The following is a 288,358-nucleotide window of genomic DNA, read 5'->3' as shown; positions in this document are numbered from 1 at the left end:
GTGTGCCATCCTTAGCAAGCATAAGATAGAGATGTATTTTTCTGGGCATTCAAACTTAAGCTAGATGATCCACTGTACCTTTCAGTCAAAAGAGGCCCTGAACAGTGTTTGATACCACTATCTGCATTTCTCGTAGAGTTAATTCATGGGGAGGATTACGTCTATTTTGCCTCTAGATTGAAGGAAATCACACTACAATTCAGGGAAACACACACAGAATGCTGGAGGATCTCAGCAATTCAGGGAGTAGCTCTTCCCTGCCTATGACCTTCTCTGTAGCCGACACCAGGGAGAACATTGTGTATTGCCGTAATGAGATTTGCCTGCTTTCTTGAGCGTGGCCTCATTTACAACAGATCTGAGGTCCATTTACAAGTCTTCCTCTTTTCAGGTACTAGAAATAAAGTTTTGAATGTAATTCCTCTTTGCAATTTTTAGAACTTCAGCAGGGATGCCATCTGTTCTCAAGGCTTACTTGCTTTTCAGTTGAATTGTGACATTTTCTCTTCAGCTTCAGTGATGATGAGGTTAGACTGAAAAGTTAGCCGTGGATTGGAATCAATGGTGCTTGTGTTATGGGCAGTCACAGCTGAGGATTTCTTTGAAGTGTTCTTTCTATTGGCAGTTGATTGCATCTCTATCCTTAAGTTTCTCTCATTATTGATGCTTGGGAGAGTGAGTCCTTGAATGTTTGGGTCATAAGTGACCTTTACACAAGTGAAGAATCTGCATACATCTTCATAATAAGTTAGATGTTGAAGTTCTGGAGCTACTTTCACTGCTAAGTGTCTTTTAAGTCAGGGGTTGCTTGTTGAACCTAGGCTATGTTCCTGAAGCACTTTTCACTTGAGATATGATGGAGTTGGCAATGTGAAGAACACCACATATTTGCATTTTTATTAGATACTTTTAAATCAGTTTTGCAATCAGGGCATCTTCAGCAGAGACAGCATGTATTATTCCTAATTGCTCTTGAGAAAGTTATTGAGAAGGTTCTCCCACATAGTCAAAGAGAAGGAGTTTTAGGATTTAGACATAGCAATGACAAAGAGTGAGCAGCTATATATCTCAAAGTCAGTATGGTGTGTAACTTCCGTGAACCTGTACCCTTGTCCTTGCTGGTTGAGAGCAAGGGCTTGGGAGGTGTTGGCAGAGTAGCCTTGGCATGTAACTGCAGTAAATTTTGTAGACACTCCAGCCACTGTCTGTTAGTGACATTGTAAGTTAATGTTAGTGTCATTGAAAGAAATTGGGCTGTTTTTCGTGGATGTTGTCAAGCTTCATGCAAGTTGCTGGCACTGCACTCATCCAAGCAAGAGGAGATTACTTCATGTGGAAGTGAGCTTTCTTTGCAGGATTCCTCAGACTTTCAACATTGACTTTCTTTTCACAAGAAAAGATTGTGGAAGAGCTTGCAATGATTATAAAGGATTGCTTGAGCGATCCTTCCAAAATTTCACCGAGATGATAGTTTAATTTCACAAGTGCCAGTGCCTGGATCAAGTAAAACCTATGATATCTTGTGCTTGACTCTCTGACAGCACATTGTTGTTTATAACACACTATGCTCCAGGCATTTTAAAGATTAGCTTTATTTATCACATGTACATTGAAACAAACAGTGAACATAACATAAGAACATAAGAAATAGGAGCAGGAGGAGGCCATCTGCACCCTGCCCCATTCAGTGGCTCCATCATTCAATAAGATCATGGTTGATCTGGCCACGGGCACATCTCCACCTACCTGCCTTTTCCCCATGACCCTTACTTCCCTTACTATGCAAAAATCCAACCTTGTCCGAAATATATTTACTGAGGTAGCCTCCACTGCTTCATTGGGCAGAGAATTCCACAGATTCATCACCCTCTGGGAAAAGCAGTTCCTCCTCATCTCCAGCCTAAATCTACTCCCCCAAACCTTGAGGCTATGTCCCCTAGTTCTAGTCTCACCTATCAGTGGGAACAACTTCACTGCCTCTATCTTATCTATCCCTTTCATAATTTGATATGTCGTGTGTTGTTTGCGTCAATGACCAACGCAGATTGAGAGTGTGCTGAGGACAGCCTGCAAGTATCGCCAACCTGTACATCTTTGGAATATGGGAGGAAGCCAGAGCACTAGGAGGACACCCACACAATCATGGGAAGAAGGTACAAATCCTTTATTAATGGCAGAAATTGAACCCATTCACTGGTGCTGCAAAGCGTACTTTGCTTGTGCCACTTTGTCAGAATGAAGACTCTCTCTGTTGGAGTTGGCTTTCCCCACTCCCTTCTTGCAAGATGATTGTGTCTTTTCTAATCTTTGCATGGAAGTTGTTAAGGAGGATCAGTTTGTCTCTTTATAGACCATTGCCAATGTTTTCTTTCAGGATTGGAATAGAAGTTCTTTGGGGTGGGGTGCATTTGCTGATGACCATAAAATGCTGGTTCTCTGTTAATTGAACTGAAAGGTCATGAGATTTTCAATTATCCCATAAAGGGAGCGGCAGATGTACCAGACTAGCTCATTCTTGTAGGCAAAGCTCACCATAAGAAGAAGTTGTACCTCTTCCAGAAGATGTATCCATCCCGGCCACTTACTTGTCATGTTTCAAATGCTTTGATATTGACATCGATATCATGGCTAAGTTCCCAGCTAAGGCAGTGAAGCAACCCTCAACTTAGTCACTGTCTATGAAGGTTGTGGATTCATAAGACCATTACTGCACAGAAACAAGCCCTTCAACCCATCTGATCCATGCAAAACTGGCGTTCTGCCTAATCCCGTCGACCCATACCTGGACCTTTGCCCCCATATCCTTCCATTCCAAATACTTATCCATTGAACATTGAAATCTAACCCACTTCCACTGGCAGATTGTTTCACACGCACACCACTCTCTGAATGAAGAAGACTCGCACTCCTTAGGTCTTCCTTAAATATTTCAACTTTTGCCCTTAACATATGGCCTCTAGTTCTAGTCTCACTAAATTCAAAGGGAAAAGCTTGCTTGCATTTACCATATCTATATATCATAATTTTATATACCTCTATCAAATCTCCCCTCCTTCTCCTATGCTCCAGGGAATGAAGTCCTCACCGATTCAACCTTTCCCAATAACTCAGATCCTCAATTCTTGACAACATACTTGTAAATTCTCTCTGTACTCTTTCAGAGAGGAGGCCTGACTCCTGCACACGTAGCATGCAAGCCCACTGGCGTGTGAACCAGATCCAGATCCCCAGATGAATAGCCCTGCTGCCTTGTAGGCAGCCTTGGAAAAGACTAAGGCAATGAGAGTAAACCCAGACAGCAAATCCAGAGTGGAGCCCCTAAGGCAGCTGGACATCATTGAACGTCCTTCCGGAAGCCCTTGCAGCCAAGCTGGTACCAAACATATTGCTTCATTGGCTTTCCTTTTCCACTAGTGAGGCCAAGAGGGGCATCTTGACCGCTGGGCATCTCAGGACCTCCATACCTTCTGTCCAGGCTTGTGATGATGATGATCATCATCATCCATTGTCCTTCAAGACAGATGAATGCCAACCACTAACAACCACTCTTTCAATTGTGTTGGTACCTTTCCCGTAAGCAGGTGACCAGAATGGCACACAATACTTCAAATTCAGCCTTACAATACAACTTTAACTCCTGTACTCAATCTTTTGAATTATGAAGGGCAATGTGCCCAAAGCTCTCTTTACGACCCTATACCTTATACCTATATCTTTACTGTACCATGGTATTGTAGCGGTTAGCACAATGCTATTATCGCTTGGTAAGTTCCAGAGTTCGGAGTTCAATTCTGGTGCCTTCTGTAAGGAGCCTGTACGTCCAACCCGTGGAATGGATGGGTTTTCCCCAGGTGCTCCCGTTTTCTCCCACAGTCCAAAGACATATGGGATAGATTAATTGGTCATTGTAAATTTCCTATGATTAGTTCAGGGTTAGTTGGGTTTGCAGGTGGTTGTTGGGATGGTGCAGCTTGAAGGGCCAGAAGGACCTACTCTGCGATGTATTGCTAAATAAAAATGTGTAAATACCTGTGATGCCACTTTTAAGAAATTTTAAAGTTCTGGCATTCCATGTCCTGAACTTCATGGCACATCATCTAGAACGTGAACCTGGAAGATCTAGATCTTGATCCAGTGGCTTTACTTTTAGCTTTACTTTTTTAGTTAATTAATGTTTTAACAAATTAATATTTACTTTTAGCTTGGCTGTTTAAAATGTTACTATTCGTTCATTTCCACACTTCAATTACCTTGTATAAAAGAATACAATAATTACTATTTCCAGCTTTGTCATTTTGGATTCTGATGCTGATGCTGATGCTGCATTAAGTTTGAAGCACTGAAGAAATACTACATTGTGCAGCACTACTTGTGACTGAGATTTTAATTCAATGCCCTGCTTACTTGTTCATGTGAATATAAAAGTTGATGAAGTAGTCTTCACAGCAGAAGATAGAGTTCATCATTAATTCCTCAATTAACAGAATTAAAGCTGACACCAATGATTTTATTGTTTGTGAAACTTCTCGATGCTTTCCTGGCCTTTTTGATTGCCTGAAAAATTGACAAATTAGTTATGAATCTCTTTATTATGCCGTTAGAATAGTTCTGTTCTTGGAGGAGCAAGTAATTACCCACCTTCAATTCTATTTTTAAATGTCCAAGTTCAAAGTATTGCAGATTCAAAAATGAACACTTGAGGGCAGTAGTAGAACAAAGGAACAGTATACATACAAAATGCATTTATCATCCAGTACTGGCAAGTGTTGTGGCACCTCCACCTAAACTTTAGTTGCATTAGCTTCAATTGGAACTAAACTTCAGGTGCATAGCAAAAAGCAAGACACTTAACCAATTGGAGATGTGGCACTGCCAAAAATATGGACGTACTTCATTTACTCTCTTCCCTTTTAATATCACCAGCAAATGTTATGAAATTTGTTGTTATGTGGCAGCAGTGCATTGTAATACATAATAAAAACTGTAAGTTACATGAAACACATGGATATTTAAAAAGTTGAATAAGTAGTGCAAAAAGGGAAAAAGGATAGTGAGGTATGTTCAATGTTCATTCAGAAATCTGATAGCTGAGGGAAAGAAACTGTTCCTGAATCACTGAGTACATGCCTTTAGACTCCTGTACCTCCTCCCTGATGGTAGCAATGAGAAGAGGGCATGTCCTGGGTGATGAAGGTCCTTAATGATGAATGCTGCCTTTTTGAGGCATTTTTCCTTGAAGATGTCCTGGATGCTGGGGAGGTTAGTGTCCATGATGGAGAAGACAGAGTTTACAACTCTCTGCAGTTTGTTTTGATCCCGTGCAGTGCCCCCCCCACCCCATACCAGACCGTGCAGCCAGTTAAAATGCTTTCCACAGTACATCTGGAGAAACTTATGAGTGTCTTTGGTGATATACCAAATCTCCTCAAACTCCTAATGATATCGCCACTGCCATGCCTGCTTTGTGACTGCATCGGTAAGTTGCAGCCAGGATAGATCCTTCGGGATGTTAACACCCAGGTACTTGAAATTGCTCACCCCTTCAACTTCTGATCCCTTGATGAGAACTGGTGTCTGTTGCCTCATCTTACCCTTTCTGAAGTCCACAATCAATTCTTCGGTCTTACTGACATCGAGTGCAAGGTTTTGCTGTAACACCAACGTTCGAATGCAAGGTTGTAGCTACTAAACCAATGTTAAAATGTTGGCCAAATCCTACCAATCTATTGTATAAGACATTGGTGAGGCCAAATTTGGAGTATTGTGTGTAGTTATGGTCACCCACACACTGTAACAATATCAGAGCTTGAAAAATTGTAGAGTAAATTTGTAGAGTTATTGATTGAATCGATTAGGACTACAGACCAATAAAGAGGCCATTGATTGTATAGAATCCCATATCACTGCTGTAAAACAGCCTGAAACATTTTAATTATCTAAAGGATATTTGTTGTGATACCTGAAGCAGCCTGCACTTGAATGTTTGCTTGTTTGTTTGGCAGTGTCCATTTCTTTACGTACTCTATAAAACAACTTTTGCTGATAGAGGGATCAAAATTCTGGAATTTAATCACATTACCAGAATCAGAATCAGGTTTAATGTCATCGGAATATGTTGTGGAATTTGTTGTTATGTGGCAGCAGTACAGCACAATACATAATAAAAAAAATTATAAATTACAATACAAAATAAATAAATAAATATATTTATGTTCAAAGGTTAATTTTATTGTCAAAGTATGCATGTACAATGCAACTCTGATATTTGTCTTCTCCAGAGAGCCATGAAATACAGAAAAACCACGGGAGTCATTGAAAGGAAAGACATCAACCCCCACCACACACACACACACACACACACACACGTAAAAGAAACAACACTCACAAATCCCTCTTCCTTTGGACAAAAAAAATGTGCACACAGAAAGTGGCAGCTCAATGCAAAACCTGAAATCCCCCAACACCTCCCTCACACAAAAACCAACAGATCATCCTCCTGGAACATCAAAAACCCCAAACCCCACCCCATTCCTAGCAGAAAAGAACAATGCGAACAGCACCAAGACCCCAATCCCCTCTCTCACACACAAAAGCCAACAGATCAACCACACAGAAAAAGCCAATAAGAACATCAGATCCCAAATCCCCAACCCCTCCCTCGCACAAAAAACCAGCACATTGTCCACCCGGAACCGAAACCCGCCAATCGGAAACAAGAAAGAAAACGTAAAATACTGAAGAGAGCGTTATATAGTCCAATAATCACATAAGTTTCAGAATTTCAAAAACATCCTTCCCCCCCCCCCAGAACCAAGGAGAGTGACCACTCAAATTCAGTCCTTCCGAACGCCGCCAACCCAGCTGTCAACCACTGTCGACCTGTGACCTCTGTGGAGAGCGACCACTGACCTCGTCTACATTCAGTCTTTCTCCGTGCTTCAAAATGACCCCACGCCCTATTTCTGGTCATCTGCATGAGGCAGCCCATGCTTACAGTCCTCTTTGGGGACATCAAAGCGCTAGATCACTCGATTGAACACCAAACTGCATGTCACTGGCTCCAACAGTCTCTGAAACACAATGAAGACAAAAAGAACAAGCATAAGGCATAGAAAAAGTGAAATAATTGTAGAGATTGACTATCTGGAAGATGTCACCCAAGGAATTGGTGTTGGCTGGCGCCATCTTGACTGGATAGTATGCATGGGTTCATTGTCCCATTCAGAAATGTGATGGTGGAGGGGAGGAGCTGTTCCTAAAATGTTGAGAATGTATCTTCAGGCTCCTGTACCTTCTGCTTGATGGGAGCAATGAGAAGAGGGCACGTCCATGGTGAAGGGGGTCCTTAATGACGGATGCCACTTTTCTGAGGCATCACCTTTTGAACATGATAAATTCTACAGATGCTGGAAATCCAAAGCAACATATGCAAAATGTTGAAGGAGCTCAGCAGGTCAGACAGCATTTATGGAATAAACAGTCGATGTTTTGGGCAGGGACCCTTCTTCAGGATGGGAAAGGAAGCGGGGAGGGAAGGAGGATAACTAGATGGGATAGGTGAAGCCAGGTGGGTAGAAAAGGTAAAGAGGCGGAGAGGAAGGAATGTGATAGGAAAGGTGAGTAGCCGATAGGAGAAGGAGAAGTAGGAGGGGATCCAGGGTACGGTGACAGGCAGGTGAGAGGAGGTAAGAGGCTAGAGTGGGGAATAGAAGAAGAGGGGAGGGGGCAGGATATTTTTTTTACCAGAAGGAGAAATTGACATTCATGCCATCAAGTTGGAGGTTACCCAGACGGAATATAAGTTGTTGCCCCTCCACTCTGAGGGTGGCCTCATCTTGTCACAAGAGGAGGCCATGGACCAACATGTCAGAATGGGAATGGGTACTGGAGTTAAAATGTTTGGCCAACAGGAAGTTCCGGTTTTGGCAGATGGAGCAGAGGTGCTCGAGAAGGCAGTCGCCAAATTTACGGCTGGTCTCACCAGTGTAGTGGAGGAGGCCACGTTGGGAGACAATAAACGACCCCTGCCGATTCACAGGTGAAGTGTTGCCTCACCTGGAAGGACTGCTTGGAGCGCTGAATAGAGGCAAGGAAGGAGGCGAATGGGCAGGTGTAGTATTTTGGCCGCTAGAAGGGTTATATGCCGGAGAGGGACAAATGAGTCACAGAGGGAGTGTTCCCCTTGCCCCTGAGGAGAGAGGAGGTAGTTAAAGATATGTATGGTGATGGTGGAATTTGTGGAGAATGTTGTGTTGGATATGGGGGATCGTGGAGTAGTGGGTAAGAACAGGAGGAACTCTGTCACTGTTAAGGCAGGGGGAAGATCAGGTGAACGTGGGTATTCGGAACATGGATGAAATGCAGGTGAGGGCAGCATCAGTAGTAGAGGGGGGAAACTCCATTCTTTGAAGGAAGAAAACATTTCTGATGAGCTGGAAAGGAAAGCTACGTCCTGGGAACAGTTGCAGCAGAAACAAAGGAACCGAGAAAAGTGAACACCATTTTTACAGGAGACGGGTTGGGAAGAGGTATAGTCAAGGTAACCATGGAAATCAGTGGGTTTATAAAAAATGTCAGTCGACAGTTTGTCTCCAGAGACGGAGGCAGAGAGATCGAGAAAGTGGCGGGAGGTGTCAGAAATGGACCAAGTGAATTGAAGGGCAGAGTGGAAGTTGGAAGCAAAGTTGCTGAAGTTGACGAGCTCAGCATGGGTGCATGAAGCAGCACCAATGCAGTGGTCAATGTAGCGGAGGAAGATGTCATATCCTTTTGAAGATGTCCTGGATGCTGGAGAGGACAGTGCTAAAAGAGAGAAAATTAGTGAGGTAGTGTTCACGGGTTCATGTTCTGTTCAGAAATCTGATGGCAGAGGGGAAGAGACTGTTCCTAAAAAGCTGTGTGTGGGTCTTCAGGCTCTGGAACTTTCTCTCTGATGGTGGAAGTGAGAAGAGGTCATGTCCTAGATGGTGAGGGTCCAAGGCCGATTGGAGAGCCAACAAAATTCGATCCACTGTAGACCTATTGTGGCAGGGGGCAGATTGCAATGGGTCCAAGTCCTTGCTGAGGTAAGAGTTAATTCTAGACATGACCAACCTCTCAAAGCACTTCATCACAGTAGATGTGGTGCTACTGGGCAACAGTCTTTGAGACATCTCACACTGCTCTCCTTGGGCACTGATATGATAGATGCTATTTTGAAGCAGACATTAACATTCTGACATTGATATACACAATATGTGCAACTCTGTACTCCTTTTTCTGTACCAGAGATTGAGATCCATTCTGATGACTTCATACACAACATCGGCTCAACTTTGTGCACTCCAGCCAGTTAATGAGTGCCTCTCATTTAATCATCATGTTGGTATTCTGTTACCAATCTTCTCCTGACATCAGAACCAAGTGTTCCCTTTTCCTCCACCCTGGAATTCCCTCCCTAGCAGCTGGATGCTCTGATGTGAATTCATCATTGTGGAATACCAATATCTGAACATCCATGTTAAACTCATCAATTTCCAGAATTCTGCCTCTTCTATCAGCAAAAACTCAACTATGAAAGATTAGGTGAAAAAAAGAAGCTGACTTATCAAAACAAAGAGGAACTATCAAGGCTGTTTCAGACACAAGCAACACTTGACTAGACAAGTTTCAATTTAACAAGACACATTCCCTTCAAGTAAGCAAAGTGCCTCAAGATGCTTCACAAGTGAGATATTTGACACTGATCCACTTAAGGAGATAGTAAGAAGAAAATCAATAACTTCATGGACAAACTAGATTAAAGAAAAGAGGAACAGAAGAGCAGAGGAGTTCAGGGACAGGATTCCCGAGCTCTTGGTATGGCTCAGTCAAATGATTCAAGATTTAAAGTGTAAAGGAGAATGAAATAATTGTTACCCTTGATCAGATGCAACATAAAAAAACACAGTAAGACAAAAACCACAATATATATGAATATTGTAGTTTATATACATTGATTGTATGTCCATTAAATGACATTAGGCACAGGAGATGAGGCTGAGTACAGGGCTACGGTAGGAAACTTAGTCACATGGTGTAAGAAGAATTATCTGCCACTTAATGTGAAAAAGACTAAGGAGCTGGTGATGGACCTGAGGAGGGCTAAGGCACCGGTGACCCCTATTTCCATCCAGGGGTTCAGTGTGGACATGGTGGAGGATTACAAATACCTGGGGATACGAATTTACAATAAACTGGACTGGTCAAAGAACACAGAGGCTGTCTGCAAGAAGGGTCAGAGCCGTCTCTATTTCCTGAGGAGACTGAGGTCCTTTAACATCTGTCGAACGATGCTGAGGATGTTCTATGAGTCTGTGGTGGCCAGTGCTATCATGTTTGCTGTTGTGTGCTGGGGCAGCAGGCTGAGGGTAGCAGACACCAACAGAATCAACAAACTCATTCGTAAGGCCGGTGATGTTGTGGGGATGGAACTTGACTCTCTGACGGTGGCTTCTGAAAAAAGGATGCTGTCCAAGTTGCATGCCATCTTGGACAATGTCTCCCATCCACTACATAATGTACTGGTTGGGCACAGGAGTACATTCAGCCAGAGACTCATTCCACCGAGATGCAACACAGAGCGTCATAGGAAGTCATTCCTGCCTGTGGCCATCAAACGTTACAACTCCTCCCTTGGAGGGTCAGACACCCTGAGCCAATAGACTGGTCCTGGACTTATTTCCTGGCATAATTTACATATTACTATTTAATTATTTATGGTTTTATATTGCTATATTTATACTCTATTCTTGGTTGGAGCAAATGTAACGAAAATCAGTTTCCCTCGGGAGCAATAAAGTATGACTATGACTATGACTACTATGACTAGGAGTACCTGTACATAAGGTGACTCTGACAGGAAATGATAAAGTGGTCGTGTAGGGGGTGTGGAGGGTGCATTAGTGGGCAGAGGTGTTGATCAGCCTCACTGCTTGGGGCAAGTGACTGAACTGAAATATAGATACTGCATTCTGAGCATTTCAGAGCAATGGCAGATGGAATTGAATCCAGATGAGTATGAGGTGATGCACTTAGAGAGCTCTAACTTCGCTAACACTGGTAATAGGAGGGTCCCAGGGAGCGCTGATGAACAAGTTCAAGATTCCCTGAAGACTGCAGAAATGGTAGATTAACTATTGAAGAAGACATTCTGTGTGGGGCAATTACTTCCATTTGCTGCCCATTGTGGTTAAGATCAGAGAATTATGCTCATAAACTCCAAATGCTGGAAACTTGAGCAACACACACAAACGCTGGAGCAATTCAGCAAATCAGGCAGCATCTGTAAAGGGGAATACAATCAACATTTTAAGCTGAGATCCTTTATCGGAAGTGGAATGGATGGGGACAGAAGCCAGAATAAGAAGGTGGGGAAAGGGGTAGGAATGCAAGCTGGCAAGTGATACATGAGACCAGGGGAGGGGGGAAGGTGGCTGTTTGGGGGAAGAGGTGAAGTAAGAAGCTAGGATGGGATAGGTGGAAGAGGTAAAGGGCTGAAGAAGGAATCTAATAGAGGGCAGTGGACCATAGAAGAAGGGGAAGGAAGAGGGGAACATGAGGGAGGTCATAGACAGTTAAGGAGAAGAGAAAGGGTGAGAGGGTAATTGGAAAGGGGGATGGAAAAGGGGGGGGGGTGTTAATTACCAGAAGCTGGAGAAATTGATGTTCATGCCATCAGGTTAAAGACTACTCAGATGGTATATGAGGTTTTGTACCTCCACCCTGAGTTTGGCCTCATCATGGCAGTAGTGGAGGCCATGGACTGATATGTCAGAATGGGAATGGGAATTTGAATTGAAATGGCTGGCCACTGTGAGACCCTTCCTTTTGCAACAGACAGAAGTCCCAACATGTGTCAGGTCTCTCTGATGGATAAGGGATATTATGTTACAACTTTAAAAAACAGTATTTAGGCCACCACAGGAATGCTATGTGTAGTTTTGTCCCCATATTATAGGAGGGGTGTAATTGCATTGGAAAAGGTGCACAGGACTTTTACTGGAATACTGGAGGATTGGAGAGTGGCTCATGTTGTTCCATTGTTTAAAAAAGGATCGAAAAGTAATCCGGGAAATTATAGGCCGGTGAGTTTAACGTCAGTAGTAGGTAAGTTATTGGAGGGAGTACTAAGAGACAGAATCTACAAGCATTTGGATAGACAGGGGCTTATTAGGGAGAGTCAACATGGCTTTGTGCGTGGTAGGTCATGTTTGACCAATCTGTTGGAGTTTTTCGAGGAGGTTACCAGGAAAGTGGATGAAGGGAAGGCAGTGGATATTGTCTACGTGGACTTCAGTAAGGTCTTTGACAAGGTCCCACATGGGAGGTTAGTTAGGAAAATTCAGTCGCTAGGTATACATAGAGAGGTAGTAAATTGGATTAGACATTGGCTCGATGGAAGAAGCCAGAGAGTGGTGGTAGAGCATTGCTTCTCTGAGTGGAGGCCTGTGACTAGTGGTGTGCCACAGGGATTAGTGCTGGGTCCATTGTTATTTGTCATCTATATCAATGATCTGGATGATAATGTGGTAATTTGGATCAGCAAGTTTGCTGATGATACAAAGATTGGAGGTGTAGTAGACAGTGAGGAAGGTTTTCAGAGCCTGCAGAGGGACTTGGACCATCTGGAAAAATGGGCTGAAAAATGGCAGATGGAGTTTAATACTGACAAGTGTGAGGTATTGCACGTTGGAAGGACAAACCAACGTAGAACATACAGGGTTAATGGTAAGGCACTGAGGAGTGCAGTGGAACAGAGGGATCTGGGAATACAGATACAAAATTCCCTAAAAGTGTCGTCACAGGTAGATAGGGTCGTAAAGAGAGCTTTTGGTACATTGGCCTTTATTAATCGAAGTATTGAGTATAAGAGCTGGAATGTTATGATGAGGTTGTATAAGGCATTGGTGAGGCTGAATCTGGAGTATTGTGTTCAGTTTTGGTCACCAAATTACAGGAAGGATATAAATAAGGTTGAAAGAGTGCAGAGAAGGTTTACAAGGATGTTACCGGGACTCGAGAAACTCAGTTACAGAGAAAGGTTGAATAGGTTAAGACTTTATTCCCTGGAGCGTAGAAGAATGAGGGGAGATTTGATAGAGGTATATAAAATTATGATGGGTATAGATAGAGTGAATGCAAGCAGGCTTTTTCCACTGAGGCAAGGGGAGAAAAAAACCAGAGGACGTGGGTTAAGGGTGAGGGGGGAAAAGTTTAAAGGGAACATTAGTGGGGGCTTCTTCACACAGAGAGTGGTGGGAGTATGGAATGAGCTGCCAGACGAGGTGGTAAATGCGGGTTCTTTTTTAACATTTACGAATAAATTGGACAGATACATGGATGTGAGGTGTATGGAGGGATATGGTCCGTGTGCAGGTCAGTGGGACTAGGCAGAAAATGGTTCGGCACAGCCAAGAAGGGCCAAAGGGCCGGTTTCTGTGCTGTAGTTTCTATGGTTCTATGGTTCTATTGCCTGGGATGGAGTTTCAAGGAGAAATCGGGTCAACTGGGTTTGTTTTGTTTGGAGAAATGGAGATTGAACAGGAAGCTGGTAAAGGTACTGTATATAAATTTATGAGGGGCATAGGGAGGGTAGGTAGAAAGAAACTTTTCCCCACAGCAGATACCTCCATGACCAGGGAGCATAGGCTTAATGTAAAGGAGAGGAGGATTAGAGAAGATTTGAGGAAGAATTGTTATTCACACAGAGGGCAGTTAGCATTTGAGCCTGAGGGGAAGGTGGACACAGTGACTCTCCCAATATTTAAGAGGTATTCAGACAAGTATTTGCATTCTGTAGATACCATGTGCTCGTAAATGGGATTAGTGCAGATGGGTGCCTTGCAATTAGCATGGGCATGGCTGGCCGAAGGACCTGTTTCTGCATGGTATGATTTTATGAAGACTGTAATGTTGGAGAAAAAAAATCTGAGTGTTCAAAAAATCCAGAACTGTAAAAGCAAACAATCTAGGATACGGCAACTCATAAAATAAACCTGGGATATAGGACTGGAATATTTGTGGTTGAAAACATGAATTGATTTTTAAACCATGAAATTTTTAAATTAAGACACTGTTTAACCAGGAGCCGGTGAAAACAGGGTAGTAAGGGAAGAGTGCTTAGCACACATTAAGACTCAGGAAGCAGAGCGTTAGATGACCTTATTTAATGGAGAATAGAACAAGAGATCATGAGTGTATTAGAATTGTCAGATCTGGGTCTAACAAAAGGCATGAATGAAGGTTTTAGCAGGGAGTTAAATGAGGCAGGATGGAGAATCAGAATCAGGTTAAATATCACCGGCATATGTCATGAAATTTGTTGTTATGCGGCAACAGTACATTGCAATACATAATAATTAATATGAATTACAGTAAAAAAAGATATATACATACCACAGATAGAAGAGAGATGTATTAAAAAGTTAAATAAATAGTGCAAAAAAATAGCAAGGTAGCATTCGTGTGTTCAATGTCTATTCAGGAATCTGATGGCAGAGAAGAAGAAGCTGTTCCTGAATCGTTGAGTGTGTGTCTTGAGGCTCCTGTACCTGCCCCCTGATGGTAGCAATGAGAAGAGGGCATGTCCTAGGTGATGAGAGTCCTTAACGATGGATGCCACCTTACTGAGGCATTGCTCCCTGAAGATGTCTTGGATTTGGGGAGGCTGACGCCCATGATGGAGCTGACTGAGTTGCCAGCGTTATGGAGATGAAATCACCACTTTGGCCATTATAGATTACCATTGCATGATCAGGCTACTAGTTTGTGCCTTCCATATGAAGCAAGTTACAAAAGGTAAAGTGCAGAATGAGATTTGGGAGGGAACTAAAAGGGAAGGTTGCTGATTGGGACTCTAGAGTTTAAAGTCAGGGGTGCAGGAAGAAAAATTATTTCCGATTTCACCTCCAGCCATTTACCTTTCCCTTCCACTTGGCTTCACCTTCTAACCATCCTCCTTACCCTCTCCCCACCTTTTCATTCCCCATTCCTTTCCAGTCCTGAAGAAGGCTCTCGGCCTGAAACATTGACTGTTTATATCCATAGATGCTCCTTAACCTGCTGACTTCCTCCAGTGTTTGGAATGTGTTGTTAATGATTTCAGATTTTGTTTTGGCTATGACTGGCCAGAATAAATTTTCAATACATTTCTGACTTCTGATTATAACTTTATTATTCCCAGGTTGTTTCCATGATATGAAAAGGTCATTTTTATTTATTTATTTTCAGATACCTCACAGAGCAGGCCCTTTCGGTCCTTCGAGTCACACTGCCCAGTAACCTAGCCTAATCACAGGACAATTTATAACGATCAATTAACCTGTCAGTGGGTACGTCTTTGGACTGTAGGAGGAAACCTATGCCAACATGAGGAGAATATTAATACATAAAAGAGCAACTGGTAAACACTGTTCTTTTCACAAAATATAATTATTGTTCAAGTAAAAGATAATTTTCTAGAAGAAAACAACACACATCACACAATACACGTGTAATGTAAAAATCCACTAAAATCCTTATAAATAAGATTCATAGATCATATAAAATTAGGATGCAGTGAGGCTTTATATTTGATACAAAATATTGCTGTTTACACTAAGATCATGATTTTGTAGGATTACTAAATGATGTTGCTTTTGAAGTCTCTCCCTGACCCCCACTAATGTTTGCAAGTCTAACCAGATGTCACAGGCTAATAAAACATGTAATACTGGCTCTTGTTCTTCAAGTTGCAGATTACCACTATACACTTGCTTCATTAAAGCTGTGTTTCATTGCTTCCAGTCATTTTTAATAAGATTCAGAAATGAATAAAAGTTTGCTTTCCATAAATACTATTTACAGGTAATAGCATTCAAATATTAAAACATAATTTCGGTGGCCACTTTATTAGGTACTCCTATACATCTCATTACTGTAAGTATATAATCAATCATATGGCAGCAACTCAAAGCATAAAAGCACACAGACATGGTCAAGAAGTTTAGTTGTTCAGACCAAATATCAGAATGGGGAATAAATGTAATCTCAGTGACTTCGACCGTGGATTGATTGTTGGTGCGAGATGGGGTGGTTTGATTACGTCAGAAACTGCTGATCTCCTAGGATTTTCATGCATAAGATTCTCTCCAGTTTACAGAGAATAGTGTGAAAAACCAAAATACAGACGGAGAGCTGCAGTTCTGTAGGAGAAAATGCCTTGTTAATAAGAGGTCAGAGAAGGGCTAGACTGGTTCAAGCTGACAGGAAGGCAATAGTAACTCAAATAACCACCACTGCTGTGCAGAAAACCATCTCTGAATGCACAACATGTCGATCCTTAAAGTGGATGACCTACAGCATCAGAAGACCACAAAACATACACTCGGGCGACTGTATTAGAAAGAGGAAGGACTTATGAAGTGGCCACTGAGCGTATATTGCAGAGTTATTTCAGGACTTTATTTACTATAGAACTACTGCTGACACTCACTAACCTGAGCAGAAGGGAACTACAGTGCCTATAAAAGTATTCACCCCCCCCCCCTTGGAAGTTTTAATTTTTTTTATTATTTTACAACAGTGAATCATAGTGGATTTAATTTGGCTTTGTTTTCACTTTGATATGAAAGGCTCTTTTTCTGTTGATTAGTGCCAAAAAAAAAGCCAAATTAAATCCACTGTGATTAATGTTGTAAAACAATAAAACATGAAAACTTCCAAGGGGGTGAATACTTCATAGTCACTGTACCACTGACAGAAGTGCTTCTGAAGTTCCTTACATTCAAATTTCTACTTACCAGTATCACTCACTTTCTGATTCGTGCAAACAATGAACTAAATTTATGTTTCCATTCCAGAAACTATAAAAGTGGCAGGAAAGGACAAAGGGAAAGGCATCTTTACAAATGTGACACAAGTTCAGACACATACGTTGTGTAGAGAAAACAAATTACTGACCTCTGATTTGCTGTACATCCTTCCAACTTCCGCAAGTTGTATTTTTAACTGTATAACTTAATATTAATTGTGCATTTATCTTAAATTCTCAGTTAGTTTCACATGTTAAAAAATCCTTTGAATGTGATTCAATCATCAGGTAACAGAAAGTTACCCAACCATGCTTTAATATAATTCATCTTGTTACCATCAGTTAATAATCCCTTCGATGTTACAAAACATTTTCATACTGTGCTTCAAGGAAAGAACACTTTGTAGCATCAAGTCCAACAAATGTTTCCAATCTACGGATTATGTCAATGAAACATATCCTATAGGAGGCATGCCTTAATCATTTTGAGAGAACTAGAATACAAAAGAAAGGATATAATGCTGAGGTTTTATAAGGCGTTGAACAGACCGCTCTTGGAGCATTTTGAGCAGGTTTGGGCCCTTTTGTCATCGTCATCAGGTCGCATCTGGAATTTCCAGTTGGCGGACGATTTCCCTCCATGCCGCTCTGACATACAGTATTGGGAAATCATGTACTCGGCAGGTCACAGCAGTGGTTTGCCTTTCCCGACTGCCGGGTGAGCTTAAAGAGATCACCACCTCTTGCAGTGGATGACCAGGATGTCTAAGTGCCATGTTGTGCTCTTAGTGCTCCACCAATGCCTGCTGGCCTGCCTTCATGACCGTTGGACCGTTAATCGGTCTCCTCCACTCAATCCGCCAAGGCCAGACTTCACACGCTGGGACAGGCAATCCCCTACCTCACCAAGGGTCGAAGATCCGTTGGCTACCCTCACCCGGTTTGGCCCGTCTGCTGAGAGGGTTTACCAGGGTGTGGCTGCTGTGCTTGCTACAGCTACTTGGAGCCACAGGTGAGAGCTGAGCACCAGGTGGGGGTCAAAGGTGGGCAAGCTGCCCTGAAAAGGGCATGACAGCCCCCCCCCAACCAGAGGTGCTACCCCTCCCTAGAAACCCCATACACCCCTTGGGCCTTTTTTGGTAGAAGAAATAAACGGGTAGACTATTATTTAAATGGGGAGAGAATTCAAAGTTCTGAGATGCAATGGGACTTGGGAATCCTCGTGCAGGATCCCCTTAAGGTTAACCTCCAGGTTGAGTCGGTGGTGAAGAAGGCGAATGCAATGTTGGCATTCATTTCTGGAGGAATAGAGTATAGGAGCAGGGATGTGATGTTGAGGCTCTATAAGGCGCTGGCGAGACCTCACTTGGAGGACTGTGTGCAGTTCTGAGCTCCTTATTTAAGAAAGGATGTGCTGACGTTGGAGAGGGTACAGAGAAGATTCACTAGAATTATTCCTGGAATGAGAGGGTTAACATATGAGGACCGTTTGACCACTCTTGGACTGTACTCCTTGGAGTTTAGAAGAATGAAGGGGGACCTTATAGAGACATTTAGAATGTTGAAAGGCATGGACAGAGTGGATGTGGCAAAGTTGTTTCCCATGGTGGGGGAGTCCAGTACGAGAGAGCATGAATTAAGGATTGAAGGGCGCCCATTCAGAACAGAGATGCAAAGAAATTTTTTCAGCCAGAGGGTGGTGAATCTGTGGAATTTGTTGCCACGGGTGGCAGTGGAGACCAAGTCACTGGGTGTATTTAAGGCAGACATTGATAGGTATCTGAGTAGCCAGGGCATCAAAGGTTATGGTGAGAAGACAGGAGAGTGGGACTAAATGGGAGAATGGATCAGCTCATGATAGAATGGCGGAGCAGACTCGATGGGCCGAATAGCTGACCTCTGCTCCTTTGACTTATGGTCTTATGGTCTTTATCTAAGAAAAAATATGCTATGGAGAGGGTCCAAAGGAGAGTCACAAGAATGACCTCAGGAATGAAAGGGTTAACATATGAGGAGGTTTGCAGTCTCAGGCCCTGTACTCACTTGAATTTAGAAGAATAGGTTAACATATGAGGAGTGTTTGATGGCTCAAAGCCTGTATGCACTGGAGCTTAGAAGAATGAGAAAGGGTCTCATTGAAATCTATTGAATATTGAAAGGCCCAGATAAAGTGGATGTGGAAGGGATGTTTCCTATAGTGGGGGCATCTAGGACCAGAGGGCACAGCCTCACAATTGAGGAAAAGTTTCTTTAACCAGAGGGTGGTGAATCTGAGGAATCCATTGCCACAGAGAAACAAGTCGTTGGGTATATTTAAAGTGGTGGTCGATAGGTTCTTGATTAATCGGGGCATCTTGGTTATGAGGAGAAGGCAGGAGAACGGGTTTGAGAGGGATGATAATTCAGCCATGATGGAATGGCAGACCCAATGGGCCAAATCAGTAAAGAGCTTGTCTAGCTATTTAATAGCAACCCCAGCAGATTTCATGTTTAGACTGTCAAGTCTTTCAAATCCACACATTTCCTTTGTCTTCTTTAACAGCTAAGTAAAATCAGAGAACCATCATTTTCTCATCAAGGGAGGCATTAGATCACCTTGTCTGTAAGTGGAAAAATGGGAGGGATCAAATATGATAATTCTGTGACTCAGTGACACTCAATTTTGATAATTGCTTACATTTTATTCCTCTTAAAAGTTCTGAAAAATACTCAAAAGTCCCATCACTTCAAATCATTGTGAATGTATACGGCCAGTTGGGTTAATGAATTTTGAAAGAAAGTTAAGATGAGGCTGAACTGATGTTCCAAAAACGGTTGCCTCTGGGCAAATCTTGCCAAAGTCATGCTTAATCTTGCTAATAAGATCATGATCATATCCAGTTAGGACGTTTAGTGTCTTGTTTGTTAAACCAGATAAAACCAGCTGAAACAGGGGCACACCAATGTAAGCATCAGGCATGACAAGCTACAGCAATAATGAGATGGTTTATTGTGAATAATAAAACAAGTTGAAACATTTTCATTATTCCCAATAAATAATTTCGTCAATCACCTGTCCAGCTCTTGGCTCCATCCCTCCCCCTCCTGTCTTCTCCTATCATTTTGGATCTCCCCCTCCCCCTCCAACTTTCAAATCCCTTACTCACTCTTCCTTCAGTTAGTCCTGACGAGGGGTCTCGGCCTGAAACATCGACTGCACCTCTTCCTAGAGATGCCGCCTGGCCTGCTGCGTTCACCAGCAACTTTGATGTATATGTTATAATTATGTGTTTTTTTGTCAGTTTTAGTCTTGGTCTGTCTTGTATTTCTGATATCATACCAGAGGAACATTGTATTATTTTTTAATGCATGCATTTCTAAATGACAATAAACAAGGACTGAGTGTCCTCATAATTTAACCTAATTTAATCTTCAGCTTCTAAATTCATGTAGATTGTGGGATAAGGGAAAAGAGGGAAAGAGGGTTAGGTATGCAGATATCCACTTCATTGATTTCTTCAGCCCAACCAATGGCTATAAAGCATCCGAGTTGCCCTTTTCACAGATCCAGTAGCTCAAAGGTGTCCATGAACAAGTAGCTGGGGACAATAAAGCTGCAGATGAAACATCTCCCAACACCATCTGTAACTTCATATCTTACATGCCATGAGGTGGTTGGAATGTCACCAAAGACGCTAGCAAATTGCTACAGATGTACGATGGAGAGTATTCTAGCTGGTTGCATTGCCGTCTGGTATGGAGAGGCCACTGCACAGGACTGGAAAAAGCTGCAGAGGGTTGTAAGCTCATGCCAGCCACATCATGGGTGCGTACTATCGAGGGCATTTTCAAAAGGCAAAGCCATCCCTCCACTTCCTCATCCAGGTCATTGATAAAAATCATGAACAGAAGGGGTCCCAGAACAGATCCCTGAGGCACACCACTGGTCACTGACCTCCATGCAGAATATGACCCCTCAACAACTACTCTTTGCCTTCTGTGAGCCAGCTAATTCTGAATCCACAAAGCAAGGTCCCCTTGGATCCCATGCCTCCTTACTTTTTCAACAAGCCTTGCATGGGGTACCTTATCAAATGCCTTGCTGAAATCCATATACACTACATCTATTGCTCTACCTTCATCAATGTGTTTAGCCACATCCTCAAAAAATTCAATCAGGCTCATAAGGCACGACCTGCCTTTGACAAAGCCATGCTGGCTATTCCTAATCATATTATGCCTCTCCAAAAGTTCATAAATCCTGCCTCTCAGGATCTTCTCCATCAACTTAAAGACCACTGAAGTAAGACTCACTGGTCTATAATTTCCTGGGCTATCTCTACTCCCTTTCTTGAATAAGGGAACAACATCTGCAAACCACCAATCCTCTGGAACTTCTCCTGTCCTTGTTGATGATGCAAAGATCATCGCCAGAGGCTCAGCAATCTCCTTCTTGGCTTCCCACAGTAGCCTGGGGTACATCCCGTCCGGACCCAGTGACTTATCCAACTTGATGCTTTCCAAAGCCTCCAGCACATCCAAGTCCTTAATACCTATATGCTCAAGCTTTTCAATCTGCTGCAAGTTGTCCCTACAATCAGTCTCATGTGTGGCACCTTGTCAAAGGCCTTCTGAAAATCCAAATAACAACATCAACTAATTATTCTGTATCTATGCTTCCTGTTATTTCTTCAAATACTTCGAACAGATTTATCAGGCAAGATTTTCCCTTGAGGAAACCATGCTGACTATGGCTTATTTTATAATGTGCCTCTAAGTACCCCGAAACTATATCCTTAACAATTTACTCCAACATATTCCCAACCACCGAGATCAGACTAACTGGCCTATAATTTCCTTTCTTCTGCCTCTCTCCCTTCTTGAATAGTGGAGTGATACTTGCAATTTTCCAGTCTTCTGGAAGCATTCCTGAATTTAGTGATTCTCAGAATAAGAATCAGAATCAGAATCAGGTTTATTATCATTGGCATGTGACGTGAAATTTGCTAACTTAGCAGCAGCACTACAATACAATACATAATACAGAAGAGAAAATAAATAAAATAATAATAATGAATAAATAAATCTTATTCAGTATATTTTATACAGTATAAGTATATTGAATAGATTAAAAATCATGCAAAAAACAGAAATACTGTAAATTAGTAAAAAAGTGAGGTAGTGTCCAAGAGTTCAATGTTCATCTAGGAATCGGATGGCAGAGGGGAAGAAGCTGTTCCTGAATCACTGAGTGTGTGCCTTCAGGCTTCTGTACCTCCTATCTGATGGTAACAGTGAGAAAAGGGCATGCCCTGGGTGCTGGAGGTCTTTAATAATGGATACTGCCTTTCTGAGACACAGTTCCTGGAAGATGTCTGGGGTACTTTGTAGGCTGGTACCCAAGATGGAGCTGACTAAATTTACAACCCTCTGCAGCTTTTTTCAGTCCTGTGCAGTAGCTCCCCACCTGCTCCCCCCCCCCCAATTCTACACAGTGACGCAGCCTGTCAGAATGCTCTCCAGAGTACATCTATAGAAGTTTTTGAGTGTATTTGTTGACTGCCAAATCTCTTCAAACTCCTAATAAAGTATAGTCGCTGTCTTGCCTTCTTTATAACTGCATTGATATGTTGGGACCAGGTTAGGTCCTCAGAAATCTTGACACCCAGGAACTTGAAACTGCTCACTTTCTCCACTTTTGATCCCTCAATGAGGATTGGTATGTGTTCCTTCATCTTACCCTTCCTGAAGTCCACAATCAGCTCTTTCATCTTACTGACGTTGAGTGCCAGGTTATTGTTGCGACACCACTCCACTAGTTGGCATATCTCACTCCTGTGCGCCCTCTCGTCACCACCTGAGATTCTACCAACAATGGTTGTATCGTCAACAAATTTGTAGATGGTGTTTGAACTATGCCTAACCGCACAGTCATGGGTATAGAGAGTAGAGCAGTGGGCTAAGCACACACCCCTTAGGTGCGCCAGTGTTGATCGTCAGCGAGGAGGAGATGTTCTCACCAATCTGCACAGATTGTGGTCTTCCAGTTAGGAAGTCAAGGATCCAATTGCAGAGGGAGGTACAGAGGCTCAGGTTCTGTATCTTCTCAATCAGGATTGTGAGAATGATGGTGTTAAATGCTGAGCTATAGTCAATGAACAGCATCCTGACATAGGTGTTTCTGTTGTCCAGGTGGTCTAAAGCCACGTGGAGAGCCATTGAGATTGCATGTGCCATCGACCTATTGTGGCGATAGGCAAATTGCAATGGGTCCAGGTCCTTGCTGAGACAGGAGTTCAGTCTAGTCATGACTAACCTCTCAAAGCATTTTAATCACTCTAGATGTGAGTGCTACCAGGCGATAGTCATTAAGGCAGCTCACATTATTCTTCTTAGGCACTGGTATAATTGTTGCCTTTTTGAAGCAAGTGGGAACTTCTGCCCATAGCAGTGAGAGGTTGAAAATGACCTTGAATACTCCCACCAGTTGGTTGGCACAGGTTTTCAGAGCCTTACCAGGTACTCCATTGGGACCTTCCGCCTTACGAGGGTTCACTCTCTTTAAAGACAGCCTCACATTAGCCTCTGAGATGGAGATCACAGGGTCATCAGGTGCAACAGGGATCTTCACAGCTGTAGTTGTATTCTCCCTTTCAAAGCAGGCATAAAAGACGTTGAGTTCATCTGGTAGTGAAGCATTGCTGCCATTCATGCTATTGGGTTTCGCTTTGTAGGAAGTAATATCCTGCAAGCCCTGCCAGAGTTGTCGTACATCCGATGTCGCCTCCAACCTTATTTGAAATTGTCTCTTCACCCTTGAAATAGTCCTCCACAAATTATAACTGATTTTCATCTACAGGCCTGGGTCGCCAGACTTGAATGCCACAGATCTAGACTTCAGCAGACGACGTACCTCCTGGTTTATCCACGGCTTATGGTTTGGAATGTGCAGTAAATCTTTGTAGGCACACGCTCATCCACACAGGTCTTAATGAAGTCGGTAACAACTGCAGCATACTCATCCAGGTTCAATGATGAATCCCTGAATACAGTCCAGTCCACCGATTCAAAGCAGTCCTGTAGGTGCTCCTGAGCTTCCCTTGTCCATACCGTCTTGGTCCTCACTGCTGGTGCTGCGATCTTCAGTCTGCCTATACTCAGGGAGTAGAAGTACAGCCAGGCAATCAGACTTCCCGAAGTGAGGGGGTGGAATAGCCCTGTAGGCATTCTTGATGGTGGTGTAGCAATGGTCCAGTGTGTTGTTTCCTCTGGTATTGCAAGTGATCTGTTGATGGTAATTGCTTAGTGAATTCTTCAGACTGGCCTGGTTAAAATCTCCCAAAATGATGGTGAAGGTGTTTTGTGCCTGTTGATCAAATTGCTCAGATCATCTAAAGCCTGATAGACATTGGCCTGAGGTGGAATGTATACTGCTACCAAAATAACCCCAGAGAACTCCCATGGTAGGTAAAAAGGACGGCACTTAGCTGCTAGATATTCCAGATCTGGTGAGCAGAATTGGGACAGTACTGATATATTAGTACACCAAGAAGAGTTGATCATGAGGTATACTCCTCCACTTCTGCTTTTGAGAGACTTTATAGATCTATCCTAACTATGTATAGTAATCCCGTCAATCTGAATCGCTGCATCTGGTATGGAAGGGGTTAACCAGGATTCCATGAAACAAAGGACACACGTGGTCCTAGTGTCTCTCTGATTCAGCACCCTGGCACTTATATCAACGATTTTATTCACCAGAGACTGCACATCTGCCAACAAGATAGTCAGTACTGGGAGTTTAAAATCCCGTTTCCTTAAACGCACTTGTAACCCTGATCTACAGCCACGTTTCTTCAATGGGCGCTTAGCTATGGTAACTTCACACACTTCATGCTCCCTGACACCTGGAACTTCCACCATACTGCTAGTGTCTTCCACTGTGAAGACTGATGCAAAATACTTAGTCAGTGCATCTGCAATTTCTTTGTCCCCCATTACTACCTCTCCAGCAGTCCAATTTCCACTCTCGCCTCTCTTTTACACTTTATGTATCTGAAGAAACTTTTGGTACCCTTTCTAATACTATTGGCTAGCTTACTTTCATATTCCATCTTTACCTTCTTAATGACTTTTTTGTTGCTTTCTGTTGGTCTTTGAAAGCTTCCAATCCTCTAACTTCCCACTAATTTTTGCTCTATTATATGCCCTCTCTTTGGCTTTTAGCTGGCTTTGACTTCTCTTGATAGCTATGGTTGTGTCCATCTTGCCTTTAGAACACTTTTCTTCCTATTTGGGATGTATATATCCAGTGCCTTTCGAATTGCTTCCAGAACTTCCAGCTATTGCTGCTCTGCTGTCATCCCTGCCAGTGTTCTTTTCCAATCAATTCTGGCCAACTCCTCTCTCGTGCCTCTGTAATTCCCTTTACTACACTGTAATTCTGATACTTCTGACTTCAGCTTCTCCTTCTCAAATTTCAGGATGAATTTTATTATATTATGATCACTTACCCGCTAAAAGTTCTTTTTTCCTTAAGATCTCAAATCAATTCCAATTCATTGCACAGCCCTCAATCCAGAATAGCTGATCCCCTATTGGGTTTAACCATGGCTGCTCCCAAAAGCCATTTTGTAGCCACTCTAGAAATTCCCCCTCCTGGAATCCAGCACCAACTTGATTTTCCCAAGCTACCTGCATATTGAAATCCCCCTTGACTATTGTAATATTTTAGCATGCACTTTCCATCCCCCTTTCTAATTGTAGACCATATCCTTACTACTGTTTGGGGGGTCTGTATATAACTCCTATCAGGCTCTTTTTCCCCTTGCAGTTCGTTAGCTCTATCCACAATGATTCAACACCTTCTGACCCTATGTCACCTCTTTCTAATGATTTGATTTCATCTTTTACCAACAGCAATGCCACCACCTCTGCCTTCTTTTTGATACAATGTGTATCCTTGGACATTAAGCTCCAAGCTATAATCTTCTTTCAGCCATGATTCAGTGATGCCTGTGACATCACGCATGCCAACCTGTAACTGTGCTACCTTATTCCATATGCTGTGTGCATTCAAATTAGTCCTGCATTCACCGTTTTCGATTTTGTCCAGCTTTTTAGTTGCAACTCATCCTGTTGACTGCAATTTTGTTCCATCATCAGCCTCTCCTTGCTAGTAGTCTCACTACACATTGCTTCTGTTTGTAATCCAACTACTTAATCATCAGCACTATCACTCCAGTTCCCATCCCTCTGCCAGATTAATTTAAACTCATCCAAACAACTCTAACCAACCTGTCTGCAAAGATATTGGATTCCCCCAGGTTCAGGTGTAACCCATCCCTTTTGTACAGTTCATGCCTTCCCCAGTAGAGATCCCAATGATTCATAAATCTGAACCCCTGCCCCTTGCACCAGTTCCTCAGCCATGCATTCACCTGTGAAGTCATTCTATTCTTACCCTCAATGGTAGGTGCCACAGGCAGCAATCCGGAGGTTACTACCCTGGAGGTCCTGTTTCTCAGTTTTCTACCGAGCTCCCTATAATCTCTCTTCAGGGTTTCCCACCTTGACTATCTATGTCATCGGTGTCAATATGCGCCAAGACTCCTGGCTGCTCACCCTCATCCTTGAGAATGCCATGGACACGATCCGAGACATCCTTGGTCCTGGCACCAGGGAGGCAACATACCATCCAGATGTCTCTATTGCGGCCACAGAACCTTGTCTCTGTTCCTCTGACTAAGGAATTTCCTGTCAACACTGCAGTCCTCTTCACCTCTCTGATCTTCTGAGGCACAGCACCAGACTCAGGCCTGGTCACTGTGACTCCCCCGGTAGGTCATTTCCCCTCAATCTAAAGTTGTATATTTATTTTTGAGGGGAACAGCCACAGGTGTACTCTGCACTGGCTGTGTAATCCCCCTCCTTCGCCTGACAGTCACCCAGTTACACATCTCCTGCAACTTAGGGTAAATTCCTCCCTGTAGCTCCTGCCAATCACTTCCTCATTCTCCCGTATGAGTTGAAGTTCATCAAGCTGCCGCTCCAGTTCCGTAATGCGTTCTCTCAGAAACTGCAACTCAGTGCACCCGGTGCAGATGTGTTTATCTAGGAGTGTGGAGGTCTCCCAGACTTCCAACATCCCATACAGAGTGCAAAACACTGCCTCTGGAGCCATTCTCACTAATCTACTCTATCCTAACATACTGGTCACCAACCTTTTTAAGCCCAAGATCCCCTACCTCGACCTTAGTGAAAGGCAAGATCTAGCTACTAAATCGTTTAGAGAAAAAACAGCTCAGATTGTACTTCCAAATTGAGGCCTTTTATTTGGGCTAATTGTATTTGAATTACATAAAATACTTTCGTCGAACTTTCAAATTAATTAAAATAAGTAAACACTAACTAGCATATCAAACAGGCCATAGCTGTCTTTCTTTAAGAATATTACAATACTTCACACCTTTAATCCTAAGTTTCATTATTTAATTTTATTTCAACGTGAAAAATAAATGAATAAAAATTGTCTGTTGCACTCTGTGTGATGACTGGGGCTGAATACTTTCTGATAGTTCCCTGAAATTTGGCTCATAACTACAGACAGCCAGTTTGAGACAGTCTGTGAGGTGTCTGTCAGTAAGACAGCTCCTGTACTTAGATGTAATAATTTTTATCTGTGAAAATGAAATTTCACATTGATAAGTTGACCCGAAGTAGGCACTGATTTTTAGTGCTATAAAACCGCACATTTCTGGAGCCCCATCAGTAGTAATTGCCACCAGTTTATGAATGGGGATGTCATTAAACTCATTATAAATAACCTCACCTCTCATTCTCTCCTTTAATTGCAAAAGAGTGAGGAAGTCCTCCTTTGTTGTAAAATCCTGGAAAGCCAGTCTAACAAATACAACAAGCTGAGCTGTTTGCATTACATCCAAGGATTCATCGAACTGTAGTGAAAAATATTCACAGAGTGACAAGTCCTTTAACACTTATCGACCCACATCCTCAGACGCAATCGGCAATCGCTTCTGATCTGGGCCGACATTTACGTGCTGGGCGGCACCTAATTAATTAGCTTGTTTATTTCTGCTTTTTTTTAAAGGTGTGCTGGGTGCGTTCCAACTACAACTCTACCGCTGCATTCTTCACGGCCTGGTATCGGTCCGTGGCCCGGAGGTTGGGGACCACTGCTCTTATTTAATCTAATTGGTCACTTTGATGCATCACAAGCTACGCTGAAAACACAGTGCATGGCGGGGGAGCTACACACATGCGCATTGGGTAGAAAGAACGGAACTAAAACCCCACAGCTCAGAAACAATCTCTCTTTACAAACAGCTTTCAGTAGTGAAAGTATTGCTATATTACCATTATCCTAATTAGTATTACTTATTTTTATAATGCTCACATTACAACAGTATTTGTGTATTTATTTTTGATTTTTTTTGAGGATCTACTAGGAAAGTCTCAAAGATCGACCGGTCGATCGTGATCGATGGGTTGACGACCGCTATCCTAACAGATGAGGAATGAAGAAATAAGAGCACAGAAAGAGTAACTTACAAGACAAATACCTCACTCAAAACTGATCTCGCCTGAGCCTGATGAGCCAAAGCCACTCTAAACACTGGCACACTTCAAATAAATGACCACTCCAACAATGGCCACTCCACTTGCATTATTCTCATCGCCCTCCTGATTAAAAAATAGCTCTTTTTATGCAGCCCTGACATGGATTGTCCAACTCAAAGAAAACAGGCTCGAAGCTCCGCTTTTAAATCTTGAACACAGATCTGACCAAAAGGTAGCTCTTTTTACTCACTGCCTCTTGCTGATGGGTCACTCCTCAAATCAGAGAAACAGCCATGAAACCCTGCCCTCAAAATCTCAATCGCCACCCAGATTAAAAAGTAGCTCTTTTCATGCACCCCTGGAGTGCATTATTCTGATTCTGACAAGAAGAGTGGCCAAAGGCAGGCCCAGGAAGATAAATACAGTCTTCTTGAGTAAAGACCGAGATCTATATCCCATGGGTTCACAGCGAGTCGTCAGTGGTTTCTGGGATCAGAATTCTGTGCAGACAGGAGGTAGGAGGGACATTGACCCCCCCTAGGTACGTGAGTCAGGGAGAATGGAGTTCGAGGCCTAGTGATCAGGGCACTCCTCCAGGGTTCTCAGTCCTTGTGATCGTTGCATTTCTGAATGGATCAATACCGAAGATTGAAGCCCAAAGGCTGATCAGAAGTCTGCGGAAGCCTGGGTCCGTGAGTCGACTGGAGAAGTTGCAGCCCAATGTCTGCAAATCCATGAGCCTGCTGGAGGACTGTCCTGGAGTTGGAGGACTGTGTATGTGCGTGAGTGAGTGGCATGGAGGATCAGGTCTTGTTCGAATCCATCTTGCTGCTTTGTTGCTTGTGTTCGTTGTTGTTCTGCCCAGCCATGTGGCCATGCTAAGTTGGCGCCAGAGTGTGTGACGACCCTTGCAGGCTATCCCCGTCACATCGTTAGCTTGTGTTGGTTGTTAATGCAAACAACACATTTCACCGTATGTTTTGACGTGCATATGATAAACAAATCAGAATTCACATCTATTATTCTCTTAAAGAACACCACACAAACCTTTTTTTCATCTAAAATATAACAGTAATACTTTTCAATTTGAACATACGCTGCCTGGACTGCAGTGAATTTCCAGGACTTTTCTTCTTATGTCAGATTTATAGCATCAGCAAGTTTTTTGATTTTTACTTCTTGTAATCTGTTGGAAGGTGGATAGCTGGACAGCTGCGAAGCTTATTTTAGCCCATTAGCATAATGTCTGCTGCCCCATCTTCAGATGTACAGATGGAAGTGGAAAATGCAAGATCCATCTGTAGAATGGATTCCGTGTCGCAAGGGGTTGTTGCCAGGCTGGGTTTGATCTGAGGGTTGTTATGGTGAAGTTCCGATTCTTCAACCAGTGGACCACCGGGAGGGGCTTGGACCAAGTGGACCCAAGTGCAGAGGAGACCTGAGACGAGTGTAGAATTGAACAAAGAATCTTCACTTGTGGGTTGGTTTGTAGCGAACACAAGCTACGACTTGAGAATCACTATACACAAGACTGAGCAAAGACAGATAAACCAGAGGGAACTTAAATTGAGAAACAAAACTGATGACTAAAACAAGGCACAGGTGAAAATTATCAACTAACAGGCAGGGGAGGAGGACTGTCAAAGCCTGGACGTTTCTGGAGACACTGACGATCAGACTGAGGAATGACATACTAAGCTCCATATCAGGACAATATCTCTCTTCAGTCTTCTTCTTGGTGTTGAGTACACTTTTTTTCAATGCAAAGAGCTTTTCATTGTGAGTACCCATTAGCTATTGTCTATAAGTTGGCCCACTGAAGTGTTCATCTCTCCTCCAGACCAGAGCACACATACAACCTTGCTCCAATAGCTTTCTCCTTGGTCCCTGCCCACACTGCAAGCCACTTGTTCCTTGTGTCTTATCATGGTCGTATCACTGTCCTCATAATCGCACTCAAGAGCCTATGGCTACAGAGGTGAAAGGGAGTGACTTCATCATCACAGTCACACTTCACCTCCTGGCTAATCTGTGATGTTCATTATTTAACATGAGAAAGACACTGTGCTGGTTCAGCTAAGCTTGGAAATGGAAAAGAACGTGCATTTTTATACTGTCTACAGGTTTTAAATTCGAAGAATGTAGGTTGAGTGGGAAGATTAGATGTAAGAAGAATTGGAAATTAGATTAGATTAGATTATGAGGACATGCATTTAGTAATGCAAGCATTAAGAAATGATACAATATTCCTCCAGTGTGATATTACAGAAACACAGGACAGACCAAGGCTAAAAAACTGACAAAAACCACATAATTATAACATATAGTTACAACAGTGCAACAATACCATAACTTGACGAAGAACAGGCTGTGAGCACAGTAAAAAAGTTCAGTCTCTCGAAAGTCCCACATCTCACGTAGATGGAAGAAGGAAGAAAACTCTCCCTGCCATGCCCGACCACAGTCCGACTCTGATTCGTCCGAAAACTTCGAGCTCTGACCAGTCCTCCGACACCGAGTACCAAGCACCATCTCTGCCGAACGCTTCGACCTCAGCCTCAGTCGCCAGCTGCAGGCAAAGCCGGGGATTTTGGGGCCTTCCCTCAGGAGATTCTCGATCACACAGTAGCAGCAGCAGCGAACTGGGCATTTCAGAAATTTCTCCAGATGTTCCTCTGTGCTTCTCACATCTGTCTCCATCAAATCAGAATTGTGCACGGCATCCTACTTACAAATACGATATCATTTCAATGGAGGGCTGCGCGCACTGCGTCACTGCAATGGTTTATTATTGTCACATGTACTGAGATACAGATTAGATTAAATTAGTTTTATTTGTCACATGTACATTGAAACATCGAAACATACACTGAAGTGTGTCATTCACATTAACAACCAACACAGTCCGAGCATGTGTTGGGGACAGCCAGCCAGCGTCAGCATGCTTCTGGCGTCAATGTTGCATGCCCACGACTTACTTACCATAACCCACATAACCCCTGCCACTGTCTGTAAGGAGTTTGTAAGGTACATTGTCGCTGTGACCACGTGAGTTTCCTCCGGGTGCTCCGGTTTCCTCCCTCACTCCAAAGATACATGGGTTATGGTAAGTAAGTTGTGGGCATGCAACTCCATTCTCCCTGACTCACGTACCTAGGGGGGGGTCAATGTCCCTCCTACCTCCTGTCTGCATAGAATTCTGATCCCAGAAACCACTGACGACTCGCTGTGAACCCATGGGATATAGATCTCGGTCTTTACTCAAGAAGACTGTATTTATCTTCCTGGGCCTGCCTTTGGCCACTCTTCTTGTCAGAATCAGAATAATGCACTCCAGGGGTGCACGAAAAGAGCTACTTTTTAATCTGGGTGGCGATTGAGATTTTGAGGGCAGAGTTTCATGGCTGTTTCTCTGATTTGAGGAGTGACCCATCAGCAAGAGGCAGTGAGTAAAAAGAGCTACCTTTTGGTCAGATCTGTGTTCAAGATTTAAAAGCGGAGCTTCGAGCCTGTTTTCTTTGAGTTGGACAATCCATGTCAGGGCTGCATAAAAAGAGCTACTTTTTAATCAGGAGGGCGATGAGAATAATGCAAGTGGAGTGGCCATTGTTGGAGTAGTCATTTATTTGAAGTGTGCCAGTGTTTAGAGTGGCTTTGGTTCATCAGGCTCAGGCGAGATCAGTTTTGAGTGAGGTATTTGTCTTGTAAGTTACTCTTTCTGTGCTCTTATTTCTTCATTCCTCATCTGTTAGGATAGCGGTCGTCAACCCATCGATCGCGATCGACCGGTCGATCTTTGAGACTTTCCTAGTAGATCCTGAAAAAAATCAAAAATAAATACACAAATACTGTTGTAATGTGAGCATTATAAAAATAAGTAATACTAATTAGGATAATGGTAATATAGCAATACTTTCACTACTGAAAGCTGTTTGTAAAGAGAGATTGTTTCTGGGCTGTGGGGTTTTAGTTCCGTTCTTTCTACCCAATGCGCATGTGTGTAGCTCCCCCGCCATGCACCGTGTTTTCAGCGTAGCTTGTGATGCATCAAGGTGACCAATTAGATTAAATAAGAGCAGTGGTCCCCAACCTCCGGGCCACGGACCGATACCAGGCTGTGAAGAATGCAGCGGTAGAGTTGTAGTTGGAATGCACCCCGCACACCTTTAAGAAAAAAAGCAGAAATAAACAAGCTAATTAATTAGGTGCCGCCCAGCACGTAAATGTCGGCCCAGATCAGAAACGATTGCCGATTGCGTCTGAGGATGTGGGTCGATAAGTGTTAAAGGACTTGTCACTCTGTGAATATTTTTCACTACAGTTCGATGAATCCCTGGATGTAATGCAAACAGCTCAGCTTGTTGTATTTGTTAAAATGGCTTTCCAGGATTTTACAACAAAGGAGGACTTCCTCACTCTTTTGCAATTAAAGGAGAGAATGAGAGGTGAGGTTATTTATAATGAGTTTAAAAATATGTCAATGAAAATGACATCCCCATTCATAAACTGGTGGCCATTACTACTGATGGGGCCCCAGCAATGTGCGGTTTTATAGCACTAAAAGTCGGTGCCTACTTCGGGTCAACTTATCTATGTGAAATTGCATTTTCACAGATGAAAATTATTAAATCTAAGTACAGGAGCTGTCTTACTGACAGACACCTCACAGACTGTCTCAAACTGGCTGCCTGTAGTTATGAGCCAAATTTCAGGGAACTAGCAGAAAGTATTCAGCCCCAGTCATCACACTGAGTGCAACAGTCAATTTTTATTCATTTATTTTTCATGTTGAAATAAAATTAAATAATGAAACTTAGGATTAAAGGTGTGAAGTATTGTAATATTCTTAAAGAAAAACAGCTATGGCCTGTTTGATATGCTAGTTAGTGTCTACTTGTTTGAATTAATTTGAAAGTTCGACGAAAGTATTTTGGGTAATTCAAATACAATTAGCCCAAATAAAAGGTCTCAAATTGGAAGCACAATCTGAGCTGTTTTTCCTCTAGATGATTTAGTAGCTAGATCTTGCCTTTCACTAAGGTCAAGGTAGGGGATCTTGGGCTTAAAAAGGTAGGTGACCAGTATGTTAGGACAGAGTAGATTAGTGAGAATGGCTCCAGAGGCAGTGTTTTGCACTCTGTGTGGGATGTTGGAAGTCTGGGAGACCTCCACACTCCTAGATAAACACATCTGCACCGGGTGCACTGAGTTGCAGTTCCTGAGAGAACGCATTACGGAACTGGAGCGGCAGCTCAAAATGAACTTCAACTCATACGGGAGAATGAGGAGGCGATTGGCAGGAGCTACAGGGAGGTATTTACCCTAAGTTGCAGGAGATGTGTAACTGGGTGACTGTCAGGCAAAGGAGGGGGATTACACAGCCAGTGCAGAGTACACCTGTGGCTGTTCCCCTCAAAAATAAATATACAACTTTAGATTGAGGGGAAATGACCTACCGGGGGAGTCACAGTGACCAGGCCTGAGTCTGGTGCTGTGCCTCAGAAGATCAGAGAGGTGAAGAGGACTGCAGTGTTGACAGGAAATTCCTTAGTCAGAGGAACAGAGACAAGGTTCTGTGGCCGCAATAGAGACATCTGGATGGTATGTTGCCTCCCTGGTGCCAGGACCAAGGATGTCTCGGATCGTGTCCATGGCATTCTCAAGGATGAGGGTGAGCAGCCAGGAGTCTTGGCGCATATTGACACCGATGACATAGATAGTCAAGGTGAGGAACTCTGAAGAGAGATTATAGGGAGCTTGGTAGAAAACTGAGAAACAGGACCTCCAGGGTAGTAACCTCCGGATTGCTGCCTGTGGCACCTACCATTGAGGGTAAGAACAGAATGACTTCACAGGTGAATGCACGGCTGAGGAACTGGTGCAAGGGGCAGGGGTTCAGATTTATGAATCATTGGGATCTCTACTGGGGAAGGCATGAACTGTACAAAAGGGATGGGTTACACCTGAACCTGGGGGAATCCAATATCTTTGCAGACAGGTTGGTTAGAGTTGTTTGGATCAGTTTAAATTAACCTGGCAGGCGGATGGGAACTGCAGTGATAGTGCTAATGATTAAGTAGTTGGATTACAAACAGAAGCAATGTGTAGTGAGGCTACTAGCAAGGAGAGGCTGATGATGGAACAAAATTGCAGTCAACAGGATGAGTTGCAACTAAAAAGCTGGACAAAATCGAAAACGGTGAATGCAGGACTAATTTGAATGCGCACAGCATGTGGAATAAGGTAGCACAGTTACAGGTTGGCATGCATGATGTCACAGGCATCACTGAATCATGGCTGAAAGAAGATTATAGCTTGGAGCTTAATGTCCAAGGATACACATTGTATCAAAAAGAAGGCAAAGGTGGTGGCATTGCTGTTGGTAAAAGATGAAATCAAATCATTAGAAAGAGGTGACATAGGGTCAGAAGGTGTTGAATCATTGTGGATAGATCTAAGGAACTGCAAGGGTAAAAGGAGCCTGATGGGAGTTATATACAGACCCCCCAAACAGTAGTAAGGATACGGTCTACAATTAGAAAGGGGGATGGAAAGTGCATGCTAAAATATTACAATAGTCAAGGGGGATTTCAATATGCAGGTAGATTGGGAAAATCAGGTTGGTGCTGGATTCCAAGAGAGGGAATTTCTAGAGTGTCTACAAAATGGCTTTTGGGAGCAGCCATGGTTGAACCCTCTAGGGGATCAGCTATTCTGGATTGAGGGCTGTGCAATGAATTGGAATTGATTTGAGATCTTAAGGTAAACAAGACTTTTAGGGAGTAAGTGATCATAATATAATAAAATTCATCCTGAAATTTGAGAAGGAGGAGCTGAAGTCAGAAGTATCAGAATTACAGTGTAGTAAAGGGAATTACAGAGGCACGAGAGAGGAGTTGGCCAGAATTGATTGGAAAAGAACACTGGCGGGGATGACGGCAGAGCAGCAATAGCTGGAAGTTCTGGAAGCAATTCGAAAGGCACAGGATATATACATCCCAAGTAGGAAGAGAAGTATTCTAAAGGCAAGATGGACACAACCATAGCTAACAAGAGAAGTCAAAGCCAGCTAAAAGCCAAAGAGAGGGCATATAACAGAGCAAAAATTAGTGGGAAGTTAGAGGATTGGAAGCTTTCAAAGACCAACAGAAAGCAACAAAAAAGTCATTAAGAAGGTAAAGATGGAATATGAAAGTAAGCTAGCCAATAGTATTAGAAAGGGCACCAAAAGTTTCTTCAGATACATAAACGTAAAAGAGAGGCGAGAGTGGATATTGGACTGCTGGAGAGGTAGTAACGGGGGACAAGGAAATTGCGGATGAACTGACTAAGTATTTTGCATCAGTCTTCACAGTGGAAGACACTAGCAGTATGGTGGAAGTTCCAGGTGTCAGGGAGCATGAAGTGTGTGAAGTTACCATAACTAAGCACCCATTGAAGAAACGTGGCTGTAGATCGAGGTTACAAGTACGTTTAAGGAAACGGGATTTTAAACTCCCAGTACTGACTGTCTTGTTGGCAAATGTGCCGTCTCTGGTGAATAAAATCGTTGATTTCAGAGGCAGGGTGCTGAATCAGAGAGACACTAGGACCACGTGTGTCCTTTGTTTCATGGAATCCTGGTTAACTCCTTCCATACCAGATGCAGCAATTCAGATCAACGGGATTACTATACATCGTTAGGATAGATCTATAGAGTCTCTCAAAAGCAGAGGTGGAGGAGTATGCCTCATGATCAACTCTTTCTTGGTGCACTAATATATCAGTGCTGTCCCAATTCTGCTCACCAGACCTGGAATATCTAGCAGTTAAGTGCTGTCCTTTTTACCTACCATGGGAGTTCTCTGGGGTCATTTTGGTGGCAGTGTACATTCCACCTCAGGCCAATGTCAATCAGGCTTCAGATGATCTGAGCAATGGGATCAACAGGCACAAAACGCCTTCACCATCGTTTTGGGAGATTTTAACCAGGCCAGTCTGAAGAAATCACTAACCAATTACCATTAACAGATCACTTGCAATACCAGAGGAAACAACACACTGGACCATTGCTACACCACCATCAAGAATGCCTACCGTGCTATTCTACGCCCTCACTTCAGGAAGTCTGATCGCCTGGCTGTACTTCTACTCCCTGAGTATAGGCAGAGACTGAAGACTGCAGCACCAGCAGTGAGGACCAAGAAGGTATGGACAAGGGAAGCTCAGGAGTGCCTACAGGACTGCTTTGAATCGGTGGACTGGACTGTATTCAGGTATTCATCATTGAACCTGGATGAGTATGCTGCAGTTGTTACCGACTTCATTAAGACCTGTGTGGATGAGCGTGTGCCTACAAAGATTTACTGCACATTCCAAACCATAAGCCGTGGATGAACCAGGAAGTACATCATCTGCTGAAGTCTAGATCTGTGGCATTCAAGTCTGGTGACCCAGGCCTGTAGAAGAAAATCAGTTATAATTTGTGGAGGACTATTTCAAGGGTGAAGAGACAATTTCAATCAAGGTTGGAGGTGACATCGGATGTACGACAACTCTGGCAGGGCTTGCAGGATATTACTTCCTACAAAGCGAAACCCAATAGTGTGAATGGCAGCAATGCTTCACTACCAGATGAACTCAACGTCTTTTATGCCTGCTTTGAAAGGGAGAATACAACTACAGCTGTGAAGATCCCTGTTGCACCTGATGACCCTGTGATCTCCATCTCAGAGGCTAATGTGAGGCTGTCTTTAAAGAGAGTGAACCCTCGTAAGGCGGAAGGTCCCAATGGAGTACCTGGTAAGGCTCTGAAAACCTGTGCCAACCAACTGGCGGGAGTATTCAAGGACATTTTCAACCTCTCACTGCTATGGGCAGAAGTTCCCACTTGCTTCAAAAAGGCAACAATTATACCAGTGCCTAAGAAGAATAATGTGAGTTGCCTTAATGACTATCGCCTGGTAGCACTCACATCTAGAGCGATTAAAATGCTTTGAGGGGTTAGTCATGACTAGACTGAACTCCTGTCTCAGCAAGGACCTGGACCCATTGCAATTTGCCTATCACCACAATAGGTCAATGGCAGATGCAATCTCAATGGCTCTCCACGTGGCTTTAGACCACCTGGACAACACAAACACCTATGTCAGGATGCTATTCATTGACTATAGCTCAGCACTTAATACCATCATTCCCACAATCCTGATTGATAAGTTGCAGAATGTGTGCCTCTGTACCTCCCTCTGCAATTGGATCCTTGACTTCATAACTGGAAGACCACAATCTGTGCAGATTGGCGAGAATATCTTCTCCTCGCTGACGATCAACACTGGCGCACCTCAGGGGTGTATGCTTAGCCCACTGCTCTACTCTCTATACCCATGACTGTGTGGCTAGGCATAGCTCAAACACCATCTACAAATTTGCTGACGATACAACCATTGTTGGTAGAATCTCAGGTGGTGACGAGAAGGTGTACAGGAGTGAGATATGCCAACTAGTGGAGTGGTGCCGCAGCAACAACCTGGCACTCAACGTCAGTAAGACAAAAGAGCTGATTGTGGACTTCAGGAAGGGTAAGATGAAGGAACATATACCAATCCTCATAGAGGGATCAGAAGTGGAGAGAGTGAGCAGTTTCAAGTTCCTGCAGGTCAAGATTACTACCTTAATGGTGTCAAGTTAGGAAAAGGGGAAGTACAATGAGATATAGGTGTCCTTGTTCATCAGTCACTGAAAGTAAGCATGCAGGTTCAGCAGGCAGTGAAGAAAGCTAATGGCATGTTGGCCTTCATAACAAGGGGAGTTGAGTATCGGAGCAAAGAGGTCCTTCTGCAGTTGTACTGGGCCCTGGAGAGACCACACCTGGAACATAGTGTACAGTTTTGGTCTCCAAATTTGAGGAAGGACATTCTTGCTATTGAGGGAGTGCAGCGTTGGTTCACAAGGTTAATTCCCAGGATGGCAGGACTGTCATATGTTGAAAGATTGGAGCGACTGGGCTTGTATACACTGGAATTTAGAAGGATGAGAGGGGATCTGATTGAAACATATAAGATTATTAAGGGATTGGACACGCTAGAGGCAGGAAACATATTCCCGATGTTGGGGGAGTCCAGAACCAGAGGCCACAATTTAAGAATAAGGGGTAGACCATTTAGAACGGAGTTGAGGAAAAACTTTTTCACACAGAGGGTTGCAGTTCTGTGGAATGCTCTGCCTCAGAAGGCAGTGGAGGCCAATTCTTTGGATTCTTTCAAGAAAGAGATCGATAGAACTCTTAAAAATAGCGGCGTCAAGGTATATGGGGAGAAGGCCTTCAGCCATGATCACAATGAATGGCGGTTCTGGCTCGAAGGGCTGAATGGCCTACTCCTGCATCTATTGTCTGTTGTCTATTGTCTATTGAGAGGGAAATTGATCAGCCATGATGAAATGGCAGAGTAGACTCGATGGGGCAGATGGCCTAATTCTGCACCTATATCTTATGGTCATGTGGTCCTTTGTTCTATATAAGCTTGAGTGAGGGAAAACTGTTACATGTTCAGCAATAATGAAATTATTTATTGGGAATAATCAAAATGTTTCAACTTGTTTTATTATTCACAATAAACCATCTCATTATTGCTGTAGCTTGTCATGCCTGATGCTTACATTGGCGTGCCCCTGTTTCAGCTGGTTTTATCCAGTTTAACAAACAAGACACTAAACATCGTAACTGGATGTGATCATGATCTTATTAGCAAGATTAAGCATGACTTTGGCAAGATTTGCCCAGAGGCAACCATTTTTGGAACATCAGTTCAGCCTCATCTTAACTTTCTTTCAAAATTCATTAACCCAACTGGCCGTATACATTCACAATGATCTGAAGTGATGGGACTTTTGAGTATTTTTCAGAACTTTTAAGAGGAATAAAATGTAAGCAATTATCAAAATTGAGTGTCACTGAGCCACAGAATTATCATATTCGATCCCTCCCATTTTTCCACTTACAGACACGGTGATCTAATGCCTCCCTTGATGAGAAAATGATGGTTCTCCGATTTTACTTAGCTGTTAAGGAAGACAAAGGAAATGTGTGGATTTGAAAGACTTGACAGTCTAAACATGAAATCTGCTGGGGTTGCTATTAAATAGCTAGACAAGCTCTTTACTGATTTGGCCCATTGGGTCTGCCATTCCATCATGGCTGAATTATCATCCCTCTCAAACCCATTCTCCTGCCTTCTCCTCATAACCAAGATGCCCTGATTAATCAAGAATCTATCAACCACCACTTTAAATATACCCAACAACTTGTTTCTCTGTGGCAATGAATTCCTCAGATTCACCACCCCCTGGCTAAAGAAACCTTTCCTCAACTGTGAGGCTGTGCCCTTTGGTCCTAGATGCCCCCACTATAGGAAACATCCCTTCCACATCCACCTTATCTGGGCCTTTCAATATTCGATAGATTTCAATCAGATCCCTTCTCATTTTTCTAAGCTCCAGCTCATACAGGCTTTGAGCCATCAAACACTCCTCATATGTTAACCTATTCTTCTAAACTCAAGTGAGTACAGGGCCTGAGACCGCAAACCTCCTCATATGTTAACCCTTTCATTCCTGGGGTCATTCTTGTGAATCTCCTCTGGACCCTCTCCACAGCATATCTTTTCTTAGATAAAGACCATAAGACCATAAGTCAAAGGAGCAGAGGTCAGCCATTCAGCCCATCGAGTCTGCTCCGCTATTCTATCATGAACTGATCCTTTTTCCCAATTAGTCCCACTCCCCTGCCTTCTCACCATAACCTTTGATGTCCTGGCTACTCAGATACCTATCAATCTCTGCCTTAAATGCACCCAATGACTTGACTTCCACTGCCACCCATGGCAACAAATTCCACAGATTCACCACCCTCTGGCTAAAAAAATTTCTTTGCATCTCTGTTCTGAATGGGCGCCCTTCAATCCTTAAATCATGCCCTCTCGTACTAGACTCCCCCACCATGGAAACAACTTTGCCACATCCACTCTGTCCATGCCTTTCAACATTCAAAATGTCTCTATGAGGTCCCCCTTCATTCTTCTAAACTCCAAGGAGTACAGTCCAAGAGCTGTCAAACGTTCCTCATATGTTAATCCCCTCATTCCCGAAATCATTCTAGTGAATCTTCTCTGAACCCTCTCCAACGTCAGTACCTTCTTTCTTAAATAAGGAGCCCAAAACTGCCCACAGTACTCCAAGTGAAGTCTTACCAGTGCCTTATAGAGCCTCAATGTCACATCCCTGCTCCTATACTCTATTCCTCTAGAAATGAATGCCAACATTGCAATCGCCTTCTTCACCACCGACTCAACCTGGAGGTTAACCTTAAGGGGATCCTGCACGAGGACTCCCAAGTCCCATTGCATCTCAGAACTTTGAATTCTCTCCCCATTTAAATAATAGTCTGCCCATTTATTTCTTCTACCAAAAAAGGCCCAAGGGGTGTATGGGGTGTCTAGGGAGGGGTAGCACCTCTGGTGGGGGGGGGCCTGTCATGCCCTTTTCAGGGCAGCTTGCCCACCTTTGACCCCCATTTAGTGCTCAGCTCTCACCTGTGGCTTCAAGTAGCTGTAGCACGCACAGCAGCCACACCCTGGTAAACCCTCTCAGCAGACGGGCCAAACCGGGTGAGGGTAGCCAACGGGTCTTCGACCCTTGGTGAGGTAGGGGATTGCCTGTCCCAGCGTGTGAAGTCTGGCCTTGGTGGATTGAGTGGAGGAGACCGATTAACGGTCCAACGGTCATGAAGGCAGGCCAGCAGGCATTGGTGGAGCACTAAGAGCACAACATGGCACTTAGACATCCTGGTCATCCACTGCAAGAGGTGGTGATCTCTTTAAGCTCACCCGGCAGTCGGGAAAGGCAAACCACTGCTGTGACCTGCCGAGTACATGATTTCCCAATACTGTATGTCAGAGCAGCATGGAGGGAAATCGTCCGCCAACTGGAAATTCCAGATGCCACCTAATGACAACGACAGAAGGGCCCAAACCTGCTCAAAATGCTCCAAGAGCAGTCTGTTCAATGACTTATAAAACCTCAGCATTATATCCTTGCTTTTGTATTCTAGTTCTCTCAAAATGATTAAGGCATGCCTCCTATGGGATATGTTTCATTGACATAATCCGTATATTGGAAACATGCTACAAAATGTTCTTTCCTTGAATCACAGTATGAAAATGTTTTGTAACATCAAAGGGATAATTAACTGAAGGTAACAGGTTGAATTATATTAAAGCATGGTTGGGTAACTTTCTGTTACCTGATGATTGAATCACATTCAAGGATTTTTTAACATGTGAAACTAACTGAGAATTTAAGATAAATGCACAATTAATATTAAGTTATACAGTTAAAAATACAACATGTGGAAGTTGGAAGGATGTACAGCAAATCAGAGGTCAGTAATTTGTTTTCTCTACACAACGTATGTGTCTGAACTTGTGTCACATTTGTAAAGATGACTTTCCCTTTGTCCTTTCCTGCCACTTTTATAGTTTCTGGAATGGAAACATAAACTTAGTTCATTGTTTGCACGAATCAGAAAGTGAGTGATACTGGCAAGTAGAAATTTGAACGTAAGGAACTTCAGAAGCACTTCTGTCAGTGGTACAGTGACTATGAAGTATTCTCCCCCTTGGAAGTTTTCATGTTTTATTGTTTTACAACATTAATCACAGTGGATGTAATTTGGCTTTTTTTTTTGGCACTAATCAACAGAAAAAGAGCCTTTCATATCAAAGTGAAAACAAAGCCAAATTATGATTCACTGTTGTAAAATAATAAAAAAATTAAAACTTCCAAGGCGAGGGGGTGAATACTTCTTATAGGCACTGTAGTTCCCTTTTGCTCAGGTAAGTGAGTGTCAGCAATAGTCCCATAAGACATAGGAACATAAGTAGACCATTCAGCCCATCAAGTCTGCTCCACCAATCCAACATGACTGATTTATTATCTCTTTCAACCCCATTCTCCTGCCTTCTCCCCAAAACCTTTAACTACCTTACTTAATTAAGAACCTATCAACCCCTGCTTTAAATATACTCAATGACTTGGCCTCCACAGCCACCTGTGGTAATGAATTCCACAGATTCTCCACCCTCTGGCTAAAGAAATTCTTCCTCATCTCTAATCTAAAAGGACGTCTGCTCCTAGACTCACCCACTACAGAAGCATCCTCTCCACATCCATACTATCTAGGCCTTTCAATAGGTTTCAATGAGAACTCCCCCTATTCTTCTAAACCCCAGTGAGTACAAGCCCAGAGCCATCAAATGCTCCACGTATATAAACCCTTTCATTCTCGTGAATCTCCTCTGGACCCTCTCCAAAGCCAGCACATCCTTTCTTTGTTAAGGGGCCCAAAAACTGCTTACAGTACTCTTAAGCACATACAGCTTATACAGATCAAATCATTGCATAGTGCACTGAGGTAGAACAAGGTAAAAACAGTAACAGAATGTGGAATACATAGTAACTGCTGCAGAGGAAGTGCAGTGCAGGTAGGCAATAAGATGCAAAATCATAACAATATAGTTTTAGCATATCATGACACATCGTATCTCACTGCATTGGTTTATACTGACCAGCTATTGAGAAATAGGTACTCTAGTAATGATTAACTTTGGCTCCTCCAAAGCAATTTTGACATGAGGTTGTTCCTGCCTGATTGATTCCCAGGTGGTGATGTAGCCCTTTGAGAGGGTGCCATGTGCCAGCAAGAGTTGTAGAATCTTTCTGGTTGGTGTGGTTGTTACAGTTCAGTTGCTGACAATACATGCAATCTGTGAGGTCTGGGTGTGAGATTGGAGCCTTGCTGAGCACGTAGGTGTTAGCTGAAGCAAATGGAGTTGGTAAAAGATCCAATCAATAAGGATCGTTGGGTAAGCCTAATGGGTGTGGTGGATTTGGCAGTGTCTAATGCTAAAGGGTGTGCAATGTAAGCTTGCTTTGTCTGACTTTACATGCACTTACTCAAAAGGATACTCACTGCTAAAGTCCCTGCGTTAAATCTCCACATTATGCATTCTCACTGCCATTGTCTAGTTGGATCAAGTTCACCTAGGTCTGGTACATTCATGAACTCCTTCTACCTTATACTTCTCCCTCCGAGATCTCTGCTGCACACACCAAGAAAGCGACCAAATTTACCACTCATAATCTACAATTGAGATAATGCCGTAAATAAGCAAGTTCTGTGACTGAAGAAATGACTATGTTTTAAATACAGGAGCTCCATATTTGAAACAAAGTATATTTGTGCTGAATTGCTGGCAGTTCGCAGACTGGATGTGATTGGCGCCCACCAACTAATGTAGCACTGACCCAGAGCGATTTACAAATATTAGCTCAATTAAATCATCTTGGAAGGACTTCCAACAGCATTTCAGTCTGTAGAAAGTCTAAAAATAGAGGTAAGCACCTTCTCAAGGACACTCTCGAATGGATACAAGAGAACATTAAGCGCTCATAACTATGCAGGAGAGGCCAACGATGCTGAGCTACAGTAATCATTAAAACTCCTTAGAAACTTAAACCCCAAGGCATCCTTGGGGTGACCTTGGTTTTACAAAGAATTACAAGCTTATCTTCAATTACAAACATTTCTCAGTTTTACCCATGCAAAGATGAGTGCTTGTTTTCAAGAAATGTAATTGTGGTGAAAGCAGGAAGGACAGCAAACAGCCCACTTCATTACTCTGTTAATTGACAATCTAGGTCATCATAGTAAGAAAGTATTCCTACATTTTACAATATAATTATATTATGTTATATATTATTTCCTTATATGATACGTCTAAGAGCTAGGTATATGGAGCTTAGAAAGATAGAGAGCTATTCAGTAGGGAAATTCTAGCCAGTTTTTGGAGTAGGTTACGTGGTCAGCACAACATTATGGGCTGAAGGGCCTGTAATGTGCTGTGGATTTCTATGTTCTATGACACATATATAGGTGGTGGGGTGGATATATGTCTCTACCAAAGGAGGCATAAAATCCTCCTTCCCTTTGAAGACCTGCAGGTCACCCTTGGGCGAGGTGTAGCACTGCATGGAACTCCCTCCCCCACCCCCGATCAGGATCACGTGAAGCCATGGGAGCAGGTGCTGGATGGTCGGATGAGCAGCTGGTGCCTATCACAACTCCAGGTTATACGACCAAGTAGACAATCTCTGAGGAGTACTGATTTTAGGTGGGGTCACCCGCCTTGTAAAGACACTGCCCAGAAGGCGGCAATAGCAAACCACTTCTGTAGAAAAATTTGCCAAGAGCACTCATGGTCATGGATAAGACCATAATCACCCATGTCAATACCGTACAACACATAATGATGAAGGTGGTGCTACTTATAAGACCATAAGACATAGGAGCAGAATTAAGTCATTTGGCCTTTTGAGTCTGCTCCACCATTCCATCATGATTGATTTATTATCCCTCTCAACCTCATTCCCCTGTCTTCTCCCTGTAACCTTTGACACCCCTTGATTAATCAAAACCCTATCAAACTCTGCATGAAATATACTCAATGACTTCTCCTCCACATCTGTCTGTGGCAGTAAATTCCACAAATTCACCGCCCTCTGGCCAAAGAAATTTTTCCTTATCTTTGTTCTAAATGGACGTCCCTCATCTCTGATCCTAGACTCCCCCAATATAGGAAACACCCTCTCCACATCCACTTTATCCAAATCGGGGTTGTTGGGACCTGCTGGAGTGCAGGCTTAAAGGGCCAGAAGGGCCTTCTCTACGCTAAAATCTCAAAATGAAAATGAAACCTTTTTGTTTACGTTGCTTGTCATTTCCAATACTTTTTCCTCTTATAAGTGAAATACTCAAAATTCCCACTTAACATCCTCCTCATTGATATTCTCCATTTCGAGCTGTTGTTTGTGTCTTTTCCATATATTAAATTCTCAAATGGATTCTATTTGGCAATTTAGTTCCAGCATCATGACTGTGTTAATGGTCACTGGAAGATTTTCAACAGCCATCCTAATTGCGGAGTCTATGTCTCGCTTATAAACTGGACCAAATTTTCAATCAAGTGCGAGGGCTCTACAATAGTGGAAAATATTAATGGTGTAATGTAGGGTTGGGTTTTCTTGAGGTTTATTATCACTGACATATTTTATGTCATAAAATCTGTTCTTCTCCAGCTGTGGTACAAAGTTGAGAGTTCAAAGTACTTTCATTATCAAAGTATATATACACTCTACATCCTTGAGGTTTGTCTCCTTACAGGCAGCCACAAAACAAAGAACACCAAAAGAATCCACCAGAATCTGTCAAACACCCTATGTGCCAAGGGAAGAAATAACAAATTCTGTAAACCACAGAAGCAAGCAAATAGTATTCAGAACTGAAGCCCACAAAAGAGAGTCTGTCCACAGACATGAAGCCACAGACTCAGTTCAGCGCAGAATGAGCTGAACCCGCTTCCCCGGCGAGGGCTGGTCCCTCGCTTCTCGCCCCGACACTCCGACCTTTCCAACCTAGCCCAGTACTTGAACCGTCATCCAAATATTGGGTACTGTCACTTCGATAACACTTTGGGGCCTGGACTCTGCTGCCTCCATTTGGCCTGTACCCAACCTTTCCAATTCGGCCCAGCACTTAAATCATTAACCAAACATCAGGTTTTGTTGCTTCAATATGCCCTAGGGCCTGGACCCCACCACCTCCATTTGGCCTGTACCAGACCTGTCCAATTCGGCCTGGTGCTTAAATCGATTGAACTTCTGATCTTTCCTCACTTTGCTTCTGCAATCATAAAAATTATTATAAGTTACAATAAGAAATACAAAAACTAAAAAGTAATGCAAAAAGAGAGTAAAATATGAGGTAAAGTTCATGATTTTATGGTCCATTCAGAAATTTGATGGGGGACAGAAAGAAGCTGTCCCTGAAGGGTTCAGTGTGTGTCTATCAGGCTCCTGTACCTCCTCCTTGATGGCAGTAATGAGACAAGCTCATGTCTTGGATGTAGAGGTTCATTATAACCGATGCTGCCTTCTTGAGGCATTACCTTTTGAAGAGATCCTCAAATAGTGGGGAGGCGGGTAACCATGATGGAGATATCTAAGAACATACAACATAGAACTCTACACCATATTACAGGCCCTTCAGCCCACAATGCTGTGCCAACCATGTAACCTACTTTAGAAACTGCCTAGAATTACCCTACCACACAGTCCTCTATTTTTTAAGTCCTTAAAAGACCCTATGGTATCTGGCTCCACCACCATCACTGGCAGTGCATTCCATGCACCCACCACTCTCTGTGTGAAAAATTTACCCCTGACATCCCTCAGTACCTGCTTCCAAGCACTTAAAACTATGCCCCCTTGTGTCAGCCATTTCAGCCCTGGGAACAAGCCTCTGGCTATCCACATGATCAATGCCTCTATCAGGTCACCTCTCATCATCCACGGACAAAAGGCCAAGTTCACTCAACCATTTAATTATTGCAAAAAGCCACCCATTCGATCTAAACAAAATGATGATTTTAAGTGCATTGCCAGCCTTTAACACACAAATAGATTTTTGGCTCTTATAAACCATATAACAAGAATACTTCATTGACACTTAAAAAAACCTTAGTAATGGTCCTGACGGCGAAGACAACCTGATTAGCTATGTTCATGCTCTTAGATGGCCTGCAAGGGCGTATTTTAAAATATCCATGTACATACAATTAAACATTCTAAAAACAAGTGTAATTGGGCTTGCCACATGCCCTCTGGAACTTTTTCCAATCCTTAATCTTTTTGTTAAAATAGTTAAACGCTTCTTAAATTCTGTCATTCAGTAGCCTCCTCGCCAGTCCAAGGTAATGTTCACAGAAGATTCACAAAAGGCCATTCTGTTTCCTGACTCACCCCACCAAGCTTTCATTCCAGGCAAGTGCCACAATTACTGGAAGTCTTTCATATTCTTAGTTTATTCTTCTGACAGGTGCTGTAAACTGCTGTGCTAATGAATAATAGCTTTTTAAAGGTATGTTTGCATTCAGTTACGATTAGCCAGAACCTTTGATATTAAACTGGATGAAACCAGCAACAGTTAAATAACACCATGATTGTGAAACACACATCAGTTGTCAAGGCACTCCAATAAATTGGATGTAAATGAATAAACTATCCTGAAATTAAACAAGTCCAGACATCTTCAGTGGAAGCAAGCAAGCACTGTGAAGATGTTTTGCTTTTAGAACATAAGAAATAAGAGTCTGAGAAGGCCATCTGGCCCATCGAGCCTGCTCCGTCATTTAATAAGATCATGGCCGATCAGACCATGGACTCACCTCCACCTTCCTGCCTTTTCCCTGTAACCCTTAATCCTCCTACTACACAAGAATCTATCCAACCTTGTCTTAAACATATTCGCTGAGGTAGCCACCACTGCTTCACTGGGCAGAGAATTCCACAGATTCATCATTCTCTGGGAAAAGCAGTTCCTCCTCATATCCACCCTAAATCTACTTCCACGAATTTTGAGGCTATGTCCCCTAGTTCTCGTCTCACCTACCGGTAGAAACAACTTTCCTGCCTCTATCTTATCTACCCCTTTCATAATTTTATATATTTCTATAAGATCTCCTCTCATTCTTCTGCACTCTAGCGAGTACAGACCCAGGCGACTCAATCTCTCCTCATAGTCTAACCCCCTCATCTCTGGAATCAACCTGGTGGAACCTCCTCTGCACCGCCTCCAAAGCCAGTATATCCTTCTTCAAGTACAAGACCAGAACCGCGCGCAGTATTCCAGTGTGGCACCACCATTATCCTGTACAATTACAGCATAACTTCCCCGCTCTTAAATTCAATCCCTCTCACGATGAAGGCCAACATTCCGTTTGCCTTCTTGATAGCCTGCTGAACCTGCAAACGAACCTTTTGTGATTCATGCACAGGCACTCCCAAATCCCTCTGCACACAGCATGCTGCAATCTTTTACCATTTAAATAATAATCTACTCATTCATTTTTCCTTCCATAGTGGATGACCTCGCATTTACCAAAATTATACTCCATCTGCCAGACCCTTGCCCACTCAATTAACCTATCTATATCTCTCTGCAGATTCTTCTGCACAATCTGCTTTTCCACTCAACTTAGTATCATAAGCAAACGTAGATACATTACACTTGGTCCCCTCTTCCAGATTGTTAGTGAACAGGTGCAGGCCCAGCACCAACCCCTGCGGCACACCGCTCACCACTGATGCCAACCAGAGTAACACCCATGTAAACCAACTCTCTGCTTTTTATTAGTTAACCAATCTTCTATGATGCTAATACAGCACCCCCAACTCTATGCATCCTTATCAGTCTTTCATGCGGCACCTTATCAAATATAAATAATGTCCATCTGTTTCCTTCTATCTGCTGCACTCATTATATCCTCAAAGAACTCCAGTGAGTTTATCAAATAGGACCTGCCTTTGCTGAATCCATGCTGTCTGCCTGATGGATCCATTTCTTTCCAGATGCCTCACTATTTCTACTTTAATGATAGCTTCAAGCATTTTCCCAAATACAGATGTTAAACTAACTGACCTGTAGTTACCTGCCTTTTGCCTACATCCTTTTTGAACAGTGGTGTGACATTTGCCATCTTCCAATCTGCCAGGACCTGTCCAGAGTCCAGAGAATTTTAGTAAATCATCACCAAAGCCTCTACTATAACTTCTGCCATTCCTTTCAGTACCCTGGGATATATTCCATCCGGACCAGGGGACTTATCTATCTTCAGGCCCACAAGTTTTCTCAGCACTACCTCTTTAGTGATAGCTATTGTATTGAGGTCCCCACCTCCTATTGCATCCATAACACCTCTCTCTGGTATGTTAGATGTGTCCTCCACCGTAAAAACTGACACAAAATAGTCATTCAAAGCCTCAGCCATTTCCTTATTACCCAATATCAATTTCCCCTTCTCATCCTCTAAGGGACCCACGTTCATTTTAACCACCCTTTTCCATTACATTATTATAAAAACTTCTACTATCAATTTTTATATTTTGTACTTGTTTATTTTCATAATCTAGCTTCCCTTTCTTTATTACTCACTTAGTGGTTTTTTGTGGCTTTTTAAAGTTTTTCTAATCTTCCAGTTTCCCACTACTCTTGGCAACTTTGCATGCACAAGCTTTTAGTTTGATACCTTCTTTTATTTCCTTAGCTATCCAAGGCTGGCCGTCCCACCCTTACTGTCCTTGCTTTTAACTGGAATATACCTTTGTTGAGTACCATGAAAAATCTTGTTAAAAGTCTTCCACTGCTCGTCAACCGCCCCACCATATAGCCTGTGTTCCCAGTCTACACTAGCTAAATCCCCCCTCCTCCCACTGTAGTCTCCATTGCTTAGGCATAATACACTGGTTTTCAATCGAACTATTACATCCTCCATTTGTATGAGGAACAATCATACAAAGATCACTCTTTCCAAGAGGGTCCCTAACTACAAGATCACTAATTTTATCTGTCTCATTGCACAGGGCCAGATATAAGATTACAACTTCCCTTGTAGGTTCAGTAGCATGCTGTTCAAGAAAGCCATCACGGATGCATTCTATAAAGTCCTCCTCAAGACTGCTTTGACCATATAATTCCAATTTTTTGAAATAAATAAAACTGAACTGCATTAAACAATGTAAGATTAAATCAACTTGCCTGCAGTTAACTAATTGATACTTTCCATAGAACCATAGAACATTACAGCATAGAAACAGGCCTTTTGGCCCTCTTTGGCTGTACCGAACCATTCTTCTGCCTAGTCCCACTGACCTGCACCTGGACCATATCCCTCCATACACCTCTCACCTGTCCAAGTTTTTCTTAAATGTTAAAAGTGAGCCCACACTTACCTCTTCATTTGGCAGCTCATTCCACACTCCCACCACTCTCTGTGTGAAGAAACCCCCCCTAATGTTCCCTTTAAACTTTTCCCCCTTCACCCTTAACCAATGTCCTCTGGTTTTTTTCTCCCCTAGCCTCAGTGGAAAAAGCCTGCTTGCATTCACTCTATCTATACCAATCATAATTTTATATACCTCTATCAAATCTCCCTTCATTCTTCTACGCTCCAGGGAATAAAGTCCTAACCTATTCAACCTTTCTCTGTAACTCAGTTTCTCAAGTCCCGGCAACATCCCTGTAAACCTTCTCTGCACTCTTTCAACCTTATTAATATCCTTCCTGTAATTTGGTGACCAAAACTGTACACAGTACCCCAAATTCGGCCTTAACGATGCCTTATACAACCTCACCATAACATTCCAACTCAGTTCTTTGATTTATGTACCAAAAGCTCTCTTTATGACCCTATCTACCTATAACGCCACTTTTAGGGAATTTTGTATCTGTATTCCCAAATCCCTCTGTTCTACTGCATTCCTCAGTGCCCTACCATTTACCTTGTATGTTCTACCTTGGTTTGTCCTTCCAAAGTGCAATACCTCACACTTGTCTGTATTAAACTCCATCTGCCGTTTTTCAGCCCATTTTTCCAGCTGGTCCAAGTCCCTCTGCAAGCTTTGAAAACCTTGCTCACTGTCCACTTCACCTCCAATCTTTGTATCATCAGCAAATTTGCTGATCCACTTTACCACATTATCATCCAGATCATTGATATAGATGACAAATAACAATTGACCCAGCACTGATCCCTGTGGCACACCACTAGTCGCAGGCCTCCACTCAGAGAAGCAATCCTCCACTACCACTCTCGAGCCAATGTCTAATCCAATTTACTACCTCTCCATGTATACCTAGCAACTGAATCTTCCTAACTAACTTCCCATGCGGGACCTTGTCAAAGGCCTTACTGAAGTCCATGTGGGCAACATCCACTGCCTTCCCTTCATCCACTTTCCTATTAACCTCCGCGAAAAACTCTAATAGATTGGTTAAACATGACTTACCACGCACAAAGCCATGTTGACTCTCCCTAATAAGTCCCTGTCTATCCAAATACTTGTAGATCCTATCTCTCAGTACTCCTTCCAATAATTTACCTACTACCGACATCAAATTTACTGGCCTATAATTTCCCGGATTACTTTTAGAGCCTTTTTTAAATAACGGAACAACATGAGCTATCCTCCAATCCTCCAGCATCTCACCCGTAGATACCAATATTTTAAATATATCTGACAGGGCCCCTGCAATTTCAACACTAGTCTCCTTCAAGGTCCGAGGGAATACCTTGTCAGGTCCTGGGGATTTATCTACTCTGATTTGCCTCAAGATAGCAAGCACCTCCTCCTCCTCAATCTATATATGTTCCATGACCTCACCACTTCTTTGCCTTATTTCCATTGACTCCATGCCAATTTCCTTAGTAAATATAGACACAAAAAAAAACATTTAAGATCTCTCCCATTTCTTTTGGTTCCATACATAGCCGACAACTCTGATCTTCAAGAGGACCAATTTTATCCCTTACTATCCTTTTGCTCTTAATATACCTGTAGAAGCTCTTTGGATTATCCTTCACCTTGACTGCCAAGGCAACCTCATGTCTTCTTTTAGCCCTTCTGATTACTTTCTTAAGTGTTTTTTGCACTTTTTATACTCCTCAAGCATCTTATTTGCTCCCTGTTTCCTTTACATGTCATACATCTCTCTCTTCTTCTTTATCAGAGTTCCAATATCCCTTGAGAACCAAGGTTCCTTATTCTTATTCACTTTGACTTTAATCCTGACAGGAACATACAAACTCTGCACTCTCAAAATTTCTCCTTTGAAGGCCTCCCACTTACCAATCACATCCTTGCCAGAGAACAACCTGTCCCAATCCATACTTTTTAGATCCTTTCTCATTTCTTCAAATTTGGCCTTTTTCCAGTTTAGAACCTCAACCCGAGGACCAGATCTATCTTTATCCATGATCAAGTTGAAACTAATGGTGTTATGATCACTGGAACCAAAGTGTTCCCCTACACACACTTCCGTCACCTGTCCTAACTCGCTCCCTAATAGGAGATCTAATATTGCATCCTCTCTAGTTGGTACCTCTATATATTGATTTAGAAAACTTTCCTGAACACATTTTACAAACTCTAACCCATCTAGACCTTTAACAGTATGGGAATCCCAATCAATATGTGGAAAATTAAAATCCTCTACTATCACAACTTTATGTTCCCTGCAGTTGTCTGCTATCTCTCTGCAGATTTGTTCCTCCAATTCTCACTGACTATTGGGTGGTCTATAATACAACTCCACTAATGTGGTCATACCTTTCCTGTTTCTCAGCTCCACCCATATGGCCTCGGTAGACAAGCCCTCTGATCTGTCCTGCCTGAGCACTGCTGTAACATTTTCCCTGACTAGCAATGCCACACCCCACCCTTCATTCCTCTGCCTCTATCACATCTGAAACATCAGAACCCTGGAACATTAAACTGCCAGTCCTGCCCCTCCTATAGCCAAGTTTCACTAATGGCTATAATGTTGTAATTCCATGTGTCAATCTACGCCCTCAGCTCGTCTGCCTTCCCCACAATACTCCTTTTATTGAAATAGACACACCTCAGAAGATTATTACCACCACATATAACCCTTCCATTTGTGACTTTGCATGAACTTTTAACATCATTTATTTTCACCCCTGCTCCACTATCTGCTCTGGCACACTGGTTCCCATCCCCCTGCAAATCTAGTTTAAACCCTCCCCAAAAGCACTAACAAACCTCCCTGCAAGGACATTGGTCCCCTTGTAGTTCAGGTGTAACCCGTCTCTCTTGTACAGGTTCCACCTGCCCCAGAAGAGGTCCCAATGATCCTGAAATCTGAAACTCTGCCCCTACACCAGTTCCCCAGCCACGTGTTCATCCGCCAGAGCATCCTATTCCTACCCTCACTGGCGCGTGGCACAGGTAGCAATCCTGAGATTACCACCCTCGGGGTCCTGCTTTTTAACTTCCTACCAAGCTCTCTATACTCACTCTCCAGGACCTCCTCACTCTTTCTTCCTAAGTCATTGGTACCGAAGTAGGTTAATTGGTCGTTGTAAACTGTCTCTTGATTTGGCAATGATTAAGTCACCGGTTGCCGGGCAACGTGGCTCAAAGGGCCGGAAGGGCCTGTGCTGCACTGTATCTCAATAAATAAATAAAGGTACCAAAACATGAGGACAAGGACTGTTAGGATGGGAAGCAGCTTCTATCCCTAGGCCGTGACACTACTGAACTCCCTGCCACCATCCAGGTCTCATCACATATGAAGAACCTGTAGCATTATACTGTTTACTTTTTAACTTGAGTCATAAATGCACCTTATTACTTGTTAATTTATATGGGGTAATGTTACGCTATGTGTTGTGTGTGAGTTACATGTACTGTACACATTTATAAGGTGGAATGACAATAAACTTGAACTTGAAAAGACTATTACAGGTATAAACTGTAGCACGTTTGCACACTGGAAATTGTGACTGATAACGTGCTGGAGATAGTGGCTCATTAAAAGAAATCCAGTGCCTTCATCTGAAGTACTATTGAGAAATGCAGACTGCACTAGAGCATAGAGCACATCCATATCAATCTGCAGTGATCCGCCGTCCAGTGTCGTCCCTGGGATTAGTTCTCCTTCTGCCATTGATCTTTATATCATTATGATAATTAGCATGCCATACTGGAAATCATAGAACATACAGTGCTCATATTTGAAGGCCTTACTTAGCCCACTGAGCCTGTGCTGGGTCATTCATGAATGGTGGTGCTGTACGAAGTATTACAGAACAAAGGGGTCTTGTGTCCAAGGATCCTCTCCCTTCAGACAGAGGATACAAGAGCCTGAAAGTACATACAATCAGATTCAAAGACTGTTTCTACTCCACTGTTATAATAAGACTATTGAACAGTTCCTGAGTGCAATAAAGTGGAGTCTGTACCTCACAATCTACCTTGTTATGATCTTTCACCTTATTGTCTACTTGCTCTGCACTTTCTCTGTAGCTGTTACACTTTATTCTGAATTCTGTTATCGTTTTACCTTCTACTTGAGAGGATACTGTATCATAGACTGGTAAAGAAACATTGATGCACTTGAACAGAAGAGGCTACAAAAAGTAATGAATACAGCCTAGTCCATCACAGGTAAAGTCCTCCTCATTATTGAGCACATTGACACAGAGTGCTGTCACAGGAAAGTAGCATCCATCATTAAGGACCCCAACCATCCAAGCCATGCTCTCTTCTCACTGCTGCCGTCAGGAAGGAGGTACAGGAGCATTAGGTCCCACACCACCAGGTTCAGTTTTTGCCCGTCAAAGTCCGAAAGTGATCTGGAAAACTTACGAAGAAAAATAAGAACTGAAATGACAAACTTTAGAAAACACTATGTACACTCGACCTAGGACAGAAGGAGGAAGAGGAATAACAGACATAAAAATAATTATACGACTGTCAGATAAACGTTCTAAGAATATATTTTCATCACCGAAAATGGGATTCAGCGTTCCATGTGAACATATGCAATTCTGATAAGAAGTATACATCACTAAACTTAAGTGAAAGCACAACCCACAAAAAAGAAAAAAATCATCATTACAGAAGAAAAAGTTAACCAATGGAAGAGCATGACTCTCCATGGAAGACATCCCCACGATCTAAGCTGACTAGATTTCAACAAAGAAGCATCGAACCCTGGCTCAGAGTTGGAGACCTCTTCCCTAAAACAGAGGGGTTCCTTGTGACCATACAGGATCAGGTGGTTAACACAAAAATGATCAAAAATACAAAATAAAAAATCAACAAATTCAAGAATGATAATTGCAGAAAATGCCAAGAGAAACCAGCAACAATCCAACACATTACAGGATTCTGCAGCAGTTTAACTCAATCTGATCACTTACACAGGAACTATTAACTGGCAGACATCAGTCACCAGTCTTGCTTTCAAAAACAAACTCATAAAAGACACCATGCCTTACTATAAATACAAGCCTGATCTAGCTTTAGAGTCAGAGTCCTGCAAATTATATTACGACTGATCCATTAGTACAGATAGAACAATCCATAATAACTGACCTGATATATTATTATAGGATAAACAATCAAGAACAATTTACTTAATAGATACAGCCATTCCATACATACAGAAATCAGTAAGTGAAAAACACTAGTAATATGCTGAATTAAAAGAGGAAATTGAAAGACTATGGAACATGAACAGGGTATACATTAGTCCCAGTAGTAATAATCTATATCTGGTATCATCCCAAAGTCACTACACAATAGCATTAAACAATTAGGTCTACACAATAATATCTATGTAAATCTTCAGAAAGCCACAATACTAAACACCACTAGAATGGTCTGAAAGTTCCTAACAATTAAGAAAGGAGTGTGCTTGGCTATGTTCATACCTCATGTTTTAGTAGCATGAGCTGAGGAAAAAAAACAACAGTAATAAATAAACCATTGCTATCAAGAACATGAGATGAAGACTATTGAAAGTGATTCCATAGATTATGGGAACAGTTCATGATGCGGCAAGTGAAGTTATCCCTTTTGGTTCAAGAGCCTGAAGGTAATAACTGTTCCTGAACCTGGTGATGTGGATCCTGAGGCTCCTGTACCTTCCTTCTGATGGCAGCAGTGAGAAGAGAGCGTGGCCTGAATGATGAGAGTCCCTGATGATGGATGATGCTTTCCTGCGATAGCTTTCAACGTAGATGTGATTGATTGTAGGGAGGGCTTTAACTGTGAAGGGCTGGGTTGTGTCCACTACCTCTTGTAGGCTTTTCCATTCAAGGGTATTTGCTGTTTCTATTACCAGGCTGTGGTGTAACCTGTCAATATACTCTTCGCCACACATCTCTAGAAGTTTGTCAAAGTTTTAGATAACATGCCAAATCTTTGCAAACATCTAAGAAAGTAGAGATGCTGCCATGCTTTCTTTGTAATGGCATTTACATGCTGGACCCAGAAAAGAACCACTGAAATGGTAACACCAAAGAATTTTAAATTGCCAACCATCTCCATCTTCAATTTACTCCAAGATCAATCAAACCCTTCTCGCCCCATGGCCCTCCATTTTTCTTTCATCTATGTACCTATCTAAGAGTTTCTTAAATGTCCCTAATGTATCTCCCTCTACCACCACTCCTTCCATGTTCCTACCACTCTACGTGCAAAAAAAACCTACCTCCGACATCCCCCCATACTTTTCTCAAAACACCTAAAAGTTATACCTCATTGTATTAGCTATTTCTGCTCTGAGAAAAAGTCTCTGACTGTCCCCTTGATCTTATCATGTTGTACACTTCTCAACCTTCTTCGCTCCAGAGAGAAAAGCCCTAACTCACTCAACCTATCCTCATATGATAAACACAAGAAATTCTACAGATGCCGGAAATCCAAAGCAATGCACATAAAATGCTGGAAGAACTCAGCAGGTGAAAAAATATATATGGAAATTAATAAACAGTCAACCCTTTTGGGACTAGGCCCTTCTTCAGAACATACTTTGTAATCCAGTTATCATCCTAGTAAATCTCCTCTGCACCTTCTCCACATCCTTCCTATAATGAGGCAACCAGGACTGAACACAATATTCCAAATGACCCGTAACTTTCCTCCATTCACCTTCTTTGGTTGGTGATTTTCAGATGCTAATATTTTCTATTTCCGAAGGAGGTGTTCACTTTCTTGTAGAGGTTTCTACTGTGTCATGTTGATCAATTGCTCTGTTTTTTTGTGCTTTGTACCACTTTCCTATTCAAGGCCAGCTGATGCCTTGACTGAATGTTTCTCTCACTTCGTCAACCAGCTGTGCTGAAAGGCAAGCTTGTTGGGTAAGTTTTTTTGTGTAATAGAGCCCTATGCAAATTAAAAAATTAATTCTTAACAGAAGATTTAATTAATACAACTGTGTTTACTGCAACCACTGCAATCACTGCTCACACACTGGCAAAAAAATTCTGACATCTCAAAGCCCATATGCTTAAAATCACAGTGAGCAAACCAGTTCTGAATTGTCTGACTATTTATTTCTCACCAACTATCAGTGACAAAATTACTGCTTTTTGAACACAAATATACTGAACTGATGCTATTTAAAAACTGTTTGCTCTAAGCACGGTGCAGGATCTAATGGCCGCACAAGTGCGCACGACTGACATTGGTTTCAACTTGTATGGCAACATCTTCTTGCCCCATTTGAGTGACGTGCTGTCCCAAATAAATAAAGGGAATCCCAGCAATTTTCTCGATAGGTCTTGTTCTTGAAGAGTTGTCCCAAATAAGCGGCTGCTCCAGTTAATCAATGATCCCATTAACCAGAATGCACTGTATTTATATCTTCCTGTGGAATCCATAATTCTCCATTAAAAAGAGTCAATAAAAATCAGAGCAATGCAATAAATTCAGGTTTGTTAATGTTTGAGATAAAAGCTTACTAATTTTAGCTCTAGAAGGTCAGCCCAGGAGACTGAAAACTCAAATTCTGTAGATGCAAGACTAAAACCTTAATTGCCTGCTTTACAGTGAGATCTTGAATAAAACAACAAGCAGCTTTAGCAGTCATTAAGAGACTGAATTTCATATCCATTTTAATTGCAATGAGTCAAAAATTGAGTTTCATATTATATATTTTATTCCTTACTAAACTTTGTGATCACAAGAATTTTATCTGCTATATTCAAAGTACTCCCCTTCCTCAAGTATTCTACACCTTCAGATATCAGCTAAACCAAACTACCTCATTAGTCACACACTGAAGTCAGCCCTCTGGTCAGGAAATGTACTGAAAATGCAATTCTCTGCCATTAAGCAGGTTAACAGAAAACAATAACAGATTGCCGGGTTGCATGCAGGTGAGGCTGATGTGAAAGATCAGTTGCATGATGTTTCAGACCACAAAGTTTTATTCCGGTTTTTGTTATTATGAGGAAGTTGTTGACCCAGTCTACCTTTAGTGCTTCCAATGAACACTGACAGGTCAACAGCAGATTTGGAATATTAGACCTTTACATATCTCCCAATATTGTTTTTGAGATGAACACCTGGCTTGTGATTTTTTTTAAATATTGATAATGGCATATCCATTCTCTTCACTGACTGTCATTCACATAATGCCCAACATACAGTATTGTGCAAAAGTCTTAGGCATATATGTATGTATATATATTTAGAGCTAGGGTGCCTAAAACTTTTGCACAGTACTCCAGTAATTTTATATATTGCACTGTACTGCTGCTCCAAAAAAAACAAACTTCATGACATATGTGAGAGATGATGAACCTGATTCTGACATGGATTGCTATTGTCGACTGAAAGTGGGAAGGGGTCAGGGAGAGGGGAATCATAGTTGGGAAAGGGGAAGGGAGTGGGAAGCACTCAGAGAGACATTCTGTAACAATCAATAAACCAATTGTTTGGAATCAAATGACCTTGCCTGGTGTCTCAGGGCTGGGTGCGTTGCATCTGCACCACCACCCACAACTGGCACTCCTTTTCTGCCATCTGTCCCACATCCCTCCTGCGGTGATCCATCCTCACCATTCCCAACATCCTTTGCTCCTGCCAGATTTACAAACTTGCTCTCGGCTCCACGTTAACAAATGCAGTACTGTACAAAACTCTTCATCAACCTAGCTATTTATATGTGCCTAAAACTTTTGCACAGTACTGTATTTCTCTCTATCAATTTTCTCATTCTTAATTTGCTAATTATTCAAGTGTGTGTTATATTCCTTTCTAAGTTCTTAAAATGCCAGATATGGTATATAAAAAATATTAATTTTTTTTTAAGTTTAGGCAAGCAAAGAACCAAAATAAAAGAACCGGGAATTTTTGCTCAGGTAGATGATCTGCCCATCATGCTGAATACCTCAATTTCAATACCTCATGCAATCAAAATTTCCTCTCAAAATTTGTACCCAAGCGTTTTCCAACAAAGCATTCTGTGAATTCAAATCCTGAGGCCATTCCAGCTCACTGAGTACACCAAAAAATACAAATTTTTTGGATCTATATCAAAAAAAACACTGACATCAATAAATTTAGCTCATAAATTTTCCATTCTCCTTCCCCCTTCATGAATACTCTCAGTCTGGAGTTCGGTATCCCCGTGCCAACAGGTACAGCCTAATCTACCTCACATTATTCATTGATGCTCGACTCCCAAATGCATAATAATCTGTCTACAATATCATAAAGTCGATTTCTTGGCAGCCATCTGGAACCCTGAACATGTGCAGTGTCCACCAAACGGTGTTTATTGCACCTGACCTGAATGAAGATATGACTGAAATTAGTCATGGTCCATCAATCACATTGAGGAGGATTCATTAATTCATCTACACATTTCTGCTTTGACTGTCCACATCTGTGTTTCATTAGACGTGTTGGACAGTACCAACGGATTACTTTTAAAATGAAAGTAGCTTGCAGCAATTGAACTGTAAATTAATTTCCAGCATCTTGTCAAAAATCAGCCCTTTGTAAATGGAATGCTGAACATTTAGGCTTTTATCCTGTAGTATGTGGTTCAAATTCATTAGTTGAAATCCTAGTATTTATACTTTTTGCAGCCTTTTACTGTTTTGCTTCTTAAAATGTTTTATTTAAATTTCCTTTTTATCTGAACTTTTTATTTGAATTATGTGTGTCAATTATGGTCTATATTAACACTACAAAGCTTTTATATTTTTCAAACCTCAAGTTCAAAGTTCAAAGTAAATTTATTATTCAAGTGCATATAGTAGTATTTGATTTATTTATTGATTTATTGGCCTACTGCACGGAGTAGTTCCTTCCAGTCCTTTGAGCCATGCTGTCCAGCAATCCCCCAATTTAATCCTAGCCTAATCATGGAACAATTTACAATGACCAAATAACCTACCAACCAGTACATCTTTGGAACGTGAAAGGAAAACAGAGCGTCTGGAGGAAACCCATGCGGTCACGGGGAGAACGTACAAACTCCTTACAAGCAGTGGCAGTAATTGAACCTGTGTCACTGGTACCGCAAAGCGTTGTGCTAACCACTATGCTGCCATGCAGCCCCAGTAGTAGTAGTAGTTCAATCGCACGTAGCAAAGATGTTCTCTTAAGGGATTGTCTATTGTTAGGTCATTTGGAATGTCATTTATTTTTGGCTGTAGAGGCTGATCCAGGATCCATATATTCTGCCCTTCATGGAGAATGGCTGTGAATGACTCCATTTAATGTGGGGAAGCTGGTGCATGGACAACCACCACTCTGTCCTTGACAGATTAGGATCTGGGTCCAGTGGTATGAAATGCAAGATGACAGGGAGATTTCGCTACTGCAGCCTTCCTCCACCAGCATTGCCACAGTGATACGTCATCATCTTCTGCAAGCTCCAGCGTTTAGGTCTTGGTTGGATGGCTCTTTGTCTGGAAACTCACCGCTTGACCTTATCACCATGAGTGATCCTACCAGGAGCTAAACTTCAGGCAGCATTGCTCCCAGGATCCCAGAAACTCACAAACCTCTCCATCACAACAAGGTGATGATCCTTGGAGAAGAACATCTACAGTATGTTGCAATATACTACCTTGAGATTCATTTCCTTGCAGGCATTTGCAGGATAAAATAAAACACAATTTAATTTTTTAACCTTATTTCAACCTCTTTCTTTCTTCCAACCATTTCTTAAATAAGGGAATCAGGAAATAGGAATACAGGATGAAAATGTAGATATTCGATTAAAAAAATGCATTAACATATGACATACGAGAAATATATTTCCTCTACCACAAATTTATTTTTGGGTTAGCATATAATAGCCAGCTAACCTACCAGTCACCAACCTCCCTTCCATCACTATCCTCTTCCATCTTGCAGAACTGGTTTTTGTTGTTGTTTTTCAGGCATTAAGTCAAGTCCGACTCTTCGTGACCTCATGGACCATAGGGTCCAGAGGGTTTTCATGGCAAGATACGGAATTAGATTGCCAGGCCTTTCTTCTGCACAGATCGTGCTGCTGCCCAGGTTGGGACCCGGCTGGGTTTGAACTCAGGACCATCTGCCCTGAAGTCCAGTGCTGATGCCACTACACCACCACCCAGCCCAACTGGTTCTTACCCTCAACAGTTTCTTTTTGGGCTCTTTCCACTTACTCTAAACTAATGGTTTAGCCATGGGCACTCAAATGGACCCCAGCTACACCTGCCATTTCATCGGCTACATTGAACAGTCCATGGTCCAAGTCCACACTGGCAATGCTCCCTAACCTTTCCTCTGCTACATCGCCAGCTGCACTGCGGCTGCTTCCTGCACCCATGCTGAGCTCATCAATTTCGTTAACTTTCCCTCCAACTTTCACCCTGCCCTCAAACTTACTTAGTCCATCTCCAATACTTCTCTCCCCCTTCTCCATTTCTCTTTCCATCTTTGGAGGCAGACTATCCACTGACATCGTTTACAAACCTCCTGACTCTCACAGCTATCCGGACAATACCTCTTCCCATCCTGTCACTTGTAAAAATGCTTTTCCCTTCCCTCAGTTCTTCTGCCTCTGCTGCGTCTGTTCTCAGAATGAAGCTTTCTAGTGTAGAACACCTGAAATGGCCTCCCTCTTCAAAGAACCTGGCTTCCCTTCTACCACCATCGATGGCTACCCTCACCTATATCTCCTCCATTTCCTGCACATCCGCCCTCACCCAGTCCTCCCACCACCATAACAAAGATAGATTTCCCCACCTCCATCATGGGCACTAACTGCCCCAGCATCCAGGACATCTTCAAAGTGTGATGCCTTAAAAAGTTGGCATGCATCACTAAGCACCCCCATCATCCAGGGCATCCCACTTCTCATTGCTACAATCAGGGAGGAAGTACAGAAGCCTAAAGGCACACACTCAATGATTCAAGAACAGCTTCTTCCCCTCAACATTGAATGCATGAACACTACCTCACTACTTCCTTTTCTCTTTCTGCACTATCATTTAATTTAACATACATATATATATATATATATCCATGTTCATCCATTGTTGTCGTTGATAAAGACCTTGACAGCATTGATGGTGTCGAGACTAGCGCATGATTTGGATTTAAGTGAGGGCGAGTTGCGCAGCGTCAGCCTCACTCTCTCTTCCCAATTCCCATCTGGATCCAGTGGCAAGACAGAGTCGAGACGGCTAGAGATGGGACTAGGTGCAGTGGATGACCAGGACGTCTTCTGTGTCTTGTCCTGCTCTACACGTTCCACGATGCTTGCAGAGACCGCCTTCTTGACCGTTGGACCTTCGATTGGTCTCGTCTGCTCAATCCGCCGGAGTCTGTCTTCACATGCTGGGATAGACAACTCCCTATCTCACCGAGGGCTTGAGACCCGTCGGCTACCCTCTCCTGGTTTAGCCAGCTTGTCGAAGCCGTTGCCCGGGGTGTGGCCGCTGTCGCATGCAAACAGCTACGAGGAGCCACAGGTGAGAGCTGAGTGCCAGGTGGGGACCAAAGGTGGACTAACCACCTTGAAAAGGATGCGACATGTTCCCCTACCAGAGGTGCTACCCCTCCCTGACACCCCATACACCCCAGATATATATATATATATATATATGATAAAGTTCACCCCAAGCCAGTGATATTAAACCTGATTCTAATTCTGAATCTGATTCTCCTTACCTGCCTCCCTACAAGCCTCTGTATTCAGCACATTATTCTCCATAACTTCCACCATCTATAGCAGGATCCTACCATTAAGCACATCTTTCCCTTCTCACCTCATCAGGTGTCACTCTCTACGTGACCCCCTTGTCCACTTGACTCTCCCCACTGATCTCCCTTCTGGCACTTACCCCAGCAAGCAGGACACGTGCTACATCTGGCCCCACGCTCCCTCCCACATCACCATTCAGGGCCTTAAACGGTCCTTCCAGGTGAGGCAACACTTCGCCTGCTCCTGGTGTGGCCTCCTCTACATCAGCGAGACCCAATGTAGACTGATGGATGGCTTTGTCAAGCACCTTTGCTCGGTCCTTGCAAAAGGCAGAATTTCCTATGGCCACCCATTTCAATGAGACTTCCCATTCCCATTCTGACATTTCTGTCCATGGCCTCCTCCACTGCCATGGTGCCCAACGCAGGCTGGAGGAGGAACATGTCATATTCTGTCTGGATAGCTTCCAACCTGATGGCATGAGCATCAATTTCTCTAACTTCTGGTAATTTCTTCCCCCCCCCCTTTCTTTTTCCATTCCCTATTCTGGTTACCCTCATATCCTTTTCTTCTTACCTGTCCATCACCTCCTTCTGATTGCCCTTGTCAGTCCCTTTCTTCCATGGTCCACTTTCTCCTACTATTCAAGCTTCAAGCTTTTCCCTCTTCCATCTATCTCCTCCCAGATTCTTACTTCACCCCCCCTCCCCCCCACCTACCCATTTCCCCCTCACCTGGTCTCACCAATCACCTTTTAGCTTGTACTCCTTCCCTCCGCCCTCTTATCCTGACTTCTGCCCACTTCCTTTCCAATCCTGATGAAAGGTCTCAGCCAAACTGTTGACTGTTTATTCCCCTCCATGGATATTGCTCGACTTGTTGAGTTCCTCCAGCATTTTGTATATTAATCTATCAACCATTGGACTACTCAAGAAATCCAGAGTAGAATCCCAATTCCCTGGAGTTTGCCAACAAGCTCCTACTTTCTGCCTTAATCTTAGTACAGTTGTCTCGAATTTATGCCCCCTGATTTTTAAATTCAGGCTACAGTTCTGATTTTAAAAAATCATAATGAAAAGTATTGCAATTCTTCTTACTAACAAATACTTTTGTAGTCACTGCATTTTCCATAATTTTTCTATTTATTATCATGATTGAACCTTTTCATTCATATAATTTATTATGTTTGTTATCACTAGTCAAATATTTTATCCATATCCATCCTTCTTGACCCAAAAGAGGACTTAAAACTCCCAATTTGTCCTGATGAAGGGTCTCAGCCCGAAACGTTGACTGTTTATTCATTTCCATAGATGCTGCCTGACATGCTGAGTTCCTCCAGCATTTTGTGTGTGTTGCTTTGGACTTCCAGCATTTGCAGACTTTCTCGCGTTTAAAATTTGACTAGCGTTTGTAGAAATCCACCTACTTTTCTATGCTCTGATATTTATTTGCAAGACAAATCCTTACTCCTAACATAATATTGTAAAACTTGGTTGGAGTTGTAAATGCTATGTTCAATAACTTTGTTGCCCTGGAATGGAGTTCCCTTGGATAAAAATGTGGATCTGATATGCACCTACTCAGTAGCAACTTTATTAGGTACACTTCTACAACTGCTCATATCTAATCAGCCTATTATGTGGCAGCAACTCAATGTATAAAAGCATGCAGACATGATCAAGGGGTTAAGTTGTTTAGAAAAAACATTGGAATGGGGAAGAATGTGACCTAAGTGACTTTGACTGTGGAATAATTATTGGTGCCAGATGGGGTGATTTCAGTATCTCAAAAACTGCTGGCCGCCTGGCATTTTCACATACAACAGTCTCTAGAGTTTACAGAGAATAGAGCAAAAATCAAAAAAAATCCAATGAGCAGCATTTCTGAGGACAAAAATGCCTTGTTAAGGAGAAAAGTCAGGGGAGAATGGCCAGACTGCTTCAAGCTGACAGGAAGGCGACAGTAACTCAGACAGACAAACATTACAAGCAGAAGAGTATCTCTGATTGCACTACATGTCAAACCTCGAAGCGGATGGACTACAGCAGCAGAAGACCATGAACATACACTCAGTGGCCACGTTATTTGGCATAGGAGTACCTAATAAAGTGGGCACTGGGTGGATATTATGCTACTGCTTGAATTCCCTGGCCCATGTTCTATATTAACATGGTTCTGACTGAGATCATATCCTGATCTGTTCCTTCAATAAAGCAGACAGTATAAACACATTTTTCAAACTTTTATTGAAAGATGAACTGAAAGGTTACCATGATATGCTCAATAATGAAGCAACATAGCCAAAATGTAACAACTTAAAAAAAAACTTGCTTCCTTTTAGAATAAGTAAAATTTAAATGCAAATCACATATATAGGTAATAGGAAGCTTTACATGCAAATTATTCATCTACAAAAATAAAATGATTATATGAAGGAGTAACATTTCTGCAAAAATGGTTGCAGAACATTCAGTAGGTATTGCTGGACAATATGGTAAGCTTAGGGATGAGAGTGAATGACAAAGAGGAGGGGTAGATAAGTAGGTTTGCAGATGATACAAAGATTGGTAGCGTTGTGGATAGTGTAGAAGGTGGTCAAGGCTTACAATGTGACACTTACAGTATAGGATGCAGAGCTGGGCCAAGAAGTGGCAGATGGAGTTCAACCCAGAAAAGGGTGAACTGATTCACTTTGGGAGGTTGAACTTGATGGGAGAGCACAGCATAAATGTCAGAATTCTTAGCAGTGTGGAGGTACAGGGAGATCTTAGGGTCCACGTCCATTGATCACTCAAAGTTACCACACGTTGATTGGGTGGCTAAGGAGTTTTAAGAGCGGTGAGGTAATATTGCAGCTCTGTAAAACTATGATTAGTAATATTGCGTTCGGTTCTGGTCACCTCAATGTAGGAAGGATTTGGAAGCTCTAGAGAGGGTTCAGACAAGACTTACCAGGATGCTGCCTGGATTAGACAGCATGTCTTATAAGGAAAGGTTACGCAAACTAGGGCTTTTCCCTTTGGAGCAAAGAAGGATGAGAGGTGACTTGATAGAGGTTGATAAGATGATAAGAGGCATTGATGGAGTGGACATCCAGCACCATTTTCCCCAGGGTAGAAATAGCTATTATCAGAGGCATAATTTTAATTTGATTGGCGGGATATATAGGTGGAATATCAGAGGTAACACACCCAATTTGCTTTATTAACTCAGCAGGCCAGGCAGAATCTGCCCACACTACCTCACCTGCTAATAGTTCCATAACTTTGAGTTCCAACACCTGTTTCTTGGTGTAGATAAGGATACTGGATTTATTTATCATCAGTAAAGTGTTCATAGTCTGTCTGAGAACTTATCTTAAAGCTTGATCCAAAACGAATTTCAGCCAGTGCCTTTACTTGCTGAACTAGATGGTGTTTATGGTAGTTAGATGTTCGGCACAACATTGTGAGCCAAAGGGCCTGGACCGTGCGGTACTGCTCTATGTTCATAGGAAACAACTTCTGTCTCATTTGTGCTCTCATTTCTATTAACATTTTGCATGTTAATACACATAGTGAGCATGAAGCTTAGCATGTTCTCCCCCTTTGGTGCTTCAGCTACACCCTACAGAACAATGAATAGTTCATTTTACAAACATCAAATTATCTAACCTATTGAGTTTTTAGAAAGAATGCTTTCTGAACTGTTCTTAATGAAACTAAAACCAAAAAGTCACCTTAAATGAGCAAGCCCTACCATATTTACATTCTATTATTTAAAATATAATACAAAAAATACAACTTTTGTTTAAAGGCCCAGTGTTGTAAAGTAATATTTCTGTTGTACAAGCCCCGTTAGGCAAAGGGTATATTTAAACCATAGGTTGACAGGGACTTAATTAGTAAATCCATCAAAGATTATGGGGTGAAGACTTGAGAAGGGGGTTCAGAGGGAAAATAAATCAGCCATGATTGAATGGCAGAGCAACCTCGATGGAAAAAATAGCCTAATTCTGCTCCTGTGTCTTATGGTCTAACTGGGTGATTAGGAAAAGAAAGATGGGAAAAGGCCACAAGAGAAGACAATTTCTACTTGGGGAACTAAGTGTGAGGCACCAGTGCCTCAGTAAAAATCTGACGTTTGCCACCTGCTGCAATCACAAATTCGCCCTCAGAACTTGGGAGGGAGCACCTCACCAGCGACCTTCAAAACAATTGCAGTACTGAACTCCTGTGCATCTAGAATTTCCAGGTGGAACTAGACATATCTGCAAGAACTCACAGTTTGATCCACATCCTGATTCACAATCCCAGTTTTAAAGAGCTTTCCAATTTGCGCCTGAAAATAGCAAGCACATATCAGGAAGCTTTTATCAGGAATTGGACTAAGCCCGGATATGGAGCAACACACAAAAAGCTGGAGGAACTCAGAAGGTCAGGCAGATTCTCTGGAGGGAAATGGATAGTCAACATCTTGGGTTGAGACCCTTCATCAGAACTGAATGATATAGATGTACAACAAGGAAATCTCTTTGAGGAGGGTTTGAGGTTGATCAGGATCAGATATAAGGTGGCAAATTCAGTGGAAGGTAATGGCTGGAACAAAGATTACTATAGCTTGTGGCAGGAGCTAAAGATAAAGCAAATGTTCACCTCAAAGGACTTCTACCCTTGATGTAATTTACAGTCATTTCTGTTCAGATTTCAGATAACAGATTCAATCTTCTGTATTACTGAACATACTAAGACAATATCAGACAATGTTGCAGATTATAGGTCCTGATGTATGTTCCTACTGATAAATAAATTGATTATCACAATACTTCCAATGGATCTTATACTGTAGCACAGTGTACATGAGTCAAGTGTATTCAGTCATGGGACAATAATTTAAAATAGAGTTAATAGTTAATATTGCATCTTACTAAGCTCTATGGCCACTAGTTATAAACTAGCTTTAAAAAGAATGAACCTTCTACAACAGGGGTTCCCAACCTGGGGCCCACAGACCTCTCAGTTAATGGTAGAGGTCTATTGCATAAAAAAGGTTGTGAATCCCTGTTCTATAACTTTCTCATAGACACACACGATGATCTACGAACATGAATTTACATATGTCTCTAAACAACTGGGCACAGTCTGAAATGATCAAACATTCAAATTAATTGTTGAAATCGCCAAACCAATAACAAGCCTGAGAAACCTGCAAGCAAGCTCCAAATTCTTCCTAATCTGTTAAACTGTAAAATTCAGGCTTCTGCCTAGAGTGAAACTGGACTAATAAAATGTCCTCAGGAAAGAACAAGTCAGTGATTCGTTTCCTCACACATCAATTGATCAGCAGGTGACCGCTGTGGAAATATTGTCTTTACTTATCATTCTGCAATTTTTGTAACTAGTGTCCCTTCCTGAAGGACAGTTAAATGTGGTAAATAAAGACCTTCTGGGTCAGTTACAGACTAAGATGCTTTTGACAAATTCTAATTTCAATGAGTACATCACTTGGGTCGGAATTATTGCTCTACGCCAGTAAACACTTGCCAAGTCAGAACTTTTCTGCAAAGGACTGGCTTTTTTAAATAACACACATAAAAGTTGCTGGTGAACGCAGCAGGCCAGGCAGCATCTCTAGGAAGAGGTGCAGTCGACGTTTCAGGCCGAGACCCTTCGTCAGGACTAACTGAAGGAAGAGTGAGTAAGGGATTTGAAAGTAGAAGACAGGAGGGGGAGGGATGGAGCCAAGAGCTGGACAGGTGATAGGCAAAAGGGATACGAGAGGATCATGGGACAGGAGGTCCGGGAAGAAAGACAGGGAGGGGGGGGAACCCAGAGGATGGGCAAGGGGTATATTTAGAGGGGCAGAGGGAGAAAAAGGAGAGTGAGAGAAAGAATGTGTGTATAAAAGTAAGTAACAGATGGGGTACGAGGGGGAGGTGGGGCATTAGCGGAAGTTAGAGAAGTCGATGTTCATGCCATCAGGTTGGAGGCTACCCAGACGGAATATAAGGTGTTGTTCCTCCAACCTGAGCGTGGCTTCATCTTTACAGTAGAGGAGGCCGTGGATAGACATGTCAGAATGGGAATGGGATGTGGAATTAAAATGTGTGGCCACTGGAAGATCCTGCTTTCTCTGGCGGACAGAGCTCCCAGTGGCCACACATTTTAATTCCACATCCCATTCCCATTCTGACATGTCTATCCACGGCCTCCTCTACTGTAAAGATGAAGCCACGCTCAGGTTGGAGGAACAACACCTTATATTCCGTCTGGGTAGCCTCCAACCTGATGGCATGAACATCGACTTCTCTAACTTCCGCTAATGCCCCACCTCCCCCTCGTACCCCATCTGTTACTTACTTTTATACACACATTCTTTCTCTCACTCTCCTTTTTCTCCCTCTGTCCCTCTGAATATACCCCTTGCCCATCCTCTGGGTCCCCCCCCCTTGTCTTTCTTCCCGGACCTCCTGTCCCATGATCCTCTCGTATCCCTTTTGCCTATCACCTGTCCAGCTCTTGGCTCCATCCCTCCCCCTCCTGTCTTCTACTTTCAAATCCCTTACTCATTCTTCCTTCAGTTAGTCCTGACGAAGGGTCTCGGCCTGAAACGTCGACGGCACCTCTTCCTACTGATGCTGCCTGGCCTGCTGCGTTCACCAGCAACTTTTATGTGTGTTGATTGAATTTCCAGCATCTGCAGAATTCCTGTTGTTTGGCTTTTTTAAATACTTGTTTTTGTGTCATAATTAAACTATATGCTTATGTGAAAATGTCCATGGTTATTTCTGTTTATTTCATGGCAATAGAAATATATCAGGACTTCGTCAGGATAAATTGTAAAAAGCTTCAGCATTTCAAGAAGGTTGTTAAAATAATGTAATGCTCAAAGGATTTAAATATTGTGTTTTAGCAAGAGAAAAACAAGGATATTGATAATATTAAGTTGACACATGTGATCTATAATGCATCAGCAACTCTCTCTCAGTTTTATATTTGCTAGTTTTATATTTTCTTCTCCAATCGGTGAACTCTGGTCCTCAGGCTCAAGGTGAATCCCAATCATTAGCTGATAGACCAGAATCCCGAGAACAGAACCAAGGAGAGGGGCAAAAATAGGGATCCAAAACCAGTAGTTTCCAGCACTGAAAAAAAACAAAAAGGTAGAGAAACATTAAGACTGAGATTAGAAATCACATCAAATGTACCAAATCAAACAGAATCAAAACTAAATTCATATATATTACATACTGCATTCCTCTAATTACTGCAGAAATCTTATTGCAGTTCTACACACCCTCACCCTACAATTATCTCAATACAACTGGTTTATCTAATAGGAAGACAAATTGGAGTTGGAGGGGAGGAGAAGATGGCGGCGTGACGCAGCACACGCTGCCGCTCTGAAATAATATCGTATTTGTTAAATAGGGGCCATGCACAATCCTGATTTGATGGAGACAGACGTGAAGAAGCACGGAGGAACATCTGGAGAAACTTCTGAAATGCCTGCTTCGCTGCCGCTGCTACTGTGCGATCGAGAATCTCCAGAGGGGAAGGCCACAAATCCACGGCTTTGCCTATTGCCTGTTGCCGGGGCTGGGGTCGAAGCGCTCGGCAGAGATGGTGCTCGGTGCTCAGTGTCGGAGGGCTGGTCGGAGGCTCGAAGTTTTCGGACGGACTCAGAGTCGGACTGTGGTCGGGTGCTTCCAGGATGCTGCATTGGCAAGTTTGCAGCGCTGGAAGCTCATGGCAGGGAGATTTTCTCCCTTCAACCGTCTGCGTGAGATGATGGGACTTTCGAAAGACTTTGAGACTTTTTTTTACCGTGCCATGGTCTGTTCTTCATCAAATTACGGTATTGCTTTGCACTGTTGTAACTATATGTTATAATTATGTGGTTTTTGTCAGTTTTTTTTTAAGTCTTGGTTTGTCTTGTGTTTCTGTGATATCATTCTGGAGGAACAAATTGTATCATTTCTTAATGCATGCATTACTAAATGACAATAAAAGAGGACTGCGTGTCCTCATAATCCAAATTGCGAATGCTATTGTAGCATTTATTTTTCATCTATGGTTCAGCAAGGACTAGATGGGCTGAAGGACCTATTTCTGTGCTGTACTTTTTTTTATGATTCTATGACTCTACTCTTGTTTCCTGTTTTTTTTTGCTGTTCACCATGAGACACCCAATGAGTACCTCGTTTTCAGTAACGTAACAACCAGCTACTGGTCATCCTCCATGGTAGAAAGGTAGATGTTTTTCAAAGTTCAAAGCAAATTTATTATCAAAGTGCATATATGTTACCATATACTAACTTGAGATTCATTGTGTCTTGAACTGTCTGCAATATAGCACTCCTAGTACTTAAACATTAATACAGAGTCAACTAACTGCAAAAGGCTCAATAATCCATATCGTGATAAATAAATAAGCAAATAAACATGGAACACTTCTGCTTTCTGCGGCATCTCCAGGTGAATGCTAGATCTAAGCCATTTTGCTGACCAATCAACCAGCCTGATAAAGCATACTTAAATACAGTGGATTCTGGTAGTTGGGCCCCCGGTTAATCGGGACAGATGCTTATTTGGGACGACCCTTAAAGAACAAGAACACGTGGAGAAGATTCCCTTTGTTTATTTGGGACTCTTGGCCAATTAATTGGGGCAGTAGACTGTTGCTGAACAGTTTTTAACGAACATCACTTGTGTGACCACGATACCACACTTCGAGAAAACATGTCAGTTGCATCTGCTTGTGTTCAAAAAGCAGCGGGTTCTTTTGTCATTGGTAGTTGGCGAGAACTATGCAGTGAGACAACTTAGAATTGTTTTGCTCACGGCAGTTTCAATCAATCGAGCTTGGATGCCAAAAACAAGTTAGGATCTACAAAGAATTTGAAAGTTACAATCATCTTGAATGCCTCTGTGTAAATGAAGATTTGGAGGGTGCAATCATCAACAGCATTGTATGAAGGCCGTCCAGTATCTGCACTAGGTGTCTGCGCTGATTTTGTTCATTTGCAGTCAAAAGAATGTTATGCAGATGGATTCCTCCATCAGTAAGTATTAGAACCTATACACAGTTTTGTCGTGTTTATTCTGTATTTCCTTTAAACATTTTTAACTATTTCCATTAAACTGACTAAATAGGTCAGCTGCTTAACTGGGCCAAATATACCGGTCCTGATGTGTCCCAATTAACCAGGATCCACTGTAATTAGCTTTTTGTTTTTTGCAATCTGAACACCACTAATTTCATTTCTCGTCCATGCCTAATAGTCCTTGAGATCATATTATTAAACCCAACCACCATCATCAACTGTTATGCTCCTTCAGGAGAAGACACTCTCTTAAAGATAATGCTTTTGGTGAGGGAGTTCCAGGATTCATACTCAGTGACAATGAAGGAAAATATTATATCTCCAAGTCAAGTTGGTTTCCAACTGCATTTTGTGGTGTTTCTGTGCACCTGAAGCTCTCGGAGGTAGAGGTTATGGATTTGGGACGTGCAGTCAGAGTAATTGAGGCCAGTAACGCAGTGCATTTTATAGACAGTACATGCTGCAACTATTGTTGCAATCATCTAGACGCAATGTAGAACTCCCCAATTTTAAAGCAATTTGCTTTTTCTGTCTGTATTGGAACATTTCTGCTGTAAATTATCCATTTGCGCTATTAACTTAGAAAGAAACATAGAAAAACCTACAGCACAATACAGGCCCTCCAGCCCACGATACTGTGCCAAACATGTACTTATTTTAGAAATTACCTCAGGTTACCTAAAGCCCTCTATTTTTCTATGCTCCATGTACCTATCCAGGAGTCTCTTCAAAGACCCTATCGTATCCGCTTCCACCACAGTCGCCAGCAGCCCATTCCACGCACTCACCAATCTCGGCGTAAAAAACTTGGCCTTGACATCTCCTCTGTACCTACTTCCAAGCACTTTAAAACTGTGCCCTCTCGTGTTAGCCATTTCAGCCCTGGGAAAAAGCCTTTGACTATCGACATGATCAATGCCTCTCATCATCTTATACACCTCTATCAGGTCACCTCTCATCCTCCGTCACTCTAAGGAGAAAAGGACAAGTTCTCTCAACCTATTCTCATTGGGCGTTCTCCCCGATCCAGGTAACATTCTTGTAAATCTCCTCTGCACCCTTTCTATGGTTTCCACATCTTTCCTGTAGTGAGGTGACCAGAACTGAGCACAATACTCCAAGTGGGGTCTGACCAGGGTCCGATAAAGCTGTAACATTACCTCTCAGCTCCTAAACTCAATCCCACGGTTGATGAAGGCCAATACACCGTATGCCTTTATAACCACAGAGTTAACCTGCTCAGCAGCTTTGAGTGTCCTATGGACTCAGACCCCATGATCCATCTGATCCTCCAGACTGCCAAGGGTCTTACCATTAATACTATATTCTGCCATCATATTTGACCTACCAAAATGAACCACCTCACACTTATCTGGGTTGAACTCCATCTGCCACTTCTCAGCCCAGTTTTGCATCCTATCGATATCCCGCTGTAACCTCTGACAGCCTTCCACAGTATCCACGACACCCCAAACTCTGTGTCATCAGCAAACTTACTAACCCATCCCTCCACTTCCTCATCTAGGTCACTTATAAAAATCACGAAGAGAAGGGGTCCCAGAATAGATCCCTGAGGCACACCACTGGTCACAGAACTCCATGCAGAATATGACCCATCTACAACCACTCTTTGCCTTCTGTGGGCAAGCCAATTCTGGATCCACAAAGCAAGGTCCCCTTGGATCCCATGTCTCTTTACTTTCTCAATAAGCTTTGCATGGGGTAACTTATCAAATGCCTTGCTGAAATCCATATACACTACGTCTACTACTCTACCTTCATCAATGTGTTTAGTCACATCCTCAAAAAATTCAATCAGGCTCGTAAGGCATGATCTGCCTTTGACAAAGCCATGCTGACTATTCCTAATCATATTATGCCTCTCCAAATGTTCATAAATCCCGCCTCTCAGGATCTTTTCCATCAACTTACCAACCACTGAACTAAGACTCACTGGTCTATAATTTCCTGGGCTATCCCTACTCCCTTTCTTGAATAAGGGACAACATCTGCAACCCTCCAATCCTCCAGAATCTCCCCTGTTCCCATTGATGATGCAAAAGATCATTACCAGAGGCTCAGCAATCTGCTCCCTCACTTCCCACAGTAGCCTGGGGTACATCTCATCCAGTCCCAATGACTTATCCAACTTGATGCTTTCTAAAAGATCCAGCACATCCTTTTTGAACTCTCTCCATTATTTTTAATGGATCTGCTCCACGTATTCCATAGCCATGCGACGAACAATATGGACAAAGAAATGCAAACACCATATAACTGCCCCATTGACATTAGATGTCCTCACCCTATCACAGATGATGTCTTTGTCCTATCATGCTTCCCATCACTTTCTCTATTCTGACAAAGGATCTCCAACCGGAAACATCAACTCTCTCTTTCCACAGATGCTGCCTAACTTGATAAATTTTTCCTGCAGTTTCTATTTATACATAATATTTTCAGCATCTGCAGATTCTTTTTTTTTTGGATTTACTGCCTTCTGTCATGGTGATTTACTCAGGAAGCAGCTGAGATAAATCATCAATTCGGCACGTCTGGTTACAAATGACATTGCCTTATCTTTAAAACTCACACACTGGGCCTCATAAGGATTGAGCCTTCTCTTGTTAAACTGCTTAACTGTCCACCTCTATTCATGATTTGGTCTGTTTGTCATAGGATCACTTAGCTCTGACCATTGCTGCTGGTTTTGCTGATTCGCATGCCTTGCAGTTTAATTAAGTCAACCCCTCACTTTTAGGTGAGCTATGTGCGGTCCCCTGCATGCCCTTCTACATTCCTTGTAAAACTCGGGCTGATTGCCTGGCTTGGTGATGACGGTAGAGTGAGGGATATTCAGGAGGGCTGTGCAGGAGGAAAGCGTTAGATTGATCTTGGAGTAGGTTAAAAGGTCAGTACAACATCATGGGCCAAAGGGCCTGTGCTGTTCTTTGTTTATTTACTTATTTAGAGATACAATGCAAGACAGGCCCTTCTGGCCCAACGAGCTGCACCAACCAGCAACCCACTTATTTAATTCTAGCTTAATCACAGGACAATTTATGATGACCAATTAATCTTCTAACCAGTACGTCCTTTAGACTGTGGGAGGAAACCAGAGCAGCCGGAAGAAAACAATATGCTCACAGGGAAGATGTGCAAACTCCTTACAGATGGTGGTGAAGTTGAACTGTGAACTTTGATGCTCCAAGTTATAATGGCATCATGCTAACTGCTACACCACTGTGGCCGCCTGTTCTATATTTTAAGCTCCAGGTCATGAGGTTATATGTGAAAAGCATAAAACAGCCAAGGTCCAAAGACATTTAAGAATAATTGTTCTCTGTGTAGTTCAGAGCAACACGATGAACTATAACAATGCTCAGGATAAATGAGTTTACTATCTCAGTGTACATATTTATGTATGGCATTACCTGGCTGGATGTGCACAAACATATAAGGAGAGTTTGTTGGCCAGTACCTGCTGGAGTTTAGAAAAATGGGGGTAGATCTCATTGAAGACCATGGAATATTGAAATGCCCAGAGAGAGTGGACATGGAGACAATGTTTCCTATAGTGAGGGAGTCTATGGGCAGAGGGCACAGCCTCAGAATAGGAGGATATCCCTTTAGAACAGAGATGAGGAAGAATTACTTCAGTCGGAAGGTGGTGAATCTCTGCAACTCATTGACAGAAATGGCTGTGGAGGCCAACTCATTTGGGTATATTTAAAGCAAAGGTTGATTGGTAGTTTGATAATTAATTGTGGCATCAAAGTTTATGTGAAGAAGGCAGGAGAATGAGGTTGGGAAACAGAATAAATCAGCCACGATCAACAGATTTAATGAGCTAAGTAGCCTGATTCTGTTCCTATCCTATCATTTTAGATCTCCCCCTCCCCCTCCCACTTTCAAATCTCTTACTAGCTCTTCCTTCAGTTAGTCCTGACGAAGGGTCTCGGCCTGAAACGTCGACTGTACCTCTTCCTAGAGATGCTGCCTGGCCAGCTGCGTTCACCAGCAACTTTGATGTGTGTTGCCTGATTCTATTCCGATGTCTTATGGTCTAAAGATCAAACAAAGGCTTTTCATTGTATCTTGGATCATGTGACAATAATCATCCAACATTGATATCTTAATTAAGTGAGATAATAGGTACAAAGGTTGTGTTCCCTTCGAATGTCAGGGGTAATTTTGCCAAAATTGTTAAGATGCTGAGAAAAAGTTACAGGGCAGTAATTACAGGACACTTAGAAAATGGTGATATAATTAGGCAGAGTCAGCATAATTTTATCAAAAAGAAATCTGTGCGTTTTGAAAAGTGAAGGTTGATAGTTTTTTGATAAGTGAGGAGGTCAACAGTTTCGGGGAGAAGGGGTTCAGAGGAATAAGAAATCAGCCATGACAGAATGGTGGAACAGTCTGGATGGACCAAATAGCCTAACTCTGCTCCTATGATGATGGTGTTAAGAAGTCAGAAATCACATTGCCCTTTATTGCAAGCAGAAATGGAGGACATGTTCAAATGTTTTGACACATGTGCTTTGAAATTTGGTAAGACCACATCTGGAGACCTGAATACAGTACAGTGACAGCTTGCATTTCTCAGGAAGCTTATACTTACCTTGGACTTGGGGCTGTTTTACATTTGCTTTATGGAGAAGGATTAAATAAAACAGGACTATGCTCTGTGGAATTTATGTTGAATACTGAACTCTAAAGTGACTGTCAAAGTGGATACTGAGAGGGTGCATCCAATTGCTAAAGAGACTAGAATCAGGAGCACGAGGATAAGGATCAGCCATTTCGAACTGATGTCAGATGACCACCATCTTGGGAACTGCCTATGTCAGAAAGCTGTGAATAATAGAATTCTATTCAAGACAGAATCTGATAAATTTATGGGTCCAGGGCAATCAAGAGATATGGACATCATGCAGGAAAACAGAGTTCTGGTAGAAGGGCTGTGATTGTCTTATCAAATTATCAAACATGCTTAAAAAGCTCCCTGGCCTACCTAACTCCCCTCTCACCCCTTCTCTTCTCCTCACTGCCCATCACCTCCCTCTGGTTCCCTTCCTCCTTCCCTTTCTTCCATGGCCCACTGTCCTGTCCAATCAGATTCCTTCTTCTTCAGCCCTTTACCTCTTCCACCTACTACCTCCCTGCTTCTTACGTCATCCCCCCTGCCACACCTGGTGTCACCTATGACTTGCCAGCTTGTACTCCCTCCCTTCCTCCCAAAGTTATATTTTGGCTTCTTCTCCCTTCCTCTACTTTCCTGGTGAAGGGTTTCACTCTGAAACATCGGTTGTTTATCCCCTTCCATCAATACTGCCTGACCTGCTGAGTTTCTCCAGCATTTTATGTATGTTACTCCAATTTGCTATGTTTTTTACATATTAAGAAAACACATTTAGAATTAACATCATGGTGTTTAAAAAATAAGAAAAAGCTTACGTAAAGACATCAGCTCCCCAGCCGGCCATTGATGTAAACAAACGAGGTCCGAAGTCTCGTGCAGGGTTCACAGCATAGCCGGAGTTGAATCCCATCGACAAGCCAATTACCAGCACCGTGAATCCAACTGTAAATGCCTCCAGTCCCTTGGGCACTGGGTTGTTCCACTTATCCACTATAGTGAGGATGCAAACGATAAGAGCAGTGGTCCCAATCATCTGCATTTGGTAAAAAGGAAAGGGAATTTCATACTAATGAAGGTTAAAGAGAATCATCATGCTTACGTTCAACACAGAAAATTCTCATTATGAATATAAAATAGTCTAGAGTTTATAGCGGTTATGAAATCAAAGTAACCCCGGTGGGGAAAGCAGTTTTGGAAATTTTACACTTGGAAAGCTCAGTGGGAAATTCCTCAAGACAACACTTCACCTGTGAATTTGCTGGGGTCACCTATTGTGTCCAGTGCTTCTGATGTGGCCTCCTCTACATTGGTGAGACCCATCGTAAATTTGGGAAACCACTTCGTCGAGGTGGAGGAGCAACACATTATATTCCGTCTGGGTAGCCTCTAACCTGATGGCATGAATATCGATTTCTCAAACTTCCGGTCATGCACCTGTCCCCCCACCCTTCCTCTGTTCCCCACTCTGACCTTTTGCCCGTCTATTACTTCCCCCAGGGTCCCCTCCTCTTTCCCTTTCCCCTATGGTCCCCTCTCCTCTCCTATCAGATTCCTTCTTCTCCAGCTCTTGACCTTTCCCACCCGCCTGGCTTCACCTTTCCCCTTCTAGCTATCCTCCCCCTGCTCCCTCCACCTTTTATTCTGGCATCTTCTCCCTTCCGTTTCAGCCCTGAAGAAGGGCCCTGGCCCAAAATGTCAACAATCTATTCATTTCCATTGATGCAACCTGACCCGTTGAGCTCTTCCAGCATTTTGTGTGTGTTGCTTGGGAAATTCTGAAGATGCAACTAAGGATCCAATCAGCCTTTGGAAGCTGCACTGTTGCTGCCATCCAGTTGATGACCCTTGAATGCCAAACTGAACTATATCTTCCATGACATTTTCTAAAACATCTTAAGATTAATTCCACAAGAGCTGAGTTTTATATGGTATATTAATCAATAATTACTGCTTAGCAAACCACATTGCTCCAAAATGTGAATGTTAAGAATATAAGTAATTTCCTTACATTAGTATTTAAAAATACAAAGGAACTTAAAATATATTTTAGGATTAAGAAGTCTATAATATTTCTGCATCTAATTTAAACTGATGTCTTTCTTCTAAAAATTGTTTAAATTCCTGCACCACACTTAAAATGTTAATTAAAGTTTATGTCTTTCTTCTAAAGATTGCTTAAAGCTCTGTACCACATTTAAAATGTTAATTAAAGTTGCTCGCTGGGGGACAAAAGAGAGACTGCAGATGCTGGAAATCCGGAGCAACACGTACAAAAATGCTGGAGGAAATACCAGTGTCCTGATGAAAGGTCTCAGCCCGAAACGTTGACTGTTCATTTCCCTCCTGATGCGTTCCTCCAGCATTTTGCGTGAGTTGCACCAATTAAAATTGCTTTTCACACAGCTCTCTGCAAAACCAAGCTGGGAATATCCCCCACGCTGAGCACCAGAGACACCCCTTCAAACTGATACCAGGCAACTGCAAGTATCAGGAAAGAGTTCGCAACGAAGACTATTACATTAAGGTGAAAGGGATTCACTGTGGCTTCAATATTGATCAGAAAATTGTGGCCCAGTAAATCATCCTAATCTGGGGACTAGATCCCAGAATGTCATAAAATTGGTGTGTTTGATCTATGAATGAGATGCCACAATCAATTTCTCATGTTTAGGATCATCACTACTTTCGTTTGTGTGAGCATCTTAACTTACTAGATTTGGCAGGCTGCCTATATGTTCGGCACATATAGAGTCCAATGGCTTTTTTGTCTGCATTTAAATTTCTCGAATTTCTTTACAGTAGACAAAGCATGTATTTAGAATCATAGAGTCATACAGCTCAGAAACAGGCCCTTCAGCCCATCTGGGGCCAAAGCACAGGATCAAAGTCAGCTGCAAAGAGTTGTAAACTTCGTCAGCTCCAGCATGTGCACTAACCTCCGTATCCAGGATACCTTCAAGGAGCGATGCCTCAGAAAGGCAGCGTCCATCATTCAGGACCCCCACCACCCGGATCATACCTTGTCTCATCGCCCCATTGGGAAGGAGATACAGGAGCCTGAAGGCTTCTTTCCCTCTGCCATTCGTTTTCTGAATGGACATTGAACCCATGAACACTACCTCACTGCTTTTCTAAGTTCTATTTTTGCACTACTTATTTAATTTAACTATTTAATATACATACACTTACTGTAATTTACAGGTTTTTTATATTATCATGTATTGCATTGTACTGCTGCTGCAAAGTTAACAAAATTCACGACACATGCCAGTGATATTAAACCTGATTCTGATGCTGATTCAGACTCTGGTCCATGCCAGCTATGCCCTTCTCGTTGCTGCCATTAGGGAGGAGGTAGAAGGGCCTGAAGAGCTACATTCAATGATTTGGAAACGGCTTCTTCCCCTTCACCATCTGATTTCTGAACAGTTCATGAACTCATGAACACTACCTCATTATTTAGTTCATCTTTGTAATTTATAATAATTGTTATGTCTTTGCACTGTACGGCTGCTGTAAGACTACAAATTTCACATCATATAAGTCAGTGATAATAGATATTCTTCTGATTCTGACGGTCACCCAAACCAGCCCCATTTACCGGTATAGCAGCAATTCGAACAAACGAATACCACTGCCGGAGATCTCACACAGGTTGTTACCTGTATGACACACCCTCCAATCATTCCAATACTTATGTTCAAAAAAGACAAAGGAATGTATTTAATCCTTTATTAGCAACTAGCCAAACATACAATCTTGAAGCGATAAAACTTATGAAACTAAAACTAGCAATATTAAACATACTGAAGCAAAGTTAAAGCGGTCAGCAAAAGATATGCCCAGTTCTAAGCTGTCAAGAACAAATCACGAATGTACAGCTAAACCCTTCACTTCCACCACCCCCTCCCCACCTACATCACTAGTTACCATAATAAACATGCAACAGAGAACACAATGCAGATACAACACAGATGCATAGCTCCTACAGCTAGGTTTTGGCCATAACTTTCTAAAACGTTCCTATCCAAATACCTGTTTGATGAGACCAACCTTAGTACAAACTGCCAGGCTGATTTATTTCTTCTTACATGTGCAAGTGATAATCAAATTTAATTAGCAGATCTGGTTGTCATTGCGTATTAGTATAAAATAAGATCAATGCCAATCAAAAGATGATTAATTTTTCTGTACTCTGACATACTGTCAGAATCTCATTTCCCTGTTTTCTTTTTAACTGAGCCTACCATTTACCCTGACAGTCATGGAACATCGAAACCTGCAGCACATTTGGCCCACAATATTGTGCCATCTATGTAATCTACTCTAGAAACTGCCTAGAGTTTCCCTACTGCAAAGCCCTCTATTTTTCTAAGCCCCATGTACCTATCTAAGAGTCTCTGAAAAGACCCTATTGTATCTACCTCTACCACCATCACTGGCAGTGCATTCCATGCACCCACCACCTCTGTGTGAAAATCTTACCTCTGACATCCCCTCTGTACCTACTTCCAAGCACCTTGAAACTACGCCCCTCATGCTAGCCATTTCAGCCCTGGGAAAAAGCCTCTGGCTATCCACATGATCAAGGCCTCTCATCACCTTATACACCTCTAACAGGTCACCTCTCATCCTCTGTCGCTCCAAAGAGAAAAGTCCAAGTTAACTCACCTATTCTCATTGAGTCAGCAAAACACATTTCCTAGACTCTGTTCAAAGTCTGGAATCAAAAAATATTCTGAAACATTTTGATTACCTTGACAAACTAAAAGGTTTCTTGCTGTTTAATCTCCATGACAACATAATTTACATTTAAATTATTTCTATAACTATTTTTATAATAATATACATCTGTGACAACACATATTGTTTAAAAATGTTTCTGTGGACAAGCTAATTAAAACACTGAAACATGACAGTGTACAGTACACTCAGTGGCCACTTGATTAGATACTGTACACCCTTACACTTGCATGCCAATGCAAATATCTAATCAGCCAATCATGTGCCGGCTACTCAATGCGTAAAGCACACAGACATGGTCAAGAGGTTCAGTTGTTGTTCAGACCCCAAATACCAGAATGGGGAAGAAATTTGATTTAAGTGACTTTGACCATGAAATCATAGTTAGCTTCTATTAGCTATTACCTTGTTTCATGATGTCTCTGAGTGGTGTGAGGCATGGCTAGATCTGTTTCAAATAATTTTCAGTAGAAAATATGTGTGACAATATAGACACATTACATTGCCAGCATGCTGTTAACATGGTGAATTTTGATTTTAGACTTTTGTGATGGATGAGAAATATTGAGATATAAACAGGACAATTCATTATCTCCAATTATCACTTTTGCAGGTCTGGTTCGAGACTCCCACTGCAAAACTAAGAAATGCCATGCAATGTGATTCACATATCTGCATTGCATACCTCCTTGTTCATTCGAATAAGCCTACATTCATATACAAACATAAATTGTATGTAACTATTTTGCCAAATTTGTTTCAATGTTTTTCTTTTGTGGTTATTCTCAGGATTTGACCTGTACTAGCCATGCCCACATTCTCTTCCCATCTTCCATTTCTTTTGACTTATTCAAATTCTAATTCTGTGATTCGAGGATGATGCAATGCATTTTATCTGTGACACAAGAGATTCTGCAGATGCTGGAAATCCAGAGCAGCACACACAAAATTCTGGAGAAACTGACCACCTATAGAGAGGAATAAAGAGTCAACGTTTTGGGCTGAGGCCCTTCATCAGGATTTATCACGAGTCCTCAGACCTCATCTCAAAACATTGAACCTCATTCTCTCCATGGATGCTGCCTGACCTGTTGAGTTCCTCCAGCAGTTTTATCTGTGAATTATCTGATGATACCATACACCCACATGAGCTGTTAACAGAAATTAGCCGAGGGAAATATTAGAAAGATTTCTTTACAATTAGCCCATTTATTTACAATTTCACTCAGCCCTTAGATAAGAGGTTACATGATACAGCATGTAAAATGAAATGTAATACTTTTTTTTTGCTTGCTCACCTGGTCAAAAAAGCCATTGGTTGGACTTAAGTGTTCAGATGGGTATGTAGCAAAAATTCCAGCTGTGGCATTAGGACCATAAACTAATAGTTTGTCTTGACCACTAAAGTCCCACAAAGCATCTAGAATGACATCCAGTTGAGTAGAAATTATTTCATGAATCCAATTTCCAGTCTTGTCAGAGATTAAACAACACAATAGACTTAATAATTCAACAAAATTCAATTACAGCTGAAACTATGAAAATGACCATCAATGGAAATAAATGCAGAAAATACACAGAATACCAGTATTTACCTCCTTGTATTTTTACTTACAGATGGAGCATAGAATAGGCCTTCCTGGCCCAATGAACCACTGCGACCAGCAGCCCACCTGTTCATCCCTAGCCTCTCGTCCCTCTGCCTCCCTATTCCCCATAACCCTTCATTCCCCTGCCTGGGCAGAGAAATCCACATATTCACTACTCTCCGGAAAAAATAGTTTCTCCTCATCTCCATCCTAAATCTATTCCCACCAACCTTGAGGTTCTGTCCCTTAGTTCAGGGGTTTCCAACATTTTTTATGCCATTGGCCAATAAGTACATCTGTGGACATGAGGATGGGAACCCCCTACCTTAGTTCCTGTCTCAATTACCAGTAGAAGCAATTTTGCTGCCTCCATTTTATCTAACCCATTCATAATTTTATATATTTCTGTCAGATCCCCTCTCTACAGGAGGACTGGAGGGGAGGACTATATTTCAATAGGAGTTTGAGGAGAATTGGTATGTCACCAAGGACACTCGCGAAGTTCTCGAAGTACTATGGAGAGCATTCTAACTGGTTGCATCATCATCTGGTATTAAGGTGCCACTGCAGAGGATTGGAAAAACCTGCAAAAAGTTGTAAACTCCGTCAGCACCATGGGTACTAACCTCCCCAACATCCAGGACACCTTCAAAATGTGATGCCTAAAAAAGGCTGCATCCATCATTAAGGACCATATCACCCAGGACATGCCCTCTTCTCATTGCTACCATCAAGGTGGAGGTACGGGAGCCTGAAGACACACACTCAACGTTTCAGGAACAGCTTCTTCCCATGTGTCATCAAATTTCTGAATGGACAATGAGCGCATGAACACTACCTTAGTATTTTTCCTCTCTTTTTGCACTTTTTATTTAATTTTCTTCTGTTATAACCACTTCTTATTGCAATTTATAGTTTTTATGATAATGTACTGCTGCTGCAAAACAACAAATTTCATGACATATGCCAGTGATATTAAACCTGATTCCGATTCTGACATGAGGCCTCGCTAGCTACAAGAGAGAGATGGACAGGATGTGCAGGCTTCTGCAAGATGCCTCTGCCTGCCTGCAAGTGCAAAACACCCTTCCTTCTTTGGTCTACCTCCTTTACAAGGCGCAGAGCGAGAGACAGAGACTGTGTGGCGCGCCACTCCTCACACAGACATTTTCACAGTATTTTTCCCTTTACTTTATGAGGTCGAGTTGCGATCGTGACACTCAACCCGGCACGGATGGAAAGCATTCTCGGGAGCAGACCCGACTGGTTTTGAACCTGGGAACCTCTGCTCCTGGGTCCAGCACCAATGTCGTTGTGCCACCAGCCGGCCCTACTTTTCATGTTCTTATGAAGTAGGTAGAAAAAAAACTTTCTCAATGCTTCATAAAAATTATTTCCATTCAGTGCTTGAGTCATAGACCTGCCACTATTTACCTCTGCTCCTCCAAGATCAAAACTGCAATCTAAAAGCAGTCTTTTACACAAGTATGTTCGGAAAACACCCGTTCAGCACTGTTTTTCATCCTTTCGACAAAATATTGTGTTCAGTCCTGGTCAGAGGGAATGTGGAAGCTTCAGAGGGGGTGCAAAGAAGATTCAACAGGATGATGCCTGAATTAGGGAGCATATCTTATGAAGATATTTTGAGCCAGCTTTCTTTAGAGCAAAGGAGGATGAGAGATGACTTGATAGAGGTGGATAAGTTGATAAGAGGCATAGATTGAGTAGATAGACAGAGACTTTTTCTCAGGGCCGAAATGGCAAATACCAGGTGGGCATAATTCTCAGGTGATTGGAGGAAAGTCCAGGGGGTGGGGTCAGAGGTATGTTTTTTTGGAGAGAAAGGTTACATTGATTTCAGAGTAGGTTAAAGGGTCAGCAAAAAGTTGTGGGCTGAAGGACCGCTGCCGTGCTGTACTATTCTACTGTATGTTCTGTGTTTGAACCCTTAATTGTTCTCAATGAATTGTAGACATCTAGGCAGATACCAAGTGAATATTGAGAGACAGAGGGATTGTTGGCTTTAGGTGTAGAATACTTATTTTTCTAGTACTTTAACTATCCTATGCTTGCTTATAATTCCTATATAATCACCTATATACATGTAACTGTTCAGTAAATTTTCTACTAATTGTATAACCGATTCTGAATTTTCTTTTTTTTTATTTTATTTTTATTTGGATAAGGCATTCACAAGTAATACGCAAACTTTCTTTTACATACATAACCTTTTCCATTCTTATGTGAGTAAATCTATATTAATTTGTACATTCACAAGTGCACATTGAGATAATATAGAAAATAATTAGGCACTCAAATAGATGTTTATGTGCAATTGTAATTCCACTCTATTAAACTAAATAACGATAATAGTTGTTATAAAAATATTAATAATAATGGTTGAATACTAATTTCCATGTATCTCTTCTGCTCCATTTCTTTCTGGTCCAAAATTTCCCCAGATCTTTTCTTTACTTGTGTTAATTCCACATTTTCCAAAAAAAAGAACAGTAAACATTCGAGCCAAGGGTGCTTACATTAACACTATCACTATGTTGGTGAGACAAACAGTATAAGCCATTAGGAGAGTCATCTAAAGTCTGCTCGCTCTGGGGTTATAAATTCAATCCATCTATTCCAAATTTGATAAAATTTTTCCTTTTGAATTCTCAGAGAGTAGGTCATCTTTTCCATTTTAAATATTTCCAAAATGATTTCATGCCAATCTTCTAATGTAGGTGATGTTGGATTTAACCACTTTCTGGTGATTGATATCTTACTTGCCACAAAAGGGCCTTCTGCAGCTTTATATCTTTCTTCCGTTCCAAACACAATACATGCCCCAAGTAGAGAGTCTCAAAGTTCAGAGGTATCTGAGTCTTAAATACCTTAACTAATGTTCTGTGAATACCTTCCCAATATAAACTTAATTTAGGGCAATCCCAAAAAATGATTTGCCTCCTTGGAGCCGCACCTTCTCCAACACGCCACATTTGTGTCTTTATATTTTTCCTGGTATGGGGTCTTGAAGTGTCTTATAATATTTTTCCAACTATGTTCTCTCCAGATCAAAGAGTTAGTCGAAGACCACTGGAGCTGCATATTTTCCCCCAAGCCTCCTCTGAAAGTACCAACCCCACTTCTTTCTCCCACTTCTCTTTAATATACAATGTGTTTTCATTTTTGGCATAAGAGAGGGCATTATATAATCGAGAAATTGATCTACTTGGTATTGAACTGTAAGCCGAATTCAGAATCTAGAAAAATTCTAATTCTACTGTTGATAAGTCTGTATATCTACAACTCTGGTTAACATGATGTCGTACTTGAAGGTACCTAAAAAAGTCATTGTGTTCTAGGCCATGTTTGTCCTGCAGGAATTGAAAACTTTGTAACACACTTTTATGTGTGAATGAGAAGTAGGTTGTAAGACCTTTCTTTATCCACAGTTCAAATCTTTTACCTCGTCTGCTGGGAAGAAAGTCGGTATCATAAGCACACCATCTGAAAAGTTTTAACATGTTATTGATTCCACATGAATTAACCACCTTCTGCCATACTTTTAATGTGAGATTTATCCAGCTGTTTTTAATCTTTTTCAATTGGGCCATCAATCCTTTGTCAGCTACTGAGGCCTGTAGAGGAAAACTGGGTGGAACTGAGGAATGGGAAAGGTGTGGTAACACTTATAGAGGTGTATTATAGACCACCTACTGGGGAGCGAGAATTGGAGGAGCAAATTTGTAAGGAGGTAGTAGATATTTGTAGTAAGCACAAGGTTGTGATTGTGGGAGATTTTAATTTTCCACACATAGACTGGGAAGCCCATACTGTAAAAGGGCTGGATGATTTGGAGTTTGTAAAATGTGTGCAGGATAGTTTTTTGCAGCAATACATAGAGGTACCAACTAGAGAAGGGGCAGTGTTGGATATCCTGTTAGGGAATGAGATAGGTCAGGTGACGGAGGTATGTGTTGGGGAGCACTTCGGGTCCAGTGATCACAATGCCATTAGTTTCAATATAATTATGGAGAAGGATAGGTCTGGACCCAGGGTTGAGATTTTTGATTGGAGAAAGGCTAACTTTGAGGAGATGCGAAAGGATTTAGAAGGAGTAGATTGGGACAATTTGTTTTATGGGAAGGATGTAATAGAGAAATGGAGGTCATTTAAAGGTGAAATTTTGAGGGTACAGAATCTTTGTGTTCCTGTTAGATTGAAAGGAAAGGTTAAAAGTTTGAGAGGGCCATGGTTTTCAAGGGATATTGGAAACTTGGTTCAGAAAAAGAGAGATATCTACAATAAATATAGGCAGCATGGAGTAAATGAGGTGATCAAGGAATATAAAGAATGTAGAAAGAATCTTAAGAAAGAAATTAGAAAAGCTAAAAGGAGATACGAGGTTGCTTTGGCAAGTAAGGTGAAAATAAATCCAAGGGGTTTCTATAGTTATATTAATAGCAAAAGGATAGTGAGGGATAAAATTGGTCCCTCAGAGAATCAGAGTGGACAGCTATGTGTGGAACCAAAAGAGATGGGGGAGATTTTGAACAATTTCTTTTCTTCAGTATTCACTAAGGAGAAGGATATTGAATTGTGTAAGGTAAGGGAAACAGTTAGGGAAGTTATGGAAACTATGATGATTAAAGAAGAGGAAGTACTGACACTTTTAAGGAATATAAAAGTGGATAAGTCTCCGGGTCCTGACAGGATATTCCCTAGGACCTTGAGGGAAGTTAGTGTAGAAATAGCAGGGGCTCTGACAGAAAGATTTCAAATGTCATTAGAAACGGGGATGGTGTTGGAAGGTTAGCGTATTGTTCATGTTGTTCCATTGTTTAAAAAAGGTTAACCAAACTTACAGGTTGGCCTGTAAGTTTGAAGTCAGTGGTGGGTAAATCAATGGAAAGTATTCTTAGAGATGGTATATATAATTATCTGGATAAACAGGGTCTGATTAGGAACAGTCAACATGGATTTGTGCGTGGAAGGTCATATTTGACAAATCTTATTGAATTTTTTGAAGAGGTTACTAGAAAGTTGATGAGGGTAAAGCGGTGGATGTTGTCTATATGGACTTCAGTAAGGCCTTTGACAAAGTTCCACACGGAAGGTTAGTTAGGAAGGTTCAATCATTAGGTATTAATATTGAAGTAGTAAAATGGATTCAACAGTGGCTGGATGGGAGACGCCAGAGAGTAGTGGTGGATAACTGTTTGTCAGATTGGAGGCCGGTGACTCGTGGTGTGCCTCAGGGATCTGTACTGGGTCCAATGTTGTTTGTCATATACATTAATGATCTGGATGATGGGATGGTAAATTGGATTAGTAAGTATGCAGATGATACTAAGATAGGTGGCATTGTGGATAATGAAGTAGGTTTTCAAAGCTTGCAGAGAGATTTAGGCCAGTTAGAAGAGGGGGCTGAAAGATGGCAGATGGAGTTTAATGCTGATAAGTGTGAGGTGCTACATTTTGGTAGGACTAATCAAAATAGGACATACATGGTAAATGGTAGGGCATTGAAGAATGCTGTAGAACAGAGGGATCTAGTAATAATGGTGCATAGTTCCCTGAAGGTGGAATCTCATGTGGATAGGGTGGTGAAGAAAGCTTTTGGTAAGCTGGCCTTTATAAATCAGAGCATTGAGTATAGGAGTTGAGATGAAATGTTAAAATTGTACAAGGCATTGGTAAGGCCAAATTTGGAGTATTGTGTACAGTTGTGGTCACCGAATTATAGGAAAGATGTCAACAAAATAGAGAGAGTACAGAGAAGATTTACTGGAATGTTACCTGGGTTTCAGCACCTAGGTTACAGAGAAAGGTTGAGCATGTTGGGTCTTTATCCTTTGGAGTGTAGAAGGTTGAGGGGGGACTGAATAGAGGTACTTAAAATTATGAGGGGGATAGATAGAGTTGACGTGGATAGGCTTTTTCCATTGAGAGTAGCAGAAATTCGAACAAGAGGACATGAATTGAGAGTTAGGGGGCAAAAGTTTAGGGGTAACATGAGGGGGAACTTCTTTACTCAGAGAGTGGTAGCTGTGTGGAACGAGCTTCCAGTAGAAGTGGTAGAGGCAGGCTCGATATTGTCATTTAAAGTGAAATTGGATAGCTATATGGACAGGAAAGGAATGGAGGGTTATGGGCTGAGTGCAGGTCGGTGGGACTAGGTGAGAGTAAGCATTCGGCACAGACTAGAAGGGCTGAGGTGGCCTGTTTCCGTACTGTAATTGTTATATGGTTAGCTGTCAATCAATCCAATTTCTATTTCCTTCCATCTAGCCTTATAGTCCCTGCTGCACCAATATAACAGAGGGGTTATCTGTGAAGCATAAAAATAATTTCTCAAACAAGGAAGTGCCATACCTCCTCCTTGATTCTGAATTTTCTAGAAGCTTCTTCGTTTTTCCACAGCAGGTGTCACACCACTTGAATGTGACTATTATAGAGGTCATCACTGGAATGTTATTATGAGTATGAGATGACCACAACTTTTTTACCTCTGTCATTTTCCTTTGTTCTTGTAACACTTTGTAAAGCACCCATAATCACCAAGTCTTATGTCTCATACTTGATTTCCAAAGAGTCACTGGATAAATATCACCAGATCCAGCAGGACCTTAGCCCAAAGAATTTAGGATGGGGAAAAAAGGCGTATTCAATATTTCCCTTCATTCACCAGGGCACAGACTTGCAATGTAGGGAGGTGTTAATACAACCTTACAAAACGTTGGTTAGGTTACAGCATTGTGTCATGTTACGGTTACCATCTTTCCCGAAGTTTTTTGCTTCTACTTATAATGCACATTTTTTTGCAAAAGAAGATATTAAATGAAATAAGCAACTCACCAAAATACAAACCAAAGATAATGCCTGACGCCAGGAAGCCACCAACTATTTGTGACAACGAGTAAAGAGGAAACTTTATCCAGGGTTCACGGGCAAGTAGGCACATGGCGAAGGTCACAGCGGGATTCAGGTGAGCTCCTAAATGGGCAGCAAAAGCACCACAGCAAATAAATGAATATTTTGTACTGCATGCCAAAACTGCACTGTGTTAAATTACCAATGAACCCAATAAAAAGATTAATCTCAGATTGTTTTGGTTTTCTATTTTTAGATTTTTCATATGTGGCTCCTCGTACAATATTTCACTCCACAGTAGCAGAGGCTGCGTATTTCCTCAGAGGCCCATGTAGCGTAGCAGAAAATCCAGAGAAGTTCTGGTGACAGAACAAGAAAATCCCCAAGGAAATCCCTGTCATTGAGATGTTAACGCAGGAAATCTTTCCGTAACGTGGGCAGACTGGGGAAGCTGGAGTGCTCCTCTTCTGAGCAGGGAAGATTAAGAGGTCACTAAGAATCCTGAAGATAATGAACAGCAAAATGGAGCAGCACACTGGTGTAGCAGCTACAGCACAAGCGAACAGCAATTCCGGTTCAATTTCCGCCGCTGTCTGCGAAGAGTTTGTACGTTCTCCCCATGACTGTGTGAGTTTCCTCCAGGTGCTCTGCTCTGTACATTCCAAAGACATACAGGTGAGGGTTAGTAAGTTGTGGCTATGCTATGTTGGTGCCCCCCAGCACGTACTTGGACTGTGTTGGTCATTGACACAAATGAATCCTTTCTCAGTGTTTTGCTGTTTTGATGCACATGTGACAAATAAAGTTAAATCTTTAATCTTAGGAAACTGCTTCCACTGGCAAAAAGACCAATGAGTCTGTAGAGTTAGGTGAGCTGGAAAATGATCTAGGTGTGAGGAGAGAAGAAGTGCTGCACTACCCTACAAGCTGCTGTAATCTGTTGGCCAAAAGTATAGCGGAAGGACTGTCAAGCATAACAAGGGTACGAATGGAGAGAGAGAATATTGCACACCTAAAGGAAGTGAACTGGCAATGGGACTAATAAGACAGCAACCTCAAAGAGAGGACACAGCCACTATGAGCCATGTGGCTTTTTTGCATATTTGAACCTGGCCTGAAAGCTGGCATGTACCACTAAAAGCATTGTGTGGCTCTTGTCAAAGACCTATTGCAACAAATTTTGTACTGTGGAACTTCAAGAGAAAAGTACATCATCTAGTCCAGGGCTGGAGGGTCATTGGTGGTGGAGCGCTTGAGGTCAGGACGTGGGTAGTAATGACAAGCACCCCAATGGAGATGGTAATTCACAGCATTAGGGCCCTGTGGGGGGGGAGTCTGGATGGGTGAGTGGATGCTGGAGACTGATTCATGACTTCAAGGAGGAGTGCAAGGCAAAGTTGGAAGCAAGGGGTAAAAGGGGCAGGGACTGAGGAGAGCAAGTAGGTCAAGGAGTTAAAGAATCAAAGCTTACCTACCCAGCTAGATATCAACATGTTTCAGGAGGCCCTCTCAAGACAGCACTACTGCAAGGGTATCAGCCTTCTAAAATATATTCCACAACCTGGGGACTCACTTTCATGAGAACATGGGTGCTCTACAACTCATGTTCTCAATATTTATTATTATTATTATTATAACTATTAGTTCAGGTTTTTTCTTTTTTGTGTTTGCACAATTTGTTGTCTTTTGCACATTGTTTGTTTGTCCATCTTTGTTTTGTGCAATTTTTCATTTATTCTATTGTGTTTCTTAATGTCCGCAAGAAAATGAATCTCAGGGGAGTATATGGTGGCGTATACAGTATGTACTTTGATGATAAATTTACTTTGAACTTTGAAATAAAAATGCACCTCAGAAGAAAGTGATCGAACTTAGCAAGCAACAACATCATCCCACACAAGACTGACATGGAAATTGCGTTGTAATGGTACATGTGACCTGATCAAAATTCTAGGTTGGGACAGATGTGGTTAACCCAAAAATAGCTGTAATCACATACCACTTGGAGAATTAGCAATATTCAGATGCTTAGACAGAAAAACAACAGTCCTGCAATGGAACTTATTTTCCAAAACAATTTGACAATTTTGTGCACTGAAAGATTAAGATTAAAGATTAGCTTTAGTTGTCACATGTACATCAAAACACACAGTAAAATGTGTCATTTGAATCAGTGACCAACAAAGTCTGAAGATTGTGCTGAGAGCCAGCCTGCAAGTGTCGCCATGCTTCTGGTGCGAACATAGCACGTCCACAATTTACCAACCCTATCATGTCCTTGGACTGCGGAAGGAAATCGAAGCACCTTGAGGAGACCCATGTAGTCACGGAGAGAACACACTGTACAAACTTCTTACAGACAGTGGCGGGTATTGAACCACCAAATGCTGATCGCTGGCTGGGGCTGTACAGCATTCCACCCCCCCCCCCCACCCCCCGCCATTTCAATTTCTTTTCTTTCTTCCCTTCCTTCCCTGTAACCTACTCAGTTTGGATGTCTGAGTGAGCAGTACCCTTCCTTCACACACTTGGACACTTGTTTGAACACTGCACAAAATATATTTGCTGATTAAAACAGTATACTTGTATCAAGAAATCAAATAGGGTTTGACAACACCTTGACGGAACAGTGCCCTAACACCACACACAAAGTTGCTGGTGAACGCAGCAGGCCAGGCAGCATATATAGGAAGAGGTACAGTCGACGTTTCAAACCGAGACCCTTCATCAGGACTAACTGAAAGAAGAGTTAGTAAGAGATTTGAAAGTGGGAGGGGGAGGGAGAGATCCAAAATGATAGGAGAAGACAGGAAGGGGAGGGATGGAGCCAAGAGCTGGACAGTTGATTGGCAAAAAGAGCTGGAGAAGGGAGACGATCATGGGACAGGAGGCCCAGGGAGAAAGAAAGGGGGAGGGGAGCGCCAGAGGAAGATGGAGTGCAGGCAAGGAGTGATTGTGAGAGGGACAGAGAGATAAAAAAGAGAGAGAGAGAAAAAAGGGGATAAAGAAAGAAAGAAAGAAAGATAAATATGGGATGGGGTAAGAAGAGGAGGAGGGGCATTAACGGAAGTTAGAGAAATCAATGTTCATGCCATCAGGTTGGGGGCTACCCAGACGGAATATAAGGTGTTGTTCCTCCAACCTGAGTGTGGCTTCATCTTTACAGTAGAGGAGGCCGTGGATAGACATATCAGAATGGCAATGGGACATGGAATTAAAATGTGTGGCCACTAGGAGATCCTGCTTTCTCTGGTGGACAGAGCGTAGGTGTTCAGCGAAACGGTCTCCCAGTCTGCATCGAGTCTCGCCAATATATAGAAGGCCACACCGGGAGCACCGGACTCAGTATATCACCCCAGCCGACTCACAGGTGAAGTGTCACCTCACCTGAAAGGACTGTCTGGGGCCCTGAATGGTGGTGAGGGAGGAAGTGTAAGGGCATGTATAGCACTTGTTCTGCTTACAAGGATGTCTACACCACACACCTGTTGTTAAATTCTAATTTCTTGTACCTTTCAAAAACTTTGCCCACAAATTTCTGAGTAATTAGTTGCAACTCCGTTTTTTTTAAATTTGTCTTATTCATTTTATTTAAAGATACCACAGGCCCTTCCTGCCCAATGAGCCACAATGCCCAGCAACCCAGCTATTTAACCCTAGCCAAATCACAGGACAGTGTATAATGAACAATTAACCTACTAACCAGTACGTCTTTGAAATTTGGGAGGAAACAGGAGCACCATGAGGAAGCTCACAGGGTCAAAGAGAGAACATACAACCTCCTTGCAGGCAGTGTCGGAATTGAACTTTGAACTCTGATCCCAAACTGTAATAACATCACGCATCCGGCGCGACCTATGCTTCTTTTTGCGAGGCTGAGTTGCTAGCTCGATACCCAACCCAGCATAGACGGTAAGCGTGCAAGGAGCCAGCAGGATTCAAATTTGGGACCACTTGCCTCAAAGTCCAGTTCGGAAGCCATCATACCACCGGCTGGCTAAATGCTACCATGGCACTCTATAATATAGTTTATATTATAGTTTACAATTATCCACTTATTACTATTTATCCAGTTTGCAACTATCTTATGGATATTTCAAAGTTCAAATTAAATTTATTTTCAAAGTACATAGAGTATACCACTGTATACTACCTTGAGGTTAATTTTCTTGCAGGCATTTACAGGAAAATAAGGAAATACAACAGGATACTGAATATTGACTCTGAAGAAAGTTGCACACATACTGACACGGGTCAGCACTCAATCATCACACAAAGGAAAAAGACAGAAAGGCATTCAAGTAGCTTTTCCTCCCATCATGTCTTTAGGGATACTATAAATTTAACAACTGAAATAATTCCTACACAGCTACTAAATTGTTATGATTTCATACCTGGGGTTACAAATTTCTCTTATAATTTGTTCAAAAATTTGACTCAACATTTGCTTCCTCATATCCAATCCTTTTTTTCATTCTCAGAGGAAGTGCTTTTCAGGCCATAAGATATAGGAGCAGAATTAGGCCATTTGGCCCATCGAGTTGCTTCTCCATTCAATCAGGGCTGATCTATTATCCCTCTCAACCTCATTCTCCTGACTTCTCCTTGTGACTTTTGATGCCCTGACTAACCAAGAACCTACTAAATTCTGCTTTAAATACACAACAGTCTCCACAGCCATGCATGGCAATGAATTCCACAAATTCACCAACCTCAGGTTTAACAAAATTCCTTCTCATTTCTGTTCTGAACTGGATGTCTCTCTATTCTGAGGCTATCCTCTCTGGTCCTAGATGCCCCAATTATAAGAAACATCCTCTCCAAATGCATTCTGTTTAGGCCTTTCATATTCAATAGGTTTTAGTGAGATCTCCCCTCATTCTTCTAAATTCCAGTGAGTGCAGGCCCAGAACTATCAAATTCTCCTCATACTTAAACCCTTTCATTTCTGGAAACATTCTTGTGAACCTCCTCTGGACCCTCTCCAATACCAGCACATCTTTTCTCAGATAAGGGGCCCAAAACAGCTCACAGTACCAAGTGCAGTCTGACCAATGCCTTATAAAGCCTCAGCATTACATCCTTTTATCCACCTTCCTACTTTTTACTGTCTCTTCCTCCAACCATTCTAATTCATTGTGAAATGATGCAACCCACTGTGCCTGTGGCCACCCTGAGAGAGAGAAGGGCTGTGTGTGTGTGTGTGTGTGTGTGTGTGTGTGTGTGCGCATGTGTGTTTGTATGTGTGTATGTGGGGGGGGGGACAGAGAGACAGACAGACAGACAGAGACAGAAAGAAGGTGAGATTAAATATATGTAGACATACCTGACACTTGGCCAGCTATGAGCACACCCAGCATCACCGAAAAACCGAAGGCAAAATTAACCGTCAAAAACTGTCCGTGTGTACCCCTGCTGAGGGTAACTTGTGCTAAAGCTCCACAACCAAATAGCTGTCAGGAGAAGAAATGGAAAGTATAATGCATCGTCTATTTGTCATTAATATTTGTTGTTTCTCTTTACATTCTTCTGACTTGCTTTCATAATGAGGAACAGTCTGAGTTATGGGGCTCTTTTTATTACCAGGATGTGGCCAATGGAGTACAGTACACACGATGTAGTATATTGAGGAAGGTTCTACTCCATATTTATGCAAGAACATTCTTAATGTACATACATATGGAGGGTTTTGAAGTCAGCAGCAAAGACAGAGCCAAAACCCTTATTCAGCTTCAGTTCAAAGTTGCTGGTGAACGCAGCAGGCCAGGCAGCATCTGTAGGAAGAGGTGCAGTTGACGTTTCAGGCCAAGACCCTTCGTCACCAGCAACTTTGATGTGTGTTGCTTGAATTTCCAGCATCTGCAGAATTCCTGTTGTTCAGCTTCAGTTGTTCTCTGTCAGTTGAGATGTATATGTGCTTATTTGCCTGCAATAGGCCCGTATCCTTCTAAACCTTTCCAATCCATGTAAACACATACCACCAAGCTTAAGAACTTCTTTCACGCTGACACAAGACCATTGAACAGTTTACTCATACAATAAGATGTACTCTTGACCTCACAATCTACCTTGTTGTGCCATTTTCTACCTGCACTGCTCTTGCTCTATAACAGTATCACTTTATTCTGCATTCTCTTACTGTCTTACATTGAATCTGATTCTGGTTTGACCTCAGTGTACTGTTGTAATAAATTGGTGTGTAAGAATGGTACACAGGTTTTTCACAGTGACAATAATAAACCAATTTATCAGCTTATCAATAATTTACCAGGACATGGACTCTGTCAAGGAGGAGGCAGAGGAGTCTGAAGACACACTCTAACATTTTAAGAACAGCTTCTTCCCCTCCACAACCAGATTTCTGAATGGACAATAAACCTATCTACACTACCTCAGTAATTTTTTGCCCTCATTTTGCACTATTATCAAATTATTTTTAATATATATTTCCTATTGCAATTTATAATTTGCTTATTATGTATTGCACTGTACAAAACAACAAATTTCATTATGTATGTCGATGATATTAAACCTCATTCTGATTCTGATTCTGAAGCAGAGATTTCAATGCTTTAAATTTCACATTTAAAATGGATGAAGTTCATCTAGTGACATTCCGGTCACCTTGAGCACGTAAGATCCAATTTAAAAACTGAGGAACACCTCCTTCTCTTTACTCTGGGCATGTTGCAGTCTCCCAGGCTCAATCTTGATTTCTTGAGTTTTAGTTAAGTCACTCATTCTCTCCATCTGTATGAGTACAAACCATCTCTGCTTGTGACTGCTCTGGGTCAGTTTCTCTTGTCCTGTTTATATAGTCAGACTTGGGCCTCAGTATTGCCATTACATTACATAGACCAAGGGCATAATGTGCTGTAACTACTACTTTAACTTCCCCCATTAATCTATTTAATCTCCCGCTTACCCTATGAATGATTGGCTTAGAAAAATATCTGGAACGCAGTGGACAGAATTCTGTCATTTGTGTTATATTTATCCTACCAGGTGGTTTTAATGGGCTTAACTAGTTGTTCAGTCATAAACAATCCCTGAAGTTTTGCCCGTCTGCCCAGTGGATGTCAATATCTATGAAGTCGATCCTGTGCCCAGCAAATTGATGCAATTACAAAGTGCTGGCGTGTGGCCAAGTGGTTAAGGCGTCGGTCTAGTGATCTGAAGGTCGCTAGTTCGAGCCTCAGCTGAGGCAACGTGTTGTGTCCTTGAGCAAGGCACTTAACCACACGTTGCTCTGCGACGATACTGGTGCCAAGCTGTATGGGTCCTAGTGCCCTTCCCTTGGACAACATCGGTGTCGTGGAGAGGGGAGACTTGCAGCATGGGCAACTGCCGGTCTTCCATACAACCTTGCCCAGGCCTCAGTCAACATCGAAAATCGATGGACAGCCGAAGAAGAAGCAATTACAAAGAAGGCATGACAGCAGCTATGTTTCATTAGGAATTTGAGGAGATTTGGCATGTCACTAAAGACTCTAGCAAATTTCTACAGAAGTACCATGGAGAGCATTCTAACTGGTTGGATCACCATTTGGTATGGAGGGACCACCACAGAGGATCAGAAAAAGCTGCAGAAAGTTACAAACTCAGCCACTCCCCAGCATCGAAGACATCTTCAAACAGCGATGCTCCAGAAGTGCAACAACCATCAATAAGAACCCCATCACCTCTCTTTTCTCAATACTACCATCAAGGAGGAGGTACAGGAGCCTGAAGACATACACTGAACATTTTCAGAAAAGCTTCTACAGATTTTTGAATGGACATCAACACTACTGTTTCTCTCTCTGCTTTTGCACTACTTACTTGAGGATAAATATATCTTGTTATAATCTTTTTTTTTGTTAAGTATTACACTATACTACTGCCACAAAACACATTTCTTGACATTTAACTCTGATATTAAACTTGATTCTGATACTGATTCTATTAATACAATACACCGAGGAACGACAGTTACTTAATTCAAGATATTTTTCAGCACTGGAAATAACCTTTAAGTCCCTTTCCAAGAGGGAAAAAAAAGATGAGTTATTCAAGCAACTGGATTGCCACCTGGGGCAGTTCATAAAAATAACTGAAATAATTTATATATTTTATGTCCTAGGATAAACAAGTCAAATTTATATAATGTTTGTAATAGAGTGAAAACCATCTCTAAATACTTCACAGAGACGAAAGAATAAAACTGCTTGCTCAAAGAATGAGAGATAAGTTCAAATCCTGTGCTTAAGAGATTGGTTTTAAAGAGAATGAAGAGTGATTGATTGAGAGCAAGAATATTAAGTGTTAGACCTGTGCAAGAGCAAAGTCATGGAAGGAGCTGCACTGGAAGAAATGGGTAAAGAGATGAGAACACAGGCGATTCTGCACTTGTTGGAATTCCAGAGTAACACACACAAAATGTTGGAGTAACTTAACAGGTCAGACAGCATCCATGAAGAGGAATAGACAGACTGTATTTCAGAAAGAGAACCTTCATCGGGACTAGAAAGAAAGGAGGAAGAAGCTTTCTGACTCACCTTCCCCCTTGTCTTTTCAGTTCTGATGAAGGGTCTTGGCTTAAACCATCGACTATTTATTCCTCTCCATAGATGCTGCCAGACCTGCCGAGTTCCTTCAGCAACACTTTCAGTACGCTGAATGAACTTAGCAGGTTAGGCAGCATCAGTCAGAAACGATGAGTCGACGTTTCGGGCCGGAACCCTTTGTCAGGACTGAAGAATGAAAGATGGGGAAGGATTTGAAGAATGCTTGTCGCGTCAGTTGATAGACCAGTAATTTGAAAGACAAAGGGGTGGGGGAGGGGAGGCATTGACGTCATAGCCCTGAAAACAATGGGTAGTAGAAGAAGGAGGCGGAACCATGAGGGAGCTGGGGGAGGGGGTAGAGTGAAATAGGGATAGGGGAAGGGAGGGGGAGGGAATTACCGGAAGTTGGAGAATTCTAAGTTCATTTCAAGGGGCTGGAGACTACCTAGACGGTATATGAGGTGTTGCTCCTCCAACCTGAGTTCCTTTGGCATTTTGGGTGGGTTACTGAAGAGAACTGAGAGCTATGGCTTTGTAAAGGCTTGAGGTTGATCAAGGATGTGGCTTTACTTTGCCAGTCATCTAGACAATCCAGCCAACTCCTTCCAATGGTGTGCATTTGGCTATTTCCACAACAGCACCAGAGCGGACATTCCAGCATTAATGAGACTGTTTGAGACAGTGCTTTTGCTGAACCAGCATATTTCAAAGGCAGAAGTGCCTGAGCAGGGTCACTAAACAGGACAGAAAAAGAGGCCCGGCTTTCTGTGCTCTTCTGCTTTCACGTCAGATTCCTCCATGGATGCACAGTATTTTTCAGGATGCATAGGGTCCTGTGTGCTTAGACAGGCTCTGTGAAGTTCAAATCTCTTCAGAAGACTGCCAGCTGCCTTCCTAAGAAGTTTCCTCATGGAGAAAATAAGGAAAGCAAACAAGCAAAGTGCCTTGTCTCAATTGCAATGGTTTCAGCAAAGAGATCAAAACTAATGGCATGGGTTATTGTGAATGACACCACATTGCCAACTACAGAGGGAGCTTTGTCACAACACAGCTGTTTCATTGTGTGTGTGTTACCTCTGTTGTTTCAATTTTGCCTTCAGACTAGCCAGCATCTTATTTTGATTCCACTCTTCACCTAAAAGATCACTCGTACAGATAGAACCATCCCACCAGCACCACTAATACCAATCCCTCCCCAACCCTTAGTCTTCACTACGTACGGGCATCATTTACTATTCATGAATGGACATTACACTGGGTCATATCAGCTTGTGGTTTTCTGTGGGGTTTTATTGCTGGTCATCACACCCTGCTGGAAGTAGGAAATCTGGGAATGATACCTACAGAGTTTGAGAAGAAACTCCTCTCAGACCATGTGCAGGCATATGGGATTAGTTTGGATTAGTTTCATTGTAGCATAGACCAAGGTTCTACTCTGTGCTGTACTGTTGCATGTTCTAAATGAGCAGAGTGGCAGCCATTTTATGTGAATGCATGAACATGCATCCATTTGTCCTCTTTCATCAGTCACTGAGGCTATCCTGGCATTATTTTTATGTAAAGCCCTAAGGAAGTCCACTGTAAATTTCAAGGTTCTTGGCAGCAATAACTCTAACATTAATAGCGAATGAGAGGTTTATAAGATGATAAGAGGCATAGGTTGAGTGGAGAGCCTGCACCTTTTTCCCAGGGTGGAAATGGCTAATACAAGAGGACATACTTTTAAGGTGATTGGAGGAACGTGTAGGAGGGATGTCAGGGGTAGGTTTTTTATCCACAGAGAGTGGTGAGCGCATGGAATGCACCACCGGGGTAAGCTCAACATCATAAGGCCAGAAGGCACAGGAGCAGAATTAGGCCACTCGGTCCATCAAGTTTGCTCTGCCATTTCATCATGCCTGATTTATTATCATTCTGGGCATCACCGGGTCTGTACTGCACTGTGCTGTTCTCTGCTCATGATCTAATATTGCCCCGTTCAGTGGAACTGTTGCATTTCTTTGCTATTGTTCAGTGATGCTGTCAGTTCTGACTCGCTGTAAAATCTATTGCAACTTATCTGACACGGCTTCTGTCAACAGATCAGCCACTCAGCCACTGTGTGTCGGGGGTATCATGATTCAATAACCCAGCGCTATAGCGTATCTGCAGTTTGAAGACCAGTGAGCTTGGAACCACATTACCAAAACCCACTTCATTACCCTATAGATGTACCAATCAGCCAGGCAAAATTAACTTTCCCCATGTTGTAAAAAAAAACTACTATTATTATATTTTATTATAGCTATATAGTGCTGAATGTGCCCTTCTGGCCCTTTCAGCAATGTCACTCTGCGATCCCCCAATCTAATCAGACCCTAATCACGGGACAATTTACAATGACCAATCAACCGAGTGTCTTGTACAACTTTGGGCTGTGGAAGGTAAGCGGAACACCTGGAGGAGACCCACACAGTCTCGGGGAAAATGTACAAACTCCTTACAGGCAAAATTGAACTTGGGTCACCTGTACTGTAAAGCATTGTGCTAACCACTGCACTATCATGCCAACCTATTGATTCACATCCGGGGAGAACTGTACATTGGGAGATATTCAATGATACGGTACATGGAGACACATTGCCAACAATCCCTTTCCCCTCTCATTTGCTACCTAACCCGCTGAGTTCCTTCAGGAGACTCTTTATTGCTTTTGATGAATATATATGTGAGTCTTAATGAGGAGTCTGGGCCCAAAATGTTGATTGCTTACTCATTTCCATAGATGCTGCCCAACCTGCTGAGTTCCTCCAGCATTTTGTGTGTGTTGCACTGGACTCCCAGCATCTGCAGAATCTCCTGTGTTTTTGATGAATATATGGTGGTTTGTTCGAATAAACTCTTCCAGAAACTAGGATAAGTAATCTAATAATAAATAGAATAAGAATCCAAACCACATGAATCCTGAGATTTCCACCATTTATTCAAATATCCCAAAATTTAGACAAAGTATTCATACATGTACCAATATTTGTAAAATTAGCTGTAGCCAAAACAATGTTATTTGTACTGCTAGAGAATATTAGTTTATATTGTACATTTGCTAATTTTTTCATTATTTACACCTTATTTATCTGCAAAAATAATGCATAGTTTTAAAATCTGAAGGCGCCTGGTACTTATTAATAATCCTTTGACATATTTTAACAAAATATGTTTCAGATCTGATTGATTAAGATGGAATATAATCACAGGAAAACACTAATTCTAGTTATCAATTAAGTTTACAATCTAATGAAGAATTTCTAAAAAAATTCAATGAAGCAATACATCTATTTGATTTCTTTCAAAAACAGCTGAAATGAAAAGTCGCAGAAGAATCAACAGTCAGAAAAATGCAACTGAAAGTCTATCTTCCCTTCACCAGCTCATTTGCATTCTCCCGTTGAGTTCCATACAATACCTAAAGTACCAAAATGCCAGAATTTGCTTTTTTAGTATGTTAAACTCTTCTGTTTTAGCTAAAAGTTTAACACAAATTATTCCTCTCTCCAAATGTTCAGATTACCAGAGATATGAATACCAGAGTATGAATACTAGAGATCAAACTTTCAGACACTTTGTTTTAAGAAGTAATTCTAATCCTAAATAAGTAAAATGAAAGAGCACAAAATGCTTATAAAACTTTCAAAAAACACTCATTTTGCAATATTTCACTGATCACAAAGAAATGTTTGTTTTTCAAGTTAGAAGTGTCAAGGGAATTTGTAGGAACAATTTCCAGCAACTTTTTTTATATAAATTTCAATTTCTTTTTGCAACGCTTTTTAATTTCCACATTCTAATTTTTACTTGGTGACAAACAACATCAAATACTACCTTGCAAAAGAGTTACCACAATAATTAAAGTGCTTGACACTGGTACTAAATGAGAACAGAAAGGAAAAAAACTTACCACAAGAATTAACGTCCCTAAACATTCTGCAAGACATTGTCTTCCCAACAGATTCTGTATTTTGAATGTATTTTCAAGTTTTTTAATCACTGCCTTCTGTTTTCCCATTTTGAATGGAAGATTTAAGGTTTCAGTGGACTGATCTTGGTGCAAACCCTGAAGCAGTGCAATTGGAAACTACCGGATCTCAGCTCTGGCTTTTAAGTACTTTGGAGTCCTGTGGACACCCTCAGGCAGAACCAGATAAACACAGTCTTAAAGCAAGGGAGTTTGGAATTTATAGAACAAAACCAAATTCAATAGCGTATCACTGGATTCCTTCACTGAGCATTGAGTTCATAATATACAGTATGCATGCAATCATATCTTAACAGACCAATGTGGCATATGCTAATCTTCAGAGTAATTTTTGTCTATTGACTGAAACTGCAGTTTCAATGGAACAAGCTGTTATTCAAATATCCAGATGTACCTCATGGCTGCACCATAAATTCTGATTATACGTGGGCTAATTTACAAGCTATCACTTACACCAAAACCCATAAAAAATAAGTATTGCTTAAGAAAATTATCTTGGAAGAAATTAGATTTTTTAAAGATTTGCTTTATTTGTCACATGTACATCGAAACTGACTCTGAAATGCGTCATTTCTGTCAACGACCAAAACAGGCCGAGGATGTGCTGGAGACAGCCCACAAGGCTGCCATGCTTCCAGCACCAGCATAGTTTGCCCACAGAATCATGGCCTGTTCGTTCCACTCCCATCAGGCAATTGGTGAGAAGCACTACACCAGGACCACCAGACTCAAAAACAGCTACTTTCCAAAAGCAATAAAGCTGATTAACACTTCCACAGACTTACTCAACCCTCCATACCCCGAACCACCACGACTTTATCATTTCCTGTCAGTCATCTTATGTACAGTACAGACATGCCTGTATCTATAATTGATCTATGCATATAAGCTATTTATATTTACTGTGATTTTTTTTCATTATTTATCTTAGTGTGTTTTTTACACTCTTCATCAGATCCAAATTAACATTTTTTTGTTCTCCTTTACACTTGTGTACTAGAAATGACACCAAACAATCTTGAATCTTGAATCTCATGAAGAAATACATCATTATTGTAATTACATTCACTCAAAGCCACTAGAATGACAGGCCTACGTGGATTTATTCCAGCAAAGCCTTAGTTTTACAACTCCCATCCTGGTGCTCAAATTCCTCCATGGCCTCACCCCTACTCTTATACCCTCCTGTTCAATAACATCTGTACTCCACTTGCAAGCGCGAGGAAATCTGCAGATGCTGGAAGTTCAAGCAACACACATCAAAGTTGCTGGTGAACGCAGCAGGCCAGGCAGCATCTCTAGGAAGAGGTACAGTCGATGTTTCGGGCCGAGACCCTTCGTCAGGACTAACTGAAAGAAGAGCTAGTAAGAGATTTGAAAGGGGGAGGGGGAGGGAAAGATCCAAAATGATAGGAGAAGACAGGAGGGGGAGGGATGGAGCCAAGAGCTGGATAGTTGATTGGCAAAAGGGATATAAGAGGATCATGGGACAGGAGGCCTAGGGAGAAAGAAAAGTGGGAGGGGGGAAAAAGCCCAGAATTGCGCTGCTTCCTGCACGCATGCTGAGCTCGTTGACTTCATTAACTTTGCCTCCAACTTTCACCATGCCCTCAAGTTTACCTGATCCATTTCTGACACCTCCCTCCCCTTTCTAGATCTTTCTGTCTCTATCTCTGGAGACAGCTTATCTACTGATGTCTACTATAAGCCTACTGACTCTCACAGCTATCTGGACTATTCCTCTTCTCACCCTGTCTCTTGCAAAAACGCCATCCCCTCGCAATTCCTCCGTCTCTGCCACATCTGCTCTCAGGATGAGGCTTTTCATTCCAGGACGAGGGAGATGTCCTCCTTTTTTAAAGAAAGGGGCTTCCCTTCCTCCACCATCAACTCTGCTCTCAAACGCATCTCCCCCATTTCACGCACATCTGCTCTCACTCCATCCTCCCGCCACCCCACTAGGAATAGGGTTCCCCTTGTCCTCACCTAACACCCCACCAGCCTCCGGGTCCAACATATAATTCTCCGTAACTTCCGCCACCTCCAACGGGATCTCACCACTAAGCACATCTTTCCCTCCCCCACCCCCGGCTTTCTGCAGGGATCACTCCCTACACGACTCCCTTGTCCATTCGTCCCCCCCATCCCTCCCCACCGATCTCCTTCCTGGCACTTATCCTTGTAAGCAGAACAAGTGCTACACATGCCCTTACACTTCCTCCCTTACCACCATTCAGGGCCCCAGACAGTCCTTCCAGGTGAGGCGACACTTCACCTGTGAGTCGGCTGGGGTGATATACTGCGTCCAGTACTCCCGATGTGGCCTTCTATATATTGGTGAGACCTGACACAGACTGGGAGATCATTTTGCTGAACACCTACGCTCTGTCCGCCAGAGAAAGCAGGATCTCCCAGTGGCCACACATTTTAATTCCACATCCCATTCCCATTCTGACATGTCTATCCACGGCCTCCTCTACTGTAAAGATGAAGCCACACTCAGGTTGGAGGAACAACACCTTATATTCCGTCTGGGTAGCCTCCAACCTGATGGCATGAACATTGATTTCTCTAACTTCCGTTAATGCCCCTCCTCCTCTTCTTACCCCATCCCTTATTTATCTTTCTTTCTTTCTTTCTTTCTTTATCCCCTTTTTTCTCTCTCTGTCTCTCTCACAATCACTCCTTGCCTGCTCTCCATCTTCCTCTGGTGCTCCCCTCCCCCTTTCTTTCTCCCTGGGCCTCCCATCCCATGATCCTCTCCATTCTCCATCAGGGAAGCTCACAAAACCCACAAAGGGATGTCTCCTGACTTTTCTCACCTTTTGCTTTCGACAAAAGGCGGTTTCTGATGAAGATTAGACAGGACATTCCTTTCTTAATTAAAGCATAAAAGTTGGTAACACATGTAAAAGTTGCTGGTGAACGCAGCAGGCCAGGCAGCACCTCTAGGAAGAGGTACAGTCCACGTTTCGGGCCGAGACCCTTCGTCAGGACTAACTGAAAGAAGAGATAGTAAGAGATTTGAAAGTGGGAAGGGGGAGGGGGTGATCCGAAATGATAGAAGAAGACAGGAGAGGGAAGGATGGAGCCAAGAGCTGGACAGTTGATTGGCAAAAGGGATATGAGAGGATCATGGGACAGGAGGCCCAGGGAGAAAGAAAAGGGGGAGGGGGGAAAAAAGCCCAGAGGATGGGCAAGGGGTATAGTGAGAGGGACAGAGGGAGAAAAAGGAGAGAGAGAAAAAGAATGCGTGTATATAAATAAATAATGGATGGGGTACAAGAGGAAGGTGGGGCATTAGCAGAAGTTTACACTCAGCCACACTCAGGTTGGAGGAACAACTCCAACTTATATTCCGTCTGGGTAGCCTCCAACCTGATGGCATGAACATTGACTTCTCTAACTTCCGCTAATGCCCCACCTCCCCCTCGTACCCCATCCGTTATTTATTTATTTATATACACACATTCTTTTTCTCTCTCTCCTTTTTCTCCCTCTGTCCCTCTCACTATACCCCTTGCCCATCCTCTGGGTTTTTCCCCCCTCCCCCTTTTCTTTCTCCCTGGGCCTCCTGTCCCATGATCCTCTCATATCCCTTTTGCCAATTAACTGTCCAGCTCTTGGCCCCATCCTTCCCTCTCCTGTCTTCTCCTATCATTTCAGATCTCTCCCTCCCCCTCTCTCTTTCAAATCTCTTACTAGCTCTCCTTTCAGTTAGTCCTGTCGAAGGGTCTTGGCCCGAAACGTCGACTGTACCTCTTCCTAGAGATGCTGCCTGGCCTGCTGCGTTCACCAGCAACTTTGATGTGTGTTGCTTGTACTCCACTTGTGCCGGTCTTTGCCATCCCCAGTTTGAATCACTCCACCAAGGCAGCTACACCGTTATTCCCTCTTAAAAGCCATCTAACCTCAACATTGAATGTAGTGCAGCACAGTACAGGCCCTTTGGCCCACAATATTGTGCCAGCCCTTTAACCTACTCCAAGGTCAATCTTAACCTTCCCTCTCACATAGCCCTCCATTTTGTCTTCCATCCATTTACCCATTTAAGAGTCTCTTAAATGTCCGTCATGTGTATGCCTCTACCACCACCCCTGGCAGACCGCTACTCACACCTACCAATCTATGTTACAAAAAATTACTTCTGACATCGACCCCCCACACTCTCCTCCAAACACAAAATTACGCCCCATTTTATTAGCCATTTCCACTCTGGAGAATAGTCTCTGGCTATCTATGTCTCTTACCATGTGCACCTCTATCAAGTCACTTTTCATCCTCCTTCGCTCCAAAGAGAAAAGCCCAAGCTAACTAACCTATCCTTATATTTTCGGCATCCGTTAGTCTTGCGAGACCATGGATCTGCGCCTGGAAAGTCTTCACTCTCCAGGGTGCAGGCCTGGGCAAGGTTGTATGGAAGACCAGCAGTTGCCCATGCTGCAAGTCTCCCCTCTCCACGACACCAATGTTGTCCAAGGGAAGGGCATTAGGACCCATACAGCTTGGCACCAGTGTCGTCACAGAGCGATGTGTGATTAAGTGCCTTGCTCAAGGACACAACACGTTGCCTCAGCTGGGGCTTGAACTCATGACCTTCAGGTCGCTAGTCCAATGCCTTAACCACTTAGCCACGGGCCCACATAACCTATCCTTATAGGATGTCCTCTAATGCAGCCAGCATTCCAGTAAATCTCCTCTGCATCCTTTCTAAAGCTTCCACATCCTTCCTATAATGAGGTAACTGGAACAGAGTGCAATACTCCAAATAAAACCTCACCTTTTGACCAAGATTTTGGTCTTTAGTCTCTTTATGAGGCTACAGGTTGAAACTTCAATTTAATGTTCACACTAATCATTTTGCATTGTATGTAGTTCATTGTAGTGTTATATAAGTGCAAGTTAACATTGTAATGCTTGATCTTTGAAGGTAAATGGTCATACATTGTTTGGCGAGGTTTAGGTACATGTGCATTGACCATAAGGCCATAAGACCATAATTCATAGGAGCAGAATTAGGCTTTCAGCTCATCAAGTCTCCATCATGGCTGGTTTATTATCACTTTCAACCTTATTCTCCTGCCTTTTCCTCATAACCTTTAGCGCCCAACTTATCAGGAACCTATCAACCTCTGCTCTAAATGTCTCCAATGACTTGGCCTCCACAGCCATCTGCACCAATGAACTCCACAGATCCACCACCCTCCAGATAAAGAAATTCCTCCTCATCTCTTTCTCAACAGACATCACTCTATTCTGTCATTGCACCCCCTGGTCCTAGGCTCACCCAAAATAGGAAACATCCTCTCCATATCTATTCTATTTGGGCCTTTCAATATTCAATAAGATTCAATGAGATTCCCCCCTCATTCTTTTAAAATCCAGTGAGTATAGGCCCAGAGCTGTCAAACGCTTCTCATACTTTAACCCTTTCACTCCTGGAATCATTCTTGTGAAACCCCTCTGTACCCTCTCCAATGCGACTACATCTTTTAGATAACAATATTCCAAGTGCAGTCTGACCAATGCCTTATAAAGCCTCAGCATTACATTCTTGCTATTATATTTGAGTTTTCTTGAAATGAATGCTAATATCGCATTTGCCTTCCTTACCACCAACTCAACTTATAAGTTAACCTTTAGAGAATCCTGTACCTCTGATTTTTGAATTTTCCCCCTGTTCAGAAAACTGCCTACACTTTTATTCCTTCTACCAAAGCACATGACCGTACACTTCCCTACTCTGCATTACGTCTGCCAGTTCTTTGCTCATTCTCCCAATCTGTCCAAGTCCTTCTGGTGACTCCCTGCTTCCTCAACACCTCCTGCCCCTCCACCTATCTTCGTATCATCCGCAAACTTGGCCACAAATTCATCAATTCCATCATCCAAATCATTGACATATAACACAAAAAGAAGTGGTCCCAACACCGACCCCTGCAGAACACCATTAGTCACCAAAAACCAACTAGAAAAGGCCTCTTTTATTCCAACTCTTCGTCTCCTGAGTGTCAGCCAATATTTTCTCCATGCTAGTATCTTTCCTGTAATACCATAGACTCTTGTTAAGCAAATTCATGTGTGGCACCTTGTAAAAGACCTTCTGAAAATCCAAATAAACAATATTTACTGATTCTCCTTTGCCTATCTCACCTGTTATTTTCTCAAATTCAAACAAATTTGTCAGGCAAGATTTCACGTTAAGGAAATCATGCTGACTTTGACCTATTTTATTATATGCCTACAATTACCCCTCTGCCATGAGAGGTCGCTCATGTTGACGCAGCCCAAGGTTTCAAAAGAGTATTTATGCTTTCAGCTCTTTTCAGCAGGATGCAATCAATGTAAGAGGTCATTTGTTGGTGACACAGAACAAGGTTTGAAAAGAGCTCTGGTGCTTTTATCTCTTTTCCGTGGGCTGCAACCAGCGTGGGAGGTCGTTTGTTGGTGACGCAGCACAGGGTTTAAAAGTAGTTCCTGCACTTTCACTCTTTTCAAGGGTTGCAATCAGTGCAGGGCCAATAAAAATAAAGGGAGGTGTAAGTGGAGTGGCCATTGTTGAAGGCCAGTGTTAGCGTGGTCAAACTTTGGCTCAATAGGCTTCAGCAAGAACAGGCTTGGGCAAGTACAGGCTGAGGTTCTAAATAACTATGTAAGTAAGTTTCTAGAAAGTTTTTTATTCTGTTAATACATAGCTAATGCACTGAGAATAAGTCTGGAGATAGTGATATGTTGTTTGTGCAAAATGTGGAACTCTGGGAGGCCTCCATTTCCCTGATAGCTACATTACATGAAGTGTACCAAGTAACCGCTCCTTAGAGACCATGTTAAGAAACTAGAACTGCAGATGGATGATCTTCAGCTCAAATGGGAAAATGAGGAGCTCATAGATAGGAGCTACAGGGAGGTCTTCACTCCTATAGTCCCCTAAGCTGCAGGAGGCAGGTACCTGGGTGACTGTCAGGAGAAGGAAAGAGAATAGACAGCCAGTGCAGAGTATCCCTATAGCCATTCCCCTCAGTCATAAGTATACCACATTGGATACTGTTCGGAGTGACAACCTACCAGGACAAAGCCGCAGTGATCGGGTCTCTGTGCCTCAGGAGAGAAAGGGGAGAGAGGTGAGCAGTAGTGATTGGGGATTCCATCGTTCGAGGAGCAGAAAGTATATTATGTGGATGTGAAAGGAACTCCAGGACGCTATGTCGCCTCCCAGGTGTCAGGTTCAGAGATGTCTCAGATAGGGTCCACAGCATTCTGAGGAGGGAGGGTGAACAGCTGGAAATCATGATACATGTTGGGAAAGAGAGGAGGTCCTGAAGAGAGAATATTGGGAGTTGGGCTGAAAGCTGAAAAGCAGGATCTCCAGGTTAGTAATCTCTGGATTGCTGCCTGTGCTATATGCCAGTGAGGGTAAGAATGGGACGATTTGGCAGATGAATGTGTGACTTAATAATTGGTGCAGGGGGCAGAGGTTCAGGTATCTGGATCATTGGGATCTCTTTTGGGGAAGATTCTGTAATTCTGTATAACCTGTACAAAAAAAACAAGTTACACTTGACCCCAAGGGGAGGGAGGGCAATATTCTTGCAGGCAGGTTTGCTAGCGCTGTGGGAGACGGTTTAAACTAATTTAGCAAAGGGGATGGAAACTGGAGTGATAGGACTAAGGATGTGAGCAGTTGGTGTACAAATAGATGCAGTGTGTAGTGAGACAGTAAGGAAAGACAGCCAGATGACAGGGCAAAATTGCAGTCAGTGGGATGAGTTAATGTGTAACAGGGGTCAAAATCAAAAAGGGTGATGAATACAAGACTGAAGAGGTTATAGGGTATTTAAATGTACGCAGTCTACAGAATAAGGTAGATGCTCTTGTAGCACAGTTAGATATTGGCAGGTATAATGTTGTGGGCATCACTGAGTTATGGCTGAAAGAAGATCATAGCTGGGAGCTTAACATCCAAGGATATGCGAGGGGTGATTGATAAGTTCATGGCCTAAGGTAGAAGGAGTCAATTTTAGAAAACCTGGAACATTTATTTTTCAACATAGTCCCCTCCTATATTTACACACTTAGTCCAGCGGTCGTGGAGCATACGAATCTTGGACCTCCAGAAAGTGTCCACAGATGGGTGATTGATAAGTTCATGGCCTAAGGTAGAAGGAGATGAGTTACACAGCTCTCATCACATGCACATGCAGGTCAAGTCTTTGAGTGATTATGCAGAAAATTTAAAGGCATCTCCTTAGGCCACGAGCTTATCAATCACCCCTGATGAGCTATTAACTTCAAACTACAGAAGACAATCAAGCTACTTGGAAGCATGTGATAAAATAGGTCAAATTCAGCATGATTTTCTCAAGGGGAAATATTGCCTGACAAATATTTATAGTTGGAATTCTTTGAGGAAAAATGGACAAAGGAGAGTCAGGGATGTTGTTTATTTGGATTATCAGAAGTCCTTTGACAAGGTGCTGCACAAGTGGTTTACTAAAATGTTGCCTGGGTTTCATCTCCTAAGTTACAGAGAAAGGTTGAACAAGTTAGGTCTTTATTCTTTGGAGTGTAGAAGGTTGAGGGGGGGGGGACTTGATAGAGGTATTTAAAATTATGAGGGGGATAGATAGAGTTGACGTGAATAGGCTTTTTCCATTGAGAGTGGGGGAGATTCAAACAAGAGGACATAAGTTGAGAGTTAAAGGGCAAAAGTTTAGGGGTAACATGAGGGGGAACTTCTTTACTCAAAGAGTTGTGGCTGTGTGGAACGAGATTCCAGCAAAAGTGGTTGAGGCAGGTTCGATATTGTCGTTTAAAGTTAAATTGGATAGATATGTGGACAGGAAGGGAATGGAGGGTTATGGACCGAGTGCAGGTCGGTGGGACTAGGTGAGAGTAGGAGTTCGGCATGGACTAGAAGGGCCGACATGACCTGTTTCCGTGCTGTAATTGTTATATGGTTATATGGTTACAAGAGGTTGCTTAATAAGATAGTATTACAGGAAAGTTATGATCATGGATAGAAGATTGGCTGACTGGCAGGAGGCAGAGAGTGAGAATAAAGGGGGCTTTTTCTGGTTGCCTGCCAGTAACAAGTGGTGTGCCGCAGCGGTCAGTGATGAGACGGCTTCTCTTCGTGTTACATGTCAATGATTTGGAAGAACGAATTGATGGTTTTGTGGCCAAGTTTGCGGATGATATGAAGATAGGTGGAGGGGCAGGTAGTGTTGAGGGAGCAGGGTGTATGCAGAATGACTTAGACAGTTTGGGGACTGGGCAAATAAGCAACAGAAGAAATATAGTGTATGGAAATACATGGCCAAGTAGGTAATGTTAGCATTCATTTCGAGAGGACTAGAATGCAAAAGTAAGCATATAATGCTGAAGCTTTATAAAGTATTGCTCAGAACGCCCTTGGTGTATTGTGAGCAGTTTTGTCCCCTTATCTATGAAAACATGTGCTGGCATTGGAGAGGGTCCAGAGGAGGTTCTGGAGAATGATCCCAGGAATGAAGGGGTTAATGTATGAAGAGCATTTGATAGCGCTGGGCCTGTAGTCCCTGGAGTTTCAAGAATGAGGGTGGATCTCATTGAAAACTATCGGACATTGAAAGGCCTAGATAGAGTGGATTTGGAGAGGATGTTTCCAATAGCGGGGGGAGTCCAGGATCAGAAGGCACAGCCTCAGAATTGAGGGACGTCCATCTTTAGTAGTGAATCTGTGGTAGTGCATCTGTGGAAGCAGAGGTTTATAGGTTCTTAATTAATCAGGGTGTCAAGGTTACGGGGAGAGGGAAGGAGAATGGGGTTGAGAGGGATGATAAATCAGACATGATGGAATGGCAGAGCAGACTAATAGGCCTGTGTCTTATGGTTTTACGGTCTTATGATCTTCCCAGCCACTGAAGGTAGGCTTACTGACCTCTAATTTCCTTTCCTCCGCCTGCCTCCCCTGGCATTTGCAATTTTCCAGTCCTCCAGAACCATTCCAGAATCTAGTGATTCTTGAAAGATCATTACTAATGCCTCCACAATCTCTTCAGCCACCTCTTCCAGGCTCAATTTTTTTCAGGTTTTTAAGTTAGAATATTTTTTAAGTAACATATATGTTTACATCTGAATTTTTGCCAATCAGAAGAAGCTTTAACTTTAACTATAATTGAGAAGTGGGAAAGAGTCTATTTTTGGAAATAGAAATTATGCAGCACCTCACTATAATAGTAATTCAAAACTAAATGGCTTCACCCACGTTTTAATTACTCCGCTCTCCCTGTAGAAGCTGCTCTGTTTATCAATCTTTTGTAATGTTGTTACATGGTTCACCATCTGTGGTATTTCTGATATAGAAATCCTTAACACTGTCACAAAAAGCTAAGTACAGGCTGAAACCCTGCCTTCAGGCAGATGGGTGTGTTCAAGCTCGAGCATTGGAGGATATGGTACTGACAATGTGTCTCATTATCACAGGTGTTGTCTTTCAAAAATCCATTAAACACAGGCCAAGGCCTAACTAACAATTACTTCACAAGCTTACATAAAATTTGTCCCACTGAAACAAATGCATCTAACTTAATGGAAAATAAAATTCTGACAACTGCCATACAGAACAACAAAATTATAAAAATTTTGGGAATGAAACAGAAGTATCAGTTAGCTTGACGATCCTTTTCCAGTTGAAGGTGGCTTTTCAGAAACTTCCTTACACCTATTTTATCCAAACTTATCTGTATATCATTCTTGCTTTTCATTCTTTTCAAAAAAGCAAATCAAATATTCACCATTTTCACTGCTGTTTACAGCTTGACCAACATGCGAATAACTACATTTTTCATGAATTTAATAGTCATTTAATTTATTTCGAGATACAGCATTGTGTTGGTGCATGGCCTAGTGGTTAAGGCATTCGTCTAGTGATTTGAAGATCGCTAGTTCGAGCCTTGGCTGAGGCAGCGTGTGTGCCCTTGAGCAAAGCACTTAACCACACATTGCTCTGCGACGACACCGGTGCCAAGCTGTATGGGTCCTAATGCCCTTCCCTTGGACAACATCGGTGGCGTGGGCAACCTTGCCCAGGCCTGCGTCCTGGAAACCTTCCAAAGGCGCAAATCCATGGTCTCATGAGACTAACGGACGCCTACATATAAAAAAAACAGCATTGAACAGGCCCAACAAGCTGCATCACCCAGCAACCCATTTCCTTAACCCCAGCCTAATCACAAAACAACATATTTATTTTATCGAGAAATAGCGCGGAACAAGCCCTTCCGGGTCTTCGAGCCACGCTGCCAAATAATCCCCCGATTTAATCCTGCCTAATCACAGTACAATTTACAATGACCAACTAAACTACCAACTCTTTGGACTGTGAGAGGAAATCAGGGGACCTGGAAGAAACCCACGTGGTCATGGGGAGAACATATAAACTCCTTTCAGGCAGCAGTGCGAATTGTGCCCCTTTCTCTGGTATTGTAAAGCATTGTGCTAACAACTACACCACTAACCAATTAACCTACTAACCGGTACATCTTTGAGATGTAGGAGGAAACCAGAGAACCCGGAGGAAACCCACACATTCACATACAAACTCCTTACAGGTGCCATCAGAACTGAACTCTGAACTCCAAGGCCCCAAGCTGTAATAGTGTTGAATTGTTTTACAATATCCCAAAGCAAATTAAAAACTCTTGTTCTGTTCTACCTGAAAAATTTTGCAATTATACCTTTTCAGAAAGAGGACCTTTTGAAAATGAACTTGATTGGTAACTAAGAGTAAACTATTTTAAAGGCCATAAGGAACGAGTGCAAGAATGAGGCCACTCTCAGGCTGGAGGAGCAACACCTCTTATTCTACCTGACGGCATGAACATTGAATTCTCTGACTTCCAGTAATTTCTTCTTACAACCCCCCCCCCACCCGCACCCTTCTCAGTTTTTCCATTCTGTTGTAATGTGAGCATTATTAAAAGTAAGTTAATACTAATTAGGATAATGAGGGGGGGGTTCTATTTCCGTTCTTTTTACTTCCGGTGGGTTTTGCATACAGTGTGCCTGCCATGCCGTACAGGTTGTGAAAGCCTCTGTATATACATAACAGTTTTGAAGTCCAAGGTAAAGTTGTTTCTTTGGGCATGAAGTTGTCGAGTGTGCCTTTTTCAAAGTAGAAGTTACTACACATTCCCCATCCTAGCTTCCCTCAAGAACTAGATTGATGGTGTTGTCAAATGATCAAACAAGGTCTCGAAGCTCCCTGGCCACCTAACTCCCCTCTCACCTCAACTCCTCACCACAGCCCAACACCTCCCTCTGGCACCCTTCCTCCTTCCTTTTCTTCCATAGCCCACTATCTTCTCCTATCTTCTTCCATGGCTGAAAGAAGATTATAGCTGGGAGCTTAATGTCCAAGGATACATATTGTATCGAAAGGACAGGCAGGAAGGCAGAGGGAGTGCCATTGCTCTGTTGGTGAAAAATGAAATCAAATCATTAGAAAGAGGTGACATAGGGTCAGGTGTTGAATCATTAAGAACAGAGCTAAGGAACTGCAAGGGTAAAAAGACCCTGATGGGAATTATATACAGTAGTAAGGATGTGGTCTACAAGTTACAATGGGAGATAGAAAATGCTTGCCAAAAGGGCAATATTACAATAGTCATGGGGGATTTCAATATGCAGGTAGATTGGGAAAATCAGGTTGGTGCTGGGTTCCAGGAGGGAGAATTTCAAGCGTGCCTACAAGATTGCTTTTTTAGAGCAGCTTATGGCTGAGCCCACTGGAGATCAGCTTTTCTGGATTGGCTGTTGTGCAAGGAACCAGAATTGATTACAGACCTTAAGGTAAAAAAACCCTTCAGGGTATGCGATCATAAGATGATCGAATCCACCCTGAAATTGGAGAAAGAGAAGCTAAAGGCAGATGTAGCGGTATTATAGTGGGGTAAAGAGAATTACAGGGGCATGAAAAAGTTGGCCAGAATTGATTGGAAAAGAACACCAGCAAAGATGATGGCAGAGCAGCAATGGCTGGATTTTCTGGAAGCAATTCCGAGCCACAGGGTACATACACCTCAAAGAGGAGGAAGTATTCTAAAGGAAAGATGACACTACCATGGCCAGCATAAAAGCCAAAGAGAGGGCAAATAATAGAGCGAAGATTAGTGGGAAGTTAGAGGATTGGGAAGCTTTTAAAAGCCAACAGAAAGCAACTAAAAAGTCATTAAAAAGGTAAAGATGGAATATGAAATTAAGCTAGCCAATAATATTAAGGAGGAAAAAAGAGAGGTGAGAATGGATATCGGACCACTGGAAAACAATGCTGGAGAGGTAGTAATGGGGAATAAGGAAATGGCGGACGAACTGATTAAATATTTTGCGTCAGTCTTCACTGTGGAAGACACTAGCAGTATGGTGGAAGTTCCAGGGGTCAGGGGGCATGAAGAGTGAGAAGTTACCATTACTAAAAAGAAAAGGTTCTTGGAAAACTGGAAGGTCTGAAGGTAGAAAAGTCACCTGACCAGATGGTGTACAGCTCAGGGTTCTGAAAGAGGTGGCTAAAGAGATTGCAAAGACATTAGTAATGATCTCTCAAGAATCACTAGATGCTGTAATAATCCTGGAAGAGTGGAAAGTTGCAAAGTCACTCCACTCTTCAAGAAGGGAGAGAGGCAGAAGAACGGAAACTATAGGCCAGTCTGTCTAACCTCGGTGGTTGGGAAGATGTTGGAGTTGATTATCAAGGATGAGGTTTCAGGGTACTTGGAGGCACATGATAAAATAGACCGTAGTCAGCATGGTTGCCTCTAGGGAAAATCTTGCCTGACAAATCTTTGAAAAACAACAAGCAGGATAGACAAAGGAGAATCGGTTAATGTTGTGTACTTGGATTTTCAGGCCTTTGACAAGGTGCCACAAATGAGGTTGCTTAATAAGCTATGAGCCCATGGTATTACAGGAAAGATTCTAGCATGGATAAAGCAGTGGTTGATATGCAGGAGGAAAGAGTGGGAATGAAGGGAGGCTTTTCTGGTTGGCTGCTGGTGACAGGTGGTGTTCCACAGGGGTCTGTGTTGGACCAATTCTCTTTACCTTATATGTCAATGATTTGGATGATGGAATTGATGGCTTTGTTGCAAAGTTTGCAGACAATATGAAGATAGATGGAGGGGAAAGTAGTTTTGAGGAAGTAGAGAGACTACAGAAGGATAGACAAATTAGGAGAATGGGCAAAGAAATGGCAGATGGAATACCGTGTTGGGAAGTGTATGGTCATCCACTTAGGAAGAAGAAATAAAAAGGTTAACTATCCTCTAAATGGAGAGAAAATACAATAAACTGAGACACAAAGGCACTTGGGAGTCCTTGTGCAGGATTCCCTGAAGGTTAATTTACTGGTTGACTCTGTGGTAAGGAAGGCAAATTTGATATTCCATTAATGTCAAGAGGACGAGAATATAAAAGCAAGGATGCAATATTAAAACTTTATAAAGCACCAGTAAGGCATCACTTGTGGTATTGTGAGCAGTTTTGGGTCCCTTATCCTAGAAAGGATGTGCTGAAACTGGAGAGGGTTCAAAGGAGGTTCACGAAAATGATTCCAGGGTTGTCATATGAAAAGCATTTGATGGCTCTGGGCCTGTATTCACTAGAATTCATATGAATGAGGGGTGACCTCATTGAAACCTATTGAATGGGGAAAGGCCTTGACAGGGTGGATGTAGAGATGTTTCCTGTGGTGGGAGAGTCTAAGACCAGAGGACACAATCTCAGAACAGAGGGACGTCCTTTCAGAATGGAGATGAAGAGGAATTTCTTTAGCCAGAGGGAGGTGAATATGTGGAATTCTTTACCACAAGTAGCTGTGGAGGCTAAGTCTTTATGTATATTTAAGGCAGAGGTTGATAGATTCTTGATTGGTCAGGGCATGAAGGGATACCGGGAAAAGGCAGGAGACTGGGGCTGAAAGGAAAATTGGATCAGCCATGATGAAATGGCAGAGCAGACCTGATGGGCCAAGTGGCCTAATTCCGCTCCTGTATCTTACGGTCTTATAGCCTATCAAATTCCTTCTTCTTCAGTCCTTTACCTCTTCAATCTATCACCTCACAGCTTCTTAATTCATTCCCTCCCCTCCCCACCCAACCACCTCACTTGGCGTCACCTATCACCTGCCAGCTTGCACTCCTACCCACCCGCACCTTCTCCCTTCCTCTCCGCTCCTGATGAAGGGTCTCGGCCCAGAACAACAATTGCTTATTCCTCTCCATAGATGCTACCTGACCTGCTGACAGCCTCCAGCATCTTGTGCGTGTTCCTCTGGGAAAATGTGACCAAGAGGTTTGGTCCACAAAGAATTGATACAGACTTGATGGGAAAAATAGCCTCTTTCTATGCTGCTCAAATCTTTGGTTCTTTTACATGGTTCTAAAAGCTATCTCTGTACACACTACTAAAGCAGTAAACAAAGTGTTTAAGCTGTAACTTCTTAAAAATGAACAAAATACATGTTCTGTTGGCACCATCAAGTGGCCAGATGTCACAGGGAAATTTCACCAGCTTTTTGCAATCTAGCAATTTATCTTTTATTCATTAGTAACCCTTTTTCTCCTTGTACATATTGAGCTGTTCCTTATCATCTGTGTTACCTGGTGCACAGACTGACCTACTCCTTGTCTGGGACCTTTACACGAACCGTCTTCCACTCCGATGTCTTTTACTTCACTGATAAGATCCTTCGGATATTTCAGCCCTTCCTTTATGATCTGTATCTTAATCAGTGCTCTGCCCTTAGTTTACTTGTTTAGAGTATCATACTTTATTAACATTAACTCTGGTAGATTTGATTAATGTTCTGTCCTCGGTAATCTGCCAGCCTCTCTACAGCTCCCCCTACAAATGGATCCTTGACTTCCTCGTCAGGAGACCAGAGGCAGTATGAATCAGTGATAACATCTCCTTGTAACATCGCCTCCTTGCTGACAGACAACACAGATGCACCTCAAGGGTAGATTTTAGACCACTGCTCTGCTCATGACTGTGTAGTTAGGTGACACTATTTTTTGCGCAGTTTGTGTAATTTGTTCTTGTTGACATTTGCGTAATTTGTTTTTTATGTGCATGGGGGGGGCTTGATGTTCATCATCAAACGGCTTCCATGGTTTTCTGTGCTTCATGGCTGTCTGGAGAAGACAAATCTCAAAATTGTATACTGTATACATTGATAATAAATGTACTTTGAACTTTGAGCTCAAACATTATCTATAAATTTGCAGAAAACATCACCGTTGTTGGCAATGAGGAGCTTTAGGGGAGTGAAATGGATCGGTTGATTGAGTGGTGTCACTCAGCACACTCAACACCAGCAGGACAAAGGAATTAAATTTTGATTAAATTAATTACTATATCTTATTTCTCAATCTTATTCTGAGACCTTAGAGGTAACCATTACACAGAGAGTAGTGAGTAACTGGAATGATCTTCAGAGAACCTGGTCAAGGTGGGTACAATTGCAACATTTAAGAGACACTTGGGTAGGTGTATGGAGGGGAGTGGCTTGGGGGGCTATGGGCTGAATGTGGACAACTGGGACTGGCACGGAGGGTGTTATGGTCAGCATTGACCAGTTGGTGCAAAGGGCTTGTTGTGGTGCTGAATGACTCCATGACTACAGGAGGATACATCAGAAACTTTTGTCTGAGCTGGATCTGGAGGCCAGTTCACATTGGTGTTGATATTTAAGCTGTCCATAAGGGATCTGATGAGACAGAGCACTCTCACCATCAGTGAGGTAAGGTCCTGGTACTTGCTTATAAATTCTGCTGATGAGCCATTCTGCCAATGGACTTTGACCATCTGTTCAGGGACCCAACCAATAAAACCCACCATCTTTTATCCCACAAGGCTCTGAAAACATCCCGTGCAAACCCTGTTGACTTATGGTCAAATATGTTCTTTCCACGTCAACTTCTCAATGAAAGACCAAGAGAACAGAACACTCAGTGGCAACATGACCTGATCCATCCATCATAGCACGAGATAGATAGAACCTCACCATGTATATGCCTGGGGTGCAGAAACAACTTCATATTTATTTATTTATTGAGATACAGCACAATCAAGCCATGCCACCTAGCAACCCCTGATTTACCTCTAGACCATTTATCTCACTGACCAGCACGCAGAGAAAACCCACACGGTCACGGGGAGAAAGTACTAACTCTTTACAGGCAGCAGTGGGAATTGAACCCGGGATGCTGGTACTGTAAAGCGTTGTGCTAACCACTCTACTGTGCCACCCTCATGCATTATCGCATACAAAGACAGTTAATGGAAAAACATTGGCTACAGACCACAGCCCAAGCCCTAAAAATCTGTACATTTGTATTCTCTTTCTCCAGATCCAGTTCCAATCTCCAGATAATGTGGAATACAGCTCAGGCAATGGTCTGAGCTCACAACCATGGTAGAGGACACATCTGCATCACATGGAGCAACACCTCAAACCTGACAAGGTTCATGCCCTTTGTCAAGGGGTAGTTTCTCCTACAGTCTGAGTTCCTGTGTATGTTTACTCTACACTCCACCATGATTTTGCTACAACACCCCGGCTCCTGTGAACAGATTCTCAGCACCTTCAGATAACCAGACCTGATGGTGAAGAGAACAAAGGATCAGTTGGACCACACATCACCGCAGTTCTGCTGTGATTCAAAGTGGCCACAGAGGCCAGTGCAAACTGAACGCAGATGCCAATCGATCCATAAACAACAGTGAACTCAGCTGCATTCGTGACCAGCGATCATAAACAGTTTAATGCCATGTCTTTTCTGATTGATGAAGCTAAGGGCTCAATACTGTATGCAAACAAGATGCTGAGGCGAGGGCAGCCTGAACTAAAGTTAGACTGCATTGGGAAGCTCTCCAACCCGTTAATCAGGACTGGGCTACTGATGTGGATTCCCTTCCTCGGTCCCATTGTGAAGAGTAGATCCATCATGCATCTGTGTGATCTTCTGTCAAAAGTTGATTTACCCAAGGTTGCACCCGGCACCTCATCTCACAGAGAGATATTCAAATCATCAGAGTATGTAAGATTGTCAGACAGCTTCCTAACAAGCATAGCGCCAGTTCAGTCCAGGTGATTCAACAGTCCCAGAGTGGACTCCACAGGACTGGCTTTGTACTTTGAATATTTTTGGTTGCAGGATTCTGTCAGTGAGAAGAGTTGTCCATTTCTGATCTCACACCTCTCCTCTCTCTGCTTGTACAGGTGATGATGATGCCCTTTTACCAAGAACTGATACGGTGATGTACTTCCCAACGAAGACTTAAAGGGCAGCTGCTTAGTCATTGTTTCTACATGTTTTATTCATCTTGAACGAATGGCTAGACTTTGTCTCTTACCAAGGCTTAAATAATGATCCAGACACTCCTGCTTGCTGTCATCCAGAACTTCTGAGAAAGAGAACAGGAAGCTCTGGGAGGCCCCACTGTCTTCATCTTCAAATTACATCATTGGCTTCAAAGAGTTTGAAATGCTTAATGTATCAGGCGGTGAGGAGTTACTTATGGAAGAGTTTTCCTTAGGGCTACTGATCACTGACTCCCTCTGAAAAGCCTCTGGATGACAAGTCACAAGGTTTGAAGATCTTAGGACAATCTAATGCCTCATAACTCATAACCTTCCTCAGTTTTACAAATCACTGCTTGAGCTCATCTTTTCACTACTTATCTCTTGTTCTATCACTTCCTTCAGAAGAATTATTTATTGATTTAGAGATACAGGGCAGAAGAGGCCCTTCTGGCCCAATGATCCACACCACACAGCAACCCACCTATTTAATCCCAGCCTAATCACGGGACAATTTACAATGACCAATTAACCTACTAACTGGTATGTCTTTGGACTGTGGGAGGAAACCAGAGCACCAGAACATCTTTAGATCAGATTTTATTTCCAATACAGTAGGTAGCAGTTAGCACAATGCTTTACAGCAGCCAACTGTAAGATTGGGATTCAACTCCTGACACTGTCTGTAAGGAGTTTCTACGTTCTCTTACTGTGACCACATGGATTTCCTCTCGATGCTCTGGTTTCCTCCCAAATTACAAAGATGTACAGTTAGGGTTAGTGAGTTGTGGGCATGTTATGTTGGCACCAGAAGCATAGCGACACCTCCAGGCAACACAATCCTTACAAGTCTGACCTGATGAGAATGACACATTTCGCTGTATTTTTTGATGTTTCGATGTACCTGTGACAAATAATGCTAATCTTTATCTATCTCTGTGACAGAGAGCACTCAGTAAATGCACTCCTTACACATGTGCATTTACGTACACACAAACATTTCTTGTCATTCTGTTGTCGTTGTGCTGAGAGTGCGCACTTCAACGTCTTCCCCAGTATGTCCTCAAAGTGGGTCCTAAACCGAGCGGATGCGCTTGAGTTGGCTTTATGGTGTCTTTCCCGCCATACACAGCAGAATATTCCATTTCTTTAATAATGGGGTTATGTAAATGTGTATATGTTGTTGTATCCCTTATTTAAAGCAAATACTTCTGTTTATTTTGTAATATGACTACATTGTGGGGTGCAGCATATTCTAATTCAAGTGTAGTCTTGGCAAACTTTGTTGTTAATGAAAGATGGTATGTCCTAGTGCTCAATAAAAAGGAGCTCGTCGCCCTCTGGAAGGGACAGCGATAGGGGCTGCCATGGAGTTCACACTGGACAGGAATAGTACAAAGTTATTATTATGTTTACTGGTAGATATCTTTTTGTAAATATTGACAGTTTTCACTGTTTTCGCTAAGTTTTATAAGCTTGATTTTTGACGCATCTAATAAACACCCTTGCACTGAAGTGCTAAGCAACTCTGGCCACCTTTTCTTTGGTTATAACCCATGTATCTAACAATCCCTTTTTAAAAGTAACCCCATTATTTTCATACAATACAATGTGGTTAGGGACACGCACATGCTCTGCTGATGTATACCTCTATTGTTACTGTTCAGTAAACTAAGTTGCTGAAATGCGGACTTTATCTACCACCAACACTGCATTCTGCATCAGTTTAATCCATTCCAAATAAGATACTTTATATACTTTATACTTTATTGTCACCAAACAATTGATACTAGAGCATATAATCATCACAGCGATATTTGATTCTGTGCTTCGTGCTCCTTGGAGTACAAATCGATAGTAAATATTAAAAATTTAAATTATAAATCATAAATTGAAAACAGAAAAGGGAAAGTAAGGTAGTGCAAAAAAACTGAGAGGCAGGTCCGGATATTTGGAGGGTACGGCCCAGATCTGGGTCAGGATCTGTTCAGCAGTCTTATCACAGTTGGAAAGAAGCTGTTCCCAAATCTGGCCATACGAGTCTTCAAGCTCCTGAGCCTTCTCCCGGAGGGAAGAGGGACGAAAAGTGTGTTGGCTGGATGGGTCGTGTCCTTGATTATCCTGGCAGCGCTGCTCTGACAGCGTGCGGTAAAATGTTGTTTTGTACAGATGATGTACAAAACAGCATTATACATTCAGAAATACTGAAAATTTGGAGAGATTGATTGCCTGCCATGTTCTTCTGTCTTTCATCAAGTATTAGGAAGTTATAACAATGAGCACATCTGCACAGAGCACTGTCACAGGAAAGCAGCATCCATCATCAGGGACCCCCACCATCCAGGCCATGCTCTCTTCTCACTGCTGCCATCCGGAAAGAGATCCAGGAGCCTCGAGTTCCCACTCCACCGGGTTCAGGAACAGTTATTACCCCTCAACCATCAGGCTCTTGAACCAGAGGGAATAACTTCACTCAGCCAACACTGAACTGATTTCACAACCTATCTACTCACTTTCAAGGTCTCTACAACTCGTGTTCTTGATAGTTATTGCTTGTTTATTATTATTAATTATTATTATTATTTATTATTATTATTCTGTGTCTTTCTCTCTTTTGTATTTGCACAATTCTGAGTCATTGGTTGCCCATTTTTGTATGCAGTTTTTCATTGATTATATTGTGTTTCTTTGCATTTACTATGAAAATGAATCTCAAGATCAGATATATGTACTTTGACAAAAATGAAGTTTGAACTTATAACTTTTAAATTTTATTCTGTGGCTAATAAAATGATTGAAGGTATACATAACATGTGAAAACAAATGCAATATTCAAAGGGACCATTGTGATATTGCAGGAATAAACACCTGTAAAATTTGCTGAAGATTCTTAAAACAAATTCTTCAGAGGATATGTGCGGTGTCCATTCATCATCAGCTTCCGCCTGTTTTCTGGCTCAGGGGTTGTACATTTTGTTCTGCTTTGGTGGAGCAGCCACTTCTTGCATCAACCCGTAATCCAACAATGAACTGGTACATCAAAACACTCAAAGCGGCTCCAATGATCGGGCTGACAAGTGGAATCCAAAACCAATAGCTTCTAGCACTGAATGTCAAAGAGGAACAATGTATCAATAACACTAAATGAGCAAACACTGCCACAATACACTTCAGTATGTAAATGTTTTAGCACAGCTATAGAGGCAAGTGACAGGTCAGCAAGTTATGTCAACAGCACTCCTAATTTTCCGATTTTCAACACTGAGAGGAGCAAGGCCCCATCACCCCTACCTCCTCAGGAGGCTAAAGAAGTTCCTCATGTCCCATCAACCCGAACCTATTTTTAATCGATGCACCACAGGAAACATTTTGTCTGGATGCATAATGGCTTGGTATGGCAATTGCTCCGCACATGACCGCAAGAAACTGAAGAGGGTGGTGGACACAGCAGATCACAGGACTTGCCTTTCCTCTATGGACACTGTCTGTACTTCTTGCTCACTCAGTAAAGCAGCCAACATAATCAAAGACTCCATCCACCCCTGACATTTTCTCTCCTCTCCTCTCCTATCAGGTAGAAGATACAAAAGCCTGAAGGCACATACCACCAAGCTCAAGGACAGCTTCTATCCCACTATTATTAGACTCTTGAAAAGACCCCCTGTAAAATAAGATGGACTCTTGTCCTCATAATCTACTTCATTACAATCCTGTATTTGGTCATTTACCTCCACTGCACTTTTTCTGCAGCATTTCCATTGTATTCTGCATTGTTATTGTTTTATCTTACTCTAGTTCAATGCACTGAGTAATGATTTATCTGAACTGTATAAACAGCATGCTAACGTCGTGGGGACATGACCAGGCATAGGCAATAAGTAGAGAGTCATTAATGCTCTTAATTAAGTTCTACAGAACTATAAGACCATAAGATATCAGAGCAGAAGAGGCCATTCAGCCCATCGAGTCTGCTTCGCCATTCAATCATGGGCTGATCCAATTCTTCCAGTCATCCCCACTCCCCTGCCTTCACCACATACCCTTTGATGCCCTGGCTAATCAAGAACCTATCTATATCTGCCTTAAATACACTCAATGACTTGGCCTCCACAGCTGCTCGTGGCAACAAATTCCACAGATTTACCACTCTCTGACTGAAGTAATTTCTCCACATCTCAGTTATAAAAGAACATTATTCAAACCTGAAGTCATGCCCTCTTGCCCTAGAATCCCCTACCATGGGAAAAAAACTTCGCCATATCTAACCTGTTCAGGCTTCTACCATTCTGAATGTTTCTATGAGATCCCCCCGCATTCTCCTGAACTCCAGGGAATACAGCCCAAGAGCTGCCAGACGTTCCTCATATGGTAACCCTTTCATTCCTGGAATCATTCTCATGAATCTTCTCTGAACCCTCTCTAATGTCAGTATATCGTTTCTAAAATAAGGAGCCCAAAACTGCACACAATACTCTGTGTGGTCTCACAATTGCCTTATAGAGCCTCAACATCACATCCCTGCTCTTATATTCCTATACCTCTAGAAATGAATACCAACTTTCCATTCGCCTTCTTCACAACTCGGAGGTTTACCTTTAGCGTATCTTGCACAAATACTGTAGTAATTTTATGTATTGCACTGCACTGCCGCCACAAAAAAAAAACAAATTTCATGACATATGTGAGTGATAATAAACCTGACTCTAATATGGGTCTCCATGGTGTACTGACAGTGAGAGAGGGGATGGGAGAGTGGAGGGAGGGAAGCAGGAAGCACCAGAGAGACTTTCTGTAATGAGCAATAAACCAATTGTTTGGAATCAAATGACGCAGCCTAGTGTTTCAGGGCTGGGTGTTTCTGCACCCACACCACCCCTCCTCCTTGGCACTCCTTCTCTGCCACCTGTCCCACACCCCTCCCATGATGCTCCACCCTCATCATTCCCATCATCCTGTGCTCTAGCCAGATTTGCAAACTCGCTCTTCACTCCACATTGACAAATACAGTAATGTGCACAAGTCTTAGGCACCTTAGCTATAGACAGTTTACATGCCTAAGACTTTTGTACACTACTGTATGTTTACCCAATACAAGCAAAAGCAGATTAACTACTACCCTAAGTTTTGTGTCAGAATATGGATCACATAGTATATTTATTGGAATTTTGTCCACAACAATTTTCATGGGTGAGATAAAGCAGAATGGGATGGCTTCCAAATGGCAATCTGTTCCTTGTGAGATGTAGATTCACTTTTCAGGGCCCAAGGTGCTTATTACTAACCTCAGCTTGCTAATACAGCAGCATGACCTTCCCAACGGGTCAGAGTTGTTTGTGACAAAGTTAAACTTTTAACAAATATTTCTTGTTCAACTTCTTGTCATGAACAAGATCCGGTCTTCAGTCCTTAATGTAAATTGTAAGCAGTAATCTGTCTGAAGTCAAAAGGACACTTGAGCTGGCTGCTGAGAGCGATGTCAGAATCAGAATCAGGTTTATTATCACCGGCATGTGTCGTGAAATTTGTTAACTTAGCAGCGGCAGCAGTTCAATGAAATACATAATATAGAATAATAATAATAGTCATAGTCATAGTAGTCATACTTTATTGATCCCGGGGGAAATTGGTTTTTGTTACAGTTGCACCATAAATAATTAAATAGTAATATGTAAATTATGCCAGGAAATAAGCCCAGGACCAGCCTATTGGTAAGATAAGTAATAAGTAAGATTATCTTATAAGTAAGATAAGGATGTGGTTTGCAAAGTTAAGTAACCAGGTGATTTTTCTGTCTGCATTAGCCAAAAGGAAGACAATGGAGCTATGTTAACTGGCCTGCATTAAGCCAGGCAGTTACAGCCAAGTTATTTGCATCATTGCCCTCAAAGCTTTTAGACCATCTGTGTAAATTACTTTGTCCCAGCAAAGGTATCTGGAAAACATCACATGCAGATGATGTCAACTAATAGAAAACAGTATAAATCTTAGGAAGCATTTGGGATTGTTAGGAATGACAAGGGGAATGACAGAAATAAGAACTAGGATTTATTGCTCAGCCCTCAGTTTTTTGCAATGGGTGACTCATTCATCATCAACTCATTTGTACTTTGGAAATTTTTTATAAATCTCCTCTGAGTGTTAAATGCATGTAAAGAACTATTTGTCTAAATCTAAACATGTATCATTAAAAATAAAATAAACTGTGTTTAAACTACTTTGCTAGCTGGAAGTATTTCCTTTTTGTTAGGGATGGGGACCAACCACTCACACAGTGAGTACTGACAGCTAGACCTCGCCATAGAGACGAGATTGTCCTTGAAGAGTAGGTGGATACAGTATAATCTCCTTCTTATCAGGGTACCCGAAGAAGTACTTATATAGGACAGGGCTTAAAATTGTCTTTAGAGTTTGTGGGCTTTGCAAACAGGAAACCCAATGCAATCACACTTGCACACTTAATTTTAAGCAGATTCGCATGAAAATGTTTAAAGGTCCATTTATTATCAAAGTGTACAACTCTGAAATACTTCTTTGGATAGCCACAAAACCAAGAAAGAGGAGGAACAGCAGCACAATCATTAACCCCTCCCCCACCCCCACACACAAAAGAAGGAGAGAGATCAGGCAAAGAGGTCTATAGTACAAATCCATATCCAAACACAGGAAACCTGTGTAACATTCTCCAGGCACAGCAGCAGACTCTCCCTTCTTAGGTTGCAGAGCAATCCCCAGTGATCAAAAGGCAGACTGCGGGCGGTTACCTTCCACATTCGCCTCTATTTTTCAATTCCCTTCATTGCTTTAATCAGTAAATGACAGAAGCTTTAATCGGCGAAATGGAGTCAAACATCAGCTTGCGCCCCATCCCGCAGCCTGCCTGTGCTCACCATCTCTGTCTCCCGGAATCCTCTCGGAGACTGCAGACTGCTGGAACACCCGAACAATCTCTAACCTGCAAATCACAGGCTCCATCAATTCCAGAATCACATTCAAGATGAAAAACAAACGTAAAAGTCATAAAAGAAGTGAAACATATGGTTTCAAGATCCATCCAGAAGATGTTGACTAAAGGAGCGTTGTATGCAAGTGCCATCTTGACCGGAAGGTAAAAGTGTTCCAAATTAATCTCCCAGATTTTTCTAAATTTTGTGTCACAAGATAACCAACCTTGGAAAAAATTATTCAGGGTGTTAGAAGGTTAAGGAACTGCTTTATCTTGCCAATGATACTCTGCTCTGTGGCCAGACTGTAATGCTAAAAATTACCTATCTGGAAAGTCATGTAGCTCTTAGTGACAAGATATTCAGAAGACCAAGGTCAATACTGACCAGTGATAATATCGTCTCCTCACTGACAATCAACATGGGCATACCTCATGGTTGCATGCTTAGCACACTGCTCTCTCTATGTTCATGACTGTGTGGCTAAGCTCAGCTAAAACACCGTCTATAAATTTGCAGATGACATCACTGTTGTTGGGAAACTCTCAGATGGCGATGAGGAGGCGTACAGGACTGCGGTGGATCAGCTGGTTGAATCTCATCACAATAACAAACTTGCACTCAACATCACTAAGACCAAGGAATTCAGTGCAGGCTTCAGGAAGGGGAAGTTGAGAAAACATGCACCAATCCTCATTGAGGGGTCTGCAGTGGCTTCCTAAGGCCAATACATTGATGCAATCGCAAAGAAGGCCCACCATCAGCTCAACTTCATTAAGACCTTGAGGAGGTTTAGTATGTAAACAAAGATTCTTGCAAATTGCTACAGATGTATGGTCAAGAGCATTCTGACTGGTTTCATCACAGCCTGGTACGGAGTCTCCATTGCCCAGGATCACAAGAGGCTGCAGAAAGTTCTAGACCCAGCCAGCTTCATCACGGGCACAACCCTTCCCCCCACATATTCATCACGGGCACAACCCTTTCCCCCACATCTTCATCACGGGCACAACCCTTCCCCCCACATCTTCTCGGGCACAACCCTTCCCCCCACATCTTCAAAAGGCAGTGTCTCAAGAAGGCAGCATCGATCACTGAGGACCCTCAGTATGCAGTACATGGCCTTTTCTCATTACTAACATCAGAGAAGACATACAGGAACCTCAAGACTCACACACAATGATTTAAAGATAGCTTCTGACTCACTGATATCAGATCTCTGAACAGGCCAAGAATCTGCAACCAAACGTTTCCTTTTTTATTTGCACAAATTTATGTTTTTGCACTATTCTGCTGTTGACAAATTTCATTTCATATAACCCACTGATAATGAAGCTGAGCAACACACACAAAACGCTGGGGGGACTCAACAGGTCAGGCAGCATGTATGGAGGGAAATAAACAGTCAACGTTTTGGGCTAGGACCCTTCATCAGGACTGGACGTCAGACAGTGATAAAAAAAACCCGATTCTGATTCTGAGGGTGACCCAAGACCACACGCCACAGTAGCATAGAGGTTAGCGTGACGCCACTACAGCTTGGGGCATCAGAGCTCACTTCTGGTACCATCTGTAAGAAAATTGTATGTTCTCCTCGTGAACATGTGGGTTTCCTCAGGTGCTCCAGGTTCCTCCCACAGTCCCACATCCGCTGGATGGAAGTAAAAACTGACTGGTAAGTTTCTCAAAAGCTCGGTCATGGAACCATTGGAATCTCTGGCACTGAAAGTGGTCATTTGTCCCATAGGTCCATGCTGGCAATGATCAGGTCAAGTATCCTGCTCAACAAGTGAACAATAAAACACAGACATTCTGACAATGTTTCTGGCTTTTCATTAATATTTCACCAGTACCCCACGTTATGTACTGTAACTCCAGGATCTAATCAAAAGAAAAACAGAGGAGCTGGGAAGTGTTTTGTATACTTCATTTGTCTTTAGTGAGGTGTTCACATATGACGTGGTAGCAAAATGATGTATGCCATTCACATACTTCTTACTCAAAACCCAAAATGAATTGTGTAAACATCAAAGAATTATTCAAACAATATATTTACAACATTACACAAATATTATTGAAATATTAAATACACAACCCTCCTCCCTGCTTAGCTATAAACTCCAACTCAATGTATGTAGAATGCATCCCAACTCAAATATGCAACATATTGCTCTCTAGTCTGTAAAGTGAAGATGCTTTCAAAAACAATGAAAAGTTTCTAAATATCAAAAAAAATTACTATAAAGAGCAGTAAACAGTAAAAACAAAATCAAATCAATATTTGGTGTGACCATCCTTTGCCTTTAAAACTGCTTCACTTCTCTTAGATACACTATCATGCAGTTTTATAACAAAATCAACTGGTAGGTTGTTCCAAGCATCTTGGAAAACTTGCCACAGTTCTTCTGCAGACTTTGACTGTCTCACTTACTTCTGTCTCTCCTGGTAATCACAGATAATGTTGCTGATGTTGAGATTCGGGCTGGGTGAAGGACGTACCATCTGAAGCTATATAAAAAATCTAGGGTGCCCAAAACTTTTGCACAGGACTGTACGTATATTGACATGCACAGCATAGTAAACTTTAAATGGTCCCATTCTAGCTAAAAATTTAATCACTGTGGAGACTATCTTTGTCTTGTGGGATACCATCTTTCCTGACAAGGGGGGGTCACTCTGCTTGGCAGGTGAGACGTGTCTGTGAAACAATCTTTCACGGACACATCTGGGGCCTCTTCCGTGGTGAATGTAGGAGTTGATTCTGGGACTGACAAGTTTGGACACCATTCTTCTCACAATTGACTCTGCTCTTCACCGTGTCATCTCCAGATTACATTGAACCCAATCTCCACTGTGTAGAAGAGAGGTCCAGTTCTGTCCGCGGTCTTTCCAAGTACTTACCTTTGATCACATCTGTAGTCCCTCACCAGGACTGCTTGTCCAGGAGTGAAACATCAGGGCTCCTTGGTTGCAGAGCCTTCAATCTGCCTCAGCTGCTTGTTCTGCATGCTCCTTCAGAGTTTGGGTTTGAGGAGATTCAAGTGTGAACACAAAGACGAGCCAGGAACAGCAGAGCTCATGAGTTGTTGGTTGTGGAATGTGTTACAAGGAGGATATTGGCAAGCTTCTGGTTCAGCGTCAGTGCAGTGGGCTCTGCTGACATTGCTCGCAGTGCATCCTTTAGACTCTGAAGAAACATTTCTGCCCAGCCATTTGCAGTTGTGCAGTACAGTGTACTTTTCAAGGCAGTTAGTCCACCTTTGGTCCTCACCTGGCATTCAGCTCTCACCTGTGGCTCCCCGTAGCTGTTTGCATGCAACAGCTGCCACACCCCGGGCAACGGCTTCGACAAGCCGGCTAAACCAGGTGAGGGTAGCCGACGAGTCTCAAACCCTCGGTGAGATAGGGAGTTGTCTATCCCAGCATGTGAAGACAGACTCCAGTGGATTGAGCGGACGAGACCCATGGAAGGTCCAACGGTCAAGAAGGTGGTCTCTGCAAGCGTCGTGGAACGCGTAGAACATGACAAGACACAGAAGATGTCACGGTCATCCACTGCGCCTCGTCCCATCTCCAGCCGTCTCGACTCTGTCTTGCCACTGGATCCAGATGGGAATTGGGAAGAGAGAGTGAGGCTGACGCTGCGCAACTCTCCCTCACTTAAATCCAAATCAAGTGCTAGTCTCGACACCATCATTTGACTAATGGTGTCGAGGTCTTCATCGACGATGATGGACGAACACACACTGTGTAGTACAGTGTAGTATAGTGCAGTACTGTGCAGACGTAATATGTCTGTTTCCATTCATTTCCAGGAATAACTGAATGTTCCACAACAAACTGTAGTCCATTGTCACTGACAAAGTGTGCTGGAACACCAGTCCTTGAGGAGAGGCTTCTCAACACATCAACAGTGAGCAAGGCTGTAGTGGAGGCTGTTGGGAAACACTTCTGGCCAACTTGTAGCTGCATCCACCACTATGTACCAAGAAGTTTGTGTCTGGCAAAATCCACATGAATCTTCTGACAAGGGCAATGCAGAACATTCCCAGTGATGAAGAGTCACTGCTCTGGGCATCTTCTGGGCAAATTGGCATCCTGAGCAGAGCATAGCAAGCTGCTCAATCTGTTAATCTATCCAAAGCTTCAAACCAAAGCCAGCATTTTGACCATGCCTAGATGACCTGCTGCAACACTTTAGCTCTCAGTTTAGATGATTTTTATTCATCAATACAGTGCAGAGTTTGCCCTTCGAGTCACACTGCCCCAGCGTCCTCACAGCCCCGATTAACCCTAACCTAATGATAGAACAATTTACAATGCTCAATTAACCTACTTGGTATGTCTTTGGGTTGTGAAAGGAAACCGGCGCAACTGGGAAAAACTCCCTCATTCCATGGGTACAGAGACTCCTTACAGACGGCGTCAGAATTGAAATCTGAACTCCAAAACGCCCCAAGCTGTAATAGCATCACACTAACTGCTACAGCAAATCTCAATCCCCACTTATGACAACCTTCGTCAAGAGTAAGTTCATCACGGCACTGATAAGAATGGAGCAACTGGAATTTTTGCTGCACATTCCAGCCATTTTGGGCTGCTATGTAGACATTGGTCAGTGTGGGGTCTTTTCTGGTTTAACTTTGGATCAGCGCTGCTGTAACAGGGAGACTTTTGATTTGAATTAGGGATAATACATCAAAAGATGTCCTCTTTTGCAAATAGGTCAACAGCAGACGCAATCTCAATGGCTCTCCACACAGCTTTAGACCACCTGGACAACACAAATCCCTATGTCAGGATGCTGATTATCAACTATAGCTCAGCATTTAATACCATCATTCCCACAATCCTGATTGAGAAGTTGTAGAACCTGGGCCTCTGTACCTCCCTCAGCAATTGGATCTTCAACGTCCTAACCGGAAGACCACAATCTCAGGAGTGAGCTATGCCAATATTGGAGTGGTGTCACAGCAACAACCTGGCACTCAACATCAGTAAGACGAAAGAGCTGAGTGTGGCTTCAGGAAGGGTAAGATAAAGGAACACATACCAATCTTCATTGAGGGATCAGAAATGGAGACAGCAAGCAGTTTCAAATTCCTGGGTGTCAAGATCTCTGAGGATCTAACCTGGTCCCAACTTAGAAGGCAAGGCAGTGGCTATAGTTCATTAGGAGTTTGAAGAGATTTGGGATATCAACAAATACACTTAAAAGCTTCTATAGATCTATCGTGGAGAGCATTCTGACAGGCTGCATCACTGTCTGGTATGGAGGGGCTACTGCACAGGACCGTAAGAAGCTGCAGAGGGTTGTAAATTAGTCAGCTCCATCTAGGGTACTAGCCTACAAAATACCCTGGACATCTTCAAGGAGCGGTGTCTCAGAAAGGCAGTGTCCATTATTAAGGACCTCCAGCACCCAAGGCATGCCCTTTTCTCACTGTTACCATCAGGTAGGAGGTACAGAAGCCTGAAGGCACACACTCAGCGATTCAGGGACAGCTTCTTCCCCTCTGCCATCCAATTCTTAAATGGACATTGAACCCTTAGACACTACCTCACTTTGTTAATATACAGTATTTCTGTTTTTTGCATGTTTTTTAATCTATTCAATTATACATATACTGTGATTGATTTACTTATTTATTATTATTATTTCTTTTCTTCTATATTATGTATTGCATTGAACTGCTGCTGCTAAGTTAACAAATTTCACGTCACATGCCGGTGATAATAAACCTGATTCTGATTCTATTTCCTTTTCCAGTGGTAAGTGGGTCAATCCATGATTAGCTGTCCTCTTGAATTTGACCTTAATACACACAAAGTAGATCCTGGTTCTCTATACTCACAAAAACTGAATGCTTGCAACTTTCCCAAAGCTGTTAAACTCTCTTCCAGCTTAAAATCAAACCACATTTCGCAAGTAACTGCCCAATTAACATATCAGAAGCTTCCCCAGATGCGTTGCCTACAAAAGCTGCTGTAGTCGGACACAGCCTTTGTCACTTTCATGATTCCTCTGAGCAGCACGGTCCTTCCTTAGTCCAATATGCTTTCCAACCAGAGACACAGAAGCTGCTACTAACAACTGTTTGTCCTCTGTTGGGAAACAGTTCATGGTGTATAGACAGTTGTGGCATCATCCAGTACCTTTCTTAATCTGCTTTCAATTGACTCTGTTATGGGAATGTGGCATATAAGTGGTGGCTAGATTTCCAATCAGGTTATAGTTGTCTCAGCCAAGCATGCCTCCACAATACTGGGCCTCCTGTTTTTACCACATGCAAGCCCAATGTGGCTCGTTGGTTGTTGTATTTCACTGTCAAGAATCCTGTTCCCACAGGAGTTACATTTTCTCTAGTAAAAGTTCTTAGTTGAATATCTGCAGGCTTCAGTTCAGTATTTTTGCTGTTCAAACTCATTTTGTGGAGAGACTGGAACAGCCAAGACAGGGTCCAATTCCATTTTAATTAATTTGCCATTCACTTCTGGTGTAGGCCAATAGTTTTCACGTTGTAAATCTGAAAGCTATCAGTCCTATGTCACTCTCATTATGATCAGATTTTTCATCAGCAGCATGAAGATTAGGCATCTTTTTGAAACTGCAGTTTGACTTTTTATCTTCCTCGTGCTGTCCATTTGTTCTTGTCTGCACAACATGCTCTCTGTACTTCTCCTACCTTGTTGCATTTTCTGCAAGTTTCACTTTCAAACCTGCACTGGTCTAGCGTATATGAGCTCCTGACATAATGGTAACACAATTTGTTCTGCAAGGCAGGTTTCTGTTTAGGTGTTACAATATTTTTCATTCTCACTTTCTGTCACAACCACAGATTTGGCAGCGCAGTAGATACGGCAATTGCGCTTGTGAATTTGCACGCGTCAGTTAATTATTATTTAATGGTGATAGTATTTAACTCCACACTTGTTGGCGTAGTGCTTGTCGAGACTTGAACGTGACATAGCTACGCTTCGTTATCTGCATTCCAACTTGTCCGAGAAATTGGACTGTCAAGTCAACTGACTCTGAAAACTAGCAGTATTCGTTTAATGCTTAGGTGTTCTTTTCAGCCACAGTGTAGGCTTCACTTTCCATTTGAGTGTTTTAGTCAATGGCCCCGTTTGGCCTAGTGTTTATTGTTTTTCTTTTTCCCTTTAGCATTGTTCGCATAAAAGTCTGTGAAATATCGACCCACGTCTTCAGAGTCAGTTAACTCGGCAGTCAATTTCTCAGGCAAGGTGGAATGCAGATAACGAAGCGTATCTATGTCCTATCCAACTCTCAACAAGCACTACGACAAGAAGAATGGAGTTAAATACTATCACGATTAAATAATAATTAGCTGACACGTGCAAATTCACAAGTGCAATTGTCGTATCTTTGCATTGTCAAATCTGTGGTTGTGACACCTTCATCCCTGACTGCAACTTAATTGTGTCCCTGGCTGCAATTTCCATTGATACAGCAATTTCACCTGTTCTTTTAAATGTGAGCGTGCTTCTTTTAGGAGCTGCTTTTAAATGCTTCCTTGTGAGATTCCACAAACTAAAGAATCTCTCGGTGCATCATTAAGCCCATCACCGAACTGACAATACTCAGACAATTTCTTCAATTCAGCCATGTATGCTGAAATCATTCTGCTTATGAAACTTAAAGCATTCTGCAATCAACATAGGTTTTGGTTCTAAATGTTCCTGCACTGCATTCATGATATCAGCCAAGCTCATTTCAGCTGGTTTGTTTGGAGCCGCTAAATATTTAAGCAAACTATATGCTTTCCGAACTATTACACTCAGCAGCACTGGCATTCATTTTTCATTGGCTCTTTCATTTGCTTCAATATACTGCTCAATTCATTCAATTTACATCATCCAGTTATCTGTTGTGCAATTGAACATGTCTATCTTTCCAGTGTAGTAATATCTGCATCTTATTTATTATCACCCAGTATTCAACTTGATCATCTCTCTCCCCTTCCAAAGAAAAACACACTAAGTTTTGTTTTTTAACTTGAACATCACTCTCTCCCTTACCAAAGAAAAACATGCTGTGCTTCAACAGGTAGGTAGTTGTCTCGGGTTCATTTTAAAACTTTCTCATCGTCACTGTTACATTTTGTAACTCCAGGAACTAATCAAAAGAAAACACAGGAGCCAGGATAGGTTTCATCTTAATCATTTTTGTTTAGTGAGGCCCTCACATATGACATGGTGACATGTTGATATATGCCTTCCACATACTTCTTACATATATCCTATAATGAATTATGTAAACAAACAAAAAATGCACAAAATATATACAATATTACTGAAATATTGAATATGCTACACCCTATGATTTTTTTTGAGATACAGAATGGTAATGGGCCTTCCAGTCCAATGGGGCTGCACCACCCAGTTACCCCCATCTGCTCAGTTACAGTAACTTACTAACCCATACGACTTTGGAATATGGGAAGAAAGCAGAGCACCCAGAGAAACCTATATGGTCACAGGGAGAAATTACAAATTCCATACAGACAGTGAATGTTCTGCTAGCCCTGGAGATAAAACAGCTCCCTAAGCCTTATAGGTTAAGAAACCAACTTTCGAACTTCCTCCAGAACTGGAAGAGACACGATTTTCTTGAAGAGAATCAGAATCAGAGCCATGTTTAACATCGCTAATGTCACTGTTTTCTTGTGGCAGCAGTACATTGCAATCATCATCATCATTACGTGCTGTGTCGTATGACATGGGCGATCATGGTCCATGACCTTGATTGTTCTTGGCAAATCTTTCTACTGAAGTGATTTGCCGTTGCTTTCTTCTGGGCAGTGTCTTTACATGGCAGGTGACCCCAGCCACTATCAATACTTTTCAGAGATTGTCTGCCTGGCGTCAGTGGTCGCATAATTAGGACTTGTGTTCTGCACCAGCTGCTCGTATGAACTTCCACCACCTGCTCCCATGGCTTCGTGTGACCCTGATTGGTTGGAGGGTGACGTTGGGGGTGCGTGGGTGCTAAGCAGGTGCTACACCTTGTCCAAGGACGACCTGCAGGCTAGCGGAGGGAAGGAGTGTCTTGTACCTCCTTTGGTAGAGATGTATCTCCACCCCACCACAGAACATTGGAAAACATAATACAGTAATAATAAATATTATAAATTATAAATTACAATAAGAAATATACATACTTAAATAAGTAGTACAAAAAGAGTAAGAAAAATAGTGAGGTCGTGCACTCAGAACAGGTTTGAAAAGGTTTATTACTGTTTAATGGCTAAAATTGATTTTATTATGGCTGTTACTTGATCATGGATTTATTGAGTATGCTGGCAAAAAATGAATCTCAGAGTTGTATATGTACTTTGATAATAAGTTTACTTTGAACTTTGAAATTGGCCAAGAAAATAATAATTTTCATTAAGAAGGAATTAATAGTACATCTACAAAAAAGAAATGACAGCTGAACATACGTGAAAACTTCAGATCCCCAGCCAGCAATTGCTGTGAACAAGCGAGGTCCAATATCCCTGGCAGGATTTAGTGAGTACTGGGAATTTGAACCCATGGACCAGCCGATGATCAGAACCACCAAGCCGATGGTGAAGGCTTCCAAGCCTGTCCGCACTGGGGTGTGCAAAGGATCCACAATGGTAAGAATGCAAAATATGAGCGCTGCAGTTCCAGTTGCCTGTAAGAAAACAAAAGAAAAGTGTTAGAATTCATTGAAGGAGTGACTCAAAGATCGATCTTCAAGGTGGTCTACACTGCTGCCAACCCAAGTGACCAGGCAGTGAGACAGGATCACTAAATACCTTCAAGGCAGAGATCGACAGACACCAGCTCTTCAAGGATATGGAGAGAGAGTGGGAAAGAGGCCAAGATCTGTTGAATGTTAAAAAGTTTGAGGGGCTGCCCGGCATATTCTTGATCCTGTAATTCACTTTGCTAATTTGTTACGTTCTCCTGAATCGCAATGACCTCGCCGTCAAATATCCAAACCTGCATGAAGGGGTGAAGGGGTTATGGCCCAGACACGGCAGGGGGCAACTGGAGTGGCATGGTAGTGTAGTAGTTAGCACAGTGCTTTACAGTACCAGCAACCCGGGTTCATTTCCCACCACTGCCTGTAAGGAGTTTGTACGTTGGATTTCCTCCGGGTGCTCTGGCTTCCTCCCAGCATCCAAAGACATACCAGTTGGTAGGTTAATGGTCATTGTAAACTGTCCCGTGATTGGTCCAGGGTTAAACCAGGGGATTGCTGGGTGATGCGGCCAGAAGGGCCAGTTGGGCCTATTCCTCACTAAGTCACAATAAGTAGTTAGATAGGTAAATAAATAACAGCAAGCTGGCCCACCCTGGGGAACAGGGAACACTGCAACTGCTCCAGAACCCTACTTAGTATCTTAAAATCACTAAGAGAAAAAGGCAGGTGTTTTCTCTACCTCAATAACCCTCCAGAACTGGCAAGATTCCCAAAGGAAAAGGATGCTCAACAAACTTAATCTTTAATTGCTCATTACATCAGCAAATTTTGTTCAAAGTTATTAGTGAGCTGTTAAAACAATCAAATATGACCTGTCCCGTGAGTTGGGCAGATGGAAAATGTGTGTCGGAACTTGTAAACTCTCTTTCTTACCTGATCAAAAATGCCAGTGAGTGCACTCACGTGTTCAAGTGGAAACGTTGTAAATATCCCAGCAGTCGAGTTTGGTCCAATGACTGTCAGCTGTTGATTGCCATGGAGCCACAACTTCTCTGTAATTAGAGAACAGTTATTAGTTCATATTTGAGACTCACCCCCGTCTTTTTTGCTCCTGGACAGCAATTTGTGATGTTCTTAGGGTGAAAGTTAAATATTACTCTTCTGAATTCATCAAAAATTATCAAAAATGCAGAACAATAGCTCTAGACATTGAGAATAAGAGTAAAACACAAAATATTTCAACAGGGCCACACAGGGATTAAGGCAGCGTACTTGGGAAGCAAGTAAATTATAAATAACTGAACTCTAGCAATCTGAATTGTTACTCACACGAGGACGTAGGAGCAATGTATCTATTCTCTGTATGTCTGGATTGTATTTTATGTTGCGTGTTTTATATAGGTTACGGTAATTTGTCACGTGAGGCGGCCCGTTGTAGAAGCGAAGAATATATTTTCATATCCACTCTTTGTCTTTACTTCAATTTAGTCTGGTTAGAGCCAGGAAGTGAACTTCGGGAATGATATTTTTGTAGATCTTTTAAATACGTTTAAATAATCATAACGCTAATTGGAATGCTGAAGTATGTTAAGATCGCTAAGGCTTAGTACCGCTAACACTGTTACTTCGTTACAGCGCTAGTTTCGTTTCGTTTGATTTTTATCATTACAAGATTGTTCATCTTAACAAAAGATCAAACATACTTTCTTCGACTTAGGACTTAGTTATTGTGGATAGCACGTCATACAGTGTCAACCCCGTGCTTAGTCTCTGAGCAGTTTTGGTTTGCTTTCAAATAACCGCTGTACTGGACTTTTTTTGATATATTTGAGTCTTTGGTTTTTCACAATCTGAACTCCACACAAACAATTGGGTATGTGCAGCCTCTGTGCTCACACCTGTTCAGTTATACTTAACCGGGTAGCTCTGACGTCGCCAGTCTACAGCGAACAGAGCTCAGAAAATACCAAAGGAATCTGCAACTACAGTAACATCTCCCATTAAGAGCAACAGAATCAGGTTTATCATCACTGACTTATGTCATTAAATTTGTTATTTTCCGGAAGCAGCACTGTGCAAGATCAAAAATTACTAATTAGACAGTCGATAGGTAGATAGGGCAAAAGTGGAATAGCCAAGTCGTGTTCATGGGCTATTCAGAAACCTGATGCAGAACAGAAAATGATGGAGGAACTCGGCAGGTCGGGCAAGATCTATGGAAGAGAATAAAGAGTCAACGTTTCGGGCTAAGACCCTTCATCAGGATTGGAGAAGTGGGAAGAAGCCGGAATCAAAAGGCGAGAGGGGGTAGGAGGAGGGGGATTGAATTGAGAAGCTGGGGGGGTGATGAGTGGAAACGGTAAAAGACAATCGAAGGCAGAATCTGATAGGGGAGGAGAGTGGACCATGGGGGAAAGGGAAGGAGGAGGGACACCAGAGAGAAGCGAGGAGAAGAGAAGGGATAAAAGGGAAGCACAGATGGGACATGGAAAATGGGAGAGTGGGGAGAAAGAAGCAGAAATTAGAGAAACCTGTATTTGTGCCATCAGGTTGGAGACTACCCAGATGGAATACAAGGTGCTGCTCCTCTAAACTGAGAGTGGCTTCATCGTGGCAGCAGAAGAGGCCGTGGACCAACACTTTGGGATGGGAATGGGAAATAGTATTAAAATGGGTGGCCACCAGGAAATGCATCTTATGTAGGTAAGTGGAGTGAAGGTGCTCGATGAAACAGTCCCCAGTCTACATCGGGTCTCACCATTGTGGAGGAAACCACTCTCAGATCCCCCTACATTGTCTCATCACACACTCCCAGGGTCAGACAGAAAGTGAAGCTCCCTCTACACTGTCTCATCACACACTCCCAGGGTCAGACAGAAAGTGAAGCTCCCTCTACACTGTCTCATCACACACTCCCAGGGTCAGACAGAAAGTGAAGCTCCCTCTACACTGTCTCATCACACACTCCCAGGGTCAGACAGAAAGTGAAGCTCCCTCTACACTGTCTCATCACACACTCCCAGGGTCAGACAGAAAGTGAAGCTCCCTCTACACTGTCTCATCACACACTCCCAGGGTCAGACAGAAAGTGAAGCTCCCTCTACACTGTCTCATCACACACTCCCAGGGTCAGACAGAAAGTGAAGCTCCCTCTACACTGTCTCATCACACACTCCCAGGGTCAGACAGAAAGTGAAGCTCCCTCTACACTGTCTCATCACACACTCCCAGAGTCAGACAGAAAGTGAAGCTCCCTCTACACTGTCTCATCACACACTCCCAGGGTCAGACACAAAGTGAAGCTCCCTCTACACTATGCCTCTGGACTTCGATGAGAAGATTGGTCCAAGACATTGCATAAAGCTGTTGTTCATTCAATCTATACACTCCTGAAGGTTTCCTGTTATGAACACATGATTGAAAAACTGTCGACCAGAATGATCTTTTCTTAAGATTAAGGTTGCTTACCAGAATTAGAAACCTCAATCATTCACAAGTAAAGCTCCAAATTAAGAATATAAAACTGAAAAGCATTTTTAAATTGATAAAACCTTTCACCAACATTGGGTAAACTGTAGAGCAAGGGTTCCCAACTTTTTTATGTCGTGGGCCCCTACCATTAACCAAGGGATCTGTAAATCCCAGACTGGGAATCCCTGTAAAAGAAAATAATGAAAGAACTCGTGAATCAGTATTTTTTTCTGAAATGTTTCTATAAATAATCATGGGACCAGTGTAGATCTGAGAATCAGCACATCATGTGTGACCCGGAATTTACTGATTGAAAAGTGATCTATTTGGTCATTTATCAAAATGCCACACAAAAAAACTTACTGTGAACATTGAAACTTGAGGTATTAAAAGTAAATCATCACTGTGGACAGAGGCATGGCAGGGAATCAGAGTAAATGGGCAAGATGAGCAGGCTTTCTGCTGTAAGGATTTTCGGGGAGACATTTTGGTCTTCCACATTTTTACATGAGATGAATTGCTACAAACATAACCCACCATTAACAACTGGCAAACTGTGAGGAAATTACTTTGAACTTTGAATTAAAAGTGACCCCAAGATTGAGAAGATCGGCAGCAGAAGCAGCATAGCATGCATGAAAACAGACTGTTTTACAAAAACTATATCGACTGGAATTTCAGTATATTCTTGTATGACCAAACCCGAGAAATATATACCATGTACACCTAAAAATTGCCCCCACCTATCATCCCTTCTGTCTCCCAACCTACCCCTTTCCCTCCCCTCCAGCTGCCTGTGGTCCTCCCCCCCATTGTCACCTCCCTTCACCAATCACCTCCTGGCCACTGTCTCACTCCATTGTTCCCCACCCTCTTTGCGCTGGCTTCCATCTCTACACTCAGTTCTGATGCGAGGCCTCAACGCAACTTTGACACCTCCGCTCCTCCGCTCCGTCCCCCACAACAGACAGGATCACCAGGTTGCCACCCACTTCAACGCTGCTTCCCACTCCCATTCAGATGTGTCCATACATGGCATCCTCTACTGCCATGATGAGGCTAAACTCAGGTTGGAAGAGCAACACCTCATATACCGTCTAGTCTCCAGCCCCTTGGTATGAACATAGAATTCTCCAACTTCCGATAATTCCCTCCCCCTCCCTTCCTCTATCCCTATTTCACTCTACCCTCTCCCCCAGCTGCCTACCACCTCCCTCATGGTTCCGCCTCCTTCTACTACCCATTGTGTTTTCCCCTATTCCTTCTTCACCTTTCCTGCCTATCACCTCCCTGCTTCTGCTCCCCCACCCCTTTATCTGGTTTTTCAACTGGAACCTACCAGCCTTCTCCTTCCCACCCTCTCCCCATCTTCTTTATAGGGCCTCTGCCCCTTCCCTCTTCACTCCTGACGAAGGGTTCGGGCCCGAAACATCGACTCATCGTTTCCACGGATGCTGCCTGACCTGCTGAGTTCCTCCAGCGTGTTGTGAGCGTTGCTCCTTCCCCATCCTTCCTCCTCAGCACCCTCCCCCACAGATACCACTCGAAGCACTAAATTCCTTCAGCAGATTACACGTTTCTCCTAGAAATTCACTGGCTCTGGAGTAATCTTAGAGTCATAAGCTGGTATCTTAGCATCTGATAAAGAGAATGAATGCACTCACAATGGGCAATCAACAAGTTAAGCCTGGGGTAGCATGGTGGTGTGGTGGTTAGTGTTTACTTTACAGTGCTAGTGACCACCAACTGGGGTTCAATTCCCACCACTGCCTATAGGGTGTTTGTACTTTCTCTCTGTGACCGCGTGGGTCTCTTCCGGGTTCCCTGATTTCAGAGTTCAAAGTAAATTTAAATAAATTATAAAAGTACATATTTGTCACCATATACAACCCTAAGATTTATTTTCTTGTGGGCATTCACAGTAAGTAAAAATAAATGCAATAGAATCAATGAAAAAGTGAACACGACAGAGACAGGCAAACAACCAATATGCAAAAGACAACAAACTGTGCTAACACATAAAGAAAAGAAACAATAATAATAATAATAAATAAGGAATAACTATCAAGAACACAAGTAGTAGAAAGTGAGACCAGAAGTTGTGGAATCAGTTCAGTGTGGCGGTGAGTGTAGTTATCCCCTACCACATTCCAAAGTTGTACGGTTAGGGTTAATGGGTTGTAGACGTGCTATTTTGGTGATGGAAGTGTGGCAACACTTGACCTCTGCCCAGCACAATCCTCACTGATAGGATTTGATGCTTACAGTACCTTGCACTTCAATGTATGTTTTGATGTGCACGTGACAAATAAAGTAATCTTTCTTTCTTTCTAATCAGGCTCCTAGTTATTCTACCCTAGAATAGAGATGAATGGGGGAATGTGGGGCTATATTATCAAGAAGCTTACCAAGAATGGGATGTCAAGAGACAGAAGAGGAAGTATTGTTTTTCACACTGTCACCTGTGGAGGGTCTGAACTGTCCCTACAGGTTATATGTACTTGGAAATTCCAATATGGAGAGCAATTGATTATTACCATTTTAAGATATCAAGACATATAAGAATTAGGCAGGTAATCAAGTTGAAATACATATTGACTATGACTTAAGTCAATGGTGAGGAAAAAAGTGTAAATAACACACACAAATAATGCTGGAGGAATTCAGCAGGTCAGGAAACATCTATGGAAATGAATAAACAGTCGATGTTTTGGGCTGAGACCCTTCGTCAGGGCTGGAAAGGAAGGGGGAAGGAGCCAGAATGAGAAGATGGGAAGGGGAGAGGAGTACAAGCTGGAAGGTGATAGGTGAAGCCAGCGTGAATAAGAAACGCACATAAATATTATTTCACCATTGCATTTAAACTGTATATGCTCAATAGTAATTATTTAATCACAAAGTGCTGGATGAACTCATCAGATCAGGCAGCATCTGTGGAGAAGAATCAACAGTCAATGTGCTGGCCGAGACCCTTTATCACAACCCTTCATCAGGACAAGGGTCTTGGCCCAAAATGTCAATTGTTCATTCCTCTCCACAGATGCTGCCTGACGTGCTGAGTTCTTCCAGCATCTTGCGTGTGTTCCTTTGGATTACCAACATCTGCAGAATCTCATGTTGGTAATTATTTAAGGTTTGCTTCAGGAAACATTGTGAAACTGGATTGCCATAGAAACCTACTCACCAAATTTGGGGCTGGAAGGCAGTATGTGGCAGGATTACTTGGGACTCGAGAGAAGAGGAAAGCACTGTACTGGTTACCGTATCATAGCTGTGACTTTGGGAAGCACTTTTCCTATCTCAGAATCAGATCTAATATCATTGACATACAGAAAGTTGTGAAATTTATGGTTTTGTGACAGCAGTACAGTGCAATACAGAATAATTTTTATAACAATAAATTATAATAAGAATATATATAAACAATAGACAATAAGTGCAGGAGTAGGCCATTCAGCCCTTCGAGCCAGCACCACCATTCACTGTGACCATGGCTGAGCATCCACAATCAGTACCCCGTTCCTGCCTTCTCCCCATATCCCTTGACTCCACTATCTTTAAGAGCTCTATCTAACTCTTTCTTGAAAGAATCCAGAGAATTGGCCTCCACAGCCTTCTGAAGCAGAGCATTCCACAGATCCACAACTCTCTAGGTGAAAAAGTTTTTCCTCAACTCCGTTCTAAATGGCCTACCCTTTATTCTTAAACTGTGGCCTCTGGTTCTGGGCTCCCCTAACATCGGGAACATGCTTCCCGCCTCCGGCATGTCCAATACCTTAATAATCTTATATGTTTCAATCAGATCCCTTCTCATCCTTCTAAATTCCAGTGTATACAAGCCCAGTCGCTCCAAGCTTTCAACATATGACAGTCCCGCCATCCCAGGAATTAACCTCATGAACCTATGCTGCACTCCCTCAATAGCAAGAATGTCCTTCCTCAAACTTGGAGACCAAAACTGTACACAATACTCCAGGTGTGGTTTCACCAGGGCCCTGGACAACTGCAGAAGGACCTCTTTGCCCCTATACTCAACTCCCCTTGTTATGAAGGCCAACATGCCTGCACGCTTACTTTCAGTGACTGATGAACAAGGATACATAGATCTTGTTGTACTTCCTCTTTTCCTAACTTGACACCATTCAGATAGTAATCTACCTTCCTGTTCTTGCCACCAAAGTGGATAACCTCACATTTATCCACATTAAACTGCATCTGACCACTCACCCAACCTGTCCAAGTCACCCTGCATTCTCATAACATCCTCCTCACATTTCAGTATATACATGTACACATATACAGTATACTAAATAAAATATATAGTGCAAAAGAGAGGGCAATAAAAGAAAATAATAGTGAAATCATGTACATGCGTTCACTGTCCATTTGGAAATCTAATGGCAGAGGGGAAGAAGATGTGCTTGAAAGACTGGGGTTTACACTAGACATTAAGGAGCAATTTCACATTTTACTGTCATATTGGGTGGCAGGGTGGAGATGCGTTTCTATCAAAGGAGGTGTAAGGCACTCCTTCCCTCCACTAGCCTTCAAATCACCCTTGGGGAAGGTGTAGCACCTGCTTTGTCCCTCAATCAGGGTCACGTGAAGTCATGGGAGCAGGTGGTGGATGGTGCATATCACAAGTCCTGGTTATGCGACCGCTGACGCCAGGCAGACAATCTCTGAAGAGTATTGATAATGGCTGGGGTCACCCATTTTGTAACGACACTGCCCAGAAAGAGGCAATGGCAAACCACTTCTGTAGAAAAATTTGACAAGGACAATCCTGGTCAAAGACCATGATCACCCATGTCATACGATACAGCACATAATGATGATGATGACTGTCATACTAACTAATTTCATTTTGTATATAGGAAATACTCACCATAATACAAACCAAACATTATTCCTGATCCAAGAAAGGCACCTACTGTTTGTGCCAAAAAGAAAAAGGGGAATTTTAACCAAGGCTCACAAGCAAGCAAGCACAGAGCAAAGGTCACTGCTGGATTCAGGTGAGCTCCTGCACAAACAATAAAAGAGATGTGAATTGATATACAGGTAGGGAGTCAAATCGGATAATGATGAACATTATTTGCTGTGATGGATTTTATCACACCAGTTCCATTTAATTACATGGCAAAGTACTACTGTACCTGCTACATTATGTATGACTGAGCTAACATCCCACATCTGTGGCTCAAGCTAACAGCACACTTAGCACTCAAGTCAGAAGCTTAACGTTCTTCCAGAGACCCAGGCATAAAAATGTAGGCTGGTCCATCATCGTCAGAAGCACCATCATCAATATACTCTTAGCTGCAGAGCTGCAGGCAAATTGTTCCATTGCACTGTTTGAGAGACAGCTGACTGATTTTCAATATCCTGTCCGACATTAAATCCTTAACTAATACTAAATTGCTAAAGAAATTGCTAAATTCAGTTTGCAATGTGTGGAAATTTGCAAATAGTGAATTGGTGGCAGCACGTCCTGCCAACAAAAATGCTATACTTAAATGCTTTTCTTGATTGCCACATGCCCTAAGATGTCCGGACAGGGACTTAAAAGTGCTTTATAAATACAACTGCCTGACCTGCTGTATGTGTTATTGTGGATTTCCAGCAACTGTAGAATCTCTTGTGTTTATACAAACATGCAGTATGTCCTTTATCTTGTCTTTGAATTCAACCAATGAAGCCTGAACTATTTGTTGACTATGACTTAATTTAGTGGTGAGAAAGAAGAGCTGTAAATAACAAATAATCTTTTCAATATTTCACCACAGGCATTTAAACTGTGTATGACAAATGGTAATTATTTAACATTTGTTTTAGGAAGCTTTGTGAAATTAGGTTGCCAAGGAAATTACTTTGAGGCTGGAAGTTCAAATTCAGGTTGGGGTCGGAATGTCCGTTGCAACTGGATGTGCCGCCATCTTGGAATCTGGCAATATATGTAAGATTAATTAGAATGAGAAATTTGAAATAAATCAGTGTTATGAAATGGATGCCTTTGGTTTATAAGGACTTTCTTTTTAAAAAAACATTTTATGATATTTAGCACTCCATGAAACATTAACACAGGAAAAAAAAATTCTCTCACCTTCAACAATGAGCAAGGATAGCTAGATGCCGTACATATCATTACATACAGTACTGTGCAAAAGTCTTGGGCCCATATATGTAGGTAGAGTGCCTAAGACTTTTGCACAGTACTGCATTTGACAATGTGGAACAGAGTGCAAGTTTGTAAATTTGGTGGGAGCAAAGGATGTTAGGAATGGCGAGGGTGGAGTGCCAAGGGAGGGGTGTGGGACAGGAGGCAGCGGAGTGCCACGTCGGAGGTGGCACGGGTGCAGATAGACCCATCCTCAAGACACTAGGTAAGGTCATTTGATTCCAAACAAATGGTTTAATGATCATTACAGAATGTCTCTCTGTTCTCCCTTCCCTTTTTCCCAAACATGATTCCCCTCTCCTTGACCCCTTCTCACCCTCAGTCCACAACAGTGATCCATAACAGAATCAGGTTTATCATCTCTCACATACATCATGAAATTTAATTTTTTGCAGCAGCAGCAGTACAGTGCAATACATAAAATTACGACAGTACTGTGCAAAAGTCTTAAGCACCCTAACTACAGAGATCACCTACTCTCTGTTTACATTTTAGGAGGCATGTTTTTTGCTGTAGAGCAGGTGCCCAGTTGTCTCTGCATAGTAGACCCATAACAGAGAAAGAAGACATTTTTCTCTTTATGTTTGTTTGCTTAATAATTTACTTTTAACTTACTGGAAAGCCTTTCTCTTAGAACATGATACTAATCCAAGAGGTCAGAAAAGCCACTTCTATCAGCAAGTTGGCTGTGGCATGTCCTGCTAACAATAGGGCTACATGTAAAGGCTTATCATTGATCGTTACTTCAGTGAGATGACAGGAGTTTTGGCATAACTCAGCTGTTTTTCACAAGAGTGCTATGTTCAAAGTTCAAGGTAAATTTATTATCAAACTACATATGCTATATGTCACCATATACAATCCTGAGATTCATCTTATTGTCGGCATACTCAGTAAATCTATAGGATAATAACCATATCAGGTTCAATGAAAGACCGCCCTATTTGGATGTTCCACCAGAATGCAGAAGACAACAAACTGTATGAATACAAAAAAAGAAATAATAATAATAAATAAATAAGCAATAAATATCGAGAACCTGAGATGAAGAGTCCTTGAGAGTGAAATCATTGGCTGTGGGAACATTTCAATAATGGGGCAAGTGAAGTCGAGTGAAGGTATTCCCTTTGGTTCAAGTGTCTGAAGTTTGAGGGATGATGCACTATCAATTACTCCAAAAGACTGGAAGTAGAGTAAATACTGAAAGGAGGACATAAATAATCTTCCAGAAATAGTAGGGGACAGAGGGTCCAGTGAGATGGAGGGACTGAGCGAAATACATGTTAGTAGGGAAGTGGTGTTGGGTAAATTGAAGGGATTAAAGGCAGATAAATCCCCAGGGCCAGATGGTCTGCATTCCAGAGTGCTTAAGGAAGTAGCCCAAGAAATAGTGGATGCATTAGTGATAATTTTTCAAAACTCATTAGATTCTGGAATAGTTCCTGAGGATTGGGGGGTGGCTAATGTAACCCCACTTTTTAAAAAAGGAGGAAGAAAAAAACCGGGGAATTATAGACCGGTTAGCCTAACGTCGGTGGTGGGGAAACTGCTGGAGTCAGTTATCAAAGATGTGATAACAGCACATTTGGAAAGCGGTGAAATCATCGGACAAAGTCAGCATGGATTTGTGAAAGGAAAATCATGTCTGACGAATCTCATAGAATTTTTTGAGGATGTAGAGTGGATAGGGGAGAACCAGTGGATGTGGTATATTTGGATTTTCAAAAGGCTTTTGACAAGGTCCCACACAGGAGATTAGTGTGCAAACTTAAAGCACAGGGTATTGGGGGTAAGGTATTGATGTGGATAGAGAATTGGTTAGCAGACAGGAAGCAAAGAGTGGGAATAAACGGGACCTTTTCAGAATGGCAGGCAGTGACTAGTGGGGTACCGCAAGGCTCAGTGCTGGGACCCCAGTTGTTTACAATATATATTAATGATTTGGATGAGGGAATTAAATGCAGCATCTCCAAGTTTGCGGATGACACGAAGCTGGGCGGCAGTGTTAGCTGTGAGGAGGATGCTAAGAGGATGCAGGGTGACTTGGATAGGTTAGGTGAGTGGGCAAATTCATGGCAGATGCAATTTAATGTGGATGTGTGAAGTTATCCACTTTGGTGGCAAAAATAGGAAAACAGATTATTATCTGAATGGTGGCCGATTAGGAAAAGGGGAGGTGCAACGAGACCTGGGTGTCATTATACACCAGTCATTGAAAGTGGGCATGCAGGTACAGCAGGCGGTGAAAAAGGCGAATGGTATGCTGGCATTTATAGCAAGAGGATTCGAGTACAGGAGCAGGGAGGTACTACTGCAGTTGTACAAGGCCTTGGTGAGACCACACCTGGAGTATTGTGTGCAGTTTTGGTTCCCTAATCTGAGGAAAGACATCCTTGCCATAGAGGGAGTACAAAGAAGGTTCACCAGATTGATTCCTGGGATGGCAGGACTTTCATATGAAGAAAGACTGGATGAACTAGGCTTGTACTCGTTGGAATTTAGAAGATTGAGGGGGGATCTGATTGAAACGTATAAAATCCTAAAGGGATTGGACAGGTTAGATGCAGGAAGATTGTTCCCGATGTTGGGGAAGTCCAGAACGAGGGGTCACAGTTCGAGGATAAAGGCGAAGCCTTTTAGGACCGAGATTAGGAAAAACTTCTTCACACAGAGAGTGGTGAATCTGTGGAATTCTCTGCCACAGGAAACAGTTGAGGCCAGTTCATTGGCTATATTTAAGAGGGAGTTAGATATGGCCCTTGTGGCTACGGGGGTCAGGGGGTATGGAGGGAAGGCTGGTGCAGGGTTCTGAGTTGGATGATCAGCCATGATCATAATAAATGGCGGTGCAGGCTCGAAGGGCCGAATGGCCTACTCCTGCACCTATTTTCTATGTTTTCTATGTTTTATTAGCAGTAAAATGTGACCTCAACCGAGCTGAGTATCTGCCCTGGACTGAGGGGAGGAGCAGTGGCACAATCGCCTTTATTCAGGGGTCTGTGGGAGGAGCCACAGGAGCAGTCAGCAGAAGAGCGTGTCCAGGCAGGTAACCCAGTTACAACCTATATATATATATATATATATATATATATATGGTTTACCACAAGGGGTAACTGTTCCTCAACCTGGTGGTGTGAGTCCTGAGGCTCCTGTACAACCTCCTTGAGAAGAGTGCATGTCTAGGGTGGTGGGGGTCCCTGATGATGGATGCTGCTTTCCTGCGACAGCATTTCATGTAGATGTGCTCGATGGTGAGGAGGGCTTTACCCATGATGAAGCATCTTATGTGCACTTGAGAGGGTAGTTTAAGATGGTGCTTCTGGTGGCGGTGTGTCACCTACATTTTTGTGCCTAGGACTCTGCTGATTCATTAAGCTGTTGACTTGAGAGGTAAGTGGAGATATTGTGATAAAAAACATTAGTAAATAATAATGTGTGGGCTGAACTCCACCATGGACAGTCTCAAGCTCGGCTGTGAAAGGAGGAGGGTTGGGAATGGGGTGAGCAACCCCATCCCATAAAATCCCAGAAACACCAACAGAAGCTCAGGAGACCTCATCTCTTTACAGCTGGGGACAATTTGATACACGGGCCCAGGACAGAGGACTCTGGCGAGCTGCTGTCAGCAGCTTATGCCCCAGGAGGGGTGATGAACTTTACAACAACCTGAGCACTGCCCGCAGCACGTCCTTAGGTTGTGCTGCTTGTTAACACAAGTGATGGATTTCACTGTATGTTTTGATGCAGATGCAATAAATAAATGTATCTGAATCTGAATAATGGCACCTAGACTCTGTCCCGTGAGATGGAAACAAGTTGTTCCACCAACCTCCAATCACTCACTTAACTCTAATCCCCCTCTGCACCTAGAGTGTTGCGAGCAGTGGGTCAAAAGGCCTATGTACAGCATGGGCAAGCTGGGCCAAAGGGCCTGATTTTTTTTTACATGTTACATTATTGTATGACTAACTGACTGCATCGTCAACTTCTGAAGGGGCAGCCACATTTTAATAACCTCTAAATGGCATCATATGAAATGATTAGACTTTATTTTGTCTTTTGACTTAATCACACTCTCAGTGGAAATGAAGTTACTGCACCCGATCTCTCAGTCTTTCTTTCAGAGAAGGATTGCACTTTCTGCAGATTCTCTTCCCTATGGTTGCATTTTGACCAGGTGGAAAGGAAATACTTTTTGTGAAAGGTGCATATTTTGGAACATTGTGCATAAAAGTCTAAAAATCCTTTAATTCTTCATCTAAAAAAAAATCACATACCTGACACTTTACTGGTTACCAATATGCCTAGAGCTACTGCAAATCCGATGGCAAAAGTTACGGACAGAAATTCAGTGTGAGTGCCGCAGCTGAGTGTGAACTGCGCTATTGCTCCACAGCTAAGCATCTGCAAAGAAAAGGCACCAAGAATTAATGGATCAGCATTTACTCTGTTGTAGCTTCATGTGTAACTAAAGAGAAGCAGACGATCAATTTAGATTTTCAAAGACATCACTTGGGTAGGGGGAAACAGGGAAGGAAGTAGTTTGTCATTGTAATTTAATGACTCTGTCATGATATCGCAGTGTCAATCTTGCACTTTAGTTTTTGGCTATCTGTAACAGTCAAGCTCAAATCTCAGGTCAAGTCAAGTCAAGTCTACCGTCATTTAATTATGTATATGTAGACTGTCAAACAAGACAACGTTTCTCCGAACCAGGGTATAAAGTACAGTAGTACAAATAACACACAGTAACTTATGAAAGTAAGGATAAAATCTGTAGATGAATCACACATAAATAACACAAAGTGCATTCATTAAATATTGTAAGGTAGGGAACCGATTAACAGGTAGTTATAATGCACTAGGCAAGATTTGTCCTATAATTTAATATCCTCCTCTTAAATCTAAAAGTTAAGCTCAACAGATATGTCAACATTACATTTAAAAGCAAATAAAATGATGAGCTGTCTGTAATTGAGTGAGTAGTTATGACTCTAATGCCAGTCTGCTGAGACTCCTCAAACAGTGGATGTGCACCCATGTGCAGTCATATTGCAGACAGTTGTGGAAAAGGGTAGGGGAATTATCTGACACCATTGGATGTGATTACTTGTCAGGCAGCACATTTAAATTCCTCTAGGCCTTTTTGTGTCTTTTTTAATGCCTCATCATTTGGAAATTTAGAAATTCTATTCAAAAAAGAAATGGAATCTTTAAACATACATGAAAATTTAAGTTAATGCATTTGTTTCACTTAAATATATTTTTTAACTGTTGAAGGAATATATTAATTAAAAACAAGTAACTATAAAGACATAAATAACTAACAGTTTTAAGACAAACAAATATTAACATAAAATTACACTTTACATAGTGTATATGCAAGGAAATTACCAGGGTAATACAGAATATTTATGCTGATTTCTTATTTTAAATTTACTTTATGAATTAACCTGCAGTTATTATTTTGAATTAATCATTGTGCTGTAAATTTTTGAAACAGAAGACATCAAACTTCTCAGTAATAAATAACGACAAAAATCAGTGGGAAAATTCACCGTATGAATGAGCGTTCCCAAACATTCAGCCAGGCACTGTTTTACCAGAATACTTCGAACTCTCAGCAGAAGGGACATTTTTCTGAGGATCTCCTCTTGCTTCCCCATTTTTGATCAGTTTTCGGGAGAAGGAGTTGCTGATGCAAACCACTTTCAGTCCGGTGCAATGTCAGTCCTTTGAGCACTGAATGTCCCTTTAAATATGCTCAGAAAGTCATTAAAACTTCCATCAAATACGAGTTAAAGCAAGGGTACTCAGCATGCATCAGACTCAATATCAGTTACTGTATTAAAACCGGTGTCTTGTTAGAGCATATCTTACTTTAAGTAAAACTATGAATCTTTTCCGAACAAGAGAACTTATTCCCATCAAATGTATGAAATTCTTCGCAATTTTAGCTTATAATAAATGATCAAGTTTAAAACAGGGAAGCGGATCTCAAGCTCCTAATTTGGGTTCAGCTAATATTTCATTGAATTTAAATTCAATCAGCTAGATTATTGCCGTACAGCGTGACAGACCATTCAGCCCCTATATCTATGCTAACCAGGGAGCACCCACCTGTATTAATCCTACCTTGCCACACCTGTTCTAGAAACCTGGTGATGAAAAACATGGATAGATGGAACCACTGTATTGTGACAGTAGTTTCAGATTTAAGCTATAAAATTCCTACAATTCAAATGAAATAGTGCCTGAAGAGCAACAAAATGACTGTGACAATAACCACTTTTACAGGACAGATCCTCAAGGCATGTGGGCTGCTAAGCAGCTCAGAACCTTTTTTATTATTTAAATGGAATAAAAATATCATTCTAGACAGAATCTGTTAAATTTGCTATTGTAAAATCCAAGTTATTTTTGAAACAATGTACACCAAAAGAAGCTGCATTTGTATAGCACCTTCCTGACTGACCAAGGCACTTCGTTCTTCCTTGGGATCCTTTCCTGTTTACCATCCCCAGTTGTGGCCTAGGAGGCAGATAATAGTCAAATTTTTTTTAAAAGGCCTAGAGTGGATGTGGATGTTTTGCACAGCAGGGGGAGTCTAGGACCAGAGAGCACAGCCTCAGAATAGAGGGAGAGAGATGAGGAAGAATTTCTTTAGCCAGAGGGTGGAGAATCTGTGGAATTCATTGCCACTGACAACTGTGGAGGCCAAGTCATTGGGTATATTTAAAGCAGTAGTTGATAGGTTCTCGATTAGTAAGCGTGCCAAAGGTAATATGGAGAAGGCAGAAGGATGGGGTTGAGAGAGATCATAAACCATCCATGGTAGAGCAGACTTGATGGGAGAGATGACCTAATTCTTCTCCTTTGCCTTCCTTTCTAAATGAGAAAAATGAAGCCATTACATTTTACTGATAAGTAACAACTTAAATGACAAAGACCAAAGGGATCTGAAAATGCATGAATAATAACAGAACAGGTTAATAGGTTATTAAAGAACATAAAAACAAGAACCTTTTTCTTGAAATAAAAGAATAAGGGGTATACTAAACAGATGGAGAACCATATGATTCAGTTCATCATACTATGACAGCAATAAAGGGACAATGATTGTGGTGGGAAATAATTTACAAGAACACAGATTTACTGTTTGACGTAATTTGCCGTTTCTGGAAATTGGCTTTGAAATGGTGACTGATAATTGACAGTGGGCTGAATATTCATTTTGAAACAACAAATGGAATCTATCCAAGAATACCAATAGGAACAGAGGTAGGAAAGGAGTGTTGCCTGATTTGTTTTCCCCCACACGGTTCATTAAATACAGGAATAATATCACGAGATTTCAATACAGCAACTGTTGCTCCAAATTTTAAACAAGGTCAGAAGTGTGATCTTGGGAGTTATGGACCTATTAGCTAAACATTAAATTACTGAAAAATAAACAATAGTCTATTATAAAGGAAGCAGTTAAAGTGTTTTAGCAAAGATTTCTAAAAGGCATGACATGCCTCACAAATTTGTTGGAATCCATGAGGATCAAACTACTTGTCCTAGTCCAAAAGTGAAAATGTTGTGTATTGTGGGACTATGAAATGAATAAGAGAGTTCTCAAAGTGTCTGTACCTGGGGCAATATCTGTAGATATGGAAGCAAAGTTCACGTTTCGACAAAATTCAAAGAATATATATTATTCAAGTATGTATGCAGCACCCAACCCTGAAATTCGTCTTCCCCACAGACAGCCTCGAAATAAAGAACCATGGAACCAAGCTGTTCAAAGAGAAATATCAAACCCCACCCTCCCCCCCACGTGCAGAAAAGAATTGCATAAACAGCAGTAAAAAAAGAGTGAAAGCACAGAATACAAAACATGAAATCAAAAGCCTTATTTCAGTTCAGCTCAGTATTAATTATCTCAGCCACCCCGATTCAAAATCGCCCAGAAGTAGTATCAAAAAAGAGCGACCAGAACTAGAACACATCATAAACCTGAATTAGAGTTCAAATCTACAAACCTCGGTGATTAAACCTTGCTCCAATATCATTCTCCAACAGCATCGAGGGAGAGAGAGCGAAATCACTCAAACACAAGGACATTCCCTCGGGAGCAGTGAGCAAGAAGGAGAGAGAAATCACCACATGCAGACACCTTCTCCAGCAGTAGCCAGCGAGAGGTTAGTAGACAGTACTGAACACTCGCTTACCCTCTGTACCCACCTCAATGAACCCGTAACTAAACATGTTACGTTATGGTAAAATGGAACCGAGGTCCTGGCATTTAACTCTGTAATCAGTTAAGGTGCTACACAAAGTGTCCATTCACCTCCTCCCTCACCTCCATTCACAGTCCTTCTAGGAGAGGCAACACTTCACTTGTGAATCTGTTGAGGTCATCTACTGCATCCAATGCTCCCTATGCAGCTTCCTCTACGTCCACCCTGACGTAGACTGGGGGAGCACTTTGATGAGCACATTCGCTCCATCTACAAAATGGAGGATTTCTCAGTGGCCGACCATTTTAATCCCAATCCTCATTCCCATTCTGACATGTTGGTCCATGGTCTCCTCTACTGCCATGATGAGGTCACTCTTAGGTTGGAGGAGCAACACCTCACAGTCCATTTGAGTAGCCTCCAAACTGATAGCACTAACTTTGATTTCTCTAATTTCTCGTAATTTCCCCCTCCCCCTCCCTCTTCTTCCATTCCCCACCCGGACTCCCCTCTTACTTCTTCTCTTCACCTGCCTGATACTCTCCTCTTTCCACTTCTCTCTTGGTCCACTCTTCTATCAGATTCCTTCTCCTCCAGCCCTTTACTTTTCCCTTTATCACCTCCCAGCTTTCTACTTCTGACCCACTAGCCCACCCACTCGACTTCAACTATCACTTTCTTGCTTGTACTCCTTCCCCTCTCCCACCCCTCCCTTCTTATTCTGTCTTCTTCCCCCTTCCTCTCCAGTCTTGATGAAGGGTCTCAGCCCAAAATGTCGACAGGTCTCACTTCCATAGATGCTGCCTGGCCTGCAGAGTTCCTCCAGCATTTTGTGTGCATTACTCTGGATTTCCAGCCTCTGCAGAATCTTTTCTGTTGCTGATTTTCAACAGGGTTTTAAGAACGTGCCTCTAGAGTCTAGACTAAGGGAAGTCGTAGCTTTACTGAACACTTGTGTCCAGCAATGCCCCATATTGCAAGTGCAAACTGCTGTTGTTGAAAAGAATAGTTAATCGACATCAATAAAAAGAAAATACTGCAAATGCTAACCAACTCGATGGCCATTTTCACCATTTTCCAAGGGTTTTCCCCAGTCTTCCAGCATTTTGGTTAATATTTGCAATTTACTTGAAATGGAAGAAGATTCCTAACCTGTTGAGGTTGAAAGGTTCAAAGGTATGTTTACTGTCAAAGAAATGTATACAATATACATTCTGAAATTCTTTTTCTTTGCAAACATCCACAAAAATGGAGGAGTGCCCCAAAGAATGACAGTTAAATGTTAGAACCCCAAAGTTCCCCCTAACTGTGCCCATGCATAAACATCAGCAGAGCAACAATTCCCCCCCTCCCAGTCAGTGAGTTGATTCCAGGCCCGCCACGATGCTGAGTTTTTCCACTCACCTCTCCACCAATTTCTTTGGCAAGGATATCCCAGGCCCAACTGATCACCCTCCCGTTTCTCCCAACTCAGGCCCTCTTCTGGCCTTTTGCCCCTCTCGATCTTTTCACTTCCAACTGTCTTCACCCACTCCAACACTCCAACCTCACACTCCTCACGAATAAATCAAAATCAGAACCTTGGCATGTGTCGTGTAATTTGCAGTACAGAGCAAAATATCATAAAAAACATTACAAATTACAATAAGAGGTGAGGGCCTCAGTCGGTCTGAGTTGACCACGGACATTGCCTCCTGGCTGTGTAGATACACAAACCTGGGCAGTACGACATGGAGAGCAAGCTGTTGCCCATGTAGCAAGCTCACACATCTGATGAATCCAAAGGAAAGGCAGGGACTGATACAGTCTGGTACCAGAGGCGTCACAGGAGTGGCCAGTCAGCATTGAACTCAACTTAGGACTGCCTTAGGGACCCCAGCTCTGGATTCCACCTCCCCGCTGGGGTTTACTCCCGAAGACCTCCCCATCAGTGGATACAGCCGCAAGGCAGCAGAGGCTCCAGATCAGAGTTTTCCTTCTCCTAGATGAACTGCCAACCACAGCGAACAAGCCCCATTTGCCAAAAGCGACTTGTTTAAAGGCACCAGTAGCCCTCCTTTGCCCTTTCTCCTGTCAGTAGAAACAGTTCCACCAGGCTTAGCAGCTAAGCCACACATGAGGCCAGGAGCTGGACTTGGTCGTCAGAGGCTACTTGAGGCACACACCATCAGGAGCATTTAACAGGTAGTGCAAGTTTGTCCCCATTACCACCCTCAGCTATAACAATCTTAAGGAACCATTAGGGAACAATAAGAAGTATATATAAAAATTAAATATGTAGCACAAAAAGAGAGGGAAAAATAATGAGGTAGTATACATGGGTTCATTTTCTATTTAGAAATCTGATGGTGATGGAGAAGAAGCTGTTCCTAAAATGTTAAAGAGTGTGTTTTTGGGCTTCTTATGTCCTCTTTGCTGGTAGCAATGAGGAGAGGCCATGTCCTGGGTGATAGGGTCCTTAATGATGGATGCTGTCTTGATGAGGCATGATTGAGGTAATGGTTTCCATTCTTTTTTTTACCCACTCAGAATGCCTGTGTTCACATATGCATACCACAACTGAGCTGCTTGTTGAGCGTCAGATATCGCAGATGATCAGACAATTAAAGAACTAATAATGTCATCACATTTACTGCCCTGGGTTACTCAAGGGGGGGGGGGGGGAAGAAAAGCATCTGTGTTCATCAATGTTTGGTCAAAGGAAATTTTCAAATTGCTGACTTCTCTGGTTTATATTTCCATTAATGTCAGTGCAAGCAAGCCAAAATGACAATTACTATCAGACATTTTGTACCTACTCCTTTAGGTCTCTTGAGAAGGTCAGTTATAAGACCATAAGACATAGGAGCAGAATTAGGCCATTCAGTCCTTCAAGTCTTTTCTGCCATTCGATCGTGGGTAATTTATTTTCCCTCTCAACCCCATTCCCCTGCCTTCAGCCCATAACCTTTCACATTCTTACTAATCAAGAAGCTATCAGACTCCAATTTAGGGCCCCACAGAGCATGGCTGTCAGCACGGCACTGTTACAGCTCAGAGAATTCCGAAGTTGGGACCTCAATTCCAGCACTGCCCGTAAGGAATTTTTACGTGCTCCCTGTGACCGCATGGGTTTCCTCTGGGTGTTCTAGTTTCCTCCTATGGTCCAAAGGCATACGGGTTAATAGGTAAATTGTCCTGTGATTAGGCCAGTGAAAATAGGTGGGTTTGCGCTGGGCAGTGTGGCTTGTCGGCTCAGAAGGAAGGGCCTGTAGCACAAAGGAGGGAGGGAGTGATGAATTGATAAAGAATCTCAATGGCTCAGCCTCCACAGCCACCTGTGGTAATGAATTCCACAGATTCACCACCCTCTGGCTAAAGAAATTCCTCCTCATCCCTGTTCCAAATGGACATCCTGCTATTCTGATAGCATGTCCTCTGGTCTGAAACTGTCCAATTACTGGAAGCATCTTTCTTAAGTGGTTTGAAGTTCAATATTAAAGCCATGAAGCTGTAGACAGCTTCTGCAGTAACTGCACGATTCATTCTATTTGGGGTACAGCATATCTTAACAGTTGATTCTATTAACATTCTTCTTCAAAGCAAAGGACTTTCCACATAGTTTAACCTGCCCAAAGGACTGTTATCGGTGTATGAATAATGCCAGGAGGAACCATTTTAAAAGCAACCCACTGTACAAGCCGCAAAGAAACTCAATTCCTATTGGGATTTTTTCACACTGATATTCACCTCCCAGTCATGAATGCAACTGCATATTTCCTTTTTTTTTTAAAATAAAGTGTTGTTAACATTCAAAGTTAGAGGCATTCTAAGGTTAGGCTGTGCACTTTGGTTAATCATTGAACAAGTCAAAGCAAAACATTGCCAGGGAGTGAACTGCGGTGATGTTAATGACTTCAGAGCATTGGCTTAGCCTTCAACATGGTGCTCTAGCCTATGGCCACACACAGAAATTAGGCTAAATAAATTGACATTCAGTGCACTAGAACTTGCACGTTTTAATTGATGAGAGCCTAAAAATTTAGAAAAATAAACCCCTGCATATAAAATAGTTTAAGTTCATTGGAGTTCAGATTGACTTTCATCTCATACCACACAAATTATCAGCAAATACACCTTTAGCATCCCCAGGAATATCCAGGGGTTCCCAGCCTGGGGTCTATGGACCCCTCGGTTAATGGTAAGGCTCTATGACATAAAACAAGGTTGGGAACCCCTGGGATAATCAGAAGCAACTCTTATAATACATTATTTTAAACCGCGTACAGTGTACTGTGATCTGTAGGCACGCCAGCTCCACAAATTACAAATGATAAAAATAGCCATTTAATCTCTGCTTGCAATGTTGTTGGGTAAGAGCAGATACCTACAGGAAAGATGTAAATAAGATTGAAAGAGTACAGAGAAAATTTACAAGGATGTTGCCGGGTCTGGAGGACCTGAGTTATAAGGAAAGAATAGGTTAGGTCTTTATTCCTTGGAACATGGGAGATTAAGAGGAGATTAGATAAAGGTATACAGAATAATGAGGGGTATAGATAGGGGAAGTGCAAGCAGGCTTTTTCTACTGAGGTTGGGTGGGACTACAACCAGGAGGTCATGGGTTAAGGGTGAAAGGTGAAAAGTTTAAGGGAAACATCAGAGGAAACTTTTTCACTCAGAAAGCCATGAGAGGGAAGAATGAGCTGCCAGTTCAAATGGTGCATGCAAACTGAATTTTAATGTTTAAGAGAAATTTGGATAGGTACATGGATGGTAGGGGTATCGAGAGCTATGGTCCCAGTACAGCTTAATGGGAATAGCTAAATGTTCAACAGACTAGATGGGCTGAAGGGCTTGCTTCTGTGCTGTAGGTTTCTACGAATCTCATTGGGAAGAATTAACTCATCTTGGGATAGTGCAATTGAATCTTTAAATAAAGAGAGTTTTGGTTTAACACAACTGAAGGCACATCTTTGGAGGAAAAGTAAACAGGTTACAAGCTGCTAGGGGAACAAAGGATTTTTGGAATACAGATACACATTTTTCCAACAGCAGCAGGTTGAAAAGGTCAGTTTTTTTAAAAAACTAAGCATTATGCTTTATTTCTTCAGGAACTGAAAAAGTATGGAAACTTGGTTAGCGCACATTTTCAGGAATGTGAACCATTTTAGCCTCAAATATAATCTAAATGATAGGTACTGAAAATGAGAGGCTACGCCTGTCACATAAGCTGGAATGTTTTTCTTGGAAAAGTATTTTTACTGCTTACCAAGAAAGGTCATAAAGATTACGAAAGGGTCAATGCTAAAGAAATAGTTTCATTTTGTAGATGAGACCAGAATATAAACACAAATTAAAATTATCACAAGAAGTCTGATATGAAATTTAGAAGGAAATCTCTTATCTTTACAAGTTTGCATGTGAAACTTACCTACCGCAGAATTCGCCAAAGTTTTGGCACTGAAAGGCATAAGCAGATGGAGAGAGGAACTGAAGTATGAGAGTGTGTGATGGTATGATGTAGAGGAAGCTCACCCCATGTCTGACCTAGGCAGAGTGTATGATACGTTTTTGATCACATCTACCCTTTGAAAAACACAAAACACCACAATCTCGTGAGAATTGCATGTCTGATGTCCGACCACTGTCCCACAGATGGAAGAGAAGATGGTAGGCCTGACACCCAGCCCTATAGGACAAAAAGGATGGTATGTTTGGCTCTTGCTCCCAGAAGGGGAGAGATGGTAAATCTGTGAAATCCATTGCCATAGACGGATACGGAGGCAAAGACATTATAATTAAAGTGGGAGGTGACAGGTTCTTGATTATTCAGGGTGTCAAAGATTACAGGGAGATGGCAAAAGAGTAGGTTGAGAGGGATAGCGAATAAGCCATGTTGGAATGTTGGAGTACTCGATGGGCTTTATGGACTAATTCTGCTTCTATGTCTTATGGTATGTATTGACAAAATTTGATGAACAGTACGTAAGATTTGTGAATCAAAAAGTCACTATTTATCTATTGGTCCTTTTGCTGTACTTGACTTTAATATTTATCTTTCACTTTCATCCCATCGAACATCTCAATGGCTTATTAGGTACTTATTGTGCTTGTGCCTGAGCACTAGCAGTTCTATCAAGATGCACTGTGATCAGCTTTCTTTTCAATTCCTCCTGGCCTTAATCTGCCCCATCTCTGTAATCTCAAAACTCCACTCCTGCAACTTCCTGAAATATCCCTGCTCATTATATTCTGGGCTATTGATTATTCCCAAATGGCAGTTCTGCAGTCTGGTGATGAGGTGCCACATCTCACAGTTAATGGGATCTGCCAGCTCTTTGGACATCAGGATCTGCTCAAATTTGATATGCAGCATCTCGTACTAAAGCTTTAGTTCCCCAAAACTTACCTCCATGATCAAAGATTTTGTTACTTCTTCCAAAATCTCCTTAAGTGACTTCATGCCAAAATTTTGCTTGATAGTGCTCATGTGAACATCTTGGGATGTTTTCATACACTAAGAAGGAGCTGCAGAATCAGTCTTTGCAATCCTCATTCACTTTCTACCCAACTGCAGACCCTAACCAATCAGCCACATACCTTATTAGACTGTGATCAGGTTCTAACCACATAGTTCCTCCAACCCATCACCTACTTCCTTCTCTGCCACATCACCTGCATCCATCTCCAGCTCACCCCATTTCTCACTGAAGGCTATTCTTTGGTTATTTTTATTTATTTAGAGATACAGCGCAGAACAGGATCTTCCAGCCCAACAGGCCACACAACCAGCAATCCACCTATTTAATCCTCAGCCTAAACACATAACTTACAATGACCAATTAACCTTCTGACTGGTATGTCTTTGGACTGTGGGAGGAATCTGGGGCACCCAGAGGAACCAGTTTCTTGAAGAACATAGTACCGAGATTGCTGGAATTGAATGTTACATCTAGACTCGATTATTCCAGTGCTTATCTGACATGCCTCCCATCTATCAGCATACAGAAATGTGAACAGATAATGACAGCAGCCTATTCCACATCAAATCTCATTCGTAAGACCACAAGATGTAGGAGCAGAATTAGGCCACTCAGCTCATCGTATCTGCTCAATTATGGCTGACTTATTAACCCTCTAACCTTTGACGCCCTTACTAATCGAGAACCTATCAACCTCTGCTTTAAATATACCCAATGATTTGGCCTCCACAGCCGTCTGTGGCAATCAGTTATCATCCTTGCGTTCACTCCGAGAAACTGGTTCCCACTTTTAAAATACACTGCTGTTTAAAAATTCTCTCTTGCTCTCAACTCTGCATTCTCTTCCAATCCATCAATTCCACACTCTTCTGCTAATTTGCTTGCAGTTACCAATGACAGATCAAGCAGCCTCTTCTTTTTTTAAAAAAAAACAAAGAAACCTCCCAGTAAAATCAAAGATTTGGTCACCTATCCCAAAAGAAACTTTCTACTCATGCCCAGTAGTTCTCACCTAGGGATCAAAAGTGGAGAGAGTGAGCAGTTTCGAGTTTCTGGGTGTCATCGCTGAGTTCTATCCTGGGCCTAACATATAGTTCAAATTACAAAGAAAGCACTACAGCAGCTATATTTCATTAGGAGTTGAGGAGAATTGGCATGTCGCCAAAGGCACTCACAGATTTCTACAGGCGTACTGAGGAGAACATTCTACCTGACTGCATCGCCATCTTGTATAGAGTGGCCATTGCACAGGATCAGAAGAAGCTGCAGAAAGTTGTAAACTCAGTCATGGGCACTAGCCTCCCCAAAATCCAGGACACCTGTGAAAATCTCATTGCTACCATCAAGGTGGTGGAATAGAAGCCTGAAGGAACACACTCAACATTTCAGGAGCAGCTTCTTCCCCTCCGCCACCAGATTTATGGATGGACAAGGAACCCATGAACACTATCTCACTATTTTTTCCTTCTATTTCTGCACCACTCATTATATACAGTATATACACACACACTTACTATAATTTATAATTTTTATGATGTCCTGCTGCTGCAAAACATCAAATTTCACAACAAATGTCAGTGATATTAAACCTGATTTTGACCCTAGGATATTCTAAAGCATCTTGCAGCTAGGGACATATTCAGAAATGCTGTCATTGCTGTAAGGTTCAAAGTTTCAGTTTATTATCAAAGTACATATTCAGAATACAACTCTGAGATTTGCCTTCTCCAGATCGCCATAAAATACAGAAAACCAGCGATCGGAACTCATCGGCCCCTCCAAGGGCAGCGACTCCAACCCATCAGCCTCTCTGAGGGCAGTGACTCGAACCCACCGGCCCCAGGGCAGCCACTCGAACCCACCAGCCCCTCTGAGAGCAGCGGCTCCTCCAAGAACCACAACAGCCAACTAGCACAAATCAATAATGAAACTCTTCTGTAGCTCTCTATTTGTTACCATCTATTTATGTAACTTGGTGGATTTCCTATATATTGTTTATTATCATTAAAGAGCAGTCTCAAGTTTAAAAGATGAGGCGCCATGATAGCATAGTGATTACAGCTCCAGACATTGGAGTACAGAGTTCAATAGTGTTGTCTCTAAAAGGTTTGGACATCCTTCCTGTGAATGCATTGGTTTCCTCTCACAATCCAAAGACATATCAGTTAGTAGGTTATTGCAAATTGTCCTGTGATTAGGCTGGTGTTAAACAGGTGGGTTTCTTATAGCACCTACCCCAGAATTTTCAGTAACAAATATAAACCATATAACAATTACAACACGGAAACAGGCCATCTCGGCTCTTCTAGTCCGTGCCGAATTAAAAATCTATTTACAGAAATTAAAGATAAATTATTCTCAGATTTTGTGAAAAGTTCTCCAAGAAACACATGTCATCTCCAATTACCTTAAATGTCTTTTAAGAGACTCCTGGAGAGGTGCATGCAGCTTAGAAAAATAGAGGACTATGGGTAACCCGAGGTAATTTCTAAAGTACATGTTCCGCACAGCATTGTAGGTCAGAGGGCCTGTATTGTGCTGTAAGTTTTTCTACATTCTATGTCAGTGTTATTGATTGACTGGCTTTGCTGTCTGTTTAAACCCAACAACATGGGCAAAAGCTGCACAGGAAAGCAAGTGTTAAACTGTCACATATGGATATTTCAAGCAAAAAGAGTAAGCATCCATAGAGGTAACGTTCAATTTCAGATCACAGCTGAAATCAAAATTAGTACTTTGTAGAGTTAACATGGAAGAAATAACAGTAAATTTCTGACACATGAACACGATCAACAAGTGTAATGACACAAATTGCTTTCCGTAAAATAACTAGAAATTATGAGATGATCTGCTGTAGAGCCACCAGATGTATATATATATAAAACAACATTTATTTTTCCAAATGATACAAGTTATAATATTTTACCACATTTCATAATCTCCAAACTGAGTGCCTACAAAATGAGGGAATAGGTATCTACTGATAATAAAATTAAGTCCTTAGATCTTCCATTTCTCAGTGTGTGCTTCGATAGACTTCACCAATCCAGCTCCAAGTATTTCAAAGTCTTCCAAAATAGCCTCCACATTGGGGATCATTTGAAGTCCATTTTCTTTTGTTTCCAACGTTCTAGCATGAACATGGGAGGTCTGTAACAGAAAAATCAAATACTCATTGAGGAAAGGATAGTTAACAACCGTGCAGCAAAAGGATTAATATTCTATGGTAACATTACCAGAGTGTATTTCCATTGACAAATAAGGGAGCAGGATGGAATGGCCAAATGGAAATTGCAAAAAGAATAATTTAATACCCAAGGGACAAGTATGAGGGGCACAGGAGGGTGAGAACAGTTTTGCCTTTGGAAATCCAGAAAAAGAAGCTCTGAAAGTCTTTTTCAAAGCTACGCACTGGGACTCCAAATATTTCTGACACTCAGAAACATAAAATACTTCAAAATTAATTATTTGACAATTCAGTATTTGCAACAAAACATTTCAAAACTATTAAAATAAAGCAATCAAACAAACTCAGACAACTGACCAAAAAATCCAAAACTAAGCTGAACCCTTTGCAATAATTCTCCTTCACTAAAATTAACAGAGGGCAACTCAGTGTAACAGATTAAATGTGGCCCAGCTACTGATGTCAAAACCCGAATTTTTGCATGCAAAACCCAGCCAATTGAACATAAACGATTCTAATATCACTGTCCACATCAATTGTTAAATATCATTTAATTAAAAAAGGATCTAATGTTTTCGCGGTGTATATGACAAATAAACGCTTCTCAAGCTTCCAGTCGGGTACAATTACAGATTTTAGCTGATGCTTTGATGACAACCTCTGCCATTTTCATCAGGGATGTCTAATCCTGTGGTATTTATACCCCTGTCACCCATCCCTCCTGATTGGTTAGTTCTCATTCAATCAAGAACTGGAATTCGATTGTAAACTAGATGGGACAACAGTAACCTGATTGGATGAGGATGAACCAATCAGGAGGGACGGACAACATGAGTATAAATACCACTGGACTGGACATGCCCAGGCATCATCCCTGATGAATATGGCAAAGTTTGTCACTGAAATGTCTGTTAAAATCAAAACCTGTACCTGGATGGAAATCTGAGAGGAGTTTATTCATCATTCCATTATTCCAAAATAATTTCACGGTTAATACCTTAAAAGGTTGAGGAACAAAAGCCTGAGGATTCCAAAGTACAGCAATCATATTTCCTCCATATGTATCATAGAAAAATAATGCAAAATCCCCAAAAGCACTCTGTAATAGAACAAATTATTACAATTAATCAAAGTTTACAAATGTTCAAATAATCAATCTTTAGCAAGAAGTGCTAAAAGTATAAGATTACAGGACCAGAAATGAAATACCGTTTGTACAAGAACCAGACATTTTCTCAAAGCTGTAACTGCTATTTTTGTGCAGACGATTCTTTCTTTTTTTTTGGCGTATGCGTGCATGCGTGCGCAATGTTGGCGGGATGATGTCTTTTTCATGCCTTTACAAGGCACGGAGCGAGAGAGCGAGACTGTGTGGCGCACCACTCCCAACACAGACACCTCACAGCAATTTTCCCTTTATTTTACGAGGTCGAGTTGTGATCTTGACACTCAACCCGGCACAGATGGAAAGCGTACTTGGGAGCGGCCCCAACTGGGTTCGAACCCGGGAACCTCTGTTCCAGAGTCCGGCGCTGATGTCACTGCGCCAACAGCCGGTCTTGTGCACAAGATTCTGAGATGAGTGGGGTGGCACAGAAAGTAACGCATCACTTTGCAGTGCCAGCCAGTGATCACCGATCACAGTTGAGTTCCCACCACCGTCAGTAAGGAGTTTGTACTCCCGTGATCATGTGGGCTTCCTTCCAAATTCCAAAGATTGTAAACACGAGAGCAACACACACACACACAGAATACTGGAGGAACTATGGAAAAGAGGCGACATTTCCAGCCGAGACCCATCTTCGGAACTGGAAAGGAAGAGCAGAAGTCAGAGAAGTACATCCAACGATGTACAGTTAGTTAGTGAGTTGTGGGCATGTTGTGTTGGCAGAAGTGTGGCAACACTTGCGGGCTAACCAGCACAATCCTCGCTGATTTCATTTCATGCAATCATTAAATTTCACTGAATGCTTTAATGTACATGCGATAAATAAAGATGACCTGATTTTAATTTTATGAAGTCTCTATCTTATGCATCGCCATGTACAGCTGTGAGGGGACTAGGTCATTGGATATATTTAAAACAGAGGTTGATGCGTCCCTGATTAGTCAGGGCATTAAAATTTCAGGGAGAAGCCAGGGGAATGGGGTTGATAGGGATAATAAATCGACCACGATGGAATGGCTAAGCATACTCGATGGGCCGAATTGCCTAATTCTGCTCCTATGTCTAAAAGCTGATGGTTTTAATTATTGGTTAATGTGAATGGAACACAATGCACTATTAGTTTTCATCCATAAACCAACTTTTATTTCCTCTCACAGGATGTGGGCATTGCTGGGCTAGCTGCTATTTACTGCCCACATTTCATTGTACTTATGGAGGTGGCAGCAATCCAGCTTCTCATTAGTAGATGATGCTATGCCAACAGCGCTGCTAGCCAACGACACAGAAGCAAAGGAATGGCAAAATGCTTCAAAGACATGCTGGTACGTGTGGAAATGTACTTTACTTGTAGTAACAAAATGGTCTTTATGTCTGTAACAAAATGGAACCTGTACTGGACCAGAGTGCTTTGCGACCAGTGTTCGTACAACATTATGTGATGCAGCCCGAGTCCCTGACACACTCCAGACCCAGCAGATAAATTACTGGAAGAATGCCAAGTACACGGATTAAGGAGACATACAGAATGCCCTTGAAGTTACAGCTGTACTTTGGTATTACTGATAATGCTGTCTGTTTTTTCAAAGCTATCACCGCCTCTTGTGCAGTGATGGTCTTCCCATGTAGCAAGTAAAATAAACATATGAATGATTGATCCACTCTGAGTTAATTGATGCTTGTTATAAAGCGTAGTGAAAAGGTGCTCGACAAATGAAAGAGGGTTTACCATTAGTGGCAACCCTGCGTACCATTTCACTTAACCCTCTAGGTGGAAGAGGTCACATGCTTCAGAGGCACTGTTGAAAAAGAGTTGTTGAAGAAGATTGTAAGGGAGATAAATACTGCTTGGGGTGGGGTGGAGAAGGGAGCATTCAAGATGGTGGATGGGATGCCAATTAAGTAGAACTTCATGAAAATTATTGAAGGTACACTCATCTAGGGAGGGGCTGAGTCCTTCAGCACCCTCCCGAAGAATCCTGTAGGTGAAGAGCCTAACTTTTTTAGAGCAGGGGTCCACGGATCCCCTGATTAATGGTAAGGCTCCATGGCATAAACCAGATTTAGAGGATGAAGGGTTAGGAGTATGAGGGTGTGAGTATGGGGATTAGCGGCGCTCATGGGAAGAACACCCAACAGGTATTACAACCAAAGTGTTTGTGAATGGCTCAATAAGTTCCCGATCAATAGCAATATCCTAGGACATTGATAATTTAGGATATGGCAGTAATGTAGCTGAACAAGAGGAGAAACTGGACTCAAGACTGCGGCATGGAAATGTGAAATGCACGATCTTGAACAGAAATACTCTTGAAGAAGCCATGTACACTACTGCAGGTTATCGTGTACTTTATGAAACTCTTTTGCAGCCCTAGACGAGCCCAAGGTGTAAGCTCTGGTGTAAAAAGCAAACTACTTGAATTGGACATTTAACAAGTTCTGACAAAATAGAATGTACATTTCAAATTGAAAGCATTCTAACTATGCATGAGTTATACACCCTCTAGAGTTTACAGGGAACGGTTTGAAAAACAAAACAAGTATCTCAGAAACTGCTGATGTGCAATTTTAGACCATAAGATATAGGAGCAGACGTAGGCCATTCGGCCCATCGAGACTGCTCCGCCATTCAATCATGGGCTGATCCAATTCTTCCAGTCATCCCCACTCCCGTCTTCTCCCCACACCCTTTGATGCTCAGGCTAATCAAGAACCTATCTAATTCTGCCTTAAATACACCCAATGACTTGGCCTCTACAGTTGCTCGTGGCAACAAATTCCACAGATTTACCACCCTCTGCACCTCTGTTCCAAATGGACATCCTTTAATCCTGAAATCGTGCCCTCTTGTCCTAGACTCTCCTACCATGGGAAATAACTTTGCCATATCTAACCTGTTCAGACCTTTTAACATTCGGAATGTTTCTAGGAGATCACCCCTCATCCTCTTGAACTCCAGGGAATACAGCCCAAGAGCTGCCAGATGTTCCTCATACGGTAACCCTTTCATTCCTGGAATTCTTGTGAATCATCTCTCAACCCTCTCCAATGTCAGCATATCCTTTCTAAAGTACGGAGCCCAAAGCTGCACACAATACTCCAAGTGTGGTCTCATGAGTGCCTTATAGAGCCTCAACATCACACCCCTGCTCTAATATTCTATACCTTCAGAAATGAATGCCAACATTGCATTTGCCTTCTTCACCACTGACTCAATCTGGAGATTAACCTTTAGGGTATCTTGCACAAGGACTCCTAAGACCCTTTGCATCTCTGCATTTTGAATTCTCTTCCCATCTAAATAATAGTCTGCCCATTTATTTCTTCCACCAAAGTGCATGACCATACACTTTCCAAGATTGTATTTCATTTGCCACTTCTTTGCCCATTCCCCTAAACTATCTAAGTCTCCCTGCAGGCTCTCTGTTTCCTCAACACTACCCTCTCCTCCACCTATCTTTGTATCATCTGCAAATTTAGCCACAATTCCATTAATACTGTAGTCCAAATCACTGACATACATCGTAAAAACCAGTGGTCCCAACACCGACCCCTGTGGAACTCTACTGGTAACTGGCAGCCAGCCAGAATAGGATCCCTTTATTCCCATTCTCTGCCGATCAGCCAATGCTCCACCCATGCTAGTAACTTCTCTGTAATTCCATGGGTTCTTATCTTGCTAAGCAGCCTCCTGTGTGGCACCTTATCAAAGGCCTTCTCAAAATCCAAGTACACTACATCTACTGCATCTCCTTTGTCTACCCTGCTTGTAATTTCCTCAAAGAATTGCAGTAGGTTAGTCAGGCAGGATTTTCCTTTGGCCTTTCTTGTCATGTGCCTCCAAGTATTCCATAATCTCATCCCAAACAATTGATTCCAACAACTTCTCAACCATCGATGTCAGGCTGACAGGTCTATAGTTTCCTTTCTGCTGCCTCCCACCCTTCTGAAATAGCGGAGGAACATTTGTAATTTTCCAGTCATCTGGTACAATGCCAGAATCTATCGACTGTTGAAAGATCATTGTTAATGCCTCCACAATCACTCCAGCTACTTCCTTCAGAACCCGCAGGTGCATTCCATCAGGTCCAGGAGATTTATTCACCCTCAGACCATTAAACTTCCTGAGCACCTTCTCAATCATAATTTTCACTGCACATACTTCACTTCCCTGACACTCTTGAATGTCTGGTATGCTGCAGGTGTCTTCCACTGTGAAGACTGATGCAAAATACGCATTCAGTTCCTCTGCCATCTCTGCATCTCTCATTTCAATATCTCCAGTGTCATTTTCTATCGGTCCTATATCTACCCTCAACCTTCTTCTACCCTTTATATACTTAAAAAAGCTTTTAGTACATGCACAAGTCTCAACATTTCCAGAGAATGGTTCGAAAAACAAAACAAAACGTGCAGCGACTGGCAGTACTGTGGGAGAAAACGCCTTAATGAGAGAGATCCGAGGAGAATGGCCAGCCTGACAGGAAAGTGACACTAACTCAAATAACTACACATTACAACAGTGGTGTGCAGAAGAGCATCTCTGAACCCACAACACATCAAACTTTGAAGTGGATAGGCTACAGCAGCAGAAGACCACACAGGTTCCGCTCTCAATAAAATGGCCCCGAATGTAATTACTTCTACCTGTGAAGTACTCACCTTTAGTTCACGAAGGTAACACTGAACTGGATCATAACCCACCACTGGTAGCTTTAAGAATTTTACTGATGCATTACTTTGTAATGTCCCTCTGCAGTAAGTAACTTTTGGCTTATCAACTGCTTCTACATATCTTGGTATATGTTTGGGGTTCAGGTGAATGATGACATCATACATATCCAGAGGTGGCCGGAATACCATCTAAAGCAGGAAAACAGACAATTAACAAAGTGCATTCCCTTACATTCTATAAGATTAATTTCCTTTTGACATCAATAAAAGCTTTTAATCTATCAGCATATTTTTTTCTTTTGATGACTGACAAGCATGTTTCAGATTTGAAGGCAGATTGGTGGCCAAGAATGTGTTAGTATTTGTAGATTTCCACATAATCACTTGTAAACTACAGACAAAAACAGTCAGAAAGTGTCTCAATAGAAAATATAAAAATAAAGAGTAGCTTTATTTGTCACACATATATCAAAACATAAGGCGAAATGCAGCGTTCACATCAAATTAGAGGGGACCCACATGCGTTGCCACACTTCAGGTGCCAACAACATGTCCACAACTCACTAATCTTAAGCGTATGGCTTTGGAATGTGGGAGGAAACCAGAGCACCTGGAGGAAACCCATATAGTCATGGAGGAAGAACATACAAACTCCTTACAGACAGTGGCAGGAATTGAACCCCAATCAACAGCGTTACACTAATCACTATGCTACTGCGCTACTTGATCGTTACTATTTTATTATGACCAAGTTTGCAATAGAACTATTGTTCCTTTTGTACAAGCAACAAATGGGAGATCGTAGGGCTACTGCAGATAATTGTGTATACTTGCACTGGCACCTGCTTAATTGCTGATATCCAATGTGCATTTTGGCAAGATACCTGCAGAAAGTAAAGGGAATGCTATGAGACGTATTCTTAATGCGATGTGCCAGAGCTTAACAGCATTACAGCAAACTCTTGTACAGCATCAAACTCAATCGGTTAAACGTGGGATAACATGCAAATGCAAAGGTGGCAATGTAGCACAGCAGTTAGCATAACACTATTACAGTGTCCGTGATCAGGATTTAATTTCTGCTGCTGTCCACAAGGAGCTTGTACGTACTCCCCATGACCACATGGATTTCCTCTGGGTGCTCCAGTTTCTTCCAAAAACGCACATGGGGGTAGGTTAGTTGGCCACATGGGTATAACTGGATGGCACAGATTTGTTGGGCCGGGAAGGACATGTTATCGTGCTGTATCTATCTATGATAGATAAATAAATAAATAAGAACAATGCAAGGCAATAATGCAAAGTTCTCCAAAAACTCTCAAGCAATTTTGAGTCTTCATCAGTTCAATGGCATTAAAATTTAAGAACTCTATTGAAGCCTCATAATGAGCCAATCCTTTCCAAAATACTGTTTGGACTCGTAGGCTGGCATGATTCGACCCTTGGCAGAAGACAGGCTTTGACTCAAAACAAGCATAATTCATGGAAAACAGCAGCAAGCAGACGATTTGTTAGAGTGGATTACTCTAATTGAATTGGAGTGGTATACAAATTATTAGTTTCACAGATGTGAATTTAATGAGGCACTGAAGATTGCAGATGTTTAGCACATGCTTTATATAGTGCATGAAGGGACTTCTGAAATAAGCTATAAAATGCATTTAAATTAATAATTTTGATTTATTAAAGCAAATTAAAATACTGTCAATTGCATTGGCTTTGGAAAGCAAGTAATAAATTAAAGGCTTTGATTGTAAGGAATTTCTAAATTTTGCATAACCTGAGCCTTCACTTTCTGTATTGTCTCTAAAGTCCCTTTCTAAACATAATCGCTAGATCCTAATCTCACAAGGTTTTCATGTCCTGCCCTTTTTTTAAACCAAAGTCACTAAGCCTCTGTCTTACACGTCTTTAAACTCATAAGAAGGAGATAGTAAAAACAGCCATACAAATAAAAATGGAACATATCAGGTGTGAAGGATTTTTAAATCACATGCATTTCATCTCATCAGTAATGGTGCAAATATAGATGGTGGTAGGGATAATACTTTTTACAGGATCAAGGTCTTTGATAATAAATCTGTGAGTTAGGGAGAAAAAACATAATTTTTTGCATCATGGTCTGAAAACATAGGGTCTTTCATCTGTTTGACAATCTTGTCAAAAAAAGTGATGATTATAAATCAGAAAAAGTTGCATCCACCAAGTGGGGGCTACTAACAAGGAGCAGAGGAAGAATACTTACAGGGTGAGTTTCCTCTCCCCTCCCACCCCCCACACACATTTTATAGCATTCTCAACTCAATAAGGAAAAACTATTTCCACATTTTTGAGACAAAAATACTACAGAGTGAAAACAAATAATCCAGCTTTTAAAAGATTTCATTGTTTAGTAATTCAAGTAATTTGGAAGATTTATGCAACATTAGTTGCAAAGAATAAAATATAATGTAAGTTTATTATCAAAGTAGATGTACTGTACATAACCATTTACCACCCTGAGATTCATTGTCTTGCAGGCATACACAACAGAATAAAGAAATTATAATAAAATCAATGAAAATCTACACGCAAAGACGGACAACCAACCAGTGTACAAAAGAACACAATCTGTAGATAAACACAGAGATAGCTGGAGATAGAACTGAGAGCAAGTTGTCAAGTCCTTGCAGTTTATACAGCAAAAGAGTAGATCTAGACAATTACTTGCAATATCCAGACATTACCTTAAGATCAGGTTTATCAAAAGGATCCAGCAGCTGTCTTTGCAGTATTTCCAATGATTGACTTGCTAGCTCGATCAATCGTTGAAGAATCTGAAAGGTTCACATTAGACCATAAGACGTAGGAGTACAATTAGGTCATTTGGCCCAATGAGTCTACTCAACCATTTCATTATGGCTGATCCAATTTTCCTCTCAGCCCCAATCTCCTGCCTTCTGTTTGTATCCCTTCATGCCCTGACCAATCAAGAATCTCGTAATCTCTGCCTTAAATATAAATAAAGATTTGGCCTCCACAGCTGCCTGTGGGAAAGAATTCCAGATTCACCATTCTCTAGCTAAAGAAATTCCTCCTCATCTCCATTCTAAAAGGACACTCCTCTGTTCCGAGGCTGTGTCCTCTGGTCTTAGGCTCTCCCACCAGAGGAAACATCCTCTCCATATCCACTCTATCAAGGCCATTCACCATTCGATAGGTTTCAATGAGGTCATCCCTCACTCTTCTGAATTCCAGTGATCCAGTGAATACTGGCCCAGAGCCATCAAATGCTCTTCATTTGACAAACCATTCAATCCTGGAATCATTTCGTGAACATTTGAACCCTCTCCAGTTTCAGCACATCGTTAGTCATTGCCTTGCTTTGATTAAGTTCAAGTAGGGCGTAGTTCAACTTGCTAATGCCTTGGAGAATTTTTCAAATGCACAAGGCACATTTAAAACTAACTTCCCGAAAATGAGTGGTTTGATATTTTGTGACAGAACAATGTACACTCAATCAGGTTTGAATCACAACCTCAAAACCTTATTTTTAGCAATCCCACAAAACAATGGGTCCAAAAACAAAATTCTCAATTCAAGAGCAGGGAGCAGCACCACTTCATGAACAGCATGTATGCTAGAGAACATATTAATATTCTTAAATTCATTCTCAGGATGTGGGCGCACTTGTCTGTTGTCCATTTCTATCCAGCTGCTCAATTTTCAGTTTGGAACAAGCAAGTCTTTGGCCATTTCACCACAATGATGTTTTTCAGCATTTTCTGTTTTGATGGTGCTTTATGGATTCAGGTAAGAGGAAAACAGAGCAAGGACTACAACTTTCGTTCTGTTAAGGGCAACGGGTTTTCAGCAGGAATTTATTTATTTAGAGATACAACACAGAACAGGCCTTTCTGGCCCTTTGAGCCACGCTGCCCCAGCAACCCTGGTTTAACCCAAACCTAACCACGGGACAATTTCCAATGACCAATTTACCTATCCAGTACACCCTTGTATTGCGGAGGGAAGTCGGAGGACCTGGGGGAAACCCACGCTTTCCACAGGGAGCTTGCCGAGATGGAACCACAAACTCCAACATTCCAAGTTGTAATGTCATTGTGGTAACGGCTATGCTACCATCCAATAAACCACGGTTATGGAAATCAGTTTCATATCTCCATGTATATTTAAACAAAATCAATTCCTCTTCAGTCTTAAAATGCAACATCACTGCTGGGATTGGATGAGAGCAGTGAGTGGTAAATCACCAACCAAATACCTTTGTTTGTCAGGGGTAGGCCCTTTAAATTTTACTTATTGAGATACAGTGCAGAATAGGCCCTTTCAGCCCTTCAAGTCACGCCACCCAGCAATCCCCCGGATTTATTCTGAGCCTAATCACGAGACAATTTACAATAGCCAATTATAAAGACCTGTAGGAGGAAACTGGAGCACATGGAGAAACCCCACGTGCTCACAGGGAGAACACACAAACTCCTTACAGGCAGAGGAGGGGAATTGAACCCGGGGTCACCTGGACTGAAAAGCGTTATGCTAACCCTTATGCTACAGTGCCACACCCAGCTGTTGGCACCAGAGAGAATTCCTGCTTACCGGTGCTGAAGGACGTTTTTTGGTCCATAATGAAGATTTTCTGTCACTGGGTGTAGCGATAAACATAACAGGAAGCTGGTTCCGTGCTGCAGTAAAGTCATTCTTAATCTCAGCATATTCAGCATCTATGAAACATGCACAACAGACATTACATGTGTCATTTCTCATAGCATGATATGCTACAGACATACTGTGTGTTCCTCACAAAGGTATTCAAGTAGTAATTAAAAAAACAAAGAACATCCTGCTCTTTCTTGATACAGTTACGCAAAAGCCTCATCCAACAACATCACTGGTTGTCCCTTACTACTTTGACTACTTCTTTCCAACTCACTGGATCATGAATATTCTATGGATTGAAGAAATATCTTTGGAAAGGGTGCAGAAGAGGGATACCAGGATGTTACCAGGGTCAGAAGGCTTATAATCTTATAAACCTCTATCAAATCTCTCCTCAGCCTCCACCACTCCAGAGAAAACATCTCAAGTTTGTCCAACCTCTCATTTGGTTGAGGCAAACTTGGATGGTTGGGTGAGAAGTGGGTAGCGAGATAGTTGAAGATCAGAACCAGAAGCTGGTGGGATGGACATTTACTGACAATGGTAATAGGACACCAGTCATACAGACAAGTTGAGCATGAAGTGGAGACAAGCAAAGAAATTTGAGGAAGTACATTTCCTCGACTGGGGGATGTGAGGTTCAGGAAGCAGCCAAGACTGGGCGGCATGGTCGTGTGGCGGTGAGCGTAATGCCATTACAGCGCCAGCTGAAGTATCGAGTTTCAATTCCAGCCACTGCTAAGAAGTTTGTAGGTTCTCCTCCAGACCTGGTGGTGTTTTGGTTTCCTCCCACATCCCAAAGATATACCAGTTGGGGTCAGTAGGTTGTGGGCATGCTATATTGGAGCAGGCTGCCTTGAAACAAATGACGCATTTCACTGAATGTTTTGATGTTTTAATATACATATGACAGATAAAACTAATCTTAATCTTAAATGGATTTTTTTTCAGTTTTAAGGACATACCAATCCTCACACAATTTGCAGATGCAGAACAGATTTGTATACAAACTTTCAGAGTGAACACTATGACAGAAAAATACTTATGATGCACCAAACACAGAGCAGCATGGATGTCAAAACCTTTAAACAGATTGCTGTCAAAATGTAAACTAAATGAAGTCCTAATCATTAAGAATGAGGAATGATTCTACTGAAATGTATAGAACCCTGAAGAAAAATCACAGGATAGCTTTTACTAGGTTTCTGCATGTGGGAGTCTCAAACAATGGGGCATGGTTACAAGGTGTGACAGGAATACACATAGATTAAGATGTTAGCTGTCCTGTGGAATCAGCAGTTGATCTGCCACCTGTCTTCAGGAGAGAGAGAGAGATAAGGAAAACAATGGAGCAGCATTTGGAGATGTGTAATGAAGGGACAGGAGAGAGAGCTGTCTAGAGCGGCTGCCCCTTTTGAACTGCCCCTGAACTGTTTGAAGTGATGGACAGGCGACACCCCAGCAGGGGGATAAAAAGGGGCAGGTTCGCTAAGACACACACATGACACCCAAGGTAACGAGACCCTGGAAGCGGTGTGCCTCTCACAAGTTGGTGGGAAGCTTTTGGACGGCTGATCGCGGGACCAAGCCTTAGATGCTCAGGGTGGAAAGGCACGATCGGCGGGAACCTGGTGTGTGTCCACCCTTGCCTGGGTGCCAGGTTCAGCGCAGAGAAACGGTCGTATCTGGAAACGGAGGGGTCACGGTCGGTGACCTCAGATGACATCACAATGGACTCGCCCGAAGGCTGACTGCGAAGGTCTGTGTGTGGAAGCTGTTTTGAATATTCATTCGTTTTGCTCTCTCTCCTCCCCCCCACACTGTCCATCTCCCACAGCAGCGATTACTGCGAACTGAACTGAACTTTGCATCATTTTGAAACTGGTCATTTACCCCTAGACAACGATAGAGCTTGATTGATCCTGTTATCTTAATTCTGTGTACATGTGTGTTTATCATTGCTGAACTGTTGCATTCATTATCCTTTTAATTAGAGTACTGTGTTGCTTGTTTCTTTAATAAAACCTTCTTAGTTCTAGTAATCCAGACTCCAACTGAGTGATCCATTTCTGCTGGTTTGGCAACCCAGTTATGGGGTACGTAACAAAGGTAAGAGGGCAGTCGCTTAAAATGGAGAAGTGTAATAATTTCTTCTCGCAACAGGAAATGTTCTGATCTCCATGGACCAAATGGTTTCCTTGTAAATTGTAAAAAAACATAACCATCAATATTTTAAAACTTATTTCACTGATAACTTTTCAAAGTGAATGCCTACAGCAAAACATCACCTTGTATTATCAAGGCTTTTGAAAAGCACGATTTAGTCCAATATAATTTAAGAAGCAAAAACACAAGAGATTCCTAAAATGCTGGAAATCCGGAGTAACACACACAAAATACAGGAGGAACTCAGCTGGTCAGGCAGAATCTATGGAAATAAATAAACAGTTGACGTTTCAGGCTGAGACATCAGTCGCAGGAATTTAAGAAGTTACTGTTAGCAGAAGACAGGATCATCTTCATGCTTCTGCTGCATTATTAGATTTTGGCTTAACTTCCATTTTACCTAATCTAATCAGCGTTAACTGTAACAGAATCAGAATTGACTGTAAAACATCAGTGAAGAGACTCGTCTCAAAACATTTATGTATTTCCATAGATGCTGCCTGACCTGCTGAGTTCCTCCAGAATTTTGTATATGTTGCTCTGAATTTCCAGCATCTGCTGAATCTGTTGCGTTTAAAATTACCAGTGAGTACACGTTGAGGCCTTACCTTTTATCTCACCATTCAGATTCACAATCAGTGGGTTATTCTTCCAATCAAACGTTGATAACAAATTCAGAAAGCGAAGGAAACCAGTTTGTGGAGAGCTGTTAAGATAAAAAACATAGATCAAAGTTAGATAAGTAAACCACATTCTGATCAGATTATGAAGATTGCCGTAAACATCATGTAATAAAAACACAAAAGTAGAGCTGGCCTATATAGTTTATGAAGCCTGTCCATCCTTCCTTGCAGTAATCCTGCCTGATCCTAGATTCCCCTGGTCTTCAGGGATCTATTAATTTCTTTCCTGACTACACCTGAATAACCAGGTATTCAATGCCCTCTGACAGAGAGAATTCAAATTATTCAAAACTCTTGAGCAAATAAATCTTTTCATTACTGGCTTAAATATACAATCCTTATCCCAAGATTATGCCTTAAACCTGCACCTTCTCCAGACAAGGAACACAACCTCTTAGCATCTATCTCATCAAACTCTCCATGAATTTTGTACTTCAGTAGAGGTAACAGCTCATTTTAAAGTTCAGAATATAGCAAAGGGAATTTATCCCATTGGGCGAAGTCCCTAAATCTAAGAATCAAAATAATGATCTTTCATTAGCAAGTAGTCTTTAGAGAAGACGTGAACTGTACATAGTATACCTAATTGTTCCAAGTGTATAAATTGTGAAGAAATGGATGCATTTAAATTTGTATTCTTTTTTTCTCTTCATTCTTTTAAGACCATAAGACACAGGAGCAGAAGTAGGCCATTCAGCCCATCGAGTCATCTCCGCCATTCAATCATGGGCTGATCCAATTCTTCCAGTCATTCCCACTCCCCTGCCTTCTCCCCTGCAAATAGGGGGGTTTATTTCTTTTCTTCTTGACATACAGCACAAAATAGGCCCTTCTGGCCCTTTAAAGCCACTCCACTGAATAACCCGATTAAATCCTAGCCTAATCACAGGACAACTTACAATGACCAATTAACCTACCAACTGATACGTTTCTGGACTGTGGGAGGAAACCGGAGCACCCGGAGGAAACCCACGTGGTGACAGGAAGAATGTACAAGTTCCTCAAAGGCAGCTACAAGAAATAAACCCGAGTCACTGGAAGTGTAAAGCTTTATGCTAACCACTAAGTTACCATGCTGGGCTGGAAGAGTCTGTTCATAACTTTACCTAAATAAAATAAAAACAAAAATAAAATGCCAAATGTCTTTGATGGGCAAAAAGCTGTCCCGCAGACAGTCGAAAGTGCCGGTGAATTCACTCATTATACAAAGGTGGACCGTGGAGAAAAACTCCAGAAATACAATGCTTCCTGGTAGACACTAAGAATCAATAGAAGTGTGTTCTTACACAGGCGATGAATAAGGTGCAGGCTGGGTGAAGAGGTAGGCTGCTAGAAGGTCAATACACTCCTCGCCAATGTAATCACTGAGCAACTGAGCACTGATCCAGCGCTTTGCAAATCGACATGTTCCGCTGTACGCAGAATATTGCTGTTGAAGCCTGGAAAGAGATTCAAGTCAGAATTTTAATAGAGTAACAGAAACAGATTCTTCAGCCCAAGAAGTCCAAGATTCCCCATCTGAATTAGTCCCATTTGCCCATAGCCTGCTAAACCTTTCCAATCCATGCACATGTTCAACTGTCCTTTTAAGTTGTTACTGAACCTGCCTCAACCACTTCCTCTGGCAGCTCATCCATATAGATGATACAATTTGTGTAAAGAAAAGTTGCCCCTCAAGTCCTTATTAATTCTACCCCTTAGTCCCTGATTCCTTCACCATGGGGGGAGGGGGGGAGAATAAGTGTATTCAGCCTATCTATGCCCGTCATGATTATATACACCTCTATAAGATCATCTCTCAGCGTCCTGTGCTCCAAGGAACAAAGTCTAAGGCTGACCAATCTCTCCCTGTAACTCAGTGCCTTAAGTCTTGGCAACATCCTTATAAATCTTTTCTGCACACTTTCCAGTTAATAATATCTTTCCGACAGCAGGGCAACCAAAGTTGAACAGAATACTCCCAGATGCTGCCTCACCAGGGAAAACACACCATGACCTACCAACTTTCATAGTTAATGGCTTAACTTATGAAGACTGCTCTGTTAAAGAATAGCACCTACTTGAACAGTTAAGATCTTTAATATATGACATTATATTAAAATTAAATCTTTCAAGTCACCCTGCACAAGTAAACAGCAGGAGGAGGTCACCAGGCCCTTCAAGCCTGTCCTACCTTTATGATCTTGGCTGATCGATAATGGCCTCAACTACCTCTCCTGTGCCATTTCTCCATACCTCAATCTATCAAATGTTTATTCTCCTCCATTTTAGAGTGTCACACAGCAAAAAGCATAGAAATACATAGAAAGTAAAGGAAGTTACGATAAGAAAAAAGCATTGCCAAATAAACCCAAGGGTGGCTTACAAACACAAAGATCAAGTAAAGAATTAAAGAAACAGAAAGCCTTGTTAGTGACCAAAAGTTTATAGAACTTCATTTAATGAATATTTCACACCGTCTTCACAAATAGAGGATGTTGCAATTGAGCAAATCAGTGGGTAACAGAGGATGGGATAAACATCGGAAAAGTGGTACTATTAAGGGTGGATAAATTGGTATATAGTAAACGGTACAGATTAAATTAAATAAAACATGGGATGTAAATGTAGAGGCTCTGCCTATAAACATTCCCAGGTGACAAGACCTATACAAGAGGACTGACAGACTGCTAATATTATACAATTGATTAGAAAATCAGCATTATTACCATCAGGGGGATAATTACACTCACTTGCTACACCATTGTATGTTCTTACAACCAATAATCTCTCTTTAAGGACTTTTTATCTCATCTTTTTTTTCATTAGTTATTGCTATTTATTTTTATTTGAATTTGCACAGTTTGTTGTCTTCTGCAATCTGGCTGATGTCCACAGGAAGATAAATCTCATGGCTGGCTGTTTGTACTTGATAATAAAATTTACTTTGAGCTTTAAAAAGGACAAAGTGATAAACCAATTATAAGGCTGTAGATTTAAATCAGTGTAAATTATTGGAATCCATTCTCCATGACAGATTAATCAATGCCATCAAAACGGATTTATAGAGGGATGTTGACTAACTTTGCACAATATTTAATCTTTGAAAGGGGTAACAGAGAGAGTCGATAGGGATGCTGCTTTTAATGTAGTTAAAATTAATATGTGGGTTTTACCAAATCTTCTGACAAGGTCAGATCAGACAAAAAGGTAAAAGCCAGTCGTATCCAAGGAGGAGCAGAAGTTGCATCACAAATGGAAGCAAAAGCGAATTGTCAATTGAAGGCCAATGATGTCCAGAGGTCTCTACACTTGGTGCCTTACTTTTTGGAATGTACTTTAATAATTTGAATCCAAATGCAGGAGAAGTAATACAAAACTTCGCTGATGATATAAAAACTGGTCATGCAGTTGACAGCAAGGAGGAAAGCAAGTGATAATAAAGATTCTGCAGACACACACAAAATGCTGGAAGAGCTCAGCAAGTCAGGCAGCATCTGTGGAAGGGAATAAAGCCAGCTAAAGGGTCTGAGCCTGAAACGTCGACTGCGTATCCCCTTCCATTGATGTGGCCTGACCTGCTAAGTTCCTCCAGCATTTTTTGTGTGCCTGGGTGTGTGCGTTGGAAAGCTTGCAAGGATAGTGTGGTCAGCTAGGCAGAAATAATGGCATATTATAATATATAATATAGCAGGGTCTGAGTAAATGTTTTTGGAGAGGTTACACAATAGGTGGGGGGGATTTCGCATTGTGTGGAAGAACTGAGGACATCACAGAGCAATTTCACATTATCTTTAAAAAGAGATTAGTAGTGTGGGTAAAAAGAAATAAAGGTTACTTTCCTTTAGCTGGTCCATATACTGTAATTAAGTAACAACATGGGCACCACATACAATTCTGTCACATTCGAGAAAAGATGAGATTGCATTGGAGAAGGTGCCAAGGTGTACAAAGACTACATGTGTTACAAAATTCTTATCACAAATAAAAAAACTGCATAGAGAACAAATGTACTGGTCATAAAGTAAATCATAATAGTCATAGTAGTCATACTTTATTGATCCTGGGGGAAATTGGTTTTCGTTAATAATAAAACATAACATACAGGAGCAGGAGTAGATATAGGACTCTCAAGCCATCTCCTCCATTCAGTAAGATCACAGTTGAGCCAGTTTTGGCCATGCCACTTTCCCACTTGCTCCTTATGTTCCGTGGCTCTCTGAGCTACGGAATCTCAGAACGAAGCACCCAACTGTTACTGGTATGAACCTTGAATAATCACATCAGAAAATGCTCCAGGTCTGTAAAAGGTTTCAGCTGCTGAGGCTTTATAAGGTGTTGGTCAGACTGCACCAGGGGTATTGCGAGCAGTTTTGGGCCTGATATCTAAGAAAAGATGCGCTGGCATTGGAAGGGGTCCAGAGGCGGGACGCGAGAATGATCCCGGGGATGAAAAGTAAATGTATGAGGAGCGTGTGATGGCTCTGGGCCTGTGCAAACTGGTGTTTAGAAGAATGGGGTGGGGGAAATCTCTTTGAAACCTATTGAATATTGAAAGGCCTAGAAAGAGTGGACGTTAAGACGATGTTTCCAACTGTGGGAAAATCTAGGACAGTGGGCACAGCCTCAGAATATAAGGATGTTCTTTTACAACAGAGATAGGGAGAAATTTCTTTAGCCGGAGGATGACGAATCTGTGGAATTCATTGCCACAGACAGCTGTGGAGGCCAAGTAATTTGGTATATTTAAAGTAGAGGTTGATAGGTTCTTGATTAGTAAGCGTGTTAAGGCCAGAGAATAGATTTGAGAGGTTTAATAAATCAGTCATGATGGAATGGTGGACCAGACCCAATTAGCTGAATTACCTAATTCTGCTCTTATGTCTTACGGTCTTAAATTTATCTTGTTACTTCAAATGCAAATTAACTTCTAGATAAGTAGGATATGTTTACAACACCATAAGACATAGGAGCAGAATTGGGCCTTTTGGCCCCTTAACAGATTAGCAGCAGATCACCACACTTCACATTCTTCTAGAACATTGCTTACCCGTGCAATGTGCTTGTTAGACAAGGCAGATGAAGGGTTTCCCATTCCAGCTGGAAGGTCTCTTCAGTATCCCGATATTTTAGCATACCATCTGGTGTCTGGATTTCTTTCAGAATCAGAGGTTCTCTGTGATATGCAACTTGAACGCGGAAAACATAACCCTCCTAGGAAGAATCAGGAACAACTTTAAATATCTTATTGAAAAGAAATCAAGTTCTGGTTAGATCTTTAAGAAAAACTTACTGATATTTGACATATAGGAAACACATCACTCAACTTTTTGCCTTCCTAGGATTGTCTCATATCAACATAGTTAGACAAGGAGCTTCATTTATATTTTCCAGTAGAAGCAATTACAGATGTCAACAACTGCAAAATTATATTTATACGCTTAGTTAAATACAGCATTGAATGTTAAATACACTGTCAAAGAACCTTGATTAACACTGTATTTAACATTCAATGACCCTCTTAAGACAACAATTTGTACATGCAGGACTTTTTAGCCTCCTGATGGGCATTATCACATAAAAATGAAACCAAAACACTCAAGAATATAATATATTGAGGCAGATGGCTAAAATCTTAAAAACAGTAGTAGTTTTAAGGAGCATCTTAAAGGAAGAAAGAGATAGAGAGGCTGAAGAAAGAAATTCCAGATCTTAAGGCCTAAGCAGGTCAAGCCACCAATGACAGAATGATGATATTTGATGATGGGAATGTCTGGTGTGAGAATCTGAGGGAAAAACAAGGCCTTGGAGACATTTCAATACAAGAGAATACTCAGTGTACTGTCTTAATTGGAACCAAACAGCTCCCAAGGTGATATAAACAGGATTGGCTGCTAGTCAGAGAGGGAGCGATCCCTGCGGTCAGCAGAGAGAGGGGTTGAAGGAAAGATGTGCTTAGTGGTGAGATCCCGTTGGAGGTGGTGGAAGTTACGGAGAATTATATGTTGGACCCGGAGGCTGGTGGGGTGTTAGGTGAGGACAAGGGGAACCCTATTCCTAGTCGGGTGGCGGGAGGATGGAGTGAAAGCAGATGTGCGTGAAATGGGAGAGATGCATTTGAGAGCAGAGTTGATGGCTGCAGGGATTGCTCCCTATGCGACTCCCTTGTCCATTCGTCCCCACCAATCTCCCTCCTGGCACTTATCCTTGTAAATGGAACAAGTGCTACACATGCCCTTACACTTCCTCCCTTACCACCATTCAGGGCCCCAGACAGTCCTTCCAGGTGAGGCAACACTTCACCTGTGAGTCGGCTGGGGTGATATACTGCGTCCGGTGCTCCCGATGTGGCCTTCTATATATTGGCGAGACCAGACGCAGACTGGGAGATCATTTCGCTAAACACCTATGCTCTGTCCGCCAGAGAGAGTAGGATCTCCCAGTGGCCACATATTTTAATTCCACTTCCCATTCCCATTCTGATATGTCTATCCACGGCCTCCTCTACTGTAAAGATGAAGCCACACTCAGGTTGGAGAAACAACACCTTATATTCCGTCTGGGTAGCCTCCAACCTGATGGCACGAACATCGACTTTTCAAACTTCCGCTAATGCCCCACCTCCCTCTCGTACCCCATCCATTATTTATTTATATACACATTCTTTTTCTCTCTCTCCTTTTTCTCCCCCTGTACCTATGACTATACCCCTTGCCCATCCTCTAGTTTTCCCCCCCTCCCCCTTTTCTTTCTCCCTAGGCCTCCTGTCCCATGAGCCTCTCATATCCCTTTTGCCAATCAACTGTCCAGCTCTTGGCTCCATTCCTCCCCCTCCTGTCTTCTCCTATCATTTTGGATCTCCCCTTCCCCCTCCCACTTTCAAATCTCTTACTAGCTCTTCTTTCAGTTAGTCCTGACGAAAGGTCTCGGCCCGAAACGTCGGCTGTACCTCTTCCTAGAGATGCTGCCTGGCCTGCTGCGTTCACCAGCAACTTTTATGAAAGGTTGTAGTATGTTTGTTTTTAAAATTTATGAATTATATTCATTAATATAATTAATTACAGGGTATTTCACAATTATATTAACATAGATTTCAAAATTATATTAGCATAATTTTACAATATATTAACATTATATAAAAGAAAATTCCAACTGTGCAGCAACAAAGGCTATGTGCATAGGAGCATTTCAGTTACTGCTCGGCCAGGCAGCTGCACAGCTTAGAAAAAGCAATGCTGGGGTGTCTAGAACCAGGGTTGACAGTGGTACAAAAAAGATCAGTTAGTATACATTAATGAAGTGGTATAACAGTTCTATACATGATTAAAGTGGTATAATTATGTTTCCTTTGGTGGTATAAACATGTATATGGCTGAATGACAATAAATTTGAAATTGAAGGACAGTCATTCAGGACAGAAACGTGAATGATTTTCTTCAATCCAGAGGGCGGTGAATCTGTGATTTCTCTACCCAAGAGTCACTAAGTAAATTTAAATAAAAACATCAGAAGGATTGTTAAGGGTTCAGAGAAATCGAGGAAAGACAGGAAAGATAATTGTGTTAAAACAAACAATCAACCCAGATCTTATGGAATGATAAAACAGGCCTATTAGGTTGAATGGCTTACTCCTGCCTTTATTTGATTACACTGCAATTCAGTGCCATAAAAATTAGTTACCTGTACCTGCATAATGAGTTCTTTCTAAATTAAAACACTCAGATTGCTTCACGTCTTTCCTCAAATGACAGCCTGCAAAATACCCTACGCAATGAGCAGAAAAGGTGTTGGTCCAGTACGCTGGGATATAGAATTCCTAAATGAGGTGCAATTTAGGTTCTTTGCAAAAAGTCTATAGAATGCCCATTCTATGCCTTTCCATCACTAATTTCTCCAAGACATGAAAATGTTCAACATGCTGGAGAGATGACACCTTGTTCACTGACGCTAGTTAACAGAGAGGAGGATTCACTCTTCCAAAACACTTCACTATTAGCTCAAACTACCTGATTAAAGGATCAGCTGAAAAACTTATATTTTCCTTCCTCAGTTCAACAAGCATTTTCTGAACATAGAACATTATGGCACAGTACAGGCCCTTCAGCCCACAATGTTGTGCCAACCTTTTAACCAACTCCCCAAAATCAATCTAACCCTTCCTTCCCACGTAGCCCTACATTTTACCATGTGCTTATCTGATGGTCTCTTAAATGCCCCAAATTCTGAATGTGAATTAAAACTGAACCTTTAAAAACGCCTCAACAATTTTGTTTCCCGACCTTTTTGTCTTCATGCATTTGTTTTATGTAGCTGTATTGTGATACTAATGCTTGAAACAACTTCTGTTCATGTCATTAATGTCTCTAACTTTAACATGCCTTGTACACGTCCACGTGGGTAGCTGAGGGCTGGCAGGCCAACCCATGCTGCTGGTCCAGGAGCTCAGCCAGTCTGATGTGAAATGCCGCTTTGATGCGTTGAATAGCGTCTTTGTTTTGAGGCCACTTCCCACTTCCTTCCATGTGGCAGATCACTGAGAACAAAACAAATGTTACACGTTACACTAAACTCAAAGTCATCTCACCACTCAAGCAATACCTGACAACAGCCTCGCGCTCAATGTCAGTACGACCAAGGGATTGATTGTGGGCTTCAGGAGAGGGAAGTTGGAAGAACACAAACACCAGACCTCCTCAACGGATCAACAGCGGAAAGAGTGAATAATTTCAAGTTTCTGGGCGTCAAGATCTTTGAAGATCTATCTTGAGCGCAACAAGATGATGCAATTACAAAGACTACACCAGCGACTATACTTCACTTGAGCTTGAGGAGATCTGGTATGTCACAAAAACTATAGCAAATTTCTAGATATACCGTGGAGAGCTTTCTGACTGGTTGCATCATTGTCTTGAATGAAGGAGCCAATGTACAGGGTCAGAAAAAGCTACAGAGGATTTTAACTTAACCCGCTCCATCATGAGCATCAGCCTCCCCACCACTGAGAACATCTTCAAGAGAAGGTGGCATTCATCATTAAGGTCCCCCACCATCCAGGACATGCTCTCTTCTCATTGCTACAAATAAGGAGGAATTACAGGAGACTGAAGACACACACTCAATATTTTAGAGATGGTTTTTCCCCTTTGCCATTAGATTTCTGAATGGACCATGAACACTACTTCACTTTTTGCACAATATATATATTCTGTAACTTCTGTAAAGTAATTTTTATGCATTGCTGCTGCAAAACAACACATTTCATGACATCTGTCAGTGATAAGCAAAGTTCCCACTACTTTTTTTTTACAGCTGCTCGGACCAACCATTGCTCTGAGTAGGAAATTTTTACATGGCCTGAAAACTTTGCGGCATTTTATGTATACTTTTTGTAATATGATTACTATGAATATTTAGATTGAAAACTGAAAAAAAATCACATACTTTTGTTATTTATTAATTGAATGAATGAATAGAGTACAACGAAGAAAACTTTTCATGTTTCATAAACTTTTTCTAGCTGTGAACTATTCCAGCTGCGTGGCAACAAAGGTGATGTGCACAGGAACATTTCAGTTACTATGTAGCTGCACGCCCGTGCAGCTTAGAGGGATCAGTGGAGATAAAAAGAAAAAGTGGATTCTGATTCTGATTGTCAGAAAAGTTTGTTGGGTACACAGAAAGGAACCAAACATGGATTGTTCAGAAAACAGCAAAGCAACATACATTGTATTTCACAATTATTTCATAATAAGTTATTGACCCTCTAGCATGACCTCTACCTCTCGGGCCTTGGATGCTTCTGCTATGAATTTAATGTAGTGAGTGACACTGCACTTACTCCTGCTGCAATATGGCTTCAGTGGCCCAGGTTCAATTCGGACCTTGGGAGGTGCCCGTGTGGAGTTTGCACATTCTCCCAGTGACCATGAGCCTTTCCAACATGTGCTGCAGTTCCCCCCCTCCACATTCCAAAGATGAACTGGCTGGTTAATTGGCCATAGCAAACTAACACCGATGTGGGAGGGTGACGTGAGAAAGGGCATTGATGGGAACATGAGGGAGAGTAGGCTATGGGGAAGTAAGGAGATAGGTATGCTCTGAGTGCTGGAATAAACTGGGTGAGCCAATTGCCCTCTTTCTACGTGGCAAGATAAAAGTGAAGCAAGATGTCTGACGTCCATTTATCGGCAATTAGTTTAAATTTGACAAAACATAATGACTGGATCTCACATATTTACATACGAAACAAGCCTCATTATTATCAATTTTTCAAAACATAAAATAATCTAAATATTATTTTGAAACAAATACAGAGGAAAATTACAATTAGATATTTATTTAGAGATACAGCATGGAACAAACCCTAAGGAGCCATGCCACGCGGAAACCCACCTACTTAACACTACCCTAATCACAGGACAATTGACAATAACCGATTAACCTAAGAACTGATACATCTTCAGACCATGGGAGAAAACCACAGCACCTAGAGTAGGGGTTCCCAACCTTTTTATTGCCATAGACTGGTACCATTAAGCAAAAGGTCAATGGACACCAGGTTGGGAAGATTTAAGGATATTTAAGCCTTAAGTCTCAGGGATACTCAAAATTGTGTTTTCTTACAATTAGTAAATTGGTAAGCAGTAACAGCCAAGTACACTGTTAAAAAAGCATTGAGGTGTTATGCAAGGAGATGTACTGTTTTCAGAGAACTCTACACAAAATTAGGTTGCATATACCTAAATTACTTAACAATTTTTACTTTCCTAACTGCAGAAAAAAACTCCAACTAGCCCCATCTACGGAGAAGGGCAAATAAGTGAAGTTTCCAAGTTAAACTACACATACACAACATTCCAAACAGAGAGAAAGGAATTCTGCAGGTGCTGTTTACTTCCCTCTATAGATGCTGCCTGACCAGCTGAGTTCCTCCAGCATCTTGTGTGTGTGTTGCACAACATTCCAAAGGTGCTACTGGTTTCACAGCTCAATGGATGTGAATGCTAATGTTTGCCATCATGATTTCATTAAATATCATTATTACAAAATTAAGCCATTAATAACAATGGGTCAGTTTCACTAAGATGCAGAATACCTTAGGTTCTTACAAAGACATGCTACATAATATTTAGGTATCGATCTTTATTTTAACACTTGCTAATTTGTTTGCCTAAAAAGTAACCAATTTATAAAATCTTCGCTCTATAAACATTTTGGTATTAGTGAGTGTACCTCAATAAACCTTGGTGCAATATACTTTTAAAAAGCATTTGGAATTAAAGGTAGAACTTGGGATTAGGCAAAGTGAGCCATGTAGCTGAGTGATGTCAGTTAGAATTCTATCAAGGTGTTTGAACTAATATGCCGCTGACATCTGTCAGAGCTCTTACTGACTGTTACCGCTCCCAGCACTCCAGTAACATAAAATATCAGAACAGAACCTTCCTTCGTATCAAACACATGGAATTACAAGTCCAAGTATATAATATTACTGATGCTGGAATCTGAAATAAATCAGAAAATGCTGAAAATACTCGAACATTTGTGGGGAGAAAATGAAACTTAATGTTTCAGGTCAATAAATTTTCATCCAAATTTATCACTGCCTTAAAACATCCTTTCCTCACAGATACTATTTGACCTGCTGAGTATTTCTACGTTTGATTTTTATTGCATGGTACAACAAGACTGTTAAAAACCACATGAGTCACAGAGTCTTTACCTTTTAATGGCGGGACATATACAGGGCAAGGCTTATCTTCTAAAGGAAGCAAGCATTTACCATCCTTACTCTTCTTATGATAGGAGTAATCTGGTTTCACAGGTTCTGGTGGGAAAACCTGCAAGAGAAAGCAAAAACAATTGCCAAGGCACAAACATCTGATTAATTAACAAATTAGGGCACATAGATATTTAACTTTCACCATGCCTTCTATTTTATTTATGGATGAAAATAATGGTGTATATGTAATTTCCAAAAGTGGAACATGTCTGTTAGGAAGACTTTTCTTTACATTTGACGAGTTTACCACCAAACCCCACGATCTCCCATACAAAAACACAAGTGGAGAGGGTAGCACAGAAGTAGTCTTGTCAACTTTAAATCACTGAGAATACAAGAATAATTTGCATTCTTACAGCATCTAAATATTATTTTTAGATGCAATATTAAAAGCAGCAGCAAAAAACAAACATTAAACCACATAGCAATGCCATGCTTCTGTCAACGAGGAAATTCAGAGTTTAGGACAAAGACGGCCACTGGGGAAAGTCAGAAGTTAGGCCTTAACAAAATTGGAGATGTCTCAACAATGTAGGACTGGACAAAGTTCCAGTGAGAGGGAGGAGTGGGGCCAAGAATGGATCTGTAAACAAGAATGATAAATTTTATAAATAGGTTTTTAGCCAAACCGACAGCCAATTCGGTGCAACAAGCAATGAAGTGATCACTGAATGAGTTTGCTCAAATCAGAGCATGGTAGCAGAGCTTTGGATGCACCAGGTTATGGAGGTGAAGAACAGAAGACCAGCCAGAAAAGAGTTGGAAGAATTAAGTGCACAGGTAATGAAGATAATGATTACAGCAAATGAACTGTGGCAGTGTTACGAGTATGAAAATAAGCAATCATGGTCCAACGGTCAAGAAGGCGGTCTCTGCAAGCGTCGTGGAACATGTAGAGCAGGACAAGACACAGAAGACGTCCTGGTCATCCACTGCGCCTAGTCCCATCTCCAGCCATCTAGACTCTGTCTTGCCACTGGACCCAGATGGGAATTGGGAAGAGAGAGTGAGGCTGACGCTGCGCAACTCTCCCTCACTTAAATCCAAATCACGTGCTAGTCTTGACACCATCATTATGGTGTCGAGGTCCTCATCGACGTCAACGATGGACGAACAACCAAACAAGCAATCATGGCAATGGCACAAGGATGTTCACCTAAAGGTCAAACAGGACAGCAAGGTGTGAACAGTAAAGTACAGTTTTAGACAGCTGACAGGGAAAATAAGGACCAATACACAGAATTCTCATAGAAGGTTCACAATACAAACTAAAATAGTTAAAAAGAATAGCAATAGAACTAAAAGTGATCTGAAAGGAAAATTGTTTTAAAAAGCAGAATATTAGATTCAGCCTGGGAAAAGGACAGAGGCAGCTTCAGTTGTAGCGTTCAGAAGGAAACTAAAAGGATTTTTCGTGCTGTGGGTAACAGGGCAATTTGCATTCTCTAACATGGAACCAGTAGAGTATCAATGAGTCAAATGGCCTTATTGTGACAAGATTGTGTTTTAACAACTAAATATATTTGAAATCACAATATTCTTGATAACACTAGAAATGTGGCATGGTAAATATTAACTTACATCTGTGTATCGAAACACAGGATGCGTCCCTTGGACTGATGTGACAGTCAAGGGAAGTCCTTTGAGATTCCAAAGTTTTCGACTCAAATCATCATACGACTTCACAACACTGAGGGTCTTCTCCTCAAACCCTGCAGACTAAGGGAGGAAAAGATACACTTGTGGTAAATTCTACTGAGGGTACTGTAACTTGGTAAAAGATATGATTATTTTAAAAAGCAACACACACAAAATGCTGGAGTAACTCAGCAGGTCAGGCAGCATCTATGGAAATGAATAAACAGCCAACATTTCAGGCTGAGACCCTTCTTCAGGACTAGAAAGGAAGAGGGAGAATGCCAGAAAAAAAAGTGGGGGGAAGGGGAAATGAGGATAGTCAGAAGATGATAGGTAAAACCAGGTGGGTGGGAAAGGTCAAGGGCTGGAGAAAAAGGAATCTGGGAGAGTGGACCATGAGAGAAAGGGAAGGAGGAGTTTTATTGTTTTCTCAACACCAGCTTCACATTTATGTGGCATTCAAGTCGTACATTTCAAAAATAGACATCAGAATTTGTACAGAATCAGAGCTGGGCTATTACCACAGATATATGACTTGTACTAATCCTCTCATATGAAAGAATATTGGGTTTCATTTAAGACCCTGGATTATGACTACATCACATTTGCCCACTTTCCAGCTCCCAGTGGGATCTTTACTTTATGACAGAAGGGCTACGAGTTAAAAGATACTTCCTGGAGGTTCAAAAACCATAAGCTTCTTTTAAAAAGCTCCTTAGTTTTATTCCTTAAATCTCTTTTGTATCCCAGAATTAAAGAATTTACATAAATAAACAAGTTATTACATTAAGGTTTGGCATAGTTGGTTATTCTTGCAATGAAAAAAAAAGGAAAGTCTTAAAGAATTCCATGATTTGTTTACATTTAGTCCCAAAGTCTAATCACAAACATACCACAAACAATGTCCATAAAATTTTATCAGCATCTCCAGTAAGCTATTTGAAATTATTTTACGGTGGAACAGTATCACTGTATATCAGGGCTGCTTAACCAGCAAATTAGAACATTAGGGTCATAATCAGCATTGACTCAGCATCGCCACCTGGAGGAATTTTTAATTACTAGCAACTTTAATGATAGAAAATAAAGTTCGAAGTAAATTTATTATCAAAGTACATATATGTCACCATATACTACCCTGAAATTCACTTTCTTGCGGGAATTCATGATAAATAGAAGAAACAATAGGTGAAAAACCACTCACAACAAAGACAGATAAGCAACCAATGTGCAAAAGGCAATAAACTGCAAATACAAAAGAAAATAAAAATAATAAATAAATAAGCAATAAGTATCATGAGATGAAGAAAGGGACATAAAAGTTCTGGATTCAACAATCCAAGACTGGTCTTCTGATATCAGGTCACAGATGAGACGAACATACATTATTCTAGCCTCCAAACGACTGAACAAAATGGCAGAAGCGCTGGAAAATCTGCCAAAATATAATCCTGCACAGAGATTCCTCAGTCCCTTTGCACCTCTGATTCTTGGATTTGCTCCCTGTTTAGAAAATAGTCTATATCTTTATTCCTTCTACCAAGGTGCATGACCATACACTTCCCTGCACTATATTCCACTTGCCATTTCTTACCCATTCTCCCAATCCGTCTCTCTTGCAGACTCACTGCTTGCTCAAAACTACCTGCCCCTCCACTTACGTTTGTATCATCTGCAAACCTGGCCACAAAGCCATCAGTTTCCTCATCCAAATCATTGACATATAATGTGAAGAAAAAGTGATTCCAAAGCCAATCCCGTGGAACACAACTAGTCACTGGCAGCCAACCAGAATAGGCCCCCTCTTTAAGATTCATAGCACATTTATTAGCAAAGATTGTTTAAATTATGCATGTTGAAGCCACAAAGCAAGAGGCCCGAATAACTAGATTTTAAAAAGCTGCATAGAGAAAGAGAAGACAAAAAAACACACACATCATGCAAACAATTGAAGCAAGCAAACAGCATCCCGAATCAGACTGAGTGCCAGATCCGCTCCTGGAGCAGCCTGTGTAGGCACAAGCCAAGCCTCGGTCCCCAGTGCATCACACTAGCAGGCAGAAACACACAGCAGCCTGATCAGTTCACAACCTCAGTGCCGCGGAGAAAGGAACAAATATTTGCAGGAAAGCAAGCTAAATCAACTCGACCCCCGCCTTCGTACCCAACCCTCGGGCTTCCAGCCTATCTGGGCTGACACTTAAATTGTCCAACCACCGAGTAGTGCCACATTGTAGGACCGAAATCCAGACACCCCATTACGTTTGGACCGCCCGGCCCAAAGCCGTTCTCGGACTCACCAAATCAGCTTGGCGCCTGGAGTGATCCAGCCTTGCACCCTGACTAGGTGGATAGGCATCAAAACTCTTCTGCATCAGCTCCTCTCCAAGTCACTCACTCCGTCTCCCAGCGATACGAACTCCGTCTCAGTCTACGGCTCGAACATATTGTGTCTCACAATGCCCGAGCATGGCTCACCCCCGTGAACCAGCCTCCCCTCGCCTGCCTCCTCACTGTATGTGGTGATAGTTCACCACGATTTGCTTCACGATTTACCACAAAGCTGTCACATATCTTCGGTAGCACCAACCTTTGCCTCCTGCCAGTCAGTCAGCCAAGCTTCTATCCACACATTCCTGCAATACCATGGGCTCCTACCTTGTTAGGCTGCCTCATATGTGGCACTTTATCAAAGGTCTTCTGAAAATCCAAGTAAACAACATCCATTGACTCTCATTTGTCTATCCAGCTTGTTATTTCCTCAATGAGTTCCAACAGATCTGCTGGTAAGATTTCCCCTCAAGGAAACCATGCTGACTCTGGCCTATTTTATCATGTTTCCCCAAGTACCCTGAGACCTCATCCTTGACAGTTAACTCCCAACATCTTCCCAGCCACTGGGGTTAGACTAACTGGCCTTTAATTTCCTCTCTTCTGCCTATTTCCTTTTTTTGAAGAATGGAGTGACATTTGCAATTTTCCAGTCCTCCGGAACCATTCCAAAATCCAGTGATTCTTGAAAGATTTTTACCAATGCCTCCAGGGTCTCTTCAGCCACCTCTTACAGAACCCTGGGGTGTAGTCCATCTGGTCCGGATGACTTAGCTACCTTCAGACCTTTCAGCTTCTCATTATTAATAACGATGACACTCACTTCAGCTCTCTGATGCTCTCCCATTTCTGGTATTCTGCTAGTGTCTCCCACAACGAAGACTGACGCAAAGTTCCTCTGCCATTTTTTTGTTTCCCATTACTATCTCTCCAGCATCATTTTCCAGTGGTCTAATATCCACTCTCGTCTATCTCTTATTCTTCGTATACCTGAAAAACTTTTGGTATCTACTTCAACATTATTGGCTAGCTTACCTTCATATTTCAGCAGGGTGAACCCACGGAAAGCACCCAGCTGAGTACTAAAGAGCTGTACTGATCAACTGGATGAAAGGTTCACTGATACCTTTAAATGCTCGCTTCAGCAGTCTGAGATATCCACTTGCTTCAAGGAGGCTTCAGTTATACTGGTGCCTACGAAGAACATAGTTACCTACCTCAATGACTATTGTCCAGTAGCACTTACATCCACTGTGATGAAGTGCTTTGAGAGGTTGGTGATGAAACACATCAACTGCCTGAGAAGCAATTTGGATCTGCTCCAATTTGCCTACCGTCACAACAGGTACTATTTCATTGGCTCTTCACTCAACCCTGGAACATCTGGACAGCAAAGGTGCATACATCAGGATGTTCTTTACTGACCATAGCTACAAGACCTTGGCCTCACTACCTCCTTGTTACGTTGGATCCTCACTTTCCTCACTTGCAGACTCCAGCCAGTTCAGTTTGGCAAAAACATCTCCTCCACAATCTCCATCAGCACATGTGCACCACAAGGCTGTGTGCTAAGACCCTTGCCCTACTCGCCTGATACTTAGGATGGTGAGGCTAGCACAACTCCAATGCCATTGTTAAGCTTGTAGACGACACTACTGTCATTGGCCGTATCAAAGGTGGTGACGAATCAGCATATAGGAGGGAGACTGAAAATCTGGTTGAGTGGTGCCACAACAACAACCTCTCAATAACAGCAAGACCAAGGAGCTGATTACTGACTTCAGGAGCAGGAAGTCCATAAGCCAGTTCTGATCAGGAGATAAGAGATGAAGTGGGTCAGCAAATTTAAATTCCTTGGTATTATAATTTCAGAAGATCTATCCTGGGTCCAGCACGCAGTGCCTTTACAAAAAAAGCACAGCAGTACCTCTAAGGATTCAGCATGACATCAAAAACTTTGACAAACTTCTATGGTTGTGTGGTGGAGAGTATACATTCTCGATGTTTATTGCTTATTTATTTATTATTAGTATTTCCTTTTGTATTTGCACAGTTTATTGTCTTTGGCACATTGGTTGTTTGTCCTGTTGGGTGAAGTCTCTCATTGATCTATTGTGTTTCATGCATTTACTGTGTATGCCCACAAGAAAACAAATCTCAGGGTTGTATATGGTGACACATGTGTACTTTGATAATAAATTTACTTTGAACATGGAACTTTTGAACTTTGATATTTAACCTTTTTCTCTCCTTTAGTTGCCTTCTGTTTAAAAGCTTCCCAAACCCCCAATTTCCCACTAATTTTTTTATACATTATTTGCCCCCTCTTTTCCTTTGTGCTGTCTTTGACTTCCCTTGTCAGCCACGGCTGCCTCATCCTCCTTTTAGAATACTTCATCATCTTTGGGATACATCTATCCTGCAACTTCCTAATTGCCCCAAAAAACTCCAGTCATTGCTATTCTGCCATCATAGTGCCCCCTTCCAATCAACTTTGCTCAGCTCCTCTCTAATGCCTCAGAAGTAATACTGATACATCTGCCTTTAGTTTCTCTTTCTCAAACTGCAGGGTGAATTCTATCATATGATCATAGCCTCCTCAGGGCTCCTTTACCTTAAGCTCCCTAATCAAATGTTTCATTGCGCAACACCCAACCTAGAATTGTCTTTCCCTAATGGGTTCAACCACAGCTGCTCTAAAAAGCCATCTCAAAACATGAGAAAATCTGCAGATGCTGGAAATCCAAAGCAACACACACACAATGCTGGAGCAGCTCAGTAGGCCAGGCAGACTCTATGGTAAGGAGTAAACAGTCAACGTTTCAGGATGAGACCTCTCATCAGGAAAGTCCTAAAAAAGCCATCTCATAGGCATTCTACAAATTCCCTCTCTTGGGGCCCAGCACCAAATTGATTTTCTCTGATCTACCTACATATTGAAATCCTGCATATCCCACATCCTGCCTGCTACTTGGAGGCCTATATATAACTCCCATCAGAGTATTTTTACCCTTGCATTTCCTTAACTCTACCCACAAGGAATCTACAACTTCTGATCCTATGCCATCTCTTTGTAAAGATTTGATTTCACTTTTTTTGCCATCAAAACCACCCCTTCTTCCTATCTGCCTGTCCTTTCAATACAAGGTGTATCCTTGGATGTTAAGCTCCTAACTCTGATTTTCTTTCAGTTACGACTCAGTGACGCCCATGTGATACCCACCAATCTTTAACTGCTCTATATGATCATCTACCTTATTCCCTTATCTACACACATTCAAATACAAGATCTTCTATCCTGGATTCTTCACCCTTTTCGAAATTGCCTCCATTTACACTGCAAGTCATCCCACTGATTACAATTTTGCCCAGTCATTTGCCTATCCTTCCTCGCAGTCTCACAAAACAATGTATCAACTTGTATACCAATTGCCCCATCCTCAGCCCTATCACTCCAGTTCCCGTCCACCTGGCAACTTAGTTTAAACCCTCCCCAACAAACTCTGCCTGAGATATTGTGCCCCCTCAGGTTCAGGTGTAATCGTTCCTTTTCATACAGGCCATACCTTCCCCAGAAGAGATCCCAACGATCCAGAGATCTGAAACCCTGCCCCGCACCAATTCTTCAGCCACTCATTCATCTGTACTGTCACCTATTCCTGCACAGAGTAGCACTTGGTACTGGGAGTACTCTACAGATTACTACCTTGGAGGTCCTGCTCTTCAGCCTTTTCCCTAACTCCTTGTATGTACTCGCTGTGCAGGGCCTCATCCCCCCCCCTTTCTACCTATGTCATTGATCCAATGTGCACCATAACACCTGGTTGCTCACCCTCCCTCTTGAGAAACTGTTGCAGCCACTCTGGACCTTAGCACCTGGGAGATAACACATCATTCTGGTTTCTTTTTCATGGCCACAAAATCTGCTGTTCATCCCTCTTTTGAGTCTCTTATCACTATCGCTCTGCCTAAATTTACCCTTCCCTGCTGAGCTTCAGAACCACTGTGCCTCTGGCCTGGCTGCCTCTACTGTGCCTGGATAGGTCATCTCCCCCCAGCAGGATCCAAAGCAGTGTACTTGGTGCTGAGGGGAGCTTGCAGCCAGCAGACAAATTGGCATCTCTCTGTGTCTTAACAATATGACCTTTAAAGACATATATTGACAGTTAAATGAGAGAAATGCTTGCAGTCAGGTGGCATCCATTAATGACCCTTACCATCGGGGAAATGCCCTCTTCTCATTGCTACCAGCAGGGAGGAGATATAGGAGCCTGAAGACCCACACTGAATGTTTTAGGAACAGCTTCTTCCTCTCTGCCATCAGATTTCTGAACAGACCCTTTGCATTTTTTTTTGTAACTTATAGTAGTAATTTTTACATCTTGCACTGTATTGCTATCACGAAACAAATTTCATGATTATGTGTCAATAAACCTGATTCTGATCTCAAGCAAGAACAGAATATCACATATACTTGAGAACAACAAATTCAATTCCCTTCATTCAAAAAGGGCGGGAATCAGAGAGCAGGAAACTACAGGCCAGTGGGGAAGTAGTTAGAAACTGCTACTAAAGACATTAGACCTGGGCACTTAGAAATGCTCAAGGTAATCAGGCAAATTTAATATGGTTTTGTGAAAGTGAAACAATGTTTGATCAATTTAATGAATACCTTTGAAGTATTAACATGTGTTGTGGATAAAGGGCAACAGATGGATGTGCTAAGATTACTCACAAGCATTTAATAAGGTGCCACAAAAGTTATTGTGAAAAATAAAAGCTCTTGTTTTTAGAGATAATATTTTGGCCTGAGTAGAGACTGGTTAGCTAACATGAAACAGTGAGTACAGCACTGTGCAAAAATCTTAAGCACATAAATACAGCTAGGGTGCCTCAGACCTTTGCACAGTACTGTATTTGTCAACGTGGAGTGGACAGCGAGTTTCTAAATCTGGCAGAAGCAAAGGAAGTTTGGAATAGTGAGGGTGGAGTACCGCGGGAGGGGTGTGGATCAAGTGGCAGAGAAGAAATACCAGGGCCAGTGGGTAGTACAGATGCACACACACCCAGCCCTGAGACACCAGGCTAGGTAACTTGATTCCAAACAATCGGCTGGTGCTTCCTGCTCCATCCCCTCTTCCTTCCCCTTTTCTTAACTCAGTGGGCAAAGATTTGTCAAATAGAAACATGGAAAATAGGTGCAGGAGTAGGCCATTCGGCCCTTCAAGCCTGCACCGCCATTTATTATGATCATGGCTGATCATCCAACTCAGAACACCGCCCCAGCCTTCCCTCCATACCCCCTGACCCCCGTAGCCACAAGGGCCATATCTAACTCCCTCTTAAATATAGCCAATGAACTGGCCTCAACTGTTTCCTGTGGCAGAGAATTCCACAGATTCACCACTCTCTGTGTGAAGAAGTTTTTCCTAATCTCGGTCCTAAAAGGCTTCCCCTCTATCCTCAAACTGTGACCCCTCGTTCTGGACTTCCCCAACATCGGGAACAATCTTCCTGCATCTAGCCTGTCCAATCCCCTTAAGATCTTATACGTTTCAATCAGATCCCCCCTCAATCTTCTAAATTCCAACGAGTACAAGCCCAGTTCATCCAGTCTTTCTTCATATGAAAGTCCTGCCATCCCAGGAATCAATCTGGTGAACCTTCTCTGTACTCCCTCTATGGCAAGGATGTCTCTCCTCAGATTAGGGGACCAAGACTGCACATAATACTCCAGGTGCGGTCTCACCAAGGCCTTGTACAACTGCAGTAGTACCTCCCTGCTCCTGTACTCAAATCCTCTCGCTATAAATGCCAGCATACCATTCGCCTTTTTCACCGCCTGCTGTACCTGCATGCCCACTTTCAATGACTGGTATATAATGACACCCAGGTCACGTTGCACCTCCCCTTTTCCTAATCGGCCACCATTCAGATAATAATCTGTTTTCCTATTTTTGCCACCAAAGTGGATAACTTCACATTTATCCACATTAAATTGCATCTGCCATGAATTTGCCCACTCACCCAACCTATCCAAGTCACCCTGCATCCTCTTAGCATCCTCCTCACAGCTAACACTGCCACCCAGCTTCGTGTCATCCACAAACTTGGAGATGCTGCATTTAATTCCCTCATCCAAGTCATTAATATATATTGTAAACAACTGGGGTCCCAGCACTGAGCCTTGCGGTACCCCACTAGTCACCGCCTGCCATTCTGAAAAGGTCCCGTTTATTCCCACTCTTTGCTTCCTGTCTGCTAACCAACTCTCCACCCACACCAATACCTTACCCCCAATACCGTGTGCTTTAAGTTTGCACACTAATCTCCTGTGTGGGACCTTGTCAAAAGCTTTCTGAAAATCCAAATATACCACATCCACTGGTTCTCCCCTATCCACTCTACTAGTTACATCCTCAAAAAATTCTATGAGATTCGTCAGACATGATTTTCCTTTCACAAATCCATGCTGACTTTGTCCGATCATTTCACCACTTTCCAAATGTGCTGTTATCACATCCTTGATAACTGACTCCAGCAGTTTCCCCACCACCGTACGTTAGGCTAATCGGTCTATAATTCCCCTGTTTCTCTCTCCCTCCTTTTTTAAAAAGTGGAGTTACATTAGCCACCCTCCAATCCTCAGGAACTAGTCCAGAATCTAACGAGTTTTGAAAAATTATCACTAATGCATCCACTATTTCTTGGGCTACTTCCTTAAGCACCCTGGGATGCAGACCATCCGGCCCTGGGGATTTATCTGCCTTCAATCCCTTCAATTTACCTAACACCACTTCCCTACTAACATGTATTTCGCTCAGTTCCTCCATCTCACTGGACCCTCTGTCCCCTACTATTTCTGGAAGATTATTTATGTCCTCCTTAGTGAAGACAGAACCAAAGTAATTATTCAATTGGTCTGCCATGTCCTTGCTCCCCATAATCAATTCACCTGTTTCTGCCTGCAGGGGACCTACATTTGTCTTTACCAGTCTTTTCCTTTTTACATATCTATAAAAGTTTTTACAGTCCGTTTTTATGTTGCCTGCCAGTTTTCTCTCATAATCTTTTTTCTAATTAAGCCCTTTGTCCTCCTCTGCTGAACTCTGAATTTCTCCCAGTCCTCAGGTGAGCCACTTTCTCTGGCTAATTTGTATGCTGCTTCTTTGGAATTGATACAACCCCTAATTTCTCTTGTCAGCCACGGGTGCACTACCTTCCTTGATTTATTCTTTTGCCAAACTGGGATGAACATTTGTTGCAGTTCATCCATGCAACCTTTAAATGCTTGTCATTGCATATCCACCGTCAATCCTTTAAGTGTCATTTGCCAGTCTATCTTAGCTAATTCACGTCTCATACCTTCAAAGTTACCCCTCTTTAAGTTCAGAACCTTTGTTTCTGAATTAACTATGTCACTCTCCATCTTAATGAAGAATTCCACCATATTATGGTCACTCTTACCCAAGGGGCCTCTCACGACAAGATTGCTAATTAACCCTTCCTCATTGCTCAAAACCCAGTCCAGAATAGCCTGCTCTCTAGTCGGTTCCTCCACATGTTGGTTCAAAAAACCATCCCGCATACATTCCAAGAAATCCTCTTCCTCAGCACCTTTACCAATTTGGTTCACCCAATCTACATGTAGATTGAAGTCACCCATTATAACTGCTGTTCCTTTATTGCACACATTTCTAATTTCCTGTTTAATACCATCTCCGACCTCACTACTACTGTTAGGTGGCCTGTACACAACTCCCACCAGCGTCTTCTGCCCCTTCGTGTTACGCAGCTCTACCCATATCGATTCCGCATCTTCCCGGCTTATGTCCTTCCTTTCTATTGCGTTAATCTCTTCTTTAACCAGCAACGCCACCCCACCTCCCCTTCCTTCATGTCTATCCCTCCTGAATATTGAATATCCCTGAACGTTGAGCTCCCATCCCTGGTCACCCTGGAGCCATGTCTCTGTGATCCCAACTATATCATAATCATTAATAACAATCTGCACTTTCAATTCATCCACCTTATTACGAATGCTCCTTGCATTGACACACAAAGCCTTCAGGCGCTCTTTTACAACTCTCTTAGCCCTTATACAATTATGCTGAAAAGTGGCCCTTTTTAATGCTTGCCCTGGATTTGTCGGCCTGCCACTTTTACTTTTCTCCATAGTACTTTTTGTTTCTACCCTCACTTTACACCCCTCTGCCTCTCTGCACTGGTTCCCATCCCCCTGTAGTGAACTAACCTCCTCACGCCTAGCCTCTTTAATTTGATTCCCACCCCCCAACCATTCTAGTTTAAAGTCACCTCAGTAGCCCCCGCTAATCTCCCTGCCAGGATATTGGTCCCCCTAGGATTCAAGTGCAACCCGTCCTTTTTGTACAGGTCACGCCTGCGCCAAAAGAGGTCCCAATGATCCAAAAACTTGAAGCCCTGCCCCCTGCTCCAATCCCTCAGCCACGCATTTATCCTCCACCTCATCGCATTCCTACTCTCACTGTCGCGTGGCACAGGCAGTAATCCCGAGATAACGTAGGAAAATAACACACACAAAATGCTGGAGGACCTCAGCAGGTCAGGCAGTATCTGTGGAAAAGAGTGAACAGTCAGCATTTTGGGCCAAGACACTTCTTCAGGACTGAGAAGGAAGGGAGAAGATGCCAGAATAAAAAGGTGGGGGAGGAGAACAAGGCTAGCTGGAAGTTGGCGGATGAGGCCAAATGTCAAGGGCTGGAGAAGAAAGGATCTGACAGAAGTAATGTGGACATGTGGGAAAATCTGAAATAATCCATTTTAGCCAGAACATTTTAAAAATAAACACATTATTTAACTGGTGAGAGAGTACAGAGGGCTGAGATCCAAAAGGATCTGGGCATCCAGTTGCATTATCTATAAAAGGCTAATAAGCACTTAGAGCACTTAGGAAAGCTAACAAAATGTCGACTGAGAGAGGAGATCATATTTCAGTTATGTAGAGCATTAGTGAGACCATAGCAAGAGTGCTTTGAACAGTATGTAGCTGCCTATTTAAAGTAATATGTTAATACACGGGAAGCAATTCAGACATGCATTACTAAACTAGTACCCAAAACATGCAGATTATCTTGTGAGGAAAAAGTTGGATCAGCTAGGCTTGCACCTGCTGGAGTCAAATTCTGAAGGATGTTGACAGCAGAGAGGGTGTCCCTCTTGTGGCAAAATGTAAAACCAGAGGTCAATGTTTAAAAATAAAGAGCTTCCACTTTTAGACTGGGACGAGACTAAAATTTGTTCTCCCTCACTAATGTGACCGTTTAAAACATTCTTCCTCAAACAACAATTGCAGCAGATTATTTGAATATTTTTAAGATAGATACAGACAGATCGTTGATGGGCAAGCCATTGTAAGGTTGCTGCATGAGCAAGACGGTGCGAGTTATATTACAATCAAACCTGCCATGACCTTATTGAAGAGTGAAGCAGACTCAGGGAGCCGAGTCATCCGTTCCTGCTCAAAGTTTGTATTTGTGCACAAATTTATTTTTTCTGAAAGTATTTTGAAACCAACATCCTGCTTATTACAATAATACAACATAAAATCTGCAGCACATTACAGGCTTTTTGGCCCTCAGTGTTGCGCCAACCATGTAACCAACCCTAGAAACTGCCTAGAATTTCCCTACCACATGGCCCTCTATTTTTCTAAGTTCCATGTACCTATTCAAGAGTCTCTTAAAAGACCCTATTGTATCCACTTCCACCACCATTGCTGGCAGTGCATTCCACACACACAACACTCTCTGTGTGAAAAAATTACCACTGACAATCCCCTTGTACCTACTTCCAAGCACCTTAAAACTATGCCCCTCATGTTAGCCATTTCAGCCCGGGGAAAAAGCCTCTAGCTATCCACACAATCAATGCTTCTCATCATCTTATACACCCCTGTCAAGTCACTTCTCATCCTCTGTCACTCCAAGGAAAAAAGTCCCAAGTTCATTCAACCTATTCTCATCAGGTGTACTCTCCAACCCAGGCAACATCTTTGTAAATCTCCTCTGCACTCTCTCTATAGTAGCCACTATATCCTTATACAATAATCTTGGTAAGATAATGGAAGGTCAACATTAGAATGTCAGTAACTCCACCATGGATGGTCACAAACTCGGGTGTGAGAGGAGGAGGGTTGGGCATGGGACGAGCAACCCCATCCCATAAAAACCCAGAGCTGCAGATACGGTAACAGACGCCCCAAAGACCACATGCCTCAGACAGAAACGATCTCTGAAGCTGACAGCAAGAAGATGGACTACACCTGGGGACAACTTGAAAGACTGACCCAGGACAGTGAACTCTGCAAACTAAGTACCTCAATACAAGCAAATTGCAGCACCTTGATAAGGTTAATAAATAACAGAATAAATCAATACCAAATCACTTATCAATGTTGCCATCCCACACTTAATCTATTCATCTACAGTTTTATGTATTGCACTATACTGCTGCCGCAAAAAGAAAAAAAAAACACAAATTTCATGACCTGGGACTAAACCTGATTCTGATATGGATCTCTATTGTGGACCGGGAGCAGGAAGAGGGGAATCATGAGGAAGGGAGAGGGGAGGAAGTGGGAAACATCAGAGAGACATTCTGTAATGACCAATAAACCAATTGTTTGGAATCAAATGACCTTGCCTGGTGTCTCAGGACTGGGTGTGTCTGCACACATGCCACCCCTGACCCTGGCACTCCTCCTTTGCCATCTGTCTCACATCCCTTCTGTGGCGCTCCACCCTCACCATTCCCAACATCCTTTGCTCCTGCCAAGTTTAGAAACTCACTCTCCACTTCACATTGACAAATACAGTACTGTGCAAAAGCCTTAGTAACGCTAGCTATATCTACGTGCCTAACACTGTTGCACAATACTTTATGTATGCGAATTGCAGCTGAGATAAAAATATTTCACTAAGATGTGAGTTGACAGTATAGATGAAGCGCTTCATTGTGATTATTCAATCTGACAACTTGAAGATGCTAAATAGGGTGTGCTCAATAATTCATGCTCATTTCATTTTCATTTTATTTGTTCTTAGGACAAGCATAGTCATTGCTTATTGCCTATGCTGTGTTGTCCTGGGGAAATGGCGGTGTGCATTCTGCTAATCCACTGTGACATATGACTACAGACGACCACACAGGACTGGTGCTATTGCTGCAGATCCGGAGATGAATACAGGGAATGGAGAAAGCCATTTTGCTTCTCTACAAAGAATTTTTCTGAAACCAGAATTCAATTCTTAGTGAAGGGTTCAGGCCTCAGCGTTACTAGATCAACAGAACACCACTCTCATTCGAGAGTGTGCCCAATTATCATTTACCATTTCAGACGCGCACACCGCCCCAAAACAGACACAACGTTCAGGTCGTTCTCTAATTCTAGAATCACAATGTGTATGCCTCCCAGTTACACAAATCATTCAATAACATTTTTCAAATGAACTCCTTACCCCTTTTTCAACTTCCATGACAGAGTCGAGTAAATCTCCAGCATAAGACACCATTGACGTTGGAAGATCCATATGTCTTCCGGAAGGAAGAGCGAGGGAGGGGGCAGGAAGAAAAAAACCGTCATTAGGACCATGCATATTTCTGATATCTCTCTTTTCTTGTCACAAAGGATGGATAAATGTCATCAGATCAGGTGACAGTGATGGAGCCATTACGCGAGTAAACAGGGCCTTTGGCCCATCGAATCCATGTCAACCATCAAGCATCACACTCTCTCCATGACAGCATAGCCATTCTACCATGCATGGCTATCTGGAGAAGACAAATCTCAGAGTTGTACTCTGCATACATAGTTTGATAATAAAATGAACCTTTGAACCTTTAGCAGTTAGCACAGCACTATTGTAGCTCGCAGTGTTCCAGGGTTCGGAGTTCAATTCTGGCAGCATCTGCAAGGAGTTTGTACGCTTTCCCTGTGATCGCATGGGTTTCCTGCGGACGCTCCATTTTCCTCCCGCAGTCCAAAGACTGTGGTAGGTTAACTGGTCATTGTAAATTGTCCTGTGATTAGGCTAGGATTAAATCAGGGGATTGCTAGGCAATGCGGCTCTTTGGGCTGGAAGGGCCTATTCCATGTTGGGTCGGAAGGGCCTCAGTTCTCTAATCATTCACCTACACACTGCACTTGCCAATTAACTCTCCATCTACATGCTTTGGGCAAGTGGGAGGAAACTGCAACATCCACAAGAAGTCCACGTGGTCAAAAGGAGAGCCTGCAAACCCTATCCAAGCAAGACCGGAGGTCAGGATTGAACCCTGGGCTAGTGGAGCCGTGAGGCAGCAGCCACACCAGCTACACCACTATGCTGCCCATAGACACATTTAAGATGAGTCAGGTGATTATGGTGGCATCAGAGGATAGTTAAAACCACCAAGATGATCACCAGAGTCTCCCTCCCAACTACTTGTGACATTTATCGGGAGTGTTGTACACGAAGGACCCGAATCATTGCTGGGGATCCCTACCACCCAGCCCACAATCTCTTTGACCCACTACCATCAGAAAGGAGGTACAGGAGCATCAGGACTAGGGCTGACAGACTGCATAACAGCTTCTTCCCTCAGGCTGAGATATTAATGAATATCCTGCCACCACCAAGGTGCAGTCACCAGGACAGCGAGCTGTTTACTGTATACCTGCGTTGCGCACTTTGAGTTATATCTATTAATTATTTGTGGTGTCAACTTATTTGTTTTGTGCTGTGTTTTGTGGGTGCACCGCGGCCCAGAGGAACGTTGTTTCATCAGGTTGTGTATATGTACAGTCAGTTGACAATAAACTTAAACTTGAATTTACCTCTTGCTAAGGAGAAAGGAAGCTGAAGTATATATGTAAGGAATGGGATTAATATACTAATTACTGTGCACAAAATGGTGAAATAATGTCACCATCAGATAATTAAAAATAAAAGGGATGGCACACGTTACAGAAACAAAGTACCACCCTGCTACTACACTTTTAAATCAGATGCAGGTTACTGGCTGACACTCAATAGGGCATCACAACTGCTGGAGCAATAAACAACGTAATTTGAGAACTGATCTGTATACATAAAATTTTTAAATAAGTAGTTTCTCATTTTATCATTTCTGGGGGTGTGGAAAGAGAAAAGAACAACAACAAATCAGCAAACAGGGACATATGGAGGAATTTCTTTAGCCAGAGAGTGGTGAATCCATGGAATTCGTTGCCACAGGGGGCTGTGGAGGCCAAATCCTTATGTATATTTAAGGCAGGGGTTGATAGATTCTTGAATAGTCAGGGCATGAAGGGATACGTGGAGAAGGCAGGAGATGGGGGCTGAGGGAAAATGGATCAGCTGTGATAAAATGGCGACTTGATGGACTAAATGGCCTAATTATGCTCCTTTATCATATGATCTTTGAACCAAATATTGGAACAATTCAATAAAATCAGAAGCCAAGTCACTTGGCTGCAACGTAAATAGAAGAAAAACAAACATTCTTCGAGGTCAAAGATTGACATAACTACAATGGACAGTCCCAAGCCTGGCTGCGAAAGGAGGGTTGGGCAAGGGGCTAGCAGCCCCATCCCATAAAAACCCAGTGCTGCGGAAGCAAGAACAGAAGCTCCAAAGACCTCATCCCTGGGAGAGGACAGGATACACCTAGAAGATGGGCCACAACTTGAAAGACTGGCCCAGGACAGAGGACTCGGGCAAGCTGCTGCGTAGGGGTGATGGGTTTATGTAAAAGAAAGGTTGACATGTGAAAGTGTACTAACTTCAAAAGACACAAGGAAGAATTAGGATCTATTCACTTACAGCTGAAGAAGGTATTTAATAATTTGCTCAGGAATATGCCGACAGTCACATATGTTGCCACCCTTCCACAGGACAGCCTCGCAAATGGATCCATCCTGGAAACGTCTCAGCTCAGAACTCTCTCCCCAAAATTCCCTAAATTCTGCTGCCTGTTAAAAACAAAGGATTCATTCCTGATTTATTTTCCATTTACACAGGCACTGGTGAAACACAGCAACACCTTACTGGCAGGAAACATAGCTATTAACTACTGTATTAATAACACACAATGATCACTGTAATCAACAGTCTATAACTTTCATTTTGAAGTTGAGCATTTGAACAGCCTGCACAACCTGGCATCTTTGCAGTGTGAGGTCCCGAAGGTGCAGGACTGTTCTGCCATGGCGTATACAGGCAAAATCGAAGTGGCAGGACACGGGCCTGAGAGTGTAGAATGAGCTGTGAGAGTGTAGCTTGGCCATTGCTGGAGCAGAGAGGAAGCCAATTCGATGTGACAGTTCCGAGGTATGGCGAGAGCGTATTGAAGCAGCAGGGCCTGGGTCGGGGAGTGAGGAACGAGCCTGTTTGCCAAATTTAAACACCAGGCCAGATTGAAAAGATCAGGGTGTCATGGCTGGAGGCAAAGGTCAGGCCAGTGATCAGCTTGCGGCTCGGCGAGGTTTACTCACCTCTGCGCTGAACTGAGGCTGTGGCCTGCAACTAACGGGCTCCTGGACTGGCTCCAGTAATGCCTGGCGTCATGGCTATAGACTCAGTTTCATGAACTTCAGTTCTGAATGTTATTTGCCTATTTTTTATTGTTTGCGCGATTTGTTCTTTTTTTCTGCACATTGGGTGTTTGATGGTCTTTTTAAGTGGGTTCTGTGGTGTTTTTTTTTGTGGCGGCCTGTGAGGAGACAAATCTCGGGGTTGTACACAGTACACATATCTTGATAATAAATGTACTTTGAACTTTGCCCTGCAACAACTCATTCGTTATGAGCTGAGGCACAAAACCAAAAAGCCTGGATGCAGAATTGGGCCATTCGGCCCATCGAGTTTACACTGCCATTTGATCATGGATGATTTATTACCTGTCCCAATCACATTCTCCTACCTATTTTCCCTATCCTTTGATGCCCTTACTAATCAAGAACCTATCAATCTCCGCTTTGAAAATACCCAGTGGCATGCCCTCCCCAGCCACCCGTGGTGACGAATTTCAGATTCACCACCCTCTGGCTAAAGAAATTCCTCCTCATGTCTGTTCTGAAGGGACATCCTTGTATTCTGAGGCTGTGCCCTCTGGTCCTAGAATCTCCCACAATGGGATGGGATACTGACAGTACAGATACTTTCTCTCCTACTGAGTTCTTCTAGCATTCTGTTTATCATTCAACTAGTCTTGCATCACTAGCCATTTCAAAATGAAGCAAGACTATTTTCAATTCACCTCTTCAAATTAACTATTTACAACTACTTATTTTAAATAGAGGTGCATTCCCATTGCCCATCGCAACCTTCTAGTTTCATAAATTTGCAGGTACGAGGTCTCCAATGGCACTTGCTACAATGGACGTCAGCGGCAACACCACCATCTTTCCTCGCACCAGTGCCTCAACTACATCCAGCCTCCACAGTGTCAACACGTTTGCTGAGCCACAAGTACACAGCAAAATACTCATTGTTCGCACATTTGAAAGCAACTTCTATATTACCTTAGTAATTGGAGATTATTAAGTCTGAAATATACACGCAATTAAAATTGACAAACTTAATTAAAGTACAAAAGATTTTAATATATGCCTTTGAAATATTTATGAGGGAAAATACAGGGCACATAAATAAAATTAGATTTTATTTGCTTAGAGATGCAGTGTGGAACAAGCCCTTCCAGCCCACACGCCACACAGCCCAGCCACTCACCTATTCAACTAACCTGGTCACAGGACAACTTACAACGACCAATTAACCTAGTAACCAGTAATAGCTTCGGACTGTGGGAAGATACCAGAGCATCGTGGAAAGAACGTACAAACTCCTTACAGGCGGTATGGGAATTGAACTCTGAACTCCAAAACACCCTAAGCTTTAATAGCGTCACCATGATGTCGCAGGATAGATGGCTTGCTCAGCAGTAATTCTGGCTCAGTACGCCATTAGAACTCACATAGTCTTCACATAACGAATGCGGAATTTTCAGAATACCTTACATTGACACTAAAGTAATGTGGCACGGTAGCGTAATGGTTAGCACAACGCTTTACAGTATCAGCGACTCAGGTTCAATTCCCACCACTGCCTGTAAGAGTTTGTATTTCTCCCCGTGGCCACGTGTTTTCTCTGGGTGCTCCAGTTTCCTCCCACAGTCCAAAGATGTACTAGTTGATAGGTTAATTGTCCTGTGATTAGGCTAGGATTAAATCAGGGGTTGCTGGGCAGAATTGAAAGGACTGGAAAGGTGTATGCCACACTGCATCTCAATAAATAAACTAGTGATAGCTTAAGCTCACATCAGTTCAAGTGATCCTTCAAGTTACCGTTGAAAAATCTGCAGAAGGACTCTAAATGAAAAGACAACATACTGACAGCAATTTTAGGACTTCCACCTTAACCATTCTTCAATGCATATCCCAAAAGGTCTGTGACTGTCACACAATAACGATGGCAAACACCTGATATTACCATCACAAAGAAAATCAATTTGATTATCACTGATTTTCAGAATTGAAAGGCCTAGATAAAGTGGACATGGAGAGAATGTTTCCAATAGTGGAAGAGTCGAGGACCAAAGCACACAGCCTTAGAATAGAAGAAAGTCTCTACAGAACACAGATGAGGATTAATGTCTTCAGGAAGAGGGTAATGAATCGGTGGAATTTATTGCCACAGATGGCTGTGGAGGCCAAGTCATTAAGCACATTTAAAGCAGGAGTTGATAGGTTTTTGATTTGTAAGGGTGTCAAAAGTTACGGGGAGACGGCAGGAGAATGGGGTTGAGAAGGATAATATATCTACCATGATTGAATGTCAGTACAGATTCAATGGGATGAATGGCTTAATTCTGCTCCAATGAATATTACAAGGGACCAACTTGTTCTCTAAATAAAATTTCAAAGAACAGCAGATGTTGGAAATCTGAAATAAAAACAGAAAATGCTGTGAACAATCAGCAGGTCAGGCAGCATCTGGGAAAGAGAAACAAAATTGGTTTGAACCCTTTCTAATTTGTTCGCTGTCACTTCAATTGCAGTTTTTTAAAGTGGCAGAAGAACACTCCAGAGAGTCTAATATAATTGATTCTGAAAGTCAGTATGGTATGCATGCTGAGAATACAGATGAAAAAATTCTAAATAACTTATTCAATCGGCAGAATGAATGAAGGGCAGCCCACCACAAGAAGATCCATTATAAACTATATTGAAAACATCTTTACCTCCAGAGTATTTGCCTGAGGCCCTTTTTCCAAAACATTCATTGAAAACTGAGGATTCAGTAAAAGTCCAAAGGATAAATGTTTGACATCCTTGTGTTTTGGAGGATCTGCATTTATAGGCCACTGTACACAAAAAGAATAAAAAAAATATTAATGCAAAACTAAATACAATCCTACGATCCTATATAGATCAACAATAGCATCATGCTTCCATTAGCCTCCTGTAATAAAAGGGAGAGATTGACAAACATGTAGATCCAGCAACTTCAAGAGTACAATGCAGTTAATGCACAGTTGGAAACCACTGTTTTTTTTAAATAATACTTTTTATAAGATTTGTACTTTTTAACAAACTCATGTATTTTTCAAACTCACTGGCAGAAAGCAGCTAAACTAAAAGTTTATCACCTTTGTCATTTTTTCATTAAGTATTAGCGCATTACCCACATGATGTAATTGTTTTAATTATGTAGCATATTAACTAATTTACCACTGAGGAATTCTCTTATCAATGAAAATGATACATTTTTCAGAAGTGCAATCTTTTATCCGTTTGTCTTACACCCTTTAGCACTAATTCCCCTCAGCATCATTTCTCAGCTCTCTGTTTAGTTTGCTTCATATTTACAAGTTTGTTTGTACTCTAAAATAAACTGAAATCTTGGAATTAAGACTGCTTGCCATTTTCAACTCCTGGAAGAACCACAAGGATCAAAAAATAAACAGAGATCTAACAATGCTTTCATTTTTACTAAGTGTTGTTGTTTATCAGACAACAGCCAAGAAGAGTGCCTCCAAACACTCTCTGCAAGAACAGACATTAACAGCGCTAACTCCCAAAATTAACGATGAAGCGTTCTTCATGTCCAGTGGTCTCCTAGTAACTCACCCAATCACCATTTTTCTTAGATTAGCCCACACCATATTAACTGTGATTTCATCTATGAATGGATGCCCCACAGTTTAACTTTACCAATTACCACATTCTTACATCTTATCAAATGTTGATTAGAGCACAAATTCTCCTGCTAACCAAATCAAATCAGATGGAGGCTCATCACCTCCACCCTGGTCCCTTAACTCAGCCGTACAGACAATTAAGCCTGGAATCTTTAAAAGCGTGAGCCAAAGCATGAGGATGCTGGCTTGATTTCAACATCTAAGAGAAAAAGGTACATGGATAGGAGGGATATGGAGAGCTATGGTTCGGGTGCAGGTCGATGGGACTAGGCAGGTGAATAGCTCAGCATGAACTAGATGGGCCAAAGGGCTTGTTTCTGTGCTGTAGTGTCCTATGAATCTAGTTCACAAAACACAACTCCATCCTGCCATCATACCATCTCCAATTGTACTTTCTTACAGATATCACTAGAGGGCAACATAGCACAGCAATATTCTTTTGCACCACCGCCAGGGTGTTTTACTTCTCAGGGAAGACGGATATTACAACCTGCAGACATTCTCCGGATATTTTTAGTGAAATTGACTGGACAGAATTTACTTGGTCAAATCAATACATCCAATATATTATTTTGTTTTATTGATCATCTGAGGTAGCGACCTAACACTTAATTTGGTGAAAAATTACCAGGGTTGCAGACTATTGATCAAGGAACATCAACGTGAAATTTATTAAAGCTAGTCTTTACAATGTAGATACTGAAACACTCAATAATTCTCAAGAACCCATCTAGTTCATCTCCATCCTTTACAGAAAGAACTGAGAGGAGAGAGCCAATCAAACTGAAGAAATTACCAGGAGAGATTTATTTTAAAATAAGCAAAAAGATATTCCTGATGAGTTGTAACTCCACACCTCAACAGCAAAGAGTTATTTGCGCAATGTACAAAGAGAATAATTTGTAAAAGCAATTTCTGAACAGAAACTACAAAAACTGTAGCAAACCATTTGGACAGCAGAAAGGGTCACTGGGTGGACTTGTACGTGGCCAGGGGAAAAAAAAATCATTGCAGACACTACCCACCCAGCAAACTGCCTTTTCCAAAAGCTCCCTTCTGGAAAGTGTTATAGTGCTATTGAAAACAAAAACCTCACAGCATTTTAAAAGCTTCTTTCCTCAGGCAGTTAATCTGATCAACCATTCTAATTAGCCCCTCAACCCCACCCCCAGCACCTCAGACACCACACTGCTCTGTAATGCTTGAAACACTTTTCATAATGCTGTTTACGTTGCAAATACATGCAGGTATTTATGTAGTTGCGCACATTTTATCTATATCCGTACTTCGCACATTTTTACATAATTCGTTACTTTGAATCGTTGAATAGTATTTTTGTTGTACGTTGAACCAATACACAATTTCCTAATAAATGTAAATGTTTATGGCAAATAAAGTAGCTCATGGCTGTAACTCATTTTTGGAGGACTCTGGTTCATGTTACATACGTTTTTGGTTTCTGGTTACTGTTTTTGTGTGATGTGACTGGGGCGCTTCAGCACAGACTGTCTCTGTAACCTGCAGTCAACGAACAACACACTGCTAAACTGAACTGAATTAAACTAAATAGTCTTAGATCATTTCTGTGGTTTAATGTTTAATATTGTGTGTTATTCGCTCACTTTTTACCATTTGCATGATTTGTACTTTTTTTCCCACACATTGGGAGTTTGATGTTTTCTGTAAGTTGGTTCCAAGGTACTTGTTTTGTGATTGCCCGTGGGAAGATGAATCTCAGGGTTGTATACCGCATACATGCTTTGATGATAAATGTACTTTGAATCCTTGCAAACACTTATGCCCAAAACACTCATTTCCTCAAGCTGTCAATGAGCAAAATGATTTGACTTACTTCAGATATCTGAACAAGAGAATGAGAGAGAAGGTGAATCCGCTGCCCGAGTCCATGGGTTAATAGTGACAGAAGGCGAGGCAGGATCGTAGCAATGTAGTTGCCCCCGTGATCAATCAATTCATTGACCAGTTTCATCTTTTTACAGCCTTCCTGCAGCTTGACCAGGTTCTTCAGGCTATTAAGAAATGTTCGGAAACATGAGGGAGCTTATACACAAAAATATTCTTTCAATATAGTAAAATAGCATTGATATAAATGAAAAAAATGCCCTTACAAAAAGACATGGTCAAATGTTTGAATGAAATGTTTCCGAGTCATCAAGAGCATTTCAAAGCCATCCACAGTCTTATTGTCAAGGATTTCCATTGATTTCTCTGCTTCATGCTGAATCTGAAATATTACCACACAAAATAAATAAGTTCCAATAACTGAACATTTAAAAAAACTGCAGTTGGAAATCTCAAATAAAAAAGAGAAAATGCTGAGTAAATTCAGCAGCATCTGTGGAAAGAGAAAGTCAACACTTAGAGTCTGCAACCTTTCATATTCTCTCAACAGATATTGTCTGATCAACTCAGTATTTTTCGAGAGGCATGACTGAACATCAATTGATTGCAAAACTCAAAATACAGCAGATGCTACAAGCAAAATAGTATTGGAAATATTTAGCACATCTACAGGCAGGTTCTAAATTAACACATAAACAAATACATATATAAAAGCCATATCTGATCCATTTATAGCTATTGACTATTGTGCATTGTTTACTGTATTTGATTTTGTTCAATAATTAAGCTCCGGAACAGATTGGAAAGGTCAGGTTGTCGGGACTGGAGGCAAGGGATGGGCCAGTGTTCAGCTCGCTGCTTGGCAAGATTTACTCGTCTCTGTGCTGAACTGAGGCTATGTCCACACTAGACCGGATAATTTTGAAAACGCTGGTTTCGCGTGAAAACAATAGGGGTCCACACCAGGCGTTTTTAAAAATATTTCCGTCCACATTAGAACGGATATTTGGGCGAATCTCCTCCTACTGGGCATGTGCAGGACACACGGAAAACAAGCGAAGAATAAACGGTGTACTTGGTGCATGTTTGTCCAGTTACAGACTAGAAAAACTTTAAAGGAATTGCTGTTGGCTCTCGCACAAGAGGACTTAAAACTAAAAAAAAACAAATACTGGAGCATATGGAGGCAACCGACAGGGAGTTCACGGACAGTAAGACCCGGCTGACGACGAACATTGAAAAACTGACTAACTCTGTTGCATTAATAAAGCACCTTGTTAAATGTATAAAACATGTCTGCATCAGTGTTATCTTGTATTTCCATACAATGTTACATTAGGCTGTTACACATCTATTGACAGAGAAGTACTTGCATAAATAGGTAAACCACCTTCATACAAGCAAGGACAGAAAACAGGGCAAAGTGAGTATACTTAATTGGCTATATTTAAGGGGGAGTTAGATATGGCCCGTGTGGCTAAAGGGATCGGGGGTATGGAGAGAAGGCAGGTACAGGGTTCTGAGTTGGATGATCAGCCATGATCATACTGAATGGCGGTGCAGGCTCGAAGGGCCGAATGGCCTACTTCTGCACCTATTTTCTATGTTTCTATACTTACTTATTCAGTAAGCAGTGAGTCAAAGTATTTGGTGAGTACATTTCTAACCCTTCTAGCTTCAGTCTCGTTGCCGTCTGTTCTGAAATTGTTAGGTTGTGTGGGGGGGTTGCGTTCAAGAAGACAATAAAATGCCACACTGCCGCCATCTGTTCTGGCACATCATGACAGCGTTTTTAAAATTATCTGTTTACCCCGTCCACACTGCTCTGCACAATCGACGTTTTCAAATTTACACACTCTGGCGGGCGTTTTAGAAAATCTCCGTTTTCAGGGGAGGAAAACGCCGTTTCAGTGTGGACGGAGGGTCAAAACGAAAAGAAAAGGCTTCGGTTATGGATTTATCCAGTCCAGTGTGGACATAGCCTGAGGCTGTGGCCTGCAACTAACGGGCTCCTGGATTGCCTGTGAATAGCTTCATGGCTGTGAACTCATTTTGGTGAAATTTAGTTCTGAATGTTATTTGCTTATTTTTTTATTGTTTGCACAATTTGTTCCTTTTTTTTTTGCACATTGAGTGCTTCACGGTCTTTTTTAATGGGTTTCCTTGTTTTGTAACTGTCCGTAAGGAGACAAATCTCAAGGTTGTATACAGTATACATACTCTGATAATATACGTACTTTGAACGTTGTTTAGTTTTGTGAGAATTTAAGTGGTAGTGATGACAGGAAAGGCCCTGCTAGTGGTACTTCGGTTTCCGTAATGCATTTTATAACGTGCCAGACAAAAAGATGTTAAATGAGGTCAGGGCTCAGAGTACTGAACACAGCTAGAAGAATGCAGTAAACAACTCTCTTCCGGGTTATTCGGCTGTTACTAATAACAAGACCTTGCAGAAGATATAGGAGAGGTTTGCCACAATGATAGAAGAGATGAGAACCATCAGGAGAACAATCTGTCATCATAAGTAAAGAGCTACAAAGGGAAACCTGTAACGGAAAACAGTATCATGAAATGTTTTGATGAAAAGCTTTGGCAACCAAAGATCAAAAGGTTTAAACCAACCAAGGAAAGAACTAGAAAAGAAATGAGAATGTTCCCACTGCCCCCCTCTGCATCAGATCCACAAAAGCTTTACAATTTAGACCACACTGCCCAAGGGTGGAATTAAAGCCTGTAAAAGCTGTGAAAAAGCGGCATGGAAAGGTCTAATTTGCGCAGTTGTGGATATAAATTGGACACCTCTTAGTCATGAGCTAACAAAGAGAACAAGGGCCAAATGGCCTGCTTGTGCAATGCAACTCTAACCATTCAGGCTTACAAAGCGCATTTGATAAGGTTCTACAATTTGCTTTGAAGAAGTGGAAGTGAAAGAACTTCAGTAATCTTGTATCAAAACTGAGGAATATCCTGAAAGACAGGAGACAGGAATGGACAATACACAGGAAGTGACAAGTAATATTTCCTTCTATATTCTGTAGTTTTTCACCATATTGATTAATAGTTTCGGTGGACGACCAGAGACTTGGGTAAATTAGAGAACGCAAACGCTCAGCCTGAATTACTAATCAATGGTGAGTTAATTGATCACAGAACGGCATTAGAAGAAATAACTGATTCCAACTCCACTTCACTGTCTGCATGAATATCATTGAAAAGTACACCGTGCCAAAGAGGTAGTTAAAAGCAGCCAGAGTATATAGTTGGGAGCCACAAGTTCAAATAAGATGCCAATATTTGATCTCAACATTTAAGAGAAATTTGGATAGTTACAGAGGGCTATGGTCTGGGTGCAGATCAATGGAACTAGGCAGCATAATAGCTTGGCATGGACTAGATGGGCCGAATGGTTGGTTTCTGCACTGGATTGTTCTAAGACTCTATTCACTAATATAAGAATGATCATTTCTTCAAGGTATCACAGGGCTGGGAAATGCAAATTAGAATCAATTTTCAGGATAGCAGGAAGGAAAATTTGGAGATGGGCAAAAGAGAAAAGCATGGGTTTAAAACATCAGTAAATAATACAAGTGTTTGTAAATTTAACACATTAACATATTTTCCTTCATAAAAGCCTACAGACATGAAACTTTTCTTATAAATTAGTCCCAATATACAACGAAAACAATTAGCAACGATATCACATTCTGTACCTGCTTGTATTTGTTTGCTGTCATCTCAGCACAGAGGTTTACAAATCCTGAGGGATCCACAAATACAACTTCAAAAGCCTGATGAAAGTCTGCAAGTGATGGCTATGGAAAAAATGTTAGCATGTTATCTACTTAAATAAATAAAACTCAACATTATCTGGCCAATCCCTAATGAAGCCAACCCAAGGCAACAGACCATCACATGAAACTTGCAATATTCTCCAGAATAAACAAATTGTCCAAGTATATTATTATGCTTTACCCTCTCTACACCCACGGCTGTGTGGCTAGGCATAGCTCAAACACTTCTGTAAACGTGCCAATGATGCAACTACTGTTTGGAGAATTTTGGACGGTGTGAGCAGTTGTACAGGAACGAGATAGATCAGCTCGTTGAGTGATGTTGCAGTAACAAGCATGCACTCAAGGTCAGTAAGACCAAAGAATTAATTGTTGGCTTCAGGACAGGGAAGTCAAAGGAACACACACCAGTCTCTATAGAGGGATCAGAAGTGGAAAGGGTGAGCAGTTTCAAGTTCCTGGGTGTCAGCATCTCTCAGGATCTACCCTGGGCCCAACATATTGATGCAGTTACAAAGAAGGCATGAAGGCAGCTACATTTCATTGGAAATTTGAGGAGAAAGGTATTCATAGAACACTAGTTAAGGTACTTAGGTCCCAGATACCTCTGAACTTTGAGACGCTCTATTTGGGGCATGTATTGTTTCTTGAACAGAAGGAAGATATAAAGTTGCTGCAGGCCCTCTTAGCGGCAAGTAAGAAATCAATCACTAGAAAGTGGCTAAATCCAATACCACCTACATTAGAAGATTGGCACGAAATTATCTTGGAAATATTTAAAATGCAAAAGTTGACTTACTCCTTGAGAATTCAAAAAAAAATATCAAATCTGGAATAAATGGATTGAATATATAACCCCAATGCGAGCAGACTTTAGATGACTCTCCTAATGATATATACTGCTCTTCTCATCAACACAGTAATATTGCTAACGTAAGCACCCCTAGTCTAAATGTCTTTTTTTTTTTGTTTTCTTTTGGAAAATAGAGAATTAACACAATTAAAGGGAAAGATTTGGGAAAGGGATAAAAAAATGGAAAAATTAAGTAAATATGTACATAGGGATTGGATAATTATGTCTGCGGGCAGGAGCAAGCATGAACAAATTAGGATATAAACACCTACAATGGTTGATACATAGGCTTATATACAACATTTTGGACCAGTGGAAATGGTCCAGAAGGGTTATATGGAAACTATTATTACCATTTTTCTTAACAACTAATACCATTACTTAGCCTAATAGGTTCGATTTACCACAGTACATAATTATCTACTTAAGTGTTTATTTTCCTTTTATATCATCTCAATGTGTACTTAAGAATGTATAAATAATTGTAGTTTTATACATATAAAAAAAATGGAAAAGGTTATATGGGTGAAAAAAGTACATGATATTTGTGAATTCCTTATCCAAATAAAAATAAAATTTAAAAAAAAGGAAATTTGAGGAGAGTTGGTATATCACCAAAGACATTTGCAAACTTCAAATGTACTATGGAGAGCACTCTAACTTGTTGCATCACTGTCTGGTATGGAGGGGCCATTGCACAGGGCTGGAAAAAGCTGCAGAAAGTTGTAAACTCAGCCAGCTCCATCATGGGCACGAGCCTCCTGAGCATCCTGGGCAACTTCAAAAGGCGATGCCTCAGAAAGGCAGCACCTATCGATAAGGATCCCATTCACCCAGGTTATTGCTACAATCAAGGAGGAGGTACAGGAGCCTGAAGACACACACTCAGCATTTCAGGAACAGCTTCTTCTCCTACGCCATCAGATTTCTGAATGGACATTGAACCTGTGAACACTACCTCAGTATTAATTTTCCTCTTTCTGCACTACTTTCTTAACTTAATCTTACAGACAATTCTTATAGTAATTTATAGTTTTTATTGTTATATACTGCTGAAGCAAAATAACCAATTTCAAAACATATGCCAGTGATATTAAACCCGATTCTGTTATGTCTGCAAACACAATGAAATATAAGCCATGTCCAAAAAGGAAGCATATTCTGACATATACTGGCAAAAACAAAATTCTTACATCAAAAGTGTACAGAAAGCAAACTGAAATAAATAAAGCAAATAGTAAGTACAAGTCTGCTAGGGAAGAGGGAAGATCTGAATCATATTCCACAGATCCAGTCCTTCGACAGTGACAGATTATCAACCTCAGCCAAGACTACATTAGAATGGTTCCAAACCACTGCGATGAGCAAAAAATAACTAGGAATCCAGTTACTGATAAGGTTCAGCAAAGATGCCATGAAAATAGTGCCTGAGAAGACCGTGTGAAGATTAGCCTTTGATAGGGTACAGGAAATACAAACTGAGCTGCCGGAGGGTGCAAGGAGATACAGAGCAGAGCTCTTAGAAATATTTAGCTCGTCTTCTTTTTAAAGGGAAAAATATGGTGTAAAATGGAACAAGACAATGGCATTGGCAGAAGCCATGTATTCTCTGCTGTGTAGTTATTATGTGTACTATGGTAACTAGTCACATGAGTGGGGACGCAGTAGAAGCAAAGGGGATAAGTTACGTATTCATGCTTATCTCATGGCAGTTTTAAGCTTGGAACTGTGAAGGTCATATCTTTGCAGAGATAATGCTCAATAATGCTTCAATGTTTGTTTACCAATTGCTAATATAGGATTGAAACAAAGAATCTACTTTGGAGCAATCTGGAGCTGTGGGTGTATCATGCAAGTATAACAACTTCATCTGGGATCGCAAACCGGTGGCAATGGATAAATTGGTATGGAGTTATTATAGGACAGGTTCACTGGGATGCAGTTCCTTAAACTTAGATCGTTCAAGTCTAAGTTCAGTTTCTCATTCAACCATACATATTCATTCCACCAAAAGAAACAACATTCCTTCGGATCAAGGTGCACAGCACAGTACATATAACTCACACACGTAACACATAAAGTAATATTACCACAAACAAATTAACAAATAATAATGTACATTTACAATACAAGTTGAAACATAAGCAGTAGAAAGCTAATGGAGCTTCAGACGTGATGAGACCTGGAAAGTGGCAGAGAGTTCAGCAGTCTTACTGTCTAGGGGAAGAAGCTGTTTCCCATCCTAACAGTTCTTGGCCTCATGCTATGTTACCTCCCACCTCACGGTAGGGAGTCAAAGAGATTGTTGGATGGATGAAAGAGATCACTGACAATGTTAAAGGCCTGGCATACACAATGTTCTGGGTAAACATTTCTGATGGGTGGAACAGAGAGGCCCTGATGATCCTCTCAGCAGTCCTTTCAATTCTTAATTAAGTTTTATATCGACTAAAAATATGAAGGGAAAGAGGCTGAGAAACAGATTAACTTTGATTTAATCCAAGGCAAAACACATCCAAAAGGTGAAAGGATTTTCTTGTGATCCTACTTTAGAGTGAGTATTAAAAAGTGAATAATTGGCACAGGCATCCGAACACTGACAACAAACTTCAAAGCAATTAAGTCATTCATCAGTGGAACAATCTTTGGCATGAGTGTATTTGTACTCCAAGATCCCCTTGTATCTCTACATAAAATTAGACTATACCTTCTGAGTAGTAAAGAAATGTTCTATTCTACCTACAAATGTACTACCTTGCACTTCTCTGATTTGAATACATACAATTATTTGTCCCTAATTAACTTGTTAATTTTATTTGACTGTTGCAAGCTTCCTTGGTACCGGCTGCTACCCATGTCTATGCACTTTGCCCCCAATACTCACTGCTCAGTTTGGAATCCTTTGACTAATGTTTCTAATTTTAAAGTCTAAATCACTGATGCAAATTGTGAACAACATCAATCCTCCCAGTGATGCTTGTAAACCACCACTAAACACCTTCTTCTGCTGTTAATAATTAAATAGAAGTGATTATTAACAGAACAAAATGGTGCCATGTCTAGACTCCAGTCCTCTGTCAAGGAGTATTAAAACTAAGAACAAGAGACATTTCTAATCAGCACTCATCCCAGCGTGCATGGTATACCAACTCGTGCAACAATTTACTAAGCCAAAAAAGCAACTTTACCTTGGAACTCAAGAGAATTAATAACATTTTTGAATCATCATTAGAATTTCATCAAATCAAAAATGTTTACATCATTAGAAATGCAAAAAAAGACAACTCTCTTCTATGTCATTTTATGGTAATCAGAGAAGATGTTTTATACACAAGCAGACATTGCCAGTCCTGTTGAGTATGATACAATTCAAAGCCAACCATCCAGAGTACGGTTTATTAACTCAAGTGCCACTATCTTGCCAGTCGAAACAGAAGGAATGAAAAATTTAATGAGGCTACCATAGTAAGTGCTTTGTGGAGAATCCTTCTCAAATTTAATTGGGCTCAAGAGGGCAGCTTGAAGTGGCTTCGTTGGTACATGTTTAATGTTATAAAAAGCATAAAAGATATAGCAAAATGTCATCTTACCGCTGAGTCATCGGTGCCCTGGAAAAGGCTGATGCCATTTTGAGCGAGGTCCGTGACGGCTGAACAAAATTAACAACGAAAGAATTATTAAAAATCAGGTCTTAAATTTCACAAAATAACTAACTCAGGGCAGGGTCAGTGAAATGTCTGCTTTTTCTTGGCCAGAATTATGTAAAATTAGAAGCTCATTCTCCCACGCCACCCCCCTCATGTCAAACATAACACACTGGAGCAGAACTAGTCCATTTAGTCCATGTGTCTGCTCTGCCATTCAAACGTGGCTGGTACATTTCTGCCTCTCAACCCCATTCTCCTAACTTCTCCCCATAACCTCTGACACCTTTACTAATCTATAATCTATCGACCTCCACTTTAAATGTATCCAGGAAAACATCTTAATGTAATTCTTCCCCGATTCCTCTGCTCTTCTCAGTAAAATAGCATCGAGTTCCTGTCAATGACCTTCTAATGGTGGTGGTTATCCATCATGTCCAATGATGACAGGAAACCTGTGCAGGAGAGGTTTTAAAGTGGAAAAGTCATTGCACTGGGGCCATTCGACTCTCTCGATCTCAGAAGTCCAGGCCCAGTGGTACGACCAAATGTCACAAACGGGTCATCTTTATTGCAGTGGATGACCATGACGTCTTCTGTGCCTCGTCATGCCCTTCACTGTCCCCGGAGCATTGCAGAACCAGTTTTCTGGCCTTTAGACCTCACTGTTGGTCTCATCTGCCCTGCCCGGAGCTGATTTTTGCATGCTAAGTCAGGCATATCTCTATCTCAACGGAGTATGAGGCTGCTGGCTGCCCTCACATGGTTCAACCCGCCTGTTGAGGCAGTGTATCGGGGTGTGGTCACTGTCACATGCAAACAGCTACAGCAGCCACAGGTGAGAGCAGAGCATCTGATGGGAACCAAAGATCAGTGAGCCGCCCCAGAACAAACATGACAAGTCCCTTCACCCTCGTTGGACACCCCTCAAAGCCATTATTTAAACCCTCTGATGGCCACTATTCAAAGTGCAAGTCTGAACAACAAAAATTCCGTAGACTGAAAAAGCAACAAAAGAAAGAAACATTCACCATATCAGCCTGGTTTACATCATTTCCTGCCTCTACTTCAGATTCAGGATCTGTGGTGGTATAATTTTGTTTCTTCGTTGGACCATTCCAGGTCCAAGCTTCACTTGACACAGATGTGCACAGTTTTCCATCAATTAAAAATTCAATTCAGAACCTTGGCTGATTTTAAACCCCGAGGCATCAAGACCAATTATAACTCCCCAATTATTACCATAGCTGAGAACAATTAATTCAGCCCACATCGGGGATCAAACCTTATTTTTAACAATTCATTTACAGAACGTAGCGTTGGTGGCAAGGCTGGAAATATTCTTTCAAAGATGGCAAAGACTAAATCTCAAAAGCTGCAGCTCCTCTGACAAAGGTTATCTCACAACGCTGTTAGGTAGTGAGTACCAGAATTTGGATTGATAACAAAGAAGTGATGACATATTTTCAAGTCTGGATGGTGTTACAAGGGAATCTGCAAGCTATCACATTCCCAAGTGCTTGCTGCCTTTGTCCTTCCAAGTGGCAGAGGCCACTTTGCCTTGGTTAATTATAGAGTATAGTCATAGCACTAAAGCCCAGAAATAGGCACTCCATCTCATCAAGTCCGTACTGATCCCTCACCTGGACCATGACCCTTCATACCTCTCTCATCCATACAACCTATCCAAATTTATCTTCTACAATTTGACAACATTTTACAATTGAACCCATACCTATCACTTCTGCTGCCAACTTGTTCCACACTCATACCATTCTCTGACAAGAGACATTACCCCTCAGGTTCCCCTCAAATTTTTCAGCTTTCACCTTAAAGCTATGACCTCTAGTTCTAGTCCCACCCAACCTTAATGGAAAAAGCCTGCTTGCATCAACCTTATCTATTCCTCTCATGATTTTGCGTATCTCTTTATGAACTCCCCTCATTTTCCTAAACTCCAAGGAATGAAGTTCTAAATTATTCAATCTTTCCATAAGACCATAAGACATGGGAGCAGAATTTTTAGGCCATTTGGCCCATCGAATCTGCTCCGCCATTCAATCATGGCTGATCCTTTTCTCCCCCTCCTCAGTTCCACTCCCCAGCCTTCTCCCCATAACCTTTGATGCCGTGTCCAATCAAGAACCTAGCAAGCTCTCCCTTAAATACACCCAACGACCGAGCCTCCACAGCTGCCTGTGGTAACAAATTCACCACCATCTAGCTAAACAAATTTTGCCGCAACTCCATTTTGAAAGGGCGCCCCTCTGTCCTGAGGCTGTACCCTCTTGTCCTAGACTACCCCACCATGGGAAATATCCTTTCCACATCTACTCTGTCTAGGCCTTTCAACATTTGAAAGGTTTCAATGAGATCCCCCCCCCCCACAATCCTTCTAAATTCCAGCGAGTACAGACCCAAAGCCATCAATCGTTCCTTATATGATAACCCTTTCATTCCCGGAATCATCCTTGTCAACCTCCTCTGAACCGTCTCCAATGCCAACACATCTTTTCTTAGATGAGGAGCCTAGGACTGTTCACAGTACTCAAAGTGAAGCCTCACCAATGCCTTATACAGCCTCAGCATCACGTTCCTGCTCTTGTGTTCTAGACTTCTTCAAATGAATGCTAGCACTGCTTTCCCTACAACTCAGGTCCTCAAGGTGTATTTTATGGACATACAATTCAGTCAATGTGCACCAATGGCAGCTGAAATGGAAGTTTAGAACAGTGGAAAACGTTCCATTAACATTAACATCAAGGACAGTGATGCTTACTTCCTGACATTTATGGGTGTCCCTTATCATACCGTTTCCTGAATCGTCCTACAGCCACAAGAGATCCCATGAGCTGAGGAGCTGCAAAAAGTATTGAAGATGATGCAACAGCAGAAAATGTGCCCAATTCCAATTCCAAACTTATGGTGGAATGTCACTGATGAAGCACTTTAACATGGTTGGGGATAGAAAACTGTCATGAGGAATGCCTGGTAGATATAGAGTCAATTTCGCCATTTAAGAGAAATTTGGATAGGTACATGGATGGGGGGGAATGGAGGCCCTGTGCAGGTTGATGGAACTAGGCAGATTAATGGTTCAGCATGGACTAGATGGGCTGACAGGCCTAATTCTTTACTGTTCTTTGACTCTGTGGAGTAACGTCTTGGAGCTAAATTGATTGACTTTATGAGAGGTATAGATAGGGTAAATGCAAGCAGGCTTTTTCCACTTGAGGTTGGGTGAAAGTACAACCAGAGGTTACGGTAGGTACGTGGATGGTAGCAGTGTGGAAAGCTGTGATCCAGGTGCAGTTTGCTGGGACTAGCCATAAAAATAGGTCTGCACAGACTTTTAGGCCAAAGGGCATGTTTCTATGCTGTAGTTCCCTATAACTACAATGTGACTTGTCTCCAACCAGTGGAGAATTGTCCTCTTTGATGAAATTAAAGTCAACTGGCATCAAGGCACCGTGCTGCCATGTTATGAAATGCCGCTCTGATATCAGGGCAGCCGCTCTCACTTCATCACGGGAGTTTAATTATTATTTTGGACCAAGGCTGCCAATGAGTTCTGGACCCAAGGGAGCAGCCATCTTGTGATTGAGTGCTACTGCATAGGACAATCAATGGCATTCTACATCACATTGCCAATGATACTCTACATTACACAACACATTACTTCCTTCAGTGAGACAGCAAAGGGCAACATCTGGGAAATGGTATATGGTAGAAGGAGCATAGACAAAATGCTGGAGGGATTCAGCAGGTCATGGAAATGAACAAACAGTCAACGTTTTGGGCCAAGACCCTTCCTCGGCACTAGAAAGGAAGTTGGAAGACTGGACTGGATGTCTCAGCCCGTTGACTGGATGGTCAAATGCTTACCATTAATGCTGCCTGGCCTGCTGAGTTCCTCCAGCATTTTGTGTGCGTGGCTTGAATTTCCAGCATCTGTACATTTTCTCGTCTGCAGCCCATCTAGTCTGTGCCAAACCATTTAAGCTGCCTACTCCCACCGACCTGCACTGGGACCACAGCTCTCTATACCCCCACCAACCCATACCAATCCAAACTTCTCTTAAACATTGAAATCGAGCTTGCATGTACCACTTGCGCTGGCAGCTGTTCCACACTCTCACCACCCTCTGAATGAAGACGTTTCCCCTCGTGTTCCACTTAAACATTTCACCTTTCACCCTTAACCCATGACCTCCAGTTGTAGTCCCACCCAAGTTCAGAGGAAAAAGCCTGCTTACACTTATCCGATCTATACCCCTCATAATTTTCTATCCCTAGAATATTAAAAAAACAAATGACAGAAAACACTCATTTTTAGTCTATTTTTCAAATTTCTTTCCATTATTAACATATTTATCTTTCTTATGTTAATTTGCATTCTTTTTCTTTAGGATCCTGAGCCATATTTTGTGTTACACTTTATCTTTCTGCTTTAATTAAAATCAAAGCTCTCCCTTTCACAAAGTCAAAACCAAACATTTTCATTGCTCTGGTGAATTCATCAGCATTGCTTCTGTTTTCTCTGTTGGCTAATCCCTTTCCTTACCAGCTGGTCTGGTATTTCTCCATCTCTTTCTTTTGCCAACTTATTCTTTATACCAGGAATAAAGCTTCTTAATCCATGCATTATGTGAGGAACTGCATGAAACCTAGTAGTCTGATAGCACATTAATGCATTAAATTCGGTTCACTTCAGGATTTATCTTATCTATTACGTGGAGGAGTGCTCTCAATAATCCAAAATTTTTAGGAACAGAAACAGTAGCTTACAATGCTATGCAACATCTTATTCTCTGTGTTAACTATTTCTGTATTCCATAGCAAGAACCTATGACCATGCCTCCCTGAAACTATGATGATATTTCACACATTCACTGGAAAGGTTCATTTTCTGTAAATTATACACTTGTACTAATGTTTAACACCACTCCAAAATAAGTTTTTACAAAATATAGCCGGAATTCACTCCCTGGAAGGATGGTGATACTGGACGTGATTAAAAAATTTTAAAGCGGAGATACTGCTTTGTTTATTGGGCAATCCAAATGGAAGATGGGTAAATTACATTGAGTTTGAGCATTTACTACTAAATCTACTAAATAGTGGCACTGGTTTGTGGTCCTAAATCACCAGCCCTATTTCATTGTTCTCAAATACCTATTTCCCAGACCACCAACTAGCTATCACTGATTCATTCCAACTCCATAAAGACAACTGAGAATCATGCGTTATGGTAATTATGCTAAGTTCTATATTACTGAAATTAGCTTGTTTACTATTGATGACAACATTCCAATTGTATGTGCAGAGAATAAACCATTGAGAAACTAAGCCAAAAATAAACAATGTAATAAACAGAGACAAAAAAGTAACATTTTTTAAGAATTAATGTCTTAAGAAATTGAGAGTGTCACATGTTGATTGAGACCAACAAAACTTAATCTTTTCTGTAAAATTCAAAGAAGTTGCACCTTTAACTCACCTAAAAACTGAAGGACGTTCCGCAGTACCTGGTATCCACTCATCATTTTGTTTAGTTTACGTTTCGAAAGCAAATATGCCACCAGCATTGAAGCTAGAAATCCATTAAAACAGCCATAGCCCTTGAGAGCAAGAAAGAAAGTTTTCTTTACGCATTTGAATTAAACATTGAACTACATATTTTTTAGGTAGTTGTGTTGACTATATGAGCATCATTCAATTCTGGTAAAATAAAATGCTCAGGAGGATTAAGTAATACTTTGGTAGTGTTTATTCCTCAGTGGCTTCAGATTTAAACCACAATCCACATTGATTACAAACACGGGCAAGTCTGCAGATGCTGAAAATCCAGAGTAACACACACAAAGTACTGGAGGAACTCAGCAGGTCAGGCAGCAGCTATGGAAACGAATAAACAGTTGACGTTTTGGGCCAAGATCCTACCTCAGGACTGGAAAGGAAGGGGGAGGACGACAAAATAAAAAGGCGGGAGAAGGAGGAGAAGGATAGCTGGAATGTGACAGATAATGGCAGATGGGTAGGGAAGATAAAGGGCTGGAGAGGAAGGAATCTGATAGGAGAGGAGAGTGGACCATAGGAGAAAGGGAAAGAGGAGGGGACTCAAGGGGAGGTGATAGGCTGGTGAGAAGTGAAAGGTCATAGTGGGGAGCACAGAAAGGGAGAGGGAGAATTTGTTCACTCGAAGGAGAAACCTAATGTATATTGATTACAATATTTCTTGCCCTATACGTCATGAAACATTCAGATTAATGGTACTGTATTAGATTACATTAGAACTTCTTGCGTATTACTTATTTCAAAACTGTTCTGGTTGCAAAGTTTTCAATTATGATCTTCAGCCCATAAAAATCAATTCTGTCAACCATTGTTTTATATTTAAATGAAAATTGCAAACCTATTTTTAAAAAAATTTTAAAAATCGTAATGGATACTGGATGTTTAACATTGACAGTCTGTCTAGGTGCACTGAAGTGTAATATCATACCTTGTTAAATTCCCTCTGAAGAAGCCATACTTTAAGAAGCCCAATTCCATCCTTCATTCCGGGGAAATCAGTGGCACTACTGAAGAGGAAATTAAGGTGCTGTTCCATCACCAAGTCAAGGAGGATGCTGTTATTATAATGTGGTGTAGGAGGCTCATCATTTCCTGAAAATATAAATGATGTCAATATAATCGAATGAAGAGTAAATGTGAAGACTTCAAACCCAGCACAAAAAAAGTGTCTACCAGGCTGCATTGATTGGCATATTCCTAAAATATGGACAACTCATAGCAGACAATTCAAAGCATTGAAGAGATACTACCATTGCTGCTTTTGCAAATTCCTTCAATTCCACTGGTAAGATATGGGGTATCAATGTCAACATACTCTTCTGGGCTAACACCACTAGTAATAAAGTAGTAATTATGTTCAGTTGATACTAACAGGCAGTGTGATTCTTGACAGTTTCCCCTGGGTGGTTTCTGCCAGAAATCTCACAGTAACCGATCCTTCTGGCCCAAGAAGCCCATCCTGCCCTATTACACCCATGTGACCAATTAGTCTAGGGCAATCACTCAAGTCGAGTATGATCTCCTAAGGGGTTGTCTATCGGTGGGTATTCTGGTGGCTGTAGGGGCCAATATAGAATCCATATATTCTGGTGCCATATAGATGTCTGTGATTACTGGTTGGGTCTTTTGGTTGTTCATTCATTCCTTTTACAGCTGCCAATTGTTTTTTGCAACACAGCGGAGGTCGTTCTCATGTAGCTCTCTTGAACAGATTCCTTTGCCCACCAAAGGCTCGGAGACCTTCCTTCAACTGGGAGTAAAGGATCTATTTAGGAAGACGTTAAGTTAAATGACCTATCCATTGGAGTTGATGTTACTTTATTGTGGTGGAGATGCTTTTCATAAAAGTTGCTGGTGAACGCAGCAGGCCAGGCAGCATCTCTAAGAAGAGGTGCAGTCGACGTTTCAGGCCGAGACCCTTCGTCAGGACTAACTGAAGGAAGAGTAAGTAAGGGATTTGAAAGTTGGAGGGGGAGGGGGAGATCCAAAATGATAGGAGAAGACAGGAGGGGGAGGGATGGAGCCAAGAACTGGACAGGTGATAGGCAAAAGGGGATACGAGAGGATCATGGGACAGGAGGTCCGGGAAGAAAGACGGGGGGGGGGGGGGGGGAGGGAGGACCCAGAAGATGGGCAAGGGGTATATTCAGAGGGACAGAGGGAGAAAAAGGAGAGTGAGAGAAAGAATGCGTGTATAAAAATAAGTAACAGATGGGGTACGAGGGGGAGGTGGGGCATTAGCGGAAGTTAGAGAAGTCGATGTTCATGCCATCAGGTTGGAGGCTACCCAGACGGAATACAAGGTGTTGTTCCTCCAACCTGAGTGTGGCTTCATCTTTACAGTAGAGGAGGCCGTGGATAGACATGTCAGAATGGGAATGGGATGTGAAATTAAAATGTGTGGCCACTGGGAGATCCTGCTTTCTCTGGCGGACAGAGCGTAGATGTTCAGCAAAGCGGTCTCCCAGTCTGCGTCGGGTCTCGCCAATATATAAAAGGCCACATCGGGAGCACCGGACGCAGTATATCACCCCAGCCGACTCACAGGTGAAGTGTTGCCTCACCTGGAAGGACTGTTTGGGGCCCTGAATGGTGGTAAGGGAGGAAGTGTAAGGGAGGAAGTGTAAGGGCATGTGTAGCACTTGTTCCGCTTACACGGATAAGTGCCAGGAGGGAGATCAGTGGGGAGGGATGGGGGGGACGAATGGACAAGGGAGTTGCGTAGGAAGCGATCCCTACGGAATGCAGGGGGGGGGGGAGGGAAAGATGTGCTTAGTGGTGGGATCCCGTTGAAGGTGGCGGAAGTTACGGAGAATAATATGTTGGACCCGGAGGCTGGTGGGGTGGTAGGTGAGGACCAGGGGAACCCTATTCCTAGTGGGGTGGCGGGAGGATGGAGTGAGAGCAGATGTACGTGAAATGGGGGAGATGCGTTTAAGAGCAGAGTTGATAGTGGAGGAAGGGAAGCCCTTTTCTTTAAAAAAGGAAGACATCTCCCTCGTCCTAGAATGAAAAGACTCATCTTGAGAGCAGATGCGGCGGAGATGGAGGAATTGCGAGAAGGGGATGGCGTTTTTGCAAGAGACAGGGTGAGAAGAGGAATAGTCCAGGTAGCTGTGAGAGTCAGTAGGCTTATAGTAGACATCAGTGGATAAGCTGTCTCCAGAGATAGAGACAGAAAGATCTAGAAAGGGGAGGGAGGTGTCGGAAATGGACCAGGTAAACTTGAGGGCAGGGTGAAAGTTGGAGGCAAAGTTAATAAAGTCAACGAGCTCTGCATGCGTGCAGGAAGCAGCGCCAATGCAGTTGTCGATGTAGCGAAGGAAAACTGGGGGACAGATACCAGAATAGGCACGGAACATAGATTGTTCCACAAAGTCAACAAAAAGGCAGGCATAGCTAGGACCCATACGGGTGCCCATAGCTACACCTTTAGTTTGGAGGAAGTGGGAGGAGCCAAAGGAGAAATTATTAAGAGTAAGGACTAATTCCGCTAGACGGAGCAGAGTGGTGGTAGAGGGGAACTGATTAGGTCTGGAATCCAAAAAGAAGCGTAGAGCTTTGAGACCTTCCTGATGGGGGATGGAAGTATATAGGGACTGGACATCCATGGTGAAAATAAAGCGGTGGGGGCCAGGGAACTTAAAATCATCGAAAAGTTTAAGAGCGTGAGAAGTGTCACGAACATAGGTCGGAAGGGATTGAACAAGGGGGGATAAAACTGTGTCGAGGTATGCAGAAACGAGTTCGGTGGGGCAGGAGCAAGCTAAGACAATAGGTTGGCCAGGACAGGCAGGTTTGTGGATCTTGGGTAGGAGGTAGAAACGGGAAGTGCGAGGTGTGGGAACTATAAGGTTGGTAGCAGTGGATGGGAGATCCCCTGAGTGGATAAGGTCGGTGATGGTGTGGGAGACAATGGCCTGGTGCTCCTTAGTGGGGTCACGATCGAGGGGTAAATAAGAGGAGGTATCCGTGAGTTGTCGCTATGCCTCGGCAAGGTAGAGGTCAGTACACCAGACTACAACAGCACCCCCCTTATCAGCGGGTTTAATAATAAGGTTAGGATTAGTGCGGAGGGAGTGGAGAGCAGAGCGTTCCGAAGCAGTGAGGTTGGAATGGGGACAAGGTGCGGTGAAGTCGAGACAGTTGATGTCCCGTCGGCAGTTAGCGATAAAGAGATCCAGAGCAGGCAGAAGACCAGAGCGGGGTGTCCATGAAGAAGAGGAGGGTTGAAGATGGGAGAAGGGGTCATCGGTGGGGGTGGAAGAGTCCTTGCCGAAGAAGTAGGCTCGGAGACGGAGACGGTGGAAGAAAAGTTCCGCATCGTGGCGAACACGGAACTCGCTGAGGTGTGGGCGAAGGGGGACAAAGGTGAGGCCCTTACTGAGGACAGTGCTCTGCCTCAGACAGTTGAAGGTCGGAGGGGATGGTAAAGACCCGGCATGGATGAGAGCTGGGATCAGAGGGGGGAGGGGGGAGGCTGGGGGTGTCAATGGAGAGGGGAGGGTTGAGGTGAGAGGAAGATGGAGCCTCTGAGGGCCCAGGAGCTGGAGGTGGGATCTGAGGGAGACGGGATTGCAGAGTATTGGTGGGGGAAGGGGAGACGGGAGTCACAATAGCAGCACATAAAGACCCGGCCTGGAGTTCAAGGCTGGAATCTTGAGAGCTGGGATCAGAGGCGGGAGGGGGAGGCTGGGGGTGTCAATGGAGAAGGGAGGGGTGGGGTGAGAGGAAGATGGAGCCTCTGAGGGCCCAGGAGCTGACGGTGGGATCTGAGGGAGACGGGATTGCAGAGTATTGCTGGGGGAAGGGGAGACGGGAGTCACAATAGCAGCACATAAAGACCCGGCCTGGAGTTCAAGGCTGGAATCTTGACAGCTGGGATCAGAGGCGGGAGGGGGAGGCTGGGGGTGTCAGTGGAGAGGGGAGGGTTGGGGTGAGAGGAAGATGGAGCCTCTGAGGGCCCAGGAGCTGACGGTGGGATCTGAGGGAGACGGGATTGCAGGGTATTGCTGGGGGAAGGGGAGACGGGAGTCACAATAGCAGCACATAAAGACCCGGCCTGGAGTTCAAGGCTGGAATCTTGACAGCTGGGATCAGAGGCGGGAGGGGGAGGCTGGGGGTGTCAGTAGAGAGGGGAGGGTTGGGGTGAGAGGAAGATGGAGCCTCTGAGGGCCCAGGAGTTGACAGTGGGATCTGAGGGAGACGGGGTTGCAGAGTGGTGGTGGGGGAAGGGGAGACGGGAGTCACAATAGCAGCACATAAAGACCCGGCCTGGAGTTCAAGGCTGGAACATAAACCCAATATACCCCTTGCCCATCCTCTGGGTCCCCCCCCCCCTTGTCTTTCTTCCCGGACCTCCTGTCCCATGATCCTCTCGTATCCCTTTTGCCTATCACCTGTCCAGCTCTTGGCTCCATCCCTCCCCCTCCTGTCTTCTCCTATCATTTTGGATCTCCCCCTCCCCCTCCAACTTTCAAATCCCTTACTCACTCTTTCTTCAGTTAGTCCTGACGAAGGGTCTCGGCCTGAAACATCGAATGCACCTCTTCCTAGAGATGCTGCCTGGCCTGCTGCGTTCACCAGCAACCTTTATGTGTGTTGCTTGAATTTCCAGCATCTGCAGAATTCCTGTTGTTTGAGATGCTGTTCATGTTGGCTCTTTCCAGTATATTAATGTTAGTACACCTGTCCTTCCAGCAGATCCTCAAACTCTTTCGTAAGGTTTATCGTGTGAGGAACGTCTGGCAGCCCTTTGGCTGTATTCCCTGGAGTTCAGGAGAATGAGCGGGGGATCTCAGAAACATTCTGAATGTTAAAAGGCCTGAACAGATTAGATATGGCAAAGTTATTTCCCGTGGTAGGGGATTCTAAGACAAGAGGGCACAACTTCAGGATTGAAGGATGTCCTTTCAGAGCTGAGATGCAGAGAAATTACATCAGTCAGAGGGTGGTAAATCTGTGGAATTTGTTGCCACAAGTGGCTGTGGAGGCCAAGTCATTGGGTGTATTTAAGGCAGAGATAGATAGGTTCTGATTAGCCAGGGCATCAAAGGTTATGGGGTGAAAGCAGGGGAGTGGGGATGACTGGAAGAATTGGATCAGCCCATGATGGCAGGGCAGACTCGATGTGCCGAATGGCCTACTTCTGCTCCTATATCTTATGGTCTTATGTTCTTTAGTGTTATTGTTCCAGGGCTTTCAGTTGTCTACTGTCAGTGGCCCATGATTCAACTCCATACAGTAATGTAGGAAGAATGGCTGCTCGAAAGACCAGAAGTTTTGTTTGGACCTGTAGGTTGCAGCCTTCAAAGACTATTTCCCTTAATCTTGCATAGGCTCCATTAGACTACTCTGCTGGTGGTTGATCTCTGAGTCGATGTCTGCATTTGAGGAGAGAAAGCTGCCAAAGTAGGGAAAGTGGTCTACATTTTCAAGGGCGCTATCATCAGCTTTTATGGAGGGCTGAATAAATGGCTGATTGGGTGCTGACTGATACAGGATCTTTGTCTTTTTAATATTTAAAACAAGACCCAGAACTCCATGTGCCTTAACAAAGGCATTCAGGATACATGGAGGTCTTCTTCAGAGTGTGCTACAATTGGGTTGTCATCCACACACTGGAGCTCTGCGGTAGTGGTGATGCTGACCTTGTCTTTGACCTTGAACCAGTTGAGGTTGAAAGACCTGTTGTCCGTTCCGTACATGATTAGGATTCCCTGTAGCAGGTTTTGGCCAATGAGGTGAAGGATGGCAGCAATAAAGATGGTGGGCGCAATGACACGGCCCTGTTTGTCTCTGTCTTGACAGTGAAGGGTACTTCCCATCCCTAGCCTCACTCTCTCTTCCCAAATCCCATCTGGATCCAGTGGCAAGACAAGAGTCGAGATGGCTGGGGATGGGACTAGGCGCAGTGGATGACCAGGACGTCTTCTGTGTCTAGTCGTGCTCTACGCGTTCCACGGCGCTTGCAGAGATCGCCTTCTTGACCATTGGACCTTCCATTGGTCTCGTCCGCTCAATCCGCCGGAGTCTGTCTTCACATGCTGGGATAGACAACTCCCTATCTCACCGAGGGTTTGAGACCCGTCGGCTACCCTCACCTGGTTTGGCCGGCTTGTCGAAGCCATTGCCCGGGGTGTGGCCGCTTCCGCATCTACTTCATCATTCGTTCTCAATGATAACTTGGAACCTTTCAACACTCAAAGCTGGATCACTACACTGCATTGTAAATATTTTAAACCACTTTTTTTTTTATAATGATGCTGTTTATATTGTAAATACATGCTGGTACTTAAGTACTTTATTCTTATATAATTCTTTATGCTTTATAATTGTTGAAAGTTGTTTTATCGTTGCATGTCACGCCAACACACCACAGCAAATTTCTATTACATGTAAAAGTATATGGGGACTAAAGCTGACTCTTGTTTAACAAATTTTATCTAGTGTTTTTCATCCATGGTGGGAAATGTGTTCATCAACCTTTGCCTTTTGTCAGAATCAAATCTGTTTTGCGACTTACAAAAAATTAACAACAACTAGGAGGTGTGAAGCTGCTGTCATCACTACATGAAACACTATACTGAAAAGAAGATATGATAAGAGTCACAACGCAAACCTCCTTGAGCAGATTTTTGTTCTAGAAACCAGGACGCACGAATGTTGTTTCTGCTGGGATGAAACCGTGACAGCTTGAAGAAAGAAGCAGGTGCACATGGATGGATCCTCACGGTGACCAGTTTCTCATCTTTACCTGGAATCACAAGTAAGCTGTGTAAAAGCCTTTTTCTTACAAAAATAGGTGAAGCAAGCATTTTTTAAAACAGTAAAACCTAGAGCTTCCACAAGATTGCCCTGAAAGTTCTCTCAATTCTCTACTCAAACTTTAAGCATGGAACACAAATGGATTTTTCCTTGATTATTTAGATTAGTTCAATAAATATCACTCTGGAGGCTGGCCAGTCCATAACCCTGGCCATATCCTCAGATCAAATTTATAAATACCACAACTTTCTGTTAATTTTAGTCAATTGACTACATTCCAGAAGGCTCTGATATACAACAGCACATTTTACACAATTATAGTTTACTAAGGGACTGACAACTACACCCAATGGCCACTGTATTAGATACACCTATATACCTGCTCGTTAATGCAAATATCTAATCAGCCAATCATGAGGCAGCAACTCGTTGCACAAAAGCATGCAGACATGTTCAAGAGATTCAGTTGTTGTCCAGACCAAACATCAGAATTGGGAAGAAATGTTATCAGACCATAGAATAATTGGTGGTGCCTGATGGGGTGGTTTGAGTATCTCAGAAACTGGTGATCTCCTGGAAGTTTCATGCACAATAGTCTGTACGGTTTACAGAGAATGGTGTGAAAAACAAAAAAAATCCCTCCAGCGTGCAGCAGTTCTGTGGGCGAACACACCTTGTTAATAGGAGACGCAAGAGGAGAATGGCCAGACTGGTTCAAGCTGGCGGAAGAGCATCTCTGAATGCACAACATGTCAAAGCTTGAAAGGGATGGGCAACAGCAGCGGAAGACCACGGGTGTGCACTCAGTGGCCACTTTATTAGGTACAGGAGGTAAAGAGGGTACTGAGTGTATAGTTCTTTAAGTATTTTTCAATCATTTGAAACTGGGTTACTCACAATCTAAACACACAGTTAATTTTGTCATTAGCAGATTAAGTCTGCTCTTCACAGAAGTGTCAACAGACACAATTGTGGTGAATTATTCTGTAGCACAGACATCTTCAGAACTTTTGCCCATATCTTCATTTTCATCTGACTATGTTTACATTTTCACTTGACTTGACAAGGCTTCCTGAGGCAAAGATGCTTAAAGGCTCCAGTCAGAAATTTGAGCAAAATCTTTTGATAAAGTGCTGCAGAAAATGCTGAGATAAAAAGAAGGGAAGCAGGAAGAGTTCAAGTTCAATTATCATTCAACTATACACATGTACACAACTAAATAAAACATTGTTCCTCTAGGGCCAAAGTGCAAAATGCACACATACATTCACACATAGCATATATAATTATGATAGCAAATACAGCCACAAAATAATATTAGTACAAGTCCCTGAATGGCATGGCCTGAAGCTTGATGGTGCGCGGGATGTTGTCCTGGAGCCATGGTTCTGCAAGAGCAAGCGCACAGTGGGTCAGCCACAGACAAATGCAATCCAGCTCACCTTCCAGGGAGCGAACACTGGAGAGTAACACCCAAAGGAAGAGCTTGCATGCAGGGGCCAGCCCCCAACTCAGCACAGATTCCAGCATGCCCACTACACCTCCACTCTTTCCCACACCACCTCTGGCACCTCTTCCCTGGGTGGCTGCTACAGACAACAGCGCATCATCAGGTCCTGGCCCGCACAACCCCAAGGCCACAGAGCTCCCCTGTCATCGACCTCACCAATGAACTGGTCTTACAGTATTTTACATTACCAACGTCTAGCAGACTCTTTTGATCACAAGAAATACTTCTAAGACAAACATTTGCACCATTTGTCAGGCCAGAGAGGCCACTGCGATGAACCGTGCCACCATCTTGATGATAAGAGGCACAGGTAGGGTGGTCTGCCAGCCTTTTTCCCAGGATGGCAATGGCGAATACGAGAGGACATACTTTTAAGGTGCTTGGAAATAAGGATAAGGAAGACTTCAGAGGTTGGATTTTTTAAAAATTTTACACAGAGTTGTAAGTCCATGGAATACACCATTGGTTAATGCTTTGGATTCAAGGTCCTTCAGCAGAACTGTTCTGATAAGGCAAACTATTTCTCCTTCTATAGGTGCTACTTGACTTCATGTTCAAGTTTGTCATTCAAGCAAACACCTGTAATAGCTAAACGAAACATTGTTCCTCTCTGGCCAAGGTGCAAAACACAGTACATATAGTCACACTTAGCACATACAGTTACAATCCAGCACACACAGCCACATAATAATACTACCACAAGTTTTGACTGGCCTGGTCTGAAGACCGACATAAAGTGTAATGTGCAGGTTTATGTTTGCGTACTTGCTGAGCTTTTCCAGCATCTACAAGCTTTTTTTCCCCCTTTACTTACATGGACAAAATGCTTTGATAAAATATTAAACTTGGTTCTCTTTCTGGTATCATCAGCATCCCACTTTGTTCTCAAGTTTTCAAATGATATGCACCTGAAGCTTTTGGACAGATGATGACTAATCTATTGTACACTTACAGCATATTAGAGTTTTTGATTCCATTTCTCCCCCCAGTTCTTGCATTTTTTTTTGATATTCAGGAACTAATCGGTAGAAACTCCTTAATACAAAGGTCTTGTTCACTCCAAGCATCTGTAATATTCAGCACACTCAAATATAACTGACACCAACAAATTCAGAATCAGAAGGGCCAGCTACGGCTAAAACAAAGAAAACCTGCACTTGCAATACAAAAGTATACAAATTATGTAAATACAAAATAAAAATGCAAATAAAAAGCAGAAAGTCTTGGGAATAATCAACAGGCCATTTATCTATAAAGACAAAAAAACACTCGATGTTTCAGATCAAATACCTTTAATCAGAATTGTTCAACCTAGTCTGATGAAATGATACTGACTTGAAGCATTAGCTCTACTTGTTCCTCCAAGTGCATTCCCTGATCTTGCAGGCAGGATGAAAATTGTTTTTTTAAATTTTGGAAGGGACTGTTATTTCATTCTTTATCAGTAAATAAAATAAGAGGGGTATCTATTTTTATTAATTCTAAAATCCCTTTTGTTCATTTTAATACTGTTGCTGATTTAATTGGAAGATATTTAATTGTCACAGGTCTGTTACGTGGTCAAAAGGTGGCTTTGGTGTGTGTATATACACCTAATATACAAACATTTGTAGATAGCCCTCAAATTTTTAAGAAGCTATTTTCTGTATTGCTGAATTAAATGAATATAAATTGATTATGGGTGGTGACTTTAACTACTGTCTCAATCCGTCAATTGACAGATCGTCCACTAATCTGTCGCTTCCTAATAAAGCTGCGACTTCTATTAATTCTTTTTTATTAGAATACGGTTTGGTGGATATTTGGAGATTTAGAACATCCTAAAGAAAAAGATTGCAACACACATAAAAGTTGCTGGTGAACGCAGCAGGCCAGGCAGCATCTCTAGGAAGAGGTGCAGTTGACGTTTCAGGCCGAGACCCTTGTTTGCGTAAAAAAAAATTTTTCTTTTTTTTTTCCACTTGTATACCATAAATATTCAAGAATTGATTATTTTTTGCTGGACACACGATTGGTGCCCTCTGTTGCTGAGTATGCGTATGATGTGATTGCGTTGTTGGATCATGCACCTATGAAACTAACTTTGAGGTTTTCTGATAATATTCAGATACTTCAGTGGAGACTTAATGTTTCATTGTTACAAGATTCAACCTTTGTAAATTTTATTAAAGAGCAAATATCTCTATTTTTTGAATTAAATACAACTGAGGGAATGTCAAATTTGGTTATTTGGGATTCAATGAAATCTTTTCTTAGGGGACAGATAATTTCATACTCAGTAGGTTTAAGAAGGAAGACTAAGGCAGAACTTTTATTGATTACTAATAGGATTAAAAAAATAGATAAGGTTTATTCAGTAATGCCTAGTGAAGATCTCTTTAAGGAAAGAGTGGAACTCCAAACACAGCATGATTTGCTTTTGACTTTTCCCATTGAACAGCAACTTCTTAAATCCAAAAGCCAATTTTATATACATGGAGACAAGTCAGGCAAATTATTAGCTGGTCAGTTAAAAGCAAATATGGCTGGAAGACAGATCCTGAAAATACGAAGACCTGATAGAACTGAAACTGTAAATCCTTATGAAGTTAGTAAGATATTTATGGATTTCTACTCTAATCTTTATACATCTGAATTTTCAGACAATATTACTTTTATGAATAGATTTTTGCAAAAATTGAATATACCTAAAATTTCTATTCAAGATATGAATACATTAGATGCACCCATTAAACAAAAGGAAATAGCAAGGGTTATATCCTCTCTCCAATCAGCTAAGGCTCTGGGACCGGACTTTCACTGAAACTCTTACACCTCATTTATGTCAAATGTTCACTGATTCTACATCCTCTGGGACTCTACCGAAAACTTTTATGAAGCTTCAATCTCTTTAATTCCTAAAAAAGATAATCTGAAAGCAGTTCCTATAGACCAATCTCTCTATTGAATGTGGATTTTAAAGTTCCTTCTAAGATCTTGGCTAATAGACTTAAGAGTATTTTACCTACTGCTATTTCCAATGACCAAACTGGATTTATTAAAAATAGATATTCACATTTTAACATTCAAAGATTATTAAACATTACTCACTCTTCTCCATCTAAAGAATCTGAACGTGTTGTTTCTCTTGATGCAGAGAAAGCCTTTGATAGGGTGGAGTTGTCTTACTTATTTGAGGTTTTGGAAAGATTTAATTTTGGCCCGGGATTTATTTCCTGGATCAAATTGATCTATCATGCCCCTATGGCTGCAGTTATAACTAATAATCAAAAATCTCCCTATTTTAGATGATATAGGGGTACTCAGCAGGGATGTCCTCTTAGCCCTTTATTATTTAACTTGGCTTTAGAACCCCTTGCTATTGCTCTTAGAGATTCTAATACTGTTCAGGGTTTTAAGGAAGGGGACAAAAGAGAGGTTTCGTTATATGCAGATGACCTGCTAGTTTATATTTCAGATCCTAGGAAATCTATTCCTTCTATGTTATCCATATTTTCTAAATTCAGTAGTTCTTCTGGGTATAAATTAAATTTACATAAAAGTGAGTTATTCCTATTAATAATTACTCAGATCCAAATCATCAAGTACCTTTTAGTACTGCTAAAAATTACTTTATCTGTCCTGGTATTAAAACTACTAAAAATTTTAAGGGCCTCTATAAATATAATTTTTTTCCATTAATTGAATGCACCAAACAAATGCTTTCTAAATGGTCGCCTATGACATTATCATTAATAGGTCGAATTAATGCTATTAAAATGATAGTGTTAACGAAATTCTTATATATGTTTCAGGCAGTTCTTCCTTTTGTTCCTAAAACGTTCTTTGACAGAATAGATTCTATAATCTTATCTTACATTTGGAACAATAAAAATCCTAGATTGAGTAAACCCTTATTGCAGAAATTAAAAAAGGATGGTGGTATGGCTTTGCCAAATTTTAGAATGTATTACTGGGCAATTAATATTTGAGATATTACTTTTTGAATTCACTATTCAGATATACATGAATGTCCTTCATGGTTGGATTTGGAGGAAAACTTTGGCCTCCTTACTGGGAGTTCCTCTTCCCTTTTTGTTTTCTAAGATTAGTAGACAAGATTTTCATCCCATTATTAAACATGCATTAAGAATTTGGTTTCAGTTTCGTAGATTTTTTGAGTTAAGTAATTTTATTCTTTCGAGTAAAATCCATCTCAATTATTTTTTTAAACCATCAATTTTGGATAAGGCCTTTTCAATTTGGAAAACCAAGGGAATAATAACTTTTTCAGATTTGTTTTTAGGGGATTGTTTACTATCTTTTTCTCAGTTAGCGGAATAGGGGAGGGAGGGAACATTGATTCAGACCGTGAGAGGCCTGCGTTGGGCATTTTCATGCCTTACAAGGCGCAGATTGGAAGTCTGTGTGGGGCGTCACTCCTCGCACAGACACTAGAGCAATGTGTGGTTAAGTGCCTTGCTCAAGGACACAAACACGCTGCCACAGCTAAGGCTCGAACTAGTGACATTCAGATCACTAGACGAACGCCTTAACCACTTGGCCAGTGGATAAATATTATTTATCTAATGTACACTTTTTTAGATATTTATAAATTAGGAATTTTTTACATGGCTTGTTGCTAAATTACCCTTCTGCTTATCCACCGAATATGACAAATGCTCTCTTTCAGTTTAAACCATTTCAAAAAGGGCTGATAGCTATAATCTATAAACAGTTATTGAATTCACGAATGATATCTAATGATAAAATTAAACGTGCTTGGGAATCAGAATTTCAAGAGTCATTTTCAGATAATCAATGGAGTAAAATTTTTCATTTGGTTAATAACTCACCTACTTGTGCCCGTCATTCCTTGATACAGTTCAAGGTAGTGCATCGGGCCCACATGTCAAAGGATAAACTAGCACGTATTTTTTCCAATTGTAATCCTATTTGTGACAGGTGTAATATTGAGGTGGCCACTTTAACTCATATGTTTTGGTCTTGTATAAAGCTAAGTAACTTTTGGAGATTTGTTTTTAAAATGCTATCAAAAGTCTTGGATCTGGATTTACAGCCTAATTTACTTACGGCAATTTTTGGGATTATCCCAACGGAAGCAGGAAACATTCCTGTTTCCGCTCAAAGTATGATAGCCTTTTCCACTTTATTAGCTAGGACAGCCATTTTATTGAAGTGGAAGGATTTTAATCCACCTTACTGCTTTTTTTTTGGCTTGCCTCCATTATGTCCTGCTTAACTTTAGAGAAAATAAGAAGTCGGACATTTGATACATCCTTTAAATTTGAGCAAATATGGCGACCTTTTATTCTATATTTTCATTTGATTTGATTTATTACTCTTCCAATTATTTTTTTTTTATTCGAAGTTTTAGATTTGATCAGAAAGTCTTTCCTTTTTTCTTGGTTGTATCCTCCGAATGGACTGCCCAGTCCCTTTTTTTTTGGTGTAGTAGGGGTTTTTTTCCTTTCATTATAAAGTTAAAGTTTTTTTCCCTCTCTTTATGAATTGATAAGAGAATTAGTTGTCCTTTTTTTATTGTATATTGTATATTTACTTATTACTGTGTATGATTATGATACTATCTATTTCATCTTTTGTTTATATTGTTGCTGATATATAAATTTGAGATAATTCTCCCCTTGTCTGTATATATGTTTTCTCTAAATCAATAAGAAGATTAATAAAGAAAGAAAGAAGCATTAGCTCTATTTTTTCCTCCAGGTGCACTCCCTGATCTTGCAGACTTTTAAGATTTACTTGTTAAGTACTTTGAACTTACTTTGGAAACATAACCACTGGCATTTAGAAGCAAATAATACAACACCAATGCACAGATGTGAACAGTGAAACCATTCTACAACATGGATAAGTTCATTTACAAAGAGACAAGAGGCTAGATCTTTTCTCCCTGAAGGAAATGGAGTGAAAAGGAGACATGATTAAGGTGTATAAAATTATGAGGGGTATGGATAGGGTACTTTGCAGGAAAATTTTCCTTATATCAGAGGTAAATAAAACTAGAGGAACACATGAAACATCGACTGTGTCCAGTCCTGATGAAGAGGCCTTGGTCCGAAACACTGACTGTCCAGTCCTGATGGAAGGTTTTGGCAGGCAATTCCTATCCATAGATGCTGCCTGACCTGGTGTTCCTCCAGTATTTTGTGTGTGCTGCTCTGAATTTCTACTATCTGCAGTACCTCTTGAGTTTGTAAAACTAAAGGACACAAGTTGAAGGTATGGGCAAAGAAACTTAGAGGGGATATGAGTGGTCCTTCTTCCCCCAGAGAATGGCTAGTCCCTGGAATGCACTGTCTTAGACACTGGTTGAGGCTGAGTCACTGACAGCTTTTAAGTGTTTGAATGAGTAGTTGAATCACTTGGGGATCAAGGGATGTGGACCAAGTGCTGGGCAATGGGACTGATATGGAAGGATGTCCACTGGTAGGCATGAACAAATTGGAACGAATGACCCACTTCCATGCTGTACAATTCTCTGATTGTACAAATATCATTCAATGAAACTGTAGCGAAGGCAAAATAACAGTGAAAGCTGAACAACACGTATCAATCATCGTTCACAGTAACAGCAGCTTATCCACCGAGTGTTTCTCCCCAGTAATGCACGTATCATCAGATGCTGGGAAATTTCCTGAAAATGTTGGCCTTGACAGCTCTTATTACATTTAAAAGCCCATAAAATACAAAAACTCTAAACGCATTTCCAAAACAAGTCAAGCTACACTTCCAAGCTGCTTCTGTAGTTGAGCTACTGCAACCTATCAACATCTCTCAACTCCAGGCTGAATGCATGGTGAATTTATCTGAAAGATAGGGAGACCAGACATTCTCAAAGAAAATGTCATTTTAACCTTCACATCAATTTCAAATTGATAGCTAACATCGGCTTTCTATTTTGCAACAGATGACTGCTTATTTCAAATGAATGACTATCAACTTTATTAATTGGAAAAACCCCAATTTCCATCTTTTAATGGAACACTCACAACATGCTGGAGGAACTCAGCAGGTCGGGCAGCATCCGTGGAAACAATGAGTCGACGGAAACTCATCGTTTCCACGGATGCTGCCCGACCTGCTGAGTTCCTCCAGCGTGTTGTGAGTGTTGCTTTGTCCCCAGCATCTGCAGAATATTTTGTGTTTACTATCTTTTAATGGAGTTGCTGACTGACTATTTGTGTATTATCAACATTTTGTTTGAATCTAATAAGTGCCACTACAATGCAAATCTTTTTTAAACAAACCTTGTGGAGATAGATACAGGATTGGCTTCAAGTGGTTGCTATTGAAGTAGCCAAACTTCACAGATCCAAAGAGCTTGTTCTTCGATAAGTGATGGGCAATGTGAGCCAGGTAGAAAGCTCGTTTTCTGAGGTAACGCTGGTTAAAGTTGTCCTTTGCTTGCAGGATTTCCTAAAATCAGAAAGTTCATGATCAATTTTGAAAACACATCATCAATGAAATCTCAAATGTATCATTCCACTTTCCTTCATTCCTTTTGTCCTATTTTTTTCCTTAACTTGGCTCCATGACATTAAAGACTCCATCTGCCATGGCTGAACTAGAAAATTCCAATTGTAATCTACAAGTAAGTCCTCTTATGTTTTACAGGGCAAGAAACATAAAATTGTGGCTACTCTTCAACAAGTTTCAATTTTATTTTCATTAATATTTGCCCTAGATAATCCTCCCAAGATATACTTATATGCCTGTCGAAGTTAAAATTGAAATCTAAACATTCAATTAGGGTTTTGATGACTGATCAATACAAAACATGCATAATCCCATTAAGAAATTAAATGAAAATATTTGTCACCCTGTAAACATTATTACCACTTATTTCACTGTAAATGGGAATTTTAACTAATTAGTTCATGTCAGCTCTAAAAGTGAAAACAGTCTTTCACTTAAATCAAATTAATTAAACTTACAGGGCACCATGAATTAGAACCTGCTACTTTCTCTGTTTAGGTCAATTCTTTGGCCGGGTTACCCAAACCATTCCTTCAGATGGTGCCTTCAACCTGAATTAATGCTTCCAGGAACATCAACAAATAGCATTTCTCTCCAACACAACATGGAATTCATAGAACAGGGTAGAAATTCAATCGCCGTCAAATCTGGTGAAGTGGCAACAATAACAGCGGCTATCAACTGCACTGTGCTTCCAAATATTAACTCCAGAGAATTAATAGAGCTGAATTCTGAAACTCTAGAACACTGAACAGCCATCATACTGCATATTCAGCACATGGAAGCAAGGGTGAATTTCAAACCCTCACTGACTTGATGGGTCTTGGAAAATAGTGCTTCACTGTGAACGTGTAAACTGTTATTCATACAGATTCATGTTGTTTTATGTTAGAAGATAAGTCATCATCTCATAATAGTCTTATTGAGGGATCAGCAGTGGAAAGTCTGAGCAGCTTCAAGTTCCTGGCTGTCAACATCTCTGAAGATAACATATTCATGGAATTACAAAGAAGGCATGACAGTGGCTATATAGTATTTAATTCGGAGTTTGAGGAAATTTGGTGTGTCACCAAAGACTCTAGCAAATTTCTACAGATGTATCATGGACAGCATTCTAACTGGTTGTATCACCGTCTGGTACAGAGGGGCCACAGTACAGAATCGGAAAAATCTGTAGAAAGTTGCAAACTCGGCCAGCTCTATCATGGGCACTAGCCTCCACAGCATCGAGAAAATTTTCAAAAGGCGATGTCTCAAAAAGGCAGCATCCATCACTAAGGATCCCCATCACCCAGGACATGCCCTCTTCTCCTCGCTATCATCAGGGAGGAGGTTGAGGAGCCTGAAGATCAGAATCCGAATCCGAATCCAGTTTGATATCATTGGCATATGTTGTGAAAGTTGTTGTTTTGAGGCAGCAGTACATTACAATACATAATTTTAAAAAATATAAATTATAACAAGTATATATAAAACTAAATTAGTTGCGCAAAAAGTGAGGAAAAAGTAGTGAGGTAGTTTTCATGGGTACATTGTCTCCCAGAAATCTGATGGTGGAGGGGAAGGAGCTGTTCCTGAAAAGTGACACATACTCAACATTTTAGAAACAGCTTCTTCCGGTTTTGCCATCAGATTTCTGAATGAAAAGACTTCTAACAGATTTGTCAAGCAAGATTTCCCCTTATGGAAATCATGCTGACTTTGGCCTATTTATTGTTTTGCTCCAAGTACCAAAAAAACCTCATCCTTATGTAACACCCTGGGAAAGATTTCGCCGCTAATGTAATGGTCTTTCTGTAGAAGCAGTGTTTGGGTTATGGTTAGAGATAATGGGTGCTTTGGAATGTGAGCCGTCCAATGAAGGGTGTGTGTTTTCGAGCCGTGTGCCTGGCACCGAGGTGATCTGGGACTTTTGTTCGGCAGGAGGTGGAGAGAGAAGATGTCAGAAAGGAGAGTTCATAGACACCAGAAAGGAGTGGACTTGGAGTGGGGCCGGGAGCTGACAAAGCCCGGGGAAATCAATGGAGGATCAGCAAAAGGGAAACCGTGAGCTCCAACTTGTGCACATTAGACTGTTTCATTAAAATGGGCCCTTTTCTTTTTGTTTTACTTTACTAACCCTATAGTCAAATCAAGAATTATAAAGCCAAATCGTTTAATTGCATATGGTGTTCTGTCTGATATTTCGTGGTACTGATTTGTAACAGGGTAACACATCTTACAGCATCCACACAATAGGAGGTTTTACACCTCAATCTCACCCGTATGGCAAGGGCAGAGATTGTCTTCCCTAAACTTACGCAGTCGACAGAACAGGAGGGTTACATATATCTTACTGTAATTTATATTTTTGTTATGCATTGCACTGTACTGCTGCCTCAAAACAACAAATTTCACAACATACAGCACCCCAGTGATAATAAACCTGATTCAGATTCTGCAGTGGGGAATGCTGAAACAAAATTTAAGTTTGTTATACCACAGCTACCTCTGAACCAAGCAGAAGCTCAATTTGAATATCTACTTAATTGAAAACCAACTTATAAACCCTTATAATACAAAAAACAGATGCAATTATCATCTTTAATAGAAAGCTGAGAATAAGCAAATTGATTTGATAGTGGCATAAGATCTTGTCTGTAGCATCATCAACCCAGCTGTAGCAGTTACTAAATGACCATGTACAGATAATTCCAACAAAGTTCCACACACAATGCATACCACTGTTCAAATTCTCAGTTATCATCAATTTAGCTTCCATTTTCCATGACATTGAAATGCAGTTACCATTGCCTTGTTAAGTAAGATCATATATCAGATTCTATTTGCCAGACGCACATGATCATGATTGTGTTGGGCACGTGGCCAAGTGGTTAAGGCGTTTGTCTAGTGATCTCAAGGTCGCTAGTTCAAGCCTCAGCTGTGGCAGCGTGTTTGTGCCCTTGAGCAAGGGACTTAATCACACATTGCTCTAGTCTGTGTGAAGAGTGGCGCCCCACATAGACTTCCGATCTGTGCCTTGTAAGGCATGAAAATGCCCCACGCAGGCCTCTCATGGTCTGAGTCGACACTCCCCTCCCCATGATCTCCGCGGTGTTAAGTCTAAGAGCTTACAACTTAGGCAGTTCAAGGACACAAGTTCCTCTTACATAAAAGAAAAGACAAATGAAGAAATTGAGAAGTTGAGTATGACTAAAACTCCAATCGCACTCAAGTATCCACAACACACAAATCTAAGAGATGTTCTGGGCTTAAACCCAAATGTGATACTGTTGATAAAGACTGTTCACTCTTAAACAAAGGAACTCTACTTACAGATTTTTTGAAACTGTTAGACGTGGAGGTAGCAGCAGAAAATGAACTTAATGACCTTCAGAACCAAAATGAACAAATTTGAATCATCCAATATTGAGAAACTTACCTCTGGCATTGTAACGGCAACATCTACATTGATATGTGGCTTGATGCAGGTACCAAGTAAATAGCTTCCAATAACTTTTACAGAAGTTGGGGCTAGGAAGTGAAACTTCCCTTTGACATTGTATGGTACTTGAAGGAAAGGAACTTTAACATTCTTTGGAAGCCAGGACTGGTCCGTAATCTGTTGAAATATAAAGAACTGTTACCAAAACAAACCCATTCTCAACAACATATTATTTATCTACAAGGCATTAGCTTTAGTGTTTGGTCACAATATTCCATTATTTATTAATTTATTTGGAGATACAACGTGGAACAAGCCCTTTAGGCCCAACGAGCTGTGCTGTCCAGCAACCCATTTAACACAAGCCTAATCACATGACCAATTAACCGACTAACCGGTACATCTTTGGGCTGTGGGAAGAAACCAAAGCAGCAGGAGGAAATGCATGTGGTTCACAGGGAGAATGTACAAACACCTGCAGATGGGGCTGGCATTGATTTCCGAACCCAAGAACGCCCCGAGCTGTAAAAGCATCGTGCTGACTGCTATACTACCGTGGCTACCTTTAGCTTTATAGTATCACGACAAAGGTCATGGTGCACAGCCCATTAAATACCACAGAGCTTAAAGAATATAAAACAATCACAAGTTTCATTTACATGAAAGGAAGCGGAGTTAAGTTTTAATTAGGGACAGCATCACGACAGTTCAGAGGATACTCCAGTGGAAAGTCCAGTGATGCTACTTTGTAGAGATTAGGAATAAGGGTTCAAAGTGCAAAGTACGTATAAGTTATACAACCTTGAGATTCGTCTGCTTACAGGCAGTACAAAGCAAGAAACTTGAAACAACAATATTTTTAACACCCAATGAACAGAGAGAAAAAAAAACAAAAATTATGCAACAATAAAAGCAAGCAACAGGGTTCAGAACCATTGAGTTCATAGACCTAGAGCCCAAAGCAGCCTGAGTTGGCTCATAGCCTGAGTCTAAGTTCATCACACAGCGGGGCAAATCACCGTAAAGCTCGCAGATACGAAGCCTGGAGCAGCCGCAGCAGTTTCACAGTCATAATCATATTTTATTGATCCCGGGGGAAATTGGTTTTCGTTACAGTTACAGTTTCACAGCCTCAGCACCACGGACAGAGGAGTAAACATCACGGAAGAGCGAACGGAAGCGGCCTGTTCCTCGCTTCCAGTCCCAACACCCTGCCTTATTGGTCCTTCTGGGCCGTCCATACACCAGGTCATGCCCCACACTAGGATCCAGGCCTGCCGCACTCTGGGCCTGTACTCCTCTGCTCAGCCTGAGGCCATACTCAATCTTTCCAAATTGGCTCGGCGTTTAATTCAGCCCAACCTCGCTCCCAGTTTAAACTCTCCTCCAACTCACTTGCTTCAGCTCCATCTCTGACTCCATCTCTGTTTACGCCATGCCTCGACCTTACTCTGACCACTTCTCCACGAACATGCTACTCTCCAACTTTGCATCAGACCTGGGTGGCTCAACGCTCGCTTCTTCGTTGTTTACAGTGATAGTTTACCACAGCAATAGTGTTATTACTAAAGTATTTAGTCGTATTTCTAGCCTATGATCCACCAGTGAGCTGTTGCCCAACTTCAGTAGAGCCGTCTTAAACCAGAAGTTTAACTGAAATCAATTAGATACTATGGTACCATAGATCCCCAATAGTCAGCAGGTATCAGAGGAGGAAGTATGTAGGGAAACTGCAGATAGCTGAGGGAATAGTGGGGTTGAAATAGCAGGTGATTTTAATTTCCCTCATATTGACTGCTGGGTGGTGGAGTGGAGATACAACTCTTCCAAAGGAGGTGTAAGGTGCTCCTTCCCTCTACTAGACTGCAGGTCTCCCTTGGGCAAGGTGTTGCACCTGATTAGCCCCCGATCAGGGTCACGTGAACCAATGGGAGCAGGTGATGGATGGTTGTCTGAGCAGATGGTTTATATCACAAGTCTTGATTATGTGATCACTTACGCCAGGCTGACAATCTCTGAAGAGTATTGATAATGGGTTGTAAAGACAGTGCCCAGAAGAAGGCAATGGTGAAACCACTTCTGCAGAAACATTTGTCAAGAACAATGATAGCCAGCATATTTGCCTATGTCATACAACACGGAACACGATGACGATGATGAATATTGACTGGGACAGCTATAATGCTAAGGGATTAGATGGGGCAGAACTTGCTAACTATACCCAGCGAAGTTTTATCAACTAATATGTGAATGACCATACTAGAGAGAAAGCAACATGCAACCTCCTGTTAGGAAATGAGGCTGCGCAAGTGACTGAATTGTCAGTGGGGGAGCACTTTGGAACTTGCGACAGTGATCTTAGTAGTTCTGAATTATTTATGGAAAATGATAGGACTGATCCACAGGTTGAAGTCCTACATGGGGGCAAAGCTAATTTGGATGGCATTAGACAGCAAGTTGCAAAAGGTTGATTAAGAAAGGCTGGTCGCAGACAAAAGGACGTCTGACAAACAGAAGACTTAGATAAGGAACATTCAGGGCCAATATGCTCCTGTGAGAGGGAAGGGCAAGGCTGGCAGAATAAGGGAACCCTTGCTGTCGAGAGATATTGAGGGTCTTTAGAGGAAAAATGAGGCATGTGTAGGTAAAAGGAGGCAGTATACATCAAGTATAGCCATCTGGGATCAAGTGAGTCTCTTGTGGAGTATGAGGGACGTAGGAACACGTTTGAGGAGGAAAGCAGGAGCACAAGAAGCAAACATAAGATATCCTTGGCAGATAAGGTAAAAGAGAATCCTAAAGGATTCCCCCAAGTACATTATAAGCAAAAGAGTACGAGAGAGGAAGAATATGTTATTTAAGGATCAATGTGGTCATCTATGTGTGGAATCACAAAAGACTTACAAAGCCTTATACGAATACTTCTCCTCTGTTATTTTCCACAGAAAAAGTAACGGAAGCTATTAAACTCAAGAAATAGACCAACGATGCCTTGAAATATATTGTTATTACAAAAGAGGAAGTATTGATGGCTTGAGGCACATCATGTTAAATAAATCTATGGGGCAAGGGAAGAAAATAGTGGGGCTTTGGCAGGGACTTTTGTATCTTCCTTAGCCCCAGGTTAAGTACCAGAAATCTTTAATTTTAAGAAAAGTTGTACAGATAGGCCAGGGAGCTAAAGGCTTGAGAGCCTAACGTCAGAGGTGGGCAAGTTACTGGAAGGGACTCTGAGACTTTAGATCCATCTGCATTTGGAAAGGCATGATCTGATTATGGACAGTCAGCATGGCTTTGTGCCTGGGATACTGTCTTTTGAAGAGATAACAAAGGCAACATGGTTAAAGACGCTGTTCTACGTGAACTTTAGCAAGGCTTATGACAAGATCCCACATGGTAGATGCATTTCGAGTGGGGCAAATCATGCAATGAATTCTCAGGCTGGAAACCAGAAAGTAAGCTGCATCGTAATTAAAATATTTAATCATTTTGTAGAAAACAGAACAAAGATTGGCATATACTCTTAAGATTAATGATGAAATTTGAATTATCAAAATGAATTATTTTAAAAATTACCTCAAAATCTACAGAATTGCCATTTGGAGAGAGAGTCAGCCCTCCAGGGTTAGACTTCTACTTTTCATCACTTTGCATTTCATGCACCATCCTAAAGATTCACTCCCTATACTGGCATACCATAACTTCAGAATTCACCATCAACAAAATGCACTGTAGCAATCCACCACAGCTTCTTCAAAAGCAGCTTGCAAACCCACAAACTCAGGGTAGGAGAGTAATTACCTTGGAGCATCCCCACTTGAAAGATCCCTTCCAAGACATGCAGCATCTAGACTTGAAAATGGAGAGTCATTTCCATAGCCTCAAGTGGTTTAAATATTGGAACTCCCTCCCAAACAGCACTGCAAACATACTTTCATGAAGTTTGCATAGAAGGTTTTAAACAGTGGCTCAAGGGAAAATGAGAGCCTTGCTAATGACACCTACATCTCATTACATAAATTACAGAATGGAAAGGTCAACCAAATCAAAAACTGCTAAGAGGAAGAAGATGTGAAGACATGACACTGACAGAACAATATTACCTTTTACTCAGATTAAAGCCATTACACTACAGTGGCAGAAGCAATTCAAGAGATCCAGCAATGGGGTTAAAAATTAATTATACAGATTTCTCTCTCAGCATTTTTAAAACCTGTGCTAATGCCTTCCTCCTTCAATTAAGATACCTTTTACCCAGCCATATCTACTTTAGATATTATCAGCTTTTATTCATCGAACATTTCAAATATTCATATGTACCTTTCAGAAACAGCCTGCAAAACAAAACGCCATAGCTGCTCAAAAATTATTCTGGAACTACGCAACAGAACAGAAGAGGCCAAAATGAAGAAGAGGCACTCAGGAAAGAACAACAAAAGCTTACACCCACATGCAGGCGCTAAAGGTTGTAGAACGCAAATAGAAAGTGTGATCGTAAGATTAAGGATACAGTTCATTTTTCTCTTTTGGAAAGGTCTGTACATAAGAAATGGGGGCTAATTCAGTTAGACAACCTGACGACATGGACGAGTCGGATGAAGAGCCTGTTTTCCATTCTGAATAGTACAATGACTCCTCTTAAATGGCTCAGAGCAGGTGCAGAAAAAATGCTCTCCCCGGCTAAGGCGTTATAACTGCCCATAAACATTAACATAGAATTACAAATATTAATGTCCACTTAACATCTCTAACACAAAGATACTGAATTTACCTACATTAACTTGCTCAGTTTTTGGTATTTTTTTGAGAAGATCATTCACTTCGTGGAGGAAAGCATCAATAGTCTTGCGTTTCTTCTCCTTCAATTTCACTTCTTTTAGAAGTTCTTCAACCTGCAAGTGATAAATAATTTTAAGGACAAAAGGCACACAAAATAAATTCACCGCTTCAATTATATCATAATTTATTATTGATCATGTCTTTCTGAGTTTGCTAACCTTGCAATACTTCCAAAGGTTCATCACAAAAGATACAGTTCAACACAGCTACAATGACATTACACAATCTCGTTCTCATCACTGGCAGAACAAAAACAAAAGGATAGTTTAGTAAGAAAAAGATGTTAAGTCTCAAAATAATAGTGCCAACACAGTACTCCCAGTACAGGCCTATACATCTGAATAGCAGGTATAGTGTACGTGATTTGTGGCGAAGGCTGCATACCATCACGGACTTCAAAGCCAAACATAGTGGTGCCGCCAACATCGCAGCCTCTCTCCCAGATTAGCTCAATCGCTTGGTTGGCTCGATGTCGCTAACTCTGAGCCTCCGAGGAAAGCCACCGCTACAACCTGCAACCTGGTCATCTCTGAGGCTGAGGTATGCAAATGTTTCCAACCAGTAGACAGTCGCAAGGCTGCGGGACTGGACAGCATCCCAGGGCAAGTACTCAGGATGTGCACAGCACAACTGGCAGGTTTACAGACATTTTTAATCTCTCCCTCCCCAGTGTAGAGTGCCCTCCTGCTTCAAATTATCCACCATTGTCCCTGTACCAAAAAAGACCAAGGTAACATGCCTGAACGACCGGCGTCCTGTCACACTCACCAATGGATCTCCTGCTCCCCTTCCCACTTTCAAATCTCTTACTAACTCTTCATTCAGTTAGTCCTGACGAAGGGTCTCGGCCTGAAACGTCGACTGTACCTCTTCCTAGAGATGCTGCCTGGCCTGCTATGTTCACCAGCAACTTTGATGTGTGTTGCGACAACTCGCGGATACCTCCTCTTATTTACCCCTCTCCCACACCATCACCGACTTTATCCGCTCAGGGGATCTCTCATCCACTGCTACCAACCCTATAGTTCCCATACCTCGCACTTCCCGTTTCTACCTCCTACCCAAGATCCACAAACCTGCCTGTCCTGGCCGACCTATTGTCTCAGCTTGCTCCTGCCCCACCGAACTCGTTTCTGCATACCTCGACACGGTTTTATCCCCCCTTGTTCAATCCCTTCCGACTTATGTTCGTGACACTTCTCACACTCTTAAACTTTTCGGTGATTTTAAGTTCCCTGGCCCCCACCGCTTTATTTTCACCATGGATGTCCAGTCCCTATATACTTCCATCCCCCATCAGGAAGATCTCAAAGCTCTACGCTTCTTTTTGGATTCCAGACCTAATCAGTTCCCCTCTACCACCACTCTGCTCCGTCTAGCGGAATTAGTCCTTACTCTTAATAATTTCTCCTTTGGCTCCTCCCACTTCTTCCAAACTAAAGGTGTAGCTATGGGCACCCGTATGGGTCCTAGCTATGCCTGCCTTTTTGTTGGCTTTGTGGAACAATCTATGTTCCGTACCTATTCTGGTATCTGTCCCCCACTTATCCTTCACTACATCAACAACTGCATTGGCGCTGCTTCCTGCATGCATGCTGAGCTCGTTGACTTTATGAAATTTGCCTCCAACTTTCACCCTGCCCTCAAGTTTACCTGGTCCATTTCCGACACCTCCCTCCCCTTTCTAAATCTTTCTGTCTCTATCTCTGGAGACAGCTTATCCACTGATGTCTACTATAAGCCTACTGACTCTCACAGCTATCTGGACTATTCCTCTTCTCACCCTGTCTCTTGCAAAAACGCCATCCCCTTCTCGCAATTCGTCCGTACTGCCGCATCTGCTCTCAGGATGAGGCTTTTCATTCCAGGACGAGGGAGATTCCTCCTTTTTTAAAGAAAGGGGTTCCCTTCCTCCACCACCAACTCTGCTCTCAAATGCATCTCCCCCATTTCACGCACATCTGCTCTCACTCCATCCTCCCGCCACCCCACTAGGAATAGGGTTCCCCTGGTCCTCACCTACCACCCCACCAGCCTCCGGGTCCAACATATTATTCTCCGTAACTTCCGCCACCTCCAACGGGATCCCACCACTAAGCACATCTTTCCCTCCCCCCCCCCGCTTTCCGCAGGGATTGCTCCCTACGCGACTCCCTTGTCCATTCGTTCCCCCCATCCCTCCCCACTGATCTCCATCCTGGCACTTATCCTTGTAAGCGGAACAAGTGCTACACATGCCCTTACACTTCCTCCCTTACCACCATTCAGGGCCCCAGACAGTCCTTCCTGGTGAGGCGACACTTCACCTGTGAGTCGGCTGGGGTAATATACTGCGTCCGGTGCTCCCGATGTGGCCTTCTATATAATGGCGAGACCCGTCGCAGACTGGGAGACTGCTTTGCTGAACACCTACGCTCTGTCCGCCAGAGAAAGCAGGATCTCCCAATGGCCACACATTTTAATTCCACATCCCATTCCCATTCTGACATGTCTATCCACAGCCTCCTCTACTGTAAAGATGAAGCCACACTCAGGTTGGAGGAACAACACCTTATATTCCGGCTGGGTAGCCTCCAACCTGATGGCATGAACATCGACTTCTCTAACTTCCGCTAATGCCCCACCTCCCCCTCGTACCCCTTCCGTTATTTATTTTTATACACACATTCTTTCTCTCACTCTCCTTTTTCTCCCTCTGTCCCCCTGACTATACTCCTTGCCCATCCTCTGGGTTCCCCCCCCCTTGTCTTTCTCCCTGGGCCTCCTGTCCCATGATCCTCTCATATCCCCTTTGCCCATCACCTGTCCAGCTCTTGACTCCATCCCTCCCCCTCCTGTCTTCTCTTATCATTTTGGATCTCCCCCTCCCCCTCCTACTTTCAAATCTCTTACTAACTCTTCCTTCAGTTAGTCCTGACGAAGGGTCTCGGCCCGAAACGTCAACTGTACCTCTTCCTAGAAATGCTGCGTTCACCAGTAACTTTGATGTGTGTTGCCTGACTTGAGTGTATTTCTGTTACTTTGACTGTTCCATTTATTATAAATTACTATGATTGCACATTGCACATTTAGACGGAGACATAACGTAAAAATTTTTACTCCTCATGTATGTGAAGGATGTAAGAAATAAAGTCAGTTCAATACACTTCAAGTTTGGAGAGATAGAGTAGTGTGTAGTATGTGTACAATCACTCTCTTCCACCGTCCAACCAGCCCTATTCTATAATGTCAATAAAACACTAGGATCTATCGTACACTAGATATTACACTTGCACATAACTATAAGCACCAGGAAAATCTTAATCTAAAAGAAAAATACTGCAAATACTTCAGAGGGCATGCCTATTTAAAACAGAGATGAGGAGGAATTTCTATAGCCATAGGGTGGTGAACCTGAGGAACTTGTTGCCACAGGCAGCTGTGGAAGCCAAGTCATTGAGTATACTTAGAGCGGAGATAGATAGATTCTTGATTAATCAGGATGTCAAAAGTTACAAGATGAATGCAGAAGAATGGGGTTGAGAAGGATAATAAATCAGCCATGATGGAATGGCAGAGCAGACTCAATGGACTAAATAGCATAATTCTGCTCCTATGTCTTATCTGACCATGAGAACATGGAAGAAATCTGCAATAAAAACAGGAAATCTTAACAAGTCAAACAGTGTCTGTGAAAACAGAAGATACTACTATCTTAGATCAAAGTATTCAGTTCAATGAAATACAATGCATTTTTTTACTTATTTCCAGAATACTTTAATTTGACTGTACTAAAGAAGCTGATATTATCAGGGAAAGTTCAAAACTCAGGAGTTAGGTAGAACCAATTTAAACACAAATTCACATGTAAGTCACTACTACTTTGGCAATTCCCACCAGCAAGGTATCAAATTAAATTTAAAATATCAACATAATCCTAAACCTAGCTAGTTCATTGAGAAGCCACCTACAAAATAAATTAAAATCTGTTCCATTTACTTATCAAAGTAAAATTCCATTATTTTTGCAAAATTTATGCTATTATTAAAAAACTCCAGGGAGATCTTTTTTTAAACTTAAGTTGCTATGAACACAAGTTGATTTAAGTACTACTGAAGTATATAAAAGAATGAAAATATTTACAACTGGCAGTAACACAGATCATCCCAGTAACAGCAAGATGATTTTCAAATGATTTTAATTAAAAATGTAATTTACTTTGCCGTTTCAATTCTTCAGATGTCATGACAGGCTAAAAAAAAAGAATTCAACACGTTTTTCCTTTTTTAACATTCCTATTTTAACCATTTTGCCTGACAACTTTTGTGTTTTATTAATATGTAGTACAATATCAAAAGACCAATGCATGTACAGAGACCATCAATTTCTTTTCAGTAAAATCAGTGAAGTTAATGGTGTTTCGTTCACTTAATAAATTTGTTTATTTATTCATTCACCTACGTTTTTTAATTTATTCACTTGGTTGTTTATTTATTTATATATTAAGAAGCAACACAGAATAGGCCCTTCGAGCCGCAACGCCCAGCAAACCTCTAATTTAATCCTAATCTAACTACAGGACAATTTACAATGACCAATTAATCTACAAACCAGTATGTCTTTGGACTGTGTGAGGAAACTGTAGCACCCAGAGGAAACTCACACAGTCACAGAGAGAACATACAAACTCCTTGCACACGGTAATTCAAGATTGTTTAGTTCTGAAGAAGGCCCTTGACCTGAAACATCAACCAGTTTTCCATTGATGCTGTCTGAGCAGCTGAGTTCCGCCAGCATTTTGTGTTGTGACAGGGTCCTGAATTACCCCTATAAAATGTGCCCGATTATCCCTATGAACTGTGCTTTTGAAAAGAGAGAGAGTTATTTAACACAAACACCTTGTTTAAAAGAGAGAGAGAGACAAAGACAGCTCACAGGTTGTTTATACTTTCTCCAAGGACATTGCCTGCTTGTACATTCTTACACAGACAGAGAAGGAAGGAGTTATTTGAAAGACAGTTGGTAGTCAGTACGGTGAGATAAATAGGTCAGATAATAGACGTGACACACATGGTTTTGGACACTGAATGAGATTTGTTGTGCCCACAGAAAAAGTGGGTTTTGGAGGATCGATCAGTGGCTCTTGCAGTGTGAACAGGGTGTGACCAGTGGGGAGTTATTCGTGTGTCCAACCCTCGCCTGGGTTGATAGCTCCACCACAGAAGAACGGTCCGCTTTGCTGTGGTCACAGTCGGTGACTTTTAAAGGATTTTGGAGGACAACGGGAAGATCGACAGCGTCAGCTCACCTGAAGACTCAAATCTCTCCCTCTCTCCATCACTACTCAACTCAATACCACGAACTGAACTGAACTTTACTCATCCTCGTACGACTACCTATTTACCCCTAGACTTGAAGAAGCTTGGTTTTCATATATTTCCACACTTACTGATACACTTACTTATATATAATCATTGCTAACCTGTTTGATTTATCTGCACTTATATTACTGTATTGCGTAGTTACTAATAAACATTATTAGTTAATAGCAATACCGGACTCCAAAGCTGTTTTCCATCTCTGCTGGTTCTTTAACCCGTCACTGGGTATGTGACAGTGTTGCTTAAGATTGTTAAATGTCACTTCCAGTACACCAGTGTAAAGGAGAGCTGTGTTTTTTCATCATTAGTGTGTTCTTTATATAATTCTGTTTTGTGCAGCTTCGGATCCAGAATAACAATTATCTTCTTCTCCTTTACACTTATGCATTTGAAGTGACATTAAACAATCCTGAATCTTGGTTGTGAGGCTGAATGAGATTACAGAGGATAGGAACAAAAACTACAGAGGGATATTGAAAAAAGGTTGAATAGAAAAAAACCTTTGCAAGGTTAGGGACCATCTGGGACTCTTCGACTCCATGGAATAATTGCTAAGAATCACCCTAGAGAAAGAATTTATTTTGGGAAAATAAAATCACTGTGGTCTGATAACATGCATGTTATGTTCTTAGGGAAAGAACTGGAGCAAAAAAAAAAGCAGTTTTTAATCATGTAACAATCAAATCAACATTCAAACATTCATTTCTGAAAGCAACTCTTGCAATAACTTTCCAATCATCACGTTTCATCTTCATTATAACAGTGAGGAGACATAAAAGAGAAATAGTTTATTTTAAAATCGCAGAAACATTAGAAAACAAGAGTTAACTTCACTGATGCAGTACCTGCATTCTTAGTAGAGTGGAGTGAAAGAGATTCTCTGTTTCTTTCAGCTGATTGAGTTCTTCACTCGTTGGTGGTTTGTATAGTTCTCTTTTACTTAACTTCAGAGCCCCTATTAATCCAACATCTGGTTTTTGTTTTTTCTTCATGTCACTGCTCTTCTTTCTAGATCTTTTATTCCCATCATGTTCTTCCTCTTCATCAACACCACTGCTTTCATCATCTTGGAATGATTCCAGATCCTTTAATTGTAAGCACAGAAAAACGAAATTATAAATTACATTTAACATATTACTATATACTTGCAGAGTTAAGTGGCAAATCTGTAATAGCACACAAGCCACATGCAGACTCCACCATTAACTGGAAATGACTGTGTTTGTATTTCTGCTGGAACCATTGCACAGGAATGAATAGTAACCAACACCGCCACCATATGCACCAATTTTCCACAGGAAGGCAAAAAGGTAGATTACCTTAAGATCATTCAAGTATGTGGGAAGTCACATTAAACATTGTACAAATTTGATCAACAACTAGACAGGGGAAATGCCAATCATTAGCTTCTTAAACAGTCTGAAGGGAGCCAGCCTCAGCACTAGACATGGACTTTTGTGAGGAATTATACACAGAATTAAAAGGGCTAAAACCTGACTGACTTGTTTCGCAGCTTGGCTAGTCATGCTGTGAGAATAATGTTGCAAGATAACCAAGGAACAAAGGAGTGATTGTTGATTGAGAAAGCTGCTTTGTGGAACCACTTATCAAGGATGTCTGGCAACAGAGTACTATGTGATAACGAATGCTTAACAAGCAGCCTAAGACAGTGCTCAGGACTCACTTGATTACAGATTTTCCAGGCTCCATGAGCGGGGGCTCTGTAGTATCAACTGAGATGCAAGCTTGCTAATGAACAGTATATAATCTTAAATAAACTGTGTTTGACAATTATTCCCTTGGGCTGAACCTAAAGTAGAGAGGCAAATCGACATCTTGGTACAGCAGCGAGCAGGGTCCCAATAAGTGGTAAACCCCTCATCAAAACTGAAGAAGTGGATGGACAGGTCATTGGGGTGATTCAGAGATGAATGAGCCCACTAGGTAAGCTGTAACCTTGGTTTCCTCTCTGCTCTCTGACAACTCTGCTTGTTCCCACATTTTAGCAGGGAAAATCCACTGATGGCACCCAAAGGGAATAAAGCGGAAACAGGTGGTTCGAGTCCCCAGGAATAATTGAGAAGTTCAAGTCTTCTTGTCTAAACATTTGGGAAAAGACAATTGGCCTGCAGCAGGTACATTTGATTTAAATTTAATATGGCGGGCGGAACAGGGAAAGAGTAGGATCGCCTGATTGGTCTATGACAACAAGGGGCGGAAATAAAAGAAGAAAGATATAAATTAAATTGTTGGACCAATAACACTAAGCAAAAAGGGATAGACGTACCTGACAAAAGAGGCCACCCTAGGAGTTGGCAAGAGTTCAAAGCAATTTGTGAAGAATGGGATAAGGGACCAAAACAAGGGAGATGGGGAAAGAAACTGTATCAGAGACAAAACATACTGACCATGGAAGAACAAATGAAGGGAAAAGGGAAACGGAAAATAAAAATAATTCTGTGGTACCCCGTCTCTATCCAGACATTCCGACCGGTTCCCCAAACGATACTGATGATGATTGGGAATGGGTAAGGCGACCGAATACTCCTGCTGTACTACCCACAACTGCGTCGGTGCCTGTTTCACCACGGTCTGGTTCCCCACCCCCATATGATTCTCGCCCTGGTGCCTCAGTCGCCAGCTTGACAGTCATCGCATCGCCACCGACCGATGTAGTCACTCCAGAATGGTTGGGAAGCCCAATACCCATTTCTGCTCGCACATGCAGTCAGACTGGACCCTTCCCGGACTGGACCCCTGAACAAGGGCCATTGGTTTTACCGGGACCGATACAAACTCAGCATCATTGCCCATGAGGACCATTCCTCACCCAGCAGCCGGAGTGGCGGGACAAGCACCTACTATGCAAATCCATAAACTCTGGACCCCTTCCGAACTCTGTGGTATACTGAATGCCACCCCTGACAAAAAGGTCGACCCCCAAGGGTTATGTAGTTACTTAAAAACTGCCCTGATTATTTATTCCGCTAACTCCCGAGATTTGTTCCCTCTGGCTATGGCCGCCCTTACTCCTACTGATCAGACGCAATTCACCACTCAGCTCGGACATGGCAACTACGACCAGTTAATCGAGACCCAGCAAAACCAAACCGCAGGTGACTGAAAATATATTGGACGCAATGTCCCACATTCTGGCCCCTTCCATAGATGTAACTAAGGTCTTACAGCGTAAACCCAGGAAAGGTGAGACCCCGATGATTTCCTAGAATGCTTTAATGTCATTTATTCTGTATGATCGGGGATCCGCTGTAAGCAGCAGGGAACCAGTCCCCACAGTACTGTGCTCTCCTCCTCCACGCCCTGCCCAGCAAGGTGGCCGACAAGGTTAAGGTCAACAATATGAACTGGTCAGAATCCACTCAAGCACAATTTAATCGAGCTGTGAAAGCCGTTTGGGATAGTTCTGAAAGTCCCCCTCCCCGCCGACCAGAGTTAAGACAGAGTACGCGCAACAAAGGAGACCCACTTCACGCATTCCACCAGGAGGAAGTCAGAGACCCCCATGGGATCCTTACTCATAGCCTCCTAATGCCCCATTCGCGCCACCTCCCCGATCTCACTCCGTTGAAGGGGACACTGGTGGCGGGCTTGCCCTAGTGGCCAGTGGGGCCAGATGGTGGTGGGCTTGCCCTAGTGGCCAGTGGGGCCAGAGGGGCACACTCCAGTCTGGGCCTCGCCAAGCCCCTTTTTCCACTCATAACCCTTTTGCATGACAGACTGCCCATCCTCACCACCAATCCTGCTGATGAACCCCTCTTCACCCTCACGGTCAGCAGACATCCTTTACAACTTATGGTCAACACTGGAGCAACTTGCTCCTCCGTACAACAGTCAGTTGCCAGCCATCTCCATCTACCCCTTTCTGGTAAGGCTGTCTCCCTCCAAGGATTTAAAGATTCTGTAATTAGTTAACACAAAATAATCTGCAGGTGCTGGGATCAAAGCAACTGTATGTCCATATGTCCATTCATGGCCTCCTCTACTGCCATGATAAGACTAAACTCAGGTTGGAGAAGCAACATCTCGTCTACCGTCTAGGTAGTCTCCAGCCCCTTGGTATGAACATAGAATTCTCCAACTTCCAGTAATTCCCTCCCCCTCCCTTCCTCTATCCCTATTTCACTCTGCCTCCTCCCCCCCCCGTTGCCTACCACCTCCCTCATAGTTCCACCTCCTTCTTCTACTACCCATTGTTTTCCTGCCTATGATGACCCTGCTTCCCCTCCCCCACCCCTTTGTCTTTCAAATTACTGGTCTTTCAACTGAAGCTACAAGCATTCTTCAAATCCTTCCCCCTCCTTCTTTGTTCAGTCCTGACGAAGGGTTCTGGCCCGAAACGTTGACTCATCGTTTCCATTGATGCTGCCCGACCTGCTGAGTTCCTCCACTGTAATTAGTTACACAATTACCAAGCCCCTTCTCACTTCCTATAACCTAATATCCCCAAAGGAGGTAGAGTTCGCTGTCTGTGGCAACATTGGGATGAATATAGCAGCAAGGGATGTACTGTATGGGCTGGGGTTGCAGATTGAATGCACTAACGAGGGCATATCAGTCTCTGGCCCAGTTACAATATGACTGTGTCCTAATTTTGCCATCCCTCAATGGTGGGCACTCAACCTAAATCCCTCAGTAATCCCATCTCCTGCCCCTCGAGACCCTCATGTTACTTTGGCCTACGATTTTCCAGTAATAATTCCGAGTTAGAATCATTCCACTCCTCTCTACGGCAGCAGACGTTCCCTGTGTCAGTGATGGGAAAGATTAAGGGGCCCGCAGGAACCGCTCTTTTGATAGCAATAAATCCCACCTTGTGGAAACAGTCCCACCTTGTTTTACCACCATATCACCCTTACTGTCGCGCCTGATCACAAACCAGAGGATCTGGGTTTTCTAGCCCGCATCCCTGTGGACCAGGCTAACCCTCAGTGCTTTACCAACCAAAGTTTTCCTGAAGGAATCATCCACTACTACATCAAACCATATACCGTGACTCTCCATCGGTCCACTACTCCAAAGAGCGATGTGGAACCCAAACTACGGGCCTCCCTTTTACTAAAGGGAGGTGGGAAGCGTTAACATTGACCCTGTCCATATTGCCATTAGGGAAAGGGTAAAGTTACTCAGTACTCCACAATATCCACTCAACCCCGAGGCAGAGTCTGGTATTGAGCCCGTGATCCGTTCTTTCTTACTACAGGGAATCCTAGTCCCGTGCGACTCACCCTGCAACACTGCCATGTTCCCAGCGCTGAAGCCTGGACATTCGTAATATCTCTTAGTCCAAGAGCCATTAACGATGTCGTTGCACCAATGCATGCTGTAGTGCCCAACCCAGCAACCAGAACTGAGTTGCATTCCATCTGACGCCTCATGTCTTTTCACTTGTAGATTTGCAAAACACTTTTTTCTCCATCCCAATAGTCAACACGTGCCAATATCTCTTTGCCTTTACACATAAAGGCCAGTAGTATACACAGACCAGCCTATCCCTGGGCTTCATTCACTCTCCCACAATTTTCTCTCAGTGTCTGATGTCTCAACTGACCACTTTCACACCCCGCTAAGGGTTCAACGATAGTCCAGTATGTTGATGACCTGATAGCCAGCTCGAGGATACTACAGCCCTTCTGAATTTCCTACATCACTGTGGCTACATCATTCCTCCCTCCAAAGTCCACGTTGCTCAGACCTCGGTGAAGTTCCTTGGTATGGTCATCTCTGCTTCCAACAGATCCCTCACCTCAGAATGCATAACCCCCATTGTTAATACCTCATCCCCCACTACGCAGGCTCTGATGCGTGAACTCCTGGGCCTCATCAATTTCTGCTGCGCTTGGATTCCCAATGTTGCCCCGCTCACCAAATCGCTCACCCCTTATTCCTCGCACAAATGCGAGACTCCCTTTCAACTCTCAGAGCAGGCCCAATAGGACTTTGCTTCCCTCAAGCAAGCCCTGATATCGCACACCTCCTTGGGCCGGCCCCTATATGATCGCCGTTTTGCATTGTATGTGGCAATCAAGGACCGGGTGTGCCACTGCTGTCCTTTCCCAGAGCCATGGGGGTTGACAACGACCTGTCACCTACTTCTCCAAGAAACTCGATCCGGTAGCTTCCGGCTTACCTCCCTGTACTCAAATTCTCCCTGCAGTATACAGTGTGGTTCTGGCCGCAAGTAACATTACCTTGCACCAGCCAGTGGACATACTCACCTCTCATGACGTTGTTGCCCTGATGAACATCCGCCAATATGAGGTCCTTCTCCTTCAGAACCTCCTTCTCCATTTTCCTCTGTTCTGCTGTGAACCCAGTCACCTTTTCAGAATACCACCTAAGCGTCTAGATTCACTGCCTCATGATTGTGCAACAATAAATCACCGATTGACAGAAGTCCGACCTGACATGACTGACGTTCCCCGGACTTAGTCTTCTATGTGGATGGGAGCTCCTTTATAGACAACCAAGGCCAGCACCGTGCAGGCTGTGCTGTTGTTCCCTAATAGAAACTGTCTCTTTCTCCTCGGCGCAGCAAGCTGAACCCTTTGCACTCACTGAAGCAAGCAACCTAGCCACTGGAAAATTGGCCAATATTTTTACAAAATTTAGATATGCCTTTGGAGTCGCTCATGAATTCGGACAACTTTGGAAAGCTAGGGGTTATGTCACCTCCTTTATCACTAATAAAACCTACATTGACAACCTTTTGTCCGTCATCTGTCTTCCCTCGCAATTGGCCATTATTAAATGCTCTACACACGTGAAAATTACGACTGAGACTGACCGTGGAAACAACAGAGCTGACTCGGCTATGAAACAAGCTGCCCCTACCGGAGCACTGACTGTTCCCCAAATGATGAATCTCCCGGGAAAAACCGAATCCCCCGTTTCAGAATCAAAGGGTATGCCTGGAATTGAGGATGTGCGTGCTTTACAAAGCGACGCCTCTGAAAAAGAGAGAGCCACCTGGAAATTGGCTGGATGTTTTTACTCATCAACCGAGGACCTCTGGCTTACTCCTGCCCATCAGGTCTGTGTACCTGAAATGATACTGGGCTATTTTGTAGATTTTGTACATACCAATACTCATCTTGGCAAGGAGGGAATGGTAAGGCAACATTTGGAATCGTGGTGGAACCCAGACCTGGAGAAGGTAGCAGAGAATGTTGCTAGACGATGTCTGATATGCCAAAAACATAATCCAGGAAAAGGCACCCCATGCCCAAAGGGATATACCCCATTGCCATGATACCCTTTCTGCCAACTACGACGCCATTTTATCGAATTATTGAATTACCATATGTGCACTGGTATAAGTATTATCTTGTAATTCTTGATGTTTTAGTCGATGGATTGAAGCATCTCCCACCACAGATAACAAAGCCTATACCGTGATGCGTATTTTGTTGAAAGAAATCATTCCCAGATTCGAGGTATCGGAGCAAGTTGTATCTGACAATGGCCCTCATTTTGTGGGTGAGATTATGCCAGGCTCTGGGTATTAAATAGACATTCCATTGCCCCCACACACCGCAGGCCGCCAGCCTGACTGAAGGGGCTGATGGGAGTTGAAAAACAAATTGGCTAAACGAGAACAAGAAACCGGTCAAAATTGGCTCAAAGTGCTTCCGATAGTCTTGTTCCAGGTGAGAACTCATTATCAGACCAAACATGGTCCATCGGCAGCCGAAATAATATGTGGCAGACCGTTAAGAACCCCCGGAAGGTTTTGCCAACCCCAAAATTACCTGAGATGGACCGGAATCAAATGTCGAATGAAATTGTAGGGTATATCCAGGCACTAACCAAATCTCTCCAGGTCTTGCATTCACAGGTGAAGAAGGCCCACTGGGAAGGAGAGGAACTGGAAAATGAACATCAAGTTCACCCAGGAGACTTTGTTTTCGTCAAGAGCCATCCTAGAAAGAAGCTTGAGCCTCACTGGAAAGGACCTTACCAGGTGTTACTGACCACATCGACGGCAGTCAAGGTACAACGACTTCTGAAGTGGACATATCTAGAATACGTGCTGGGAAAACTAACTCAGCTGCCTGCTGGGTATGTGCAACAATTCCTCCCCATGGGAAGATAGGGGCTCCACTAAAAGTCATTCCGCTGAATAGCAGTGAACAACGGTCAGTCAGGGCCCTTTCTAATGACACTCAGAACTAGTGAGGCCCAAATGGGGAGGTCACACATCATGGCCCTCCACCAGTGTCAGATCTGACCAACCAGCCAATACTATCTGCTACTGTAATTTCAAAGGAAAGGGGACTTACTTTCTGGACAATAGTACTTGTGCCAATTATACAAAGGCCGAACACCAGGCCCCCTGAACTGAACTCAACGGGTTTGCAGGGAAAGGGCCTACTTGTGGCTCCCAGGAGACAGCAGAAATTGGATGGGCTGCTGCTTCTTGACTTACCCCACATGCGAATGCTGAAAACCCTGGACCAGCACCCTTCCCTCCCACGGCAAAAGCGAACAATCTCACAACCGGAGCACTTCTGGATGATAGCTTTCCCTTTCTACAGGGCCTCCATACTAAAGGGACGTCCTTCTATTCTGAGGCTGTGACCTCCAAGTGTGGTGTCACCATTGTCTTATAAAGCCTCAGCATTACACCCCTGCTTCTATATTCTACACCTCTTGAAATGAATGCTAACATTGCACTTGCCTTCCTTACCACTGACTTATGGTAGAAATAACTAAAGGTGATTGCCATATGATCCCAAAGAAGAATTCAAAACTCAGCTAGCTCCATTACGGGCACCAGCCTCCCACATCAAACAAACCTTCAAGTGACAATACTTCAAGAAAGCTGTATCCATTAAGGACAACCACCACTCAGGAAATGCCTCCTTTGCATTAACATGAGAAAGACTGCGGATGCTCCTAAATCCATAGCAGCACACACAAAGTGCCGAAGAAACTCAACAGATCGGGCATCACCTATGGAAAGAATAAACAGTCGACGTATCGGGTCGAGATCCTTCTTCAGGATGTGTGAAGAAGGTCCTGAAGAGAGGTCTGGGCCTAAAACATCGACCATTACTCTTTTTCCACAGATGCCGCCTGACCTACTAAGCTTTTATGTGTGTTGCCTTCTCTTCATTACTATCATGAGAGAGGAGCTTGAAGGCACATACTCAACGTTTTACAAACAGCTTCTTCTTTCAAATTTCTAAATGGTCCATGAACCCATGAACACTATTTCGCTATTTAGCACGACTTATTTACTTTTTTATATGTATTTCTTAGAAGTTTTTTCTGTGTATTGCACTGTACCACTGCTGCAAAACAACAAATTTCATTATACTTATCAGTGATAATAAATCACTGATTTTGATTCTGGCTGGATATAGCAAAAGCTTTGAGACAAGACAACATGCTGAATGTAGTAGTGAAACTCTGCATCCAGAAACTAGCTGTTCTAGCCAAATGGTTACATACAGGAGCAACACTGTCATCTACCCAACAGTGTAAAAGATAAAGAAAGAATAGATTTATTTATCTCATCTACAAAACATTGGAAAATAGAGTGAAATGCTTCATTGGCATCATTGTATTACGACGTGCTGGGGGACGTCCAAAAGCATCGCCACTCTTCTAGCACCAACATAGCACGCCGACAATTCACTAAACCGAAACATACATTGGTTCGTTAAGGTTGTCATAGCCAGGGTGGTAATGGGGATAATCTCCCTCTACCTATAAAATGCTCCCAAAGGTGTGCATCTCTAACAGCCTCTGACAACCAAGTCCAGATCCTGACCTTCATATGCGTCTCAGCTACTCAGTCCGGCGGAATTGTTTGTATGGACAGGAAAAAGGGCAAAGGCGAGTTACTGGTGCCTTAAGACAAATCACTTTGGGGAGATGGGGCTTGTCAGCTGTGGTTGGCAGCTCATCTAGGAGAAGGACAACTCTGATCTCAAACCTTGGCTGCGTTGCATCTATACCCACTCATGGGGAAGGCTTCATGAGTAAACCTTGAGGAAAAATCCAGAACAATGTGCTTGGAAGTAGGTACAGAGAAGATGTCAGCGGTGAGTTTTTTATACAGAGGGTGGTGAATGTGTGGAATGGGCTGCCAACGACGGTGGTGGAGGCGGATACGATAGGGTCTTTTAAGAGACTCCTGGATAGGTACATGGAGCTTAGAAAAATAGAGGGCTATGGCAAACCCAAGGTAATTTCTAAAGTAAGTACATGTTCGGCACAGCATTGTGGGTCAAAGGACCTGTATTCTGCCGTAGGGTTTCTATGTTTCTAAACTGAACTTGAACCGTATCACCAAATACTGCACTAAGCATCAGAGCCTTTCCAAGAATGAACCAAAGGGCTGAATCCAAAGGTGGGTTGAGAGTCACTTTTTGACATAAGATGGCATTTTACCACCTACGACTTCAACGTCTGAAGTCCTATTTCAAGCAAAAAAAGATGATAGTGGTGTTGGACATCAGCCCAGCTCCAGGATAGCATTGTCTTATGTCTCTCAGGGCAGGGTCTTTACCTGAACCATCTCCAATTGCTTCATCAATGAACTTCCTTCCATTAGGTCATGGATGTTTGACTCTGTTCACAACTCTCCAGTAAGTGAAGTAGCTCATGTTTTACATGCAGCAAATTTTAAACAACCTTCAGACAGGGACTGATAAGATGCCTGTAACATTCATGCTATGAAAAATCCCCAGTGGTGACTCTCTCCAACAAGACAGCCTAACCATTATCCTGGTCATCCGAAATCATCACAGTTACTTCCTTTAAGTTCACGTTTATTGTCCTCCAACGGTACATATATACGACTAAATGAAACAATTTTCATCCTTGCTATGGTGCACCCCCAATACAGATATTACACACAACACATAAAACAAAATATTACCAGGAATAAGTTAATAAAATATAATTCAAAGTGCATGTAGTGTGCAGCAGAGGTGAACAGCAAACAACACACTGTCCTATTGACAAAACCTCGGTTGTGGCAGGGTATTCATTAGTCACACAGTCTGGGGGAAGAAGCTGTTACCCAGTCTGACAGTCCTAGTCCTGATTATCCTGCATCTCCTTCCCCATGATGGTGGATCAAAGAGATAGTGGAATTGGTGGTAGTCTGAAAAGTCATCTTGGGAATCACCATTCACCAGCAACCAAACCTGGCTGCCCATTAACTAGATGTGGTAGATCAGGTGCTGCGTTCAGCCAGAGGAATAGTGAATGAAAGAAAAGTACAGTACAAGAACCAGCCTTCTGGCCCACAACGTCTCTGCTCAGCATGAAGCTAATCTGGCGGGAGGAGAAGATGGCGGCGTGCCGTGCGTGCGCAGCCCTCCGGTAAAAATGATATCATATCTGTTAAACAGGGGCCGTGGACAATTCTGATTTGACAGAGAATGGACGTGAAAGCACAGAGGAACATCTGGAGAAATTTCTGAAACGCCCGTTTGCTGCTGTCGTTACTGTGTGGTCGGGAATCTTTCGGAGGGTAGGCCTCAAATTCCCCGGCCTTGCCTGCTTTCGGCGACCAAGAAGGAGGTCGAATCGTTCGGACAGAGATGACGCTCAGTACTCGGTGTCGGAGAGCTGATCAGAGCTCGAAGTTTTCGGATGACTCAGAGTCAGATTGTGGTCGGCATGGCAGGGAGAGTTTTTCTTCCTTCTCCCGTCTGCGTGAGATGTGGGATATTTGAGAAACTTTGAACTTTACTGTGCTCACGGACTTCTTCATCAAGTTATGGTATTGTTACAGTGTTTGTAACTACATGTTATAATTATGTGGTTTTGTCAGTTTTTTCAGTCTTGGTTTGTCCTGTGTTTTGTGATATCACACCGGAGGAAATATTGTATCATTTCTTAATGCATGCATTACTAAATGACAATAAAAGAGGAGTACGTGTCTTCATGATCATAACTAATCACATTTCTCCACACATGGTCTACATCATTATGTTCCCTGCCTCTTTGTTTGCTGGTCTAAATTAGCTCAAAGTTCCAAGCACATTTATTAATACTGTACACAAGATTGAGATTTGTCTTCTTGCAGACAAGCCACAAAATAAAGAAACTCAATAGAACCCCTTAAAAAAACCCACACAGCAAAATCCATCAAACACCCAATGTGTGAAAAAAAGATCAAATCGTGCTGTAGAATGATATACTGGGAGACAGATAACACATATCGCTCACAATAGAAGTTGTTCTACATTATTCACAAACACCATCATTGAGTTGTTGTGTTCACTTTAAGAGACGGTGTCTGACGTAATGACGTCAATGTAAGACGACTACTTTTGGTTTGCTGGTAATGGAAGCCAAGGGCTGCAACTTTCATTAAGCACATAAAACGACTTTTGCATGTTTTATTCACAAAACCCGACATTGCAAACAATAAAAAAGTAAACAAATAACATACAGAACATTAACCAGAGTTCCCGCAAGTGGAAACCACAGCCATCAAGCCAATTCAGCAGTGAGGTGAGTGAAGCCGGTCCAGGGGTCCAATGACTACAGGCCACAGCCACCAAGTCAGTTCAGTGCTGTGGTGAGTGCCGATGGTTATAGGCCGCAGCTGCAGAGTCATCTCAGCACTGAAGTGCCTTGATCAAAATATGCAAGTGGTTTTTTAAAAAAAGTAAACCAAATCACATGGAGCATGAGCTGCAGAGTCCCTGAAAGTAAGTCCGCAGCTGTGGAGCCCGTTCAGAGCTGAGGTGAGGGAAGCCCATCCAGGAGCCCGATGGCTGCAGGGCAATAACTGCTCCCGCACTTGGTGGCATGGGACCCAAGACTCCTGCACCTCCTGCCCAACAGTAGCAACAAGAAGAGAGGGAGACCAGTCAAATGCAGGCTGACAGCACCGAACAGCTCCTCTCATCCTCGACAATTTTAATCTTGCTTGATGCTTGACCTTGCGATCTACCTTATCATGACCCTTGTACCTGATTTGTTTGCCTGCACCACACTTTCTCTGTAACCATCACTACATTCTGTTGTTTTTGTTTTGTACTCCCTTGATGGCGCATGAAATAAAACAAAAAAAAATGCAGATACCAGCAATCTGAAATAAAGCGTAGGTATATGGAAATACTTATCAATTCAAGCAGCATTAGTAGAGAGAGGAACAGAGTTACTGATAAAAACAAGAGATTCCACAGATGCTGGAAATTTTAAGCAACAGACACAAAATGCTGGAGGAACTCAGCAGGTCAGGCAGTATCTATGGAAATGAATAAACAGTCAATGTTTCAGACTGGTACTCTTCATCATATTTATTACTAAAAGGATTCACACCACCAAGTTCAGGAACAGTTATTATCCCTCAACCATCAGGCTCCTAAACCAGACAGGATAACTTCACTCACCCTCATCACTGAACTATTACAACCTATGGACTCACTTTCAAGGACTCTTCATTTCATGTTCCCGATCTTTATTGCTTATTTTTTTTTTGTATTTTCAATGTTTTTGCACACAGGCTGTCAGCCTTGTTGTGTCTGCAAGTAAAAGAATCTCAGGGTTGCATATAGTAATATATATATATAGATAATAAATTTACTTTGAAGTCCTGACCGGTCTTGGCCTGAAACACCAACTGATCCTTCCCATTCATTGATGCAGCCTAACTTACTGAGTTCCTCCAGCATTTTGTATGTGTTGAACAGAGTTGATGCTTCAGGTTGATCTGTCATCAGCAGCACTGTTATTCATGTTTTGGAAGTACCACATGAGGATTATGACATAAACTCTATACTGGGATTAAGGTCTTGGTCTGTGAGCTACTTTTCCTCAGACATCTTAAGTCTCTTATGTCTTACAGGAGGCAGTGATGGATTTTGCCAGGAATTTGATGGTATGGTGTGTGCAGCGGAGTCTGGTTTGTGTTGAGAGTTGTTGGATAGATAGATACTTTATTGATCCCAAGGGACATTACAGTACACAGATAAAAGAAGTATTAGAAGTAAAAAAAGAGTAAAAATAAGTTACCTCAAACCTCCTGCCTTAGCCTAAGGGGATAGCTCTAGCAATTTAAACACTCTTTCCGAGATAGACTTCCAAAGGGGGACGCTGCAAGGACCACTATGCTGACTCCGACACTGTTTGGGCCGAAGTTGGTGCAAGGTAGCTCGTTGTATTTTATTCTCAGTTTGAACGTAATGGTAACTCAGATGAGTGCCTTGTTAGGCCATTTCAATGCAGAGTATGCATTTTAACAACACCTTTAGGAAAGAGAAGAACGAGTGATAACGACTAGCATAAATCTGCCGTTACGACTTAACTATAACTGTCTTGGTACGTGAGGGAGAAACGTGTAATTCCTTACACGAAACCCATTCCGATCAATGAAAACAGTGCACACACCTGTTGCTCGGCAGCTCGCAGATCGGATTCACGCCTCTTTCTCTTCATCTTCCCCGTGTGTTTCGGAGGATCAATATCCCCTCCACATGTGCGTCCCAGTTCCGCTCAGTCCGGCCTCCAGCCACCCGATTGGTCCAATGCCGCGCCACGTGCTACGGGAAGCCTCAGGAGTTCCCTTCTTTGTCAATCACTGCGTATCGAAATGCTTCCCGGTGGCTTCCGCTGCAAGTACTGTATCTGAAACTTGTCGCAGCCACCGCGGGGGCTCTGTGGGGAAGGGCCACAGTGAAGGATTCTTCTCCTACTGGGTTGGAGCAGGAAGCCCTTCAATTCTTATCGTAGCAGTATACCACCCCGGAGTAACACACACGACATGCTAGAGGAGCTCAGCAGGTCAGGCAGGATCTGTGGAACTGCAGAGCTATTGATATGCATGAATGCAATTGAACAGTTAGTGCAACTATGAACGTAAAGAATAAAAAGGCGTTGAACGGGTTATTCTTGTAAATATTTTTATTATGAACAAAGTTTGTTTTGCTTTGAAAATCTGTTCGGAGCTCACCTAAGATGTGACCAGCTTTATTTTTCCTTTTGCTTTACGGCTCTTTACATTATATTGAGAGATAATTTTGAGCACTATGTTAGTTTTAAGTGGTTAGTTCGGTTTTATAGTCGGTGGTTCATTATGCAATTCATCACGCTCCGGTAACGTTCTGGAATACTTAGGAGTGACAAGAAAAGGGAGCTTCCCATACTGATTTCCATTAAGCGAATGTTTAATGGATGGTATGTGCGATGCGGCTCTCGAGGAAGATTTTATTAAATGAAACATTTCTACCATGGATATCGTCCCTCTGCCAGATTCTGATGTAGGGTTTGGTACTGGTTCATTATTGTCACATGTATCAAGATACAGTGAAAAGCTTGTCCTGCATACTGTTCATACAGATCAAATCATTGCACAGTGCATTGAGATAGAATTAGGTAAAACAGGGGACGCCACGGAAGCATGGTGGACAGCGCAATGCTATTACAACTCGGGGCATTCCTGAGTTCAGAGTTCAATTCCGGCACTGCTCCGTAAGTAGTCTCGGTACATCCTCCCCGTGGAATGTGTGGGCTTCCTCCAGGTCCTTCAGTTTTGTCCCGCAGTCCAAGGGCTATCGGGTAGGTTAATTGTCATTGTAAATTGTCCCATGATTTGGTTAGGGTTAATTGGATTTGTTGGGGTATACTAGGGCGGCATGGATCAAAGGGTCAGAAGGGCCTAATCTGTGCTGTATTGCTATAAATTTTTTAAAATAACATTGCACAAAAGATTCAGTGTAGGTAAACAATAAAGTGTAGGATCATAACAAGGTAGATTGTGAGGCCAAGAGTCCATTTTATTGTACAAGAGGTCCATTCAAGTGATTACAGCAGCATAAAAGTTGTCCTTCAGCCAAGTGGTACTAAGACACTCGCTTAGTAATAAGGATAACCTGTTTCCAATGCAGTTCTGAAGCATTTATTGAGTACTTATGGGAAATATGAAAACGCCATCAAAAAAGGGCAAAACACACAAAATGCTAGAAGAACTTGGATTTGCCTTGGATTTCCAGCATCCACAGATTTTCTTGTGTTTGCTATCAGAAAAGGACCATCCTGATTCTGGCTCTTGACCCAAAACATTATTAATTCCCCCACAGATGCTGCACAACCTGCTGAGTTTCTCAAGATTCTTTGCTCCAGACTCCAGCATGTCCAGGCATGTGTACTTTCTGTGCCCTGGACATGGAGAACGGTTGGTAAGCAAACCTTGTGGCCAACTCATCATAGCTGATTGAGGGTGATGAGAGCTTCAGTGCTGAGAATGTTGGTCTGGGAGACGGCATTGACATAGGTTTTCCAACCCTAGTAGTGCATCTGGATGATTTTGAGAATTGACTGTACTTTTCTACATGTCTCTTTAACTTCGCATACAGTGAGATGGCTATCATTACTGTATAGTAGACCACAATCTTAGTTCCTGATTTGACATCTTGGACTTAAATACTCTTTTCTTCTTCTTAAGCCCATCATCCCTATTGGGGCACAGGCTACTGACAGCAGCTGGCCAGAGTTGTCTATCCTGGACTAGACTTTCAAATTTTCCCCAAGTGTAGCACATCTTCGAAGATCCTTCCTCTCCCAGCTTTGTTGGAATTCCTGTAGCTCCGGGTTTTTATGGGATGGGGTTGCTTGCCCCATGCTCAGCTCTCCTTCTTTCACAGCTGGGCTTGTGGCCATCCATGGCAGAGTTAAATACTCATTTTCTGCACATAGCCAATGTCTGTGCTGCTGCTGTAGACATGGTGGTGGATTTCATCGTTACTATTTCCTTAACAAATGCATTTTTTTTAATTTTGTGCTCTTGTGTTAATTTTTATCCCAAGTAGTAATTGACAGTGCATCAAATCTGTCTGTATTTCCATGCACACCTAACGGATGACCTGTCACTTTATGAACACACAGAAAATGCTTTGGATTTGTCCTGACTGGAGTTTAGAAAAATGAGGGGGGATCTCACTGAAACCTATCGTCTATTGAAAAGCCTTGACAGAGTGGATGTGGACAGGATGTTTCCTATGATGGGGAGTCTAGGACCAGAGGGCACACCCTCTGAATACAATGATGCCCCTTTTAGAACAGAAATGAGAAAGAATTTCTTTAGCCAGAGGGTGGTGAATCTGTGGAATTCATTGCCACGGATGGCAGTGGAAACCAAGTCATTGGATATATTTAAAATGGAAGTCAATAAGTTCTTGATTAATAATGGAATAAGGCAGTAGAATGTGGATGAGGGGGATGATAAAATGGCTATGATAGGTGGAAAAGTAGATTTGATTGGCCAAATAGCCTAGTTCTGCTCCAGTGTCTTATGGTTTTAACAAAGTAGTGGAAAAACAGCAATTTCCCTCCTTTCCTTTCAAAATTTTCTCCCTCTTTCTCACACACATACTGTATTGACATGCTATTCTTGCTTAATTTCAGTATTCACACCTTTATTTCAGAAGTTGTGACAGTTGCCAATTGGTCTCCATTTACCAGTAAATAAAACATATAAATATTGATCTGAAGATTTATTTATTTATTGGAATACAACGTGGTGTAGGCCCTTTCCAGTCATTTGAGCCATGCGTATAGCAATCCTCCAATTTAATCCAAGCCTAATCATGGGATAATTTACAAACACCAATTAACCTACCAACCGTTACACCTTTGGACATTGAGAGGAAACCAGAGCACCTGGAGAAAACACACACAATCACAGGCAAACGTACAAACTCCTTACAGGCTCCAGCGGGAATTGAACCTAGGTCACCTGTACTGCAAAGTGTTGTGCTAACCACTATGCTACCAGGCTGCCCATTCACATAATGTCTGAATATGTTCTTCAATTTTAACTCATTTCTGATCAAATAACGCAGGAACGACTTAATTCATGTTGCTCCACCAGCCAGAGTATATTCATGAAAAATGCTGCTGGAGTGAAGTTCTTGAGACTTGTATATTATACAGTACTGTGTAAAAGTCTTAGGTGTACACTGCATATAAGACCATAAGATATAGGAGCAGAAACTGGCCATTTGGCCCATCAAGTCTGCTCTGCCATTTCATAGTCATAGTCATACTTTATTGATCCCAGGGGAAATTGGTTTTCGTTACAATTGCACCATAAATAATAAATAGTAATAGAACCACAAATAGTTAAATAGAAATATGTAAATTATGCCAGTAAATTATGAAATAAGTCCAGGACCAGCCCATTGGCTCAGGGTCATCATGGCTGATCCAATTTTCCTCTCAGCCCCAATATCCTGCCATTTCCACGTATCCCTTCATGCCCTGACCAATCAAAAGTCTTTCAACCTCTGCCTTAAATATACATAAAGACTTGGCCTGCACAGGTGCTAATCACAAAAAAAAATCCCAGTTCTCTAACTTCCCACTAATTTTTACTCTATTATATACCTTCTCTTTGGCTTTTATGCTGGCTATGACTTCTCTTGTTAGGCACAGTTGTGTCATCTTTCTTTGAGAATACCTCTTCCTTTTTGGGATGTATATATCCTGGGTTTTCTGAATGGCTTTCAGAAATTCCAGCCATTGCAGCTCTGCCGTCATCCCTGTTCTGTTCTGTTCCAAACGATTCCTGCCAACTTCTCTCTCATGCCTCTATAATCCCCTTTACTCCACTGTAATGCTGATACATCCGACTTTTGCTTCTCCTTCTCAAATTTCAGAGTGAATTTGATCATATTTTGATCACTTTCCCCTCACTGTTCTTTTACCTTAAGCTCTCTAATCAGTTCCCGTTCATTGCACAACCATCAATCCAGGATAGCTGATCCCCTACTGGCCTCAACCACAAGCTGCTCTGAAAAGCTAACTCATAGGCACTCCAGAAATTTCCCCTCCTGAAATCCAGCACCCACCTGATTTTCCCAATCTACCTACATATTGAAATTGCTAATGACTGTTGTAACATTGCTCATTTGGCCTGCATTTTCTATCTCCTGTTGTAACTTGTAGACTATGTCTTTACCACTGTTTGGGGGTCTGTTTATAACTCCCATCGGGGTCTTTTTATCCTTGCAGTCCCTTAGCTCTATCCACAAAGATTCAACACCTTCTGACCCTATGTCACCTGTTTCTAATTTTCATTTCATTTTTTACCAACAGAGCAATACTGCTCCCTCTCCCTTCCTGCCTGTCCTGAGACAGAGTGTCTAAGACTCTTGGACAGTACTGTATTTGTCAATGTGGAGGGGAGAGTGAATTTGTAAATCTGGTGGGAGTGGCGAGTTTGGAGCACTACGTGGAACAGGTGGCGGAGGAGTGCCAGGGCGAGGGAGATGGTGTGGGTGCAGGCACACACAGCCCAGAGACGCCAGGCAAGTTAATTTGATTCCAAACAACTGGTTTATTGATCATTACAAAATGTCTCTCTGTGCTTCTCACTCCCTCCCCACTTCCCTATCTTTATTTCATGCTCGCTCTTCCCCTCCTATCTGCTTTAATCACCTTCTGCCCTTTGTCACTTCCACTTATCACTCCCACTCTCTCCCCTCTCTCATCTGCCCGTTACTCCCTTCACCTGGATCCACCTATCCGCCAGTTCTCACTCCACCCTTCCCTCCACTTTCTCATAACAGGCCATCTCTCCTCTTTCTTTCAGTCCGGATGAAGGGTCAACTGTTTATTTCCCCACTATAGATGCTGCCCGACTCGCTGGGCTCTCTAAGTATGTTGTGTGTTTTTCCTTCAATCAGCAGCCTTTCACATTACCATCTCCCTGCTCTGATTTTTGTACTATTGTTGAATACAGCTGCAATCAATATGCTCAATACCAACCACAAAATAATTGCTCTTTCACTACTTTTACCAGGATGGCACGGTAACATAGCAACCAGCAGGACGCTTTACAGTGCCAGCTGTCACGGTTCAATTCCTCTACTTTCTCCTCGTGACCACATGGGTCTCCTCCAGGTATTCCAACTTCCTCCCACATTCCAAAGACATACGAGTTAGTAAGGGTAAGCGTATTGAAGTCATGCTACGTGGTATTGGAAGCATGCCGACAGTTCCCCCAGCATATCCTTGGACTGTGCTGGTTGACGACATAAGTGACACATTTCACTGTATGTTTTGATGTACATGTAGCAAAATAAACCTAATCTACCAAATCTAATCCTTCAGATCAGACCTTTATTTGGTCTCATTGTCACAAAAGGCAACTTCCCATGCAGCAGGGGTTCACAACGTGGTGTGCATGGACCCCGAGGTTAATAGTAGGGTGTATGGGGTGTCAGGGAGGGGTAGCACCTCTGGTGGGGGAACATGTCGCGTCCTTTACAGGGCGGTTAGTCCACCTTTGGTCCCCACCTGGCACTCAGCTCTCACCTGTGGCTCCCCGTAGCTGTTTGCATGCGACAGCGGCCACACCTCGGGCAACGGCTTTGACAAGCTGGCTAAACCAGGTGAGGGTAGCCGACGGGTCTTAAACCCTCGGTGAGATAGGGAGTTGTCTATCCCAGCATGTGAAGACAGACTCCGGCGGATTGAGCGGATGAGACCCATGGAAGGTCCAACGGTCAAGAAGGCGGTCTCTGCAAGCGTCGTGGAACGTGTAGAGCAGGACAAGACACAGAAGAGTCCTGGTCATCCACTGCGCCTAGTCCCATCTCCAGCCGTCTAGACCCTGTCTTGCCACTGGATCTAGATGGGAATTGGGAAGAGAGAGTGAGGCTGACGCTGCACAACTCTCTCTCACTTAAATCCAAATGACGCGCTAGTCTCGACACCATCATTATGGTGTCGAGGTCCTCATCGACGTCTACGATGGACGAACAACACAATGGCATAAATAAGGTTGGGAAGTCCTGCGGGGCTGTAAATTCTATGTAATGTCACAGGCTTGGAATAGTAGCTAGATTACAGTTTCTGCACAACTTTCCAATTATGCAGCTTTCACAAGATGTCTTTGTTTCAAAACTTTCCTGAATTGATTTACAGAAAACCATCGTTGACCATGATGTAATATAAAAAGGGACGGTCCCATTGGGGACTGATGGGTGAATGAGGGCAGAGTGGGAGCATCAACATTTTGACATTACCTAATACAGAGTGCACCCCTGTAAAAACAAAAACACAGCTGCACTGATAATACACAGCAGTTAAATCATCAATTTATATTAGACACTGCTGGCTCCCTGAGGAGTTCAGAGAGTTTATCTTGTGAGTAAATCCCAAGTCTGAATGCTTGTGTTGATTCAGCTGATCTTAAATGATGAAAACATCAGGTCAGCAAAAGCAGACCTTACTTTCACATAAACAGTGGAAGAAAATTTCAGTCAAATTTCAAAATCATTTGGTGCACTAAAATCAGAATCAGAATTAATATTATTGGCATATGTCATGAAACAAATTGGTTTGCAGTAGCAATAGATAATTAAAAAAAATAAATTGTTATAAGAAATAAAAATTAAATAAAATAGGTAGTTTTTAAAAAGTAAATTAAAGTAATGAGGTAGTATATATAGGTTCATTGTCCATTCAGTAATCTGATGCCAGATGGGAAGAAGCTGTTCCTGAAATGTTCAGATGTGTCTTCAGGCTCTTGTAACTTCTCCTGGTGAATCCACCCACGAACTTGAAACTGCTCACCTTTTCCACTGCTGATACCTTGACGAGGACTGGTGTGTATTCCCTCAGCTTCCTCTGCCTAGTCCACAAACAATTCTTTGGTCTTACTGATGTTATTGCTGTAAAGATAAGAGAAAGAAATAAAATTGTCAAGAGAACAAAGGCCTGTTCCCTGATAAACAAAATTATTTTTTGTCATCCAAAGTTGGTGGGACTTTGAAATTACATTATCAGAAATTTTGCCAATGAAAATTATGTTGTTATCAGACATTTTGCCACATTGAAATTACATTGTTTTCAGAAATTTTGCCACATTCCTTATGGGTTTTTAATTTTCCAGTTACTCTGCTATGTGAGAACTTGTCAAATACCTCACCAAAACCAAGGGTCTCGACACAAAATGTCAACTGATTATTTATTTCTTTAAATGCTGCCTGACCTGCTGAATTCTACCACCTTTTTGTGTGTATTGCTCTGGATTCCCAGCATCTGGAGAATCTTTTGTGTTTATTTTGAGGGAAAAATAGCCAATTTGATGTTTTGAAGTATTTGTCAGAACACAGGAGCTTTGAGTTAAGCTCTAATTCAACTGTACATGGTCAAGACATTGGTAGTACTCTTCTATACAGTGATTTCTGTTATGTTTAACTCCCAAGTTTTAAACAAACTCAATACAACTACCTATCTGTTGGAGCACAGCAAGACATTCAAGTTAAAAAAAAGGCAGAAAACAGACAAATTCACGGGTTCATAAACAGTGAGTACCAGGTGATAATAATCATAATTTTTTAAAAAAACACAGAAATTGCTGGCTACATCAGAAAAACAGATGAAATCAACTACACAAAAAATAACTGGTTGATGTGTACTGAGTGAATTGAGCAGCATTTTGAAGCAAATTAAATAGCCTATGAAAAGAGAGTGCCAGATTTGCCGAGTGCTATTGGTGGAAGAGCATGCAGTTTGCTTAGGTGTTTGACTGCTCCAACCAAATCAGCTGGAATGAGCTTTGCTGATATCGTGAAAATAATGCAGGAACATTTAGAACAAAACTATTGTTGATTGCAGAATGCTTTAGGTTTCATAAGCAGAATCAAAAGGAAGAGCAAACATGGCTGAATTGAAGAGATTGCCTAAGCATTTTGAGTTGAGTAATAGGCTTAATGAAGCGCTGAGAGATAGTTTAGTTTGTGGAATCTTGCAAGAAAGCATTCAAAAATGGCTCCTAACTGAAGCACAACTCACATTTAAAAGAGCAGTTGAAATTGCTATATCAATGGAAATCACAGTTAAGACACAATTGAGTTGCAGTCAGGAATGAAAGCGAGCGTGAACAAAATTGCAACATGTAAACAGAAATCTGCCTGGCAGGATAAATTGTGTTACTGTCGTGGCAGGAGCTCACATGCACCAGACCGCTGCAGGTTTAAAGGCGAAACCTGCAGAAAATGCAAAAAAAGTAGAACACATACAAAGAGCATGTTGGGCAGACAAAAATAAATAGACTGCACAGTGAAAAGAAAAAAGATAAAAAGTCAAATTGCAGTTTCAAAAAGACCACTAACCTGCATGCTGTTGATGAAAAATCCGTTAATGATGAGAGTGAACTAGGATTGAATAGCCTTTAGATTTACAATGTGAAAGCTAACAATAGACAAGCAATATAGCTTACAACAGAAGTGAACAACAAATTAATTAATATGGAATTGGACGCTGGCTTGGCTTTCTCAGTCATTCCACAAAATGAGTTTGAATGGCATTTCAAAAATACTGAACTGAATCCTGCAGATACCCAACTAAGAACCTATACTGGAGAAAAGATAACTCCTGTCGGAACAACATATGTAACAGTGAAATACAACAACCAACAAGCCAGGTTGGGCTTGTGTGTGGTGCATTTAGGAGGACAAGCATTGTGGGGCTGTGACTGGCTGAGACAACTACAACTTGATTGGAGATCCAATCCACCATTTGCATGCCACATCCCCTGCAATAGAGCCAACTGAGAGCAAATTAAGAAAGATACTGGGTGATGTTACAGCAGTGTTCAAGGATTGAACAGTGGAAAGCACAAACATATCAAGGATAAGATAAGTGTTAAATGAAAATGCCACACCCAAGTTTTACAAAGTCTGTCTAGTTTCTTAAACCATCTATGATAAAGTATCTTGTGAGCTAGATCACATGGAGGCTGAAGGAATTCTTTCCAGCATTGAGTGGAGCCCGTGGGCAACACCACTGGTCCCAATAGTCAAGAGGAATGGGTCTGTCAGGATTTGTGGTGATTTTAAAGAAACCATCAACCAAATACTAAAAATCAATCAATCCTCTGCCCAGGATACTCTTTGCAAACCTTTTTGGAGGGAAACACTTCAGCAAAGTGGAATTTGTGAGGCCTACCTACAGATGGAGACGGAGGTAGAGTCCAAAGTGTTCTTCACCATTAACATTCAGAAAGGGCTTTATGGGTATAATTGGCTTACTCTTAGAGTAGCATTTGCACCTGCACTCCGTCAGAAGGCTATGGATCAGGTGAAGCAAGGCTGTCCAGGTGCTCTGTGTTACCTAAATGACATCATTGATACTGGTAAGGATGACAAGGAACATCCCCAAAATCTCAAAATGGTTTTAAAAACATGAGATTATGGGCTTAAAGCACAACACAACAAGTGTGAAATTCTTCAAACCAAGCATCACCTACTGTGGTCACACCATTGACACATAAGCATTACATAAATGTGCTGAGAAAATTCAAGTGGAGGTGGATGCCCAAGGCCAAAGGATGTGTCACAGTTGAGGTCCTTTTAATGATTTGTCAATTACCATAACAGGTTCCTGCTAAACCTGGCTATTGTACTCCACCCTTTAAACTCATTACTACAGATCAGGAAGAATTGGCAATGGACAAAGCAGCGTGAGGTGGCTTTTCAAAAGGTCAAGGAAATGGTGACGTCCAACACTGTTCTCATACATTATGATCCACTCTGTACAGTGAAACTTGCCTGTGGTATAGGTGCAGTAATGTCACATCTTATGAGTGATGGAAGTGAATGCCCCATAGCATTTGTAACACTGCAGTGAGAAATAACACAGATTGACCTGGAGTCTGGTTTGGGGTGTAACACGTTTCAGCCAGTACTTGTAAGGAAGAGATTTCACCCTCATTACTGACCATCAACTGCTAGTGTCCATTTTCAATCCACAGAAGGGTGTTATACGAACAGCAGCAGCCCGAATCCAGAAGTAGGGTCTGTTTCCTGGAGGACACAATTACAAGATCAAATTCAAGAGAATGACCAATCATGAAAATGCTGATGGATTGTCCTGTTTTCTCTTTGAAAAGGGAGATACCTGAAACATTTACAAACAAGTGTTACATACCTCAAGGAGATCTTGTGACTTTTCGTGAGAATGATGTAATGGTCTTTTGGAGGTCACCTGATGTAATTTTCCTGCCGATGTGAGGACATGTTCACCACGGGTATAAAAGGGAAGACCCCTGGTGACGCAGTTAATTTTTAGTTTTTAGTTTTCCAGCTAGAACGTGCGTCTGTGTCTCCATTTCTGTTGCGTATTTATTTTATGACGCAGTTTCATTTTTAAAAAAGAGTGTTACATTCTGTTGCAAGGTACAATAGTGCTGGACCGGCAATTTGTGCTAGATTTGTTAATGTATCTTTTTCCAGTAGTATTGGAGAGTGAAGACATCATCGAGGTACAGGATATGAAGGATTAAGAGAAGTCGGGAATGTTTGGCAGTTTATTAAAGGATCGACCTTATTGAATATTCGTTGAAGGAGTAGCAACCTGCATTAAAGATAACTCTTGCCAAAAGAGCAAGGAAGTTCATGCAAGGTGCTCTCTAGAAATTAAGGTTAGTTGTTTTAAGCTGTTAATTTCCTTCATCATGAATCCCTTGGACAGAACTAACAGGAAAGTCACGTCTATGAAGAAATCCTTCTCCAGAGAAGTCTCTCCCAATTGAATGTATAAATCTGTTGGACTTTCAAATTTACCATTTTCAGAACTGTATCTGACTTTACCACTTTAAGAACCAATGCCGAGTGATGATTTGTTGAACAGCCGCATAGCGGATAACTTCCGGTTAAGGTTTTCGTTTTTTTAATTGTTTATCCATGTTTAATAAATGTTTGGTTGTTTTTATATAACCTGACTCGATTGATATTCATTGTTGCCGGTTACGTAACACAAGGACATTCCTTCTGATGTGTTTTCCCTAATGCAAAACAAGTCCCTCTACTACAGCAGAGATGATCCAAAGGGAAATCAGAAAAACCCCACCCTGTCTCAGGTCTACATGGCCACCCAAAAAGGCTGGTATGTGCATCAGAAATTCCAGTTCCCCCATTATTACCAGTGCCAGGATGAACCTACTGTTTATGGAGGTTGCCTAATGTGGGGATTGAAAGTTGTACCATCCAAGCTAAGAGCTAACGTGTTGGAGGAGCTACACGCTGGTCATTTAGGCATTGTCAAAATGGAAGTGTTAGCTTGAAGCCTTGTCTGGTCGCCTGAGATAGATCAGCAAATAGAGCAGCTTGCCATACACTGTTCAGGATGCCAACATGTCCAAAAGAACGGCATTCAGAGCTGTCAGAACCGCTTCCTGTCATCCCAGAGTCAACTCCTACAACCACTGCGGAGAAGGCTCCAGAACCTGAGATTGTCTCACAGCCACAAGTTTCATCTGCCAAGCACAGTGAAACGCCCTTGTCAGGAAAGACATTATCCTTCAAGAGTAAGAAATTCTCCACAGCAATTAAATCTTTAGACCTGAAGGGTATAATTTAAAATTTACTATGCTGAGGATGTCTATATAGGAGCCGTATTATATAGTATACGACGTATATAGTTGAGATGCATTCTCGGTTGAGTTGGAGTGTGTAGCTGAGCAGGAAGGAGTGTTGTGTATTTAATATTTCAGTAATATCGTAAATATATTGTTTGATTAGCATTCTTTTTGTTTAAATAATTTGTTACAGGTTATGTACTTTATACTTTATTGTTGCCAAACAATTGATACTAGAACGTACAATCATCATAGAGATATTTGATTCTGCGCTTCCCGCTCCCTGGTATACAAATCAATAGTAAATATTAAAAATTTAAATTATAAATCATAAATAGAAAATAGAAAAATGGAAAGTAAGGTAGTGAAAAAAACCCAAGATGCAGGTCTGGATATTTGGAGGGTACGGCCCAGATCTGGGTCAGGATCCGTTCAGCAGTCTTATCACAATTGGAAAAAAGCTGTTCCCAAATCTGGCCGTACGAGTCTTCAAGCTCCTGAGTCTTCTCCCGGAGGGAAGAGGGACGAAAAGTGTTTTGGCTGGGTGGGTCGTGTCCTTGATTATCCTGGCAGCACTGCTCCGACAGCATGCGGTGCAGTGTAAAGGTATGTGAATGGGATATGTTATTATACCACAATGTCATATTATTTAAAGTGAAAACAAAACTAGAAAAGAGTTATCCCCTTCTCTAATTTCAAGAGTTACAAAACATAACAATTTCAATTAGTAGATCTTCAATGTGAATGATTAACAACTCTGAGAGTACTGAACCCACGATTTTTATACAGCCCCTACATAATGTTTGAATGAGTGTTTCAGAGTTTGGCTGGATGAACTTGCCAGATACTGCAGGGATTCTGGTTGGTTGGTTTATTTATTTATTCATTTATTTATTTTTAGGGATTCTGTTGACTGTTCTTGAAACCAGCTGGAATTCTGCCAGATTGAACCCAAGAAAAGCACACACATTCTAGTTAATTCACAGATGCCAAGAAACAGCCACTTTTCTGATTTACGAACTGCTCAGGTTACAAATAGTTCTTAGGAACAGAACCTTGCATAAGATGGGGAGGACCTGTGCCAAGATATTATTCTCCCTACATCCAGCATGTAGAACTTCAAGTCATAGAGCAATACAACATCGATACAAGCCCTTCAGACCAGCTGGTCCATGCCAACCTGTTTCCACCCAGCTAATTGCAGTTTCCTGCATTTGGGCCCTATCTCTCTAAGCCCCACCCATCCATGTACCTATCAAAGTGCTGCTTAAATGTTGTACCTGCATTAACCACTTCCTCTGGCAGATCATTCAATTTCAGCTTATTGTCATTCATCCATGCATATGTATACCACCAAACAAAACAAACTTCCTACAGACCAAGGTGCACAGTACAGTACATATAACTCACAAACATATAAAGAAATATTACCGTAAATAAATTAACAAATAATAAGGTGTATTTCAGCTGCAAGTTAAGAAGTAAACAGTATAATGCTATTGGCGCTTCGTGCATGATGAGATATGGGTAGTAGCAGAGAGTTCAGTAGCCTTACAACCAGGGGAAAGAAGCTGTTTCCATTCTAATGTTCTTGTCCTATTGATATGAAACCTCTGGCCTGATGGCAGGGGTTAAGTAGACTGTAGTAGTGGCAGTAATCTTTGACAATGCTAAGGGCCCTGTGTATGCAGCACTCCTGATAGATATCTCTGATGGCTGGAAAAGAGATCACAATGGTCCTCTTAGCTGTCCTCGCAATCCTTTGTAGGACTTACAGTCAGGTGACTTGCAATTCCCGTACCAGATAGCGATGCAGTTGGTCAGGACAGTCTCGATGGCGAGAGGTAAAAATTGGTTAGAATGATTAGAAGAGCCACTCACTTCAATCTTCTCAGGAGGTTGAGACGCCGCTGTGCTTTCTTGACTAAAGTGGTGGTGTTGAGTGACCAGGTGAGATTTGCCCTTATGTATCCACGCAGAAGTTTAATCCATATGCTCACCATTTCTGTGTGGGAAAAGTTGCCCCTCGGGTCCCCTTAAATCTTTTCCCTCTCACCGCCTTGTTGTGGACTCCCCTCGCCTGGGGAAAAGACTTACCCATCCACCTTATCTATGCCTCTCATAATTTTAAACACTTCTATAGATCACCACTCATGCTGCTATGTTCCAAGATATAGACAAGCCCAGTCAACCTCTCTCAATAATTCAGGCCTTCTAATTTTGGCAACATCCTTTTAAATCTTTTCTGTTTTTCCAGCTTAATCATTTTTTTATATAACAAGCTGATCAAGACAATAATTAGAACAAAATAACGGTGAATCAATACATTAATGACTAGAAATGGCATGAAAAGTACCTGTAATTGGTCTATTGCATTGACCACAAGGTTCAAAGTACGTTTATTATCAAAGTGTGTGTACTGTATACAACCTTGAGATCTGTTTTTTTGAAGGCACCCACAAAACAAAGAAACACAATAGAACCCATTAAAAGAATCCAAACAGAATCCGTTAAAAAAACGTACAACAAAGTCCAACCAACCTACGAACCAGTATATCTTTGGACTGTGGGAGGAAACCGGAGCACCCGGAGAAAACACATGCATTCCACTCCTTACAGAAAACGCTGGGATTGAACTCCAAACTCTGACGCCAAGCTGTAATAGCTTCATGCTTACTGCTATGCAGTTCTGGTCGCCTCGTTATAGTAAGGATGTGGATGTTTTAGGGATGGGACAGAGGAGATTTACCAGGATGCCACCTAGATTATAGATCACGTCTCATGAGGATAGGTCGAGGGAGCTGGGGCTTTTCTCTTTGAAGCGAAGGAGGATGAGAGGAGGCTTGATAAGAAGTATAGCCAAGTACTTTTTCCCAGGATAGAAATGTCTGACATGAGGGGGCATTATTTTCAAGTGATTAGAGGAAAGTATTGGGGAAATTTCAGTGGCAAGTTTTTTTTAAATATAGTTAATGGTGGGTGCGTGGAACACATTGCTAAAGATAGGGGTGGAGACAGATACGTGAGAAACATCATCCACTGCCAGAAAATAAAATTAACCAGTGCCTTGAAAGGGAATAGTGTGCAGGTGAGGGGAATGAACTAACAGGATGGCTTCACTGGGAGTTAAAATTGACTCAATGCATCAATGGCCTTTTGAGCCAGAACAGTTCTGAGCCTTACAATTAAACACGAACAGCTGGTTAAACCATAGTTTAGCCAGTCCATTGGCAAAACTATCAATTACTGCAATATAACCATTGTTAGTACTGCAGGTCTAGAATGTGACAGGAAGAAAAGTAATGGTAATACTACTTTTGCAATATAATATTTGCAATTCCACACCAGGTTAGAATGTTAGTGTTAAATAATCAATTCATAATGTATGTGGTTAAGTTACTGGACTACCAGTAAGAGTTCTGGACTATTGATTCAAAGATTCCTACTATTCCTACTATTACTAGACAATTTAAATTAATCAAAAAGGAATACATAAAAACAAAACCAATCTTAGCAGTGACATCAACAGATTGTCATAAACACCTATTCAATT

General features: G+C 42.0%; 3 protein-coding genes and 1 long non-coding RNA gene across 7 annotated transcripts; 1 reads left to right on the top strand and 3 right to left on the bottom strand.

The window, feature by feature from the left end:
- Positions 1-69,781: 69,781 nt before the first annotated feature.
- On the bottom strand, positions 69,782-102,599 carry LOC140194928 (aquaporin-3-like). 2 transcript variants are annotated; one of them, XM_072252340.1, is made up of 6 exons: positions 102,439-102,599; positions 95,285-95,411; positions 89,944-90,081; positions 82,798-82,919; positions 77,572-77,789; positions 69,782-70,149 (listed from the first exon to the last, which is right to left on the bottom strand). In XM_072252340.1, exons 1-6 carry the CDS (start codon positions 102,544-102,546, stop codon positions 69,975-69,977), a joined length of 888 nt encoding a protein of 295 aa, XP_072108441.1. In that variant the 5' UTR covers positions 102,547-102,599; the 3' UTR covers positions 69,782-69,974. The 2 variants fall into 2 exon arrangements, with proteins under 2 accessions (XP_072108441.1, XP_072108442.1); XM_072252341.1 differs by lacking the exon at positions 95,285-95,411 and having other exon boundaries at positions 102,439-102,522.
- Positions 102,600-123,604: 21,005 nt separating this feature from the next.
- Positions 123,605-152,903, bottom strand: LOC140194926 (aquaporin-3-like). Of its 3 annotated transcripts, none has more exons than XM_072252338.1 (6): positions 152,705-152,903; positions 151,424-151,550; positions 145,854-145,991; positions 138,458-138,546; positions 137,262-137,479; positions 123,605-123,962 (listed from the first exon to the last, which is right to left on the bottom strand). In XM_072252338.1, exons 1-6 carry the CDS (start codon positions 152,810-152,812, stop codon positions 123,791-123,793), a joined length of 852 nt encoding a protein of 283 aa, XP_072108439.1. In that variant the 5' UTR covers positions 152,813-152,903; the 3' UTR covers positions 123,605-123,790. The 3 variants fall into 3 exon arrangements, with proteins under 3 accessions (XP_072108439.1, XP_072108438.1, XP_072108440.1); XM_072252337.1 differs by having other exon boundaries at positions 138,428-138,546; positions 152,705-152,901; XM_072252339.1 differs by lacking the exon at positions 145,854-145,991 and having other exon boundaries at positions 138,428-138,546.
- A 10,610-nt stretch (positions 152,904-163,513) lies between these two features.
- Positions 163,514-272,943, bottom strand: nol6 (nucleolar protein 6 (RNA-associated)). Its single transcript, XM_072252336.1, has 26 exons — positions 272,829-272,943; positions 259,292-259,531; positions 253,023-253,139; positions 248,245-248,424; positions 244,595-244,763; positions 235,668-235,802; positions 228,975-229,138; positions 227,970-228,090; positions 222,416-222,474; positions 217,892-217,993; positions 214,448-214,563; positions 214,171-214,348; positions 211,359-211,481; positions 207,941-208,089; positions 205,595-205,670; positions 191,709-191,846; positions 190,068-190,185; positions 186,724-186,878; positions 183,396-183,559; positions 179,653-179,805; positions 178,292-178,389; positions 175,458-175,582; positions 173,588-173,677; positions 170,850-171,050; positions 166,020-166,121; positions 163,514-164,985 (listed from the first exon to the last, which is right to left on the bottom strand). The coding sequence occupies exons 1-26, from the start codon at positions 272,874-272,876 to the stop codon at positions 164,836-164,838; spliced, it is 3,471 nt and encodes a 1,156-aa protein (XP_072108437.1). The 5' UTR covers positions 272,877-272,943; the 3' UTR covers positions 163,514-164,835.
- Positions 272,944-273,913: 970 nt separating this feature from the next.
- On the top strand, positions 273,914-278,517 carry LOC140194545 (uncharacterized). Its single transcript, XR_011885239.1, has 3 exons — positions 273,914-273,995; positions 277,533-277,744; positions 278,239-278,517. It is a non-coding gene; the product is annotated as an uncharacterized lncRNA (long non-coding RNA).
- Positions 278,518-288,358: the final 9,841 nt, after the last annotated feature.

This window comes from Mobula birostris, chromosome 3 (assembly GCF_030028105.1).
Source record: "Mobula birostris isolate sMobBir1 chromosome 3, sMobBir1.hap1, whole genome shotgun sequence".
NCBI classification, from domain to species: Eukaryota; Metazoa; Chordata; class Chondrichthyes; order Myliobatiformes; family Myliobatidae; genus Mobula; species Mobula birostris.
The sequence above is the reverse complement of the archived record's forward strand: the minus strand, read 5'-3'. Positions and strand labels throughout refer to the sequence as shown.

What these genes read in the sequence shown, in the direction of transcription:
- LOC140194928 (XM_072252340.1), bottom strand. Translation starts at nt 102,546, where the DNA reads ATGGGAAAACAGAAGGCAGTGATTAAAAAACTTGAAAATACATTCAAA. An exon ending in TAGGGACGTTAATTCTTGTG is followed by an intron (nt 95,412 to 102,438) that starts GTAAGTTTTTTT and finishes TTCTCCTGACAG; the next exon opens with CTATTTGGTTGTGGAGCTTT. An exon ending in TGGGGAGCTGATGTCTTTAC is followed by an intron (nt 70,150 to 77,571) that starts GTAAGCTTTTTC and finishes GTTTTTTTTCAG; the next exon opens with TGCTGGAAACTACTGGTTTT.
- LOC140194926 (XM_072252337.1), bottom strand. Translation starts at nt 152,812, where the DNA reads ATGGGGAAGCAAGAGGAGATCCTCAGAAAAATGTCCCTTCTGCTGAGA. An exon ending in AATGTTTGGTTTGTATTATG is followed by an intron (nt 138,547 to 145,853) that starts GTGAGTATTTCC and finishes CTCTAATTACAG; the next exon opens with AGAAGTTGTGGCTCCATGGC. An exon ending in TCACTGGCATTTTTGATCAG is followed by an intron (nt 137,480 to 138,427) that starts GTAAGAAAGAGA and finishes GTTTTCTTACAG; the next exon opens with GCAACTGGAACTGCAGCGCT.
- nol6 (XM_072252336.1), bottom strand. Translation starts at nt 272,876, where the DNA reads ATGAAGAGAAAGAGGCGTGAATCCGATCTGCGAGCTGCCGAGCAACAG. An exon ending in CCTGTATCTATCTCCACAAG is followed by an intron (nt 235,803 to 244,594) that starts GTTTGTTTAAAA and finishes TTGTGATTCCAG; the next exon opens with GTAAAGATGAGAAACTGGTC. An exon ending in AAAAACGTCCTTCAGCACCG is followed by an intron (nt 173,678 to 175,457) that starts GTAAGCAGGAAT and finishes TGAACCTTTCAG; the next exon opens with ATTCTTCAACGATTGATCGA.